General features: G+C 43.7%; 29 protein-coding genes, 2 long non-coding RNA genes, 1 other non-coding gene and 1 pseudogene across 53 annotated transcripts; 16 read left to right on the top strand and 17 right to left on the bottom strand.

Annotated features, from left to right (window-relative positions):
• Nucleotides 1-3,662: 3,662 nt before the first annotated feature.
• On the bottom strand, nt 3,663-9,333 carry LOC133905792 (transcription factor NAI1-like). Of its 4 annotated transcripts, none has more exons than XM_062347555.1 (4): nt 9,185-9,333; nt 8,076-8,725; nt 5,626-5,988; nt 3,663-4,181 (listed from the first exon to the last, which is right to left on the bottom strand). In XM_062347555.1, exons 2-4 carry the CDS (start codon nt 8,694-8,696, stop codon nt 4,080-4,082), a joined length of 1,086 nt encoding a protein of 361 aa, XP_062203539.1. In that variant the 5' UTR covers nt 8,697-8,725; nt 9,185-9,333; the 3' UTR covers nt 3,663-4,079. The 4 variants fall into 4 exon arrangements, with proteins under 4 accessions (XP_062203539.1, XP_062203540.1, XP_062203541.1 ...); XM_062347556.1 differs by having other exon boundaries at nt 8,076-8,722; XM_062347557.1 differs by having other exon boundaries at nt 8,076-8,718.
• An 18,851-nt stretch (nt 9,334-28,184) lies between these two features.
• LOC133906212 (ADP-ribosylation factor-like protein 2) lies at nt 28,185-30,711 on the top strand. The gene is made up of 5 exons (XM_062348034.1): nt 28,185-28,319; nt 28,558-28,668; nt 29,739-29,901; nt 30,154-30,234; nt 30,447-30,711. The coding sequence occupies exons 1-5, from the start codon at nt 28,255-28,257 to the stop codon at nt 30,582-30,584; spliced, it is 558 nt and encodes a 185-aa protein (XP_062204018.1). The 5' UTR covers nt 28,185-28,254; the 3' UTR covers nt 30,585-30,711.
• Nucleotides 30,712-30,955: 244 nt separating this feature from the next.
• LOC133906213 (glycine-rich RNA-binding, abscisic acid-inducible protein-like) lies at nt 30,956-32,024 on the bottom strand. 2 transcript variants are annotated; one of them, XM_062348036.1, is made up of 3 exons: nt 31,802-32,024; nt 31,431-31,599; nt 30,956-31,394 (listed from the first exon to the last, which is right to left on the bottom strand). In XM_062348036.1, the coding sequence occupies exons 1-3, from the start codon at nt 31,913-31,915 to the stop codon at nt 31,249-31,251; spliced, it is 429 nt and encodes a 142-aa protein (XP_062204020.1). In that variant the 5' UTR covers nt 31,916-32,024; the 3' UTR covers nt 30,956-31,248. The 2 variants fall into 2 exon arrangements, with proteins under 2 accessions (XP_062204020.1, XP_062204019.1); XM_062348035.1 differs by having other exon boundaries at nt 30,956-31,599.
• A 2,227-nt stretch (nt 32,025-34,251) lies between these two features.
• On the bottom strand, nt 34,252-34,323 carry TRNAQ-CUG (transfer RNA glutamine (anticodon CUG)). The gene has a single exon. It is a non-coding gene; the product is annotated as a tRNA-Gln (tRNA).
• Nucleotides 34,324-42,011: 7,688 nt separating this feature from the next.
• Nucleotides 42,012-45,522, bottom strand: LOC133906171 (uncharacterized). Of its 3 annotated transcripts, XR_009907741.1 has the most exons (4): nt 44,320-45,522; nt 42,651-42,718; nt 42,232-42,521; nt 42,012-42,136 (listed from the first exon to the last, which is right to left on the bottom strand). XR_009907741.1 is itself a non-coding variant. In XM_062347978.1 (3 exons), exons 1-2 carry the CDS (start codon nt 45,438-45,440, stop codon nt 42,667-42,669), a joined length of 1,173 nt encoding a protein of 390 aa, XP_062203962.1. In that variant the 5' UTR covers nt 45,441-45,522; the 3' UTR covers nt 42,012-42,533; nt 42,651-42,666. The 3 variants fall into 3 exon arrangements, 2 of the variants coding, with proteins under 2 accessions (XP_062203962.1, XP_062203961.1); XM_062347978.1 differs by having other exon boundaries at nt 42,012-42,533; XM_062347977.1 differs by having other exon boundaries at nt 42,012-42,521.
• A 6,398-nt stretch (nt 45,523-51,920) lies between these two features.
• On the top strand, nt 51,921-56,809 carry LOC133906256 (E3 ubiquitin-protein ligase RSL1-like). 2 transcript variants are annotated; one of them, XM_062348109.1, is made up of 4 exons: nt 51,921-52,154; nt 52,625-53,521; nt 54,854-55,602; nt 56,056-56,809. In XM_062348109.1, exons 2-4 carry the CDS (start codon nt 53,120-53,122, stop codon nt 56,441-56,443), a joined length of 1,539 nt encoding a protein of 512 aa, XP_062204093.1. In that variant the 5' UTR covers nt 51,921-52,154; nt 52,625-53,119; the 3' UTR covers nt 56,444-56,809. The 2 variants fall into 2 exon arrangements, with proteins under 2 accessions (XP_062204093.1, XP_062204091.1); XM_062348107.1 differs by having other exon boundaries at nt 51,922-52,149.
• A 556-nt stretch (nt 56,810-57,365) lies between these two features.
• Nucleotides 57,366-60,673, bottom strand: LOC133906257 (ras-related protein Rab5A). Its single transcript, XM_062348110.1, has 7 exons — nt 60,396-60,673; nt 60,011-60,088; nt 59,748-59,915; nt 58,800-58,848; nt 58,497-58,570; nt 57,929-58,022; nt 57,366-57,753 (listed from the first exon to the last, which is right to left on the bottom strand). Exons 1-7 carry the CDS (start codon nt 60,435-60,437, stop codon nt 57,647-57,649), a joined length of 612 nt encoding a protein of 203 aa, XP_062204094.1. The 5' UTR covers nt 60,438-60,673; the 3' UTR covers nt 57,366-57,646.
• A 6,097-nt stretch (nt 60,674-66,770) lies between these two features.
• Nucleotides 66,771-85,351, bottom strand: LOC133906509 (CBBY-like protein). 2 transcript variants are annotated; one of them, XM_062348431.1, is made up of 11 exons: nt 84,732-85,351; nt 84,151-84,200; nt 83,858-83,921; nt 83,567-83,615; nt 69,155-69,223; nt 68,526-68,587; nt 67,981-68,061; nt 67,639-67,793; nt 67,463-67,541; nt 67,233-67,376; nt 66,771-67,145 (listed from the first exon to the last, which is right to left on the bottom strand). In XM_062348431.1, the coding sequence occupies exons 1-11, from the start codon at nt 84,971-84,973 to the stop codon at nt 67,043-67,045; spliced, it is 1,098 nt and encodes a 365-aa protein (XP_062204415.1). In that variant the 5' UTR covers nt 84,974-85,351; the 3' UTR covers nt 66,771-67,042. The 2 variants fall into 2 exon arrangements, with proteins under 2 accessions (XP_062204415.1, XP_062204416.1); XM_062348432.1 differs by having other exon boundaries at nt 84,155-84,200; nt 84,732-84,812.
• Nucleotides 85,352-85,735: 384 nt separating this feature from the next.
• LOC133906794 (transcription factor JUNGBRUNNEN 1-like) lies at nt 85,736-87,415 on the bottom strand. The gene is made up of 3 exons (XM_062348808.1): nt 87,056-87,415; nt 86,507-86,799; nt 85,736-86,402 (listed from the first exon to the last, which is right to left on the bottom strand). Exons 1-3 carry the CDS (start codon nt 87,273-87,275, stop codon nt 85,992-85,994), a joined length of 924 nt encoding a protein of 307 aa, XP_062204792.1. The 5' UTR covers nt 87,276-87,415; the 3' UTR covers nt 85,736-85,991.
• Nucleotides 87,416-97,290: 9,875 nt separating this feature from the next.
• Nucleotides 97,291-100,673, bottom strand: LOC133906499 (non-specific lipid transfer protein GPI-anchored 25-like). The gene is made up of 3 exons (XM_062348422.1): nt 100,164-100,673; nt 99,312-99,377; nt 97,291-97,723 (listed from the first exon to the last, which is right to left on the bottom strand). The coding sequence occupies exons 1-3, from the start codon at nt 100,579-100,581 to the stop codon at nt 97,578-97,580; spliced, it is 630 nt and encodes a 209-aa protein (XP_062204406.1). The 5' UTR covers nt 100,582-100,673; the 3' UTR covers nt 97,291-97,577.
• On the top strand, nt 100,580-102,340 carry LOC133906080 (pathogenesis-related thaumatin-like protein 3.3). The gene is made up of 2 exons (XM_062347860.1): nt 100,580-100,676; nt 101,982-102,340. The coding sequence occupies exons 1-2, from the start codon at nt 100,580-100,582 to the stop codon at nt 102,338-102,340; spliced, it is 456 nt and encodes a 151-aa protein (XP_062203844.1).
• A 2,701-nt stretch (nt 102,341-105,041) lies between these two features.
• Nucleotides 105,042-105,881, top strand: LOC133905687 (thaumatin-like pathogenesis-related protein 4). Its single transcript, XM_062347450.1, has one exon. It carries the CDS (start codon nt 105,095-105,097, stop codon nt 105,611-105,613), a length of 519 nt encoding a protein of 172 aa, XP_062203434.1. The 5' UTR covers nt 105,042-105,094; the 3' UTR covers nt 105,614-105,881.
• Nucleotides 105,882-111,966: 6,085 nt separating this feature from the next.
• Nucleotides 111,967-117,435, top strand: LOC133906203 (peter Pan-like protein). Its single transcript, XM_062348022.1, has 6 exons — nt 111,967-112,315; nt 112,391-112,621; nt 112,731-112,823; nt 112,901-113,088; nt 116,584-116,777; nt 116,870-117,435. The coding sequence occupies exons 1-6, from the start codon at nt 112,088-112,090 to the stop codon at nt 117,013-117,015; spliced, it is 1,080 nt and encodes a 359-aa protein (XP_062204006.1). The 5' UTR covers nt 111,967-112,087; the 3' UTR covers nt 117,016-117,435.
• A 619-nt stretch (nt 117,436-118,054) lies between these two features.
• On the bottom strand, nt 118,055-121,927 carry LOC133906204 (dihydroceramide fatty acyl 2-hydroxylase FAH1-like). 3 transcript variants are annotated; one of them, XM_062348025.1, is made up of 8 exons: nt 121,647-121,927; nt 120,266-120,306; nt 119,367-119,459; nt 119,091-119,287; nt 118,905-119,010; nt 118,649-118,795; nt 118,406-118,565; nt 118,055-118,309 (listed from the first exon to the last, which is right to left on the bottom strand). In XM_062348025.1, the coding sequence occupies exons 2-7, from the start codon at nt 120,296-120,298 to the stop codon at nt 118,446-118,448; spliced, it is 696 nt and encodes a 231-aa protein (XP_062204009.1). In that variant the 5' UTR covers nt 120,299-120,306; nt 121,647-121,927; the 3' UTR covers nt 118,055-118,309; nt 118,406-118,445. The 3 variants fall into 3 exon arrangements, with proteins under 3 accessions (XP_062204009.1, XP_062204008.1, XP_062204007.1); XM_062348024.1 differs by having other exon boundaries at nt 120,266-120,335; nt 121,647-121,926; XM_062348023.1 differs by lacking the exon at nt 121,647-121,927 and adding an exon at nt 121,307-121,376 and having other exon boundaries at nt 120,266-120,335.
• A 3,480-nt stretch (nt 121,928-125,407) lies between these two features.
• On the bottom strand, nt 125,408-126,678 carry LOC133905730 (uncharacterized). Its single transcript, XM_062347492.1, has one exon. It carries the CDS (start codon nt 126,538-126,540, stop codon nt 125,545-125,547), a length of 996 nt encoding a protein of 331 aa, XP_062203476.1. The 5' UTR covers nt 126,541-126,678; the 3' UTR covers nt 125,408-125,544.
• A 4,381-nt stretch (nt 126,679-131,059) lies between these two features.
• LOC133905712 (uncharacterized) lies at nt 131,060-134,224 on the top strand. Of its 4 annotated transcripts, XR_009907679.1 has the most exons (9): nt 131,060-131,351; nt 131,419-131,742; nt 131,868-131,962; nt 132,049-132,097; nt 132,216-132,307; nt 132,436-132,613; nt 132,898-132,987; nt 133,678-133,750; nt 133,837-134,224. It is a non-coding gene; the product is annotated as an uncharacterized LOC133905712 (long non-coding RNA). The 4 variants fall into 4 exon arrangements; XR_009907680.1 differs by having other exon boundaries at nt 131,060-131,742; nt 132,822-132,987; XR_009907678.1 differs by having other exon boundaries at nt 131,062-131,742; nt 132,049-132,111.
• Nucleotides 134,225-141,806: 7,582 nt separating this feature from the next.
• On the top strand, nt 141,807-145,749 carry LOC133906487 (uncharacterized). The gene is made up of 2 exons (XR_009907778.1): nt 141,807-142,120; nt 145,432-145,749. It is a non-coding gene; the product is annotated as an uncharacterized LOC133906487 (long non-coding RNA).
• On the top strand, nt 143,538-144,859 carry LOC133906365 (auxin-responsive protein SAUR71-like). The gene has a single exon (XM_062348244.1). The coding sequence runs from the start codon at nt 144,179-144,181 to the stop codon at nt 144,656-144,658; it is 480 nt and encodes a 159-aa protein (XP_062204228.1). The 5' UTR covers nt 143,538-144,178; the 3' UTR covers nt 144,659-144,859.
• Nucleotides 145,750-152,414: 6,665 nt separating the features above from the next.
• LOC133906496 (phytoene synthase 2, chloroplastic-like) lies at nt 152,415-155,169 on the bottom strand. Its single transcript, XM_062348418.1, has 6 exons — nt 154,771-155,169; nt 153,964-154,014; nt 153,667-153,839; nt 153,305-153,540; nt 152,864-153,056; nt 152,415-152,746 (listed from the first exon to the last, which is right to left on the bottom strand). The coding sequence occupies exons 1-6, from the start codon at nt 155,120-155,122 to the stop codon at nt 152,600-152,602; spliced, it is 1,152 nt and encodes a 383-aa protein (XP_062204402.1). The 5' UTR covers nt 155,123-155,169; the 3' UTR covers nt 152,415-152,599.
• Nucleotides 155,170-166,932: 11,763 nt separating this feature from the next.
• Nucleotides 166,933-172,215, top strand: LOC133905876 (cysteine synthase). The gene is made up of 11 exons (XM_062347661.1): nt 166,933-167,042; nt 167,141-167,194; nt 167,284-167,393; nt 167,680-167,737; nt 169,874-170,137; nt 170,225-170,362; nt 170,482-170,533; nt 170,945-171,024; nt 171,231-171,290; nt 171,433-171,513; nt 171,896-172,215. Exons 2-11 carry the CDS (start codon nt 167,153-167,155, stop codon nt 171,986-171,988), a joined length of 978 nt encoding a protein of 325 aa, XP_062203645.1. The 5' UTR covers nt 166,933-167,042; nt 167,141-167,152; the 3' UTR covers nt 171,989-172,215.
• Nucleotides 172,216-173,332: 1,117 nt separating this feature from the next.
• On the bottom strand, nt 173,333-176,178 carry LOC133905877 (GATA transcription factor 7-like). The gene is made up of 2 exons (XM_062347662.1): nt 175,910-176,178; nt 173,333-174,436 (listed from the first exon to the last, which is right to left on the bottom strand). Exons 1-2 carry the CDS (start codon nt 175,976-175,978, stop codon nt 173,570-173,572), a joined length of 936 nt encoding a protein of 311 aa, XP_062203646.1. The 5' UTR covers nt 175,979-176,178; the 3' UTR covers nt 173,333-173,569.
• Nucleotides 176,179-178,446: 2,268 nt separating this feature from the next.
• Nucleotides 178,447-180,720, top strand: LOC133905812 (protein SINE1-like; annotated as a pseudogene).
• A 1,666-nt stretch (nt 180,721-182,386) lies between these two features.
• Nucleotides 182,387-184,461, bottom strand: LOC133905752 (cation/calcium exchanger 1-like). The gene has a single exon (XM_062347515.1). The coding sequence runs from the start codon at nt 184,235-184,237 to the stop codon at nt 182,525-182,527; it is 1,713 nt and encodes a 570-aa protein (XP_062203499.1). The 5' UTR covers nt 184,238-184,461; the 3' UTR covers nt 182,387-182,524.
• A 10,897-nt stretch (nt 184,462-195,358) lies between these two features.
• LOC133906079 (extensin-like) lies at nt 195,359-196,817 on the top strand. The gene has a single exon (XM_062347859.1). The coding sequence runs from the start codon at nt 195,393-195,395 to the stop codon at nt 196,650-196,652; it is 1,260 nt and encodes a 419-aa protein (XP_062203843.1). The 5' UTR covers nt 195,359-195,392; the 3' UTR covers nt 196,653-196,817.
• A 3,882-nt stretch (nt 196,818-200,699) lies between these two features.
• Nucleotides 200,700-206,260, bottom strand: LOC133906712 (5-methyltetrahydropteroyltriglutamate--homocysteine methyltransferase 1). Its single transcript, XM_062348687.1, has 14 exons — nt 206,096-206,260; nt 204,458-204,811; nt 204,282-204,369; nt 203,675-203,802; nt 203,407-203,598; nt 203,104-203,303; nt 202,844-203,007; nt 202,653-202,733; nt 202,411-202,577; nt 202,228-202,333; nt 201,820-202,070; nt 201,653-201,725; nt 201,422-201,550; nt 200,700-201,329 (listed from the first exon to the last, which is right to left on the bottom strand). The coding sequence occupies exons 2-14, from the start codon at nt 204,805-204,807 to the stop codon at nt 200,961-200,963; spliced, it is 2,298 nt and encodes a 765-aa protein (XP_062204671.1). The 5' UTR covers nt 204,808-204,811; nt 206,096-206,260; the 3' UTR covers nt 200,700-200,960.
• Nucleotides 206,261-212,192: 5,932 nt separating this feature from the next.
• Nucleotides 212,193-214,614, top strand: LOC133906359 (uncharacterized). 4 transcript variants are annotated; one of them, XR_009907761.1, is made up of 5 exons: nt 212,193-212,803; nt 212,917-213,014; nt 213,310-213,488; nt 214,267-214,470; nt 214,560-214,614. XR_009907761.1 is itself a non-coding variant. In XM_062348234.1 (4 exons), the coding sequence occupies exons 1-3, from the start codon at nt 212,489-212,491 to the stop codon at nt 213,443-213,445; spliced, it is 549 nt and encodes a 182-aa protein (XP_062204218.1). In that variant the 5' UTR covers nt 212,193-212,488; the 3' UTR covers nt 213,446-213,483; nt 214,267-214,604. The 4 variants fall into 4 exon arrangements, 2 of the variants coding, with proteins under 2 accessions (XP_062204218.1, XP_062204216.1); XR_009907762.1 differs by having other exon boundaries at nt 212,193-212,816; nt 214,267-214,604; XM_062348234.1 differs by having other exon boundaries at nt 213,310-213,483; nt 214,267-214,604.
• A 2,763-nt stretch (nt 214,615-217,377) lies between these two features.
• Nucleotides 217,378-220,416, top strand: LOC133906676 (plant cysteine oxidase 2-like). Its single transcript, XM_062348645.1, has 5 exons — nt 217,378-217,820; nt 218,210-218,331; nt 218,458-218,629; nt 218,762-218,965; nt 219,989-220,416. Exons 1-5 carry the CDS (start codon nt 217,562-217,564, stop codon nt 220,123-220,125), a joined length of 894 nt encoding a protein of 297 aa, XP_062204629.1. The 5' UTR covers nt 217,378-217,561; the 3' UTR covers nt 220,126-220,416.
• Nucleotides 220,417-235,038: 14,622 nt separating this feature from the next.
• Nucleotides 235,039-239,947, top strand: LOC133905892 (cationic amino acid transporter 3, mitochondrial-like). The gene is made up of 14 exons (XM_062347683.1): nt 235,039-235,381; nt 236,153-236,354; nt 236,452-236,536; nt 236,645-236,785; nt 236,887-237,005; nt 237,099-237,195; nt 237,293-237,465; nt 237,553-237,619; nt 238,034-238,192; nt 238,351-238,603; nt 238,703-238,811; nt 238,939-239,051; nt 239,146-239,221; nt 239,335-239,947. The coding sequence occupies exons 1-14, from the start codon at nt 235,237-235,239 to the stop codon at nt 239,495-239,497; spliced, it is 1,902 nt and encodes a 633-aa protein (XP_062203667.1). The 5' UTR covers nt 235,039-235,236; the 3' UTR covers nt 239,498-239,947.
• A 68-nt stretch (nt 239,948-240,015) lies between these two features.
• LOC133906078 (uncharacterized) lies at nt 240,016-242,311 on the bottom strand (the record flags this gene model as incomplete). The annotated part of the gene is made up of 8 exons (XM_062347857.1): nt 240,016-240,399; nt 240,572-240,674; nt 240,988-241,070; nt 241,160-241,230; nt 241,383-241,431; nt 241,554-241,590; nt 241,877-241,992; nt 242,083-242,311. Coding segments are annotated over 8 exons (795 nt in total), but the record flags the coding sequence as incomplete, so codon positions are not given.
• Nucleotides 242,312-248,758: 6,447 nt separating this feature from the next.
• LOC133906360 (uncharacterized) lies at nt 248,759-254,310 on the bottom strand. 6 transcript variants are annotated; one of them, XM_062348237.1, is made up of 15 exons: nt 253,743-254,310; nt 253,419-253,603; nt 252,610-252,683; nt 252,356-252,473; nt 252,165-252,247; nt 251,918-252,083; nt 251,645-251,844; nt 251,241-251,452; nt 251,065-251,160; nt 250,567-250,685; nt 250,287-250,388; nt 250,090-250,199; nt 249,918-250,005; nt 249,381-249,577; nt 248,759-249,280 (listed from the first exon to the last, which is right to left on the bottom strand). In XM_062348237.1, the coding sequence occupies exons 2-15, from the start codon at nt 253,518-253,520 to the stop codon at nt 249,079-249,081; spliced, it is 1,869 nt and encodes a 622-aa protein (XP_062204221.1). In that variant the 5' UTR covers nt 253,521-253,603; nt 253,743-254,310; the 3' UTR covers nt 248,759-249,078. The 6 variants fall into 6 exon arrangements, with proteins under 6 accessions (XP_062204221.1, XP_062204220.1, XP_062204219.1 ...); XM_062348236.1 differs by having other exon boundaries at nt 253,836-254,310; XM_062348235.1 differs by having other exon boundaries at nt 254,144-254,310.
• A 4,170-nt stretch (nt 254,311-258,480) lies between these two features.
• LOC133906744 (uncharacterized) lies at nt 258,481-259,086 on the top strand. Its single transcript, XM_062348729.1, has one exon. It carries the CDS (start codon nt 258,573-258,575, stop codon nt 258,966-258,968), a length of 396 nt encoding a protein of 131 aa, XP_062204713.1. The 5' UTR covers nt 258,481-258,572; the 3' UTR covers nt 258,969-259,086.
• Nucleotides 259,087-260,289: 1,203 nt separating this feature from the next.
• Nucleotides 260,290-264,587, bottom strand: LOC133906077 (probable serine/threonine protein kinase IRE; the record flags this gene model as incomplete). The annotated part of the gene is given in 10 exon segments (XM_062347856.1): nt 260,290-260,568; nt 260,817-260,888; nt 260,973-261,140; nt 261,256-261,312; nt 261,405-261,456; nt 261,559-261,647; nt 262,118-262,203; nt 263,498-263,795; nt 263,921-264,092; nt 264,181-264,587. Coding segments are annotated over 10 exon segments (1,482 nt in total), but the record flags the coding sequence as incomplete, so codon positions are not given.
• Nucleotides 264,588-265,838: 1,251 nt separating this feature from the next.
• On the top strand, nt 265,839-266,821 carry LOC133906809 (uncharacterized). The gene has a single exon (XM_062348825.1). The coding sequence runs from the start codon at nt 265,928-265,930 to the stop codon at nt 266,462-266,464; it is 537 nt and encodes a 178-aa protein (XP_062204809.1). The 5' UTR covers nt 265,839-265,927; the 3' UTR covers nt 266,465-266,821.
• Nucleotides 266,822-281,115: the final 14,294 nt, after the last annotated feature.

Below are 281,115 nucleotides of genomic sequence, written 5' to 3'. Positions count from 1 at the left end.
ATGATTTATTTTTCATGGCACATGATAAATTCATACCAATATTTATTTTGCAACATTTAATTATTTCACTTTTGGTCCTTGTTTAACTTTAAGAATATCTTTATTTATCATTTGAATTAATTCGACACCACATTTTGGGTTCACTTCAAAATCCGTGTCAACAGTCTCCTCATTTACTCTTCCCGTGGTCTCCTCATCTCCTCTCACTGTCTCCACCGAGCTGTAGCCACCTTGCGTTGCCGAGCTGGCGGTCTCCCGAGCCGACGTGCGGCCACGCACCTTCCTCGTCTCCACTACGCGCACGAATGTTGTGTGGAGATGACAATGACAATAGGTAGATCTAAAGAAATGAAAAAAACACATTCACTTCAAGCTAAGTTTGAGCGCTAAAGATTGTGCTTTTGTCATTCGTTTAGACTTACTATTGTCGCTCGGATAGTATTATCACTCGGCTAGCGCAAGATGTATAATGGATGACGCATGGCTATCTTATTTTTAGATTTATGTATAAAATACTCTATCAGAACATTTCAGCATGGTATTTCTATCTTAGGTTTGAGATCAAACTTAAGATAGATCCTCATACTGAAGAGTTCGTGGTTGTATATTTTTGCACATCTGAAAGGATTATCAGTGCTAATTCAAAGCATGAACCGATAATAATAGTTGGGTTATCGCTGTCAGTTCAAGGTTTGAACCACAATGATACTTACTATCATTGTAGGTTACTGAACCGGTAATGATGACCTTTTCTATAGCAGTGTAAGACCATCAACTTGTAATTGAGACATAGCTTCAACGGCAACCAAGGGGTTGAGACAAGGGTGGCAACATGGAATAACGCTTGCTCCCTGGGCGTCTCCTGGTGTTTCTATGCAACAGAGGTCCTCATGGGCACAACATCCATCTTATGGATGGTGGGAATTCCCTGGTAGTCCAATTCAGCGGCCACAGTCATGGCCTCGCTCGCCATAGTGCCCCCCGGGAGGCGTGTAGCCAGCTACGAGTGAAGCAGCGATTGTTGGGATCAGAGAGCGTCAGATTTGAGAGCAGGGGCCAAAGAGTCTGACCATGTCGGTAGTGGAGGGCCCCTCCCTAGTCACCTTTGCGGGGTCCAGGTGGTTGGCCACACACGCCAGCCACAACTTAATGGTAGAAGCATCTTCTCTAAGGGGATGCACCATCTCATTAAAGCGCGTCGTGATTAGTTGTTGAGGTTTGAGCACACTTTGAGCATAGCAACTCCATTAGAGTCGCAAGCATAGATTGAAGGTCCAAGGCAGTCAAATCACGAGAGGCATGACAATAGTAGCCGCACACGGCACTCCCTTTGTCGTGGCAGATAGGGTTAGCAAATAGCCAAAGTCGACTGCGGCTTGTCAACAGATCTCAAATCAGATTTTTCTTTTTTAGTTCCTGGCCTTCTAGTTGATCAGTATTGTACCCTTATGACATTATAATACTCGTCTGGTAATGGCCAGACGTCCGGGCGGTCCGGCTTTGTCTGTATCACCAGAAGATAGTGTTCATCACCACGATGCTTCCCCGCTGAAAAACCAATCCAACATAATTGCAACAAACACTCAGCGAAAATCCTGCGAAATCATCGTTAGCTTTGTTAAACATCATCATGATTTATTCGTTGATGGGGAATGAGGACTACCAGATCGCTTATATTGATCAATGCACGTATGATATGTTCATGTATACACACATGATGGTATTGGTAGAATATAATACAGTGGTAGAACCTGATAATGTGATCGATCGTATCTTCGATCTTGGCTTGCCATACACCAACCAAAGATTTGCCGCATTTTATGCAAACAACACTGTGCCAACTTTGCACTGCATATCTCAACAGCTTTCTCTGTATCCATTAAACAACAACTCGAGATCTGTGGAGTATTTTTCTGACAGGAGCTTCGGTATGATCTTTAGTGCTGTACAAATCACGCGATATCTCTTAGACAAAGCGGACCAGGATAAGATGCATACATAAAGTCTAACAAATTATTAAAACCGCACTAAACCATGCACAGACCTTTATACAATGAAATACATTTTTATAATCCCCTAAACAAAGAGTATATTTTATATCGGCCCACAAAAAAAATATATTATAGCAATATGGCTCATACATGAGTTAGAGAAGATATACATACTGGGATGTGATGTAGTTGTCACTACTACAAAAAAAGGTCATCACTGTCAGTTTAAAATTAATATTATTACTGGTTTTTGAACCGGCAATGAATAAAAAGCAGTGGTAATCTAGGATTGTCACTGCTAGTTCCAAAACTGGTTGTGATTATACATATCATTGTCGGTTCGTGTTACGAATATCACTGCCGGTTCTTGATCTTATTCTGCTCAAATTGTATACTTATCACTGCCAGTTCTATATACAAAACGGCAGTGATAATCAATTAGGACAAGAAAATAAAAAATTGAACATTCATGCATTAATTTAAAAGAGATTAGCATACTAATGATTATATTAATATAGTTTATACTAATTATAGCAAAAGAGGTCATTATGCAGACAACGCGTAAAAACCTTAACACGCGCGTAGATCAACTAACCTAGGTAACTAGCTAGTTGTGCTCAAGTTGAAACTCGACTAACGAATGGAAGTCCACAACCTCATTGTTGTCATCGTCGTCATCCTCATCATGGTCGTCGTCATGGTCGTCATTGTCGTCACCGCTGTCGCCGACAGCGGCATCAACGTCTACATTGTCGTCGTCTTCCTCCTCGTCCTCCTCCGACAACAAGCTCGTCTGGTCCTTCATAGCCCTCACCCGCTCGTCGATGAACGCATCCCACACCTCATCATCAGACGAGAGGGATCCCGGTGAAATACCGGAATCGGAGATGGGGGGCACCTCGTCCGGCATGGCCTCCTCCTCCCCAGACGAGGACGTGGATGCGGGAGGTGTCCTCAAAAAAGGCGGTGGAGGCGGCAGCAGGTTCATGTGGATCGTGCGCGGGAGGTGGAGAGGTGGTCGACGACGGGCAAGAGGGAGAACGAGAGCACACGCGAGAGAGCGAGCGAGCAGGGTGATAGAGTGAGCGAGAGGATCGCTCACATTTAAAGTCACGCACGTGAAGTTTGGCAGTCGTGCGCGTGAAGACGTGCAAATTTTGAGTATCACCGCTGGTTCCTCAACCGACAGTGATATCCATTATCATTGATGTATGTTTGCACGTATTTTGATGAGCTAATATCACTGCTGGTTCTTATATACAACCAATAATGATAATTTGAATATCACTGCTAGTTAGTAGCAAGAATTTGTAGTGATACATCACTATCGGTTCGTATTACTAACCAGCAGAGTTAATCATTATCATTGTCGGTTCTTGCTGGCTCCACTTTTTATGTGCAGCTGAAGTTTACGAACCGGCAGTGATATGTTATTACTGCTGGTTATTTTTAAACTGGCAGTGAAGAGAGGCGCCGATGATCTTTTCTATTGTAGTGTGTATACTTTTTTAAAACAAGATCGATGGATTTCTTCCAGAATGACCTAATTATTTGATGGGAGGTTGAGAACTGAGATCATATATATCACCTAATGATTAATCGATTTGATATAAACATATATAGAACTTGGTTAGAATATTTCTGGATATCACCAAGTGTGTGCGCGACATATATATATGTGAAATGTTTTATTCCTACATAAAAGTTTGATGCAAACATTGCAACTTGCAAAAGCAATAATTAACAACAGATTTCATTTTTTAGAAAAAAAAATCCTGACATGAAGAAAAAGGTAGTCATTTGGGTTCCCTCATCAATGATTTTGATTGAGAAACAAAACGCTAACCAAAACTTGCAACTTGTGGTTGAGAAATCTCGTAACTAACTTGCTCATGAGTCATGCCATCATTTCATCATCATTCATCACCTGATCACAGTGCGTGGATGGACACACGAGAAATTCCTCGCCATCCTTAAGTTTCTCTTGGATCTCATCATCAGCCTTTTCAAATCATTAAATGAAGAGGTTTGCATGCTCAGATGCCCTTTACTTGGATGTAGATATGCATGCATGAGCAAGATATTTTCTTATCTTCTCGTTTCTTCACTATTACTGCTATAATGTTGGTGCAGCACGGAGTTAATCCTCCTTATTATGTCGTCTACCGTGGCGTTGAACCCCTCCTCCACCTGAAAAATTGCACAACAAATCGATCAAAACAATGGGCTTATTAGTTAAGTTAATTCTTCATACTATTAGTATCTCAAAAACAAGAATGTACTGTTACTGTATAAATGTGCCTTGCTCTGATTAAGTGTATTTCCAAAATAATGTATAGCCATTTTTAGGTTCTTCAATTTCTGAGAGATGTATACGTGAGTTATAATATGCATTTTCCCCGAGAACTACTATATAGGAAGGCATGTTTAAAATTTTATAAGTCAATGAATCACTCTCGGGAGAATGTTATATTATTCCTGGTTGAAGTCTCATCATATTCCCCACTTAAATTGACATTTTATAGAAAAGGAATGTGAAAGGTTTTTATATAATACTCCGAATGCAAATGCAGGTCGTTTTAGACTTATGCACAAGGATTAAGAAAGTAGATCAAATGACCTTGTTACCTCTTATTTATTTTGTATTGAAAAGATAACTTATTCATTTGTAAGAGTGATAGCATTTATTAAACAAAGGCAAGAAGGTAACAAAAGAGAAAAAATGTATAGAAGTTTTGAGAATGATTTATATTTAGAGAATAGTTGAGGAGGCTAAAACGACCTACCATTGCAATCAGAGGGAGTATATATCTTTGCAAACAGCGAATGCATTGATTTCCAGCAAAGAAATTTAGGGACTGCAGAAATGATAATCAATGAGATAGTCATTCTGAAATTGTTATGTTGCACCCCCACCCTTTTGACAGTTTCTACATACCAGTTATTTCTCCATTGCATTTTGATTGATTTGCTTGTCCAACGACTCAAGCACATAATGCATGCAGAGTCAAAATGTCACCCATTTTTATATAGACAAAAATCTTATCCGCCAGCTGATCTAATCCGAACAACTTTCGATGAGTCTAACATTTGAACTAACAACCTCACTACTAGACATGCTACCCTCAGTTAGTTCTGGTGCAATTATCTCTTTAACAAATCTACAGATTTATTTATTTTTATCTTAAATCATAAAACATGAAACCCACAAATCTCACTCAATATGTATCCAACCCTAATTCCTTTTTATACATGTCTGATCTGGTGTTTTATTCATGTACATTTATCCATCGTTCCCTTAAAGATTTATATATGAAATTCCCATGCGTGGAGTACCCTGAGACAAAACCTGCCCATACAAACATATATATAATTAAATAGAGAAATCTCCATAAATTAATGTCGAAATAGTCTACACAACTTAATTGATACATATTTTTGAAGAAAATAATTTATACATACTAACATTTACTAGCTCTAGGCGCAGTACATGCTAGCTCTAGGGATTGCTCTTATAAGGAACCAGGATCAATATTTTGTCGGTTTGGTATAGAGAAATTATTCATGCATGGGTGCAATTTTTGTACCAATGGAGATCATGCATGCATGGATGCATATGGATGAGTGTACTCGCCTTTGCCGTGATGGTGATGATGACGGTGGAGGCGGGAAAGGGTATGACGTTGGTGTGGGTGATGGAGAGGTGCATCTGCTCCACCTCCGACAGCACCGTCACCAGCAGCCCCCTCGCGCTGTCGCAGTGGATCCGCAGCAGCACGCTCTTCTCCGAGAGCCGCGCCACGATCTCCGGCAGGCCGCCGTTGCTGCCGCTTGCCGCCCCCTCGTCGTCGGGCACGCGGCACGGCTTCTTGACGAGCACCGCGGACTGGATGCCGTTGCCGGCGTTGCGGGCGCCTTCCTCCTCGAGGGACTTGACCTTCTCCTGCAGCTCCCTCACGTACTTCACCGCGTCCCCGAGAATAGTGGCCTTGTCCATCTGCAAGCAAGTTCATAATGTAGTTATTGAAGTGCCTATGTTGCACATATGTCCCCGTCAGCTTAAGTAAACTTTAGATGAACAAGTTGGGGGCATGCAACTCAATACTAGAACTTTCGGTACCCTCCAAGGATTGTAAAAAATCTTTTAATTATATTAACTAGTGGAGCGGCTACTATTAAGAATCCAATTGTACATCATTCTGGCTTGATCACCAATTTGTGCTTTAATTTAATATTGTTGTTCTTTTTATCACTACTAGGACGGCTCATTGATAGGTACAATTTAAACCCGGGCCTACTATGACAACATTTTTATCTGTTCAGACACTATATCATCATATATTTGTTCTATTTCATACAGATTATACTCCGTAGGTATTTATTCTTGTTTTTGTTTGTTGTTCCAATCGGATAACTTTTTTGGGGTTGGGAGGTCAAGCTCTATCATCTGTAAGGTCTGCTGGCTACGTCTTTCCTTGTCGCCTTCCTAATGCTACGGTATTGAGCTATACAGTTCAAGCCTAGTGTACCAGAGCTCTATCCTCATGAACCGATTCACTCCTATGTCATGCTCTGCAGATCAATGGCTTCATTGATGTTACTTGTTCCTGATAGAGGTTGTGGTTCCACCATCATCGATTTGTGAGCTACGGGGTCCATGCTCAATGCAGCAGTGCTAGTATCCTCCTGTATCAATCCTTGCCTCTGTCGATATCGATGGCTATACAAGTCATCGGGCTTCTCTTTCTCATTGCATCCGCATTGGCCATTTGGTGTTGGATATGCGGTATGAGCTCATTTTCCACTTCAACACCACTATGCTTTGTGACATCCTTAACTTCAGTATCTTCTCACTCGACACTGCATCCATCCCCTTTCCCTACTACAAAGAGGGCAACAACATTACTAGTCAAATTGCCAGCCCATCTACGTCGTCTGGGAGGGACAGAGAATATATGTTACATTGTTCTTTTTTCTTTAAGCGGGCACTTGTTTTTTCCCATAATTTGAATGGATGGGTTATCCTCTTGTATCAGGTCTTATCTTCTTTTTATTTATTTTTACACCTCTCGTAAGGAGCTATATTTATATTTTTTTCTTCTTTTTTCTATTATACTTTACATCAAAAGATCATTTGAATTGCAACTTAAAACTTTTAAGTGCATACAGGTGCAACAAACTTATGCATTAATTAAATTGTGTTGTCTTTTTTTTCAGCATTTGTCTTAACTTCTTAATAATAGTAGAGGTGGGTAATATAGAAGCATATATTGAGTATTTTGTGTTTATTTTTTCGTAATGTCAACGGTGGGTAATTTCTGAACATATTTAAGGACACTTTGTTTTTTTATTTTCTGATTAACTGGTAATTTTTAGATTTTGAGGGAGAAGGAGGAGACTTCTTTTATTGGCTAATTACTAATTTAATAGATAGATAGATGTGCATACATATTTGGTGCTAATTGAGGTGCGATCGATTTGAATTACATTTTGGTACACGCTACTTATAATCAGAACTCGAGTTTGAGGCTTTGAGTTTCTACCTAGAAATCCTCACCCAAACACATGAGTAACTGTAAATACGGTTTGTCGTTTTAGATGTCCAAGTCTCATGAGTCCGTAGTCCATACTGCGGCTAGCAAGCGCTTGCCTATCCCTGAAATTTTGCAAGGTTAATTGCACCTTTTGAGCACTGCATATTGATCCTCTGTAGCTCGATTTTCCCTGAGGCAGTTTAACTTTCTTATTTAGTCTAAAAAATAATACCTCTAATTAAGATGTTACAAGAATACATATATTGCATGCTTGCACTTTCGGAGCTAAGAACCTAATTTGCTAGCTAGCTGCTTGCTTATTAAATGATTGCTCAACAGTGATCACTATAGTGTTGAGATGATATGCATGCAATCTTGGTAAATATTGCCTAACAAAATTAATAGCTCCTTGATGAGAAGGTTAAAACAAACATGAAATTAAAGGAAAGTAAGGAGGAGGAGGAGAAGAAGATAGCTATCTCATGGTAGATAACTCTACTCAGTCAGTCATCAGAAGAAAGAAATGGTACTGAAATAACTGAATACTAACCTTCTTGAGCCCGGGGATGACGGTGGAGAGCTCGATGACCCTCTGGTTGATCTTCTCCCTCCGCCGCCGCTCCGCGATGATGTGGTCCTGCACCGGCACCGGCGACGATGACGCCGCCACCGCCGCAGGTCCCGCGCTGCCAACTCTCCTCGCCGGCGCTTGCGCCCGCGCAGACGCCGCGGCTTCCGGAACCGCAACGCCGCCGCCGGTCTCATCGGTTGTCTGCGCCATCGACAAGGCGGCGGCGCTGAAGTTCCAGCTCATCGGCCTGCTGTTGCTGCTGCCGCCAAGGCCGGTGGTCCTGGCGCGGGCTGTGTGGGGGGACCACCCGGCGGCCGCGTCATGGTCCATGACGGCGCCGGGGCTATCGCTGGAGCTCCAGCTGTTGGCCAGGTGGTCCACCTGCACCGTCAGGTCTCGGACTCCGGCGGTCGCGTTCTGGGACTGGGACTGGGAGGCGTTGGGGAGCGCTTGGAGCGACGGGAAGGCAGCTTCCTCATCTCTGCCGCCGCCCATGCGGCTGCTACCGCCACCATCCTGGTATCCACAAGCAGCGGCTGCAGGGGGGTGCTCGTGCAGCTGGTTCATTGCCCACTGGAGAAACATGCTCGAGTCGTCCATGTCGATCGATTAATCCTTCCTGCTACCTGCTGCGTTGGAGAAACAAGTGAACAGGTCATGAAGGTGCTAAAAAGATTAGCATACGCAATTAACCTTGCAATCAAGAATATATGTGTTCTAAGATTTGATTCTCTCTCTCTTCTCTCTCTCTCTCTCTCTCTTTGTTTCTTAGTTTCTCTTCCTTCTTTCTTTGCACTGTAGTTATGATGAACTGATGGTTGAGACTTGAGAGAAGAATCAAGGCGATGTTAAGAGGACAAGTGAAGCTGAAGTTGCAACTGCAGCTCTGCAAGTGGGTGACTCCAATCCAAGGTAGCCAGGTAAGCTGAGTTCAAGCTGAACACAGGCTCATAAATCATTCAATCAAATGTCAGGTTGTCTGCACTTGAGGGGATTTGATTTGAGGCAGCACAGATCGATTTGCACTTTCAACTATACTTGTAATGAACTCCAACCAACAAATTAAAGCCAATAAAATCAAGAAATACCTGCAGATCAGTTGCTGATTGGGAGACCTTCCTCAAATCTGATGCCAGCTCTCTGGAGCTTGGAGCATCCAGAGAAAACAGATAGCTAGTGTGCTAGCTAGCTCTTGGAATGACGTTCTTCTGTTGTTTGGTTATTGGTAGATGGATCCCTGGCATTATTGGTGTGTATACATATATATCCCCTCTTGTCTGTGCCAATGTCTTTATCTCATCACATCATTCTGCCCCTTAATAAAATATTAGTTAATTTCCTCGCTGCTGTTGTAGTGTGGCCTAGCCCTCCCAAAATTATACTACTACTATATACTAGTAACTGTTGGAGTATAAGGTTTCTCCTCCTGTTTTACACAACATACTGTCACAGAAAAGTAATGCATGCGTGAGGTTGAGAGTAGCGATGTCAATAGTGACTCGATACTTAGATTCCTCGTGGGGAATTTACTTATTAGGAGAGAGGGTGAGAAGATTTTGTTTCTTGTGGAGATATAAATGGTAAAAATCATATCCTGACGAGAATAGGTATGGAGAAGCATTCTATGTTCTTGTTTTCCGTGAGGACCTGTTTCGATCCAGCGGTGGTGGCCCAGATGTGTGTGGTCGGCTCAGGTGGGAGCTAGGTGTACGGCCCAGCCCAGGTGGGCATACGCGAGGGAGCCCGGAGGGGTGGCCCAACGGTTAGGTGGATTGACGGACGCAGGAGAGATCCAGATAGACAGCTTACTGTTAAATTATTAATGGAAATAGGTTTCTCGTCGGGTCCCAATTCCCCATATGAGGATGGGAATACAGAGAAACTATGACCTATGAACATGAGCGGATACAAAGGGATAAGGAATTTTTCCTTTTATGACAGAGTAGGGAACTATTCTCCGAGAAGACCAAGTACCGAGAAGAGAGTGCTCGGGGCTACGAACAGTGGTCCCCGAGCACTCAAGTCTCCCGACGATAAGAAAAGCCAAGTACCGGGAAGAGGGTGCTCGGGGCTGCGAACTGTGGCCCCCCGAGCACCCGAGTTCCCCGAGGATCCAAGGGAAGTCAGTTCCGGAAGAGAGTGCTCGGGGCCGTGAACAGTGGCTCCCGAGCACTCGGTTCCCCGAGGACCCGAACAGTTAGTTCCGGGAGAGAGTGCTCGGGGCCGTGAACAGTGGCCCCCGAGCACTCGGTTCCCCAAGGACCCGAGCAGTTAGTTCCGGGAGAGAGTGCTCGGGGCCGTGAACAGTGGCCCCCGAGCACTCGGTTCCCCAAGGACCCGAGCAGTTAGTTCCGGGAGAGAGTGCTCGGGGCCGTGAACAGTGGCCCCCGAGCACTCGGTTCCCCGAGGACCCGAGCAGTTAGTTCCGGGAGAGAGTGCTCGGGGTCGTGAACAGTGGTCCTCGAGCACTCAGTTCCCCGAGGACCCGAACAGTCAGTTCCGGGAGAGAGTGCTCGGGGCCGTGAATAGTGGTCCTCGAGCACTCGGTTCCCTGAGGACCAAGAAATGGCAAATCCAGGAGAGAGTGCTCGGGGCGGTGAACAGTGGTCCTCGAGCACTCGGTTCCCCGAGGGCCTGAGAAGTCCTTCGTCGGTGGCCCCCACAAAGGTCCAGCGGTGAGGTGTCAGCTGGTGAGAGGCCTGATGCTACATTTAAGAGGGCGCGTGGCCTATCACTTCCAACTGCTCGCCCCACGCTTTCTGTCAGTCCCTGCCACAGCCTGACAGGGAGGCGTGGGGACGTTTAATGCACAGGTCCCGTCGCGCGACATCCGGCGCGCCTCGGGATAACATCGCGAAGCCCAAGGCGCCCCGCCTGCCGCCCTGCTGTGTCAGGCTTGCTCTGACTGGGCAGGCACGCCGGACTGCTTGGTGGCTGCCCGGTGGGTCCTCCCCGCGGCGCCCGTTGAAGAACGGCATGATAACGAATAAGACTGGACGGGGTGCGTTTTCAACCCTCCTCGTCACCTCGCGCAGCAGCCTATGATGGTTGCTTTCCATTTATAGCTCCTTGGAACTCGCGCGATCCTTTCTGGGCACGCTACCGCCCCGACGGGTATTTAAGCCGGGCGGACACCCCGGAGAAAAGGACCAGTTCAGACCAGCTCGAACTCTCGACAACCGACAACGAGCACCAAAGAACAAGGAGCACGAAGCTCTAGACTAGACAAATATTCTTGTAACCTAGCAGAACCTCAGAGAGACATTCTCAGAGCATTTATAGCGTACACACAGAAGTAGGGTGTTACGCTCAGTGCGGCTCGAACCTGTCTAAAAATCCCCTGAGCATTTACTACTTCCTGTATCCGATCATTTCATTCCACCTGCATCTCATTTACGCCCATTTATTTCACCCGCAAAACGAATTCAGAATCATCCTCCCGGTCGAATCTCAAAGGGGTCCCTCCGGATCCCCGCTTGAAGAGTTCACCCTCCGACAAATGATCTGACACGATACAATGGAACTTTTTTCAAAATAATATTATTTTATTAAAAATTATAAAAATAATATCTAAAATCTGATATTTTGTATATATAAGGACCTATCGGCACTCAGCGTACCGACATGCTACGTGGTCCTAGGACCTGTCAGAAACTGATAGGTCATGTGTCCATGTTTAAAGAAAAAATCATAATTTATATATATATATATATATATATATATATATATGATCTCGGATAGAGATGATTTTTATATTAAAATTGAATCTATCAACTATATCTACAACTTTGTAATTTAACACTGTTCTATTTAAATCCGTTTAGATATTCAAAAACTAGCTAGAAATTACAGATCTCGTTTTCAGATCTAAAATTTATAACCATTTTTTATATCTAACTACAAAATTGTATATATCATTGATAGGTATAATTTTCAAATAAAGATTATCTCTATATAAAATTATATGAAAAAAATATATATTTTTTAATAAATATCGTATGCGAGACAAGGGGCTAGTCGACACTTCACATGCCAACATATACCTATTTCTACAAATATCAGATTTTAGATATTATTTTTTCACTTTTTTAATAAAATAATATTATTTCAAATAAAATCCGACACCATGCATGATACCACGCATTGTGTACAAGGTCATGATCGAGCAGCATAATTTGCTATACGTGTACCGTTGCTGTATATATCGAGATCGATGCACAGCATAAATTAAAGCATATTTTACTACTATGTTACCATTATGTGTGTGCACGTGTATGCACGATCCAATCAGTCAACAGGACCGTGTTTAATTTTTTTTAATTAAGCTAGCGATTTGTACCTTGTACTTTGTTATTGGTGGAGGCTCTCAGTGACCGTTTTTATGGTTCATACTACTACCATACGTGTTTGATCGATGATGAACTAAGCATATGCATGGCATATTTTCCTTTTCCTATGTATGAACTGTTCAGTATTGGGCGGTTGTGTTCAACTCCCAGCTATAACTATATATTATACTGAAAACTGAAAGTGAGGACACATTTTCTAGCATTTCAGGTAACAATAATATGACCACGGCACAGCAAAATTAATATGGTGTTATTTATGCCGACCTTTCCCATCTATCCGGAACTGCTTAAAACTTCTGGCTATGTTAACAATATAATAAGTCTATACAAAATATATATATATATATATAATACATGCTTTCACTCATGGATACCTGATTGAATCACTATAGCACAATATTGTTGTTTTCTGACACGAGAGACAAGAAAACTGTTCTACTACCGGACAGCTAGCTAGCTCAACCAGTTTGCAGAGGCCAGCATGCAGCGCAGTGAAGAGTACAGCATTTGTTGCATATCCGTGCCTGTATCTGTATGCATTCATGCATAGATTCTGGTATCGGTTGTGGTCAGATAATACTGTCTTGGTTTAATCATTTTGATTAATTCTCAATAATTGAGCAAGTTGGGTTTGGTGAGTCCCACACTACTATAGTGCTATCATCTTCTCCGGCATTTTCTCTAAAAGCATATAGTCCTACCAACTTTCTGCCAGCACATTACTCCTACATTTTAGTTAGATGCATGTATCTAGCTAGAACCGTACATTTTCTGTTTCAATAACTTAACGAAACGGCCGGTGATGAATAACAAAATTCGCAAAAGCTCTATGTGGATCGGATCTCAGATTAATGGTCGATTTTCATTAAAAAAAAAATGAAGCAACTGTTCCAGTTCTTGCAAACTCGCTGTAAATTCATGCGTCTCAGCTCTCATCTAGATAGTGTTCATTTACATATTTAACTAGCACTATAAGTTAAGATGCCACAAATACCTAGATTGTGTGTAGCTTTCTGTATATATGATAATTTCTAAAGGAATCAATTTTCTCTTTTGCAAAGTTACACCAAACAGTAAGGGCCCCACCATGTTTGCGAGGTCGGAATCGTGTTACACACATGAGCATTGGGTTCTTCCCCATGAAGGAAAGTTAATTATTACTTAATTGCCGGGAAAGTGATCTGCTCTCTGATTGGCTAATTATTATATCTGATGCGCATTAGCCTCACTTAATTATTAGTGACCGTAAAAAGGGACGTGTGTTTTGTCTGAACTCTAAATAAACTATTATTTTTTATTCCAATCTTACGTGAAAACTTCCACATCTAATGGCATGCACGATATGATCGATCGTCTGCATGCAGAACAAGATTTTTTTTTCCTTTTGTAAACTTCATAGTCGATCCTGATTGCTGTGTGTTAATATTTAAATGCTTGCTGGTGAGATTAGGTCCTTTTGTGTTTTTCTCAGCTCACTACCTCGGAACGGATTATATTATTACATTTGGATTTTAAATTCTATTATAAATAGTTATAGTTTTCGTCTCTATAAAAGAGAGTGATTTTAATCTTGTTACATACGGTTTCAGCTCCGCTGTAATAGAGTTACACATAGATGAATTTTCTAGAAAACCGTATATGCATAGTAAGGATCACATACGATTTTTGTTAAAATCCGTCTGTGTTAATTATCACAGACAGAGTTTTTTTTAAAAAAAAAACCTTCTATGTGACTATTTCCCCCTATAAGCAAATTTGTTTCTTAGCTGCCCTTATGATATGACATACATACTCTTATGATTCACAAGTTAAACAACGCATTGACACATTGTTTAGAACATCGATCACACATTACACATAATATCCATCACACATTATTCAAAATATAAAACATAAGCATTTACATATCATAAGTATTAAGAACATCAAACAGATGCACATCACATATTATTTATAACACATAAACCTAGCTAGCTAAACACACTATCTAGCTATACATCATGATCGATGATGTCTTCCAAAAGGACGAGATGATAGACATCATGGCAACATTGCCTTTTAGAAGGATGAAAAATGATCGATAAATTTGGGTTGATCGACCCTGTCTGTCAAAAAGACGAGATGATAGACATCATCTGAACCTCCTGCGCTTCAGCATAACATCAACCCAAACGTCATCTTCAATGAGCAGCTCGCAGTCATCCGAATCAGACTCTATCTTAACTATCTGTCAGACCCATCCAAATTGCATTCGGCTTAATCGATAATGCTGGCTGTCTATAAATATATGAGCTAGCACATACACGCCATTCAACTTATAGTGTGCTAACCTACATCTAAAGACATCAATCGCAGCCACTATTCGATTAAAGTGAGAGCAATTACAAAAGTACCAATATATGCTCAATAAAACCTAATATCACAATATATATCGTTTACAACATAGTTTATCACAAGATATGAATAGAGCGCAAAGGTTTAACTTATATTACATACCTTGTTCACTATATCGGTTTCTACTTACTATTAGAGTTTTCATACGTAGCGAAAAGATATTAATAAAACAAGGCCATCGACGCCATTGCCTCTAAGGCACCACCGGGATTGGCTTAGACATTCATCCTCTACTCCTGCCCATCGCGGCATCGACAGGATCGAAAAATCCGTACACTAGTTCGTCGTTACCACAACAACTTAAGAGCAACACATTGAGTACAAAGATACACACAAGACTTACACAATATTGGTATATACTAGTCCTCACTCAAAGAATAATACATTTAGTTGAATAGCAATAAATAGCTGCAAAGTTAAGTTGATTCAATAAAAAGGCACATTAATCAACATAATGATCTGAACAACTAGCATTAATTGATAATAATCAAAACCTCCAAGAAAGTAAACTTACTCAACTTGAATAAGCATCAACAGATGCTTCTTGACAGCCCACATATATCCCATTCCACCAAATGGAACGAAATCTACAATGATGCCCAATGGACATTAAGCGTGCTTATGACCGGGAGCGCGACAATTTAAATTGATCTTACACCCTGCAAAGGAATACTTCTTTACCCACACGATACGAGACCATTCATCTTATACAACAAAACATATTACACAAGGGGTACCCGTGACAACCTTTCCCAAATAAGCTCCAACTGTTTCAGGTATGCGCCTATAGATGCGGAGGTCAGCTAGAACTACTCCCAAAGCAACCTAGAGAAAGAGCTCACCGAAGATGAGGAAGATGGCGGCGCGAGCGCACGTTGGCGCGCCGATGAGGTGCAGAAGGAGCTCACCGAAGATGAGGAATACGACGATGCGAGCTCCAATCCGATGGGGGGAAAGCACCAAATCGGTCGGTGAAGAACTTGACAACCCTCTCTCATGCTTTGTTTGGGTTAGCTGTGAGGGACTCAGCCTCGACGACATGAGATTTGGCTCGACGGCGCTCGTTCACTCTGCTGCTCTAGTGCTTGCGGGCGGCAGAGAGAAAGAAGTGTGTGTATGTGTGTGTGTGAGAGAGAGAGGTGACCGAGGGAGGAGGAGATAAGGTTGGTGGTCGACTTCTTTTGAAGGAGGCTCAGTGGCCGGCCTCGTTTGTCAACAACGACGATGGCCAACATAGAGACAGAGAGAGGAGGTAGGTGGAGAGGATGACCGGTGAGCCCGTGTGATACTATAGTTCGTACGCAATCCATTTCAATTGGTTTAGCCCAAAAATCTTGAGCCAATTTCAAATTAAAATTTCTCAAATTTGGAGCCTAAGTTTCTAAAAATTATTTCGGGCCCTAAGTTTCATAGAAATTTAGTGATTCCTTTAGAATGCCTCACTTCTCATTGAACTTAACAATTCTTGTTTAAATATAATTGCATTACTTACTTGCTCACAAATTCAATTATGATGCTAATGAATGCCCGGCCAAGCTGTACAAACTGCGGCTGTTAAAAAATGGTAAATATGTTACACACGTGCTGAAACGCTTTGGCACGTAGATCGAACAAGCTAGGCCATGGGGCTGAGCGCATATTGTCAGACAATGCTGCCCGTGCTAGCTATCTAGCGCGGAAACACATTGCACGCTTTGAGCTTTTGTGATTAATGCCTGCGGACTCGACGGTGTGGTCATTGGCCGATGGGTCCGGCCGGAGCAACACCGGCGGCGTGTGCAGGGAGGTGGAAGCGCACGGCGTGCGGGGACGATGGCGCCAGCTTCGTGTCGAGGGAAAAAAGATGCTCGTCAAAGGAACAGGACGACCCCGCGAAGCTCACCGTATGCTCGGTTGGGTGGAAAGGCTGTGTCACGGTAGCGCGCCGGTGAGGTGCGGAAGGAGCTCGCTGGAGTTGAGGAAGATAGCGGCGCGAGCTCCAATCCGATGAGGGAAAGCACTAAATCGATCAAGGAAGAACTTTACGATCCTCTTCCATCCTTTCTTTGGCTTGGCCGCGAGGGATTCAGCCACGACGATGTCTGTGCTGTGCTTTGCTGCTCTACTACTGCTTGTGGGCGGTAGAGAGAGATAAGTGACCAACGGTGGTGGCCAACATAGAGGCAGAGATTGGAGGTTGGTGGAGGGGATGACCGGTTGGCCTATAAACAGTAACCAACAGGAAATCCAAATCTTTTTTCCTCCTCTCTGATCTAAAAGGAAATCTTTTAAAGCTCCAAAAATTCTAGGATAAATTTTGTGTGATACTATAGTTCATATACAATCCATTTTAATTAGTTTAACTCAAAAAGCCTGAGCCAATTTTAAATTGAAATTCCTCAAATTTGTTAACTTTTATAAATTACATAGATTTTAAGACTTTAATTTAATTATTAAAAAATCTGAGAAAATTCATTAATATTCTTCACATAATATGGACTAATTTCTAAAATTATTGCGGGCCCTAAGTTTCATATAAATTTTGTGAGTTACTTCAAAATTCTTCACTTCACATTAAACTTAACAATTCTTGCTTAAATCTAATTGCATTAATTACTTGCTCAAAACTTCAATTATAATGCTAATGATGCTCATGAATACCTAATGACATGTTTAAAATTTTTGAAATGTTACACTATCTCACGCGTGAGACAGAACCAAACTGCATTGCTACCAAATCGCCAATCATGGTTCAAGAAGAAATGCATGTTCAAACCCGCCTTAGAGATAACGAAAATGTCTTCATTGTGAAGAACAACAATGAAGAAATTTTCATCTTGAAGAAAATAATGGAGAATACGATTCATAACATAAATAGGATCCACGGAGGAGGCCTTCGTATAAGCGAAGAAGACAAAGTCCACCCAAACGAAGTCAACGTCAAGCATCTGCGTTGTCGAAGCAGCCATAGGGACAACTACATCCTGCCACCGTCTAATCGCTGTGAAATGCGGCATTGCTGATCTATCACCGAAACAAAGCATTACTATCAATTTTACAGATCGAAGTAATTAAAACCTAACAAACCCTGACTAAACTGCGATGGGATACTCACCTCAGTGCAGTGAAGGTATCTTGCCCCAAGATCTCGCTTTTTCGACACTTCTCGGTGCAGTGAAGGGATGCCAAGTGAGGATGATTCTAAGTGCAATTAAGGGATGACAAGTGAGAAAGAAGAACACTCCTCATCGGTTTATGTTAAAGGGAGACAGGCGAGTTATATATGTGAAAAGCCAAAAGAGTATAGGAGATAAGCAAGTTGTGTGTGTTAGAAGCCAAAGGAGCATAGGGAGACAAATGGGGAGACGATGGGTCAAATTTGAACAAGATCGCGGGTCTTTAAATACAGACGAGTTTTTATAAAATTCATATGTGTCTATCGTCCAAACACAGATAAATATTATAAGAAATCATATGTGACAATATCACAGACAGTTTTTGTGTAACGTCGTCTGTGTCTATATCATAGTAACAGACGGATTGGAAAAAAACCATTTGTGAGTTTAGGTACATCCAAACGGCAGTCGTGTTACAGATACATCTATCTTAGCAATCATTTGAGTATATTTTATCAATGACGAACTCTAATAAATCGTCTGTGACACACTATCTATTTTTACTAGTTTTGTGATAATGGCATCTAGTACCTTTGTCCATAGAAAACACCAAAGATGGGCTAATCTACACAGGCATCACAATTATCAAACGTGCTCCACCAAATTCTCGTTAAATTATCGTTCATATTAATCTTATAATGACCCAATATATCATGATATTATTACGTTAAAAGCATAATTTAGGATTTGGATTGATTTGGATATCAAATGCTATTCAGCAATTGTTGAATCCTACTTAGCCAAAAAAGGGTGCGACTTGTAAGGAGTCTTGTTCATCGGGTGGAGGTTAAATCATGGTTCATATTGATCTTATAATGACCCAATATATCATGATATTCTTATGTTAAAAGCACAATTTAATTTACGGAGATAGTACGAATATTTGTAGACATAAACTTTTCATTGGCAACCATTGACATATAATTCAATTTATCAATGTCTATCTCACATTTCAGTTTAATCTTTTCGATCATCACATTTGGGTTATTATATTATATATCAAAATTGCTTCGATCCATTTCGTCGAGGCAAGTGGGGGCAAACTAATCGCTCACGTGCTGCAACACAATACTATTGGCATATGTAAACGTGCCCGGCCAAGCTGTACAAACTGCGGCTGTTAAAAAATGGTAAATATGTTACACACGTGCTGAAACGCTTTGGCACGTAGATCGAGCAAGCTAGGCCATGGGCCTGAGCACATATAGTCAAGCTAGGCCTAGGCCATGGGGCTGCCCGTGCTAGCCATCTAGCGCGGGAACACATTGCACGCTTTGAGCTTTTGTCGTTAATGCATGAATGCATACACACACGCAAGGAATGAACAATCAACGGCTCATATCAGAACATTGCATGCTTTGAGCTTTTGTGGTTAATGTGTGCGGACTCGACGGCGTGGTTATTGGTCGATGGGTCTGACCGAAGCACGGCCGGTGGCATGTGCAAGGAGGCGGCAGCGCACGGCGCACGGCCGGTGGAATAATGTTCTTTCCTCCTCTCTGATCCAAAAAGAGATATTTTCAAGATCCAAAAATTCTATGATAAATTTTGTGTGATACTATAATTCACATGCAACTTATTTTAATTGGTTTGACTCAAAAAGCCTATGCGATTTCAAATTAAAATTCCTCAAATTTATCAACTTTTATAAGTTGCACATATTTTTAAGGATTTAATTTTATTCCAAAAATCTGAAAAAAAAAATCATTAATATTCTTCATATAATATGGAATAATTTCTAAACTTATTTTGGGACCCAAGTTTCATAGAAATTTTGTGAGTTCCTTCAAAATAATGCCTCACTTCACATTAAACTCAAAAATTCTTGTTGAAATCTCATTGCTTCAATTACTTGCTCCAAACTTCAATTATGTTGCTAACGATGCTCATGAATGTCTAGTTTAAGAATTTTGGGATGTTACACTATCTCACCCATGAGATAGAACCAAACTGCATTGCTCTCAAACCGTCAACCATGGTTCAACAAGAAATGTGTTCAAACCCGCCTTGGAGTTAACAGAAACGTATCCATTATGATGAATAACAATGGAAAAATTTTCATCTTAAAAAAAAGAATACAAAACGTGATTCACAACATAAATAGGGTCCAGAGGGGGCCTCGTATCAGCGAAGAAGACAAAGTCCACCCTGGCGAAGTTGACGGCAAGTATCTACACGTCGAAGCAGCCATAGGGACAACTCCATCCTGCCAGCGCCTGATTGCCGTGAAATGCACCATTGATGACACTACGTGAAAAACAGATAAATGAGACACGAAATGAGTGACGGGTCATAACCATTGTTAATAAAATTGACGGGTCATAGTTGTGACCCATCACTTATGATTTATCATAAGTGATGGGTTATCTTATATCAGTCATAGGTGACGGGTCATAGTTGTGATCTATCACCTATTACGACTCATAAGTGGCAAATCATCCTAGTCAGTCATTGGTTACGAGGTCACAATCTAACCCATCACCAATAACTCATTCATCAGTGACGGGTCATCATAGCTAATCATTAGTGACGGGTCAAATTGTGACCAGTCACCAATGACTTGATCAATACATAGAGCTATCATTTCATGTATTGTGTGTATTTATATACCTCTAGGTATTCATGCATATACTTAGGTTTATGTAGATACATATACACAACATTTTTCTCTATGCAAAAGTGCATGTACATATACTCATATATATATATATATGTATGTATAGTAGGCCAAAAAAAATATTTTTCTCTTATTTTTTATCACCTCAGCAGCACTAGAATAGAAATTATTGTATAATTTTGCTCAAGTTTGACGTAAGGGGTGGCGGCTATGGACACAAACGCGTGTTCCGAAAATGGTGCAGAAACTTTCGCGTACGAGAACTCAATATTCCAAGTCATTTTTGGTCTCTAAAAATTCTCCAAATCTGACAAAGTCGGGGAGGAACAGATGTAACTTTTTCTGTAGATGTTCGTATAGTAAAAACATCAAAATCGGAGTCCATATACAAAAGTTATGCCATTTTTACTAAAAGCACTCCAGGTCACCTATTTTATTTTTCAAAAATAAAAATTAGTCATTGGTGACGGGTCACTGTTACGACCCATCACCAATAAAGTCACCAATGGCCTTCGGCAAAAAAGTTAAAAGGATGACATATCTGGCTTCCTTTAGAATGCACGCGAGAGTGAGGTGGTAAAGGCGCTACGCATGCGAGGCTAGGTCGCGGGTTCAATTTTGTTGGAACTTAAAGTATTAAAATAGTTTAAAAAATCGTCGTGGCGAGTGTTGATGACCCTGCGTTGGGATGGCTGGGTAAAAAAAATTTATTTTTTTATTTTTTAGTGTAAAAAAATGGGGAAAACGTTTGTCAGTCATAAGTGACGTCACTTATGAACTTAATAAATGATGGATCAAGTTTTGACCTATCACTAATGATCTTATTGGTGACAGATCTTTACCCGTTACTTATGATCAGTGATGCGTTTGGGGTGACGGGTGCGGTACCCGTCACCTATTACGATTATGACCTGTCACTTTTGAGTTTTTTTTTTCACTTAGTGTGATCTATCACGGAAACAAAGCATTGCTATTAGTTTCACAGATCAAAGAAATTAAAATCTAACAAACACTAACTAAACTGTGATGGGATACTCACCTCAGTGCAGTTAAGGTATGCGGCACCGCAAATCTCGCTTCTCCGGCACTTCTCAGTGTAGTAAAGGGATGCTGAGTGAGGATGATTCTAAGTGTAGTGAAGGGATGACGAGTGAGGAAGAAGAACACTAATTATTAGTTTATATTAAAGAGAGACAAGCGGGTTGTGTGTATGAGAAGTCAAAAAAGTCTGGGGAGATGATGGGTCAAATTTGAACAAGTTCACGGGTCTTTAAATACATATGAGTTTTCATAAAATCTGTGTGTGTCTATCGTCCAAACACAGATAAATATTACAAGAAATCATCTGTGATAATATCATAGACGGTTTTTGTGTAACGTCATCTGTGTATGTATGATAGTAACAGACTGATTCGAAAAAACCATCTGTGAGTTCAGGCACACCTAGACGGCGGTCCTGTTACAGAAATTTCTATCTTAGCAACTGTCTGACGATACTTTATCAGTGACGGATCCTAATAAACCGTCTGAGACATTGTCTGCTTTCACCAATTATGTAGTAGTGGCTTCTAGTACCTTTTCCCCCAGAAAACACCAAAGACAGCCTAATCTACATAGACATCACAATTCTCAAACGTGCTCCACCAAATTCTCGTTAAATCATGGTTCATATTGATCTTATAATGGCCCAATATATCATGATATTCTTATGTTAAAAGCATGGTTTAATTTACGAAGGTAGTATGAATACTTGTATACCAAATTAAGACGGACTAATCTACACAGGCATCACAATTCTTGAACCTGCTCCACCAAATTCTCGTTAAATCATCGTTCATGTTGATCTTATAATGACCCAATATATCATGACATTCTTATGTTAAATGCACAACTTAATTTACGGAGGTAGTACGAATACTTGTAGACTTACCATTGGTAACCATTGACATATAATTCAATTTGCCAATGGTTGTGTCACATCTCAGTTTAGTCTCTTCGATCGGTACATTTGGGCTACTATATATTATATATCAAATTGCTTCGATCCATTTCGTCGAGGCAAGTGGGGGCAAACTAATCGATCACGTGCTGCAACACAATGCTATTGGCATATGTAAACGTGCCCGGCCAAGCTGTACAAACTGCGGCTGTTAAAAAATGGTAAATATGTTACACACGTGCTGAAACTCTTTGGCACGTAGATCAAGCAAGCTAGGCCATGGGTCTGAGCACATACTCAGACAATGCTGCCCGTGCTAGCTATCTAGCGCGGGAACACATTGCACGCTTTGAGCTTTTGTCGTGAATGCATGAATGCATGCATGCTTTGTGTATACACACACGCAAGGAATAAACAATCAACGGCTCAAATCAGAACATATATATGAAACTTCAATCAGCTCCACTGACCACCGGCCGATGGAGGAAATTAAAGGCAAATGACTATTTGACCACGGGGAGTGTGAAGCCGATTTAGCTTTTTTCCTTCCTTTTAAATGACACAGACAGATGTCCTTGGCCATCCAAATTAGTGGCCTTAGCCTGCTTGCATATGCATATAGATCCATGCATTGACTCTACATTGCATGATGACAAAACAACGATCCACGCGGGGGTGGGCTTGGGGCATTGGAAGTCTCCTAAGTCTCTCCTTCAATTTTTGGGATGAAAAAAAAAGAGAAGGAAAAAAAAGGAAGAAGAAGAGGAGGGAGAGTCCATCTTAGCTAGTTTTTAGCTCCGTATCTACCACTGACGACACTGCAGCTAGTAACACAACTTTAACCGGTTGTATCTTAAGCTGTGCTACTATATATCTAAGAGCAGAAAGAGCGTTATATTCCAGTTCACCTTCAGATACAACCGGCACCATGCTGATTTAAGCTAGCTGTATATATCTTGAAAAAAATAAAGGGGCATATATATAGTTATACACGGCAGTCAGGCTGCATTTGGAATGCGGGATTTCCACGGAATTTCTGCAGGAATTATATATGTTGTTTCCTTTGAAATTCATGTGTCCCGAACGGAGCCTCAGATCAGACGATGTGGCGAGTACTATTATATTGGGTAATCAATTATGTGTTCAACTGCCATTTCTTTCTTTTTTTCACAGATGTTCAGCTGGCAATTCAATCAACTGTTTGCTTGTAGGAGATACTAGTAGCAGGCAAATTGAACAGTGAAATTAAACACCATCAATGATCAATAAGAGACCGCTGAGGTGTGCACATCAGTAAGAAACATGCCCACGTGGCACACCATCAAAACCGGGCGGGCCCAAGGAAAGCAGCTGCAGCCACTATGTATCTCCACCAGCTTTTTTTTTTTTTTTTTTTTTGCGAAGTCTATGTATCTCCAGCTGATAGTCCCTTAAGCACCTCTGATGAGCAATTTGTACGAATTGTAACTTGTGAAAGTCAATTTCACCTCAGTTAGAGGGATTTCGACAGCACGATCGATATTATTGCATGTAAAAAATGGGCATTACAAAATGTTTAAACAGGTAATTTATCCATTTCACAGCAGAAACTAATTAATTCAGAAAATTGACAAGATGTCAAGATTACATTGATTAAGTCCTGTCGAATAATAGTCCCATCGATGCGCAGATCCTCCGGTCATGATCGATCGTCGATCGGACAGCATGAAACTGAAACCTGATCAGAAAGTGCCTATCGATGAAGAAGACATGTATGATACATTATATAACAATCGTCAGCGTATCATGTCAGAATCCCTTAAAGTAGAGACGAAGCTACTCTCATCATGCAAGCTTAATATCTATTATCTTAATATTTGAGGAAAAAATGAGCTGCCATGTTCATTTTCAAGGCTTTTCAAGGCTATAAAATTATCACATTAATTGGAAAGAAAAATGATCTAGATCACTTATTATTATGAACATCTAACCGTCAAGATTAAATCAAAGAGTTCATATTAAATATGATTAACAAATAGCTTAATTCGAAATTAAAATTTATGGAAACTTAGCAGTTTCTATACGGTTTGGGAAGCAAAATATCTAAATAAAGAGTCCAAATAAAATAAAATAAAATAAACAATAATTAGAATTAGAGTTAAAATAGAAAAAAGAATGATACATATCAAATATATAGTCTTTAAAAAAATTAAATTATTATAAAATCAAATATCTAAATAAACAGTCTATGTAAAATACAATTAATCAAATATTATCGTAATAAAATATTACAGTAAAACTAACCACGCTATTAACTGGGCCACTTGCTTGCTACTGGTTGTTATTATATAATCCTAACTAGCTGTTCCAATCGGCAGCAGGATCTTACAGAGATGGTGGTGGACCTCGAGCCAATAATCTTCGGACAAAGCTGCAATTAAAAATATTATTTGGAGTTGATTATTCATCGGTGGATAGTAGTTGTAAGAGTAAAGCAGAAGATGTCGCCTTATGCATTGGAACTACTGATCCCTAGTTTCCATCACGTGCCTTAATTTGCTATTAGTGATCTCGCACATGTTGGAGTTGCATTATTGTTTCCAGTCTTAACGCAACGACGTGCAAAGGTTTTGTGTGTCCAGAAAAGAAAAAAATTGCAAAATGATTTCCTATCCTCCAAAAGGGTACAATACCAAACCAATTTTAGAATTCCTATACCAGTACTACGACTAGCTTTACGTACGCAAAATCGCAGAGAGACACGGTGAGTGGGACTTAAATTTATAGAGGTTTGATATCTCGAGAGCATAACACAATCTTCTAAAAACCATATATAACACGATATGTAATACACTATTACCACTATATTAATTAGTCTTATGAAATCTTTAGATAATGATATTAAATCACACTAGAGTATTTTTTGTTAAAATATATTAATAAAACATAGAAAAAGTATATTATTATGAAAATATTTTTCGAGACAAATCTAATTGTATTGTTTTTAAATATCTAAATTCAATACGTAAAAAGTAATTTAGCTAAAGTTTGAAACGGTTGATTGCAAGCAACTCAAAAAGACACATATTTGTGACTAGATGGTAAATCCTACCGTGTTGATATATTAATAATTTTCATGATCCTAAAGTTGCTGGTAACACATGCAGATTTTGGAGGCATTTATAAAGACATGATAGATTTACCTGCTGTGGTACTGATCTAACCACCGGAGGAAATCCTAATGATCTGCTGCGCTCACACGGTATTTGGAAATCGAAGAGAAATAAAAAAGCCTGGCAAAATAATTGTAGCTAGCTGTCTAGTGTTGTTTATTTGCGGATTTGGAGTCGCTGAGTGATTGATTCCTGCGATTTGCGTCGTGATTTAATTTGTTCCCCGTATTTTAGAGGGATCATTCGTCAATAGGGATCACACTGGCACTAATCGATTTTCTTGTTGGAGTCATGCATGATCAGGTCGGATTTTCTTGTCACGAGCTTTTTTTTAAAAAAAAAAGGACTACAACGTAGCTACGCGCACAAACAAGTAGGTAGGCAGTCAGATCAACAAGATCGTATATGTCGCGTTCAGACAAAATTAGTATCAATAACATTTGATTAATATAATTGTGAGGGGATGGGTAGCTTAATCCACCCTGTATCCTGTAATGTTGACTGTTGTATGTGCAGTTCGTCTGCATGCAGAGAGATAAGGTAGTATTTTTTTTAGTATCCTAATCACTCCGTACAGCTTGTTGTAATTTTCTTGGCTGGCTACTATATGTAATGTAACTACTTTACATAGCCCCATACCAAACCATACGACCTTGTTCACTGTATGGAGCCATCGATCGAATCACGGAGTGTGTATCGATGCCTGCCTGATCCTGAAACGTTTTCCTCGGTGCCATAAGCTGCCCATGCATCGTTGCTCAATGCTCATACAATTACAGTAGTAATCGATCACACATGGGCCGGGTATGAATGAATGAAGAGGCTCATAGTTAAGATGACCACTCACAGTCACAGGCAGGATAGATCAGGTTGCTAATAAAAAAAAAAGGATAGATCAGGTTGAGGTGCTGCTGCTGTTCGTCATGATCGAACTCGTCGGTGCTACCTTGTACAGGTGGATTGACTTGGCTTGGAGTCTTCGCATTCTTTTTTTCATGGCTCGATCGGTGAGAACAATCTTGCTAAATTCGCATGACAGTCAATCTTTCTTTCTTTCTTTCTTTCTTTTTTGAGAGAGAAGACAGTCAAGCTTTCTTTCTAGTGTCCATGTTCAAGAATCCAAATTCAAACTGTGCCTTTTTACAGGAGAAAAATGATCAGATGCAGAGCATTCGGCCCACCAACAGTTTCAGACCATAATCATGTACGGCCCACTACACCAGCCCACATGAATTTTTTATTTTTTATTTTTCAATATTTAAAAAATAAATACCTATTTCAAATATTATATATTTATCATTGTCCGTTAAAAAGGCAACACTTAAAAAAAATAAAGATGCCACTCTTCTAACATGCAACAGCTCAAAAATAAAAAATATTATGTTTCACTGCTCTTAAAATTCAAAAGACCACCAAAATAGTCATAATTTTTTTTAAAAAACATATATTGTAAAAGATACTATAATCTATCCCTCCAAAAATTTACAACTCAAATTAATACTTATACAATAAAAAATAAAAAGATAAATTTTATTGTATGCAGTCTGACAGATAGTATACAATGATATATTTTTTTCTCACTGTACAAATGATATTTTTGTTTGAATTTTTTTAGAGTTAGATTATTATATCAAAATATGTTTATAGAATTTTTTATAGCTTTTTTGACAGGGTTTTGAATTTTGAGAGTAATAGAATGTAATGTTTTTAATTACCTCGTTGTTCCTAGGTAACAGCTAATGGTAGCAAAGACGTGCAATATTTAAAAAAAACATATATTTTTATAAATATTGAAAAATAAATAATAAAAAGGATTCCAGCCCGATCTGGCAGACGGCCGCGCGGCTCCCTGCACTCCGCGCCGAGCTCAAGGCTGCTCCCGGACCGCAGCCACGAGCAGGACGGTCTCCTCCTCCTCGGCTCGATGGCTCCTCCTCTTTGCGTCTCGGCAGGTGGGCAAAAAAGATTTGTTTTAGTAATTGCTCTGCATCGACTCAACTTCTTGCGCCAATTTAAATAATCTTTCGCTCAGCGTCGCGCACTCCAGTGGGATGATTATTCGAATCAAACTAGTGCCGGGTAGGACTTAAGTTGGGTCGATTGCAGTTGCAACACTCTGATTAATGCTCCTACAGTTCCTGTAGTTAGAGACTGAAGCTACCCTTTTTGAGTTTACAAGAGTGGAGATTTTGCGACAGAGAAAAATGGATACCGTGTCCAGTGTTATCACCAATATGAAAGATTCCCCCACTATGTTACGCGTCTGGTAACACTGGTTCACTAGTTGAAATCTTCTAGCAGCAGAAAAGTACAGCCCCTTCGTTAAATCTGTTATTGGAAACTGACAGTTATAGGGTAAATGCTGTTACTCTCACTGTTTAATTCATGTTTCACTGCGTGATCATGTGCAGCTGTGCTCAACCTTGGAGACTGGTATTTGACCTGAGCGAGATCACAGAGGGTACTGAATTGAAGATTTAAGTATTCATTGGTCCTGTGGTCCTGTTCATCATCCTGGTCTCTAGATTCATTTCTTGAGCCATCCCTTCCCAATGGGTCTCCTCAGCGTCATCAGAAAGATCAAGCGCAAGGAGAAGGAGATGCGGATTCTCATGGTGTAAGCATCATGCTTTACCCTTTTATTTCTCCCATGGTTCAAGTCCAATTATGTATCTGTTATTGATTCTTGGATTGACATTCAGTCTTGTTTTCCCTTCATTCTTCTTGGATTGCCATTCAGTCTTTTTCTTTTCTTGTTTCCTTCATTCAAGGGTTTGTATTATCCAGTTGTTGGTTCGTGTTTATCTTGATTTTATTTTCCGTTTTTGAGGATTAAGTGGTGTGATAATTTCCAGGGGCCTGGACAACTCAGGTAAGACAACAATTGTGCTGAAGATCAATGGGGAGGACACCAGTGTCATCAGCCCCACCCTTGGCTTCAACATCAAGACCATCAAGTATCAAAAGTATGCATTTCTTTTTCTGTTTAATTAGCAGGCAAAGTGTGAGCACAAAAAATATTTCTTGGTTAGATCATTTAATGCTATGGTAGACAAGAAAATTGACACTGTATTTACCACAAGTGTTCTGAAGGATTTCATAACATAAGAATCCCTGCAAATGCAATGTTAGACTAACCATAGTAGATTGAATTTTGAATTTGTGTAATATAATTGGTAAACCATTCTTAAGGATGACCTAAATTGGATCATTTCCTGAACTCTCCTAGGTTTTGCTTTTTAAAAATCTCCAGGGCACACTAGTCTAATTTTTCATGACATTTTTGTTATGTAACCTTCTGATTTGTTAATTTAGTGATGCGGCAGTCTAATTTCAACAGATGCACGAGAAAAACATACACTCCTGCGGCCAGCCAAACAGAAAGTGTTAGAGTCGCAGGCTTGCAGCTGAGAGTTTCGAAGCCTTACCCTTTTTGCTGATTGAGTAGCACTGGCTCATTGTGGTTTATAGAAACGAAATGAAGGTTGTCCAGCGGAGGCATAGATATTTGTTTAACGGTTCTAACCTAAAACCACATTTACCAAGAGATGAAATGATCGGTGAACATTTTGATAGTTTGGTCTTGAAGCATCAAAATTGTATTTTTGACATTAATGTCAACATAAAGTACAATGTGCCAAGTGTGCATGGAAGCAGTGCAGTCCCAGGTTCTGGTCTTCTAGGAGTCAAGTGCACAATTCTTAGATACACTATAGTGCAATATTTACCCTTGAAATGGTAGGCATGTCCTGATAGTCATCAATTGGGAAGTTCTTTCCACACCCTGTGTAGATCAGTCAGCATGACCTCATGAGCAAAGTATACTTTTTTTTTGAAAGGTGAGCAAAGTATGCTTAGTTGGTGCTTTCCTCTAAAAACAGCTCAGTCGTGGTTCATACTCGTGTTCAGCTTACTGCACCTAGTTTCGCCAAAATTTCAACTACTGCTTGAAATTCACGGTGACAAAATAATGCCTTTAGCACAGTAATGACGAGGTAACAAATTCTTGGGATTGATGATATGATGATTGTGTCAGGTACTCGTTGAACATATGGGACATCGGTGGGCAGAAGACGATCCGCTCATATTGGAGGAACTACTTTGAGCAGACTGATGGACTAGTTTGGGTAGTTGATAGCTCTGATGTGCGAAGGCTTGATGACTGCCGTGCAGAACTCCACAATCTCTTGAAAGAAGAGGTAAATAATACTGGCAATTAGCTTCAAAACATGTTGTTCAGTACATGTGAAGTTACCTGAAAACCTAGCACAGATGATGTTTATCTTGGTTATCGTTCACCATCACCCAGGATTGTTGCACACCCTTGAGAGCTGAAATATTTGAGACTGCCATGCAGATTATATAGCAATTAGCATGCCTGTACTTAGCCTATATGTTATATCGCTCGATTACTGTTATACGAGTCTTATGAAGTGCAATCTTGATTGCAGAGACTAGCTGGAGCGTCATTGTTGGTCTTTGCAAATAAGCAAGACATTCAGGGCGCTCTGAAACCTGCAGAAATCGCCAAGGTACTCGTTCTTCTGGTGGCGTTTATAAAGTTCGTATTTTATATGTACTTGTATGCATTTAGAATCAAATAACGGCTCACTTCAGCTGTGCTCGCTAAGATTCTCAAATCTAACAAAAGTTAGTTGAGCCACCAGAGTTGAACCTTGAGATGCGACAAGCAGCACGTGCGATACTGAATGCTTGTTCTGATTTGGTTGTTGTGGTCTTTCAGGTTCTGGATCTGGAAGCCATGGAGAAAAGCCGGCACTGGCAAATCATTGGCTGCAGCGCCTACACCGGCGAAGGGCTGCTTCAGGGTTTCGATTGGCTCGTTCAAGACGTCGCCTCTCGCATCTACGTCCTCGACTGAACCTTGCCAGATTCAGTCTTTCTGGTGGCATCTGTGCGATATCTCGAGTTCAGTGTTGCTGGGACTTGAGATTGAAATGCATAGTGACAGAACAACCCAAGTTTTCACCACATACATACGACTGTAATCAGAGACCGGCAGCACTTTTTCCCTGGATTTGCGATGATTAGCGGCAACTTTTTCCTGGCACAGCACTTCAACTTTACGTGTCCTTTAGCAACCAGAAGAACATCATTGACAAACCAAAATAAACTCGGTGTTCTTTAGCAATCAGAATATCACTCACAATCAAAAGGAATTCTAAGTGTTCTTTTTAGCACTCAGAAGATGATTCACAATCAAAGGATACTGAACAGCTGACAGGACAATCATTTGCAGCACCAAGTAGCACTTTTTTCTGTCTGATTAACTGAAAAAGGTAACAGGTTTCACGACGATAACATCCCTACCCAGTTCATGGGATCAGGATGAGGATAGCATCAAGACCAACACTCGCGAGACTTGTTCATCGGAACACAACAACTAATCAAAGGAGCGAACTTGCGATCAAAAACACAGATGGCAACCACACGAAACAAACAACATAGGACACTGGACGACACGACAAGATAGCTCGGATAGCAGTAGCGATAACAAGATAACTTGGCCGCGAGGGCCCCACCGCTCAGCTCCTCCAGTTCCCGTCGGAGTTGCCGTACCCGCCGCGACTGCCGCCGTACCCGCCGCCGCCGCCGTACCCGCCCTCGCGGCGCCCGCCGTAGCCTCCACCACCGCCGTAGCCACCGCCGTAGCCTCCACCACCGCCGTAGCCTCCACCGCCCTCGCGGCTCCCGCCGTAGCCGCCGCCGCCGCCGCCGGAGCGGCCGCCACGTGACTGGGCTTCGTTGACGGTGATACTGCGGCCGTCCAGCTCCTTGCCGTTCATCCCCTCGATGGCATCGCGCATCGCCTGCTCGTTCGAGAAGGTGACGAAGCCGAACCCGCGCGACCTCCCAGTCTCACGATCTTGGATGATCTGCAACGCACAAGCCATAACCATGTCAGAAACCTCCAGATGTACCTCACAGAACCACCTACCAAACCGAATCCACCACAGATCTGGAAACTTCCTTGGATCTTTCTTTCAAAATTTTCATTTTTTTTCCCACCAAATGGATCAGGAAAATCAACAAACAGAAACCAAGAGCAAGTAACACAGGTAACAAGGATCTATGGACCTTGGACTCCAGGACCTCGCCGAAGGGGCTGAAGGCGGCATGGAGGGAGTCGTCGTTGGTGGCCCAGGCAAGGCCGCCCACGAAGCAGCGGTACTCAACATCCGACCCCGCCATCCCTTCCTCTCTCCCACGAACCGAACCGAACCGGACCAGAAGAACCGAACCGAACCGGAGGGGGAGGAGAAGCCAACCCACCTCTGCGAAAGCACGAAGAAGACGAGGCCTCCCCGGGCATCACTTTATAGCGGAGACGGAGGCGCCGAGGCCGTCGGGATTGGATCGGACGGTGGGAAATTGGGGCGCAGGATAAGGGCCGCTGGGCCCGCGAGTCAGCGGGATGGGTTTGATGCCATTGGTATATACGGACCAAGTGGGAGATAGTTTTTGCCGCCACTACGCTCACACCGGGCGTGCACACACAAAGGCTTCGCATTGTTGGGGATACAGGGTATGTACTATGTTTGATGTAGTTCCAGTTTAAAATTTTATATGAAATTTAAAATTTAACAGATAAAATAGAGTAATTTAAGTATTTATGTTTAATTTAAAATAAAAATAAGATATATCAATCAAAGACCACTAAATTGTTTACAAACTTACTCTAAAAAATTCTAAAGCTATAAATGATCAACTTTTAAAAAAATAAGTTTAAATCTTCCAATTAGGGATGACAACTGGGTGTAGCGGATACAGGTAGTGCTTATCCATATTCGTACCCACCAGTTTTTGCATCGTCTATGGGTATACCCGCGAACGCACGTGGATAAATAACGGGGATCAAATCTATCATCCGCGAGTACCCATTACCCGCAGGTATACCCAAGGGTGGCAGGGAGGGCGGTGGTGCAGGGCGGGGCGAGAAGGTGCTCGGCGCCAATAAGGATTGGGGTTGGACAGCGGCATGTGTGCGACTCAGGGCAGAGAGGGGTTAGGTGACGGTGGCGATGCAAGGCAGGCTCGGGGTGGAGTGGGACTAAGCGGGGTCGACGTGGCACTAGGCAGGGAGGGCTGGGTAGCGACGGCGACGCAGGGCAAGCTGGTGGTGTGGGGTTGGCAATGATGATACAACATGAGGCGAGGAGGGCTAGGCGGTGATGATGCGGCTCGAGGCGAGGATGAGAAACGCTCGGACAACGTGGTGGTGTCCAACGATGGTTGGACGGTGTGGTAGCGCACGACGGTGACGGGCAGTAGGGAGCCAGTCAAGGAGGCGGGCTAAGTGGCGAGGAGGGGTTGGGGGTGGTTAGGGTTGGAGTTGGATTATGGTTAAAAAAAAAAGTAAGACCCATATATCATATATATTGATGTACTCATATCTGTACTCGTATACTCGTCGAGTAGTGATTTGTGCCTATAAATATACCCACGAGTAACAAATAAGGAACAAGTCCAATCTTATTAGAATATTTACCCACAGATAAACAGATAAAACTGGGATAAAATCCAAAATTAAACAACATATGCGACCGTATTTACCAAAATAGACAGCATATCGTCGTATTTATAATTTTTATATCCGTATTCGACAACTTATTTAAAAAAAACTGACTTTCGATACACCATGCGTCGAAAAAACATTGGCCCGGCTATATAAGTTACACGAGGTACCGAATATGACACGATAGAAAAAAAAAATAGGTCTATTCGGCATACGAGGTGTCGAATATATCATTGTAACCCATATTCAGCGTCTGCTAAAAATTATGTGTTTTTGGCACACGAGATGCCGAATACAGTACTGTAGCTCATAATCGGTCAATCATGTACCGAATACACCTGATTTTCAGTATATGAAGTGCTGAATATGCCATATTCAATATATTGTGTGCCGAATATGGTTAGATCTGCATTTTTTCGATGTATGATATATCGAAAATCAGTTTTTATAAATATATGTCAAATATATATATTAAAATTATAAATACGATAAGATATTATCTATTTTAATAAAAATGATCTCGAATGCTATCTAATTTTGGATTTTGGCGATAAAACTGTCGTCCTACCGTCAATTGAGCGTTACACGTGGAAAGCTCTCTTGGGTAGCAACGTTGGGCCCCGGGAGCAGAATGCATTGGTCCCACGCGAAGTGGTAGGGAAATATCTTGCGAGAGAAATGACAGTCGTGCCCCTCCTCTGTTCGTTGTTGCCCGACCCCGACGGCAACGCAAAGGACATGACATGACATGGCATGGACCCACCGCACAGTCAGCTGCTGAGTTCGGACAAAGTGCCATGTCCGTGCTGATGCTGGCATGCTTGATCATTAAGGTGTCCTTCATCCCAAATAAAGAAAACATTATCCGTTGACTTATTAGCTTCATAGATAAGACCGTACATGCAACTGTTAAGCTGCAACGTTATCCTCTTTTGTTTTTTAAAAGCAAAGGAAAATATGCCATGACACGCTGATGAATGAAAAAAGAAGTTCAGAAAAAGGAACAAAAATTAGGTCCCACCGAGACTTGAACTCGGGTTACTGGATTCAGAGTCCAATGTCCTAACCACTAGACCATGGGACCGCTTGTTGCTCAACGTAACAAATAATATTATTTATTACTAACCCATCTACCTCAGGGCAAATAATGCTGCGCGACCATTCGTGGTGTCGTTCATTAGTCCATTCCTAACGTTGAATTCATGCGTCTTTCGCATATATTTCACATTTTGATTCGGCATTTTTCTTTCGAATTCTCATGCATTCTTCGTTAACTACCTTCTCGTCATAGCTACTGTGATATCACGAGCATTTGTATTGGAGTTGAATTGTGACTGTCTGCCAAACAACAATCACATCATCGATCTAATAACCCAAAGTGCATAGATTTTCCTGTCTCCTCCCAAGCCGCTTCTACTGTTGTTCTCCTCATTGGATCGCACCGTCCCCTAAAGTTTGGGAGACTGACCCTTCCTTCTGGTTCCTGGCCACCCCTTGGCCATTGTCACGCCAGAGCATCGATCATCATCGATCTCGGCCTCAGGTTAAGAGAATAGAGGGAGAGAAAGTCTAGTGACACGGCAGTTCACCAGCTACATCCTGACAAGAGCCTAGTGAACTGCACATGCCTCTAGGCTCCTATCTACGACCTCTACACTCGACGTTATCCCACATGCAACAAGTAAAAGGCCACAAAGGCGAAAAGCCACAAAGACATAAGCCACATAGGCAAAAAGGAAATGTAACAATAGTGGTCAACTGACACTAACAAAGATAGGACCAAATTGGTAGCATGGGCGAGATCAAGCCACTGTCAGCATCACCAAAATAAGCTAAGTAAATGAGCCTCAACTCAACGGCCTTAGCATACATCACAGGAGAGGATAAGCCAAGGACACCCGCTCTCCTCGCTCCTTTTTGTCCTGGCCATTGACTCGCTAAAACGACTACTAGACCAAGCTACCGATGATGGGATCCTAACGAAGTTGAAGGGCAACCATTCCAGACTGCACCTATCACTCTATGCTGATGATGCTTGTCGGAGGGTTAACTTTTGTCGCAGGGATCCCTCAGGATCCCTTTTTAGAGATTCGGCCTGGGGGATGATCCTGAATATGTTCGCCGGAGAAATAAATGGGTATAAATGCGATGGCCGGCGGGGTGGAATGATCTAGTGCGGAAAGAAGTAAATACACTGGCGTTTAGACAGGTTCGGGCCGCACAGAGGCGCAACACCCTACTCCTATATGGATACTATAAATGCCCTGAGAATGTCCCTCAAGGATGTTGCTGGTTACAAGAATATTTGTTTATCCTAGAGCCTAGGGCTCCTTGTTCTTCGGTCTGCATGTGTTTGTTGGCTTTGAGGGCTCTTGGGCTTCTCTTCCCTTCTCTTCTCTACTTACTTCCGAGAGATTGTTCTGCGTTTGAGAGCTTGTCTACTTGTGAGCCATTGATTTTGTCCGTGCTGCCGGCTGCTTTAAATACCCGTCGGCAGTAGCGTGCCCCGAATGGGAGGGCACGAGTTCCAATGCACCATAAATGGAAAGGGCGTCATCATAGCCTCTAGGCGAAGTGACCGGGGGTGAAAAATGCGCCCCGCGCCCGGTCATCCGTCACCATAAATGCACCGGTAACGGGCGCCGTGGAGAGGACTCATCGGGTAGCCGTAGAGCGGCCCAGCGTGCTCGCCCTGTCTTGTTCTCCTACCACAGCAGCGCGGCAGACGGAACGCCTCAGCCCTCACGATATTATCCCGAGACGGGCCGGATGGCACGGGATAGGGCCCGTGCATTTAATGACCCCACGCACTTCTGCTAGAATGTGGCAGAAACTGACATCGAGCGTGGCGGGAGCAGTTGGAGGTGACAGGCCACGTGCACTCTTTAAATACGGCCTCGGACCTTTGACTGGCTGACACCTCATCAGTGGGCCCCTGCGGGGGCCACTGTCAGGGGGCTTCTTGGGTCGTCAGGGAACCGAGTGCTCGGGGGTCACTGTTCACCTCCCCGAGTACTCTCTCCCGAGAATGCCCTTTCTTGGTCCCTGGGGAACCAAGTGCTCGGGGGTTATTATTCACCTCCCCGAGCACTCTCTCCCGGGCACACTTGTACGGATCCTCGGGGGAACTCTCTCCCGAGAATGCCCTTTCTTGGTCCTCGGGGAACCGAGTGCTCGGGGGTTACTGTTTATCTCCCCGAGTACTCTCTCCCGGGCACACTTGTACGGATCCTCGGGGGACCAAGTGCTCGGGGGCCGCTGCATACAGCCCCGAGCACTCTCTCCCGGAACTTCCTTCAGTGGGTCCTCGGGATACTTAGGTGCCCAGGGGGCCACCACTGGCGGCCCCGGGCACACTTCTCCCGGTACTTAGCTTTCCTGGTCGTCGGGGGACTCGGGTGCTCGGGGGTCACCGCATACCTTCCCGAGCACTTTCTTCCCGGCGCTTAGACTTCGCAGATCATCAAGGAACTTGGGTATTCGGGGACCACTGATCGTGGCCCCGAGCGCTCTCTTCCGGGACTTAATCTTTTTTACCTTGCGGAGGAGACCCCGCGGAATGGCGCCACATGACGGATTGCTGGCCTGGCCTCGGGATTCGGGGACCCCCGGTTCCTGATTCATCGACAATATTGTAATCTTCCTAGCACCCACAACATGGGACATCAATGCAACCACGGAGCTCCTAAGCCACTTCAGCAGAGTAACGGGCTTAAATACCAATCTACAGAAGAGCTTGGTGGCCCCCATCAGATACCGAGAAATTGATCTCGACTCCATCCTAGCGAACATCGTGACAGTTCGAACGTCTTTCCCGATTAAGTACCTAGGTTTGCCAATCAGCTTAACGCGGATTAGAAAAGCAGACTTCCAACCAATGTTCGGCCGTGTGTGCACAAGATAGTGCAGACCACCTACAATGCTTCGGTAGTGCGTCACATCAACTGGTGGTATTGTGCTTGCCTTGAAGAGTTTCAACCGCTCCTCCATCAACTCATGACATGGGTTGCACCCCTCCATGCCGCTCCTCTCTAGGAGCTTGCTAGCATAAGCGTTTTGCCAGAGCGCGATGCCGCCTTCACCCTGACTCACCTTAATACTGAGGTAGTAGGTGAGCAGACCAAGGTCACTCATGTAGAATATTGACATCATCTCTTGCTTGAACTTGTCAAAATCGACATGGCTTGGCCCGATGATGATTAAATCATCAACATACACGCCCACGACCAGTAGACCAGGTCCAGCGTGGTGTGTGTACAGAGCATGCTCCTTGGCACACTTGATGAAGCCCAGCGAGACGAGGATCGCGTCCAGCTTGGTGTTCCAGGCATGGGGTGCTTGGCACAGACCATACATAGCCTTTTGCGTAACCTCAGCACCTTGTGCTCTTGATGCTCGATGACAAACTCCGGTGGCTACTGCACGTAGACCTCCTCGACGAGCTCCCCGTTCAGGAATGTTGACTTCATGTCCATGTGGTGGACAGACCAATACTTGTGCGCCATGCCAACACTGCGCGCACCGATTCCATCTGCATGACGTGTGCAAAGACTTCCTCTAAGTCGATGCCCTCACGCTGAATGTAGCCTTTTGCCATAAGTCGCACCTTATGCTTCACCACCTCACCCTTCTCATCCCGCTTAACCTCGAACACCCATTTCAACCCGATCGGACATCGACGGATCGATGAGCTCCCACGTCTCATTGTCTTCGATCAACCGCATCTCCTCCAGCATCGTGCGACACCAGCACGGCTCATGCTCTGCCTTAGGGAAGGTGGTCGGCTCCTCTACAGTCACCAAGTGCAGCTCGTGCTTGCCGAGTTCTTGGGCCGCCTGCCCATATGACGTTGCGTCGTCCAGGATGTCCTCGATGGTGCGGAACTGGAGCAGTCCATCATCATGCTCGATGTCAAGGTACTGCTCGCCATCGGTCGGTGGCGTGACAAAGCAAGTCGATGCTGGTCGCTTCGGTGTCACAGCAAGCAGACTGGTTGTCGCTGATGGTCACCTCAGTGTCACAACAGGTGGACTGGTCGCTGCTGTTGGTCACCCTGGTGTCGCAGCAAGTCGACTCGTGGTCACCGCGTGAGCTGGAGTCTCCTTCACCACCTCCGACCTCTGGCACTCTTCGTACTTGACAGTGAAGTAGCTGTCGAGGCATGTGGTCGCTGACTCGTCTATTGTCACCCAGTTCCAACACCTCTTCTCGTCGAAGACCACGTCACAGGAGACATGAACACGGCGTGTTCGTGGGTCGAACAGCCTATATGCCTTGGTCCCCGGCTCGTACCCGAGCAACACCATTGGAACATTGCAGTCATCCAGTTTCCGCAGGTTTGACTTGGTTACTTTGACATGTGGCATGCAACCAAACGTGCGCAGGAATGAGACATCGGGCTTTCGCCCATGCCAAGCCTCGAACAGGGTCATGTCGTTTAGACTCTTGGTTGGTGACCGGTTGAGGAGGAAGACCGTTGTGGTCACTGCCTATCCCCAAAATGTCACAGGCATCTGCTTCGCCTTGAGCAAACATCATGCCATCCCGGCGATGCTCTGGTTGCGTCGTTCCACAACACCATTTTTGTTATGGGGAGTAGGGCGTTGTGAGGTGGTGCTCGACTCCCTGCTCGACGCAGTACAACCCGAAGTCAACCGAGGTGAATTCATCACCTCGATCAGTCTGCAGTGCATGTAGTCGCCGCCCGGTTTTTGTCTTGACGCGCGATTGGAACTCCTTGATCGTCATGGCCGCCTCATCCTTGCTGGTCAGCAGACATAGCCACATGTAGCGGCTATGGTCGTCCATCAGCAACAGGAATTAGCATCGCCCGCTATTCATCGGTGGAGTGATGGGCCCACATAGATCACCGTGCACGAGGTCTAGAAGACCCTCAGTGTGGTAGTTGGCTTTCTGTGAGAACACATCATGTCGTTGCTTGCCAGCAAGATAGTTGTCGCAGACTTCTCTAATGTGGTCGATCGCTGGCAAACCGCGTACCATCCAATGGCATGCCAGCTTCTTCAGCGCATCGAAGTGCAGATGACCAAAGCGAGCATGCTAGAGCCACTCCTCGTCATCGTGTTGTACGACGAGGCACACCGGCTACATGATGTTTAGCTTCATCGTGTACAGCTGGTTCTTGAAGCACGTTACCTTGGCAAGAAGATTGCGCTCCCTATCACGGATTTGCAACACTCCCCCGTTAATTAGCACTTGGCAGCCTCGCCCATTGAGCTGATCAATGCTGATGATATTGCTCTTCAGCTGGGGGATGAAGTAGACGTTCATGACTGTGCGGTGCTCGTCATTCTTGCACTTGAACAACATCGTGCCATGGCTTCGGATGTCGACAATGGAGCCATCTTCGAACTTGACCGAACCGATGATGCCGGTGTTAAGCTTCGCGAATACGTTGCCGTCGCCGGTTATGTGGTTCTGGCTCCAGTGTCCAGGTACTATACGTCGCTCTGGCTCTTGCCTTTGCAACCAAGGTTCAGCTGCGCGTATGTCTCATCGAGCTCAACACATCCGGGGTGCGTCAACACCGTCGAGTCGGTGAGGGCGCATGCCTGCGCCATCAGCAAGATCGACTCATTGTTGTCACCCTGCTCGAGGTGTGCTTGCTTGTTGCGCTTCGGTTGTCAGAAAACCTTGGCCTAATGGCCGAGTTTGCCATAGTTTTGGCACTTGTCATTTCTGACATCATGCACAGACTCTTGCTTGCCGTCGTGGCCGTTGGAGTCGCCCTTCTTCCGGCTCGACTTGCTACCACGGCGTCTGTGACCACCACCTTTGTCAGAGTAGGTGGAGCCCTCTCCAGGTTGCCGATCCTTTTGTCATGCCATCCACTTCGCCTCGGTGAACAGGAGTTGCCCTCTCGCATTTGTCATGCAGCGGTCCTCGACTGCCTTCAACCGACCGGTCACATCTTCAATGGATAGGGTGGATAGGTCAAGCAAAGTTTCAATGGATAGGGCGATCTGCGTAAACCTGGGAGGCACCACACGTAGTTACTTCTCTACAACAGCCGTGTTGTTGATGACCTCGTTGACGGTCACCTTCTGGTTCACCAGTCTGCTCAGGCATAGCTCGAAATCCTCCACCGCTTCACTGTTGTGGAACTGGATCGCCTCATGCTCCTTACATAGCTGCTGTGCTTTCACTTTCCACACACGATCGGTGCTGATGTGCATGTCCTTGAGGCTGTCCCAAGCCTCCTTGGCGTTAGGCATGGTTGCCAGCGCAGAAATCATATCCGGTGGAACAGCCGGGAGAATGACCTATAACGCCATTTGGTCTTCTTGTTCCTCGGCGTCGCCGATGTCGATGACCTCTCAGAGCCCGTGAGCTTGGAACATCACCTTCAACATCAGCGACCAATCGCCATAGTTCGTCCGAGTGAGAGTTGGATACGCTGTCTAGCCTCCAACTTCTTGTATCGTCTGTTGCACCACGAGCGTACGACCACCGTCATCACGGTTCCGTCCTTGGTGCGGAGCAAGAGAGGGAGACCCGCGACATCCCCGTCGCGACGAAGTCCAAAAAAACCCCGAGCCTTCCGGAACCTGTGATTCCGACATGTCGCAGGAGCAAAGAGACCAGGAACCTAGGCTCTGATGCCAATTGTTAGCCCTCAATCTTTATCGAGCGCACGCAAGCACTGCTCGCCGCACTCTCTAACTACTCCCACGACCACTCGTAACTACTCCGACCACTCAACTAGTGCTAGCGACCACACATAGCCACGCTCAAGCACTGCTCGTAGGAACACCGAAACACTTGGATGAGAGAGAGAGATTTTTGTACCTCTCAACCATCATGGCTTTTCGGTTATCTTACTCTCTTATTTATATACTCTTACAGATCTACCCTTACTTACAATCTATACTCCGCAACTTACGCTACATCGCACGTCACAACTAATGTGGGGTAAGAACATCGCAATGTCGTGACGTATGTCATATCCCACGTCTCAATCCTATACCTACTCGCATGTCTCTAACGCAAGCAAGACAACATATATTTGTAAAAAAAGACAAGACAATAACACCAATAAATTATTATATTCTAACACCATACAAATTACAAACCACCCCGACAACCAACAACTCACGAACCAACAAGGAAAACTGACGTGCACGGTCGGGCCAGGGCTCGTGGATTGATGGTGCCTCCGGGGCTCGACGACGACGACGAGCGCGTCGTGGGCTCAAGTAACTGGCCCAGGCAGCGCTACGACTTCACTTCTCCAGATCAAATCCTAGCCGCAGTCTTCGGATCCAACGGTTGCGCAGGACCCAGTCCTGGTCGTTAAATGAAATATCGAGTCCACCCCGATCCCCTTGCCAGCGCGCTCTCCTACCTTCGCCACCACCCACGCCATATAGCATTCCCACACCGAGCTCTTCTCCTCCGCCTCCGCCCTTTCCCGCGCGTCTCTCCTCCCAGCATTGCGCTCCGCAGCACCGCCGTCGTCATCCCTCGCGGCCACTTCTTGGCTGGAAGCACCACCGCGGCGTCTCCGGCTTTATATTCGTGTCCGCTAGGCCTTGGAGTTGGAGGGTCTCACCGATGCTGATCACCGCGTTCGTGACCTGCTGCAGTGACACTTGCAGGCTGACTGACACCCTTGAGGTGACGTACGCTCCAACGTTCAAACGGAAAATTAAAGATCTCTCTTTGCAATTGCAGGTTCTCGATCCATGCTCACATCAACATGAGCAGCAAGGCAGTAACAATTTACTGCTGTCAAACATCCAATCAGAAATGGAGGGGAAAGAGCGAGAGCGCATCTAAATGTTCAGGATTCAGAAATGTTCAGATGAATCCAGGCACGTTCAATGCTTCAGTGCTTAGGATTCAGAAATATGGAATTGAAAGGGTACACCATCCTCCTACAAACAACAGGAAGCGTCAAAAACTCAGGCAACCAACTAATGTAGATGGAAAAAGCAGACGTTTCAGGAACAGCCATTTCAAAAGCACCAACCAGATCATAGTTCTCATGCACAAAACAAGAGATCGCCGCACACAGGAGGGCATACAAGTTCCCCTGTGTTAAGCTACTCGCTAACCAGTTTGGACGGAGTGTTGGACGTCTGCCTCTACCTTTGTACAGGGCAGCCATGAGACCTAGGAATAATACGTAGTTTGTATGACAACTAGAGACTGCAAAAATGCGGTTGAAAGAATGCTGCTTCTTGCTTTCCATTATGCTGCACACGTCTGAAAGCTTCATTATTTCTTCTTGGCATCAACAAATCACCCCAATTTTAGCACCTGCCATCGTTACTACAGTAGCATGATAAACTCAGGTGGAATGGCATGTCATTGTACTAATAACAAATATTAAAGATGGCATAGAGTCGTCATGTTGTGCTTTCGGAGAGCACAGCGATATATACTTACAGATTTAGTTGGGACCTTAATATGCCTCAGCATCAGCAGCAATAGTACACTCAGCATCCGCTTCATCGCTGGAAGAAAAAAAAAACATAAACAATGCGTGCTCTTGTTAGTGCATCGACTGATCAAGACAGACGATAATTTGCTAGGGCTGCAGTTCTGGACAGAATTTAATTGTACTCAGAACAAACTTAGCCCAACACAAATTAAAATCATATTTGAATCCATGGTGCAAAGTCACAATTTGTCACTGTACGGCTTTTCCACGAACTCTGAGACCTGGTAGTTACATCACCTAAATGCAGAGCCGCTCTGCACCAACCCGTACAGCCTAAGATCTGAACTCTGATAGCTCAAAACTCATTAACATTCAGCAAAAGCGGCTATTGCAATTCATGGATGAACCGGTTTCATGAAAAGCACAACTACAAGTGAAGCTTGACTGGTCCACTACAGACACAGGTTTATTGCAAGAAATCTGAATAGGTTAGCTAATAAAAAATTAAATTCCAATGCTCTGTTCCTTTTAGCATAGCATGAAACAGGTCTAACAGCCTTCTAAAAGGACCAGTACTGAACATGTAAAAGGGAACTATTCATGGTTCTCACACTCTAAATCTTATCAGTTGATCATTACTTGCGAATTGAAAATGAAGACAAATTTCGGATAAGCATATGAAAATCAACAGCACTAGACTACATCAGATGGACAAAACCAAACTAGCAGAATACAGGAGGTCAAATAGAGACCAAATCATTCGATTTTGCTCAACAGCAATATCCACATCAACATTACCTAACTAACATTAAAAGATGAACAATGACACCAGCAGAAACATGATTCAGTTAACGACAAGTCACAAGTAGTCAGGTGCGCGACAATACACCACATTATTAACAAGCAGAATGCAATCAAATTTTACATATAACGCATTAAGTAGTTAGTCATGAGACGCAGCTATCATGAGAAAAAGTATGCATGTTTCATACTTCCATTTGCATTGACCGGAATTTTCTATCTAACAGACATATTATGCCCAGAACAGCACAAACCAATAATATTCAGATGTGCGACCATATCAAACCAACTAACCCAACTAACAATATTCAGATAACGCCATTCATCAAACAATACTGGAAACGCCGAACTACGGAACTAGTCTGTAGTTCTGCACAAATATATCACGCAAGGAAGAGCACAAACCAGTGTTACCTGGATGCGAAAATGGGTGTTAGAATCCGATTTGAATTTAGATGTCTGATTCGGCAAAGAAAATTTGGGCACGCGAAATCAACTCAAAATCTGACATGAATATCTGAATCCGACTTGAATTCGGGGTTTTCAATTCAGCCAAAAAAAAAAAAATGGACATGATGTCTAGGTAACACTGGCACAAAGCAGTTATACTCAGAAGCGCGGCCATATCAAACCAGCCGGCAAAACTAACATATTCAGACAAGGCCATTCACCAAACAATACATCTGAAAATGCCATACTATTTTCAAAACTAGTCTGCAGTTGTGCACGCATCTAGATCTTCTATATATCAACTGATCAAGCATATTGTAGACGCCATTTAACGCATATAACACAACAGATGTATTAATTAGGAATACAACTCAAGCAGTATGATCGAACATAAGAGAAGAAAGCAGGAAGCCATAATGTTACCCGAAGATCCCAGTGGATGAGCTCACGTAAGGGATGAAATCCGCATAGTACTGAAGGCCGGAGAGGGGCCCGATGGTGCGAGTGGTGCGTCCTTCGAGGTCCATGGCGACGACGAGCTCGGCCGTAGGGTCCCACATCAGCACCTCAGCGGGGCCCTGCGAGCGTAGCAGCATCACCCCGTCGCGGTTCCTTAGACAGCCGCCTTCAAAATGGCCTGTCAAAGTAGTCCACGAGATCTCGCCGGCGCGGTGCTCCAAGTGAAGGCGGATCACCACCACCTGGTTGACGAGCTCGTCCATGAACGTGACGCAGAGGAACCCCTCCATCTCGCCGAGCTCCCAGCACGGCCACTGCATCACCTCCTGGGGCGCGGGGACCAAATCCGCGGTGGCCGCCAGCGGATCGTAGCAGACGAAGTAGCCAAGGGTGGTGCGCCAGAAGGCGCGGCCGAGTGCGCCCACCCCGGAGGAGGACACCACCTGCTCGACGGCGCTGATCCCGCCGGCGACGCGCCACTGCCAGGTCCTGGAGGAGAAGGACTCGTAGGCGTAGGTGCCTTCGCCGAGGGGGAAGGCGACGACGACGTGGTAGTGGCCGCAGTGGTCGGCGCAGCTGTTGTAGGGGTCGTCGAATGTGATGACGACTGCCGGGTCCCCGTGTGCGACGTGGTCGCAGTGGTGGCGCGGGAGGCGGGTCCGCTTCAAGGTGGTGGGGTTGGCGATGAAGTAGGCGCCGGTGGTGGTCCCGCGGAGGCAGACGAGACCACGGGTGGAGGCGAGGACTGTGACCCCCTCGGAGCAGGTGGAGAAGGCCGGGTCCGGGATGAGCTGCTTGGGAGGCCAGCAGCAGATGGTGTCGAAGGCAGCGTAGGACACGGCGCCGGTGAGGGTGTGGTAGAAGATGCCGGAGATGGCCTTGGGCGGCGGCGGTGGCGTTTGGGGGACCTCCTCGACGTCCTCGAGTTCGAAGAGTCCCTCGGGGCCGTCGGCGACTACCTCCTCGTCGTCGTCGGAGCGGCAGTCGGGGGAGGTGCAGCCGGAGGAGAGGGCGAGGACGCGGTCGTCGTCAGAGGACGAGTCCAGGAGGACCCAGTCGTCGTCGGAGTCCTGATCGGAATCCATGGTGATGGATCGCGCGCGGGAGGGGAATGGTTGGTTTGCTAGGGTTAGGGTTCTGGAGGGGAGGATAATGCGGCGGAAGGCGGCGATGGAGGGTTTAAATAGCAGGGGAGGCCGACGCGGCGTGGCTAGTTGCCGCGGGAGTGGAGGCCCACATGGCAGTGAGGGTGGGCGCGACGGAAGCAGCTTCGTTGGATGCTTCCACACGATCAGACGACGCGTGAAGTGATACGGATGAGCACTACTTTCTGTTCCTTTTCCGTCGTCGGGAATCTATCACTGGGTACGTGTGTGTCAACATCACACATCCAGAATAAATTCCTAAATATTAGCTGTTTAGATATAAAAATAAATAATAAGATATTAAATATATTTTTAAAATATATAAAAGATAAATATTAGACGTGTAGATGTAGAAGACAATTAATATAAGATTATTAAATGTATTTTTATAAAGATGAATTGGAAGAATTTTTGTACGGTGATCATTTGATAAATTCAAATGGACGGTAGAGATCGTTCGATTCTGCTATAACTTGTATATTTTTTAATAATAATATATATATATATATGATGTAGTCATACTATAGATCGAACTGGGAGTAGTTATCTATACTTTGGAAGTACATACTTCCTGTTCAATTCATAGTTGATTCTGTTATAACTAAATTATATACTACTTTCTGTATGTGTATACTATTTTTTATACTTATATAATTTTTTATAAGTAAAAAAAATCTAAGATATATATATTATTTTTTAGATGTATATATTTTTAAAAATAGTATATACGTCTGAGAGTATAGAAAATGCTTCGTACACAGAGAGAGAGTGCACCCACGCGTGCTATGCGTGTCGTTCCTGGACGCGTCGTTCACACATTTTGTCCCCTCCGGCCCTCCCAACCAACTCTCAATGGAGCTTATGACCCGTCGTCGACTTGTGATACCAGTAGCATAAATAACCTCTGGCACTAAAACGATTAGATTAGAGAGGGAAAATGAAGTATCATTTCACTACGTGGCTAGGAACCATTAAAGAGCACTACTGAAAAAGGTGCATATAAAAAATCAAACCAATAAAACTCAGCACTAATAGTGATTAACATTATCGGTTGAGTTATACGAAACCAGCAGTAATACATCAATACCGATTCTAGCTATTAGCTCGTTAAAAGATATATCTTTAAAAGCTGATAGTCAGTGGTAATAGATATTACTAGCCGTTGTACTTAGAACCGACAATGGTATACAAAATATATATATGTCTTCACTCGCGCGCATGCTTGGCTTCTCAAGCACCTTTAAATGGTTTCTTCTCTCACACTTGATCAACTCGCTCTCTTGCTAGCACTTTGGCCGCTTCCATCGCGCTCTCACACCTTCCATCGTCACACCGCATGATGGATCCGTCGCCGCCGACTCCACCCTTGCCTCCACCACAGCCTTCTCCGGCCACACGTCCCACATCGGTGCCATCTTCCAGGGAAGAGGACGATGCCCTGCCAGTGCGATGACTCGCCAGGGTCCCCCTCCAAGGACGACGAGGTGTGGGATTTCTTAATCGATGAGCTGAGGGTGAAGAAGCTCCGGTTGAGCTCATCGGAGGAGGAGGAGGAGGAGGCCAGTGGGGATGACTTTAGGGTTGGTGACGGTGACACCGCCAACGACGATGACTTCTTCTCCTGGATCGAGTATCATTAGGGCCACATGTAGGTTAGTTGCGTGCATTTAGGGTTTTTACGCATGGGGGTTTAGGGTTTTGCGTGTGGCTGTGCATGATGTAGTAGCTTTTACTGTACAATAGGATTAGTGTGATATAAACTCAAATATTATGATTATTAGTAATAAATCTCGATTAAATTAATGCATGAATGCTCAAATTTTTATTATTATTTTTTATCTTGGATTGAGTATCATTGTCGGTTCGTAACAAGAACCGATAGTGATAAGTATAAAAATCGTTAAAATAAACTCAATAACCGGTAGTGATAGCTTGTATCACTACCAGTTTGTTATATTAATCGGCAATAATATGTATAATCACTGTCACTTATTTACCGCCGGTAAAAAAATCAGTAATAATGTAGTTTTTTAACTGACAGTGATAACGTTTTTTTACTAGTAAAAATATGATTGGACCGATTTCCAAATGACATGTCATCATCAACCAAGCAGCTCCCGCGACTTGGTGAGTATAAGTGTCATGAACCATGACCAAGTAAGCAAGAGGAGATCACAAAATCCTCTCTATGGTGAGTATTGAGAGAAGGCGAGTAATCAGAAGAATAGCCAAAAAATTCAGACGGCGAGAGAGATTGAGAGAGGTTCAGGTAGAGAGGAGAACAGAGGTAAGGGACTTTGGTTAGGATGAGGTATTTCTAAAAGTTGTGGTTAAGAAGTTACTTTTGAATTGGCTTTTAATGCTGATAAAATATATAATACATGTAATATCTTTATAGCATTATCCTTAAAAAACTACAAAAGCTCGTCCAAATCAGCTTCTAGATTATTATAATAAAAATATTTTTTACCAGTTTTTATCTCTCAAAAACTTTTTAGAAACAGATTATTTGGTTCAATTTCCTGCTTCGAAGTAATAAAAGCCCGCCGAGCTAAACCTTGGCCTACTACTGCTCCGCCATGAAAAAAATCCATCATCAGGTGCTTTAATTTATTTTGCCGGGATCACTGTCATCTGCATATATAGTTAAGCAAGAAGCGGCTTGGAATAAGTCTTACATACTAGAATTTGGATCTGCGTAAACATCTAGGACCATTTTATGTAGTGTACATTTTTTTTTTTGCGAATTTTATGTAGTGTACATAAACACTCTTACTAATCAATGGTGTAAATAGTGTACACGAACAACTCAAGCACGTTTTACATTTCTTTTTCTTTAGGTCTAGTTCATTTACATGATCACAACAAATCTTTTCCGGTTTATGCACGTGACTGACATCCATCCATGTCCCGTCCAAATCTTAATCCTTGTAGCAATGTACACGTAGCTATGACAGACAGGTTGCTTGATATTATATACTCGCCGACACCTTGGCCTGATACTCCTACTTGATCATCCCTAAAGAATGTTTAGTTTGTACAACGTCGTACACTAGCTTAATGTTGGCACAACACTGCTTTGGTAGGCGTTGGTAGAATATATATGCAGCAAAATGACAACGTAGTTTCTGACCATAAGTAAGCTTTAATCAGACAACGTAGTTTCCTTCTTTTTTTTGAGCTGCTGCATGTGCTTTCTAGACTGAGTGAGTCAGTACCCTAACCTACAAACACATGGCCTGCCATGGTCAGAGTAATTAGCAAAGCAGCAGTACTAGGTGTTAACAGATGTGACAGTGTTTAATGATTTAATAGTATTTGATAATTGACTATGGACCGTCCGTACCTGAGTAGTGCCGGTCCAACCAGAGACACACCTAAAAGTTACCCAACCCACGTCACAAAACGCCAATGCTCACTCAATCACTGTTAACTCTGTTCAAATTAAAAAGGACAAAAGAAACAAGCTAGGCAGTGAGGCAGTCAAGCTACTACATATTTGTTGTGAACATGCTATGGGAGCAAGAGAATTTTATCATCCGCCATGGTACGCACACCCCTTAATTACCATGGATTAGAAGATGCTAGGGTTAATTTTTTGTTAGTCTAGTTGCCGAGGTGTCCAAGTTTTGACCCCTCGCTTGTCTCCTTCTGCTGCTTCCACTGTTTCCTCTCTCTCTCTTCTCCCAATACAATCTGCAGGAGAATCTCAGCAACTTTCTATTCTGCGACGGTATCCTCTGTTAACTTATTTATCTTTGGCTTTAAAAGTAGAACTATTTGCAGCAGATTTATGTATTTATATTCTGTAAGTACGCACAATGTATCTACAAAATGCGCATTAGTCTAGCACGCGTTTGATGAGCAGCTAACCCGTGAGGCCGTGACTGACTATATGTGTGGCACCCGTGACTGAGCAGGCTCACACCCATTGACCGCGATCCTACTTAGAGAACTAAAAGTGCATCTAGTCTAAATGAGTTTTAGTGACAATAATAAAAAAATTAAAGAACTAATAAATTTTATGGAGTATGAACATGTGTAATTCAATCAGGTGAGATTTTAACGTATGATGATCCAAAAGAGGAAAAGTAAAACGGTACATGAATCTTATAGTTTTAAATTTATTTATATTTTAAAATTGAGTTTACGATACCATACTATTATCGAGTTATGAAATTTATTTGTTTACGTAAAAACAATGCTTAAAAGATCTAACAAATCTATAAGAGACATATCAAACACAACACTTGCACCTAGTTTAACTTTAACTTTATAAAAATGTGTAAATATGGAGTGTTCATATTTTTACAGATAATCCGTACTTTAGCGGAGTTTAGGTTAACTAAGGGTGTGCGGAAGGTCTGTACTTTTGCGGAATGTTCGTCTTTTTACAGAGAGTTCGTATTTTCATAGGTGTAACGACTAATTTTTGAGTGTGAAGTATTTATACCCAGATTCTCTCTCTAACAGTACCCAGCTTATTCATTTCGATCTAACTTAAGAAAAGCAATTCAAGAGTATTCAAAGCTCCCATTTTCACTTTTCTTTGTGATTCTAGGTGAGATCTGATGTAAGATTATGAGAGCAATGAGTAGTACTAGTAAGATGTAAATCTATTATTTGAGAACTCGTTTTTTTCGTTAAGCCAGTGATTTTGCGTTTATTACTTTTTGTGGTTTGTTCACCTAAACAGCTAGGCGTCATCCGTTGAGCTCCCAGTCTTGTGGTTGCATAGGCATCAATTTGAGTTCTCCTATAAATATCCGGAGTATCTGTAGATTTTTACGGAACCTCCGTATATTTGCGAAGGTTCCGAAAAACATCTGTGGAGAGTCCGTATTTTGCTGATCCATGCGTTTAATTGTAAAATTTTTAGGTTTCACCTATTCATCCCCTCTGGTGACATCAGATCTTTTTCAAGAATAAGTAGCGATTTGTAACCAATCGTAATTTCTTACATAGATTAGTTACAAGTATGAGCATATATTGATTGCAACTACAGGTATAAAGTATGTCTCCAATTTTAAGTAAAGATTGTAATTAGTTGCAACTATATGCATATATGAGTTACAATATTTAGTATAGAGTGATTGTAACTTTTAGTTGCAACTACAGATATAATAGTTACAATTATATATAACGATTTATAAATAATTGTAATATTTAGTATAGAGTGATAGTATCTTTCAGTGATGTGCGGAACCGATTCAAGTAGACTCGGTTGAAGCGGTCCAGAGGTGCGGGACGACGGCCGGCTCGATCGGTGATGCGTGGGAGGGAGGTAGCCCCTCGGTCGGAGAGGGAGGCTGGCTCGGCAGGGTGCTGATGGATGAGATAGACAACGAGAGAGGTGGTTGGCGTGTCACTGCCACAACTGAAATGGGCGGTGCACCGCAGCTGCAGCTGCAACGCGTTTGGCTTCCCGTTCCGTTCCGTTCCAGGAGGAATCTCAGCCCGGCACCGATGGTGGACCCCACGCGCCATTAAACTGCACTGCCTCGCTTTCACTCCACTGACCCCAATCAATCAATCAATCAACCGCCCAGCTGAGCTGAGCTGCTCTGCTAAATCGAGTCGAGAGCCCCTTTTGCGATTCGCCCCTCGCCTTAACCTGTAACATCTCAGCTGTTTTTTCTTTCTCATTACAACTCGTACACGCCCCCATAGATTTACATCATTATATATATATTTACGCAACGTTTATTAAAAAGATTAGTGACTAATAATTAATACAATCACCTTCATTAACCATCTAATAAAAAACCGTATAGACTGTCTCTGCCTATCACATGTGATAACTTGTCCGCGTAAACATAGCAACGTTTTCGCGCTCGCCTTTTCGGATGTGACACTAATGGTCTGTAGAATTAAAATTCTATGTTGTTCGTCGTCTACAGACCACAACATGTTGATATGGACATTCACTGAGCGCTGCGCACGTAAGGAAAAAGGTTGCACGATAGGAGTAGAAATGACAGTTTACGAGAGGGTGTTAAGTTGCATTGTTGTAATAGCTTAAAAATCTATCTTTTATAATATTATTATAATATTCTCTATTATTATTATAGTATTCTTTATTTTTTTATCTCCAATAAATATCATATTTCCTATCTTTTATTACTCTTCTTCTTCCCTAGATCCACACAAACAGTATTATGGGAGCCATTTTCTAGCTGCAAATTTACCGTATCCCTCATCCATCCCATTTTACTGTAATAAAGAAAAAAATATGATTTGCAGTCTCTATTAGAGATAATTTGTTAACTGAGATCGACCCTATTTTACTGTACCATTTGAAAAAGGCAAAAATACGTCACCGTTAGAAATGGCCGTCCAAGGACCAAGCTGTAAATCTCCCTGAAATCAAAGGGAAAAGAAATGCAATTATTTCCACGCCTGCAACTGCGAGGAAATAATTAGGAGGGCTCTTGCTTTAACGCCACTCCTCTCTCCCTTTCTCTCTCTTCTTCACTCTTCCCGAATGGAATAAGTTCTTCCTCCACTGCCGCAAGAAAGGCACCTCCTCTCACCGCCGTCGGAAAAGCTTCCATCTTTGTCTCCATTTGCCCGGAATTCCTCCTCTGCGCTCAGAGTCTTGTCCCCGAGGCGGCGAGGCCCTCCCTCCCTCGATGTGACTCACTCCCAGGTGAGGTCTCTCCCTCCCCTGTTTTGCTTGCGAGGTACTAGTAAATCCGGGTTTACTCGTTCTTGGGGCACCGATTGCTGCGTTGGGGAAGCCTCGGGGCGCGCTTTTGATCCAGCTTGTTCGTAAAAAAAATGCACCTTTTTTTTTAAAAAGTTTGGAGTGATGGCAAAGGGTGCGAGGACGTTTCTCGTTGCTTGCGATTTTTCTTGTCTAAATTTTGTGTTTTTTGGGCAAGCGCTCGGGTTTCATAGATCTGTTTGGGGGGAGTTTTGGCAAAATTGGCGGCAGATGCGCCCGCGCGTAATGTCCTCTTGTATCCCCCCTTTTCTTCGAGACTTATAATTTTTTTAGCTAAAATCTTTGTTGATTTTAGGAGTTTAATCCATTCACCTGCTGCAATTTTTTGTCGTGGGGAAGGAACGCGTGGCTCACCTCCTTCTAATTAATTCGTGCTAATTTTTCTCTTGAACAATAGGGGATTGGAGCTCGTGGAGGTAAAACTGGCGCTATTTGGGGGGACCGAACTATCGAGCCGTCACATATGAGGAACTGGAGGATCGGAGAAAGCTCCAGCTTTTGGGTGAATTTGGTCGCGGTCCCGACCAATTTCGCCATCGCAGCTCTAGAATTCGCGGTGTGGGGCTCCGTCTGGTTCTTCCTGGCCATTTCCTCCATCAATTTCTGAGCCAAACCTTGTGCTATTCCGAGCACCCAATCTGTGGGGTCGTCAGAGCAGTAGGCCACTGGTGCCGGAGTAGTTGTGGCAAAAGGATCAAGGCCACCTTCTCTGAGTTGGGATTAGGTGCAATTCTGAGCTCAAAAGGGCTTGTTTGGTGGGAACTTTTGGTTGCTTGCTGTGTGCTTGGGTTCTTGGTGAGCCAGCCTGATGGGGATTGCTAGAATTGGGAATGGAAGGAGGACATTCTGATTGAATTGAGGGAGGGGATTTTTTTTACTTCATTGGTTGAGGATGGAGGAGAGGTTATCATCCGAGGCGGGAGGTGGGTTCGCCGGCAACTCCAAAGGTGAGGATGACTTCAGGAGCTGCTGTGGAGATGAGGAAGAGTGGGAGGATACTGAGGAATCCTTCACTGCCGGTGTCACAAAGGGGGAGCTTGATGAGACCTCAGTGCGGCTGTTCTTCAAGGGTGTGTCGAGCTTGGAGCCTGAGGGGAAGAAATTGTCTGGGATTGGGGTGGTAATGGAAAGGTTACCCGGAGTGCCTGTTCTTAGGGTGCAGAAGAAGCTGGATTTTTATGTGGAGGAGCTGGTCGCTGAGCACTTGGCGCTTATGGATGGGCTGTTGGTGGCGCTGGAGAATGGGATACGGAAGATCTTCGCCTTCACCAATTCCGAGAAGCTGTACTTTCAGGTAGGAGTCCTTTCGCATTTTCATAATGGACGGAATTGGTGAGTTAATGCTTTGGTTTCAGTCATAACACTGAACTCTTGTTTTTCGTTGCTAGTTATACTAACACGAGTTTTAATTCAGTTGGTATATTTGTAACAATTGGACTTTGCATAGTGGCTTCTTTCAATATCATCAAACTGAATAGAACATTTTTTCTCTCTTAAAATATATCAACAAAATCATGCACTTCAAATGACTGTAAATATGCTCTTTTAAAACCTGAATGATTCATTCTAAATCTATTTTGTTAGTAGTTGAGCGGTGGGTGGTTGCGAATGAAGCCCTCATCCAGGTTTGAAGTTCATGTTTTAGAAGCACTGCTCATAAATGAATGAATTATGCCTGTACTACTGTATTTGGCTTCTTGCTATCTTGGCTGACTCCAAAATCTAAATTAGTCAATTTAACCTATTCAGTCAGTCATAGCAGATAATTTCTTTCCTGTTGGCAAGTTCAACAGCTATGTATACACATATTATTGGTCAATATTGTTTATACCGATCTTTACACTGGAAAAAAATGACAGTAAATTGTAGTGAGACGGGCAAACACACAAGAGACCAATATGTGGTTGGGCGCAGGCAGTGACACCCCTTCCTCGCGATTCTACATTCGCTGATTGGTGGTTGGGCGCGTCCAGTTTGGTCGGCAAGCCTTGGAGAAAAGGTTTCAACTCCCTTGTCATTCTGGTGGCTTGGGAGCTTTGGAAGCATCGCAATGACTGTGTTTTTAATAATGCTTCTCCGAATGTCAATTCAGTGGTGTCAGCGGTTGCAGTTGTGGGTGCGGATTGGCGTGCTGCCAGAGCTTTGGGTTTCCGGAGCTTATTAGATAGCTAGAGTGTTGTTTTGGTTCCTTGGTCGTTCCTTCTTGTTCTGTGGCGTGTTGTTAGTTTGTTGTTTGTTTGTTCGGTGTGTACTGTTTCTTCTTTCCAATTAATGAAATGACCCGCAGCTCTCCCGCGTGCTCGAGAAAAAAAAATTGTAGTGAGACGAACAAAAATGCTTGGATGGCAGTAAATATGCAAAAACTTGCAGCTGCATGCTCCACTTTGCTGCTAATGCAGCAGCTGCATGGGCTTTTGTTTATTTATCTGTGGATCATTGGATTTGTCCTTTGCCGTTTTTATGCACTGTGTATTCAATGTATTTTGGTCCCAAAGCAAAAGAGTATTCAGTTCAGCTACCTCATTTTATTCCTGTAAGATTTTGATTTAATATTGCTTCCTAGCTTTGAACTCTGTGCATCATTTGATAACTCTACATGTCTTTTTCTTGTTTTTTGTACTGACAGATAGCAGAAGCTGAAATTCTTGAAGACCAGCTTTTGGTGGCTTTAGGACACAGGATTCTTGAACTGGTTGATAAGTTGGAAGATTTTGATTTAATATTGCTTCCTAGCTTTGAACTTGAGAGGCCCTTGCAGCTGGCTAAAGAAGCGATAGGCATCAGGTATCTATCTCCCTATGAGGTTGGCACCTGCCCGATTTGCTGCGAGGAAAAACTAGGTTCTCAGATGATCAAGGGTGGCTGTTCACACACATTTTGCTATAACTGTCTGACTGCATATGCTGAAGAAAAGCTGCAAACCTCAAAGCTGCCACTAAGGTGCCCACATTTGAGGTGTAAATATATTATTTCAGCTAGTGAGTGTAAGTCATTCCTTCCAGTTAGCAGTTACCAGTCCCTGGAGAGAGCATTTGCAGAAGCTGGCACCTCAGTCATGGAAAGATTTTATTGTCCCTTTCCAAATTGTTCAGTATTGTTAGATCTTAGTCAGCACTTCTCGAGGGCAAGTTCATCAAGTCAGTCAGATCTGAATTGTGTCGAGTGCCCAGAATGCCATAGAGATATCTGTATCAATTGTGGAGTGCCATGGCACGTCATGATGGGCTGTGGTGAGTACCAGAGCTTGCCTGTTGAGGAAAGAGATGCTGGAGACCTATCTTTGCATCGGCTTGCACAAAACAATAGGTGGAGGCGCTGTCAGAGATGTCGACGAATGATTGAACTCACACAAGGCTGCTTCCATATGACCTGCTGGTATGCTCTGAATGTTTCTTTTCCATATTTACTAGATATTTTGAAGTTGTTAATTTTCAAACATTCTCTGATGCACGGAATTTCCAAATAAATTAGACAATATATACATAGAACTGAGCTGTACCGCAGCCTAAATCAATGAGCAGTACTTATTTCCCTGGTTTCCTTGGTTTTGTCAAAAGTATCCAATACCTGAACCGAGGCCATCCAAATGCTAGTGATCAATAGCTCATGAAGAAATGACGGTAATCTTTTAATGAACGGTAAACATTCCTAGTTTGCTTTGACTAAGAATCCAATTTTGAAAGATGCCCAAAATCAATGTATACCTAGTTGCTTTAAAGTAGTGAAGTATGCTTTGTGTTGCCATCACAGAGATGGCCATTGCCCTGAAATGCATGTCCTATTTTTATCATCACTGTGCTAAAGTCACTTTGTCACTTCTGCTTGCAGGTGTGGACATGAGTTCTGCTACTCCTGTGGTGCTGACTATGCTAACGGCGTACAGACATGCCAATGCGTGTTCTGGGATGAAGACATCATGGAACCCTCCTCTGTGGCACAATCCAGCCAAGCAGCATCTGAGATATGGGCGTGGGACACATTTGACTGCATGCCAACCGCAGTTGAGGGCTACTCGGAGCAGGAGAGAGCGCAACTGGCACTCATCCAGAGGTTCCTCGCCGGGGGTTTTAGCCTGGGAGACAACCCCTGTCAATCACCACCCCGCTGTGCCGACTCCTATATAGTTGACACCATGAAGGACCTCCACCAGCTGCCGTGGCTCGAGCGATTTGTCTCGGTGATCAGTGATAGCTACAACGATGACTACATCCAGTGAAAAAACAGTTATAGATAGCAGTAAAGAAATGGCACATACTGAGTTTCATTCGGAATAATGTTTCCATGCCCCTGTTGATAATTTACAGGGAAAGTGATATGCTTCCATACACTGGTTGGGCCTTTCCCTTGTATTACTCACTTTGGTTCTGGTGCATCAGCAAAATAGGTTTTCTCCACTCACTAGTCTCCACTTTTAGATTCTGTTTTTTTTTTTTTTTTGAATGTGAGCCACATGTATTTGGGAGGTTTCTGAAATTACCTGTGTTGGGTTGAATCAGGTACATTAGCAAATGCGTAGCTGATGCCTGTGGTACTTCTCCAGAAATCGAATTGTTTACCTTCTGTTGATGGAAGGTTTTGTGTTGGTGACGCTCTTAACTCAAAAGGGAAAACAAAAACCACTCTACAATATTTTGGTGCTGGTTATTTTTCAGCATATAGCTCCAAGTGACAGGTCTATTCGTAAAGATGCGTACAATCTTCAGAAAAAAGAAGACCAATGATATGGTTCTTATGCTCCCTGTAAGCATACGTGCAAGTAACGTCCCTCTGTCAGTACAAGATTTTGTTTGAAAACGACAACTAAGTATGCTTAGACAACTATGATATGGTTCTTATGCTCCCTGTAAGCATACGTGCAAGTCACGTCCCTCTGTCAGTACAAGATTTTGTTTGAAAACGACAACTAAGTATGCATCCAAGTTCTGTTCGTCATTTGACACGACATTTGGATGAAAAGGAAACAGTAGAAGCATTTACAAAAGGCGGCAAAACACAGGAAGGTGAATTTACGCAACATTAAGCTTGCAGGGCGTTTATCAACAGCGCTGGTTCCGCTGCAAGAGTTGCAGTATTTGAACATTTTAGTTAATGGTACAGGCTGAATAAAAGAAAACTTGACGTTGCACGACCAGAATAAGTAAATCAAACGAACCTGTATAGACTTTGATTTACTCTATTTCATTCACTACTTTCAGAAACACTTAAGCACGAGCACAAACACTGTAGCAGCACCTGTGAATATCTGCAGTAACACTCTAGTATTCACATTTACAGATGGAAGATGGCAATAAACAAGTAGTGAAAGGCACAGCAGCTGGGATGGCAGCTACTCTACAGGCTTCAACAAATTTTCCGTTGCATACATAATCCTCTAGGATTTCAGGCCATGGCACATGTAGTCCACACTCCACACAGCGTTTTAGGAGCAGCAGGAAGAAGCGCTCACCGTCCTCTCTGGTGGTCTCTGGTTGAGAACCATTCCGCCCTGTGGGTTCTGAGCCTGCTGTCCTTGAAGCAATTTCTTTGCTGAAACAAGGAGAATGGACACAACAATGCTCAGATATTAGCAGCGGCGGATGCCCGATGATGTAGTTGTACAGTAGCTAGAAAATTCGACAGATGTACAGAAATCCATCCACAAAAGCATGTCTAGTCTATGGCCTAGCACCCAGCCTATATTTGCGTTTGAAATGTTACTTACCAATCTCGTAAAATACATCATTCACATTGATCGCCGTTTTAGCAGATGTTTCCATGAAGAAGAGGCCGTTCTCTTGAGCATAAGTCTTTGCTTCCTGCAGCATAGGAGTAGCATCATGTTACTGACTGAAAATATTGTATTTGATAAAAAAGAATGCCATAGCAAGCAAACAAGATTCTACAAGCAGGGAAAAAGAAAACAATGCCGCCTCCATGCCCAACACTTCCATACTCCCAGGTCCCAGCTTAAAATGGCACATCAAACTGGGAGCAGGCAATCAAAACTATCATTACTGTTTACAAGACAAGGAAAAAAAAAATCTATCTGAACAAGGCTGTAACAGAAGATCAGCAGCCGAACTTGTTCTATTCCCTAACAATCTGGACCGTATTTTCAACTTTAAAAAATGCAGCAATTAAATGCAAGAGCCTCAACGAGAAGAAATATATGCATCATTTACAGGATAATGATGACAAATCCCAGTCTGTGACAGTTGCTACTGAAAGAAAATGCAGTGATACATGAAAATAACTGCCAACAGTGGGATTTAAGAAGCACAATTACATACATCTGCTGGCACCTGCCTCGCCTCTAACAAATCAGCCTTGTTACCAGCAAGAGCCATTATTGTGTTTGGGTTTCCTGCATAAGAAAAAAGAGAGAATGAATAAGTAACTTCGCATCAGCCCACTTGTTCATGTAACACGTCCACAGATACCCTGTCCATGCCATCATAGTCGGTGGATCAATTTCTTATACAACTGTACAACAGTACAAGATTTCTTTTGAAGCAACCTTACACCATATAAGTGCATATTTTCTCAACGTCAAACACAGGAAAAGTATTGCAAATAGAGGAGTACCGGATTACCTTGTGCTTGAAGTTCTTGAACCCATTTCTTTGCTTTTGTAAAAGAGGCCTATAAGGTAAAAAGTAATAACGAGCATTGCTAGTCATGACTCCCGTACCACCAAAATTTACACAATATCTATTCAGAATTAAGGTCGCACATAAAATGCAGGGAAAGAAAATGCAAACAGCCAGTTGCTCTAACTTTGGTACATTATATTGGTTCATTTCTGATGGTTCATTCAGGAAAACGAACATAAATGCAGCATAAAGAAGATGAATTGCACACAGTTGGACTAGCACACCCTTCCAAAGCTCAGAACTGAATTGCCTTAAGACTTAAGAATTCAATGACTATGCCTCATATAGGTAAAAAAAATTGATACACGTCGCTACAAAAACAGGGTAAGATGCAAAGCTCAGCAGTCATGGCACATGCAGAAGGATGAAACATTCTTCCAGAACACTTGTATTTGGTTGGTATTTCAGTAGTACCGAAACATTTAAGTTACAAACTCATCATTCATACAGAGAAACCAAAAAGGTCGTTAGGTAAGGAATAGTCCCATCAATGAGGAGAAATAGCAATAGAGAATCAATCAGTTGATAGATTGAGCTCTTAATGCTATTTTTGGAACTGAAGATTGCTACAAGCCGAGTGCACCATAAGTTCTCAGGGACACAATGACAATATGGTTGCTAATCAAAGACCATGGAAATCTAGTTAGCTCATTTGATCATAGAAGCAAGGTAATTCTCATTAAGACCAACTAATCTTTGTTCTAAAGCTGTCGTCCATCATTATGTCATTAATTCTAGAGTCGTGTTTGCAAGTGGCATACGACTCCTACTTATCAGTCTTTGCAATAGCTAGGCATGTGGCAGTAATTCATAAACTCGAGAAATTACCATCACGATCCACTATATTATTTATATTAGTCTAAGTAAGCACGTTTGTGTTGTACTAACCGCATTTGTGATGTCGTAGACAACTATCGCAGCGGCAGCACCCCGATAATACATGGGAGCCAAGCTGTGATACCTTTCCTGCCCTGCTGTATCCCATATCTCAAACTTCACCGTCTCGTCGTTCACTGCCAAGGTCTGTGAGAAGAATGCCGCGCCGATGGTGGACTCCTGCAGACGAATGAACCAATAAATTTAGGCATCTCAACATGCAAACCGGCTCAATTGAGATCACAAGTCACATGTAAAGAAATCTGAAGTCTCACCTGGAATTCAACGAACTGGCCTTTGACAAACCGGAGAACCAGACTGGACTTGCCCGTGCCCACATCCCCGAGAAGAACCTGGCGATCCAATCGAAGCAAGCACGTATCAGCACCGCAGAGCTCAAAATCGCCGTACCAAACAACAAACCCTAACGATACCACAAAAAGACGTGATTTTTAAACGATCGCGGCTAAGTTCATCTACCCTATCTCACGATGCACGCAACAATCCTAATGAAACGAACACACACGAATCAGTTCACCCCATCGGGGCCAACTAGGAGCGATTCTCGACAAGATCAGTTGACCAAAATCCAGACTTGACGCGCCACCTGCGGCTGGGTCAAGAGACGGAATTCGAGGGGCTGGGATGTTGATTCCTCACCAGCTTGGCGTTGCGGATCTTGCTGCCGGCGTTGGCCGCCATCGAGTGAATCAACGATTTGGGATCGGAGGAACCGCCGGAGAGAGAGAGATAGAGAGAGAGAGAGAGACTTGGGCGGGATCAAATCGCGCGCACGCAAGGAATCGAGCGAGAGAAGAGGGGATTCGGGAGCTCCTCTTCGTCGTCTTCCTCTTGCAGGAAAAAAAAGGGAAATCTCCTGACGTGGTGCGTGGCGTCTTCGCTCCTCTCCTCTGGTTGTGTTGGTGTTTCTTTGGGATTAAGGCTTACACATAAGCAGAGAGCCTTTTCCTAATTCGGTACCTACACTGTTGCGTAATTACATACGGATTCTTTGACCAGGGCATCGCGCAACGAACACGAATGAATTCTTCCTCCCACTTTTGACAGCTTCGCATGGCTTCTTCGTAAGCTGGAATCGATGTCAATTATACGATTTACTATCAGCTATAAACTTATTATTTACAGCTTCTCCAAATTTTCACTGCAAAAAGAGTAATATTTTAAAATATACCACTGACAGTGATATCGGTCCTAGCCTCACACGTTAGTTAGGTACCTAACCGCATGATTCAAAACCGCATACTCTTCTAATATTATGAAATTTCAATGGTCACACTGGTCACCAAGATCAAGGAGGAGGCAAGATCTTCGTAAACTGGAATTGATGTCAATTATACGATTTACTATTAGCTATAAATAAACTTATTATTTGGAAGTTTTTCAAGATTTCACCACAAAAGACCATTATTTCAAAATATGCCATTGACTGTGACATCAAGACATCGGTTCTAGCCCCACACATTAGTGAGGCACCTAGTGACATTATTCAAAACCACATACTCTTAATCCTTACTTCATAAAGCAATGGTGGACAATGGTTGGCCATATGGCAGGAGTACCGAGGAAAGCTCTTGGATCCCTCGTAATTGTAACTTGTTGGGGAATTTGGAAGGAACGAAATGCGAGAATCTTCCAACATCATGAAATTCTAATATCCACCCTCCTTGCCAAGACAAGGAGGCAAGAATGTGGTGCATTACACGAGAGAAGAGTTTGTCTTACTTCCTACCTAGTTTATAGCTCTTTCGCTTCTATTTTGTCTTTGTTTCTTTGGTTTAGACCTTTGACCCTGTATTCATTTTTTTCCTTCTCTATCAATGTAAGATGGGCAGATCTCCTGCAAGTCACTTCTTTCAAAACTCTCTCGAGATTACTAGCATTGTTCCGTTGTCCTAGGTTCATGTGCCCTACAAAACTCATAGGGAGTCAATGGTCAAAATTCAACACTGTGTCGGCTTGTGAACACACATTCATTCAAAGGCAGATGTTCTTCAGAATGTAACATTTACCAATTAGGAGTACAAAGCGAGAACAATAAGGCGGTGGATTTACCAACTAGGATGTTGCTGTTGAATGCTACTCCCTCGGATTCCAAATATAAGACTATTTAGATTTGTGCTAAGTCAAATATTTTTAGCTTTGACCATCGATAAAAAAATTATATAGATTGTCAATCTAAGGTTATGTCATTATATTCCTCATAAAAAATATCATCCTAATATGTAACTCTTATTATTTAAAATAATTTATTTTATAGTATTATTAGTTAAAGTGTTACATTTAAAGCCGTATTAATATCCTAATTAACTTATATTTAAGATCAGAGAAAGTACTACCACAAAAGAAGAAATGTTCAACTTTTGCACACCGGCCCTGCAATGTGTGCTTTCAGAGTTGAGATTGAGAAGGTGGTGGTAGGTCAATTTTAGCGTCTGCAACCAGCTACCAGTTAGCTCTTTCTAGAATGCCCTCTCTGCCTCTCAAACTTTGTTTTGTCATGCTCCGACAATCTTGCCCTGCTGGCTTAAACTAATTAGTTTGTCGTATCAGCAAAGTACAGGTATTTTATTTGAAGATTACTTAAGGACTAAATTTTCATTATCCAGCATCTTATCTCTACACTTTATTCTTCTAGATAATCATCTTTATTCTCGACATTAGCAACTGAAAGAAAGGGGAAAAACTTGTGTGGATGAAAGTAGTCTCAAACTAGTAGTATTTCTATTCCTTTTTTATTGTTTGCTTGCTCCGAAGTTCACTGTCATGACTCTGACATCCCAGCTCAATAGCTTCCTATACATATTGCGAGCCTCTAAACCTGTTGCTTAGCTCTCTTATTATGACAGAGACAGAGCAATATTTTGTTTCTTCTCAGGACTCGCAGAGCACTTGTTCAATCGAAAAGAAGAGCTGCCAGTGGGAGCATGAGTATCCAGATAAAAAATAGTACAAGTAAATATAGGGTATGATTTACAGTAATAATATAGTAAAATGGATTCATGAAGACCGAGCCTAATTATGCTGGCAGTTGACTTGGATGTGTGGTTCTCAAACATTTCATCCCTGATGCATGCGTGCTACGAACAAGGTTTATTTTGACGACGAGAAGCATATAACGAAGCATTCGACGCAAAGAACAGTTACAGTAAGATATTTATTTGGCCGGCCAGTCACTCAGTCAGAGGCTGGCTGCGTCCAAATTAAATGACAGGTCAAAACATGCAGCAAATATGGCGTAAATTGCACTGGTAGACTAGATCATGACCTAACCAAATAGCAATCAAATATGCTCCACCTCTTGGATTGGGCCGCATCAACGATCACACAGCCAAAAAAAGGGGAAGAAGAAAAAAAAGAGATTATTCATGTTTACATCTCTCCAACTGAAGCAAGCTGAAACTGGAAGTTCGTTCAAATTTTGGTGGGAAAAAAAAAATCATAGGTAGTTGGATTTAGGGTGCAATTTTGAGTAAAGAACCCATACGTTTAGCATCCATTATTACTGCAACAAAATGATCCGACAAGGCAACAAGCTGGTACTAACTCAACAAACCCACAGGTGATGCTGCTGATTCAGAACAGCTTCTACAAAGTCTCAAACCAAAGATCGAGTCGATGCAGCTTGGTGGCAGATGAAGGGGTATGGAAGCACAACATCCCGCAACGACGTCGATCCATGTGCTTTGCGTTGATACATGTAAATAGAGCTCGCCATCAGCATTTCTTGCTTTGGTTTCGAAAGAAATATAGAGTTCACCATCGGCTACAACAAGCAAGTGCTGGCATGGCTGCCTCTTGACGCAGAGATCCTGTCGACAACAGTCCAAACAACGCCCATTAGTTTTAGTAAAAACGTAGTGCTACGCAATACTCCGCATATGTAATGCAGCTGGGAATGTCCTTTGATGGCACGAGGAAATCAACGAGAGAGAACTGAAACTAAGAGTTAGTAGTAGTCTTTTTTCTTTTCTTTTCTTTTGCCTCATGGGCTCGGGGCTGGGAGGAAAAGGTTCCTACGTCATACATGAACACAAACGGAGTAGATACATACTGCAGCTCACATCCCTCCTCCTATCCATGGCGTCACGAAATACGTGAAACCCTGCATTGACACTACCAATATCGATGTTGGCTGTTGGACGAGCTGGGTGCATGTCAGTGGCGTTCCTCAACGCGGACAGTCCAGCTCTTGGGCTGGAATGTTTGCATAGATTTCCTTGAGGCCTAATAGGATATGTGCTCGATGCCAGCAGGCGCAGCAGCGCCGTGCTTGTCCCATCCCTGCGCATTGAGAAGTAGCTCCGGCCTTTGAAGCTTGGCCATTGCCCCTGCCTCAAAGGCCAGGTACGATTTTCTGTCAGAGGCAACTCTAAAATCCTTCAGAACCAGGAATCGTACGCACGGAATCTCTGGAGATGGCAGAAAGAAGCAGGTACTGAACTCGATACATCCAAGCAGCCTCTGATGGGATGGGACAGCCAATCATATCTAGATATTTGAGGTTGCAAAGCTTTTCAAGACAAGCGCTACCAAATCACGAGATATAGGGTCGTCATCCTACCATCCAAATGCAAGATCTGTCAAATTGGTCAATTCTCCGAGACCCTTTATATTGTCGGGTGAGATGCATGCATGGTGTCCAACTCAATGCTGCGTAGGGTGCACAAGGATTTCAAGTTCCCAATACCATGAGGCAATTTTCTCCAAGCTGGAACAACCAGATGCAATAACCAGCTCATATGAATAATATCCAATGGAAGTTCCACAACTGATATTCCTTTTATACGGTGTTATGTCAGTTTCTATATGAAACGTTTCGGATTTCAGCAGACCAACAAGTACATGTGGAGTTCAGGAGCTGAACGTGCACACTCAGTCGATCTTCAAGCCATGGGGATTCAACCTGCCAACCTTGAACAGCTAGACCAGCCTTTTACGGAGGCGGTGTGGCAGACAATCAAATCGCTGGCTAGTGCCTGAACTGGACCACATGGTTGAGTCAACCAGAGTGCGTTCATAAACTGTTGAAGCGCTCCAAGGAACCCTCGTTGCTTCTGAAATTGGATATTGCCAAGGTCATTTCTGCTTCGCATCCTACAGGATGAAAGAAGGAAGAAAGAGAAAGGATAAGAAGAAGAAAGGAGAAGAGGAGAAAAGAAGAGAAGAAGAAGGAAGGAGGAGGAGCTTTCGAGGAAAATCGCCAAATCTGTCGTCGATTCAAGTTCCTTGTCAAGTGACTTCTAAATAGTCCTTAGATGCTTCTAGATAGTTGGGATTGGACGTTTTCAAGTCGGATTAGTGTTCGATGATCCGCCTAACGTGCAACATTTTAATTATGAAGATTAAGGTTTAATCGGTGTCGAATACAACCATAAGCTTGAAATGAAGGTTGCAGGTCTAGTTATTATGTTTCCGATTGCGTTAGTCTGGTTCGTTTTGGATGAGTGGTTTAGGAGTAATTGATAAAACAATGATGGCGTTCGTCAGAAGTTAGTTCGCATGGTATTTTGTTTTTCGGTTCTTCGGACCTCGACCTAACTAGAGGAGAATTACGCCCATCGTTGTTCTAGTCAAGCGGTAGATGTTGTTCCGTCGTTTTCAATATCGTCTTATATGTGGGGTTTTCAGGTATAGGAGTGTGTCTCTTTTTTCTTTTTTTGTTGAGGTGTTTTGGTACTAATGTATGCATTTGTCTAGGTGTTGCCATTTCAAGACGAATCTAGTTCCCGTTTTCGTCATTGGTAAAAGAAAGTGAATGTAGCAGATGTCTATGCTTTAACCTGTCATTTGATTACCTTCATCTTTTAATTACTGAACTTACTAATAATTTATTAAATTAAATGTGAGCACCTAACTTACTTTCTGCCTTCTGAAGAAGTGATGTTTTTCCTAGATTATGAGGTAAAGGAAGTGAGATATGTCTTCTCCTTGCATTTGTTTATATTCCTCGAATGCGAAGTATGATGTATATACCTATGTTAAAATTATGTTGTTCGATTATGCGTGATATCTTAATATTTACTTTCTGAAGCTTACTCGAATTCTTGAACTAAAAAGTGAAGTAAGCGAGATTTGTCGTTTTGAAGTTGTTTATTTATTATAGTATTCAATGCTGGAAGTATTATGCATATCTGCGAAGTTATATTGTTGGCCATGAAGCATATCATGAGCATAGCATCTTGCATTGGAAGTTTTATCGCCGTCTTATAGCTGTGATTGTACCGATACAACGCCGTACGTTGCTTGTGGAGGGGTAAGTGTGAGGAAGAGCATGATATGTGCATGCATATGCATTCATATGGATGTTTTTACTTTGATTACTTCGATGTTGTTCTTATATTGCAAAGAAGTTTTTTTTATCGTTTTGGTTAATACTGATATGGTGAATCATAGCTAGCATATGGTAGTATGCTATTGTTGATGTTTTATCAGGTTTAATCATGTTTCTAAATGTTGATAAACTGTTCAGTTTCTAATTTTCTATTAAAGATGTTCACTTAATCAATTATAGCTAAATAGCTTGTTAAAACAATTCACTTGTTGAGAGGTAGCAGCATTGCTATCTGTCCAGGTGCGCTTGAGGTGACGTCGAGCATTTGGGAGGGGTAGTAGCACGACTTATGCATCATCACCTTCACCTTTTTGTCTTTTTATTTGTAATGCTAGTTCGGTGTCTCTTTGTCGTTCTGATGTCTGTTTGCCTCGTTGTTGCATTATATGTTTGAGGTATGTTTCTTTTGCTAGGATGCTTACTACTGTTAGTGTGATGATATATTTAACTCTTGTTATGTAATGTTTGATCAGTTATACCTCTAGTTTTAGAGAAGGTGCTGTCAATATTTTTATGTTCGGTGGGTCTGTGGATAGATTAGTAGCGCTCTAAGCTTGTAAAGGTACCAGGGTGTTACATTTATTGAACATCGGAATTGCTCGTTCAAATTATAGCTCAATTGTAACAAAAGCAGCTGTTTGTGCTTCTCATGGCTTTCTTTCAGGAACATGCTCTAGTTTTTATTAAGCCTCACATTGGTCAGCACTAGATCATTACAAATTCACAACACTCTCCAATCCAATCCTTAGTTTTTATAGTTGATTCATTATTATGAAGAAAAAAAAACTCGAGCTAGTGAAGAAGATGCCCCTAGCATTGTCTTAAGAGAGAGTAGTATCAAATCTTTTAGAAAAGTACTCACACCATCCACGAGCATCCGGATTCGAACCTGGGTAGATAACCTCTCAATGGCTGTACCAACCAAGCTATTGCTAGGTTCACTAATAATACGTTATTAAGACCACTTCTTGTTCAGTAGTTTTGATATGGTGAGGTCTGTGCCGCCAAATCCATCCATGACGGCCTTCGCAGAGTGAAATTCCGCTCTGGCTGTAAAGCTGACAGTCACAAATTTTATAAAGACAACAAGCACTGGAGTCATGGTCGAAATCAGCAAGGTACATGGCAGGGGAAGGCGGTTTTACCTGCTACGAACAACTACGCATGGCATGCCAATGCGTTCGGCTGCAAGGACGCCAGATTGGCTACCAGCAACAAGAACGCAGTTTTGCACGTCGCAACCAACATATTCAGACCCGGCACGCAGAGTTGCTATTATCTTCTCTGAGCTGAGAATGGTGATTGGGCAATGAGATTCAGATAAAATTCTCCCATGGAAGTGCAAAAGTTATGCCCAATCAGAGTTTGCAATAACCTTTCGGACGCTGTGATGTCAACGGTAAGTTTTAGGATGGATGCAACCTCTTCTGCTATCCTCTGCTTCTCTGCAGAAGCTGTCGCAACAGAGTATTTAGAATTAACTCCAAATGATCCTGGAACTAAAACAAAAACATGAATGAGGCTGCAATTGTTCCAAGTAGTAATACTCACCAGCCTTTTGGGCTTCCCTGACAAGTTGCTCATCCAAACTAGATGCAACACCTTTACCAAGTACAAGCTGCCCAAATAAGCTTCCTTCAACCTCTTCTTTTCCAACAATCTTTGTTTTTGATGTTCTCTCAGGGCCTAACTTTTCAATTATAGACCTGCAGTCGAAGGGAAAAGAAAAGAGTACACGAAGTAGGTTGATACCATGAATCGTTCAGTAGCATGTTATCTTGAGTCTTGACAGAACAACATTGTCATGCATCATATCCCAAAGTGAGAAAGTTTAGTTTCAGACAAACTACAAGAGTTGACATGACAAAAAAATTAACAGAATATAAACCGCACCTTGACATCTTTTCTCCATTTCTCCCATATGTTGCTAATATGGCCACAGGGACACCCTCACTAAGTGCATCATCAATGAACCTTTGAATGATTTCATATGCAACATCAGACATAAGGCAGCTTAAAGTCCAAGATAGAGTCATTCATATTGCAAGCGAAGAATAAATAATATCAAAATAAGGACAAAGACAATCTACTTATAAATGCTCATGTACTGATGAAATTAAAACAAGCTGCATGGGTATCACAACATGCAGAAACTTTTAGTTTAAGATGCTGCGACTTCGGTCCTTTTTTACGATGACAGCAAAGTCCTCATATATGATCCATTAGGATTTTGTACAATGGTCCCAAAATTCTTGCAAATTCCTTAAGTAGGGGAACAAAGAACAACCTCGCATACTATAGGCTATGGAGATTGCATCTTACAAGTAATTTCTAGTGATCCTGAAGCACTCTATCAACAATAGCTCAAACTCTCCTAGAGCACTCTATCTAGAGAGATTTTGTAACAATTTCAAGAAAACAGGAAATTGTAGGCTTACTTTTCGACTCCAGGCCGCAGCGATAAGCTGTCAGAAGTTGAGAACTCTTCCAAAGCTTTCAACTAGGAGAAGAATAATGCACAACGAAATCACTAGAAAGGTATTTATACTGAAAACAGGTGAAAGAGAAGAAACCCCTGGTCCATTTTGATCTCGGTTGTAAAATCAGGCTCTTGATTAGTTAAGTTGATTGAAATCAGATGTCAATTAGTAATGAATACTAGGTACTAATGGACAAAAGCAACCATAAAAACTAGTGCATCGAACAGGAAATAAGAAAAGTAACCCTGCTTTCAGGTTATATTCAAACGTTCCAAACATTTTCCTAACTGCTAAACCGCCTTCCAGTTTGCACTGGATAAAATCAGTTTGGTGTCCCGCTTCCTTAGCAGAACCATTAATGAATCATGTGCACCCACGAGAATGAGAACCCTGATTGATTTAAAATAAACATGACACAAAGTGAACTACATTTGGAAAATTCAGGTGGAATCAAGAGAGTCTGGCTATGATGAAAATGATGAAAAATCAGTTCCAGACTACTAGCCAGAGGACAGCTCAAGCGAACTTGTTAAGCGCCTGATGTCATAGAGAGTAGTAAAGTAATGCTTGATGAAGTGTATCCTTACCTTTTCACGGAGAGCACTTTTTATAAATGATCCTTTCTCGCTAGTTGGCAAAGACGTAGGCCAGCCAATCTGTGTGAAGTCAGGAGAAAGGAGTCAAATTCCACAAATTCAATGTATCCGTAAATGCAATTAGTCAGCTCCACAAAGCTATGTTACGGAGTATATGACAAACAGTTTGTTGCATGGGAGAAACAAATAATTTTTTAAGGAAAATATGACTACAGACGCAATTTACTGGCATTCACTAGATGTCCTGTTTTTCCAATGTTTTCGAGCAAATGCTGCGGAAATGTCATGTAGCCAAATTTGCTAATATTTATGTAGGAACGAGATTGACGATAAGAGGAAGGGGAATAGACGTCTCAATAATTCTTGTAAAATTGATAGTCTCTTCCTATTTAGATCACCCAACGCAACTTAAACTCAAGCGGAAGTAAAAATAGAGAGAAGTTTTAACATGAGAAAATCGAGGCAACACGAGTCCAGAGATGGTATATGAATCATATGTTTCATTTAAGATCAATCTATTTGTCTTAACACTCGAAATATCATAACTTGCAAAAAATAAGAAAAGATGAGCACCGAGCAACGAAACTCTCTAAGTTGATTGTTTAAAGGCAAGAGAATTCAAGACCCCATCACATAAGCGTGTGTATACGAATTTTATGTCTCTAGCAACAAGAAGAATGACTTCATAATGTGCTAAAATTTCAACCTAAAAACCAAAACGAAAATAAAAACCGAAAACCGAAAAACTTGCAAGAGAACCAATAGAGACAAACTAGAAGGAGGGGAATTCAAGCATATGCTAAAATATAAACTTCATTACACAAAGAGATCAGTCCTATTTTAGACGAATTATAAAGATTTATCTCTCAAAACTCTCACCTATTATATAAGCTAAGCACTCATCTTTCCATTATCTAAAACCCTAACACAAGGCTTTCATGTAGATGGCTCAAAGGACACCTCCCTAACCAGCCATACCCCTCAATTTATAGCTTAGGAAACTTGACCCCTAAGTTTCCTTCACTGTTCCCAAAATACCCCTATCTTGTAATACATTCCTACCACCGAGGGTATTTTGGTCCATTTTCTCCTCCATCCATTGGACGACCGTGGCACCTTCACAACTTAGTTTCGCCTCAACGCAAGCTTCGCGATGATGCCACATGCACTCCATCCGCCTGTGGTTTCATGGCCAAACCGAAAAACCGACTCGCATGCTTCTCAAGGCGTGACTCATAGTTGCTTGCTTTGACCTCAATCAAGTCTTCCGATATTGACGCGTATCCTTCGCCTTGCGATCTGGACCGTCGGCAAGTCTCTCCTGCTCCCGATCCCTTGGACCGCCTTGTCACTTGCACCGGCATCCCCTTCGCTTGACTTTGTCAACACGACGTCTTCATCCTTCACCTCATGTTTTGCTTGACCTTTATGTGTACAGTTAGAATCACATTGACTCCGCTCGGCCTCCTTAATCGTCTGGCACCAAGCATCCGCTTGGTCCCGATCACCCACCATCCACCGCTAAGTTGCATCCAACACCTGCACATCATTAAACAAGCAAACGTGCATCTACATAACCATATAACATCATCACATGTTAGTTCAAATCAAAATTAAGTTGAAAAAGATCAAACATAACAAAAATATGAACACTAGATGGTCCAGCGTTCACACCAGTGCAACTCCGGACCATCCAGTGAGTACAATTCTACTGAAGCCCGATTTGCATTCCTCTCTATAAAAATTAGTCCGGTGACCACTTTTGGTGCTCACACTGCCAACACCGGACTATCCGGTGCATTCAACTTGCCCTCTGAGCTGAAAAATTTTCGGTGTTCAACATTGCACAACCGGACCATCTGGTGAGCACAACTGTTCCTGGTACACACATTTCAGCCCTTCTAGAAACATTAGTCCGATGTGCACCCATTGCCAACACCGGACCATCCGGGACTCTTTCCAAATTTAGCGTAAAAAATCCTTCTCTGCAAGAATTAGTTCGGTGCCCACTCTTACCCACATCGGACCTTCCGGTGAATGAAATTTTCTCTGCCTCGGCGCTGAAAAAACTCTGGTGCTCACAACTGTCACACACCAGACTATCCGGTGAGGTCAAACACCCTCACACTAGACTTTCCGGTGAGTGTAAACTTTCTGCACCGAGACAATGATATAATCTCTAATTCTTTGCTACTTTGGTTGGTCAAGATCAATCATTGCATACATAACTATGGACACTCAACCAAAGCCACATATTGTCAATCACTCATCACAAATGATAAAACAAGGCACATCTCAACTTGATTTCTCAATCTCCACCTTGATGAGTGTATTGACAATATCACAAAGAACAAAGGAAGATTTGAAGATCGCACAAGAAGCTCATCAAAATGACCAAAAACTCGAGAAAAAGTAAGAACATATCTCGGCATAAGAAGGATTGCAAATGCCTAAGAACAGAAGAAAGGCAAGCTAAAAACCTCAAAAACTCAAATGCAAATACTCATGCTCCCCCTTGAAGAATGCACATTTTTCATTATAGATTTCCTCCACCTTTCATCATGCAAGATTTGCTTTTGTGGATTAATGCATATTTTCTCCTCCTTTGGCAATACAAACATCAAGAACCAAACATTATGAAAAGCATAAAGATGCAAATGAAATGTAAACCTATAAAGCTTCACATATAGATTACAAAACACTTGCAAGTACTAGAGATGTCAAATGACTATGAAGAGTGAACAATATAACTCAAAGGCGCACAAAATCTCAAAATGATTCTATGTCACAAACACCGAGAGTATAGCAAGTTTTGATCATGTTGTTCAATTATTCAAAAGATGTCACCACAAAGGCATCCGTAGTTTAATGATCAATGCAAAGATTAGAGACTCTAGTGTTATGTCAAGTTTAAACTAGACAACCAAGTTCATCTCGACGAGCTATGCAAACACCCACATATCAATCCAAGCTTTAGTTTGATAAAATAAAATAAAAGCATTCTTAGCATAATAAAAAGCACAATTTTAGCTTTAGCATTTTGATCATTTTACTATCCTCATGTGAACTTAAGAAATCACGGGTTTACTTTTTTGGCAAACCACACGAGCATTAAGCCACGATATTGGATTCAAATTTAGCTCATAACATGATCATTCATTTTATTTGCTCAACATAGGATTCAAGATATGAAATTTTTTATAAAGCCAAAACAAATTGTGACTTTACGACACAAAAGAGCACATGTTCTCCCAAGAGTTAATTATGGGCTAAACATTTACATAGGCAAAGGTCAAAGATCCTTAATCCCCTGAACTGAATAAAATGGCCTAGCACAAGCTTTTACAGAACAAGCCCTAATTTAAGCACTTATCAAGTTAAAGCAAATACTCAAATGTGATAAGAGATTATGTTCATATTTCAAGTTCATTATTCGAAAAGACAAGCTTGCTCAACAGATTTTATATCATGTTTCAATAAGAGCCTAAACTTGTATAAATTGTTATATATCCAATACACTTAGCACAAATTCACAACTAGTAAAAAAGTACAATAGACATATAAGTGAAGCTCAACTACCATGAGTATCTTACATGATACTATGCGATACAAATGCAACAAAAGTAAGATAGAGTATTTACAAGAGCACCTCCCTCACACAATGCTATAGGGATGTCACACTTCAAGCTCTCCTCTCAAATAGGCAAATCTGGTGGTATCAGGAGGCTTGGTAAAAATGTCGACTAGCTGGTGTTGGATATCAATGTATGTCAAGTTTATGTCTCCCTTCTTATTGTGATCTCTTAGAAAGTGAAATCTCACATCTATGAGTTTGGTTATGGAGTATTGAATTGGGTTGTTGGTTAAGCTGATAGTACTGTTGTTATTACACAAAAAAGGCACACTCCTGAAATCCAACCCAAAATCCCTCAAGGTAGCAACCATCCATAAAATATGTGAGCAACAGCTACATATTCAGCTTCAGCAGTAGACTACGCAATACTAGACTGCTTACGAGAAGAGAAACACACAAGAGAAGTACCCAAGAAATGACAGGTACCAGATGTACTCTTCCTGTCAATTCAACAACCAGTAAAATTCGCTTCAGAAAAGCCTCAAAGAGAAAACAAAGAGTAAGCAGAAAACCAAAGTTCATACTCGAGAGTGTGCTTGAGATACCTTAGAATGCTTTTCACCACTTGGCGGTGAGACGTCCTCGGCGAAGCCTAGAAGCGAGCACACAAGCAGACGACGAAGTGGATATCGGGTCTTGTCGATGTCAAGTACAGAAGGAAGTCGATCATGCTCCTGTACTCCCGCTGGTCCACCTCTTCACCATCTTCATCCGGATCAAGCACGATCGAGGTAGCCATCGGTATCACTAATAGCTTTGCATCGCTTATGTCGAACTTCTTCAGCAAATTCTTGGTGTACTTCGTTTGGTAAACGAATGTACCTTACTTACATTGCTTGATTTGCAGTCTAAAGATAAATTGAGCTCGCCCATCATCGATATCTCAAATTTTCTGCTCATAGTTTCTGTACACTTAGCCACAAGTGCATGAAAAGAACCACAAAAAATGATATCATCCACGTAAATCTAAACAAGTAAGAAATTATTATCATGCCTGAGAGTAAATAAAGTTTTATTGGCTGACCCCATCACATACCCATGTTCTATCAACAAAATACCTAAGCCTATCATACCAAGCTCTATGTGCCTGCTTAAGCCTATATAGAGCCTTTCTAAGCTTGTAAACTCTATGTGGGTATTTGGGGTGCTCAAAGCCTAAGGGTTGCTTGACATACACCTTTTTCTGAATGAAACCATTTAGGAAAGCACTCTTGACATCCATTTGATACAACTTGAAATCCTTGGATGCCGCGAATGCAAGAAAGATCCTAATAGCTTCTAGCCTAGCTATGAGTGCAAAGGTCTCTCCAAAGTCTATCCCCTCAACCTGAGTGAAATCTTGAGCTACTAGTTTATCCTTATTTCTCACTATAGACCCATCCTTGCCCTATTTGTTTCTGAAAACCTATTTTGTGCTTATGGTGTGAACATTGAGAGGTGGATCTACAAGAACCCAAACTTGGTTTCTCTCAAAATTTTCTAACTCTTCATGCATGGTATTGACCCAACTCGAATCAGAAATAGCATGTCCAACATCACGGGGCTCAAAAGAAGCAACGAATGCAGAATCAGTAAAATGAGCATGAAAAGTGATCTTGGACCTTGTTACCCTCTCATCAAGATCTCCGATCATTATGTGTGAAGGGTATCGCCGCTGAATGTGTTGATGAACCTCACGCCTAGAGGTGAACTCCCCCTCAACCTATGCTGGTGTAGGCTCAAGAGCAGCTGAAGTGGAAGTAGACGCTGCAGGACCCTCTGCTGGAGTAGAAGAAGCAGGTGCCAGCTCTGAAGCAAGTGTGGTCAAGGGGAGTAGTGGATCATCCTCGTCCTCACTGAGAGCTGGAAGGTCACCATCTACAAAGATGCTCTCACTTATCTCTTGATCACCTACACACTCAAAGACAGAACTCGCACAGGGAGTTGTTGCATCAAAGGTCACATCACATGACTCTATGATGGTGTTAGTGCTAAGATTAAAGACCCTGTAAGAATGATCATGAGGAGAATATCATAAGAAAATGCCATCATAAGAATGTGACTCGAACTTATCAAGATTGCCACGCTTTAGGATGAAGCACTTGCAACCGAAGACTCTCAAATGCGAAATCTTCGGCTTCCTTCCAAAGCGCAACTCATAAGAAGCCAAATTCAATATCGAGCACAAGAAAATCCGATTAAAGATGTAACATATTGTGCTTATGGTCTCAGCCCAAAACATTATATGAGTCCTATGCTCATCGAGTATTGTCCTAGCCATCTCTACTAAAGTTATGTTCTTCCTTTCAATCACGTCATTTTGTTGATGAACGCGTGGTGCAGAAAACTAATGCTCAATGCCATGCTCAAGACAGAAAGCATCAAAAAGTTAGTTCTTGAACTCGGTGTCAATATCATTGTGATTTGCTTTCAATGCACCGGGAGTTCCTTGAACAATCTTTAAGCTAAGCTCCGAAAGTGTGAGAACACTTCATCCTTGCTCACAAGAAAGAAGATCCAAGAGTAGCGAGAGAAATCATCAACAATGACAAGAACATACCACTTCCTACCTGCCGAATGAACTCGAGAATGACGAATAATGTCCATATGGTGAAGTTATCCTGGTCGTTCAGTCATCACTAGATTAACTGGTGGGTAGGAGGCAGCAACCATTTTGCCATATCGACAAGAAACACAAATAAGATTCTTCTCAAACTTGAGCTTGGACAATCATCAGATCAAGCCTAGGGCACTCAAACGAGTAAGTAAAATAAAACTCATGTGCCCTAGTCTCCTATGCCATACCCAAAGCTCAGAAGAAGGTTGAGCAATCAAGCAACGAGAAGAACCAAGAGACTCAGAAAAATCAGCTCCAAAAACTCTCCCAACTCAAGAAATAGTGCAAATCGAAGTGCCAGAAGAATCGAGAACTCGATAAGTATCACTTTTGGAATGCACTTCCAAGTCCTCATCTAACAACTGAGATATAGAGAGAAGGTTGTATCCCAGATGCTCCACCAAAGTTACATCCTTAAGAGTGAAACTCTCATTCACCCTTACCATATATTTGGCTTTTACCCTTCCTTTCCGATCATCCCCGAATGTGATGTAGTTTTGTCGCTTCGCAAGAGTGAGGCTAGAGAAACATGATGAATCTTCGTTCATGTGGCGCGAACAACTGGAGTCAATGAGCCACTTGTTCTCCAAGTCTCCGCCTGCCACCTACATATGAGAAGAATAATAGGTGAATGACTCAGTACTAGGGTTAGTCAAAAACATCTTGGAAATCTAGTACTGGGTCATCCAGCCTGAAGTGATAAAAGCAAGTGCAGGTAAAACAGGTCTAGTACACTGAGGCCAAGTACCACGATGAGTAAAACGTGGTCTGCCAAAACGCTGAGACTCAAAACCTCTTATACGTGGAACAAAACCACATGAGTCATGACAAAATCCACGCCGGACAACATCTCTAGGAAGAGACTGAAAAGCGCTAGGGACTCGTGAGTGGAACCGATGAAAAGGCTCTTGTATACCAACAGAGGGGCAGTACATGTACCGGGTGCTCTACTCCCACTCACGTCGCTCATCTTTCCTATGGCGGAAGCAAAATCCAACCAAGTGACACTCTCTCTGGCAGTAGATGTAATGGTAACGTCTCTAGGGAACTCGACTATCAATCACTCGGGGCTCTCTTACAGGCTCTCTCATCTTAGGCTGTGGAACTCTCTTGGGTTGTGGTGCGGGTTTTTCTTTGTAGGTTGAGGAATGTGTTTCTTGATGGATTGTGGTGTGACATTGATTTTGAACTTCTCAGCTTCTAAGATAATAGGTGTGATGAATATAGTCTTACTGTCCTCACTGTAAGCCACCCAGCTTCTAGGATAGTAGATGTGATGAATACAGTCTTACTCTCCTCACTGTAAGTCACTCTCTCAAAATCCAACCTAAGAGCCAAACCCGCCTTATCAACACACATAGCCAAGATTAAATTCATTTTTCCTTTGCCCTCTGAGCAGTTCTCCACCAGAGAAAGGAGGTACTCATTCTCAGTCAAAAGCTTTTGAACTTGCCATTTAACCCAGCTGAGTTTGTCCTGAAAGATGGTGCAGGTGGAACAATTTGGCTGCACATCCTTAGAACTCCCAGCACTCTCCATTCTAGACTTTAGCTTCTTCATACGCTTGTCTTTAGGTTCAAGATCTTTCGCAAGCAAATGACAATTCTTACCAACACATCAGAGAGTAGACCTAGACTCCTCCTCAAGGAGCTTCTTGTCGGTACTCTCAAGCCGACTGACGACTTGAGCATGCACATTACAAAGCTCGGCAAGTTTATCCATGACAATCAGGAAACTCTCACACTCCTAAACATCGGACCTAGACCTAAGTAATGCAAGTTCAGTAGAGACAGACTCATACTTAGGCCTGAAATCTTTCAACTCACGCATAGCTTTCTTAAATAACCTATCTTGGCTAACAAGAGCACCATTCAAGGTATCAACTTGGATGGAAAGCTGGTCATAGAAAGGTAATACCTCGGAAGGATCCAGCTCAGGGTCGCTGTCATCGTTGTTGTCGTTCGCCATGAAGCAAAGGCCAGTGAAGTCATTGGCCTTCTTGTTCTTTGCTTGCGGTTCATCCTCCTCCGAGCTCTCCTCATCGCTAGAAGAAGTGTCGATGTCGCTAAGAGTCACCACGAATGCCCTAGAAGCCGTTTTGGCCGTCTTCTTGGCCATCTTGTTATGGTCCTTCTTGAAGAAGGGCTTCTTATTCTTCTTCTTATGCTTGTTGTAGTCGTGATCGCTGTCCTCCCTCTTCTTGAGCTTGGCGCAGTCTGCCTTGAAGTGGATAGTGTCACCACACTCAAAGCAGGCACGAGAACCACCCCTCCTCCGGTCTCAGCGATTGTTGTAGAAGAGGGTGAACTTCTACACAATCAGCGCAAGGTCTTCATCGTCCAGCGCGTTCACCTGCTCCCCTATGACAGAAACCAAGGAAGACAAAGCAAATCTACTCGATTAAGTATTAGCACAAGAAAAGCCAGCTGCGGACTGAATGCCACCACCAGGTCCGGAAATCAACGCTATGTTCTGAGACAGGGGATTTCTGAGACCGATCCGAGCCACCTTAGCTATCTCGGTGGATTTGAGCTTGCTGAAGAGCTCATCACAAGTCAACGTGTCATAACTTGAAGACTCTTTAATACTCGAGATCTTTACTTCCCATATGATACGGTCAAGAGCATAGAGAAGCTTGATCACCCTCTCGTAGTCAGAATAGGGCAAAACACCAGTTGATCGAAGATTGCTAGCAATCCCATCAAAGCGAGCAAATATCGCATCCCAAGACTCTCCATGGCCTTGCACAAACATTTGGTATTCTTTGTTGTATGTTCTTTGGCGTCTGACCTTAATCTGATTAGTGCCTTCATGAAAGATACTCAGAGTATTTTAGATCTCTCGGGCAGTACAGAGGTGCTAGACCTTGTTAAACTCATTCCGACTCATGCTAGTGAGCAAAATATTTCTAGCCTTATTGTTGGCCTCATACTGTTCGATTTGAACTTAACTCGTGCGAGCAGTAGGGATCTCGTAGTTGGAATCAACTCTTCCCATATTGCACTTCCTTGGTTTAAAAGATAAGCCTCCATGCGCACCTTCCAGTACGAAAAATCATGGCCATCAAACAGCGGAATCTTCTCACTTCTCTCTATGTCGCCTACAGATTACAAAGCCGGTTAAGATCAACAAATCCATACCGACTCTGATACCAATTGTAGGAACAAGATTGGCAAGTACTCCCTCTGATTGCAAATGTAGATCGTTTTAGCCTCATCAATTATTCTCTAAATATAAGTCATTCTCAAACTTCTATGCATTTTTTTCTCTTTTGTTCCCTTCTTGCCCTTGTTTAATAAATACTATCACTCTCACAAATAAATGAGTTATCTTTTCCAATGCGGAATAAATAAGAGGCAACAAGGTCATTCGATCTACTTTCTTAATCCTTGTGCATAAGTCTAAAACGACCTACATTTACAATCGGAGGAAGTAGATGGGAAGGTGAATAGACGCCTTAACAAATTTCTTACGAAATCGATGACCTTCTCCTATTTGGATCACACAATGCATCTAAAACTCAAGTGGAAGCAAAAATAGAGAGAAGTTTTAACAGGAGAAAATCAAGACAATATAACTCAATGGATGGGATATGAATCATAGGTTCTACTCCCTCCGTCCCAGTTTAGAGGGCGCATAACTTTTCACATGTTGTCCCAGAGTATAAGGCGCCTCACCGCATGCAGAGCCTTTTTTCCGATCCTGCCCCTGTGAATGCTTTGTTATGCATGCTGCATAACTGCACCATAAACGCACGCTGCATGGCGCCATGTAGCAGCAAGTCGAAGCCACAAGCCATGCAAGATTCCGTGCATAAATAGATGAGACGGGTCCTGCAGACGGAGCTCGACGAAGGCGACGCAAAGCACAAGCGGGTGCTCGCCGATCTCATCGACAGCGAGGACAGCAAGCACAAGCGTCATGGATGTTGCCAAGAACAACGATAAATCTAGCTATGGGAAGACAAACAGTACAAGTGCAGTTAGAAATTCAGAGCTCCATGCATGTTTTAATTACATTTGCAAGAATGTAATCTAATTGATGTACTCAATTGCTTCGTTTACAATTTCTGGGTCACATTGCAACCCAACAGGAAGAACACCATTCCTCTCAAGTGATTGCTTCTTCAAATGTGGGATTGCATAGTGTTGCCCTCCTTTTTGACGCAAAATCTCTCTCATGCATGATTGGTGAGTGAGAAAAATACGATTACTCCTATCAATTGGATACTCGTCAAAAGCTTGGATTACCTTGGCGACAATGTCTTCAACACTACTTGGAGATAACTTTTGAAACATGGATTGAATGGCCGCAAAAAAACCAAGATCTAGGACATTGAGATCGGGAGAGTTGGGTGGTTGGCACATCAACCTTATGTCAAAACCATCTTCCATTGCCACATGAGAAAACTCCAAATCATCGATTGCAATGTGCGTCTTAGCATTGTCCTGCTGGATGAATATAGGTGTACCAATTTCCTCCGCTGGCCATTTCTGCTTGATTGCGGGCAATACCTTGTTCACAAGGTACTCACGGCTTGTTTCCCTAGTTACCGATGTCATTGCCTTGGTCACCATTGTACCGGCAGGCCTATTCACACTTCTTCTCTTCGCCGGCTCTACAAAAGTGAAAGGAAAAATTCCTATCTTTCCAGAAAAAGTAGCATTCCCATCCCCATCATATCTAGGTCTTGCAATTGCAGCGAGGAACATCACCTTATCTATGAAATTCTTACTCTTTGTGGTTCTTTCCGGCTTGTCCTCATCTAGCGCCAAGTAGAACTTCTGACATTTCCTCGTCCGATAGAACCACTTCTCATCTATGTACACGATGTTGTACATACCCTGAAAAGTTGGTTCTTGCGGCATGCTTAAGTTATCTAGCATTGACAGGCAAAATCGAACCTGTGCTATCTTGTTTTCTTCGGTTAAGGTAAATTTAATGTCATTCGTGTGCCGCCTAAACTTCCCTTCTTTCAACCGCCTAAATAACGTGCTCTTTGAAATGTTTAGAGCCCCGGCTAGATCCCGGATTGTCGTTCGCCCACTCAAAGGCACATCTTTTATCACTTCGGAATCGAAGGCTACTCGTTTGAAGCCACAATTCTTTGCCTTCTTGCTAAAGACAGCGTGTACCCCACCACCCCGCTGTCCGTTTAGCCATATCCGTTGCACAACTCTCAAAGGCACACCCGTTTCAATAGAAACGGCCTTCGTCACTCCATTTTTCAATGTGCCTAAAGAAGTCCTTTCTAGAAGCATGCTATAAATGGACCGGCGTTGATCATCAGTATACTGATTCCTCCTTGGGACATTGGCAACTTGATCTACAAATGTGTCAAAAACGAAAATAATCAAAGACAATCCTGGACGTCATCCTTTTCTGATGCAAAATGAGTAGGACATGGCTTACCTTGTGCAGCGGCATGGACGCCATCCTCTTCACCTTGTGCACCACCATGGGCAGCGACGGAACCTTGTGCAGGGACTGCATCTTCTTCGTCATGGGCAGGGGCACCATCATCTTCAAGCAAGACAGCAAGGCACACCCATTCAATACATGATCTATCTAGGGTAAGCATGATTGGGCAACACAACAACACAACAAATGATCCGAGTACCTTCATCGCTATCATCCCACTCAAGATCAAAAGTGAGGTCAGTGATAGTGCCATTGTAGTCGTCAATATCTTCCCAATGGATCGGATGATAGAAATTCGCCATTGTTGTTGAGCATGCTAACGGATGAGAGAAGAGTAGGAGAGAGTGGTGGATGGCTTGCTGTGTTCATGGCCTGGTGGAGAAGAGGAGAGAGGATTTATAGGATGAAAACATGATTGAATTTAAAATTATGGGCGGCTCTGAATTCTGCCGCGCACTAACTGCCACGGGCTAAATACTGGCGCTAACCTGCAAAATTCCGCAAAACTTCCAGGCGCTAACCTTCCAGGCGCTAACCTGCAAAAACATCTGCGTGCTTGGCGCTAACCTTCCAGGGGCGCGCGAGAAGGATCGGAGCTTGGCGCGAGGGAAGGGAAAAGAATCTACAGCGCGCGAGGGAAAAATTGCAGCGCGCGGCAACGGCTGCATGCGCGCGAGGGAAAAAGAGTGCCGCGCTGCTGCATGGCTGCACGAAGCGAACGCTGCATGGCGAGCGTTGCCTGGGTTCTGCGGCCGGATTAATTCTGCATGCGCTTAATTAAGGGCAGATAAGGAATTGGAGGAAGAAGGCTCACCGATCTTGGTATTGCAGAAAATTTTTATACGCCCTCTAAACTGGGACGGAGGGAGTATTTAAGATCAATCCATGTGTTTTAACACTCGAAAGATCACAACTTGCAAAGAAATAAGAAAAGATGAGCACCAAGCAACGAAACTCTCTAAGTTGATTGTCTAGAGGAAAGGGAATTCAATACCTCATCACATAAACGTGTGTATGTGAATTTTATACCTCTAGCAACAAGAAGAACGACCTCACAAGGTGCTGAAATTTCAGCTCAAAAACCAAAAAGAAAATCAAAACTAGAAACCAAAAAACTTGCAAACTTGCAAGGGAACCAATAGACAAAAACTAGAAAGAGGGGAATTCAAGCATATGCTAAAATATAAACTTTATTACTCAAAGATGTTAGCCCTATTTTAAGCAGATTACAAAGGTTTATCTCTCAAAACTCTTATCTATTATATAGGCTAAGCACTTCTCATCCTCTCCTATAAAATCCTAGCACAAGGCTCTCATATAGATGGCTCAAGAGACACCTCCCCAACCAGCTATAGCCCTCTATTTATAGCCTAGGAAACTTGACGTATAAGTTTCCTTAACTGCTCCTAAAATACATATCTCTTGTAGTACATTCCTACCTACCATCGGATATATTTTGGTCTATTTTCTCCTCCATTTATCGAACGACCGTGGCGCCTTTACGACTTATCTTCGTCTCGACGCAAGCTTCGCGATAATACCATGTGCACTCCATTCGCTCGTGGTTTTGTGGCCAAACCGGAAAACCGACTCACATGCTTCTCAAGGCGTGCCTCACAACTGCTTGCTTTCACCTCAAGCAAGTCTGTCGATATTAACACGTGTCCTCCATCTTGAGATCTTGATCATCGCAAGTCTCTCCCGCTCTCGATCCCTTGGACCGACTTGTCACTTGCACCGACATTCTCTTCGTTTTATTTTGTCAACACGTCGTCTTCATCCTTCACCTCATGCTTTGCTTGACCTTCATGTGTACAGTTGGGATCACCCTTGACTCCGCCCAGTCTCCTTAACCGTTCGGCACCAAACACCCCGCTTGGCCCCGATCACTCGCCATCGACCGCCAAGTTACATCCAACCTACACATCATTAGACAAGCAAACATGCATCTCCAAAACCATATAACATCATCACATGTTAGTCCAAATCAAAATCAAGTTGAAAAATATCAGACGTAACAAAAATGTGAACACTGGATGGTCCGACGTTCACACCAGTGCAACACCGGACCATCCGATGAGTACAATTCTACTGGAGCCCAGTTTGCATTCCTCTCTAGAAAAATTAGTCCGATGACCACTTCTGATGCTCACACTGGCAACACCAGACCATCCGGTGCCTTCAACTTGCCCTCTGCGCTGAAAAATTTCTGGTGTTCAACATTGCATACCTCGGACCATCTGGTGAGCAGAACTGCTCCTGGTACACACATTTCAACCCTTCTAGAAATATTAGTCTGGTGTGCACCCATTGCCAACACCGGACCATTCGGCACTCTCTCCAAATTTAGCGTCAAAAATATTTCTCTACAAGAATTAGTCCCGTGCTCACTCTCACCCACACCGGATCTTCCGGTGAATAAATTTTTCTCTGCCTTTATGCTGAAAAAACTCCAATGCTCACAACTGCCACACACTAGACTATCCGGTGATGTCAAACACCCTCACACCGGACTATTCGGTGAGTGTAAACTTTCTGCACCAAGACAACAACATAATTTCTAATTCTTTGCTACTTTGGTTAGTTAAGATCAATCATTGTATATATAACTATATATTTATAATTAAATAGGCACTCAACCAAAACCACATATTATCAATCACTTATCACAAAATAATAAATCAATACACATCTCAATTTAGTTTCTCAAGTTACTTAACAAAGAGGGAACTGGGGTAGAAACGGAACATACCCTGTCAAAGAATAATACCAGCATCATTTCCTCATCACCTCGAGATTTCCTAGAAAACAATGAAGCTTTAGGAAAATAATCAACATAAAGAGAAAAGGAAACACCCCATTCAGTCCAGTCCAAATTGTATTCTTCGTGCAGAAGTAAAAGGAACTATTAGAGGCCGAACAGAAGGGAACAAAGTAGCAAGGGAAAACGTTCCAATCGGCGATGTCAACACTTAAATCAATGCAGTTAAAGACAGGACGTGTGATGCTCAAGTTTGACGAGGCTAAAAAATTCAATACGCACCTCACTAAATCAGCATATATTGGCTCCGTCCAATTTGCACAATCTAGCCCAAGACTTTGAAATGCTGACGAAAAAACAAGTTAGGCTGTATTAAATCAAGACAGGTAAAAACTATGCAAACATGTGCAGCCAGACTTCTATTCTATTATAGTCCTCCATGGTTTATCTAATGAATTAGCTCCTTTCCATTTCAACCTCGGCACAGCATATATTAGAGAAAATAAAGTGGTACGGAACTGTAATAGAACTTGGTAAGGACGTTAAGCATAGAAGTATATTTATATGTTCCGTACCTACATTGAAAGCTTGGCGATTGCCGAAGCGGTAGACATCTGCAAGAACTCTGGAGGAAGAGGTAAAGAGGGAATACTCAATTAGAAACAGTACCATCCGAAAATAAACAATGCAGAAAAAAAGGAAAAAGAAAAAGCCTACCACATTTCCACTGTTTTTTTTTTTTTTTGAAAGATCACCACATTTCCACAGTAGCCTCAATAAAAATTAGTGTTTGTTCAAGAACGAATCATGATACACTTAAGATCGATAAACATGCCACGGAACTCGGAAGAATCCATAACAAACAACCAGACACTACATCGGTTATTACCATCACTTGTCTCCAGTCGACGAATCATCTTGTTAGACAGAGGGCACGTTATGTCTGTCCACGGTTTCCAGACGTTTTCTACATTTGCAGAGCTGTTCTAAGTTCTAATCCATCATTTCTAATTCCGGTGGACAGATGAGTAACATAAACCGCTCTAGCTTCAGCAACTGCTATGTTCTAGAAGCAGAAAAGACGTTCCTTTTGGGATAAGAACTAGATGAATCCACGAACCGAGCACAAAAAAGACGGGGGTTTTGAGGCTCTCACCCTTCCACCTCCAGAAGCACGCCGAGCTCCGGCGCGGCGGGGATCGCCGCCGCCGACGAAGAGCACCGGAGCGGCGACGCTGGGATCCGGCGGCCGGAACTCGGACCGACGGCAGCGCGGACAGGAACAGAGGCATCGGGGCAGGAGGTGGGGATGGAGGCGGGGGCCTTGACGGTCTCCGGCGATCCCGTCGCCGGCGGCGATGCTGGGACAAGGAGGCAGCGAGCGGCGGCGGCGGACATGACGGCCGCGGTGCAGGTGCACGGTGGACGTGTGGACCGGCGGCGGCGAGCTATCCGGCGTGTGGACCCAGAGAGGATGATAGCTCAGCGGCTAATCTAATCCAATCGTGCTCCACTTTGATAACGTAACGTCACGAATCACCGTTGATGTGATGGGTTATCATTTTCGGGAAGATCTTATTTTACGGGCGCCTGTTTCTAGCCCATTTCTTTCGTCCCATACATCCCCTCTTTTTGTTTTTCTTTCTTTTTTCTCGTTTTGAGGATCTTTCGATTGGCCAAATTTGAGCAAACCATCGGGCTTGAAGGAATGAGAGAACTTGAGGTCACTCTCCAAATATAAATCTACAATTTTTATAACTTTTCTGTGTCTTGGGTATACTTCTATAAGTTTTCTCCTAGACGTGGCAGAAAAAAATATAATGGTAAAACCATCAGAGTTGCTTCTAATGGTTAGATGCTCCTATTGACTCTGAAAATCAGAATCCTAATTTTGTCGATACAGAGAGTACTAAATTTACATCATGTCTAAAAACAATTGGACTTGCAAACTATGTGTGCATGTTTTGTAAATAATAGTAGTATCTATTAGTAATATAATTACACCGGTGAACCCCAAAGAATGCATGTTCATAGATAATGCACAAAACTAAGATATCACTACACCAAGTAATAGTTAATGCAAAAATATGGAACTCACTAAACATTCTAAACTTATTTTCCATTCCATTCCAATTGATACATCTCAGTCATTTTAGTGTCCCAGAGAGAACTGCACACATCTTTTATAAAAACAAGGAGCTCATGGGAGCTTCTCCGCAGCAAACTACGATACATATCACATTCAGTGAGTACTGCAAGTAAGATGCACGCAAGCATGCATATGCAGCTATAGCTACCTAGCTGCTCCACACTCATGTACATGCGAGCGATGTAAATTCACTTGACCGTCGGTAGTGTATTTATCCACAAGTAAAGTCAGGTATACTGTCACAACCATGAAGGCTACGATCGGTATTTACACGTAGGTAGCATCTGTTGCGATCTCCACGATCCTCCCGAGCTCGTCCCAGCTGCTGCCGCCATCCCGGAACCTCGTCAGCTCGCTCCAGCCCGACGCCGCCGGTGGCGGCGGAGCTCCCATCATTCTAGACGTCATCGTCGTCACGGCGGCCGACGACGCGCCATGGAAACCGTGCAGCAAGAACGGCTGGCGGTGTTGTTCAGTGGCTTGAGCTTCTCTCGCCTCAGACGACTCGAAGCTGCTCTCCATGGAAGCGCCGCTTGTGTAGTGGTGCTGGTGATGGCGGTATGCGTAGTAATCCAACTGCTGCTGCTGATGGTTCTGTTTGTTGCCGTGTTCTTGCTGCTGGCACCTCCGGTTGTAGGACATGTTCCTCTTGAAGATCCGGCAGATCGTCCATATTTCCTGTGATAATTCATCAATCGTAAAATGGACACAAAAATTAACTTAGTTTTGTTCTAATTTACCAGCATGCAGTTAATTAAGTATCGATCTGAATTGGCATTTACTGCATCTTGGAGGTCGGCCGACGACGACGTCGAGGGGAGACGGAACTCGTGCATCATCCAATCAGTCTTGGTGCCCCTGCCGGCGCTGCCGCGGTAGTAGACGAGGGACTTCTTGAGCCCGATGCACTCACCGCCGGCGCCATCGTGTATGTGCTTGTCGATGCCGGTGGCCTTCCAGAAGCCGGAACCGGTGACGCGGTTGGGCCGGATGCTGTTCCTGTACTTGCGACCACGCAGGCAGAAGAAGTACCAGTCTTTCTCTGCTGCTCCCTGCAGCACATGCCAAGCTTCATCTGCATGCATGCATCCACACAGTTAATTTCATTACACATGCATGTCCATGCATGCATGCAAGTCATGTTCATGCGTAATAGTCATGTGTAATTTTGAGTCTCTATCTTGCTCATCTGAATCCTTGTTGAGAATATCAATCTCCTGTGACTTCTGTAATTGGTCTTGGTTTAAAGAAATAATTGGTTTCTGACGGCAGTTCCATGCGATCAAAAAATAATTGGTTTTGGATAGCAGTTCTATGAGATTAAAACTTACTTGGAAGATCCCAGGGGTCATGCTTGTAGATATCGATCTCCTTGATGATCTCAATACTGAAACCCTTTTTCTCCACCTTCCTCTTCAGATAGAATCCCAAGAGCTCCTGGTCCGTCGGATGGAACCGGAACCCCGGGAACACCAAATCATCCTCTTCGGTTCCATCTTCTGCTACGCCGCCGCTCTCCTTGGTCCTTTCCGACAGTTTCTTCTCCTCCATGGCTGTAGGATAGTCTTGTTTCTTGATAGCTAAGTGTGTGAGAGGTTTCTAGGGCTAGATAGCTTTCTTACATGGTGATGGATTCTGGCTGTGGTTGCTGTATTGGTAAGTTTGGATGGCCTCTGCTTAATTGGCCCTTTTACTGTCATGGACACACATGTTGAATTATATGTTGGAAATTTTGGCCCAAGTCAAGTCAATGAAAATTTTCTTTTCTTTCTTTTTTTTTTGGCGCGAGTTGGAGAAATTAGAAAATTATTTAATTAACCTGCACAAACTTTTAAGAACTCAATACTTGACTTAGAATGCATCTTAATTGATGCTCTTTTTTAATGGTTGAGGACTCTTTCTGATCTTATTGCAGATGATGGTCACAGCTGCTTTCATGGACCATGGCTGCACATATATATCAACACCAAAGTCAAGGCAGCGGTCATGTTCTTTGACTTGGTTGCAGTTTGATTGATTTGTTTGAGTCGGTTTCCGGTGGTGAATTATCTCCTCTTTTTCCCCCTAAAGTTGTGCTAAATCTTATAATTACTAGATGATATTTTAGTTGCAGGTCCCAACAAGAAAAATTATTCTGAAAAAAAGTGACAAAATGCTAATATGCCGACGATTGTTGAACCGCCGAACTTACGAACTTGTAGAAATAGTAGGAGATGTCTCAAATAGACGAATCACATAGTGTACACAGATCTCTCTTAAAATAACAACCATAAGTCCTGTTGGTTTCACATTAATCTCTGAAACTGAGTATAAGGATGTGTTTGGCTAGCCTAAATAGACCTAAACGTAATCGGAGAGCTCCGTTGTATGTAGGTAGTCGGGGAGAGAAGCTAACATTGTAATACTTAAAAATACGAAATTCTTTTGTTGACCATAGGACCTGCGAGGAGTACAAAATTTGACATTTTGAACCGATGCTCGGATGGACGATCGGAGACCTCGGATGCGTAGATCTCGTCGAGACAAATCCAATTTGCTATCAAATATCTTGTTTGGGCACTTAGTGAATCTGCATTAAGCCCAGTAAATTTAGAACTTTGGATAAAGAAGAAGAAAAGAATAAGGCCGGGGATCTATCCTCATTCGATCCCACCCATTCGACAGAGTCGCCGACTGCTCCATGCCAAACTGCAAGCCTGCCGCCCACCCCAGTCGTCGCTGTTGCTGGGCCCCTACTCGTCCCGGCTACCACCGCTACCGCGCCAAGTTGTGTTGCACCAGGTTGCCATTGCGCTCCCCGGGCCAGCCGACCGCTGTGCACTGCCAGCCAGTGAAGGTTGAAGCTGGGTGGGCTAGTGGGAGCAGATGGGCAGGGAGGAGAAGGGGACGACCGGCTAGGAAAGAAAAGAAGAAGGAAAAGAAGAAGGAAGAGGAAGAAGAAGAAGAAAGGATAAGAGAAAAAAAGAAGGAAGAGGAAGAGGAGGAAGACCAAGAAGAAAGCAAAAGAGAAAAGAAGAAAAAAGAAAGAAGAAGAAGAAAGGGAGCAAAGAGGAAGAAGAAGGTCTTCCGTGAGTTCATCGAATTTCATCGTTGATTTGCGATTCTGCTCCAAAGGTGACCTCTTCGTAGTCCTTAGATGCTTATAGATAGTTAAGATCGGTCGCTTTCATCGTCGGACTAGTGTTTAGGTCGATCTGTTGCGAGCAGAGACCTAAATTGAAATTGGGGGTTTAACCGATGTCAGATTCAATCGTATGGTTATAATGAAGGTCGTAGGTCTTGTTGATATTTTTTTTCCGATGGCATTGGTCTTGTTCTTGTTGGCTAAGTGGATTAAGAGTTTTTGGTATATAGCGATATTGTTTGATGTGCTTCAGCTCATGCTTTTATTTCGGTTCTTCGGACCTCGACCTATGTAGAGGAGGATCTCGCTCTTTTGTCGCGCTAGTCGGGTGGTAGACGTTTCTCTGTTGTTTGTGTTGTCGCCTTTGTATGAGGGTTTTTTGGGCTCATGAGCATGTTTCCTTTTGTTTTTGTTGTTGTGACATTTTGGTGCTAATTTATGCGCTTGCTCAGGTGATGCTGCTTCGAGACATCGCTAGTTTGTACCTTTGTCATCAGTACAGGCAAGTGAATGTAGAAGATGACTATGATTTAACCTGTTATTTGATTACCGCCATCTTTTAATTGATGTACTTACTAATAATTTATTAAATTAAATGTGAGCATGTGACTTACTTTTTGCCTTTTGAAAAATTGATGTTTTCCTTGGATTATGAGGTAAAGGAAGTGAGATATGTCTAAACAAAGGAGGGCGGAGGAAGATGAGGGGCTCACTGGGACGACATGGTGACACAGAAGGATGTGCGGGCGCGGCACAGGAGGAGGCCACGGTGCAGAGGCCGCACGGGCGTGGTTTTCGAGTGGCGGCATGGGCGGAATGGCGTGTCGGTGACAGCGTGACATAGTTGGCGATGCGGTGGAGATCAGCAATAGCGCATTGGCGACTGCAGCAGCGCACACAGAGGCGGCTGCACGCAGGAACGGTGTGCGTACGCTGACAGCATGACATGAGCAGAGGGCGGCACCGGCGCTGCTGCTTGTGCATGTGTGCATTCGGGGTTGTGTGCTTGTGTGTTTTATGCATGTATGGATGAAGAGAGGAGCAGAGAAAAAATGCCTATGCTCAATTTTATTGCAACGATTAATTTAAAAATTAATTTAGTGCCTTTTGGAGTACTTAGCCAAAATAATATATTTAAATACACACATACAAGTATATATATATATATATATTCAAATATATATTTTCTAAATTTTATATAGGTTTAATAATTAGAAAAAAAATTAAACATGAGTGAATTTGGACTATTTTCTTAAATGCTAAAACTCAGGATGTTACACGTCTGCTATGAAACTGGCACTGAAAAATCTTTTTACAATCCCTCTTGCATCATGGAGAACCATAGGCCAGTAAAAACCTTATTTGAAAGCCTTTCTGACCAGGATTCAGAATGAAGCGCAAGTTTCGCACACCCCTTCATGGATTTCTTTGAGTAGTTTGCTACTCTGCTTCCGAGAGATGCATGTCATAAGTACTCCGTGAGCACCTCTTTGATAGAGGGTATCTTTGATCAAGGTATACGTCCCGAACCAAGGGAAACCTGTTCAGATAGTGCCTCCTACTCGGGTACACCTCAACCTTAAAGAAACTTGTGGATTGGATCTATCCATGTATCCTCGTACTCGAGCGAAGTTACGAGTTTCCCCATGACTCCTTGTGGAGCGTCAATTCTAGGTGTCCAGAGTTGGTTATAGGTCATGTAGACCACCACTCTTTCGTTCGTGTCATCTTACGATGTCATGGGCGACTTCGAGAGTCTTTCTTAAAAGATCTTAGGATGTCCTGGAGATCATGAGGTGGCTAGTCAGACAAGACTATTGGCGAAGCAGTTGTCTTTCTTGAGTCCAATGAATTTCTTTTCTAGCTTTCTCACCTCTGCAAGGTAAGTTGTCATGGTCTTATATGAGGTTTAATACTCCTTGCCAACTCACTTCACCACCAGCTATAAATCTCAATTCATGCATAGGCGGCGGATGTCGAGTGCAGGAGATACTTGAAGACCGGCGAGCAAGCCTTTATACTCGGCTGTGTTTTTTTGTAACCGGGAAGTCAATCTGCAAAACATATAGCAGACATTCTTCACTCGGGGAGAGGAGAGTTACCATAGCCCCTGAGCTTTTGAGCATTAACAGTACATCAAAGTACAATTCCATACCTCGGGTGCGTGGCAAAGACTCGACATCGTTGGTCATGTTCCCCACAGATGACGCAAGCTATCGACGATTGGTGAACCACTGAACTTACGAATTTGTACAAATAGTAGGGGATGTCTCGAGTGGACGAATCAAACAGTGCACACACAATCTTATACATATTCAGATCTCCCTTAGGATAATAGCCCTATGTCCTATTAGTCTTATATTAATCTATAGGACTGAGTATAAGGGAGTGTTTGACTAGCCTAAATAGATCTAAATCTAGTTGGAGGGCTCCCTTGTATATAGTCGGAGAGAGAAGCTAATACAAATCTAACTTGTGTGTGGGGGGGGGGGGGTGCGCTCAAAGGTGTAGAGCTTCTGCATGTTTGAATGACGTCAATGATGATGTGTTGGCTTCTAATGGCTTATATCGACTTGTCCTCCGCAGAGTCCTCTGCTTCGTATATATAGAGGGGGTCATCGTACGACTCATAAAGTCTTTTCTCATCATTCTTAGACATAAACTTCTCTGTTTACAAGATATCCTAGCATATACAGTCAGTTTTTATACATCTAAGGATTCCCTTTCCAAGCATAGAGATATGCCCTAAGAATTGGAAACCGTAGGGAAACCTGATTAAGTAGTTTTATACTACCCGTCGTCATAATCCATCCATGAATAATCCTTCGTAACGAGCAAAAGTTTTCAAAAAGATTGTCCATTTAAAAGATCCCAAATTAACCTAGTGCTCCTGATTGCTATGTTCTCATCGAGACGTATAAATTATAATTCAGCTTTCCCCTTAATTTGTAGAGTCAATTAAAAAAGTTATGCAAGGATTTGTCTAAAAAAAGAGTGGAAGAGACACTTAGAACGACAAAACCTGGAGAAGCTTCAGAATAGGTTAGAGAATGAGTCCTCGTTTACTAGTTGTACAGTTAGAGGCTTAGAGCTGAAGCATCTCATACCATTCATACATATGTAAACTGTAGCCGCAAGAATTTGTCACTGTAAAGAAAGTGATACCTACACATATCAGTTCCAAATAACTAGACATCCGAGGGAATAGATGCATGGGACCATAACATGCATGCAAAAGAAAAGAGATCGTCGGACATTTCCTACTTTGGAAAAGTGTGACAGTGGAGTCCATAATTTTCAGCCTGAACATAGGTAAGGTTAACTCCCTGGTTGAAAATTCAGTCAACAGATGTAGATTTGTAAGAGGAGAAACAATTTTTAAAGCTGCCACTTAGCACACGAAGTTCCTCTAGGAAAATTTTGGCATGCATGCAGAAGAATCTAATGCTCTCTTTTGTTTGTGTCTTGGTCCTGGTTTGCACTTATTTTCGTCCTCCTTGCTGCAAACTTTTGAGTACTCCAGTATATTCTGCTGTCATGGATGATCTGTACTACCAGGTAATCAGCCCTATCACATTCAGAAACGACTATTATGTTATTTTTAGTTGATCTAAGCTAGCTATCGTGACCATTTCTGCCACCTGGTATGTTCCATTTACCTGTTTTTCTTTGACTTCCTTTGAGTTGTTCTTTTCCTGTAAATTCTAGTATCTAAATTTTACCACACGTTGCAAGCACATATCTTGTAGCTGAATTGTCATGTGATGGTAAATTGGTAACTAATAGAGAATCTAAGTCATTTTTTTTATTGTCACCATCAGCATTGTAGTCCATTTTGTAGCGAAGTGAGATGAGTTCACAAGTTCAGTACATTGGCTGAACATAGGAGTACGAATTCTTCTGCTTGTTGTTCTTCATTTTTTATTAAATAGTAAAGATTCTTCTACCTCTCTCTTTCTTTAGGCAGACAAAGTGCTCAACCACCAAAATGCGTTCAAACCTTGACAAACCATTCAAATCGCGCAATATGTACTACTAATCTAACAGGAGATCAAGAAATTTCTGTGGCACGTGCATTCCATCTCTGCATCGTTTAGTGATAACTCCTACCTTTCTGAAGTTCTGATGACTGATGCACTGAATGAATGCACTGAATGAAGCTGCCGACAGCGACTAAAAGCAAGATAATCTGGGCAAATATAACCACGTTTTCGCCCTGTCAAAAGCGTTGATGTCACCGCATATGTGCGTAGATTTGGTTCGATAATTTACTATTTACCTGCAAGAAAAAAATGTTTAACTTGGCCCCATCCCCGTGCTAAAACCTGATCACTCATGCTGACCAATGTGGTTTTGCCTCGTCTCCTTCCTTCGCTCCAAGTCAGCAAATTCTGCTGCTCAAACGGAACGGATTCAGAGAAGAGCAGTCCAAGTTCCATGTCCCAACCTTCTATAATTTATCGAGCATCAGGCACAAGCAGCAGATCGGTTTTCAGAATCCTACCTGATGCCATGTTGAGTGTGTAGAGACCAGTAAAATGCGAGGACATCAGAGATTCAGAGATAAGGTTGCAGATCAGTTCAGAAAGAGCAAGGGAGATCGTCATTTGCCGGTGACACAGTTGCGCAGAAATTCCTCAAAAACTTCATGAATATGGTCAATAGAGTAAAGAAGCATGTACAAAATTTCAGGCTCTACTATGATCTGTGGTGAGAGAAATCAAAAAGAGAAGTTGATGCCAGGGGTGGTCGGTATTTCAGATACCGACCAGGTCACATCCCCAATCCCCCGTTTACCGGTGATACAAGCGTTTATAAATTACAGAAAAAAAATCTGGAATATGGGATATACATTACCGAATGACTATACAAAGTTATAAATTTTAAAATGATCTTTGAAGTGAGAAATCAAAAAGAGAAATTTTCGCCTGGGTTGATCGATATTTCAAATAACGACCGGAGGTCCCCGATTTGCGGGTGATCCAGACGCAATAAAATCCCAGAAAAATTCGTGCAGATGTATATTAGTGCAAAGAATCATCAGAAAAAACTATGGACTCTAATAAGATTCGTAGAGGCAAAAAATTAAAAAAGTGAAATTTCAAGAGTTGTGGTCAAGTCCTGGGAGGGACGTTGTCTTGCTGCTATGTCTGATCAGTTTTCAGAAGCCTATCTGAATATCTGAAGGTGACGATGGTGGCATTCAGGCTGTGTATAGAGTGAGAAATGCCAGCACAAGAGACTCCAATTATCAGGAAGCTGGTCTGGATGCAATAAAGTTCTTGCAAAGTTCAGAAAAACCAAGTATAACATGACACTTTGTCTGAGACATCGGCGTCAATGGGAGCTTGAAGAGTGCGGACCAGTGAGCTACTCGGTGTAAAAGTATCTGATGCTTCAATAACACAATCTTTGCTTGTTGCAGCTGCGTGTCCCTTTGTCTCATAGGTTAGATTAAGTTCCTGTCTTAGAACATTAGAAGTCTAAGGGCAGACGAGTCTTTTGTCTAATGGCCTCATATCAACCGTCATGGACTAGGTTGGCCTGTTTCTTTCTCTGGATCTCTCTGAATCAGACAGACAGTTGTTGATCACTTCAGAAAGTGCAAGGGAGATCGTCATTTTTTGTGCCCAGGGATTCCTAAATAATTCATGGGTATTATTAATAGAGTGCAGAAGCATCGTACAAAATTTCAGGCTCTGCTATGATCTGTAGGTAGAGAATGCAAAAGGAGAAGTTGATGCCAGGGGTGGTCGGTATTTCAAATACCGACCAGGGCAGATCCTTAATGCCCCATTTGCCGGTGATGAAAGCCTTTAGAAATTGAAGGAAAATCATGTGAAGGAGATCGAAAAATCTGTTTGGAGCGGCGCGCTAGGATAACTACTCACTACGACGTGGACGGCCCAAGTCGAGCGTGATGGCCCGAGCAACGTGGACGGCCCATGACAGCCGAAGCTCACATGTGTGTGCGCTCACGATCAGACAGCCCGTGACGGTCGGTCCGCGCGCGTGAGCTCCGAGCGAACGACGGTTGCATGGGGTCCACATTTTTTTTTTCTAAAAAATTGTTCTCAAAACTTTTAAGCAAAACTTTTCTCGTTAATTTTTTTTCAAAACTTTTGACCAAAACTTTTCTATGTATATAAGGTCAAGATGTTGTTAGTTGGAGATCACAACAATGGATATCTTCGCAAAGTTCGGATGTAAGTTTAGCAATAGATTAAGTGTTTAAAATTAAACATGTCTTTATTGTTAAAATATTTTTCCCCAGGGCTTTTGTTGCCTTTGTGACAGACGAAATCCGCCGTTTTGATTTATTTTTTTAATAACGATCGGCTAAATTCATGTTATCATAAAGATATCATGATATTTTTATTAGTTTAATGAAATAAAAATCTCTTTATCTAAAAAATAATCCAACCACAAGGAGGGTTTGTAGTACTACAACTAGCTAGTACTACCTGAATGTAACCAACATGTACAAGGAAGCCACTTACCGTACGACACTAGTGCTTTAGCTATTCGAACACGCGGCAGCCGTGTCGAGGTCGCCGGCACCGTCGCGGACACGACGACGATGGCCGTGATGACGAGATTGTCGGGTGATGGCTGGACGGCACCATCGCTGGGACGCCGATGGCCATGGCGATGTGGATCAACGAGCACCGTCACGACGACACTGCCGGCCGGACGCACTGCATGCGCCACCGAACAGAGTGACTTGCACAACTAGCAGCACCGTGTGACGGCGGCCATGGTGGACGTATGAAGGCGGCGATGATCTGAGCTGCTGATCGCTTGGATCTTGTTCCTGCCGCGCGTTCGGTGACTCTGCGATGGTGCCATATATTGATACTCGATAAAACTCTGAAATGCCGTAAGTGCAACTTGTCTAAAGTTGAAATTTGTCGAAAATTCCATCGATTGCTCTATGAATACATACTATAGCAACACTGATGTGCTGAAATTCATCCCCTAAGTTCCAAAATGCTAGTTGAGTTATATTTAGACAATAGGAAGTTCCTGGATTCTATTGAAAGCTCAAGATGACAGGCTAGAGCTGGGAGCCGTGCCAGGCTCTATCGTGTCTCCTGTCACATCGTTTCATGCTCACTAGGCACGATCGATTTATCATGTCGTATCGTGCCAATACAAGTCAACTTCAGAAAGATCCAAGCACGATCCTCGACACACTGTGTTATCGTCGTGTCATGCCGACTTAGGTATGATCCTACTTCATATCGTCTAAAAATACTTACATATTTATCTTTTACTATCTTATATTTTTGTCTCTCACGCTCACATATCTCTCTCATGCTCCATATCATCTGATAATACTTACGTATTTATCTCTTTATCATATCACACTTGTATCTCTCATATTTATATATTTATTTCTTATCATCTCTCACCAAGCAAATAGAATCTTAGTGTCTCATATTTTGTATCAGAGAGATTAATAGATAAATATGAAAAAATAATCATGCAAATTATATCGTATCTTTTTTTACTGTGCCAGTATACCCATTGTGCCAAGATTCTAGACACTGGCATGGCCCTCATGCTCGTGCCGTGCCGGTCTAGCCTAAAATATTTTATTCCATGCCATGTTTTGAACCATACCAAAACGTAGGTGCGGGAATGACACGAACCAAATCCGAGCTCTAGTTTGAACTCGTGGAGCTTGTGTACTGTAATCTGAAACGTGTGGTGAAACATCTAAATTCCGAGGTGATGTGCAACTCTTATCGATGAATCTGGATCATCTCGATCCCACCCACCATCTTCAGTTAACTCCACTGCCCTTTAATCTATTACAGTACAAGCTTTGGACGGCTTTTTATTTCCTCGATCGTGTCCCGGCCACTGCCCTTTGGCGTTGACTCGCATGCATCGCCAAGTACACGTCTACCTCCACCACATCCCCACCTCGACCCCTACAGCTCAATTACACTTGTAACTCGGAATGAGAGGTATGAGGAAGCTTCTAACTAGCCCATATGTTGTGACCGATCTGACAATTCAGCACATACCCACCTCGGACTTCGTCTTCACCTCCACCATGAACTCATCCCCAAGTTAAGCATTACGTTCCCCACGTTAAAGTATTCTCTGCCGTGTCAGTCTGCCTGCAGTGCTCCTCGTCTCCTCGCTGACAGCGTTCTGGCGTCGCCACGGTCAGTAGTGCTCTACTCCCGGTCCCAGCCTCGTCGCGGCAGCCGTTGGAGGCTGCGCCGGCCGGTGATGGAGCTCAATCAAGGACATGTGCCGCCGGCCACGGCGGAATTATGCTGTAGCTCGGGGGAAGGCGACAGCGAGCTGAGCTACTGCTCTCCCGGGGACCGGGGCTGAGTCTCGCCTACGGAGGCCGACCTGACTCCTGAGTCACCTGTGCTGCACAAGCACCTGAGTGTACGATGGAACTACAAACGCACACGCTGCAGAAATAAGACTGATTCAGTTTGGAGGGACCAGCACAGCAGAAACCGCATTATATTCGTACCATTCTCTCAGTGGTGCATGCCAGGGAAGAAAGGATCAGCACCGGTAAACCTGGGACACAAAACATGCACCAGCCACTGCAGTCAGGAAGGGTGTTTCAGAGACATGGTGCTCTGTGTGCAACACAATGTAATCTGAATCGAAGAAACAAACGCACGGCAAAACGGAGTTCAAGATCAAGGTCGACAAGCGTATCATCGAAGGCCGTGCATACATCACAGGTACTACGTGATCACAGCTCCTGCTGCTGCGAGGATCAATGCAGCAAGGGGAATCCCGCAGGAACCAGAGGCCTCTGCAACCGACCGAACCAACGGCGTGGCTGAAGGATCCTTCTCCATCGGCGTGGACACTGACTCAGGGACAGCAGCTGCAACGGACATATGGATCGCAAGATTAGTTCAGCAAAACTTCTAAGGAAGACCAGCATGCCACAGAGTAATTCAAGTGTTCATTACCACCGAGTATATAATGGTGCATACACAAAAACATGAATGGAGGTTTTAGCACTAAGCATTACTAACGATGAAAAGGGCATCACATGCTTTCAAGTGATTATGTTTTGGTATCACTTCTGCAGTCTCACATAACGCAAACTGTCATAGCACAAGTAAATTTATATATATCTTATACAAGTGCAACCCACTAACATAATTTATTGCTATAAAGTTGCTCTCAGATTAAGCCACCTCATCGACGAATCTCAGGCCATCCAATACTTCCAGCGTACAGTAGATGTTGTAAACAGCTGCTATGTTTTCCCCCTTTTAGGCCATCCAGTTCACCCCACTAATGACCGGGTCCATTTTTGTAACTAATCTGTCTACCAGACAAGTAGAGTCGAAGGATTTTCCTCCCTTTCCCTCTTCTTCCTCTTGAGCATCCCTGCACCTTTAGTTGTCTCCAATTTCTTTCTAATTGCAACAACCATTACATGAGTATTTTTGGTCTGTCTGTCCCCAAGCAACCTCTAGCTGCTGTTTGATGGTGATATGTTTGATGAAATGCTTATGATGCCTTTATTTTGAGGAGTCCTAAAATGCAATCATTCTTACAAATTGATCTTTCTACAGGTGGATTTACCGTCTGTGCAATCATCAAACAACTGATTCTATACCTGTTTGCTGGGACAGCCTAATGATCTTACCTGCAATGTTGACTGGTGTGTTTTCGGAAGAAAAGCAATGTTAACTGGATTCAGCAAACTGATTTTGCATTTTCCTATCCATTCCTTTGTTATCCTGCCAAGGTATAACCAACCCATTTCTTCAAGAAAGGTACATGTTTATGCTACTGCAATACAAGTCTCGAGCTGATTACAGATTCTTTAACCAAGACACAGTAGCTGAGAAAAGTTTTCTTCAGAGCAGGCTAACCTTCAGGAATGAACTACTGTCAAATGTTCCTAGTTACGATGAAAAAAGTGTTACCTGCAGACTGTAAGTTTATCCCAGTCTATTAGCTTGGGTAACTTTTTAGTCATTTTTAAATGGTATCCTCTCCTAAAGATGAAGATATATTTATAAATCTTGCACATATTCTATCAATGAATACAAGATCTATTGACCTTCTTTACAGACTTCAATTCGTTCTGGCATACAGTGGTGAACTGGTGATCTCCTCACCGCGTATTAGTGCATATAATTTTTTGAGGTACTCTATATAATTTAAATATGTGTCTCAGGTATTTCTTTTAGGTCTTCTTTTTTTTCCTGCAGCAACAGGTCCGCATCGGTCCTAACAATAGAGTATCCTGCCGCTCGCTTTTTCAAGCTTGCAAAATCATAAAATTCTAACAGATGCAATGACATTATCATCTAAACATATTTCCGTCAAAGGACTATCCAGAATTCCTGCTGCAATGTGCAGGGTATGCCACTAGCAAGTTCAGACATACAAAATGGCAAAGAATTAATGCAGGTTCACATAATCACCAGGAGCAAGCAAATAGTGTTCACCTGGGGAAATTTCTGGCCTAGTTGTTGACTGGGGCGTGAAATGCAATTCCGGCAGCACCTTGAGCTCTGTGTTCAGGAGGTGAAACGATAAAATGATCATTGACAAATCCAAGCTAGGAATTGTGCAATATTGTACCCTTATCTCGATTTATCAGATTGTTAGGAGAAACAGCACAGCAAGGAATAACTACACGAACTGCAAGTGAAGAAGAAAGATCACAAAGCTTGCAACTAACGAAAAATTGTGAAATTAGAGCCTAGTGGTAGTTTACCGATTTACCATGCAGCAGTTAGGAATCCCCAGATTTCATCACTTTTACTCAACAAAATTACACTGAGTTCAAGGTTCCAAAGAAACTAACATGAAACACGAACCTCTGTGACACACACCTGATGCAAGCACCCTGGCAAACCATCAGGGTACGACATGAGACCAAAACAAAACATGCTAAGTACCACTGTACCAGTACGAAAAAGAACAGAATGCTCACTGTTACAGCAGTTCATTCTGAGGACAAAACAGGCTCTCTTAAATGAAAACATGAACAACTGGTTCAGGTGACTCATCCTGACAGAAATGCACGGCAATAGCATCTAAGACGCACTCAGACGGACCATTGCTGTTCTTTACCCACTTGTACCTCTGGCACATGGGGTTACTGCAGAAGCACACGCAAGAACGCAACAAGACGAGAGCATCAACAAATTAACCCTGCTCTGCGACCAAGAACGCAACAACATATACATACATTGCGCCAAGAACATCACTCGGGGCACGAAGGCAGAGGGTTTCTCATCAATCATGGCGCGAGAGGAGACGAGAGGAGGGCACGTGGGGTGCGACTGGATCACCTCGGCATGCGTCGGCGAAGAGGGTGGAGACCTCGACGGTGGCTGCGGCGAAGGCGTTACCGGCGGCGCAGGCAGGGAGGAGCGCGCCGAGGCGAGCGGCGTCGACTGGGAAGCCGAGGAGGAACGGTTCGCGGAGCAGGTGGCAGAGGCAGCCCTCCCCGCCCCCGCCTCCCGTGGGGGAGACGGCGCGGAGGAAAGCGACGCAGCAGGCGTCGGTGGGCGCGGGCACGGGCCGCGCCTCCACGGCCGCCACGTGCGGCAGGCACGGCGAGAGGGACACGATCGCCGCCACGCACCGCACGGCCGCGTCCTGCGAGGAGGCGGCCTCGGCGGAGGCGGGAGCGGGTTGGAGGAGGAGCAGGGCCGCCGCGGCAGCGGCGACGGCGACGAGGAGGAGGCGGCGAGCGGTGGGGCCCATGGCGCCGGTGCCGTGCGTAGCTCTCTCTGAAAAGTTGGTGGTGGCGGCCCCGGCCTGGGGGTTTTGGGGAGGCGACGTGGAGAGCGCTCCCGTCCGTCCGTCCGTTCGGAAGGCGGGCTCATCGCACGGCTCGTATTGGTTGTGATGGTTGAACTAAAGTGAATGGATCATTTTTCTCTATCAATTTAATTTTTTTATATAAACTACTTCATGAATATAGTTTAATATAATACCATGATTAGAGGTCTTAAATTTGAGTGCTGACTCTTATTTCTACATCTAAGATGAGGATAATCTCTACGTGATCCCAACCAATACAGCTCAATAGTGATCACAAGGCATGGCATGGCTAAGAGGTCGATCACACTGTTTTTTTTGCACATTTTTAGTCCAAGTTTGAGCGCATATAATTATAATCTGACGGACTTTGACGTATATTCAACCACATTTTATGTAATTTTAGTCAAATGACACTGTTACGAAAAGGCATTGTGGATCGACGTAGAAGAAAGATGGATGATCAATCAATGCTGGCATTGTGGTCAGAACAAATACTAGTACTAATCTAAATTTTTGTTCTCTTTTCGTCATGTTGTTCTTTTTTATCGTGAGATACATACAACCAACACATAATTAATTATTATAATATTTCAACATATATAGCTAGTATCACACAGAAAAAAAAAACATGATAAGAAGATATAACTTGTCAGGTAGCTTGTAATCTATAGCTACATGGTCACTAGTGGTTGATAAAAAGCTTCATTACTATCACCTCTAAAATATAGCAGGACCTTTAAAAATTCTTGTCGTTGATGCTCACTGTGTAGCAGTTTTCAAAATCTTAGCCAGTAAATACTCTGAAATTGTCTGCATGAACGACATATTTGGTTTTTTATGAAATACTATATCATTATGATAAAACTAGATAGATCAAAATATTGTCGCTATCCCAACTAAGATTCTTCTCTTTTTGTTAACTCGTATTTTCCGTAACCAAATACACATTATATGTGAAATGTTTCTTGTTTTCTTAATACCTAAAGCAATTCTTATTATATACCAGATTAACTTAGCCAAGGAACATTTAAAGAAAATATGTTGGATATTTTTATTATGATTGCAAAAAGACTTGGGACTACCCTTCCAATTTCTTTTGGCTAGATTATTTTTGGTTAAAATCACCTCACGTCCTACAAACCCTAAGAAGATTTTTATTTTTAACGGGAGCTTGAGTTGTCACAGCCACTTGTTTAGGATGCTATGAGATGATTTAATATTTGTTTGTACATAGACTAAACAGTAAATTTCCTTTTTCATACGGATCTCATTTAAAAATATCTCTATCATTTGAAAATATCGTCATGTTGTTCTAGTTGCAATAATTACTCATGTAACAGCCATATTGGTAGAGTCTGCTTTGTGGTTGTGGACGGGGTGCACCTTCGACGGCAGCAGGCGCGGGACGTGCGACTGCGGCGGTGGCGGCTGGCCGAGTACACGCTCGGGAGCTCGGACTACATATATCCACATCTCCCTCGTCGACGGCTTCTTCCAGTGCAGCGGCAAAGGGCCCCACCTGCGCGGGGCGGCCGACGTCAACGCGCAGTGCCCCGCCGAGCTCAAGGTGCCCGGCAGCTGCGACAGCGCGTGCCAGAAGCTCAGCGGCGACACCTACTGCCGACGAACTACTCCAAGTTCTTCAAGGGGCTGTGCCCAGACGCCTACAGCTAATGTTTCTCGAGATAAAGAGGAGTAATTAGCCTATATATTAGTTGAGAGCTGTGTGAGAAAAAATCTTTATAATCGTTAAAAATAGGGTTAATTTTTACTACAATAAAATTTATTTTTCCTCATGTTATTGTGCCCATCTCTTTCTAATTTTTCTCTATTGATTCCCTCGCAATTGGTTCCCTCGCAAGTTTACAAGTTTTTCGGTTTCCGGATTTAATTTTTGTTTCGATTTTTGGACTAAAATATTAGCATCTTGTGAGATCATTCTTCTCGTTGTTAGAGACATAAAATTTATATACATATGCTTATATGATGGGGTCTTAAATTCCCTTGTATCTAGATAATCAACTTTGAGAGTTTCGTTATTCGGTGTTTATCTTTTCTTGTTTCTTTGCAAGTTATGATCTTTTGAGTGCTAAGATACATGTATTGATCTTAAATAGAAATTATGGTTCATATATCATCCGTGGAGTCATGGAGCTTCGATTTTCTCTGGTTAAAACTTATCTATATTTTACTTTTGTTTGAGTTTTGAAGTGCGCTAGATGATCTAGATAGGAGAAGGTAATTGATTTCACAAGAAATTTATTGAAACGCCTATTCAACCCTCTCTAGTCTTCAATCTCATTACTACAGGATGCTTCACCAAAGCATTTTACAAAAGATTTACTTCGGCTCAATGGAAAGAGGAATTCTATGGAATCTAGGGTTCAAATCTATTTATTGGAGCTATGTTCTTTATGGAGATTTTTAGTATGATTTATTCTTGTTTCTCTCAGTTTTTAACTTTCGCGTTTTGATTTGAGACGCATTAGGTGAAAAATTAAAATATACTATCTAAGAATTTGATGAATCTACTATTCACCGCACTTAGTCACCTTCCTCGCTCCTACCACATGCTCTTGGCCCGCAGAAATTTAAATCATGGCGCGCGTTAGCACGGGCTGTTGGGGGTTATGGTATGTTTTGGGCCAGATTCACACATCCTCACTGAACTGTCTCTCTCGTTAGTCATTCCAGCTCCACACAAGACAGATTTGTGAGAAAACTGCCAATTCCTGGAGAGGAGAAAAAAAAGGCTACAAGACAGAGAAAAGTAGCCAGGTCGCCCAGTAGTAGAAACTGACCTTTTAGACCCAGGCTGAATCTTCTCGAGGCCCCTCGTTTTCCGCGTTTTGTTTTCGCTAAGTTTTTCAATCTTTCATGCTCTTCTGGGCCTGGTTTGCTGAACACTTGTTTTGTACTTTCTCTTGCTCCTGCTCTATTAATGAATGAGGCAACGCTCATTGCCTCCTTTAAAAAAAAAGTAGTAGAAACTGATTGATCGATAAATGGCCACTTAATCCGGTAAAGCACATTCTAGCTAGATCCTTTCGACGAAAATATTCGAGCTGGATTGACTATATATACTCGTACGTGGAGTATATACCAATGTTGGAAAATGTTTGGGATATGTACGTGGAAAAAGAGAGGAAACCAATACCGATGCATGCATGTGCGCTGACCAGCTGATAATTAGGTCTCCAAAGGGTAGACTGCTGACTTACATATGGATCTGGTCAGTCCCATTCAATCGATCTCTTGCCAGTTAGGTCCATCCGTCCATGTCCATCAGCCACATACTTTCCACAGATTTTTTTTCTGCAAGATTCTCCACAGATTATTTTTTCTGCAAGATTTTCCACAGATTTTGGCACGCCGCAGGACGATGCACAAGACTACAAGCCGGCTGAGCGAAAATTGAAGGCTATTTTGTCAAAGTATATACTACGTACGTAGCACAATATAAAACCAGCTGTACGTACGCGATAACCCTTTGAAATGTCTCCGGGATATCTTCATCGTATCTATTTGATCGTATGTACAGTAATGGCATATACTCCCTTTATTCAAAAATAGTTGGCGTATTTCTTTTTAGAAAAATTAAACTTTACGTACTTTGACTAACATTTAATCAAATTATAAAAATATGTAGTGTATAAAATTATATAACCAGGTTCACAATTTAAAATGATTTCATACTATATAGGTTTTATAGCTATAAATGATATATTTTTTTTAAAAAACTTAGTTAAAATCTAAATTCGAAGACCGAACTCAAAAGAAATATACATATTATTTTTGAATGGAGGGAGTATAAGTTCCTAGTACTATGTATTGAAGCAAGGCCAGCAGGCTCTTATCATTAGAATTTGAACAAGCAACAAAAGTATGATGTTGTCCTTGTCAAATAGGATTAAATTTCCATCTCATCTAGATGAACCATATGACAAATTCTAACCAATGTAACACGGCAATGCAAGAAAAATCTAACTACTAATACTGTTGAGTATTATGTTGTAGAACTTTCTCTAACAACTCAATAAGGCTTCGAGCGAGCAGGGTGTCAGAGACAAAAGTCCAAAGTTTGATAACTGCTGTAGTTTAAATAAATTACAACTCTCTTCCTATGAACCAATTAATACGTGAGTAGTAGTAGTGTTGAAATGGCGCGAGCTAAACTCCGATCGAGTTGTGTCACCAATGAATCAATACATGGCCAAGTTGGCGCCACGCCTCAATCTCATCTATTCGCGACAAAAGAAAGAAAGAAAGAAAGAAAGAAACATCTCTCAATCTCATTGTCAGCTAATATTGCCAACTCAAGGGTATTTTTCTCATTTGGCTAGCCTGGACTTTTGTAACCCCTCGTTCTCCATGGCCATCTATAAATGCGCATGCTCCCTCCCTAACTCCTCCCACGCTACAAATCTCTAGCTCAGTACGTAGGTACAAATCAATGGCGTCCCCGGCTGCCTCCTCGGTCCTCTTCCTCGTCCTTGCCGCCTTTGCGGCCGGCGCCAGCGCGGCCACCTTCACCGTCACCAACAACTGTGGCTTCACTGTGTGGCCGGCGGCCACCCCTGTCGGCGGGGGCCGGCAGCTCGACCCGCACCAGACGTGGACCTTCGACGTGCCCGCCGGCACCAGCTCCGGCAGGGTCTGGGGCCGCACGGGGTGCTCCTTCAACGGCGGCAGAGGGAGCTGCCAGACCGGCGACTGCGGGGGCGCGCTCTCCTGCACCCTCTCCGGGCAGCCCCCCCTGACGCTGGCCGAGTTCACCATCGGCGGCGCCCAGGACTTCTACGACATCTCGGTGATCGACCGCTTCAACATCGGCATGGCCTTCTCCTGCAGCACCGGCGTCGGCCTGGTGTGCAGGGACTCCAGCTGCCCCGACGCGTACCACCAGCCCAACGAAATGAAGACCCATGCGTGCAACGGCAACAGCAACTACCAGGTGACCTTCTGCCCATGAGGCGGTGGTCCAACGTACGATGCGCGCATGCATTGGCATGAGGCGGTGGTCGAACGATGCATATATATGTAGCGCCTAAAATACGTAGTGTTGCGTCGTATTATCACGTACGTATTGTAGCTAGCCGCTGTACGTATACGTATACGTACGAGCGGAGAATAAAGTTGATGAATAAGACGATGCATGTCGTGAAAAGTCGTCCATGCGTGCATACATGTGTACCTTTGATTTATGTACCCTTCAAGATATGGATGATGTCTTTCTCAAATGCACAATATATATATATATATATATATATATATATATATATAGAGAGAGAGAGAGAGAGAGAGAGAGAGAGAGAGAGAGAGAGAGAGAGAGAGAGAGAGAGGTGATTTTCATTGATCAAGAGTAGCACAAACATATTACATACAGGTACCTAGGACAAAGAAAAGTACAGAGAAACAACACAAGTCCTGTCACTCTCACCCTAGCTTTATCTTGGAAGTTGGATCCATCATTGCTGAAACTGGTCGAACAGAGGAAGGCCATAATAGGCCAATAAGTTTTTTTACAGCACCTTCAATAACATTCTGCAATCGTGGTACATAAAGACCGATGAACGCGTCGAACAATCTCGCCGGCCAGAAATATTTTTAGGCATACACGAAATATTTTTAGGCCGTTTGATCTTGTCCGCGTTCTTGTGGCACATGTAAGCCCACATTGTGTACATGGATGGGCTTTCAATTTTTTGGGTCAGATGCGCCTACACCTGAGCCCACTCTGCCTAGTCAGAGGTAATCCTAGGGCCCACTCGCCTAGGATTGCATCGACCGGACCGAGTCGTCTCGGATATGACTATCATGTGGCAAAATCTACACTTGGATGTGCTTAAATTGATTAGGTCTCCAAAGTGTGGCTTAATCGCTGGCTTGTGGATGTAGCCATTTTCATGCCACATTGTGTATACACACACACAATGTGCAACCAGCCGTACATATAAGATAGCTCTTAGAAATTTCAGCAAAGAAAATCTTCATCTTATATACGTACAGTGATTGTACGTGATGTGGTATAGAGGCTTGTCTTATTGTATTTAGAGGTATCATAAAGATATCGGTAAGCTGATGTTGGGTATCTATGTATCTCAAGTTAATATATTCCTTCTAATTATGGTATCGCAAGAAGTGAAATCTCATATCTATATGTTTGGTTCTAAAGTGTTGGACTGGATTATTAGCTAAGCTGATGGCACTAGTGTCACACAAAGTGACATACTCTTAAATTCTAACCCAAAATCCCTTAAAGTAGTAATCATCCATAAAATTTAAGCACAATAGTTAGTAGCAGCAACATATTCGGCTCCAGCAATTGACTACGCAACACTAGACTGTTTGCGAGAAGACTAACACACAAGAGAAGTACCTAAGAAATAACAGGTATCGGATATACTCTTCCTGTCAATTCTACAACCAGTAAAATCTGCACCCGAAAAATCGAAGAGAGAGAAGAAGATACAGAAAATCAAATACCATACTCAATGGTGTGTTTAAGATACCTTAATATGCACTTCATCGCTTGGCGATGAGATATCTTTGGTGACATTTGAAAGTGGGCACACAAGCAGACGACGAAGGGGATGTTGGGTCTTGTCACTGTCATGTACAGGAGGGAGCTGATCATGCTCCTGCACTCGCGCTGGTCTACCTCCTCTCCATTTTCATTTGAATCAAATATGGTCAAGGTAGCTATCGGTGTCGTTAGGGGCTTTGCATCGCTCATGTCGAACTTCTTCACCAAATTCTTTGTGTACTTCGTCTAATGGACGAATGTACCTTCCTTGCATTGCTTGATTTGCAGTTTAAGTAAGAAGTTGAGCTCGTCCATTATTGACATATCAAATTCTCTGTTCATAGTTTTTGCAAACATAGCCATAAGAGCATGAGAAGAGCAAAAAAAATATGATATTATCCATGTATATCTGAACAAGTAGAAAATCATTTCTATGCCTAAAAATGAATAGTATTTTATCGACCGACCCCGTAACATACCCATGCTCTAACAAGAAAGACTTAAGTCTATCATACTAAGCTCTAGATGTCCGTTTAAGCCCATACACAAAGCTTTTTAAAGCTTATATAATCTATATGGGTATTTGGGTACTCAAAACATGAGTTACTTGACATAGACCTCTTCCTTTATGAACTCATTTAGGAATGCACTTTTGACATCAATTTGGTACAGTTTGAAACCTTGGGATGCCGAAAATGCAAGAATGATTCAAATGGCTTTAGTCTAGCTACCCGTGCAAATATCTCTCCAAAGTTTATCCCTAGTTTATTTTTTAAAACACATTTGGTGTCTATGGTGTGAACATTTGCGGTGCCTCTACAAGGACTCAAACTTGATTTCTCTCAAAGTTTTCTAGTTCTTTATGCATGTTATTGACTCAATTTGAATCAGAAAGAGCGTGTCCAACATTATAAGACTTAAAAGAAGCAACGAATGCATAATCAGTAAAATAAGCATGATGAGTATATTTGGATCTTATTACCCTCCCATCGAGGTCGTTGATTATCTGTTGAGGATGATGTATCCGCTAAATGTGTTGAGGAGGCTCGCGATGTGAGACCACCTCCCCTTCAAATGTAGTTGGTGCTGGCTCAAAAGCAGTTGAAGTGGAAGTAGAGTCTGCAGGACATTCTGTCAGTGTAGAAGAAGTAGGAGCCAACTTGGGAGTAGGTGTGATGAAAGTAACTAGTGGATCATCCTCATCATCACTGAGAGCTGAAAAGGTCGTCATCTACAAAGATGCTTTCGCCAATCTTTGTCACCTGCACACTCGAAAGCATAACTAGCACACGGGGTTGATTCATCAAAAGTCACAACACAAGATTCCATGATGGTGTTAGTGTCAAGATTATAAACCCTGTAAGAATGAACATGAAGAGAATACCCTAAGAAAATCCCATCGAAAGAGTGCAACTCAAACTTGTCAAGATTGCCACGCTTTAGGATTAAGCACCGACAACCAAAACATCTCAAGTGATAAACATTCATTTTCCTCTCAAAGTGCAACCCATAAGAAGTCAAATTCAAGATCGGGTGTAAAAAAATCTGATTGAAGATATAGCAAGCGGTGCTAACAGTCTCAACCCAAAATATTCTAGGAGTCTTATGCTCATCGAGCATCGCTCTAGCCATCTCGACCAAAGTGTGATTCTTTATCTCAACCATGTTATTCTTCTGAGAAACGCGTTGGGTAGAAAATTGATGCTTAATGTCATGTTCAAGACAGAAAGTATCAAAGAGATAGTTCTTAAACTTGGTGATATTATCACTGTGAATGGCTTTCAATGCATCAGAGAGTTAATTAAACAATCTCAAAGCTAAGCTCTGAAAGTGTGAGGATAATTTATCCTTGATCACAAGAAAGACCCAAGAGTAGCGACAAAAGTCATCAACAATGATAAGTACATACCACTTTCTACCCGTCGAACGAACCCGAGAAGGACCAACAGTGTTTATATGGAGAAGTTCGGTCATCACCAAATTAACTAGTGGGTGAGATGCGACAACCAACTTACCATACCGACAAAGAATATAAATAAGATTCTTCTCAAACTTGAGCTTAGGCAATCATCGTATCAAGTCTAGGGCACTCAAACGAGTAAGCAAATCAAAACTTATATGCCCTAGTCTTATATGCCACATACAAAGCTCAGAAGAAGGTTGAGCAATCAAATAACAAAAAAAATCAAGAGACTCAGATAAATCAGCTCTAAAGACCCTCCCAACTCTGAAAATCTGACAAATCAAAGCTCCAGAAGAATTAAAAACTCAAGAAGTATCATGTTTGAAACAAACGTCCAAGTTATCATCCAACAACTAAGATACAGGAAGTAAATTGTATCCCAAATACTCCATCAAAGGTACTTCTTTAAGAGTAAAACTCTCATTCACATTTACCATACTTTTGGCTTTCATTATTCCTTTTTGATCATCCCTGAAAGTGATATACTCATATCGTTTCGTCGGGGTGAGGTAGAGAACCATGATGCATATTCGGTCATATGACGTGAACAACCGAAGTTGATGAACCACTTGTTCTTCAGACCTCTATCTATTACCTACATATGAGAAAAATAATAAATGAATAACTCAATACTAGAGTTAGACAAAACCTCTTATGAATCTAGTTCTGTGTCATCCATACTGAAACAATAGAAACATATGTATGCAAATCAATACAAGTGTGCTAAAGATGAGTGTCACATAGACCTTCATACAGCAAAGTGGTGCCCTAGCTGCAACGGTGGCGAAGATGACCTCCATGACGATGTCGATCCATATAACAAACATGAATTAACTTATCCATAAATATGCTCCTGCCATGTCCCGACGCTCCTGTTTATCCATAGATGCACTTCGGCCATGGCGATGCAGTTCGGTGGTGGGTCCACGCATTTAACGGCAAGTTTTGGCGCAACTGAGAGACGAGCTGGCCCTTGGCTCTAATGCGAGAGAGGTAGGAGGAGCTGACAAGTGAGCCCAAGGGCAAAACATACAATTCACAGCAACTCTTTCCTATTCAGCTCGGAATGTTTTTTTTAATGGGCACAGTGTCTTCAGGCACCTAACCAGTTTTCGAGTGTGTCTAGGTGTCTTATGGCATATAACCAGTTTTCGAGAGTGTGTAGGTGTCTCATGGTACATAACCAGTTTCCGAGAGTATCTAGCAGCAAACGTTAAGAAAAAATAGTGTCATGTGGCAAAATCCATACTTATTGCATGTAAAGCCTAGTAGTATGTGTACACGTTTGTTTCACTACAACATCTCCATGATTTCACTAGTGTCTTTTCACGAATGGCTGACAGTTATTATCTTTTTTAGAAATTTCCTCAAATGATAGAAGGTTTTCTAGTTTATTTGGACAATTGCCGAGTATTATTTAGTAAATAGCCGATGGTATATTTTATTAGAAATTATTGGTCGGTGATTTTTTTTTTTGCTAATTCGTTTTCATCCTTAGAAATTATTAAAGAAAAATTTCTTTACAAGGACAATAACCGTCGGCCATTAAAAAAAACACTCAGAAAATTTTAAAGTTCTTGTAGTGTTTGTAGAAGCAAGCTGGGGAAGATCAACTGGCCTATAGGCAGAAAGTCGTGCACCTACGACGACAATCCTCACTAGTCCACGAATAACGAATTCCAGTTGTACGTACACACCTTCTTGTACTTTTAGTCGTATTCATGCATACAAATATACAATTGGCCTTCACGAGCTGGTCAAACTCGGCTCGATCCCCGTTACAGAAATAATTTATAAGGGTTCAAAAATTCTATATATAACACTTTTTTAATTACTTGTACTAAAGAGTTTGTACAAATATCAGATTTATACGTATAAATTTTAAACTGCCTATATAAATAATTAGTACAAACGGTTTTAAATTAGAATCGTATATATTAATTTTTTTAAGCTAAAAAAATCAAAAAAATAATTTTTCTATCCACATTAGCCCCCTAATAGTATTATGTATGCGTGATAGCAAGTCACGTTATTTTCACACGAAATAACATATGGGCGTTTTCCGAGAGTTAAACCCATAACCTCTATCTAACCTCGTAAGAAGTTTCTTACCATCTCATCTATCATTAAATATTAAACATTACATAAACATAATCTATATAATACGTAACAGATGTGGCCAAATGGACGGTCCGATCCGGTACGACACAGGCTCCTTGAGGCACGACCCATTTAGACCTGTTAGCTAAACGGACCGTGTTGTACCGACCCACGTGCCACGACTCTAGCCCAGGCACTACCCATTTAGGACCGGGTCGTGCCGTGCCGACCCGCGGCACGGTAGGCCCGATAACTTTTTTTTGACCAATCAACATGTGGAAAATTAGAAAAAATCACAAATATTTGCTTTCACTCGAAATCGAACATCCGATCTTTTACTTGGAAGTAGAACACACTACCATTACATCACATATCTTATATGGTATTAGATATAAACAAATTATATAAAATACTAAAAAATATGAACAGTTAAACAGGTCATGCTGTGCGGCCCGTTGTGCCGCGGCTCCAACCTAGTTACGATCCAAATCATCGTGCTATGCCGACCCAACCCGTTAGCTATCATACTGTACCATATCTAGATCAGATCAAAATAATCATACCTCGTGCTGACCTACTTGATTCGGTCCACTTGACCATCTTTAATAGGTAACCTCCAAACTAGTGGGACTGGAATAGGTCGGTTGGGCTCGGGTCTCTTCTCCTCGGCCCAATTCATAATTTGGCCCAACCCATCAAATCGCAGGCTCAAAATTCTCTCGCGAAGCCCATATCCCCAACCCCTTCAACTCTGTAGTCCCGGCCGACCCTAGCACCGGCCGCCGCCGCCTCCGCTCCAGACGCCCTGCCGTGCCGCCTCCTCTCCACCTTGTACTACCTACCTCTTTCGAGTCCCAATGCGGCACCCAAGGTCCGGCCCGGGGCAGAGGCGGGGCCGCGGGCCACGCCTCCCCGCGGCGACGCTCCGGAAGCAGCAGGCGGCGACGGCGAACGTGGACCAGGTCACCGGCGCCAGGATCCCCAAGAGCTTCGTATTCTCCCGCGGCAAGCTCCCCCCCACGCTCCGCCACCTCCAGCAGGACCTCCGCAAGCTCATGCTCCCCTACACCGCCCTCAATCTCAAGGTATCTCCGATTAATGAGTGATTGCGCGTCTTTGCATGCTCACAAGCCGCAATTTTTTTTGGGAAAAATCAACAGGAGAAGAAGCGGAATAGCCTCAAGGACTTCGTCAACGTGGCCGGCCCGTTGGGTGTGACACATTTCTTGATCCTCTCCAACCCCAAGAGCCTGCCGCACTTGCGCTTCGCTAAGTTTCCCAAGGGCCCGACCTACACGTTTCAGATAGAGGAGTACGCTCTCGCGGCCGATATCGCAAACTCCCAGAAGCGGCCGAGGTGCCCCCCAGGGATATTCAAGAACTCACCACTGGTATATTATATGCCGTGGCTTGGCTTTCAAGAGTTTATGATTAGGACTGTTTTAATGAGGTTATTGCTTGCTGATATCTTGCTTTTGCGTTGAATCATGGGTTCGGTAGGTCGTACTCAGCGGCTTTACAGGTCTTGGCGAGCCTTTCAAGAGTTTGGTTACCTACTTTCAGCATATGGTCCCTGTCATTGATCCAAATACTGTAAGTATCAGGCTGTAACACTTCTTGGTGAAATTGAGTGTCGTCTTTCTGGCATAATACTGTGTTTTGCATGTCAGGTTAAGCTGGCAACCTGTCAAAGGATTCTGTTGTTAAAATATGACAAAGAGAAGGAGGTTATCGATTTCCGGCATTACTCCATCAAGCTCCAACCTGTTGGGGTCAGTCGCAGGATTACAAAGCTCATGCAGAACAATCAAGTGCCTGATCTGAGGGACCTTAAAGATGTTAGTGATTATGTGACAAAGTAAGTGCTGTTTTGTTATTTCGAAATTATATTGCGATGAGATATTTCCATGAACGGTGATTTGCATAGAAAACCAGGAAAGCTAATAACGCAAAATAAACCTGCATATGGGATGCAAATTACTGTTGTGTACATTGAATCTCCTTATTGCAGAAACCATAGAAAGTGAAAATAGCAGCAGCCATATTTGCAAATGGGGTTGTGGAATCACCTGCAATACACCATTTGATATCAATTTAATATTTTGAACAATCCTTTGTAGTGCAACCAAATATTTGGGAGACATGCTGTTGTATGTCTCTATCAAAGTGCAACCAAATATTACGACGGCCGTTCTAGTCCTCTTCTTTTTACCTTGGGTTCCACCGCCTCCTCTCAACTGAATAGCTAATCCTCACCCTCAGATCTCATTTGGGCTGATATTAGCAATGATATTTTCACATAATCCATTCATTACTAGTATTATTCTAGTTCAATGAAGTGGAATCAGTTCCATCCAAAATAATTTACTGAAAGGAAGTGTTTGTGCAGCATAAAATGGGGGGGGGGGGGGGGTCGCAAGTTTGCAACCAGCAAATACTGCTACAGATATGTTGGCATTTCTGAGTTACAAGTTGTTTGACATTGCTCAAATAAGGAGGTTCCTCATTAACAACCTGAAGTCTCAAAGGACCAATCAATTGTGCAGGTCATCAATCCATTATCTATAGTTGTGACCATAGTTGTCATGGTGTTGCCTTTTCGTCGCCATATTGGCGTGGCGGAAATCTGGGTCTCGTCACGCTGACGCCATGGCATGAGTGCGTGTGGCGTCTATCATCTAGGCGTAGCATCCCCGTGGTGGCGAGAAGGCGTCTTGTGGCTACGAATTTGTGTGGCTGGCGCCATACCTGTTCGGACGTGCACCGCTGAGATCCCTGTGCTCCTGCCTGAGATCGATCCGTACGCTCCCACTATCCGCCATTGAGATCAGGCCATGAGGCCATCCGCCGTCGCCCAGTGCCCTGGCCCCCTGTCGCGCGGAGGGGATGAAGGCGAGAGTGGCGGAGTGGAGGGACGCTAGTGGGAGCGGCACCGCTGCTGGCCTGGGCGCCGCTAATCAATAGAGCTAATCAATCTGAATCATGCTGCTGCAGTAGAACTAGAGTCTAGAAGACACATAGCTAAACAACTATTCTGCTCAATTGCTCAATTGCAAAACAGGGATGCTGCCAGAAGCAATCCACTAAGTGCTCAATTGCAAAACAGAGATGCTGGTATGCTGCTATAAGCATATTTACAATTACAAGAACCAATCTACTTACTACTCAGTGCTCAATTGCAAAACATAGAATGACAGAATTCAAGAGTCCCAAGACAGAATAATCACAGAATGACAGAACTACATAGTTCAGGACATCAACTCATCAAGTTGCTGCATATAAAATTGTTACCTTCCTGATTCTGACATTACATTGTGACATCGTATCATGTCCCCACTTTGTTCCCTCTTATCACAAACAGAATCAGAAAGACAAGTTCTGTGCCACTTGAAAATCATATATTCATATGGCTTGTTAAGTTTGGAAGAAAATGCTTGCAACTGGGCTAAACATAGAGCTAGAAGACCTAAACAGAGCTCAGTTGCAAATCAGGCTAAACATATATTGCATCAAACAAAAAAACTAACAAAGCAGCAATGCCATACATTGCAGCAAACAAAAACAGAGCTAACAGTGTAACACATTGCAGCAAACAAGAAAACTAACAAGGCAGCAATGCAATACATTGCAGCAATACATATACAGTGCAACAAAAACAGAGCTACAGACATGCTGTTGTATGTCTCTATCAAAGTGCAACCAAATATTGCGACGTCTGTTCTAGTCCTCTTCTTTTTACCTTAGGTACCACCGCCTCATCTCAACTGAATAGCTAATCCTCGCCCTCAGATCTCATTTGGGCTGATATTAGCAATAATATTTTCACATAATCCATTAGTTACTAGTATTAATCTAGTTCAATGAAGTGGACTCAGTTCCATCCAAAATAATTTACTGAAAGGAAGTGTTTGTGCAGCATAAAATTGGGGTGGGGGGTGGGGGTCGCAAGTTTGCAACCAGCAAATACTGCTACAGATATGTTGGCATTTCTGAGTTACAAGTTGTTTGACATTGCTCAAATAAGGAGGTTCCTCATTAATAACCTGAAGTCTCAAAGGACCGAGCAATTGTGCACGTCATCAATCCATTATCTATAGTGGTGACCATAGTTGTCATGGTGTCGCCTTTTCGTCGTCATATTGGCATGGCGGAAATCTGGGTCTCGTCACGCTGACGCCATGGCATGAGTGCATGTGGCGTCTGTCATATAGGTGTAGCGTCTCCCGGTGGCGAGAAGGCGTCTTGTGGCGATGAATTCGTGTGGCTGGCGCCATACCTGCTCGGACATGCACCGCTGAGATCCTTGTGCTCCCGCCTGAGATCCATCCCGACACTCCCACCATCCGCCATTGAGATCAGGCCATGCGGCCATCCGCCGTCGCTCGGTGCCTTGGCCCCCGGTCGTGCGGAGGGGATGAAGGCGAGAGTGGCGGAGCGGAGGGATGCTAGTGGGAGCAGCACCGCTGCCGGCCTGGGCGCCACTAGCTTGGAGATCATGTCGGTCATACCTGTTCGGACGTGTGCCATCGCCGCCGAGATCCCTATGCTCCCGCCTGAGATCCGTCCCTACGCTCCGTTCAGTGGAGACAAATTAGCAACTATTGTCTAGTTTCAATAGTTGACGGGTGTACGATGTCCAGTATTGGAGTTGGGGGTTGAAAATTGGACTTTGGCCTAAAGTAAAACAGGAAAAAGGAACAAAACATATCACCAATAAGATGCGAGGTAGTTAAGTTGAAGTAACCACTCCATTCAGTGGAGACAAATTAGCAGCTACACTTAATATTTAGATTTAAATATGCTACAATATTGAGAGCAGGACCCCATCAGTGTATCCGATGGACTATGAAGCAATCACAAAGTTAGCCAAACTTTGTACAATGTTTAAGCGTATCAATGGCCAAGGAACCAGAAAACAAAGACAAAACAGTACAGGCATTGAACTCATATAATGGATTTAGTGTGGCTGAGAAATGGGTAATAAGAAAAAGCACCTTCATTTGCCTCCATGAAGGTTTTGGTCCATGCAAAAAAAAGGCCCTACGATATAATGCCTACTCAGATGCATCAAAAGCTGAGAAAACACTACCAGCTTGTGTCTCGTATTTAACTTGTAATGCCCCTGCTTGTGAGGGCCCTATAAAGCCATCATCTTGTCCCTCTCAAGTTTTCATTTGATAGTTAAGTTTGTTGATTATTTCACTCAGTAGTTTGCTACTCTAAGATTATTAACTGTGACGATTCAAATATTATTGCTTGATATCGTTTTTTTATAAGCAGTACACCAATATCTATTGCTGCTTGGATTTAATTCTGTGTAATATGCCCATTTATTTATCTTCACACTTGCCAGAGCTGGATATGGATCAGAAAGTGAAGTAGATGATGAAGCAGCAACTGTAAGCCTAGCGACTGATATTGACAAATTAAATCAGGCATCAAGAAAAAGTGCTGTCAGACTCCAGGAGATCGGACCAAGGATGACTATGCGCTTAGTTAAAGTTGAATCTGGGCTATGTTCTGGAGATGTCTTGTACCCTCAACCTGGTGCGTTCCGTTTGATGCTGTGATATTCCCTTAAATTCATCACAAATGTCCATTGTGTATTTTTGGCTGATTTTTTACTATTCATAATACAGTGGTAAAGGAAAACATTGGGACAAAGGAGAAAGGAATTCACGAAGAGATGGAAGGAGGACAAGAAGCGGGCGATGTTGTTGAGTCTGCTGATGGTTCTGAGGACGAACCAGAGGATGAGTCCGAGGACGAGATGGAAGAGGAATAGATAAGCTCATCGTATCGAAGCACTGACCACCTGGCACCTGCCGATAAGGATAGCCAGCAATGTGAATTCACTGCTGTCTTGCAACAAGATACATCGGAGCTTGGTTTCATCTCCAGAAAAAAATAGTGGTGAAGCACATGCAAAGACAATTCTGGACGTTTGATGCTAAATCAACGGGCTTTAATTTGAGTGCAGCTTAAAGTTGAATATTGTTTTGTGAATGCTAACGTACAATCCTGAACGTTAAAATAGTGATGAAGCACATGCAAGGACAGTTCTGGACGTTTGATGCTAAATCAACCGGCTTTAATTTGAGTGCAGCTTAAAGTTGAATATTGTTTTGCGAATGCTAAATCAAGGACAATCCTGGATGTTTGATGCTAAACAATTATATCTTAATGTTGAAGCTATAGTTTGCTGCGCGCGGGTCAACTGATGAAGGCATCATGCATGGATGCAGCCACGTACGCACATGTGTTTGGACAATCATATATATTCCGACAATCTATTTTGTCCAGATAAACCCTAATTCAACCGGCTAGCTGCACATACGCTAGCTCTTAGAAATATATGCTGCACACTACGTGCTAGCCAGCGAGATACGTGATCTCTGTATACACTAGTGCAGCTTATTATTTTACAGACCAACTTCAACTTGCACACTGACAAGCGATGAGGTACAGCTAACTAAAATTGTACAGGTCTATATGCTACAACTTCAAACTGAGAACATGACAAGCATCATCTCCATTGTGGCAAAACAACAGCCCTCACGTCGTCAGTTACATGTGAAGACAAAATAGATGGGAGAAAACAGCAATAGACATCACAATACACAACAATTCTGGCTAAATTTTCAGTTCTGGAAGACACCATGTTTTGTTTAGTCCAGTATTCCAGTTGCGCAACTTGTAGTCATCCCCCCGGCACATCAAAAGCAAGAACAGCAGATAATAGTAGTATTGCACATTCACACAACAAAACTCGAGTTCATTGAATGAGAAATGCTCAACATGACAAGGAATTCAGTGTCCCAGCAGTCAAATGCAAAGGCTATACTAGAAAACTCTGTACACATAGTAATCTAACAAGAGACTCGAGACGATCTGAATGATCACTGATGGATGGACTGGACTTAAACCACATTGTTCTCAGAGAGAGCAAGCACCGGTGACAAACTTTGGTGGCATCTGCACGTCCGCAGCTAGTGATTAGATCTGCAGTTGGTCTGCAGATAAGAACTGGAAATCGAATAACAGTTCGTCCAGCAACTCTGCCGTCAATCGTGAAGAATCTGCAAGTGATGAGTAATTAGTCCTCGTCCAGAACACCACCTTCCCAAAGGAGAAACTTTGGCTTGAGGAAATGGAGGCAGGGCAGCAAGCCTGACCTTGATATTAGGCTTTGCAAGGCAGATGATGCGGTAGAAGTCAAGTGCTCTTGTCAACCGCTTTCGTTGAAGGCAATGTACCGAACACATGATCCCACAGCGTCGAAGTTATTCCAAAGCCCTTGTTTTGAATTCTGAAGTGATGGTTCAGATGGTATTTCTGAGGTAAAGTAGAAAGTTGTGTAAGTGCACCATGAGACGGAATGGTTCGATAAGCTTCAGAATTCAGAATGAAATAAGAACCTTGAGATGTTTTGCAGGATCTGATGATGGCAGGCCATGATGCAAGTAGTAGTGTGTGCAATCATAGATCACATAACCCAACAGGCCACCTCCAAACAAGCCAGGAGTGGTAGACGGAGTCGAAAAGAGCTTGATTAGGTTCCAAAACTAGACAAACAGTTCAAAAAACAACAATAAAGAATCATCAATGTCCAAATGAAAGTTAACAAAGTAAAAGGGCCTGATATGTATGTAACACATGAGGAAGCTTATTTACCGGAAAGCACAAAATAGCTGCAGCAGCTGGTGGAAAGACAAGTCGAAGTCCATCCATGGGATGCTTGTGATGACATCCATGAAGAAGATAATGTGCTGTGTTTGCCCTGCCACACATCAAACGGCAGTGATAAGAAAGATGCTCAACTCATCTAATTTGACTTCAATCATCGGCAGAATAACTTACCAATAACTTTCAGTTTTTATATGGAACAGGAATCGGTGCAACAAATATTCGATCAGTGTCCAGAGACATATTCCAAACACGACCATCATAGCTACTTCTGTAATTGTATGGCCCATCTGGATAGAAGTGTTCAAGCACCAACAGACAACAGGCAACCAAATAAGAGGAACTGCCCACCATTTTGTGCGTGTTAAGAACTGAACAATGAACTATTCATCAGAACACAGTGATCAAAATTCCAAATGCTATAGAGTGCAATAAATGGAATATATTCACCTCCAATACATCATTTTCGAAAAATCTTGGCCCTTCCTTGCTAACAATCGGCTGGTGAACCCAGTCCTGATACTGCTCCTCTAGATGGCCAACCTAGAAAATTTAAGCAAAGTAATTGAAAACAATCATCAAAGAGCTGGCCTGAATTTTTATATGCTTCCAGACATCAAATCATCAATATAAAATATTGGGCATGACTGCATGAACAAGATTTTGACAACTGAAAGGTGTTCATAGTAGTGAAATTGTGGACATTAATTACATCCATTTTTTGTCCATTGTAAACAGTGGCAAAATTCTAGTATGTACTTTATACATCTTAGTGAGAAGCATGTAACAGATATAAGAAGTTAAGAACCACTAACTGTTGTAACTACTGAACTCTTGGTCATCTGTACTCTAGGGAGCAGCTGAAAACAATTTAACCATTGCTCATTGGCCAACCTAGAAAATATAACCGAAATAATCGAAAACAATCATCGAAAAGCCTGCCTAGAAATTTTAACCAAAATAATTTAAAACAATAGTCAAAGAGCCTGCCTGTATTTTCAAATGCTTCCAGGCATCAACTCATCAGTATAAAACAAGTGGGCATCAACTATTAATAAGGTCTGCGAGGAAATTAACTACATCAACATTTTAGACCCCCTGTAAATAATGGAAATTTTTTACTCTGTACTTTATACATCTTACGGACAGGCACATAATAGATAGACATAAGAAGCTAAGAACCAATAAAACTTTTAGCTACCGGACTCACTCTTGGTCATTCATATGTACACTAGGCAGCTGATTAGAGATTATCTATTTCATAAAACTTGTAAGTTATAACTACCGAATTCTTGAACATATGTACTCCAGGCAGCTGACTAGAGATTTCAAAGAAGAAGTCATCTTACCTGAAATACAAGAGGCTTATCCAAATCCACCATAAAGGCCCCTGCAACCATTTTCGTTGAACAATGATTACTGCAGTAACAAAATAAAAAGTCAGGAATATTGGAACAAATAAATAACAGGAAATACATTTAAGGCCACGATCGTGATAAATCAAACTATGTTTGAATCTATTGCCTGCTATGATTACAGTTGTTACTTTGTCCAAGTTTGGTAATTTAATTGACCCTCAACCTCAAGTGAAACCACATCACCATGGTTCCACATATATCATATATGCCATGATTTGGACCCAGAAAGCTCATAGTGTGCTCAGTCTTCAACAACTTCAGTACGATTCTTGGCCCACTACTACTTAAACAAACAGCAAGTTGTCATCACGCCTGGCATTACTATTATATCAGGATCTGGGGGCCCAAAACCATGTTCTGCGGTGCTGTTTTAGGTTTTAATCTCAAGGTGTACCAGAGCACCACAAATATTTTCATGATTCAAACAATCAACTTCACAGACAAGAGCACATGGCATGAGCTTTGGTACATTAAATATTTCCATGCAATTTGACTCTGTATTCTGATCAAGTTGAGCAAGAATCCAAAAGAATCACAGCTAAGAACCACCTATAGGGCATCCCACTGGAATCAAAGAAAAAGTTGTTTGCAAGCTGGCACTTAAGAAACCTTTGATCGGTAGACTAAAAATGGAACATAAGTGATCCCCTATCAATTGTTCAAACAAGTAGAGAGCCACCCAAAAAGAGAAAGAGGTGATCAAGCATCTCAAGATATGGCAGATATTATCGCCGCACAAATGCCTTGAACAAAAGTGGCTCATGTTGATATTCTAAAACATTTTAGCAAAGAAGCAGGTAAATTCAAATTACTCAAGCATCTAAATGGAGTGGTAAGCTAAGAACTAAAGTAAAGAATCCAATGTGAGGCCATTCTGCATCGAACATGATGTACAATTCTGAATTATCTATGCTAAAAACTGAAGGTATGCAATTTCGAGCTACTGTACCCAGTAAAAAAATCACACGTTACTGCACACCCCGGATTCTCTCTTGAAGCATTCTCAGCAAAAATTGATGATGCCTCAGCGCCAAAGGTGCGTCGTTCGCGATTCTACAAACACAACATCGCAATGCCGCTACCATTAATCTCCCCGCCAGAAAATCGCACTAGATTTACCCAGCGAGGAGCGAATCAGCTCAAATCTTCGACCAAGCCGCCGCCTTTTGGATCTAAGCTCAATGCGGCGTCGAGGGCGGATCTAAGCTCCAACTTCGCACGGATCTAAGACTACCGCAGCCTAAATGAGCTTCAGCTCAAGGAATTGGAGTTGGAACGTGAGCAAGAAGAGAACGCCAGAATGCCAACTCACCTGCACAATGCAATGCCGGTGCCGGCGCCGTCCGGAGGTGGGCGGAGGAACTGCTGACGCGTGCAGTGGTGACGGCGGGCGCCAGAGAGAGAAAGAGAGAGTCAGAGAGAGGCCTCCTCCCTCTCGCCTTCCGCTTGCTGCCGCCGCCGCCGCTGCTTCGCCTCAGGTGGTCGGAGATGGGGAAGGCCTCTTCTGAGTTGTAGTGTTATTGCCCAGTTTCCTTCCTGCGACTTTCTTGATTCTTTTCTTTTTCTCGAGGATACAGCTCACAACTACTCACGCCGAACGCACCTATTTATATCACACTCACGTCCGACATACATGCTCGCGACTTTTGTTACTGTTCAGTCCAAGTTCAGCCAGAATAAACTTCGTTGAACAATATGAAACTTCAGTTGTTGTGGGTTCAGATGCTGGAGCTGAGCCGTAACAGTCTCAGATCTGTCTAAGGTTTGGTCTTTCTGATCTCCTATTCATAAACATTTCAAAGGTAAGCTTCTCAGATGTGAATGTGATCGCCAAATTGACCGTTGTACTGAAATAACTGCAAGCATTTTGATGCTTTTCAGAGAAACCGACACCTACGTTAAACTAGTTGCAATGTTTGAAGATAAATTGCACAAGTCATAGGCTAATGATACCTGATCAATAAGTTTTTGATGTACTAACAGCGACAGGAAACTAATTCTTGGCCTTTCCAAGTTTGAAGGCCTTTTCAGCAGGTTGTATGTGCATGCTTGAACATCATCAAAAGCCACATCAGTCTAGATGGTTTTCTCATCCTCTCAAAAAAAAAAAAATCTAGATGGACTTGTGAACCTTGTGATTGAACTGCTGAAGTCTGAAGCGTTGCAGCATTAGCCTGGCTGTAATAGCTGAACCAGGTCATAAAAGTAGATGTCCCCCGATTCAGATTCTTCATGCAGTTATGTATACAACTGCAGATGCAGATACATGAGGATTCCAATGGCTGAGTGCAATTTCCCGGAACAAGAAAGCTGCTTCAGATCAGAATCTTGCGAGGGGAGGACTGAAACCCAACCACTGACAGGCATAATCACCAACCTGACAGACATACAGCTTGTTTTTTTTTTTTTTACAAAAAGCAGAAGAGCTTCTTTTCATTCATTAGTAGGAAAAAAAGACCAGTAACAAAAACCAAAACAAAGAAAAAGAAAAACTATCTAAGCGTATATGTACAAGCTATACAAAGCGCGGACTCAGCCGCTAAGACAACTTGGTGCCAAGACCATCCAAAGATTAAACTCCTCCTTAATAAGAGTGCTTAAGGCGTTGATAGTGTAAGTATTCTCGAAAACACGTTGGTTCTGTTCTTTCCATAGATGCCAAAAGGTAAGGAGTAAACATTCAGCTTGTTGATTGGTTGATTATTCTCAATGCAAGATCACAATCTCCTCATAAACAAACCAAATTCTTTGGCCATCTCCATATCTCTGAAGAGCGAAGACCTGAAGTTGTTACAGATCTCTTATCATTTTCTCAGTTTTATTATGTGATTGGTGTGACCGCAGATGCATATACGCACATGGAAAACACCCATTGTTCGTTCCATGTGCATGATTGAGCAGAAACAAGGGATCGAAAAAATCTCAATAATTGCAATCAGTGTGATAACAAGTAGGCTCGAAGCGTATAGGACGGAAATGCATGTACCCTGAGATGCCAGGTATGGAAACGGGAGGATTTCACGAACCGGGCAAGGCAGATCGAGGCGTCGTACCTTCGCGGATGCAACGAGATGCCCAAACAGGCAAGGAAAGGCAGGTCACTATGTCAGGACCAATGCACAAGGTCCTCGTGATAAGTTGGTGTTATATTATGCAAGTTCATCTCCTCCGAGATCACAGATCAGCACATGAGTTCATCACTTCATCTTGGCTTCTGATTTTTCTGAATTGTGATCGCAGAGAAACAAGCATCGACATCGTAGTAGCGTCTCAACCTGCATGACCACAAGTTTGTTTTAGCCTTCGATCCCTATCACTATCATGGACCTGTTCTTGTTGGGTGGGAAGGGAAATTTCCACGAGGGAGGACGTAATGCTTATAAGACTGTTTATTTAGGTTGAGATTTGTGTTTCAAGAGCAAGTAAAAAAAAATCATAAGATATATAAAAAAATTAACAGATATATGAGTATCAGATAAAAGGGATGGACGACCAAGATAGATCGTACGTTTATTGCATTGAAAGATCAAGTGAAAAAAAATCATAAGATATATAAAAGAATTAACGGATATATGAGTATTAGGTAGAAAGGATAGACAATCGAGATCGATCATGCATATTAAGTTGCATTTCCCATATTGGGTGCATCAGCTTCTCTGCAATAATTAGTCAGACTCTCTCTCTCTCTAGTCATGAAAGCATGCCCTGACCAAGGAGATCTTGAGGTTGTTAATACAAAAAATTTCAATGATTGTTTGATCACCAAATGGATCTAGAAACTGTATAATAGTTGGAATGAGAATTGGTGCTAGTTGTTAAGAGCTAAATATATGCCTGATGATGATTTTTACAATTCTTCTGCTGTAAGGGGTTTCCAATTTTAACAAGGGCTACATAAAGTAAAGTATATTTTCGAATGGGGTGATATTCATCATGTTTGCAATGGGAAATCGACATAGTTCTGAAATGATGTTTGGTTGGGACAGACACCGTTGAGCATTCAATTTCCTAGGATTTTCGTTGTATGTTGGAATCCTACTACTAAGATGGCAAACCGTGCTGAGGAAGGTTGGAGTATGGATTTTCGAAGAATTTTTGGGGAGTTGGAAATTTCAGAATGAGGATCCTTGCAAATTCTACTGAATGATGTGCGTCTCACAGGTGAGACGGACAATATTGAGTGGGCCCTTTCTCCCTCCAAGAAGTTTACTACTAGATCCTTGTATAATTTTCTTTCCTATGGTGGTATGCATCAAAGATTGTTTCAAAAACTCTGAAAATGCAAATTACCTTTGGAAATCAAAATCTTCCTTTAGCAGTTGTTTTAGAAGAAAGTTCAGTCTGGCCATTAATTGAAAAAGAGGCAGTGACGAGGCAGGGATTGTTGTGTTTACAATTGATCATATCTTTTTTTTTAATTGTATGCTTGCCCGTTTCTTATGGAGAAACTTATTGGAAGTTTTTGGCTGGAAGAGCTAGCCAACATCTGTTGATAATCTGTTACAGGAATGGATTATTAATAACTTTGGTGTTCATTACAAATTAGGTTTTTTTTTTTCTGTTTGCATGTTTAGCTTGGGTTCTCTGGAGCACGAGGAACAGGATGGTAATCCAAAAAGTTTTTCCTATCAGCCTATTGATATCGCTTATGTTGGAATTTCTTATTTGCAAAGGTGAAAGCTACTTCTAAAGGTGAATGATAAAGAGAAGGTGGACCAAATCTTAGCAAGGGTGCTGCTCTGGATGAAGAACTTCCATGCATCTCCGTTACATATCTCGGATGTTATGGTTCTGTAATAGGTTAGTTGGAGGGTCTCCAGTCTAGTCGTTGTGAGAGGTTATCTTTGTTAAACTTTGGTTTAAAATGGTGTTTCCAGTGATGTAAGACTTGGTTTCATGAAAACCGGGTAAATCCCTTTGTCTAAAAAAGCATGCCCCGACCAATCGAAGGAAGGAGCTCGACAATGCGACACATAAAGACCAAAATGGCTGATGAGAGCAATAGTTTTTATCATTTCACTTCTTATTTGGATTCAAGAAGGAATGCAATTGCAAAGTTGAGACAAACCCCCAAAAAGAAACCAAGAACATGTATACACTTCTGTCTCTTGTACCTAATTTACAACAAACAAACTGGAAAATTCTGCAAACTCCCCCGGTTTCGGGGGATTCTGGGCTCTGAACCGAACGCTGCTACCTCAGATCACTAGCTAGCTGGGTACTCTCTCGACTGAGCTGAAGAACACGGCGCAGAGCACGGCGAGCGCCACCGCCGGGAGCTTCCCGGCGATGAGGCCGACGAGGATGATCGGTATGAACGCAGACAAAGGCAATGCGCCCCATCGTCGACACTTCTCATCGGTGATCGCTTCTGGTGGCGACGTCTGCTCGGCAGGAGTAGCTAAAGTCTCGGTTTTTACTGGTCCGGCGTTGACGCCCACCTCGCCGGCGTCCGGGTGCTTCCTCTCGCCGCCGTGGCGAGAGGCCGGGGAGTCCTTGTCCTTGGACCTCTTGCCGTTGTGCAGCTTCTTAGCGATTAGTTTCCTCAGCGATCTCCTCTTCTCCTTCCTCTTCGAACTGATCGAATCGTCGCCGCCGGCGAGGTCGATCGTGTCGGCGCCCCCCAGGGAGGAGACCTCGCTTCCCTGGTCGGAGTCGGCGCAGCTCAGCCTGGGCGTATCGGCGGCCGAATCCTCCTCCCGAATCGGCGAGCCGCGGCCGCGGCCGCCCAAATCGAGCTCCTCCTTCGTCTCCGGCCCCTGGCGGGAGGCGGACGACCTGACAGACTCGATCCAGAACAGCGCCACCGACGCGAGCGTGGCCGCCGCAACCAGCATCTTGCTCCAGATCAGCAGCAGCGCGAGCGCCACGGTGCCACCGACCGCGAGGAGCTCCGGCCGGATGCTAAAGGCCGCGACTTTAGGCCGTATCGCCGCGTCCTGAACCACCGAAAGCTCGCGCCTTTGCTGGGGCACCAGCTCCGCGGCGGTGACAGGGGGCGCAGGGGACGACGGGACGGCGCTCGGACGGTGGCGCCTCCTGGGGTTCTTGAGGCGGACATGGTTCTTGACAACGAGGTCGGCGAGGGAGGTCGGGAAGCCGGTCTGGACGGGGAGCGGCCCTGCGCGCGCCGGCTGGCGGAGGGAGTCGAGGAGGCGGCCGAGTCGGCCGCCGGGGGAAGGGAGCTTCAGCGGGCTGGTTGGCATCGCCGGCGGCGGCCGACGCCGGCGAGCATAGGAGGTGAGGCTTTGGGCGTGTCTGGTGAGTGCAACAGAGAAGAAGCGGTGAGGTAGGAAACGAGGTTTGTTTAGGGTGTTTTAAGGTGGCCATTTCTTTGTCGATTCCGTTTGGAGTTTGCGCGAGCCGGGTGAAGAAATCTAAGGCGACTGCTGCTACATTTTATTTTACTAATTTGCAATGAAAATTTAAATATTAGATGTAATAATATTAATTATAAATTCAAGGTACGGAAATATAGATATGTTATGAAAACACTGCCGAACGAATAAGTCTGAAGTGATGTCATAATTTGATTTTAAATTGAATAAAAAAAGTTGAAGATTATTTACTAATTTCTCTCCTGATTTCTTTATTTAAGTTTATTAGTAAAATGATCTTATACTTCTAGCCAGTAATAAGACAGGGAGGATGGAGGACGAGAGTAAATTATAAAAATAAATAAATTATTTAAATTTTAAGAGCTTTATTAAATGAGAGGATAATAGAGGAGAAAGTGATGAGAAGTCAACTTATATTTTATATAGTAGAGATTTATTTTGGTAACAAATAAAGGTGATCAGATGTTCTTTTTTTCCCTTCTTTTTGAAACGAAGTGATCGGATGATCATGTGGAGAAGATAAAGGAAGTAGTTTGTGAGGTGAGATTGGAATTAGGAATTTTAGAGGAGTTAACAGTTTCCTTTGGATTTTTCAGATGAAAATAAATGTCTTTCCAAAGAATAGTAATGAGATATCATGACAGTCATCTGCTTTGCTTAGCATGTATGTGGCAATGCTATGATATGGTTGGGCAGTTTGGTTAATCGCATTCGCCCAATAAATAGGCGCAAATGGATTAAAGATTAGATATGCAGCGTGAAAGGTATTTTTCCAATGGAAATGTTACTTTCAACATTAAGAAGAGAAACAATGCCCTGCAATTGATCATAATTGCCGAAAAGGATACATATCGCTCCTACTTATACTACTACGTATTAAAAAAATGCTACTAGTAATGTGTGACCCAGATTTCACTGCAAAAGGCACACAGAGCCATTAATTTCCTACTCTAAACAATTCGCAAAAAACTGTAGAGAAATTATTAAGAAAATGTTGTGATTAGTAGCAAGTTCTTATTTGTTTTTAGTTTTTTTTTTCAACGTAGCGCAGAAGTTACAACCGAAAATAGGTTTTACTTTGGCTTTCTTGTATCTTGGTCCATTTATTTTGAATGAAAAGTGTATATATATATATATATATATAAACTAGTCTATACTCCCAGAGTACGTACTTCCTACTATAATATACCATATAAATAAATTAAATATACTCATGTATCACTATAAGTATATTTATATATTTATTTTAAGATGCTTCAGTGTGAACTACATGAAAAATTAAAAAAAGTTCATCATTTTTAATAGATTTTTATAATACATTTATATTTGTATAAAACGATGTAATATACTTTAAAAAAAGTGCAAATCACCTAAAAATATATACATATTATTTGAATAATCTTATATACTCACATAAAATATGCTTCCTATATATATAACATTTATCACATAAAATATTCTATATTCTATGCGATATGTATGTGAAAGTACATACTTCGATAGTACAAATATGCTTCCTATATATAATCCTATTGCACTATAATACAAAAATCAAGTGCCACTATATGGCAGTATCTGAAGAAGATGAACGCGGCTGAGAGAGAATCGTGTCAATATGACATGCACGCTGGTACTTCGTGGTCTATGTTGCTTGTCACGTTGACCAAGACGTGACAAGGACCGGCAAAGCATGCATGCGAACAAGTCAAAAGCATTCCGCGTGTTAGGTCCACTATAGTATTATGATTGCACAAAAAGAAAAAGGGGACAAGCACTCTCCACAGTAATATATTTCCTAGCTTTTGAATTTTTATGATGCTAGTAGAGCATACCAAGAATTTTTTTTGAACGGCCTCCCTTTGCACCTACTGGAAAATAATCTATTATTTTTTAGAGATTGAAACACAGATGCAATATTCAGGAGATTGTACAGAGTGAGTATGAGTGTACTGTGCGTTCATAGCGGTGTTTGAGTATGTAGAGGCTAAGATAATATTTATTTCATTATTAAAAAAAGAAAGTAGTGATGTTTATGTGTGCGTCATCTTGTAATGAAAAAAAGCTTATGCCTTTACCCTTTCAGAACAAGCTATTTAGGACCCAACGATTCCTTGATTGGTTGGGTATGTAGCCAAAGCACACTGCGCGCAAATTGGAACCAGGTCACCCACCTCTTATTAAGTGCAACTAATAGCTTTTAAACATTTTTGGAAGAAGAAGAAGAAGAAGAAAAAGAAATCAATCAAAACTTGTTTGTAACTCGAGAGTTTCACCGGATTCTTACAGAAACCCTGTAAAATTTCTCTGAAGTTGCGTTACTGTTTTCCATCTTGCCGTGCAACCTCAAAACAAAATGTTGGAGAGCGAAACAACACTAGATTGCGGACTTTTTCATAAGAGAAAATTCGGAGGCAATTTTCCAACGGTGCAACAGGAGTAAAGCAATGACACCATGGCGTCCAATGGCCACCTTCTGCCATCTGCCGACCCAATTGGCAAGTGCAGCTGCAGAGCAGAGACTCCTGACCGGCCGCGGCCTGCACATTGGACAGACTGATCTTATTACCCCAGCTGCATCAGTTGCATCTCTGTTATTCTTTCAGCATCAGCAGTGATTGGTTGTTCACCTGTTCTACCAAACATGTCACACTCTTCTTCGTCCTGCACCGAAGCATTTGTCGTCGTCGAATGTAGATCAGGCCGGCAGAAAACAGAGCCATGCATATACTTGTATTCTGTTTGTCCCATGTTCACCATCTCCACCTTATCTCAGGACACGTGAAATGGACTCAAATTTCAGCAACTTTTAGCCCTTTTTAACGTACCCTGCACCATCTTTAAATCCAGCCCGGAATATACTCTATCCGGCAGGCACCATCTCTTTTTTCATCATGCATGTCGTTTTCTTCTTCTTCTTCTTGCTTGTCTTCTGTTACTTTTTTTTCTTCGTTCTCTTTTTGCGTCCTTTCAGGGATAAAGGTTATCGTCTTTCAAAAAAAGACTTTTTATGTGCATATTCCCTTGGCTTTACTGCTGTCTCCTCACACTCTCTCTACCTTTCCAGTTAGTATATTTATGCGTATTCGTACTTATCTTTTTTTCTTCTGAAAGCAAGTAGTATATTTGTACTTATCGGTTCTTAAATTATTTATCTGCAATATTGGAAAAAGAAAGGGAATTACCTTTGCTAATTTTAGGAAATATGAGGAGCAGGACCATGGCTCATAAACACTGCGTGAACTTGCCACCGGATTAGAGAATTCTATTCTAGCACAGTCACGATCGATCCGTGCATTGTATACGCATATGGTTATCGACAGCTAGCGATCGTTCTTTGTGCCCACATGTCATCTTCTCATATAAATTTTGGAGGCTTATATATATATATATATATATATATATATAAACACTTGTATATACTCCCTCCGATTTTAAATATTTAACACTTTAACTAAGATCTGATGATACATTTTGTTTGAGCGCAAATAACTTATAAAATATTTAATTTGAAAAAAATCGTATGTGTAGATTTATTTTTAAACATATTTTGTAATATTACATTTTTATATTTCTAAACTAAATATTTTCAAAGTTATTGATAGTCAAAATTTTAAAAATTTGATCGAATCCTAATCAAAACGTAAATATTCAAAACCGGAGGATATATCTTAGTCATCATCACCTTTACAGCCTTGGAGTTGGAGATCCGATCCTGACCTTGTGAGCTTCTGTCAGCAAGCTCCATACGACCGCCACAAACAACACAAGTGGCTGATCGGGGGGTGGATCCATATCCCGTGCTTAGGGGTTTTAGCACGGGTTTAACCTAAGTCACCGAAGGATAGCACCCTCTTAGACCCATGTAGCACTTCTCCCTTCAAAAGTAGCAAATAAAGCTATCTAAATAGATCATATCTATTGGGTTGCTCCGTGTCATGACACTACACGTATAACCTAGGTATGACATAGCTCGGTTGAGTTGGGTCGGTATGGGCACGGCGCAGCTTAGACCGATATGGGCACATCACGGACGCGCATGACTCGGGCCGGCACATTTAGGTTCAGCTATTTTCTATTTTTTATATATTTTTAATTTTGTAGCTATTTTTTTTTATCTATTTTCTATCTATTTTGTATATTATTTTGTATATATTTTTTAAATTTTATAGCTATTTTTTATTTTTCTGGACCGTCGTGCGTCGCCATTCTGCCTGACGCCATCCCACTGGGCCGACCTTGCCACAATCATGATCGGACTGATCTGATATGGCATGGTGCATGACGGGTCATAGCCGGACCCGTACGGGATCAGCCCGACAGATCCATTTGGACACCTACGGTAGCAAAGCCCAGTCCAGCTTCCTGCTCCGTGCGACCAGCGACCGTGCCCGTGCAAGCCTGCCGCCGCCCGCCTACGTCCCTGTCGCCCCCCGCTGCCCGTCTGCGTGGCTGCGTCCCTGCCGTCCGCTGTCGGCCCGTCGCCATGAGCGGCTGAGCCCCTGATTCGTCCCTCCCTCGGTAGCTAGGTCGACGAGCCTGCAGCTTGCGTCACCGGCAGCCGCGCCAGTGTGCCCCGACTCCTCGAGCGCCGAGGCTTCGGCGGTCGACAACGGTGCTGCCAGCCCTCCCCTGCAGGCTCCTCCGCAAGCTCCGCTCCCGAGATGAAATTTCTGCTTTGGGTGCTCGTCTCTGAACTCGGTACCTTCGAAGTTTACAGTGTTACTAAATTTCAACACTTGTTCTCAGGAGGGGTCGTGGTGGAACAAACAGAGAGGCAAGAACCCAACCATGCCAGTTGATTAGATTAGTTTTCTATCACCTCCTTTTGTTTGAATGCTTGCGGTTTGCCGGGTTATGCATGTTTATTTTTTTTACACTACAATTTGGTACCAAATTCACCAAGCTATTGATTCGCAGTATCCTAAATGCTGATGCTTGTTGTTGGAGTCCAGGAGTGAGGCGGGTTCTGCGGCGGCGTAGAGGAGCGCGGTGTACGCGCTGATGCTGCCGTTTGACGGCAGCTTCCGGGCCAGAGCCTCGAGAACGAGCTCCAGTTCCGCTTCAAGAACGGTAGATTTTGTTCTGTCTGTCACCTACTGGATTTTAATTTTGAAGTACTCGATCACATCAAAATCTGCAAAGCATGGAATGGGAATTTCTAAGAGAGGAAATGGTGTACTGGTGCCTCTTTATAGGTGATCCTGAGGTGCAGAGGATGAAACGAAGCAGTTGATGCAATATTCATCAACTCAGAGGATAACGCTTTCAAGCTTCTGAAGAAATCCATCAAGTAATGCCATAGTCTTAAGTCTTAATTTAACCACAAGGACATGGTTGTTTTTGTTCTATAAGTGGCTCACTTGCATTTTCATTCAGGATGCTGTCCAAGATCAAAGGAACTTTCAGTCATATAGAGGACAAGGAGGTAAAGCTATGCAGGTTCTTATCCTTATGTCACCTGAGTTGCTAGTGTTGTTAGTCTAGGTCAGCTCCTGTTTATTTTGTGTTTTGTCAAGTATGTTTAAATTCAACACAAATATCAGATCCCTGCAAGCTTGGACTGGTTTGGGTGGTGCACCTGGGATGCATTTTACAAAGTTGTTAACCCAATAGGTATTAAGGAAGGGTTTCAAAGGTATACAAGGACTGGTTTTGTCCACTTCCTTTTTTCATGTTATTTGTCTATTTTCATATCTTCATGTGTGATGAAGTTTGTTTATCCTGAGAATGGTTTGGAGTAACTACTGTTTTCTTTGCTATTAGGTGCCAAAGAGCTTGCTGAAATCAAGGGATTTCCAAGAGCAGTGCATCCTCCCTTTAATAGAACTATCATGTTTCTTTTCCAGAAGTGTCCATCATTCCCCTTATCCTCTTGAAAAGACTACATGAGCAGACAACACTCGAATCGCTTCACCGTCCTATTAAAGGAATGATAGACCAGGTGAGTAAATTTTCTGGACCTGTCAGCATCCTTGTAAGATCTGTACAGCCTCAGTTTGTTACTTTGCAATGACCTCTACACATTGCATGGGACCCTTAAATTTTCATCGAGGCTGTTGAATGTGAATATAATCCATATAAGCTTGCTGTCTTGCTACTTGCATCTGACTTGATGGATGAACTGTAATCCTATCCTTTTTCTATTTTAGTGAAGTGCACAGGATCCTTTTGCTTCTGTTTCATCTGGTGGGAATATGACGGCTACTAAAAACGCTGAAATTGCAGGTAAATGAGAACGAGGATTTTATACGAAGGAAAAGGGAGGAGGTCTCCTTTTCACCAAATGACAAGGCATCAGTTGAGAGCTTCCTTCAGGTAGGATTTCCCCAGTTAGCGCAACGTTCCTCCTTTGTAGGCGCTTTGACTGTAGGGCTAGCAACGGGTCAGGGTGGGTTGGGCCCCTGTGGGTTTTAGACCTGGCAGGGGCGGGTTCAAAATTAGCCCCATGGGGGTTGTGGGTCGGGGACTTGATTACTGTTTGGGTCAGGTGCGGGGTAGCTTTTTGCTTGCAGGTGTAGACGGGCACCCAATAGTGGCGGCCCAACCGCCCAGGCCGGCCCAGCTACCCCTACCTAACCCTAGCCCCGATGGCTGATGCCTGTAGTGTGTGCCACCGATCCCGCCCGGAGTTCGCGTCATCGCTCCCGCAGCGCCATCGTGTCACTACCCGCCCGCCGCCACCCTTCGCTCCACTCGCAATGCAGCCGCCCGAGACCGCTCGTAGTGCTGCCGAGCTGCCTCCCGCGCCTGCCATGGCTTCGGCGCGCCACGCCACCGCCCACCCCTGATCGCTGCGGCATTGGCACTCAAATCCCACCGCAGGTCCCCGCCGAGTTTGGGGCCGGGGGTGATTTTTCACCTGTTAAAAGTTTTGGGGGTGGGTCGGATTTTCCCGATTCGGGTTTCAGGTTGGGTGTGTTTTTGTTGCACCTGACCCTGACCCGCCGCGAGGTCTACTCGACTGTTCTTTCTGAGTTTGCTGAAAAGCTTTTTCCTTGAATGCAGGATGAGAAGAGCAGCATAAATGCTTCATTCACACGATTTTATGCATCCATATCAGAATACCGTCAGCCAAGAGGTAAGATTATAAGAACAATGTCTAGTAAATAACATTCCTGGTGGCTCGTATCCTTTCAAACCATTGACACCGGTGCATTGTTGCAGGGAGAAAAACGTTATAAAATGCCAATGGAATTACAGGGATCCATCTGGAACTGGTTAGCTGCCAAATGAGGGCTGAGGATACGCATTTGTATGCCGATTAGGTGCTAAAGTCGCCAGTGCATAACCTGGACCGATGCAGCTAGAGTTATTCAGACCGGGCATTGTGCGCTCATCAATTTTGATGTTCAATGTAGCTTCCCCTTTGTTATAGTACATTAGACACTGGAATTGATGTGAACAGTTAAAAGGGATGAATGCAAACACTCCCTTGTGCTCGTCAATTAGGCGGCTTCACTTCGTTATAGTACATTATACCGAATCTTGTGATGATCTTCGACAGTCAATACAGCGTTATATGCAGGAGCCAGAGCTAACGAATTCATGCGAACATCACTGTTCTTGCATTCATCGTCACAGATTATATGGTCTTGATGGAAAGAAATGCAGTATACATGTCAAACCAACAAACGAAATTGAATTGACCTATCTACCTAGGACGATATACATCTGCATCAAAATGAAAAAAAAAAATATAAATAAAAAAGCTCAAGAAGAAATTAACAACGAGCCAACGAAAAACCATGAAACTACTACCTTTACCTGTAGATACATGCCAGTCACCCATATCTATCTATCTACCTATCTAACAGGTTTCAACATCGATCCGTTGATCATCTGCTCGAAATGAATCACACCGCAGGGGATCCTCAGCACGCCGCGCTGGCCGTGCCCAAACTGCTGCGCGGCCATCTCCAGTAGCGCCGCCATGCACGGCTCCCTCAACATCTGGACCTGCACCAAGATCCTCTGGCCCTGTTCATCGTCTTCCCCGTCGACGAGCACCATCGGAACGTACCCTTTCGGGACCTTCCCGGTGGCGCTGCAGACGTACCACGCCGGGACGGCGGCCTTGGTGCCCTGCTTCCTTGATCCCCACACGGCCATCTACGATACGATGCCGTTGACGACCAAGAGGATATTGCGATATTACAGTGGTATTGATACGTGCGAGATGTACAAGCTCTGTATATGTAGAATCCACAGAAATGGTATAGCCAGATGGTTAGATATTGCGCAATGCAGTGGAACTTATATAGCCATGCAATCAGGGGAGATCGATGCTTGTGAAGCTAGGACTCATGCCTGAACAAGAACAAGTACAGTCCGGATCTAAGACGGTACGTGCATCGAGTGAGAAGTTATAATTATATAATTAGCAAAGATAGATTTGAGGGTGTGGTGATGTTGACATGCAGTACAACGATGGCCAGAAAGGGTACAAGACCACGTATTCCAACTAGTCTGGTCTTACTGTGTTTGCTGGTCAAGCGGCGTAAATAAAATTTTTAATTGGTAGAAACATATTTTAACAAGCCGTTTCTATCAAGAACAATAAAGACGTACTCAAAGTCTGGTCTTACTGTGTTTGCTGGTCAAGCGGCGTAAATAAACATATTTTAACAAACCGTTTCTATCAAGAACGATAAAGATGTACTCATCAAAGTCTTTGTAATCGCACGCAGGGCGCGCGTGTGAAATGAACTGGCAGCTCAAGCAAGCAGCATCCCTTCACTGACTGTCGGTCAGTAGCAAGCTACTAGCTACAGGATGTGTGGTCTCTCTTTCGATCTAGAAAATATTTAGGCCAGACTAAGTAAGATTAAGCAGACCATATGCATTGACGGTCAACATGTAAATCGCCACTACTTGACGCACATCCTAAGTAACACCAACTGAGATTATTGATTGATCGTTCTCACACATATATGACATATCCCATCTGCATTACTGCTGTGTTGACAAGAGGCAATATGATTAAAAGAAAATGGCAGAGTGATCCCACATGCTATTTTTGTGATCAAGCTGAAACAGCTCCACATTTGTTTTCTGATTGTCATGTTAGCAGAGTTGTGTGGGGGTGTTGTTGGGCAATGCTTTGGTGCTAATAGACCCATACATCTGGAGCAATATTGCACCATCAACTGAAGAAGATTGCGAGAGACAAGATGGAGAGAACAAAAAAGACAAGGAAAAAGAATGACATGATGCTGGTGTCGAAAACCGTCAGAAGCTGGGCCCTTTTGTGTAGCTATAAACCTGAACTTTATTTTTCTCGTTCTGTAGTATCAATCAATCCATGGTCTGCTCTCCTAGGTGTAGTTACCTAACGCAGGTTAATTGGAATTAGGAAGTAGACGCCTTCCCCAAAACTATTTCTCTTTCATGTTGCTCGTTCTGTAAGGCAAACTATGGTTATTTCTGAAATGGAAATGGGGTAAGGCCCGATTCGGAAAAAAAAAAAATCCCGTCTGCATTTGCCTCTCACTGTATGTATGTAGTCCATCTGTTCTCCTCCTCATACCTTGTGCCTCACCAGCCATCACAAAAGCAATCATCAAGCTTGACAAATGTGCATGCACGTTGTGTCTCATGCGTTGTATACATATTGTTTTGTTTTCAATTTTATTGATCGATATCTTTCGTTAATGATGATACGTAAATTGCAAGGAACACAATTCTTCAGCACCTCTTAGAACCTAACATCCTCCGTATGGTTTTGAGAAACCAAGTTGAAATGTTATTTGATTTATTTGTGATGAGTGATTGATAATGTTGTTATTTTAGTTTGTTGATTTATAGATTGCACGGGCATATATATATATATATATATATATATATATATATATATATATATATATATATATATATATATATATATATATTGCAATTATAATCATGACTAACTAAAGTTATAGAGAGAAATAGAGTTAGGTGTTTGTCTTTGAGTTTAGAAAAATTATACACGCTGAATGATCTGGTGCTGGGGATTTTGTACACGCTAGAAGGTCCGACGTTTAGATGAGATTCACGCCAGAGCTTTTCAACTCAGAAACAAATATTGAGGTACACGCCAAATGGTCCGACGATGGGCAACAATACACACCAAGGCATTTCTTTCAGAGAAGTTGCAAATCGACTCTGGTGAACTTTAAAAGGTCGAGATGTCACCTAGAGAGGGGGGGGGGGGGTTGAATAAGTGTTCCTACAAAATAAAACTTCGCAGCGGATTAACAGAATCCGAAACTTACGGGTTCAATCCGGAACTTTCAAGTTCCAGAAGTTCCGAACTCAACCCGGAGTATCTGGGTACACAACATGAATTCAAAATTAAAGTACTCCTAAGCAAGTCTAATCGAATCTAATGGTTACTACATGTTCCAAATGATGTCTAAAGACTTTTCCATGATTCTCCTGTAGTCACAAGCTCACAATCAAGTAGATCGAAAAAATCGCCTAAAAGTCAACTAGAATAAATATGAACTCAAGTAAGTAAGGAGATAAAGATTTATTTTCTTGAAGTTCGGACACCTCCACTTGAGGTTCCTCTCCGTTGAGGAGCTCCAGAGAGTCGGGTCTCTTTCAACCCTAATCCTTACCAAGCGACAACCTAGATCGAGCTTGGACTTACTCAAATGTCCTCTTTCCTTATAGAGGTGAGGATGAACCATCACAAACGTCCCGAGGCACACCTCAAGTTTGGGTGCTCGTGGTCCCGAGCCAAACTCAATAAGGGAAGAGGACATTCATAAATTCAAATAAGGTTATTTGAATTATAAGTTGGATTCAAAGCTCTGACTTTGGGAGAGGATTTGGATTCAAAGGTTTGAATTCAATTTGAATTTGAGCTGAAAAGAATCTAAGAATAGATTTGAATTTGAGAGACATTCAAATTCAAAACTCCACTCAAAGAACTATAGAAACAAAATAAACCAAAATGCATATGATTCAATTTTCTGCAGGGATTAAATTTGAAATTAATTTGGTGCTCTCTAGCATACTTAGCCAAAATAATATAAATCCATATATATATTTTCTTGATTTTATATTGGTTTAATAAATTGAATTTTTTTAAACAAGAGTGAATTTAGCTATTTTCTAAATGCTAAAACTTGAGATGTTACACTAACGAGAACCTTTGCAAGGCTATGCGGAGGTGGAACACCTCCCCACGCACTAGCACAACACTTTCGTTACACGACTTCCGCGTTATAACCCACTTATTGCTCCTGCTGTTAGGCCCATGTCAGGCCATAAGGCCGACCAAGCCTCGCCCGACCGTGCGGAGGTGGACACCTCCCTATGCACCGGGCATGGCGTTTTCGCTGAGGGGCACCAACATCCCAGATCTGAGCTACACCCCAGATCATAGTGATCCTTTAGTTTAACCTAGCAGTGTGTTCAACACTAACCTCCTTACAATACGTGACTCAATCATACTCAACATTCGGTAGCAGTGTGTCATTTAGTTTAACCTAGCGTAGGCAATGAAGGAGTCAGCGATTATCGCATTGATCCGTTTTATTTGGACTAAGTTGGGCTATGCAATCTGATAAAAATTGGTCGCACTACTCAACCAAATATGTAGTACATCGTCGCTCATAACCAATTAAAATGAGTTCGATGATGTGCTTTTTGTGTGTGTGTGTGTGTGTGTGTGTGTGTGTGTGTGTGTGTGTGTGTGTGTGTGCGCGCGCGCGCGACTGCTCTAGGTACCATAGGAGATATGAGAAAGTCATCTTGCCTATATATGCAGCAACAAGACATCTCAGCATGCATGGACAAAACCCAGTCACTAACACATCTTACCAAGATCCTAGAGTACCAGAACAGAAGAAAAAAATGTTTTCGTTACAGAATCTAGTGAAGTAGCTAGCTAATTCATGATTTTGTTTTAGAACTAGAGGAGATCTTGCCATTGACATTAGTGGATTGCCTTTGTCTCTGTCGCTGTTTGCATGCTTCAATTTGTACGGATCCCGTCGGTTCACCTGCTAGAGTGGAATAGAACTGCTTTGAAGCAAAAGCACTAGGATCCACCCATGGAGTGAACTGTCATCCTCTTGGACACTATTGCGGAGGGCATTACCTAATCGACTGCTAAAGAACTTAACGGTCGGGGCCCATGACCTACCCTAGGTTGCAACCTCAAGATCTTATCGCCAAGGCAGAAGTTCCTCGAGATCTTACCGCCAAGGCGAAAGTTGGCTCTTTAACAGCACCTGTGGCCATGACCCATTGTGGCAACACACTTAGGCTTCGTTCCTCCCTGCACTTGAGCAAGAGTCCTTAGAGTACTCTTGTGACTACTAGGGGATTGACTTCCAGCAGTTGGAGGCGACACCCTCTTTTATGAGCAACTGTCTGAAACTTAAGTCCTCTCGTTGGCAACTGCCCCCACCGTGTTCGGGCCAGAGACCCTATAATACATTTTGGGCTCTCTTGTTGACCTTTTTCAGTCTCCTCTGATGTCCCTGAACATTCCCCTCTTGTGAGGGTCAAGGATCCCCTTGTGCTCCTCCCCGACCTTCACCTCCTAAGGTGACTTTGGCAAGACGTAGGAGGATGCCCTATGATATGACGATGGTCCATCAAAGTCTTCACCTTATCTTGAAGCACCTGATCGTTTTCGATGCATCTCCTCCCTCACTATCGATTATGTTCTCTCAAATCATTTTGGTTGCCAACCTTCAAGCTTACATGTAGTCGCTTTGTGTCGCTAGATCTTGCGCTGCTCCAGAGCGGTGTTGTTGCGGTTTTCCCCTCCTTGTTGGCTCTTGTAGTTTTTTTTATGTTGTTTTGTTGTTGCGGTGCTCTAGGCCCAACTCTTTAGCTTGGTTCTTAGGCCTCTTTGTTGTATGATTTTTGCTCAGTTTTCTTTTAATTAACTGAGCTTTTCAACCTATCGAGTTTTCTTCTTACTAATATAACAGACAAATCTCCTGCCAATTCAGTTTTAAAAAAGAATTGCTTTGAAATGGGATGATGATTTTATTTCAGAACTAGAGTTGAATGAAGTTTTTTCAACTCTACCTATGAACGGTTTGAACTCCATTACTCTCTGTAGATGACGACTCAAGTACTATTTTTCAACTAATTATTTTTTTGCATCCATGGTAGAGTTGAAAGAAGTTTTTTCAACTCTACGTAGCATGAACGGTTTGAACTCTATTATTATCTGTAGATGACGACTCAAGTACTATTTTTCAACTAATTATTTTGTTGCATCCATGGTATGTTGTACATACGTACGTTCTCCAAGCCTAATCGGTCCGGTCGAGCTGCTTGTACGTGCATCGAAGAGATGTCTGACCAAGCTTGGCAAGTAAGTTCTATATCTCTCTACTATTTAAAAAATACATATTAGTTTTTACACCCTCCTATATCTTACCCTCCTCACTTCTATATCTTGGCAAGTGCATGGTTTGGTATGTTGGGTTGTGGTTGAGATGGTTTTGTTTTCATATATATGTTTATTATGTTTTCAGTTACATTTATGCTTCAGTTGGTGTTTACCATAAAAGAAAATGGCTGTTTGGTTAAGTATAGGTGCTCACACATAGGTCTTAAGGTTACTACTGCATATAAAATTACTTAACCTTATGGCCTATTTTTGGTAAATACACAAATGCATAATCCTTATAGTCGGGTTATTATATGTACCCTATATGGATTAAGTCTTGCGAATAACTTCGTACTCCTACTGCTCTTTCAGGTTACAGGCGATAAAAGGTCAGCTTTTGGCTACTTCATGTCCGCCGATGCCGGTGGCGGGAAAGAGTGGTGCCATCTACTCGTGTGGCGACGTTTTGGGTGAAGCCTAAGGGCATATGGCTCCACTGGTCTTTTTATTGTTGTTAGGTTTTAATTCTTCCGCTGTGTAGTTTACCTCTTTTGATGTAAATTATTCTAAACTGTTGAATGTTTAAGAATTTATAATATAATATTAATTACTCGTTCTTTCTTAAGTTTTGTTGTGATGTTATATGTTAGAAAGATATGTGTTCTGATCTTGGGTGCAAGGCATGTGTTTGAGTTATAGGGACGGTATTTTGATTAATCATTATAGTCATGATTATATAATTGATCGATTTAATGATTAATTAGAATATTATTTGGACGGTTTCTCACAGACCATGAGAGATGGGAGAAAGGTGCTGCTACTTTTGGTCAGGTGCTTTGGGAGAGAGAAGATACTCGCAGCTGCCCTTGTTTTGGGGAGAGAAAAAGGAAAGAAGAAAGGGCAAGTGGCGTTGATTTTTTGCTAGCATGACATGAGCTGAACGGTGTAAAGGGTGCTTTGCAATAAGTGGGTGTTGCAATGGAAAAGAAAAGGGATAACAACATGTGGCCTGTATGTCTGGGAGAGAGAAGAAAAGTGCATGTGGGCTGCCGACCAACCGAATTGATGGTTGTTTGCGCAGGCTCCCGTTGCAAGCTCCCAATTGATGATGATGGCTGGTACCCATGAATTGGGATGGTTATTTATGCAGGCTCCTAATTGATGATGATAATTGATTTTATAGGAGTTAACAATGTTATTATATGTAAATTTTTAGCTCTCGTTGCAATGCACGGGCATTCAACTTATTATATATAATGAGTGTAATCTTAGAAGTAATCAACGTGACATGAATAACGTAGATCATGCATGCTGCATTTTGGATTAAAGGAGGACTCAGATATAGATGCATATCGACGTGCTTAGTGAACGTACGGTTTTGGTGGAGGTTCCCTTTCCTTGCATAAAGCGTCTCAACAAGGTAGGTTAGTGCTGCCCTAAAGAATCAGACAAAATTTCGTAGATGACACACACACACACGTGATAATACGCACGATTACGGGTGTGTACTGTGAGTGTGCGTGTGTAGCAATGTTTGCGCATCATCCTATCTTCTAATGGCAAAAAAAAGAAGACATAATGCCTGGTGATATATGTGTGGAGGAGTTCCCTTTTTCATTGCATAAAGAGTGTCAACAAGGTTGGTGCTTCCCTAAAGCTCGAGGCAAATAACCATACATGTTGCCACACGCACCCGCACACGCACACGATTGTCCAATGATCGATCTAGTCATCTTCCACAGCTACATATGCTGAGCAAAGTGCCGTACACAGCGCATACCACCACGAGAAGAAGATATCCTAAAGCATAGGCAAGTGCAACTGTATGTGTACCGTAAGGTACAACTAGCTGATCATATCCACCAACCAAGTGACAGCGCTATCTATATAGTGAGACGTAACAATAAGATATCCTCCACGAAAGCAGCCACTGTGATGCCAATCAAATTGTTTTCTACATACGAGAGAGAGAGGCGGAGGGAGATTTGAAATGAGTATATATAGATGGAGCAAGGCGCTGATACATTTAGACACAAGTAAGATATTGTTGCACATGCATGCATGATCAAAGTGGAGCTTGCATCAGCGTGCACGGAAGCTAAGGTTAGTTCGTTGCCTTCTCTCTCTTTTGTGGGTGCGTGCGTGTGTATATAAACACCTTATCCTTCACCTTTAGTTTCCAACTATGCATATGCTTGCTACCTCCACTCACATCCATTCTAGGCTTTGACTTCCTGGAGTAATAATTAGTAGAAAAATATTAGCGGAGTGGTCTACAGCGAATTCACCAAGACTAATATATCCATGGTCATCCACGACCGCATTTTTTGTGGTCATTAAGAATTAACTTTTAATGACCACATCTAGACTATTAATTAACGAGCACATATGCCGTCATTAATATTGAATTTCCTAGTATTCGAATAAGTTCAAGATAGAGTTCAATTAAAGTAGTTGGAGGCCGGTGTCATGCGTCGTTTCAAGGTGGAATTCTACTCCAGCTTATTTCTGAATCAACATGCATGATTTCATTATTTACAGTGCCATATGCACAGCGCGAAGTAGAAATTGTAGCGTGCAGACAGCAACAGAGTCAAACGCAATCCATGGTAGTCAATGTCAAGATCTCTCTAGTCTTTATTTGGGGGTAAAAGATCATTTAGCTACATATTAGCTACTAGATTCTACCAAAAGTTTTTTCTTTGATGTAAATGCATGTTGTTGATTGAATTTTGTCCATGCATACATATGTCGTCGTCGTTGTTTGTTGCCTAGTCAGGAAAATGTTTTCATGTCTCCTGTGGTACCTAGTGCAGTCGCATCGTTTGATAGAGACAACTCATCAACTGATGCGTGTACAATCAAGCATGTGTGATTAACTAAGATAACCATGCCCTTTAATTCAGCTTTATAGATATGCTCATATACACAAGGAAGAGCGTTATCAGATATATATACATTGGCCCGTGTCACTTTCAGTTAAAAGTTAATTAGCATCATCAAGTAGGTTGTCACATGCATACTTTTGACCCAAGCATCAAACTTGTGTAAAATTATCATAAGCAATTACTACGTGAAAAATAAATAAAGGAGATATAAAATTAGTAACGGATCGTAACATAACCCATCATTGATGATAATAGTGATAGGTCATAGTTGTAACCCGTCAGTGACCAAGTCATCAGTGACATATCACCATAGAACAATTATTAGTGATGAGTCAAGTTGTGACACATCACTAATGACGGCATTCACAAATGATTGACTCAGTTTCGGTTACATGATGATATTATTGTTTATGGGTTCTGTTTTTGATTTTACATGTTGTTTAATTTAAGTTAGAGAAAAATATTTACTGCTTCCTATAATGCAAAGTGCATACAAGTAGCAATTGTGTGTAGAATATCTATATAGTAAATATATGCATAGCATGATGCTATATTTTTTATTTTTCTTTTATTTTTCTCTTTTTTTTGGGACCCGTCACTAATAACAGTTATCATTTGTCAATTCACTGAAGATCTTTTTTCACGTAGTGAATGATTACTACAATTTTTTTTTATGATCCCATTTTTTATTGGATTGCATAGTACAACTTATTTTAGAATAAGATGATGTAATAAATCCATGTTTTGCCGACCCTTGCCTACACTAAGAGTCTATGCAACTCAATATAGTAACAAATTCAAAACCCAGAGGTTGGGACCTACCTAACATGGTTTTCAACGCGCATTTGAGCTCACGGTGCTAGTTGGCTAGGTAAAGCAAGCCTAGAAATAAGAGGAAACAGTGAAGTATGTCGTCAACTTTGCTTAGTGGTTGGTGCATCCAACTCGTCTTCTATACCGAATCGAATGGATGCTTGCGAAATGGAATGGTGTATGAGTCATGCACACATAGTTCTCTCCTTTTGGCCAAACAATTCCGCTACAGCACGAAAAGCAAAGCGAGCCTGTACATCACTGCACACCGAAAGGCCAAAAAGATTTGCAAATATTCTCTCCTGCACACACAAAAATGTAAAAAGAAAAAGAAAACGAAAACCGAAAAGGTGTCGTACCAGACGCCGTACGGCCACTTGTACCCTCCCTTCTCCCCACCTACTCCACCGGGCCCCGACAACCACACTGAGCCACGGGCCCCACAGCCGCATGGCTCCACATGGCAGTGGCTCGGAAGCCACGCGCTCCTGCGGCTATAAATGCCACCCCGCACGCTACCACCTGGCGGGAACGACTCTGGCTCACCAAGCTCAGTAGCCGAGACAGATCTGGGCCGTCCGCTCCGATGAGGCAGATGATCAGGCGGCTCTCCCGCGTCGGCGACTGCTCGTCGAGCTCCTCCTCTTCGTCGCCGGCGAGGCGGCGCGGAGGCGGCGGCGGGGGGAAGAAGGCGCACGCGGGGGTTCCGGAGGGGCACGTGCCGGTGTACGTGGGCGGAGGGGGCGAGGGCGCGGAGGAGCGGTTCGTGGTGCGCACGGAGCTGCTGGGCGCGCCGGCGCTGGCGGAGCTTCTTGGCCGTGCGGCGCAGGAGTACGGGTACGACCACCAGGGCCCGCTCCGCATCCCCTGCCCCGTCGCCGTCTTCCGCCGCGCGCTCGCCTCCGTGGCCGCCGACGAGGAGGAAGAGGACGGCGAGTAGCCTGTTCTTGGCCCGGCGGCCTGTGAAGTTGGGCGTCTGTTGTGTGTAAAATAGCCCGGAGAATTTGTGGGCTAGCTTGGATGTTGTTTTCCTTTGAGTTGGTTGAGCAGAGGGATATACTCATATACAGAGGTGAGGGATGTAGCTACTATGATATTGATGCCGTCCTCATGTACACAGCTGCTTGTTTCAACTTAAACATCTTTTTTGGCGGAGCTTCCAGATCTATATAAAATTTAAAGTTTACATGATAAAATAAGGTGATTTAAATATCTATTTTCTGTTCAAAATAAGAATAAGATATCTCTAAAAAAAACTCTCAATTTGTTCACATATTCGGCTCCAAGATTTTTAGAGAAAGGAATTACCACCTCCAAAAAATCTTCTAGCTGTAGCTCTACGAAACAAACCTCAACATACATGAAGACTTTTCTATACTACTAGTATACATACTCTCCCCAATAGGTGTTTAGAAAGTAGTATACACTTTACTTATAAAGTAATTGTCAGAGTATTAAGTAAGTGACGTCCTTGATAACGGGCTCCATGAGGGTATAACGATCGGCGGGAGACATTTCCCAAACTCTGGCTCGTCGCGTGACCATGTCAAAGCTCGCTCGACCAGCGCGAGGCTTGCATGAACAGTCTCCTTGCAATATATTGTGATCCCGTGACTAGTTCTTGCTGGTCGCAGGATGTCCATACATAACCTGTCTAATCCTATTTATTGATTTTCACTCAAGTATTTTCCTTCCCGAGGTACATTCCTTCAGCGAACAAAGTTGTGGCAAGCGCAGATGAGCAGTGCCCCGTCCCACAGTATTAAATGCTACGGATTGAGATTTTGCGGACCAACTTAGCGCCGTGCAACAGATGAGACAAGTTTGGCAGGGTCAACAGGGCAATAGGGGTACCTGCACCATTCGTTGTAATAGCCTGTGGATGGAAGGTTTAACTAGGTATGAGGTTACTGCTTTTGGGCTCATTTGTAAGTTCTTCTTCTATCTAGTCTAGTATATAACGTGAGAGGATCTCATCTGTAACCGGTTGACAAACACTCATAATAAAATACACAAGGCGTATAGTTATTATCCTTTGAGAGGTCTTAACCTGGATAACCTCTATTGTTCTTGAGTTCTAACAGATACACACCCATTCAAGATGTTGATCACGCGCCTGTCGTCTGGTACACTTGAAATCATTGTCTCAAATTAACCCTCGATAGTAATATATACATATAAAAAATAATATATATTCAAGTTATAAAGGGATCAACTATGATCAAACTAGGAATATGTACTTCTGGAGTGCATGCATATATATGACCATCTTAGTAAAATAGCTATATACGTTACTATAGAATCTATTTAGTAGGACCTCTCTATATAGACGGATCTATGGAACCACCTGTATAAAGGGTACCACAGATGGCTCTAAACTAGAACTGTCTGAGAAAATGGCAACGAGCAGTTGTAACAACTCGGGACACTACAATATAGATGATTCTAAACTGAAATCGTCTATACTATTAGTACAGAGGGCTGTAGTTTGTAACAATCTGTATTGTTCCTTTTTGTCCATACAATTCCAAATTAGAAATATCTATAGAAAAAAGAACATTACACAGTTCTAAACTAGAACCGTCTGTACTATTGGTATTAATAGTACAAATGGTTTCAAATTAGAATTGTTTGTACAAATTAGTACAGACGATTCTAAGTTTAGAGCTGTCTATACTAATAGTGTCCCACTCATTTTGAGCATATATCATATATAGATTATTTTTATACAATAGTCAGGAATGAACGACAAGTGAGACGGTAAGAAATATTAGCGCGAGGTTAGAGGTTGGGAGTTCGACTCATAGAAAATGCACTCGTGGTATTTTACGTGAAAAATCGTGTGACTAGCGACCACGCCTACATAATAATAATAATAATAATAATAGGGGGCTGATATGGGTAGGAAAAATATATTTGTAGATTTTTAGCTCAGAAAACTTAGTACAGACGGTTCTAATAATAATCGGTATGTACAAATAATTTATACAGATGGTTTAAAAATTGCATGTATAAATTTATACAGACTCTTTCCTTAGACAGTTAAAAAAATGTTCCGCACAGAATTTTTGAATCGTCAATACAAATCATTTTTCATATATATATATCCAGGTAAGGTCTAGCAAGGAAGGAGAAAGCGTGCAAGATTATGTGACCTTGGCTTAATCGCCGTCAGGATGATCATTTGGTTGCTTTGTGAGTTTCAGTAATTGGTATCACGTCAACATTATATATAATACTATTTGTGCCTCAGAAAGTGTTGGTGGTTCCCTCCGTGTACCGTTACACGTACGCGCCTGTACTTGCCGTACTGCACGCCTAGCGTCTCACAACCCAAGTAGCGTAATTTGTGTTGTTGAGATGGATGCTGCAGGTCGGTCTTGCATGGTGACACGGCCTGGCTCCATCACCATCGATCTCACTGTGGCCCGGGCACACACCCTACCCTCCCGTACCACAATCATTGGCGGCCGTACGTGCTCGTGACAGCAACGTAGTAGTAGTAGGACGCACATACCTACAGTGAAATAAAGTCTTCATCAAGCTGGGTACCTACTTTGGTGATAAGTACTATCGCTTTGATCAAGTTACCTATCAAATATCTAAAGAATTAAAAGGACAAATATTTATGGGCAGAGTGAGTATTAGTACTCGCTCTGAGCTTGCTTGCCGGTGACACGTCACGCCTCACCTGACTCCCCGGTGTGAACAGTTTTGAAACTTTTTTGCCCATAACTCCTGCAGTACTGTGTGAGGCACAAGGTCTCGATCGAATCCCAGGTAAATCTATTGTTATCGGCTGATATTGATCATTATTACATGTTATATATATATACTTGGATGGGAGAACTCGAGTTATTTGAAGCTGAGTCAACATATATAAAGGCCCCGTCTACATGTTTTCCGTGCATTTTGTTTTGCCCCCAACACTCAATTTTCTTGTCCTTCGTATCGGGATCCGACGGCCCCTCCTTTCTTATTTCTCCTGCTACAGCTTCTTTCACCCCGATCCTTCCTTGCCCCACCACTGCCCAGTGCTCTGATAAGACTCTATATCGTGTTATGGTAGCCTCCTAGTTGCCGTCATAGTCATCGTTATCCCACCTCGATCATGTCCACCGACTGTCCTACGCCATCTAGATTGGCAGTGTCCAGTCGTACAACCCACCAACAACCATATCGGCATACCGCTATGGGCTTCCCTCTAAGCCCACCGAACTTTGGTGAGTCCCTAAGCCTAATCCGTAACCTACTCAAAGACCTCGCCGGAGTTAGAGAAAGATTGAAACTCCTGTGAGCGAATCATGATGCACAACCTTCGGCCAAAAATCAGGTGTGGAGAGCCGTAAAAATCTTTTTTCTTCTTTCTAAGAAAGTTGGAAGGGGACGTCTCTACCTAAATTTTCATTACCCAGAAAATCAAGTCTGGAGAGGCGTCAAAATGCTCGGGAAAATTATAGCAAAGCCGTATATTAAACATGCATTGAAAAAATGAAATTAAAACAAAACAGAAAAAAAAAAAGAGATCAGCTCTCTTACCGGCATTACATGGAGGCCTACCAGCCGCCTAGTTAATTACTACCAGCAGCCACCCACGCTTCAAGTCTCAGCACATATAAAACGCGCAAAATTCATTAGAAGATGGAAATATTGATGATTTTTTATCGAAAACTTGAGCCACTTTAATTACAATGTTATCAGAACCAATGACAAATGAATTCTTCTAAGGGCTTGCTTATTTAGCCTTCTGCTTCTGGCTTATCTGAAAAGTTGTGTTTTTAGCTTTTCTGAAAAGCTGTTTTTCGATTTTAGCTGTTGGATTTTACAATAATTTTTTGTTTCTCAGCACACTACTTCTAAAAAAGCTACTCTCAGCTAGTTTCTTAGCTTCTAGTTTATTTCCTCATAAACAGTCTTCTGGCTTCTCCAGAAACCACTTTTCAGCAAACCCGTTTGTTTAGATTTTTAGCTTCTAACAGAAGCAGAAAACAGAAACAGCTTGAAACAAACAAGCCTTAAGTCTATAACCTTGCAGTCAGTGAAAAATAAGTAAAATCTATTTTTAATGGTGACAAATCGTAAATTGGCATAGTATAAAGGCTAGCTCTAATTTATCAGGAATCGAAAATCGATAATCCACCCATGCATGCATGCATGGCCGCGACCGTCCAAACTGCCATCCTTGTTGGGCAGTGTAGCTTTTGACGGGTGGGCCCGCGCGAGGCCGTTTGATCGTTTTCCGTTAAAATCGTTGGGCCTAACGACCCAACCTAACGTGCACCAAGGGGACCTCGGGACAGGCAGATATCGCCATAGCTGCGATTGTATGTCGCCTCTCGCCTGCTCGGTGTCGCTTGTCCTCCGTGCATGCATGTTACTAGTACACCAGCTTCACAAATCCATGCCAACCCCATTGGATTCCATGATTACACATGCTCTGACTCTTAGCGCTTCCTACTACACTCATAAGGATCGTGGAAGCCTGCATAAATAAGGTGAGAACACAAGGTGAGAAGTGTCATTATGTTAATAATGATAAGTGATTGATGATAATGTTGATTTAGAGCTTTTGGGCTAAATAGCATGTTTCAATTTTGTTTGATTATGTTTTTGGCTAATCAGAGGTGGTGATGAAGAAGGAATTGAAGATGCCGGAGAAACATGTTTCTTGGCTCATGATGTGTAGGTGTATGCAGTGGCGGATCCAGCCAGGCAAAGCAGGTAGATGAACTTTAAGACGAGATTAAAGAAAAATACCTTAATTAAGACTATAATTAAGCGAAGCGAACAAGTCCCCAACATAAGTCGATAAAACCATATAAACCAGCAAATTGGAAAATAACCGAAGGTAAACATATATGTAAATATGCAATTAAGCAAAGTAACCAAATGTAACCAAAGACAATAGAAAAAATTAAGTAAAGAAACTTACGAAACTACAACCACTAGTTATGTCTAGAACTAGAAGGCTTAGGCAAATTCATCTTCCGTTTTTTCATGCCTTAAAACCGGTTCTTAATAGCATTAGAATCAAGTCCTCTGAATAAATCCCGCTCAATATAACACAACATCAAGTCATTAAGCCAATCATCGCATATTCTATTGCGCAAATCAGTCTTGATGATGTTCATGGCCGAGAAGACTCTTTCAACAGATATTGTTGCAAACTGATAGTACCAATGCTAACTCAATAAAATAGTACACCAATAGAAACACAATATATTTTTGGATTTCTACCATCTTCATTGCTAGACTTGCAAGATCATGACAACCAATAAAATCTTCAACTCTTCAAACATGAAGAATGAATGTTTCAAGTTGATCTTTTATAATGGCACGATCGCTGATAGAGAAATAAATGTCATATATCTCCGTAAGTCTAGCAATCTTGTGCATATCAAACTTAGAGAATATGTCTCTTAGATCAAGACAAGAAAAACATATAAACAACTCTGAAGATAGCTCACTAAAACGATGAGTCATCTCTGTGTTAATAGCATCAAGAGCTACATAAAAGATGTCAACACGATAATGATGGTCTTGAGTGACGGTGATCTTACTTCTTCTTGATTGGCCCCATCTTGGTACTGCTTCATCCATATTTGGAATTGGTGTTTTATTTCATTCACAAAATATTTTGACTTCCGCAAATAATGGCTCCCAACCATGATTCCTCAAGTTAAGCAAACGTGCTTTCACATCAATCAACAATGACATGGCCTCAACAATATTTTGGTCCTCTCTTTGCAAGAGTAGAGATAACTCACTTATAATATAAAAAAATTTCAACATCATCTTCATAATAAACACAAAGTTGAAGCTCTCCATTATTCTCATCAAATCACCCGCTGATGTTGGATTTTGGGCATCTTCCTACACAAGCCCTAGCACCTCTATCACTGCAACCCACATGGATTCAATACGGATTAAAGTTTTGTAATGAGAACCCCATCTAGTATCTTCAGGTCTTGCCAAGTTAGTTTCTTGATTTACCTCTTTCAGAAAAATATCACCGCTATCTAACTTGGTCAATAAGTTCTCATGGTGTTTGCTAGACAATAAATCATTCCTCTTGCAAGATGCACTAGTGGTGGTCACAATCATATTCACATATTCAAAGAACTCATGAATAGATATGCAACTATCTACAACACATACGATTACCAATTGCAATTGATGTGCAAAACAATGGACATAGAAAGCATATGGATTCTCATCTCTAATGAGTTTCTGAAGACCATTGAATTCACCTCTCATATTCGAAGCTCCATCATACCCCTACCCTCGAACTCTAGCAATGTCCAAACCGTGTGTAGAAAGCAACTCAAACAAAATTCCGGCCCGCCCCGCCAGCGCCGGCGGCGCGAAGACCTGCACGAGATGGCACGCTGCGATCTTTTGTGGCGTAAGCTCCAGCAGAGCCCTTCCTCCGCCCGCGGGAGCCACGTCCCTCGCCGCCACCAACCCCCCGAACACGTTCATGGCGCCGCGGGAGACGAGAGTTTGAAAATAATTTTCCGGCTGGGAATGAAGCGGAGTGGGTTTTGGGCTTCAAGCTTCTTGGGCCACATGCTTCTTGGTACAGGAATTGGAGCCCATCAAACTGGGCCCTTCAGCTCATCGAGTAAATTTCACAGAAATACAACTATTTGGATATAATACTTATAGAACTACAACTATTGTGACATGTATCACACGACTACAATTATTTTGACACTAGTTACCGTATAACTACAACTTTCCCATAGCTACCCAGTGCCAAAACGGTATAGTTATGTGATAAAGTTGTGGTGTGGTAACCAGTGTCAACATAGTTGTAGCTCTACTGTACATGTTAAAATAACTCTAATTTTGTGGGTATTAGGTCAAAATAGATGCAATTCTGTGAAATCTACTCTTTCTTTTCCTTTTCGCTCCTTGTTTGGTCCTATTTTTATTACTCACGGTTTCTTTACCTGTTTGATTCTTTACTACAAGACGAAATTTACCGCTTGATATTCTCAGATCAAAAATTGAATCCGAAGACGATAACCGGCCAAAAACTACAAACATAACGGTAATCAGCCGATATTTTGGCTAAATATGTTGAAATCAAAATCCGTATGAATTTCTTCCGGGTACGTTTTCTACACATAAACCCGGTTACGGGCCAAAATTTGGAATCCTACTATTCCATTCATGTACCTGCCAACATCTCTTGTTCAGTAAACTGCAAAAAGAACAAGAAAATGTTCATCATACTTCATCATGCAAAGATGTGGCTCACGAAGAGGCGGCGTCCCGGCCACAGAAGACTGCTGCAAGTGCCATATTAAACACTGCAGCAGAGTAAGACCAGCAGAAGCAGGGCTTGCCACTCAAAATGCTGCTGCAGCCTGTGGCTAGGTTATGGCTACCGCAGCCAAATGTGGCTCTCGTTCGTCCAGTTCAGAGGATGCCAGCGGCAGCCTCACCAAGAACACGGCCGGACTTGATCAGATCATGTTAACATCATGTCAGTTCAGGAATGCAAGATTAAACCCTGTTTAACTGATCCGGTAACAGCATCTGTTAGGAGAGTTCACTTCTGATTATTATTTCCTTGGCCATTCAGTGTTCAGGTCAGTACGCCTGAAATTCTGAATCTATGATATCCGTAAGATGAGGGATTGCAATGTGCAAAGCAGGCAAATCCCATTCCTGATAAGAGATGTTACTTGAGCTGTAACTTCCCCTTCTGTATTCTAACATGAGCCGAGTATTGTGGGACCTGAAATTAGTCCCTTGAACTGAAAACTGTGACAGGCTGCTGATTATATACAACATCCAAGAAATCTTGCAAAAATGAACGGAAAAAAAGTGAAGGCAAGGGGGGAGGGGAGTCTATTCTAGGGAAAGTTCATCATGCAACAGCTGCTCTTGCATATGCAACCGGTAACGACAGCAACTTCTTCGCCTTGCCTACGTACGCTCGCTTGGTGAAATTGTTGTAGTCGTTCGCTTCGATGGCATCCAGGATCTGCCTGTACAGCCACAGAGATGCAAGAACCTGCAGGCGGCGAATTGTCCAAAAGGTAAGGGAATCAAAGCCCACAAAAAAAAAAACGCTGCTTTCCTGACCATTTCAATTTTAGGCATAAATGCTGAATTTTCTAGTCTCACATACCGGCCATCTGCTCGCAGAGTCTAGATGGGCAACGCCCTTCTCAGCCTCGTCAAAGAATAACCTAGCACGCTGGATCTGGCCCTTCATGAACCTCCTCCATTTATCGGTCACTTTCCCTCTGAATATGTCCTCTTCTGTCAGACCTGCCTGCGCAAGTTCGTCCATTGGAAGGTATATTCTCCCCCTCCTCGCACTGAAATTCCATCCAAAACAACAAACACACTATATTACAATCGAGCAAAAAAGAAAAATATTGTTGGACAAATAGACAGTAAAATACAGTAAACCTAAATGCACTTGAATTTTTCATTCTGTACTAGATTATAACGCACAAGTGTTCGATATAAAATTTATTGGGTACCTATCTAACACGATGTAGGCCTGGTACAGATCCAAAAGTAAAGAATATGCTATTAAGTGCTAAATAAAGTTGGTACTTACTCTTCCCCTACATCTCTGAGTATATTTGTCAGCTGGTTGGCAATGCCGAGAGCTAGCGCAGCATTGTACACGCTGTCAGTTGAGGCCTTTGAGTCCGGGGCGATACCCATCACAGGTACTGTCATGAGGCCAACCGTGCCAGCAACGTAGTAGCAGTAGAGGTAGAGCTCATCAAATGTCATGTACCTCGATTTCCACAAGTCAAGCCTCATTCCTTCGATCATATCTTTGAATGGCTGTAGAGAAAAGAAATTGCGATGTTACAGAAACATCAGAAAATTGTAGTACAGTGCTAATTTTATTATTTAGTAATCTTGAACTGCTCTAGAGACATGCTGTGGAATTTTAGTTGGCTGTTTTACCTGGATATCTACCGGAAACTTCGACACTGTGTCTGAGAGGGCCACATCGTACATATCATACGGACGGCCTTCAAAGAGATCTTCTAATCTCTTCTCCCATCGATCAAGTGCAGTCGGCGTAATGTAAGATGCGTTAGGACCATCTACTAGTTCATCAGTTCTTCTGCACCACACTGCAAAAAGTAAAAAATAAAATTAGAAGGAAAAAATATTGCTTAAGAATCAACGACATGAACAAAAACTTTAAGCTAGTTTTCACAGTTGGAAGGAATAAGTAAATCTGCAACTTGTTCGTACCATAGATTGCCCAAACGGCTTTGCGCCTTTCAGGGGTCATAAGCTGTGTACCTGAAAGGTAAATCAAGCAAAGATAAACCGTGAGAAAGTACATAATACAGATGACAAAATTCCACTGTGTGCAACCAATCTCAGTATTAATCATCAAGCCACTGCTACTCATAGGCCCATACGCTCACGGCAATAGAAAACTCATTACTTGTAAGGTCAGAGATCCAAGTGGAAACAAAACAAAGCGGGAAACGATCATTTAAAAAACTAGAACACTATGATTAAATCAAGCCCATGCGTACCTAAAAATTGCCAACCAATCTAGCCCTGACCCTATTGAAGAAATGTTGCCAGTAGTTCACCACAATTCCATAACCAAAAAATAAAAGTGCACAACAGTTTTGATTATTCCCTTGAGATGGCCAAGATGAGAGATACCACCCACGTGCATTATCTTACCTACTGAAGTCGCCAATTTTTTTATACAGTATGTACATGTACAGTTGTTCAAACTTGAGAGAGCCTCATGAGAGTTGTAGAGCTGTGAACACTTTCTGAATTTTACAGCGAACTAGTAATTGCAGAGTTGTATTTTTTTCCAGAGATTTGACCCCCTGAAGACTCTTACAATCATTAGAAGGTGGCCATAAAAAAATTCAATCTTTCAATCTTACTATCCAGAACTGCATACGCTGGGTAGGAATTGGAATCTAATGGCACCACTTGGCTTTCATTTCGCCAGTTAAATAGGAGTAGCATGTAACCAACAGTTAATTACTGAGGAAGGAGAGCCCAGTGGGCGGGCGACTCACTGACCTAGGTAGAAGGTCTTGGCGTACTCGGAGCAGACCTCGCCGCAGCGGTCGTAGGCGTCCCCGAGGAGGCTCCACCCGAGCAGCCGCTCCTCTTCGTCCTCCGACCACCGCGGGCGCAGCCGCGGCGCCGTCCCCTTCTTCGCGGCCTGCCGCAGGACCACCTCGTAGACGGCCTCCTCCGACGCCGTCCTCACCGCCGGCGCCGCAGCCGCGCGCGGCCTCGTGAGGGAGGCGCCGGCCCTCGTGGGGGGAAGAAGGCGGGGGGCCCTCCCCCGCCTTTGCGGGCCCGGTAAGCCGTTGCGGAGCCTCCAGCCGCCGTGGTGCGCCGCCCAGACCGCGGACGACCCCGCCATCCGCCGCGGGAGATGGTGATGGGTTGGGGTGTGGGTGTGGATGTGGGTGTCAGAGGCCGTGGGGCTGGTATTTAAATGGGGTTGGGTAGCCGTTTGGAGCAGTGGCTGCCATTGAAAAAAAAAATCAGATAAAGATGTACATTATCAGTTATTTAGATCATCTGTATATTTTATGTATTAATTTAAAAGTCATTGTGGAGCTTTTAGCCACCGTGGACGACATCGCCATCCGCCGTGGGAGATGGTGATGGGGTGAGGTATGGGTGTGAAAGCGAGAGGTCATAGGACTAGCTTTTAAATAGGGTTGAATAGTTGTTTGGAGTAGTAGTTGTTATTGAAAGAAGTTTCTGGAAAAATATGTGTACTACTAGTTATTTGGATCGTCTATATATTTTATGTATTAATTTTAAAGTAAATTAAAGAAAATATTGAAGATTTATAAATATACATATCGATATAATTATATTATGATGGAATGTATTAGTTTTATAGTTTTATCAGTCATATTTTTCCATTTTTTGGTATGATGTATAAATATTCGGTTTTCTATATGTTTATTCTGGTCGTATGGCCACACTTTCTGGTTTTTTAATGTTTCGATTTTCTATGCTTTTACTCCAGTGGAACAGTCATACTTTTCGGTTATTTTATATGATGTGTATATGTTTTGGTTTTTTATGTGTTTGTTTAAGTGGGATGATATTTTTTACCGTTTCATTGTTGTGTGAATCTCAAAGCACATGAACAACATAGATAACTGGTGTGTATGCACTCTGGAGCGGAGTTGCATTTTTCGCTGCTATTGGTCGCACCAGTTCTTAACGCATGTATCTCCACATCTGTTTATAACGTGAAAATTTTATATGGCATGCTGTAGTTTTTACAGGAGTACTTTTCTTATTTAAAACGAACCAGTATAAGATCTATCTATTATATTAAAGAGGAGGAGTTAAGGCAGGATAATGTGGCTATATAAACATAGAGAGCCACGATATAGCGTGACACTTGATTGATTTCATTTTCATATTAATCCAAAAACATAGTACATACTAAGCTTGCGGCCTTGATCACTGCCTAGGCAGCGATAAGACAGGTAAGTGATAGCTAGGTTACGGATGTGACCGGACGACCGAGCAAATGCACTCATGCAAATGCTTCGCCGTCGTCGGTTAGTTCCTCATCGAAACGTACGCGTTGTTGGATTGGTCGCTAGCCATTTCGCGTGTCCTCTTCCGCCGATGGATCAACGAACGCCTCCTGCGTTGTTCGCCTGTCGTCCACAAGGAAGGCGATGGCCCACGGGTGCCGCCGTCGCCGCCGTGGCGAGGTTTCTCTTCGCCATCTCGATCGTTCCCGGCGCATGCAGGTTTCCAGATACGCTTCTCGTAGCCACCATCGATCCGTCTCTCCGGAGCAAAACGTCAATAACGCCTGCGTGGTTCGGGTTATTTTCTGTGCTCGATCGCTTTTCTCCCGAGAACCCGCCGGAGAGCTACGTACGCGTCGATGCTTTCATCGCTATGCTTTTGTTGACGGACACGGATTTATCCTCATTTCTCAACCCAGAAGTCGTCTCTCTCAAAAATTAAATGGCGTGCTCCACTAAATTCATTCACTGCCTGTCGTCTCTCCTCAAAAAATTCAGTGGCTTTTGTACCTTGCAGCCAGTTGTTATATATGCAAGGCATTATATGACTTTAGAGATCTATAGCTAGGCTGATCAGTAAATTATGTACCAATGGGCCTGCCAGATCTTCATTGGACATTTGGAGACTCTGTCTCTGTTAGTGGGAACGGACTATTCGAACATGCATATAAGACGCCATTGGCAAGATCGATCGGAGCTCGTAACTCTCGAGCATGGCGACGCAAGAGACAAATCTTAAAGAGATGGATCGAGACGTTTTGATACTCCTCAACCGGCCACCAGCTGGTGCACTTGTAAATTGCATAGTAGTACTCCCAACTAGTAGCTTGGCCACCAGCTAGTGCTGCCTTCTACAACACTTCAATTCCAGTCACTTATATAACACTAAAGATCATACCAGTCACTTATATAGTTCGTCACTTATCCATTCGTTGAGACAACAGGATCGATTGGACAGGGCTTTGCGAGCGTACGGACGGTGCTTTCGAGGATCCAGGTGCCGCCGGTCGCCAGAAAAGAACAAGCCAGGGCGGGGGAGCCCCAACCTCCAACGTCGTCAGTGATGGAGAAACCCATGATGATTAAGATGAACCCAATGATTTATTCCGTGTGATTATCACCATCACGCTCATCACTGGCAGCAGCCAAGCCCACGAGATGGCTCCAAGCGGTTTATTATACATGATCTCTCGTTGTCGTGAAAAGTGAGTGCCTGGTACTTTCAGACTTCTTTTTTTTCCCCTCCCTTTTGTTGTAGCTACCTGTTAAGGATGCGAGAGTGACATCGGGTTGTAGGCTTCTGGCACCATCGATCTCTCATTTTATTCTCTATTTTTTGTGTGTGGTTACGATGAATAAATGGCAATACTGGTATTGTTCAACGACAGTACTCCTGTGACTTGTATGGTGATAACATGGTGAGTGGTCGCAGTAAGTTTGTAGCACAAGCGCAGTTGTCCAGTCCATGTTTTATTCCATGTTTTTTCTTCTCCTTTTTTGTGTCTGGTGTGGTTGTACAGCACTCTTATTGTGTTTTGAGATCAAGCTATCAGCTTCCCGGCAGATGTGTGGACAGTGTGAAGATTCTACTCTACAATAGAAGAAGTATGAGTTCCCAACTTCGTCGGGGGTTATCAGGTTCAGGGTTCTTTAGCACAATCTTTAAAACTTACTCAAATTTCTGGACCAAAAAAATGGCGAATCGAATCGAATCGTTCTCTACGAATTTACCACGAATACAGATCAAATGGAATATCGAGCAGATGCTGCATGGAAACAGAAAGCGTATAGGGCAGGCACTTCGACGTAGGTACGAAATACATTTGCACAAATTGTAATAAGAAATATAACATGAGATGTTTGTACGGGTTTTCAGATTTTTAACGCGAAAGTGCGAAATATGGCCTAGTTTTGATCCACATTCTGCACTTGGATTGCGGAATCATGGGCCTCGAAGCCCACATTGGACATTCCAGCGAGAGCAAAATCATGATCTCTGCTAGGCATTGTATGTGTTAGTCCAGTTAACCCAGCTGGGTTATCAAACTATCGACGTTGCGAATTTGGACACCACTCTTTCGTGTGGACTGCTTATGTTGATAGCCGTACATCTTGCGTCGTTCCCGTTTGGACCCATCTTCTTGAGGATGCTATAGAGCTTTAATTTTATTCCCAAAATCCCAGTTAGTAGAGTGTTTATCTGCCATCGTGATCTAATGCTTACTTTTCATGTTTGTTGTTGTTGGATATAGAATATGTAGATGACAATACCCTGATACTTCAGGATTCTACAGTGCTGGTCCATCGGGTTGCTGGACATCCGACAGACGCAATCACTGCATCGTATTGTCCCCACTTCCTGATTCCATCTATCAAAATCTCTATTTTTTTTTTGTTTCTACTCTGTTTACATGGAGAGATTTCAGGGAGAGAGAAAAATGAGCTAAATCCCTCGAAGGATCTGGCAAGACCCTTCTGACTGATATTTTATCAAGACTTGATGGCTTGCCTTCCGGGTTTCGAGGAGACAGCCATATCCCTCGAAAGATAGGGGTTCTGGAGAGCCTGTCCAGGCTTCGTAGGACAGTTTTGAAGCGCTCCGGAGTCTGAACACTTGAAGGACCTTCGGAGATCCGTGATCCGAAAGTCGTAGGCTAGCATGCCAGTGATATCGAGAGTCCTTAATGAAGACCCCCACAACTTCTATGTTGACATTGCCTCACAATTTACTCAACAAATGTTTTGATTAATCACTTGCATACCAACTACACTAGCCAGATTCAAGCGCGATACTCTTCTCCTGTACTCTTTAATGTTGGTAGGATGGTATAGTATAGTTAGATAATACTCATGGCAATTGATGATGATTTGACTGAGAGGATTGTAACTATAAATACCTTAAGATTTTTTTTCACATTTAGCAAACTATTTTCATTTTGCATTGTATTTAAGAAACTTGCGCACCTTCTCTGACTTCGAATATTTATTTGAAGGTATTCGTCCATCGAAAGGGGAGGCACCCCCACCTGGCTACGTATGCCGCATTTGTCATATTCCTGGGCATTTCATTCAGCATTGCCCATCAGAGAGCAAGCCACCTCCACCTCCACCTGGCTATGTCTGGCACAAATGTGGAGTCCCAGGGCACCTTATTCATTGTTGCCCAAATTATGGTGACAGAAAATATGACTCTAGAAGAACCTGCTCACTGATCCCCATAGTATCTAGCTTTGGTGATGTCATCCCAAGAGAACTTGTCCAGGCCATGTCTTTGGTGATAGCCTGCCAGGAGAACTCCACTGCTCACTCTGTAAGAAGGCTAGGGCACGGTAAAACCGCAGTCATCCTTTTGCCGATATCGCCCGTATCGTCTCCAACGGAATCGGTTTCGTCGCTTTTTTCAGTGCTACAGGGAAGCAAGCGGCAGCAGCAATCGGTAAATTTGCATATGGAAAGAGTAGCTTGTATCACTATTCACAGAGTATGTATGTGGATATGAGAGGGAGACGGAGAGTAAAAGGTAGCAAATAGGGTAACTGCTGAAGATGAAAAAAATAAAGGATATTGTAATAGTGTTAGGTGATGCTATAATAGTATTATAGTAGATAAATTTTTAAAGTATCTACTGGAAATGGCCTTATGACAAACGTAATGTTGACAAGAAAATGCTGCTATGATAGTTTCTGTGATAAATGTAAGTGGTGAATTTTTTTTTTCAGCGGATTACATATGTATCCTTCAAATCTTTATTGATGGTGGCTGCAATATATTTGTGTTCTGAATTTAGTGGTGTTAGTAGGTCAAAGTTGATTATATCAAAGACACTTTAGTTTCGTACTGTATGGAAAATAATCCCAACGCATTTGTTTATTTCTGTCCTCAGGCATTCGGGACTACATCATTGTCCAATCCAAGTACGTTTGTGGTGTCGAAATACTTGCTTTTTTAAAAAAAAATTAAAGGAGTTTTATTAACTCTCATCGTTACATTAAGATAATACAACCGTATAAGAGTTTATATCCTATTTCTGCATTACTGAGATGCACATAACCATGTCGATGACCTTATTCCCAATCAAAACCTTAGAAGTACAATCACGAGCATGTTGTCGTTAAGGGGTGTTGGCTTCTCAAGTGGTACAGACAAGCTTACAAGCTCCACTACTAGCAATTTGGATGCCAATTCTCGCAGCTTTTTTTTTTAAAAAACTGCTCCGTTACCAGAGCCTTCATTGGAGACTTTAATCGGAGAGGTACGACACCGGGATTCGAACCCCGGTGGACTAGTTGCACCCTTGCTGCCTTACCGCTGTGCTCCATGCACGCTCCAATTCTCACAGCTTCACTGCGTTGAAAGGGGACATGAAGCAACATATGGATAATGTGCATCGGTTACTACTGAAGGTAGTCACTTGATAAATGTATGTAGAAATTCAGCAGAGCTTCATGAGAAATTTACACATTCTGATCTCCAGAGTAAAACCAAAGAATCTACAAAAACATTGGTGAAGAAGACAATAGCCACTGCTGATGCCATGGAAACTGTTACAGAACCAAGATATCAGAACCAGTCACCACCTGATGGAATAACAGTAGTTTCAAGGGTGCTTCAGCGAAAAGCGATTAGGACTAAGTCAAAAAAGAAGCAAAAGATGACTGGCACAACTGGAAATAGCAACACAAACAGTGCTAAACATGATTGCCACATTACATTTGAACCATCATGCTATAACTCTTCGTTTGAACGTGGAGGATTGCCTTGGGGCGCTGATCCTTACATCATGTACTTTATGTCTAATATGCCTTCCTACGGCTACCTATGGGCCTGTATAATGTCAATGGCATCGATAACTTGCCACTTCACGCTCCTGGAATGCAAGGCTATCCAGTAACCCATTACAGGTATGCAGAGTTGCAGGTTAGTTTAGTTAAAATGATAGATAGATTCGTACCAAATGGGCAGTCACAAGAGTACCAAACGGACAGATTACGATTATGCAACAGAATTTTTTGTCCCGGAAAATATATTTACTAGATTCTCACCCTTCAATCCATCGACTATATCTTGTCTCAACTGCATCACTGACCATTTTTACATTTGATTTCTGTAGCAAGGAATTCTAGCACAAAGTTCACCAAGATCATGAAGCTTCTGCACACGCAAGGCAGTCCGAGAGCGGCAGACGGACAGGTATGCAATCTCATAAATCAAAGCATTATCATTCCAGCACCTCAACTCACAAAGGAGGATCCAGGAGCGGAAGCAGATCGAGTCCAGAGAGGGAGGACAGTAGCTTTGAGTCCCGTGAATATGATGAGGGGTTTCGTAGTAGGAAGAAGGTGCGAGCGCAACCTGCAAGTAGTCCTAGGAATGACAATCAGCGCAACCTGCAACTTTGCTATTTTGCTGTGATATGTATGGGCAGGATAAGCGGAGGTGGATGTCATGAGTTTGGAGGAAATTGTGTGCAATGGTGTGGTCGAATTCACGAAATTGTGGAAATTGTCACACTGAAGTTTTGGATTGTGGTGTGAAATTGAGTGGAGACAAGGCAAAGAATTTTTTGAGGGTGGGGAAAGTGTCGTACTTGTAGCGAGGGGGGAATGTCCACACATAAAGAGTAAAATCATCTAAAACGACTAAGTAATATTTGTAGCCTGATACACTTGGAATAGGAGATGTGCAAAGATCACATGAATAATCTCAAAAGGTTTATTCATTTGAGAAATAGAGGTAGCAAAAGGGAGCCGCACGTGGTGACCCAACTGACAGGCATGGCATAAAGACGAGTCATGGTGCTTATTGCATGGTATGCTAGAAGATGAAATTAAATGGGACATTCCATGGTGGCCAAGATGTCCAAGTCGGCGGTGCTAAAGATCCTCCGTTGTGATGTTGGCGATGAGGGCATACGGAGGAGATGGCAATCAGATGAAGTAGAAGGGACCCAAACTATTGCACTTGATGATCTCGGTCCACGTGTGAAGATCCTTTATAGAAAGATCAAAATGATCAAATTCTATGGAACAAAGATTGTCAGTGGTGAACTAATGCACGGATATGAGATTTTAAATTATGCGAGGAGAAATGAGAACATTTTTGAGATGGAGATGACTGGAGTGGGTGGAAAGAGAGAGATGGCCGATGCCAGTGATGGGAATATGAGAGCCATCACTGACAATTACATGTTGAGAGTGAGAGGGAGGTTGGGAGGAAAGAAGGTTACCAGCGTCGGATGTGAGATGGTTGGAATCGTCAGGCTGTTGCAGGGTCATTTTGTTGAGCGCATTAACCAAGGATTATTGATACCACGTTGGTGGAGACAGCGCAGAGACGAGATGCGGTTGCGGGGGCGCATGGGCGAGGATGCCAGGTGCATTCTGTCGGAGTGTTGGGTTGGATAGGGCGTCACCGGATGGAGCGGAGACGAGGCCCATCCATAGCTAGAATGTGCCAGTCCACGGGTTCAACACCATGGGTGGCATGACGGAGGGCGCATCGAAGCCCTGTTCATCGGAGCCACCTCCTTTGCTTCCCTTCCCACCGGACTTGTTGCGGTCCTTGCCATAGCCGTAGGAGTGGTTGGAACGCGTGGAGGAGGAGTTGGAGGAGTCGGAGGAGCTAGGCGTCACCGAGTAGAAAACAGACGGCGGAGTGGACTTGGGATGGCTTGCTTCGTCGAGGACGAGCTTGGATCGGGTTTGCAAGAACGAGGGGAGCACATCCGTGGAGGTTATAATCTTGCGAATCATGGCGGAGTTCTCGTTCAAACCCTGCAAGATGGTGAGCACAAGGGTGGCATCGGATATGGTGTGGTCGAGGTCGCCGAGGGAATAAGTAGTGTTCTTCATCCACTAGCAGTAAGCCAAGATGGGTTGATTGCCCTACATGGTGTTGCGGAACTCGGCCTTCATGGTGATGATCCGGGCCTGCTTGTTGTCATGGAACAAGCCCTCAGTGTTGGTCCACAGCGTGCGTGTCGAGGCACCTGGGGTGAGGATGTAGACGAGCACCTCGTCAAAGATGCTATCGTAAATCCACGATATGACCATGGAGTCATTTTGCGCCCAGTTTTGGTCGCCAGCAGAGGAGCCAGTGTTGTCGATATGCTTTGTCAGGTTGAAGTGGCGGAGGAGAACAGAGAGGAGCTCACGCCATTTGATATAGTTGGGCAGGGAGAACGGTATCAGGGACTTGATATTGACGGAGGTGAGTTGAGCATAAGACTGAGGCTGGGGATTGCCCATGGTGACGTGCGGGGAAGGAGAGACGACGCGGGACTAAACCTAGGCAAGTGATACCATGAAATCATGAACACAAATTGCAAAACACACGATGAACTTGTGTTCATTCAGCGGTGTGATTTTATACACGAGGAACAGCGAGATTACACGAGAGACACAAGGAAAATAAAGATGTAATCTACAGCTGTACATTGCCTAATAAAACGCCATGTTGATTAGGCAATTGGTGGCGTAAAAAAGGCAAGCAAGCGTCAGGCGAGATTGCCGGATGTCGCCTGACGCGCTATTGCAGGAAGACGTGCTCCAACAGAGCGCTTGCACCGTGGTAAGCACAGTATCTCCGCTCAAGTCTAAAATCGCCGTCGCCGACAACGTGCGAGGCGCGCCGCACGAGAGACGAGATCGCCGGCCAACGCACAACCGACGCATCTGGCCTCTGGGGTCACTGAGGCTGGCGCCACCACCTCGGCCTTCAGACGCGTCGTCACCGTGCATGCGTGACACCATCTGACAACGCAGCGGCACAAGGAGACCTCCTCGACGGACACTTTGAAACGAACATTTGAGCGCCGGAGATGCTGGGCGCGGCGGCTGTGGCAAACAGGGAGGCCGCAGGGTGGACGGTATTCGAGTTATCGTCCAGGGTCGAGGCCGACATGGCCGTTGGATAGAAATCGTGCGGCCAGGATTCGATTCAAGGACGTCAAGTAGGAGACGCTTTGCTTGGGCCCGTCTCTAGAACCCAACACCGTACGTAAGTGTGACGAGGACTGGGCTGGAGCTATGCAAGCAGGTAGGCCTGATGACTCGGTCCGCCGGTGACATGGCCAGCCAGCACCAGCAACGAAAGCAACTATATATGCACTATGCTTGGTTGAAGGCCTCACACGCTCGTGCAAAGCTCGTTGAATCCACGAAAGCAGAAGAAGGCCATTAATTCATCTAGACATCAGGTATCTCGTCGTCTATCTCGCGATACGTTTATATATGGCTGACAACACAAGCTAGCTAGCTTGACATGTCGACGAAGCAAACAAGAGAGACAAATTAACGCGGCGCCGTCTCTGGCCTTTTGTGCAAAGGGATTGGGTCTCGTTCCCATTCTTTTGGTGGATTGTAGCTCCAGACCACATGTCTCTTTATAGGTGGTTACGGAGTATCAGGTCTTTTATATTTGAGTCGATGATGCAACGGTTGATTTGTTTTCAGCGGCTTAAATATGCTTCGACAATGGTTCTAGAGTGTTGGATGTTATGACGTTTTCAATGTTTAGAGTTAGTCAACGGTCTTAGTGAGAGAGGCACATTTCATAATCTCGATTTGTGCAAAGCGACGGAGATCGGCGGAGCTGAAGAAGATGCAAGAAGGTTCTAGACGTGCTTTACTTGTTTTTTCCTTGTTTTTCAGGTTTTTTTTCCTTGTAATTCTAGGTTTTGGATGTACTGTTTCTCCAAATTAATATAAGCCATTTCCCTTGAAAAAAAACAATGATCCGAGTCGAGCTACGAACCAAACGCTATGGTCGTCGCTCTCTCTAATATATACAGTAATATACTTTTATTCTATGTCACTGCACCGAAGTAATATATATCGTGTGATATATATAATATTGTGTTTTTAGGTCCATTTGTTGAGCACGAACACGAGAAGAGAAAAGATCTTCCATGTCTTGGAAAACGACTGATTTATCGTTTGTATATGTATTGGCAATACAGTGTTCACAACTAAAAGCTTGACATAACTCGAAACATTAACTCAGACTTTGAGCTCAAATAACAACTACACTATTATAGGAAAAATGATATAAATTATCGATGCCGGTTATTGAGCCCAACCTGCTGACTAATATACTTATCATTGCCGATTCTAACTATGAATCGATAGTAATATTAAATTCTAGGGAATTTTTTTTAAATTTAAATAGGCAACAATAATTTATCAGAACTTTATATTACTAATCTCTATAATTACCAGTTTAGTTCATTCTAATAATTAATTAAGTCATTAATATTTATTAATCACAATAATTGTTAGGTAGCCACTATGCACCAAAATTAAAAGACACAGCCACGTGCAAAAAAAAACCCACAAAACCGCCGCGTGCGTCTACCACGGCCGTTTCGAGTCGGCCACAAAGACGAAGTAGTCGTGGTTGCCATCGTCGTCATTTTCACCATCATCCTCACCCTCATCATCCTCTTCCTCTTTCTCTTCCTCTTTCTCCTTATCCTTATCCGAGTTGCTCCGAATTCTTTTCACCTTCGGCTCGTCATTGAAGTAATCTAAAATGTCGTCCTCGGATAGGGACCCTATCTATCTGAATAGCTCGGACTACGTATTGTATGAGCTCTCTGGCGACGCTGGAGCCTTGTCGTTGGATGGAGGCATGGGGGTGGATGGTGTGGCCAGAGTTGGTGGTGGCGGAGGGAGTGGTGGAGTTGCTGGAGCGAGAGAGGGTGGTGGAGTGTCCATCGTGGGAGAGGAGGCAGCGGAGGAGAGAGGGTGGAAGAGAGCAGGGTGCGCGTGTGAGAGCAAGAGTGAGCGATCAGCGTCGGGTTAAATTTAAAGGTGTTCAGGAGAAGCTCAACAAACATAGTATGGAAGCTGTATGATTTTTATGCTATCACTATCGGTTCGTAATTACAACCGACAATGATAGTTATTATTAAAGATAAGTCTTTTTATAAGTTGATATCACTGCTAGTTAGTTTCATCTAAAAACCGACATTGATAATTGTTCGCTCAGTTTTTTATGTATCTATAAGCCTATGAACTGGCAATGATAAATTAACATTGTCGGTTATAATAGTATCGACAGTGATAATAAAACACGGATGACCCTTTCTATAATAATGCTATTAACTCAAATCAAAGCACTTTATTTTTCATAAGAAATATTCAAGAATTCTCATGTCCAAAATAGGAAGTATGAAATAGAAATCGCTACTTATAACTACAGAGAAAATGCATTTTAAGGCTGCCGGCAGGAAGAGGAACTAGTACACTCGAAAGCAGCAAAAGTGGCATCTAGGGTTTCGACGAGTTCACACGGGCTTGAAGCAAAGGTACGATCAGTCCGTAGCAAAAATGGCATCAAAGTTCTCTTCTAAACACATTTTTAATTGTAGAATCCAATGATCACTAGCAATTTTTTATGCCCCATCCAGAAACGATAATTTTCAAAGCTCCACTTGTAAGTAAGTAGTATTTTTTTATATATATCTGGAACATTGTGCTACTCACTCCATCTCCATCTCCATCTCCCGTCCAGATGCAACAACGCTGTTCGCCTCCTCTCCAAGACCACGTGCACCAGCCATCGAGGATATCTCCAGCTGGTCCCACCTACAGTGACATGGTTCACGGTGGACCGGGCTTTCCTTCCCGCCTGAGCACCTCCACCAGCCTCCAGTCTCATCTGCATAAAGCCGAAGCAAAGTCAGAGGATGCGAATCCCCTCCCCATCGGCTTCCAAGTTCCAACTCCTAGAGCCGCCAGTTCGCGAAACCCCGCAGCAAGGATCGAATCGGTAGGTTTCCTCTTGCCATTCTCGCCAATCGGTTGGAGAAATCAGCTGGTGTTTTCTAGTCGGGGTAAATTTGTATCTTTTTTTCTTGGATTTCCCAGCTGCTTGACCCAATGGCAGAGGCCTCGCCGGCAATCGCCAACGATGTCACCGAGGTGAGCACCCATTTCCTCCAGATGTTTGCCACTTCTTTTGGGAGATGTTTGCATCTGGCCGATAAAAATGAAATTTTTGTGATGCGCAGTTGATCGGGAACACGCCGCTGGTGTACCTCAACAAGGTGACCGATGGGTGCGTCGCGCGCGTCGCCGCCAAGCTCGAGTCCATGGAGCCCTGCTCCAGCGTCAAGGATAGGTGGGCTCTGCGAAGAAGCTTCTCTCTGTTCTCATCTTTTTTACTGTAACTCGAGGGTGGATTATGTGCGAAAGATTGCTTCTTTCTGCTTGCTCTGGACTGAAGATTCTTGGTTGTTAGTTTGAACCGATGGTTTATTTGGGTAAAATATTAATTTTCCCTTCCTATTTAAGTATATTTTGGTCAAATTAGGTGCCTCTTCTGGTATTTCTAAGGCTTTGTTCTTCCTTCACTTAACTTTGGGATCTTGAGCTGAAATCTTGTGCTGTATGTTGTATTTGTGCAGGATTGGCTACAGCATGATCATTGACGCAGAGGAGAAGGGACTGATCACGCCAGGCAAGGTTGGGTGACTGAACCATATTGAGCATTTCATTTACTCGTCCAGTGAAAATAACCGTTCCTTTTTCCTATACTGTAATTATAACTTGTGTTCTTGATCTGCCTTAGCGCTGACACGTATTCAATAGGAAATACTAATTCTAATATCATCGAATTCAGAAGCATGTGTTAGCTGCTTTTACTTTCTCCTGGATCCAGTTTGGTGAAGAAAGTCATCTATCGTGTAGATCTGCATGATCCATATCTGGTGGCTGTTATTTTTGTGAAGTTGACTATGGGATTAACATATTTTGCATTGGTGTGTATTGGAGCAGACGCGTAAGTTTAGGTGTTTTCTCCTATCTGTGCATGTGGTGAAAGCTCAATAAATAAATGGAAGTGTCCAGTCTTCAACCACTATATGGATTAGTGCTTACATCATTAACATGGTGCTTTGGTCGAGATATGTTTACACACAAGAAACAAACCGTACAGATTCTCTTAAGAGGAAGACAGAATTGTGACACTCTTCTGCATTCAACTTCATAACTATAGCTATTTGATAGTTCGTCTCCCATCCTACAATAGCATTTCTCTCTGCTAGTCCTAGATGAAGAATTACATAGGCATTTGTCGGAGGATGAACTCCACAAGCGGGGATCCGGAGGGATCCCTTTGAGATTCGGTCGGGGGATGGTTCTGAGTCTACCTCGTACGTTAAATAAATAGGAGTAAATGAGATGCAGGTGGAGTGGATGATCGGATGCAAGAGGAAATAAATGCTCAGGGGATTTTAGACAGGTTCGGGCCGTATGGAGCATAATACCCTACCCCTGTGTGTATTCTATAAATGCTCTGAGAAGGTCTCTCTGAGGATCTGTTGGGTTACAAGAATGTTTATCTAAATCTAGAGTTTCGTGAGCTTGTCTCGGCTTTGAAGACTTGATGTTTGCGCTTGTTCCGTCGTTGTTGTCTTCCAAATCCAGAGTCCTCCTTCTCCGGGGAGCCCGCCCCTCTGTTATATCCCGTCGGGGCGAGTAGCGTTCCCAGAAAGGATGATGCGAGTTTCAAGACGTCATAAATGGAAAGCAACCATCATGGACTGCAGCTTGATGTTACGGAGACGGTTGAAAACGCGCCCCCGTCCGATCTTGTCGTCATCATCCTACTTTTTGACGGATGCTGTGGGGAAGGCCCACCGGGCAGCCACCGAGCACCCCGCGTGCCCGCCCGGTCAGAGCGAGCCTGACACAGCAGAGCGGCAGACGATATGCCTCGAGCCCTACGACGTTATCCCGAGGCGCGCCGGATGACGCGCGATGGGACCCGCGCATTAAATGTCCCCACGCCTCCCTGCCAGGCAGTGGCAGGGACTGACGGCAGGCGTGGGGGGAGTGGTTGAAAGTGACAGGCTACGCATCCTCTTAAATGCAGCATCGGGCCTCTCACCAATTGACACCTCACCGTTGAGCCCCTGTGGGGTCCACCGGCAAGGGGCTTCTCAGGTCTTCGGGGAACTGTGAGTGCTCGGGGACTACAGTTCACAGCCCTGAGCACTCTCTTCCAAATATGCTCTTTCTTGGTCCTCGGGGAACTGCGAGTGCTCGGGGACTACTGTTCATAGTCCCAAGTATCCTCTCCCAGAACTGTGACTTCTCTTGTCATCAGGGAACTTGGGTGCTCGGGGACCATTGTTTATGGTCCCGAGCACCCTCTCCCGGAACTTGGTCTTCTCGGACCTCTGGGAGATAATCCCCGAGGGAGGGCGTCACGTGACACTCTGTTGTCCTGGCCTCGGGACTCGGGGACCCCTGGTTCCCATGTCACCGACAGCATTGTTTTGCGGTGGAAATGATCTAATAGTTGATGCTTGGGCTTAATCTGGTATTATTGAGTTCATCTGAGAAGACGCACTTTGAATTGAGGTGGCATTAAACCGAACCATTTGTTTGGCTTGATTAGTACTACTAGTATGACCTACAAAAATTTCTGGCTACTTTTCTTCTTTTAAAAGTGGTTTAACTGAGTCCCCATAATGGCAAGGGAATTCCATTATGGTGGTAATGCTTTCTTCAAACTGCTATGGAAGCTGGATTCATCATAAATTTCTGAATGTTAAGATTGAATTCTACTAATATTTTGCTTTCAACTGTTGGCAGAGTGTGCTGATTGAACCAACCAGTGGTAACACAGGCATTGGATTGGCCTTCATGACGGCTGCAAAGGGATACAAGCTTATTCTCACAATGCCAGCCTCCATGAGTATGGAGAGAAGAATCATATTGAAGGCTTTTGGTGCTGAACTAGTCCTTACTGACCCACTCTTGGGAATGAAAGGAGCTGTCTCCAAGGCGGAAGAGCTAGCAGCAAAGACACCCAACTCGTACATCCTTCAACAATTTGAAAATCCTGCTAACCCAAAGGTGTAGTACAACTTATATTTGGAGAACATGTTAATGCCCATGTTGATATTTGTTTTCTGAGTTCTCATACCAAAATATGTTATGCAGATTCATTATGAGACAACTGGGCCTGAAATCTGGAAAGCTACAGCAGGAAAAGTTGATGGCCTTGTGTCTGGTATTGGTACAGGAGGTACCATAACTGGAACTGGGCAATACCTTAAAGAGCAAAATCCCAATGTCAAGGTAAGCACTATAAAGTTCTGTTTGCACTGCAGTTTAAGCTGCCACTTTGATTATTAACCTTTAATCATTTTTCCTTTATGAAACGAAGTATCTGATTTTATTTGTTTATCTTATGTTAGCTCTATGGTGTGGAGCCAGTAGAGAGTGCTATTTTAAATGGTGGAAAGCCTGGTAAAGTTTGCATCTGGCATATATTCCTTTTGTTTTTAAGTACATAATTTTATGTTCATTTTGAGTGATTAGTGTACACTGTACAGCAATATAATTTTCTTACTGCACTTTGATGTTGCATCCAACATCTGGAAAAAAAAAGAGATTTACCCTTTTTTATTTGATCTCTTAGGACTTGTTCATGCAAAATATCTTGTCAATGGTTGAAATTTAACAGATGTTATCTGGACAGTTGTGTTTTGAAATAGGAATTGTTAGATGGTTAATAATTGTTGATGTGACCTCGTAAGGAGGGTTTTTTGTGGTCAACAATACCAAAAAAAAAAATATCTCTTAACCTTGTGAACATTTTGCACCAACAAATTCCTGATGCTTGTTTCCGACTCATGAGATTCAGTGCCCGTAATGCAGGGCCACACAAGATTCAAGGAATTGGAGCTGGTTTTATCCCTGGGGTCTTGAATGTTGACCTAATTGATGAGACTTTAGAGGTATATTTTCCTCCTGTATGAAGTGGCTGTAGAAAGGACATGTATAAACAAGTGCATTATTTTTGCTCACTTTGGTAACCATTTCACTTTTCCCTCGTTAACAGAAGTTTGTGGTTGATCCACATTTCTCATGTAATCATGCTTGTCTTTGCATTCATTTTCTTTTGCCCTGGTATAACCTTTTCGTGCATTCAATTGTTTCCCAGGTTTCAAGCGATGAAGCTATTGAGACTGCAAAGGCTCTTGCTTTGAAAGAAGGGTTGTTGGTAGGTCTTTTGTCTGACATTTACCTATAATTTTTCTATTATTAAGAACTAGTCATCTCATTGTTTTCGTGAACCTCTCCACGTATAGATAATTCAGATGGTGTCTACATACCTCGGCCGTTGATGATGTAAATTTTTGTAGGTTGGAATATCTTCTGGTGCAGCTGCGGCTGCAGCAGTTAGGCTTGCTCATAGGCCTGAAAATGCCGGAAAGCTATTTGTTGTAAGTGTTACTTTTCCTCCCCGTGAATTTCTAGCACTAATAGGTTTATAGCTCTTTCAGTTGCACGGGTTGTCTGTGGCAATTCATCTCATCTTTAATCAATCACAAATGAATAAATCTACTCTATATTTATACCTCAGTGACATATAGGGAGACCAAACTCACTGGTTTTGTCAATGCAAACATCTGTACTTTTCAGTTCTTGTATGGTGGAAAATGAAATGTGAAATTAACATACTCCAGGACGGCAGTAAGTGAATAGAGGATTTTATTGGCAGTGCTTTACACATTGTCTCATTGGTTAATGGTTCACTGTGTACATCCTATTATTGGCATCCTAGTCTTGAGAAGATAGAATCTTGACATCCATTCCTCGACGCAGGTCGTGTTCCCAAGCTTTGGTGAGCGCTACCTTTCGTCGGTGCTCTTCCAGTCCATCAAGAAAGAAGCTGAGAGCATGGTGGTCGAACCCTAGACCGCACAATTCCGGCAGTTGTTTTTTCGAAGACAACGTCCATTTCTGGGATTCCACAGAAATGAAGCTTCGGTGTTTCTGCTTCTGTTAATTTCAGCATACATCTGTCTGCTAATGTCGTCGTGTGCATTGGAGAATACTTTGTGCTGTTTACAGTTCGGCATTTTCTCAGTTCTGTATATCCCGTCAGCAGGTGTGAAATAAAGCATTACAGTGCATTTCATGTCTGGATCTTTGCTTCGACTTCTCCGTTTTCTATTGTGGAAATTGGACGTTCATCTTTTGAAAATCATGCAAAAAAAGTCACGTGTTCAACAGGCATGTCCAATTGTTTAACTAACTGCGTGGAAGAATGGCCTGTGACACACACATGCACACAGTACTGATGAACATTGATGTGCTAGCCCTTGCTGCTGCTGCTGGCCCTTGCTGCAGCAGCAGCAGCTAACTGGGTTTGGCAGGACAAGAGAGCCCAGCAGAGTCAAAAAGGTGTAATGCAGGCTTTGTTCATGTTCTAGTCACTACTGGCAGTACAGTAGGCAATGCCAGAACAGAGTGCATCATCAAACATGAGCACTGCAGGCACAGGTACTGCACTCGAGCCCAGTTTGTACAGCCCTTGTTCCTGTATCCACATAGATTTGACCAAAATTTGATGACACCATTACTGCCCTGTAGGACTAGCATGCATGTCCAGTGTCAACATGGCTATGCTTATGTTGGTAGTGCTGCTCTGCTGTCTGTCATTGAACATGTCACTCATGTATGGCAAAACAGTTTCAAAGGAGAAAAATAAGATTGTATATTGGACATTGTTGCCATTCACTGAAAAAGCAGAGGGAAAAAGATGGAACTTTTTATCATGATGAGAGAAGTGGAGAACATGATAAAGGTAGTCAAGGCCTTCCTTTCCACGAGTGAACAAGAGGACAGAACCTGCAAGGCTGCATCATGATCTATCATCACCAACGACACAAAGTCTCAAGTGGAAACCCCGAACTGCACTGCAGATATCTGTGTGTTCTGAACCTGAACCTTGCAGGGCATTGGTTCAAGCAAAGCACTGCATCTGATGGGCTATTGAGCCGGCAGTGCCAAGAATTGCTGTCAGAAATATCATTCACTCATTTGGAACAAGGTAACAACCAAAAATTGGCTAGGCAATACACATGCCCTGAGAAAAGGGAATGACAAATATTAGGATGAAACACTTTTGTCACTACCCCAACTGATCCAGTCTAGAGTTACTGCAAAGATCATGTATCTTGAATGAAAATCTGATGCGAGAGAGAGAGAGAGAGAGAGAGAGAGAGAGAGAGAGAGAGAGATTCAGGCCAAGAAACATAAAACAATTCAGGATAATATTGAAGCAACCACCAAATGGTATTCAATTTAACATCTCGAACACCTAGCAAATCGGTCTCTGAAGTAAAACACTGCTAGAACGAGTTCAACCAAGACCTATCCAGCTTCAGCTCTCATTTTCTCGGCATCGACTAGACTACAATCTAAGAGCCTCTACAATCTAAGAGCCTGTAAGCTCCAATGCGACAGGTTCTGGAGATGTTCTTGACCATCATCTCACCTCCCATTGTGTTCAACGGACTGCCTCAGCTGCAAGACCTTCTTGTGAGAATTAGAGTGCATGTCACTCACAAAAGTTGGACTGTTGGCCGGTCGATACTCCGGAAGCAGCCTGCCAGACTTGAACCTCACACCGCAGGCGTTGCATAGAGTCTTAGGCCCCAAAGGACCAGCCCTCCACTGTGGGGTCTTGAAAGACATGCAGTGGGTGCACCTCTTCACCGGCTGCTCTGGTGGCAACTCCTCGCTGGCATTTGCAGTCTTCTTGATCTTCTTCTTTCCTCGCCGCTTTCCTAGCTCTTGTTCTCTGTTGGTTCCTTGGTCACACTGCTTCGAAACGGTGGTGAACCTATTCTCTGGCTTAAGCCTCAGGCCACAAGCATTGCACAGCATCGTAAGCCCTGACGGACCATGCCTCCATCGCGGTGTTTGGTTTGACAAACAGTTGCTACAACGCTTCACCAGCCGCTCTTGCTGGAACTGCATTCCTGCATCCTTCTCGCACTTCTCTTCCTCCTGTTCTTTCTCTTGTTGTTGGCCAAGTTCTTGGTCTTTGTCTTTCCTTGGGAGGATCAGCTCACTCTCTGCCAGCCAATGTTGCTGATCGAGTAGGAGCAGCGGTGGCTCAACAAACAATGGGAAATATTCTTGACCATCATCTTCATCGCTCATAACAGAGGCTAGGCTCCTTCTCTTTTTTCTGCCGTTGGAAGATGAAGGTGGGAGTAATTTCGGTTTTCCAGCACTTTGATTTGCCATTGTAGATACTGGTTTTACGGAGATAGGGTTTGCGTAGGACACAGAGCTAGAAAAGCAGTCCTCTACATACACAGAGAGCCACTCAAGGCTGCTGTCGTCACCTTCCTGCAAAGTAAAGAGTAGCATGGCATAGAAACTGTTAGTAAGAATGCAACGGCCAAAATAATTATCTATGCATAATGGTCATTCCAGAAATCAAATAACAGTAAACTATATTCAGCTTTACAAACTTCCTGTTCCACATTATTGCAAACAAAAAAACCTGATAGAATCAATTAAAAAACGGGCAGCATTTCTAGGCCTTATAAACAAGTTCCACATTATTGCAAACAAAAAAACTGATAGAATCAATTAAAAAAATGGGCAGAATTTCTAGGCCTTATAAACAAGTGTAAATTACTCAAATAGGGCTTACTCCTATCATAAAGACTTCCAACACAGAAAAGCCGAAGCATGGGGTAATCAATTTCTCCAATAGATTTTCTGATGGAAAGGTGAACAAAAACGAAAATTCCTGTAGTTGATATCATGAATGAGGTTATTGACATGAAGAGTTTCTAGAGACTAATGTCAGAACAATTTGGTAGAACAAACAATTTGAACAGAAAAGTCCTGCATTTACAATCGCAGTTGTGCCAAGGAATAGAAACCACCGGGGCAGTTTCTCTCAGTTACAATCCAATTAAACACTACCGCTGGCACACAATAGGATGAACTGCAGTAAATGCTGGATACGCAATTAAACATAATGAAAATCTCAACCCATGTTTTCATTAAAAAAATCGATGCATTCCATATGTGGGTGCAGGAAAAAGGAACTTTTCTTGTATTCTACTAGTACTAGTAGAACCTCATAACTGAATAAGAAAGGGAGAAGACGAGTGCCTCTTGTCAATGTCTCTAGTGCTAAAGTTTACACTCGAATTGACACATAACCAAAATATCGCGGTCACAATCTTGCATACACATCATATCACAGTGACCAGAGGTACTAACATTTAACAATGGACGCACTTGCTTAATGACCATGACAGGAGGGGAGGAACATATGCACATCAATATTGAAGGCAACAAGAGCATACATTTCTTTCTTTCTTTTATTAGGTGACCTCACAACTTGGAAACGGCCAAAAGAAAAAAAATTCCATCTGTTAATTGCGAGAATACAGTGAACATTACACGAACCCTAGGGGAAAAGAACAAAGGCGTAATTTTAGGGGCCCTGAAAGGTGTTCAGGGAAGGACATTTGAATTGCTCAGTAGATTTGTTCTCTGTGAACCAAAGAAATTTCCCTCATAAGCAGAAGAATTAACAAAAGGGCAAGGGAAATTACTGCAAAATACAAGAGCAAAACAGCAAATGAACTTTAAGAACGAAGTTATCGTTTATTTCCCAAACATGCACGTCAAAATTCATCTCAGAGTGGGAACAAGAGCACAACTAAAAGAATCGAAACCTAGGGTTCCCAAGAAACTACAGAATACGCCACACAAACCCCATAATTCTTGGGCAGGTTGCGCCTAAACCCACGGTTCAAGAAGAGGGAAGGGAGGGGGAAGGAGAGGCAAGAAACTGACCAAGGCGGGCTCGTGAGGGAACAAATCTCCCAGCGAGTTGGCGGCCGCATTCGACGGGTGCACGTCCATGCCCGGGCGCCGGAAGAGAGGGAATGGCAAGCGCCGGCAGGGCGGCGCGGCGCTGCCTGAGGGAGGAGCAGTAGGTGAGGCGCTCCTTGTTTGGGAGCGGAGGTTTTTATGGGGAGGGCAAGAGGAGGATGAGGAAAGGAGAGGTTTTGCCTTTTGTTTTTGTAGGGCAACCACACCTGCCTAAAAAAGGAAAATACTTTCTTTTCTTTTTCCCTCTTTTCTTTTGCTTAATCCTTAGGCTTTAGCATTTTCAGCTTGCAATCTTTTCTTTCTTTCTTTTTTGGTCGGTTACACGGTTCACACAATCATGGAAAGTTAAATTTTGTTTTGGTTATTATTGTCAAGTTTATCAGTTTGTTGGATATCGTATTTATCCTTGTCCTTTCTTTAAACGATTTATTATAGGCTACAAAATATTTCCTTCCTGATGAAGTACCATACAATTCGAAATCTAAGATATTCGTTAGTATTGTTATCAATTACATACTAGATAGATACATGCAGATATCCATATATCAATTTCAGTTGATGGAAAAATTTCCCTCCAACTTCATTCCTGCGTTTCATTTATTTTTGTGCTGGCCGTACGGGATTTGAACCGAATACTGTGCGGGCTGCTTTCAGTTTTCGTACTGCTCTCCTTCCCTTTTCTGCATTTCATCTGTTCCAACGCTAACGCAAGCAAAGCACAAGGCCCCTCTCTCTCTCTCTCTCTCTCTCTCTCTCTCTCTCTTTACGTCTGTCCAAGAGTTCCTGACAACACAGCACAGCGTGTTGTAAACTGTAACTGCAGCCTTCCTCTTACTGGCTCCCCGTTGATTTCATACTGACAGCAAAATGTAGTGTAAATTACTAACAAACAAATGACTGATACTTTTTTTTAAAGATAATGGTAGCCTGATAAACTTCCAAACACATATGTTGGCTGTTGATAAATATTGATGGTAATGCAGAGAAGGAATGCATGAGGGAAAGAGAAGTCATGGCGTTCTCTTTTGTTTACTGGCTTTACCAATTGACTTGACGTCACATTGGTACTACTTCTACCAGGCTTTTCTACAAGAATGGTTTTTTCAAATTACTCTTTTTCAGTTGAAAAAAAAGTGCATGAAGACGGCATATTTATTGAGTAAAGAAAATGTTACGAGGTGACTGACGATCTGGGAGATCTTCAGGAGCAAAAGTATGTATATTACTGGCATTACTGTTTGAGAGCATCAATAGAAAATTGCTGCGTGAAAAAGGCATAACTTTCAGCCACTCCATGAACCAGGGCTGCACAGCCAGAGCACTGATAAAGGCCTATAATACTAATACAAGATTACAAGGGGAACGTTATGATTGTGAACGCAATAGTTCGTCCTGTCAGTTTTAGACGTTAATCATGTGCTAAGAATGTGTTTGGATGGACGTGGATTATTAGCTCACTCACGCCATGCTCGGCTAAATTTTTTAGCAAGCCAACAGTTTGGCGTGGGCACCATCCAATCGCGTCCGGAAGGACGATGCTAGAAGGTTCATTTCGGGAATTGCAATGGCTGCATCATTGGGCCTCAAGCCATCGTCTTCTTCCTCGCCCGCGCCGTCGCACACTCAAAGAAACCCCCCTCTCCTCCTCCCGCCCCCTCTGCCGGTTTCGGATTGGCGTGGAGTGGGGATCCGACCGGACCTGTGATCGATCCCTCTTGCTGGTAACGAACCCTAACTTGTTCGGATTGGTATTTCCCCCCTTTTTGCTAGGCGTGGGTTCTGTTCCGTGAGGTCTTTCAACTGCTATGATTTCTTTGAACTCAAATCCAAATCTTTCTCTTTCTCGCCATCGGCTAGTAGCGTGATTTCTTTGCTGCACGGTGGAGTAGGGGTACCAATCCATCTACCCGATCATGGTTCTTGTTCGGTTCGATTAGATTCTTCTTCTTCTTTCTTAGAAATAAACTTCTTGCTCTTCTTGCACTCAGCCCGCGCGCAAGATCGATTGATTGATCTCGGTTTGTTTCAGAGGAAAAGGGGAGGGGGTTCATCTGAGGGTTTAGGGTTTAGCCATGCCCTGCGCTAAGTTCGCCCGCTGAGGATTGGCAAGTAATAACATGACGATTTTGCCTCAATGTTGTGTAGTTTGATTCCCATAACATTTCTTTCAACCCTACACCGATAATTTTATTGCTCTGTCACCATGAACGTGTGGATGTCTGAAGTCAGTCTTTGTCTTTTGAATAGTGCTAGTTAGCTGTTCCTTTTCTTTTATGAGCATTGGCATTCTGTGCTCTATTTCTTGTTATATAAGTATGCTTTGGGTATAATATTACTGGCCGGCAAATCAACTGAAAAACTTTGAATAGATTATGCTGTCCTTTTGGTATGTTTTAACTGAAGAAACCATAATATGAGGATTTAATTGCTCCAGAAATGGATACCAAATTCATTTGCACTTACAGATCTTCTTTTGTTTCTTGAATATATCCAGCGTATGCAATGGCTACAAGTCTTAGAGTGGGAGAATGCACAGAGCTGGAAGATTTTGTGATGGATCCCTTTAACAACAAGGCTGCCTTCAGAGGTTTGAAACTGTACATGAAAGATCTTGAGTCTTGACTCAAACACACTTCCTCCGTTTCTTGCCCGTGTGTGTGCCCCCGACAAGCCAAGCTCGTATTCTGAGGAGGAGATCCTATGCATTTTTGAGACTGCCGCAGAAGTCCATGGCAGCAGCATTGTGCCGCATATTGAGCAGATCATTTCAACAGTCATTAGGATCATGGCATCAGATCCAAAGTCCTTGCATACTGCTGGCTGCTCCAAGGTGGTTTGCACGTTATCTCGCTATGTCATTGATCCTCTGTCTAGAGAAGAAGAGAAAGCTGGGACCAGTAGCTCTCTGTCGCCCCTTATCAGATTGCTTGATGAACACTGATGAGAGTATCTCTTCTGGTACTGCTATTTGTATCACTGCTCTTGTCCAGTCCAACAATTGGCAATTTGCATCTAATGAGTTGGTTGATGATGTTTGCTTGAAAGTATCGGGGGCTCTAGAGGAGGCTCACTGCCAGACTGCTGTGCACTTAAGCTTGGTGGTTGCTCTGTTAAAACATAATCCGTTGACACTTGAGCCTTATGGACGATCGTTGATAAGATCAGGATTACATATATTGGATGAGAGTACTAAAGCAAGCATGTCTCAGATGATCATGTCATCCATTCAAATGATGCATTCCATCATGAAAAGTTTGGATGTGAGGATTATATGTTCTGAGATCAGTAGCATTATCCATGCTTTGGAGCAATGCCAAGATGACTGTATTCCAGATATCTGCACTGCAGCTTTTCAGGCAGCTCAGACTGCTAAGCTACTTGGGAGGCAGAAAGAATGTGGAGACCACAAAAAATTTAGTCCGTTGGGAAACTGTAGTGAGAGGCATAGCTGGAAGGGATCGAATTCTCCAACTGATGACGTGGATATCAGAGACAGTGGTTCTAGTGGATCTCCTTGTGAGTTGCAGTCTGTTTGTTCGTTTCCTGGCTTTGATTCTCAGTTGTCAGTGGGACAAGGTGCGGGTATTCTTGGAAGTGCTCGTGCAAGGCGGCGACTTTGTAGTAATGGATCTCACTCTACACATGGAATGTCCACTGATGAATTATTTCACACTGCTGCACCCGATAGTCATGATGCCTTGGGTGTGAGAGGACAATCCAAATCTGCCGGTCTGGTTAAGTCAGGTAGGAGGTGCTCAGGTGTGTTGACAAGAATTGGTCACCCATGTCCTACGTGTTTAGCAACTCAAGCAACTAATCAGTACTATCAGGTATACGACAGATCATCATTTAAATCGAGCAATTTTAGTATCTGGCATACTGAGCACGTCAAGTTGTGGTCTATGAGTTACTACTTACTGTCCTTTGAAATATTATATTTATCTACGCTATTCCCTGAATGATACTGAAAACCAGAAGAAACTGATATTTTCCATCTTCTTTTTTATGAGAATTGATATTATGGTTACTGAATTTACAGTTCCTTTTATTTTTCTGTGAACTCCAGATATCTGGGCGACAATCTTTATCAGGTGATATTAGGATGGAGTCAACTCCAAGGAAGCAGCTCCACTCTTTCACCTACTACAGAGATTCAGAAAGAGATGGCCGCCAATTATCTGAAAGCCCAGCTTTTAGGCAGGCACAGTGTTGTTCAGGACACTGCACAGATCATCTTTTGTTTCAGAAGAACGGTGAATTTGGGGAAAGAAAAGACTACTGCAACTCAATTCAGCTGGGCAACCAATGGTATGTGCAAAACACCGACTTGTTGACTGAAGACTTGAAGTTCCCGACCAACAGTGGGCGTTCTGATAGTGCACAAACTCCATGTGAAGAACGTCAAGCGGAGCATGAGAAGATGACTGGAATGAAGAAAGGAAAAGCAAATTGTTCTAGCGGTCGATCATTTGCTTTTGTCTGCGTTGTGGCCATTGTTGCCTTCTTGTTAGCTTGGTGGAAGCAGGATCGCAGTGAGTTCTATATCGTACCTACATAGAATATGCCCGTAAGCAGGTCCTACATAGCGTTGTGGCCTTTGTAAGAAGTTTCTCTTTTTTTCCGTGCCCTTGTACTGTGCATCAAGCCATCGGCTTTCAGGAGTTGTATGATGTCAGACCCTCGATACAAATCTAGCGGTATACATGAGAACGGTGTAAATGAGTATATCCTTGGATAATAATGAAGCAAGTGTTGAAAAGCGGTGGTAATTAGTCAATGCTGTCAATATACTTATCTGTGTTTCTGAATGTGATTTCAAAATATATTATTGCTCCATCTTCAGTGTGAAAGCTCTAATCTTGCAAATATGGATGCTAAATCTTCAACTATGTTGGTTTGGCAGAAGAACACTATATTATACTTGCTGCATCTTTCTAAAGGGCATATAAATTAATTATTCGTTTACTATGAATATGCAAACTATTTTTCCCTGATCACTATATGTTTACATCCATGATAACATTTTAGACAATTGTCTTCTGGAATTAAATTCCTATGCACTAGTTAGGCAGTTATCAATCTGACACCGTGACACGGCCTCTAGTAATCTCTTTTCTTTTCTTTTTTTTCATTTTGTACTTTGAGGCCCTTGCTCTTCCTTCGATTCCCAACCTGGCAAGTAATCAGCATTTTCTTGGGGTTGCTGCTCGACATCTAACCTTGGTGATCCCAATCAAATAGATGCAGGACACACAGAGCTATGTGCATTGCTTAGGTCAACCAAATTCGGTATAAACAAAGCAGATACATATCCTGTCAGCTTCATGGATGATGGAACGATATTAGCTATGTTATGGTTTAAGCTCATTGATCTATTATGATTTGAGCTCATCTCTGAATTTATGCCAAAGAATCAAGAAAAAAGATATACATTCCTAATGCTTCTCTCTCTCTCTCTCCATTGGTTTCGGACAGGTGAGGAAATTGACAGCTGAAAACTCGGCGGGAATTCAAGTCGCATCGCTGTTGTTCATAAAACGGGAAAAAATTACGTTCAAAAATAAAATTAAAAAAAATCACTTGCAATCTGCACGATCTGGACGGCTCGAAGATCGGCTGATCACGGGGGCAATAATTGAGAGAATTATATAGGAGATCCATCAGATCGCCATCACGTGTGCCCACGGCAAATAGGATTATCATGTGCTCCCTGTTCGTGGCGATCCCAGCTGCTGCCGCTACTAGTGGTTGTCGATCGATTTAATCAACATGATTCTGTGTCGATCGTACGATGAAACGATATCTTTTTTTTCTTCTAGAATACGCAGAAGAGTTACGTATCTTTTCATTAAAAAGAAAATAGTTGGTCGCAGACCTTACAATTTGTTGATATGTCCCTTCAAGATCGACGGTTGATTGTTACAGCTAATCATGGTGACAAATGCAAGGTCTCTTGCTTGCTTTGCGTCATCACCAATTCATCACCACCTTGCTTGCTAGCTTCTGGCAGTCCAAACTGAATTGATTGATCATCAGTCCTTAGTATTGTGAGAAGAACCAACAATCGTGATTAGCACACGTGGTGCCTGGATTATAAAACTCTCTTTACTTTTTAATGAAACCTGGATTAGAAAACTAGCTAGTGTGTAGGCATCCATCTTTGCCAAATTGTCACAGATGCGTATACTGTGACCTCGTCAGAGATCCTTTGTGTATATTGCAATACACTATGTAGCTCTCATGAAACAGAACTTATGAAATTCTGATTGCACTGAAGGTAAGTGTCAAACTTTTCAGAGTACAGCAGATTGAGAATATTAGACAGTGCGACACCCTATTTTCTGATGAGTAATGGAGCAGAGTAGCTCGTAGTTGATAAGATGACAATCGGTGCATGTTGGAAAATACCTCTTCTAAACAAGGCAAAATTACACCAGCTGCCAACAATGGTAGTGTTTTTTTATTGGAATGTATATGTATATTTAATTTTGAAAGAGAGAGGAGTAAGAGAGGTTGGCAATGCCTGCATGTGTGTATGTAACAGTTAACAGTCACATCAGCCAATCCCAAAGAAGCCTAACAAGATGGTGAAGTGAGTGATCTGAGAGAGCCTAGCCTAACGCAGAGGAAGCAGAGGTAGACGACGAGCAGGCCCACCCCGAGCACCCTGTCCAGCTTCATCCCCCTCGCGGGCAGCACCACCAGAGCCCACACCAATCCCGCCGCAAGGAATCCCACCGCCTGGTACACGGACGCGTCCACCGGGATGGCGTACGGCTCGGGGTGGCGGGCCCCGGCCGCCAGCGTCAGCGACAGCCCGAGCCCCACCACCGTGTTGAACGCCGGGCCCGCGTAGCACCCGGACACCGCCGTCTGGGCCCCACCGTGCATGGCCATGGCCACGTCGGCCACCAGGTCCCCTAGCGAGTTGCCCCACGCGAGCACCGTCGCGCCAAGGACGCTCGCCTTCACGCCGGCCACGCTGCCGATGGAGACCAGGAGGGCCACCAGCTCGCGCGCCAGCATGTACGACCAGAGCATGGACATCAGGAACCCGCCGGCGAGCCACGGGAGGCGGGCGCAGCGGGTTTGGGGCGGGCCGGAGGCGGCTGTGGCGCCGGCCGCGCCGGCCGCGAGGAGCGCGCCTGCGAGGAAGCCCGAGAGTAGGACGGCGGGGCTGGAGGGAGAGGATGTGGCGGCGAGAAGGAGAGGGGCGAGGAGCGCGGAGGCCACGGCGTAGGGCTTGGACCAGCGGTGCGCGGCGATGTCCGGGATGGTGACGCGGCGAGGGAGGTACAGCGGCCACTGGAGCGCGTCCAGGACGCGGCGAGACAAGGTTCTTGGCGGTGGCGTTGCAGTGGGCTTGGAGGGGACAGGAAGGGAAGGAGGCACGTCGGTAACGTCGAGGAGTAGAGGGGCGGCGAGCTCGGACGGCGCGGGCTTGCTGTCCCGATCCAGCTTGTCGGCGGCGGTGGCGACGCAGCAGTGGGAGGTCCAGACGAGGAGGACGTAGGCGGCGTAGAGGGAGAGGAACGACGCGGCGGCCCAGACGGTGACGGTGCCGGTGAGCAGCACGGCGAGGAGGTAGCACAGCGCCACCAGGAGGAAGCACACGTCGCGCACGAACCCGCATCGCTCGATCACCGCAGCTCCTCGGCTCCCGGCGGCGATGGCGACCACGCCGGCGACGACCGTGGACACGAACAGCGCGCCGCCGAGCGCGCTGCTGAGCCCCACGTCCCCGGCGTCGCCGCCGCTGCCACCGGTGGCGGAGAAGGCCACGACGCTGGAGAGCACGTCCGGCGCGCCGTTGCCCAGGGAGAGGAGCGTGACGCCCGCGATGGCCGGCGGCAGCCGCAGCGCGGCGGAGAGCCCCTCGAGCGAGGCGCAGAAGTACTCGGACGCCGTGTCGCCGAGGAGGTACAAGAGCACGAGCAGCCACAGCGCGAGCGCGGCCCCGCCCAGCCACGGCGCCCGCCCGAAGCCGCAGTAGAAGAGCCGCAGGTAGTCGACGTAACCCCGCGGCGCGCACGGCGGGTGCGACGACAGGTACCGGCACCTCGCGCCGTTATCCGGCAGCGACTGCAGCTCCTGACAGCTCCCCTGCTCTTCTGGGCGCAGGAAGGACGCCGCGATTGTGGAAGCGCTAAAGATCCGCGCGTCGACGATCGAGTCGTGCCTCGTGGCAAGGAAGACGGAGAAGACGACGATGAGCAGCAAGAAGGAGGCGCCTGCCACGGCGGCGACGGCATTGCGCCTGCACATGTGGAGATTGTGCAAGAAAGCCATGGGGGCCCGAGAGTAAAGTCTCTGAATTATGATGGTGTGGAGCTATGCTAGGATGGCTTCGGTGCAACAGTTTGGGAAGAAAATGTCTGCAACACCTTTTCTCTGTTCCTCGTGCGTGTTCTTGGTTGGTTCAGAGAGAGAGAGTGGAGTTTTGCTGGAAATGCAACTCCTGCAATTATATACAGTCTTTTAATATAAATATTAAAGTAAATAATCGTTTTAGATAATGCCTCGTGGAAATTTCCACTCGAGTTTTGCTTAGAGCTCTAGAGAGTTTGTGTGGAATTTGGCAGGAAAATGTTGAGGAGATGAGGACAAGTGGCAGCTCATCATGAGGTCCCCTGGTCCGGTTGGTGGGAGCTGAGGTGCTGAATCGGTTTGAGTGTTTTTTTAATTCATATATATTAGCAAAACATTAAGAACAGAGTACAGAGTTCAAGAAAGGAAATCCCTGATTACATACATGGGTGCAGCAACCTTGCTACTGGAAATGAAGCTTGAACTACTCCTATGATCCTATCCTATCGACTCAAGCCAAAGAGCAGAACTAAACAAGATAATTTTGGGAAGAGTTTCCGACATGGTATCACTGGGGAGCAGGGATTCGAATTCCAGTGAAATTTCGAGAATTTCGGTTCTTTGCCAGTGAATGAAATTTGGCATGTCGTTCAAAAAAATCGGTGAAGTTTGAATTTCTTTTACATTTTATTGTGGTAATCTACACGAAAGCTACTTGGCCCCTGCCGGTAAACCACCTTTGCTATCCAAACCTTGGTCAGCCGACATGGTTGAAAATATACGACATGTTTAAAATATGTTTTATAAGAAATCCAGTGATATTTTCTGTTACTTAAATAAATATTTGGGAAAAAACTGAACAGTAAAAGTCAAAAGCGATAATTATTTGTTTCAACCTTGGTCTCGTTGATTCACTCTCCATCACATCACTTGACGAGATATGACTGTGCAGTGCAGCAGTAGGAGTGAGGACAAGACCAGGCACGCCCATCCATTGTGATATCTGCTTGTGACCAGAGTTTGGCTTTGTTGCCGGTTAAAAATATACGACATATCTGTAAGACCATCTCTAATCATTTATTATTATTATTTTTTATTTTTCTCTGTTTTTATTTATTTTATTTTCTCTCATTTCTAATAGTTTTTTTTAAGAGATTTGTAAAAAAAGAAGAGAAAAAATCTCATCGTGAAGATAATAAACTTAAAAATCCCTTCATGACAGAAACTGTAAAATAAAAAAAAACCGTTAAACGCTAAAGAGAACGAAAATCCCTTTATAAATTTTTTTTAATCCTAATAAGAATCCTTTGAAGATAACTCAAGGAGAGCTCGGCTTGTAGTTGTAGCCGGTGACTCATGGTGGCTTCACTTTTCTATGACCCCTCTCATGATACTTAGGCCTTATTTGTTTTTTCTTTTGAAACTAGTAGTTAAAAATAAATAGAGTTATAGAGAAATAGCTTTTAGAGAAAAATAAATTAAAATTAAGAAGCTCGTTAAGAGATTAAGGATATGTTTGTTTTGGCTTCTGTTTTTTAGTTTTTATAAGAAAATGTGTGCTTCTGTTTTTTAGTTTTTATAAGAAAATGTGTTTTTGTTTTTCTAAAAAACTGTTTTTGAAAGAGGTTGTTGGCTTTTTTTAATAATCTTTTGACTTTTAAGTATATAGTTTCTCATAAAAACATGTTTCAGTGAGTTTCTTAATTTTAATTTATTTTTCTTAGAAACATATTTCTAATTTCTCCGTAAACTACTTCTGTAGAACCCTATTTATTTTAAACAATATCTTCTAGCAATAGCAGAAATAAAATCAGAAACAAGAAACAAATGGAACCTTAAGTTCTTCTGAAAGACGATGATGCAATCTGCTCAGGAGGAAGAAGCTGTGGCACTTTGCTGCTTAGTTACTGAGCAAGAAAGAATCAACGGTCGGCAGCGCCTTTCAAGAGGGACTCATCAGTAGCAGTTGTGATCTGAATCTGATTGCTTGTCTTAATCACAGTTAAACCTGCAGGAGTACAGACTGCAGGCCATATACATGCAACTGCAAGTCTGTAATCATCCAGGAACGATTTCTCTGGGGGAGCTGCGTCAGTGAGTGTGAACTTACCAATGAGTTGTACTAGCACAACAATATTAAGGGTATTAATATAGTAGTAGCAGAATCTGCAAAAGCTGATTAGCCTGAGCTGCAAAGATTATTCACGCTTGCTCTTCAGCTCTTGCCTTCACCATTGTGACCTGCAAGCAGTTGACTCGAATGAGGCCACGAAAGTTGACGCAGACAACAGCCTCTTTGCTTCTGCACATCTGTTGCGCATTCTTGAACCACTTTGTCAAGCATTGGTGTCCAAACGGACGGCTTTCTGGTGCAGATTGCTTCGACTTTCTGTTTCAGGTTGCGTTGGAGGAGACATTAAGGAGCTTAACTGAAACAAGGGAGGGGGGGGGGGGGGAGGGGACAGAGATTGGCATTCTGCGACGATTTTTGGTAGCTCCATCTACAAATGTTCTTGCCTGGTTCAGGCAATAGTGGCGTGTTACTTTTTCAGAAGTTGGGTTGGTAATTGCCCTTGCAAGTTACTCAACTGATAGACTTTGTGTCCCTTCGGCTCTGATTTTCTCCAATACGCAGGAGAGTTACGTATCTTTATATTAAAAAAAAGAATAGAGACGAGTTTACATAACGCATATGGGGGCAAATAGCATATATAGATAGAAGAACCTGAGCTAAAAGATTACATGAGCAGTATCAGCAAGTACAACAATAGCAGCTGCAAACTAGATGATAGAGCCATATATCTGCAGCTGCCCCATGATGATGGATAGTTTTTTGGCTCCTGCCTCGCACCAGGTAGCGATGTCTTCGTCGATGAGGGCCATCAAGGAGTCTGAAGAGACATGATGGTTGTTGAAAATGATGTCATTACACAATAGCCAAATCCCCCAGCAGATTAAGAGGACTAGTGAATCCAGGCTCTTGAGAAGCTGCTCGACGGTGCGCCGTCGAAGGTCAAGCCACCAAGTGAGGAGCCCAGGCTCGGCTGCGGGAGTATGAGTCCCTAGAGACCGTCATCATCTCTCCCGTGCCAGGGTGTAGTGAAGTAACAAGTTGTTTGCAGTTTCTGGTAACTGAGAGCAGTGTGTGCAGGAGTCATCGGATTAGAGCCCGTGCTTGCTTCTCCACGTCACCATCTAGAGCCTGCCATGCAAACCCAACCAAGCAAAAAATTTGACCTTGGGTGGCGCTCAGGTTTTCCAAATCAAACCCACACCCTCGAATTGAATACTCCCACGAAACATGGCCCGATATGCCGATTTTGCCGAATATTGACCAGAAGTCATCCACTTCCAAATCACTCGGTCCTGCCATTGCTCAAGTTGACGGAAGCAAGGTAGCACCACAAATACAGGTATTATTCCAGAGCCGGCATGGTGAGGGGGCCGAATATGTCTCTGATACACCTGTGGTTGGACAAGGCAACCTTCACCGTCCTCTTCTTTGTGGTAGAGGGAGCAACATACTTCAACAATTCTGGAGCAATGGCTTTGATGGAACCACCATCGATCCACGAATCGTTCTAGAAGAGGGTGGATTCATCATTACCTACCTCAAACCTGATGATGAAAGTGCATCTAGCTCCTATGTGTGATTTTAGTAATTAATGATAATACATATAGACTAACAATGGTGTTGAGTTTGTTAGTAGGTTGTTTCATAGGTGATGCATGGATGAGAGATGTGCATGAGCTCTAGGTGAATGGGGAGATTGAAAATGCATCGAGATGAATGAGCTCTAGGTGATACTCGGGAAGTGATGATAATGCCTATGGACTAACAATCATATTGAGAATTGCTATTAGATTATTCCATAGGAGATACATAAATGATGAAGTATAGATTCTTTGAGAAATACCGTGAGTTCAAAGAATTGCATCAAAAGTCATTGATATTTTAGTAATGCTCATAAGAAGAAGAAGAAGCTAAATAAGATTAGTAATAAGCTTGAAGGCTAAGTTACTTATGGAGATCAAGTAACTAAAGGTATGACTTGTTAATAGAGTTTTATGGACTAACCCATGTGCTATGTTGAGTGGGGTTAGGTTCTATATGAAGATTGACAATATACATGAAGGCTAATAAGTTACTTGTGGAGATTAAGTAACTTAAGGTATAAAAGTTGTCATTTAGGTCTTATGGACTAATCCACGTGTTTTGTGTTTAAGAGTGAGTTGGGGTTAGGATCCATATGAAGGCATAAGTTGAATTGAAATCATATATGACAAGAGTGAAGAACAAGAGTGGACTCCATATTTGATAAAATGAATTCCTTGAAGATGTCGAATACAAAGTGGTTTTCTATGGCAAGACGGTGAAGGGCAAGCAAGACTCGGCTACGATAGACCATTCGTGGTGAAGGGCAAGCAAACGGCTTGGCGCTGAGGGACCAAGGTGATTGTCGGTGAATCAGGAACCGGGGGTCCCCGAATCCCGAGGCCAGGCCAGCAATCCGCCACGTGGCGCCATCCCGCGGGGTCGCCTCCGCAAAGTAAAAAAGACTAAGTCCCGAGAGAGGGTGCTCGGGGCCACGGTCAGTGGTCCCCGAGTACCTAGATTCCCCGACGATCTGCGAAATCTAAGTGCCGGGAAGAAAGTGCTCGGGGAGGTATACGGTGACCCCCGAGCACCCGAGTCCCCCGACGACCAGGGAAGCTAAGTACAGGGAGAAGTGTGCCCGGGGCCACAAGCGGTGGCCCCCTGGGCACCCAAGTATCCCGAGGACCCACTGAAGGAAGTTCCGGGAGAGAGTGCTCGGGGCTGCGTGCAGCAGCCCCCGAGCACTCGGTCCCCCGAGGATCCGTACAAGCGTGCCCGAGAGAGTGCTCGAGGAGGTGAACAGTAGCCCCCGAGCACGCGGTTCCCCGAGGACCAAGAAAGGGCATTCTCGGGAGAGAGTGCTCGAGGAGGTAAACAGTGACCCCCGAGCACTCGGTTCCCCGACGACCTAGGAAGCCCCTCCGTCAGTGGCCCCCACCGGGGCCCACTGATGAGGTGTCAGCCAGTCAAAGGCCCAAGGTCGCATTTAAGAGCGTGCGTGGCTTGTCATCTCCAACTGCTCCCGCCACGCTCGGTGTCAGTTCCTGCCACATTCTGGAAGAAGGGCGTGGGGACATTAAATGCACGGGTCCCATCCCGTGCCATCCGGCACGTCTCGGGATAACGTCGTGAGGCCCGAGGCGTTCCGTCTGTCGCGCTGTTGTGGCAGGAGAACAAGACAGGACGGGCACGCCGGGCCGCTCTGCGGCTGCCCGGTGGGCCCTCTCCACAGCGCCCGTTGCCAGTGCATTTATGGTAACGGATGACCAGGCACGGGGTACTTTTTCCACCCCCGGTCACTTCGCACAGAGGCTATGATGACGCCCTTTTCATTTATGGTGCCTTGGAACTCGTGCCCTCCCTTTCGGGGCACGCTACTACCAGCGGGTATTTAAAGCAGCCGGCAGCACTGACAAAGACAATCTCTGAACAAGCTCGACAAGTTAGACAATCTCTCGGAAGTGGAAAAATCCCAGAGGAAGTGAGTAGAGAAGAGAAGATCGAGAAGCCCAAGAGCACCCAAAGCCAATAGATACACACAGACCGAAGAACAAGGAGCCCCAGGCTCTAGGATAGACAAACATTCTTGTAACCAGCAACATCCTTGAGGGACATTCTCAGGGCATTTATAGTATCCATACAGGAGTAGGGTGTTACGCCTCCGTGCGGCCCGAACCTGTCTAAATCCCAGTGCATTTACTTTGTTCCGCACTAGATCATTCCACCCCACCAGCCATCGCATTTATACCTATTTATTTCTCCGGCAAACATATGCAGGATCATCCCCCGGCCGAATCTCTAAAAAGGGGTCCCTCAGGATCCCTGCGATAGGAGTTAACCCTCTGACAGTGGTGGTGAAGAGCGAGTGAAGGCTTTGCGCCGATGGATCGTGCGAGGCCATGGGAAGCAATGGATGATTCACATCAATCATATAAAGAATATATGGAAGTTGGCAACCCTCAAAGTTTGAAAGAAAGAAGCGGTACTTGAAAGTATTCAAATGCTCAAAGTGGTTCAAACGAGTTTTATCTTTGAATTCGAGTATAGGTATGCCGCACTATTAAGAGAGATGCAACGTGAGCTAATTGTCGTGTTTCAGCGCTCAAGAGTTTCTAACCAAACCCATAGTGAGAGTTCTTTTGAGAAATTCGGAGCGGAAAGTGTGGAAGTGTCCGAATTGGATTTCAGAGTGTTCCTAATTTGATCAAATGTGTTTTAAGTCATGAATTTAGTTGGGATGTGTAGTCCTCTAAATAATCGTCTGCTGATACAATATTGCCGTTTTTCAGACTCTAGGATCAAAAGTTATTGGCGTTTTTCAGAGGTCAGCTGTGCTAAACTCGGATACTCCGGGTTATCCGGAGTCTCCGGGTGAGGCTCCGCCAGAGAGTCTCAGGTTGGGCTGTTTCAATTGACTCGGAGACTCCGGGGTACCCCGGGTACTCCAGATGAACAGTATTTTCAACCTAACGGACCATGAAACCATCAAAAGGGACCAGGCCACAGACGAGTTTGGGCATGTCCTCGTGACAGACGACCTTCCCCTTCTGCTACACTGGCAGCCGAGCTGGGACATCACGGCAAGGCGGGATGAGAATCGCACACAGATGAAGAGGAAGCAAAAAGCAGAGTGTCATGGAGCCAACGTTGTTCCTTGGTTCTGCCCGAGCTCGAGGGCCAGAAGGGGTGATCAAGCGGGGACAGAGGAGGTCACCAGGCAGTACAAAGGCGGAGACGCATGCAATGAAGTGGTGCTGGACGTCAGACTCAGGGTGAGCTTCGGCGGTGGCAAGCGAGGATGCTCTCTCCATCCTTCTGAAATCGTCCAACTCTTGTGAATGAAACAATCTCATTGCCCGCATATCCCGGGGTACCATTATGGTCCGACTCTGATTTTCTAAAGTGTAAATCTGGATTATTTTTTTGCAAAATGTAAAAGAAAAGAATCAATGTATGAGAACATCTCAGGTGCTCTCAGGGCCTGAGGTGCTCCCGTCATATGCATTGCTAAGACAGGTATCTACCTCTCCATAAAATTTTCAAATCAAAACTCGACATACACAAAGAGTGACAAAAAAAAAAAGAGAAATTAGGCTGTAAATACCAAACAAGTACCATTTGACTCTCTTCAATCACAAATAAATGTGGTTTTGAATTATGTGCAGTCAATATTTTCAATCTTTGCCTATAAATTACTCTTTATATATTAAATTTGGATATTTAAAAATGATACAGATAGATTTATTTTAAAAAATAGTTTTATAATAGTACAACTTTACTATATTTATAAACATATTACACTAAAAAGTAGTAGTCAAATATATATATTAAGGATCGTAACGATGTCCAAAATAATCCTTATTTATGATTAGAGGGAGTAGATAATTAATCATCATGTACTAAGTTTACTTGGTTTAAAAAATAAAAAATAAAAAATATTACTATATATACTTATAAAATAAACGAGTTATGATAAATCTGAATAATCTTCGAAAACATTAAACTGTCCATCTTGCATCTTTTTGGGCCTGTTGATTCCCGATAAGCCTATTGAGGAGAAATGTATTGCGTCAATTTTCTTGGAAATTAACAAAACATATTGCACTGCATGCCCTGCCCTCTCAACAATTTACGTCACCCCAACATCAAACACAACTGCACAAGCAAAACTTGCACCGTCGCCGCCGTCGCTGTCTCCTCCCATGCTACCCTACTCAATCCAGTCCCCAATCGAGTAATGACCAACCGCTGCTGCCGCTCCACCTCACTGGCCACCCCACTAGAAGACCAACATCTCTTGGCCGAGATCCTCCTACGCATCCCACCATAGCCGTCCTCTCTTCCCCCACACCACCGATGTCTGCATGCATCGGCACAACCTCATCACCGACCCCCAGTTCACCTGCCGCTTCCGCGACCACCACCGGACACCTCCGCTCCTTGGTTTCTAGCTTCCTCCGAGACTAGAGCTTGCACTAATCGTGCTGGGCTACAACTTGGAAACAAGTAGCACTAGTACTAATCATGCTCACTGCTAGTTGGAAGGAAATTCTATGAGATCTGGTCTCACAGAAAGATCTTCCTCTTGTGTATACCACGTGTCCCTTTTCTTCCACTTAGTTGCACGTGCTAACCGTTAGATTAGAAAATGATAACATAGATCAAGATCTTGTAAAAATCTTTCAGTAAAAAATCTTATAAAATTTTCTTCTCTGCTAGGTGCCCTGCATCGCTAGTATTAATCGGTCAATACTAGTCATTGAGTTTGCAGTGTATTAACTAGTTGCATAAGAGGCATTTGCTCCACGTTTTTGCCTCAACGACAAACTCCACCCAAAACCCCGCAGCGACATCTATTATTGAGCAGAGGAAGTAGCAAGTAGCAAATCACTGCAGGCAAGAAAGGAACCATGTCCTTGCCCAAGCAAGGAGATGACCCAACACTCGAGTTTCACTCCATGTCAGCTGCTGTGATGTGCATCTCCATCAAGCAATCCTTCTCTGATCTCCCAACACTGTTCCTTGATTCTACCCGAGCTCGAGGACCAGAAGGGGCGATCAAGCGGGGAGAGAGTAGGTCACAATGCAGTAAAAAGGCGGAGACAAGGAGGCACGGGCAGTGAAGTGGTGCTGGACGCCGGGTTTGGGGTGAGCTTCGACGGTAGCGAGCGGGGATGCGCTCTCCATCCGTCTCAAATCATCCAACTCCTGTGAATGAAATAGACTCATTACCCGTATATCCTAGGGTACCATTATGATCTGACTCTGAATTTCTTAAACAGACTCATTGCTGGTATATCTCGGGGTACCATTACGGTTCGACTCTGATTTTCTGAAACAGACTCATTGCCCCGCATATCCTGGAGTACCATTATGGTCCGACTCTAATTTTCTGAAGTGCAAATCTGGATATTTTTTGCAAAATGTAAAAGAAAATAATCAATGTATGAGAACATCTCAGGTGCTCTCAGGGCCTGAGTTGCTCCCGTCATATACATTGCTAAGACAGGTATCTACCTCTCCATAAAATTTTTTAATCAAAACTCACATACACAAAGAGTAACAAATAAAAAGAGAAATTAGGTTGTAAATACCAGACAAGTACAGTTGGACTCTATTCGGTCACAAATAAGTGTGGTTTTGAATTATGTGCGATCAACATTTGAAATCTTTGGTTACAAATTACTCTTTATGTATTGAATTTAGATATTTAAAAATGATACATGTAGATTTTATTTTAAAAAAATAGTTTTATAATAATATAACTTTACTATATTTAATAAACATATTACGTCAAAATGTAGTAGTCAAAAATATGTATTAGGGATTATATCGATGTTCAAAATGATACTTATTTATGATTGGAGGGAGTAGATGATTAATCATCATGTACTAAGTTTACTTGGTTTATAAAAATAAAAAATATTAATATATATACTCTTATAAAATAGACAAATTAATTATGATAAATCCAAACAATCTCTGTATACATCAAACTGCCCATCCTGCATCTTTTTGCCCCGTTGATTCCCGATAAGCCCATTGACGAGAAATGCACTGCGTCAATTTTCTTCGAAATTAACGAAACATATTGCGCTGCACGCCCTGCCTCTCAACAATTTACGTCACCGCAGCATCAAACACAACTGCACAATCAAAACTTGCGTAGCCGGACAAACTTTGGAGCTGCCAAGGTCTTATCCAACAACAAAGAATACAAACATGTATAGTTTCGAGGAGGAAAAAAAAAACACAAAGAATACCAACTCGTTATAGTGCTGGACGTAGGCACGCTCGGTCCGCTATAAATCACATGCTTTGATCTTGCATTTTCGTTTTCTTTTCTTAATAACTTACTTATTTAATTTCAAGTTAGACAATAACATAGACCAGCCATACAAGTCACGTGCTTTGTTCTTGCATTCATTTTTTGATGGCTAGCTGGATATGCTTAGCTATTATTCCCTTCTGTCATATTTACATGACGTTTCTGATATTTTTTATTAGGTCCAAGATAACATCCTTCGACTCTTTTACCTCCCGTCTCACGGTCCTTATCGGTGTCTCACACACTCGTGTCTAACGTACCGCCATTGCCACTCCTATGGAAGGAAATTCTATGATACTTGGTCTCACAAAAAGAGTCTCTCTTATGTATACCACGTGCTATTTTACTTTCTTTCAGTTGCACGTATTAGCTATTGAATTAGAAAAAGACGGCATAGATCAGGGTCTCGTAGGCGTCTTTTGATGAAAGATCTGATAGAATTTCTTTCCCACCCCGTTTACCCACCACCATCGCCACCTCAGCCACCATGCAAGAACACCTCTCTCATACACCGCCTCCATTCAACCACCACCACGCGTCGCCGCTGCCGTTATCGTTGCCATGGTCTACGATCACTATTTATCGAATCCAGGCCGTGTATGCCTTCGGCACTCCTCAACAGCCACTTCTGCCGCTGTGCGAGTGCATCGTCGTCGTCCATGACTACGACAGTGATGCAGCTCGTGCTGAGGGGCATCGAGGAGAAAGGCCTTCTGAACTTCCTCCGATGAAGCCAGTGACGAAGGCTGGCTACTTATACTTGGAAGCCTACTCTCCTCCCCTGCTCAATCCGGTCCCCAATCGAGTAATGACCAACCGCCGCCGCCGCCGATCGACGCCTCCTCTCCTCCCCTCCTATCATATTTGTGTACTCCACCCAAAACCCCGCAGCGACATCTATTATTCACTGCAGGCAAGAAAGGAACCATGTCCTTGCCCAAGCAAGGAGATGACCCAACACTCGAGTTTCACTCCATGTCAGCTGCTGCGATGTGCATCTCCATCAAGCAATCCTTCTCTCATCTCCCAGCACAGGATGCATGCTTTCCATCCATGCGTCCAACTCCAACACCGCACGTAGCAATTGGATACATGGCACGCCATGCAATATTCCCTCTTTGAGAATATATATGTATAAACATACGATAGTTGCTATCTATCCATATAATACTCTCAAGCCAAAGTGAGCGAGCGCCGTACGTCCGGTGGCCATGGACCTGCGGCGGAGCGCGATGCGGTCCTTCGACGACTTCGACCCGCCAGTCGAGTGGAAGCTGGCCGGCGACGATCAGGACGTGGTGGAGATCTCCCTCCCGGGGTTCCGCAAGGACCAGGTCAGGGTGCAGGTGGACAATTACGGCGTGCTCCGCGCCACCGGCGAGAGGCCGGACTGGGGCGGCAGGTGGGCAAGGTTCACGAAGGACCTGTGCCTCCCGGAGTACTACGACGCCGACGCCGTCCGCGCCAGGTTCGAGGGCGAGAAGCTCATCATCACGCTCCCAATCGTCCCGGCTGCAGGCGAGGCCTCGCCAACGCCGTCGCCTGACCTCCAGAAGCCGCCGTCATCGTCCTCGCCGACTCCATCACCACCACCAACACCACCTCGACCTCCTTCATATTATGAGCCGGCGCCGCCGCCACGTCCATCACAACCACTGGTGCCACCTCTCCCTCCAACTTCTGAGCCGTCACCACCGCCTCGTCCTCCTACGTATTCTGAGCCGCAGCCGTATCGGCGTCCATCACCACCACCACCACCACCACCTCCTCCTCCTCCTCCTATCTATTATAAGCTGCCGACGAGTCAGCGTCCATCACCGCCACCTCGCCCTCCTACATATTCAGAGCCGCCGCCGCCGCCGCCGCCGCCGCCGCCACAGCCAAGTCCATATCCACCAGCGGAACCATCTCGTCCTCCTACTTATCCTGAGCCGCCGCCGCCGCCACAATCTGCACGACCACCTCCGACTATTGTTCCTGAGCCGACGAAGCCGTCGCCGCCTCGTAAGCCAACGAAGGCCGCCGAGCCGTCGCCGGCGCCACATGAGAGGTCGACCAGTGTTCCTGAGCCAAAGATACCTGCCTTGTTGGAGACGGAAATCTCTGTCTCACCTCCTTCTCCTGCGCCTCCTGTTGCTCACGCATACGAGGCGCCGAAGCAGCAACTGCAAGATACCAAGGCGCCAGAGGAAGACGGCAAGGTCAGCAAGCCATCACCGGAGAAGAAGAAGAAAAGGAGGGAGAGGGAGAAGATGGGCCGTGAAGCGAGAGGGAAGGTGGACGAATCCATGAGGGGTGGAACGCCGTTGGAGAAGGAGAAGCAAGCTGAGGAACTGCCGACTGCCGGTGAGGCTCCGACGACAACAATGGCACCACCAGAGCCGGCGAGGCAACTGCTGGTGAACGTTGCTGCGGCGGTGGCCGTGGTTGTGGGGATCATCGTGGCCGTGTGGCACACCCTGAGGAGCTAGCTACCTAGCGTGCTGCTGCTTAATTAGGTGGTGAATGTAATGAACTTGTCAAGTGTTGCTTGTAATTATGTGTTGCTGCGGACTTGCAATTGTATAGTTCCATGGCCAGATTAACCAAACAGAGCAAACAGACTCCAAGCATTTAAGCCTGTTGCTGCCAGTGGAGAATTGAAGATCAGAGAGTGTGTGTACGTAGTTACTGTAGTATGAATACAAGCAAAGGTATCAAAGAGGTGTCAAAGTTACAGGCTTTCAGCTTAAACCCTGTCAATAGGAAAATTGTAACGCACATTTCTTTTTCCCACCAGGCCGGCCCATCTCCCCGCACATATAGCCCAGCCCAGCCCGCTATGCCCTCCCTCTCTTCATCTCGCTGATAGCCAGGCCCAGAGATGGCCAAATAGGTGGCTCGGCCCAGTACGGCACGAGCCCATTGAGGCACAGCCCGTTTAGGCATAGCTCATTTAGGCCCATTAACTAAATGGGCCGTGCCGTGACTTCAGCCCAGACACGACTCATTTAAGATCGGATCGTGCCGTGGCGATCCATCTGAAATTAAATTTCATCAAGATAGCAGTTTTGGTATGCCGCACTATTAAAAGAGATACAATATAAAGCTATTTATCATGTCTCAATGCTCAAGAGTTTCTAATCAATCCAAAGTGAGAGTTCGATTTAGAAATCTGGTGCAGAAAGTGTGGAAGTGTTTAAATTGGATTTTGGAGTGTTTCCAGTTTGATCAAATATTTTTGGGATCATGAGTTCAGTTGGGATATATAGCCATCTGAATAAGCTTTTTGTAGAGTCTAAACTCGTCGAAATCAGACTTCGGTGTCAAAAGTTATCGCCGTTTTCAAATGGTCAGCTGTGCTTAACTCGAATGTTTCAGGCTATCCCAGATGCTGCAAGTTGGCTAGAGTCTTCGAATTTAGCTCCAAGCCGAGTGATCTGTTAGAGTCTAAGTTTTTTATCTAGATGTTCCGGGTTGACCTGAATACTTCAGGTTGTCAGAATCTCCGGACTTTGCTTCGAGCAGGAATGCTCAATTAAGGTCTAAATGTTTACCCGGAGATTCTAGGTTGAACCTGGAGTATTCAGGTTAGTCCAAAAAAGCATGCAATGACTAGTTTTTAGGGAAAGGTATAAATACCCCCTCACCTCCACCCCTGTTTGCTGATGATTGGGCACGAAAGAAAAATCTTCTAAAGCCAAAAAAATTTCCCCTCACTCTATTTTAGTGTGAGATTTGAGAAGTGAGTTGGGTAGATTGAAAAATTGAGTGTAAGTGAGCTAAACTCCCATCTTGAGTACTCGAGTTCATCCGCAAGAAGTTCGCAAAGCTTATGTTACTCTTGTGGATTCAATCCCCTATACGGCTAGATGTCACCGGTGATCATCTAAGGTTGTTGTGTGCTACGAGAAGTTTATGAAGGATTCGATTTCGCCTTCGAAAAGAGAAAAAAAATCAAGAGTGGAAACCCAAGCTCAAGTGTGACTGAGCTTGGAGAGAAAAAGAGTTGAGAAAGATCTGACTCAAGTGTGATCGAGCTGCTCAATGGAGACGTATGAACCTCTAGAGGAGGTGTCTAAACTTCGAGAAACAAATATTGTGTCTCCTTTCTTATATCCTTTTTCTTGAGTTCTTACTTAACATTTATGTATATTTCTCGATCTACTGACTCATGTAAAATTGATTATAGTTTCTTCGTGGATCTATTTGGAATCATCATTTAGAACATACGACTTCATTCGATCTGAGCTAAAACTTCTTAAACGCCCTTTAATTTTAGTTTCGAGTTCATTGTCTATTGAACCCGGAAGTTCCGGATTAAACCTGTAAGGTCCGGATTCTGTATAATCACATTTGAACCCAGTGGGTTTTGAACAGTGTTTTCAGGATTTTCAAATAGAGTTTTTTTTCTTATTTTTTGCTAGTTTTGAATAATCTTTGTCACTCTATGATTGTAACTTTTATATTTATTTAAAGTGATTGTGCACTAGTTGAGCCTAGTATTAGAATTTTTACTTATGAAAAATCTGTTAGTTTATTTTCTGTTGCAAGTTTAGACCAACGGTAAAAGGAGACCAATTTTTGTAAAATTGTAAAAACACATATTCATCTCCCTCTATGCGACATCATTGTTCTTTCAGGAACCCGATAAGTTGGTAGTCGGATATAAAATATCTGGTGAGTTTGATAGTTAGATAGAATCCGATGAGTTGTTCCTCTTAATATTTGTGTCATCACACAAAATAATTATGACTGTTATATCTTTTTTAGTCCTAGATTATGATGACATAGATACAGTAAACCTAAGTCAAGTCTTCCTTGTGTTAAGTCTTTATGTCATACTTTCCCACACCTATGGAGTACTCTATGTACTCACACTTACTTTTCTCCTAACCACTTATTGCTACTCAGAAGGTGAAGACTTTGAGGATCTCTCGGGCGATGGAGCTGAGTTCTAAGAGAATGAAGACATCAACCCGGAGATGATGTTCTAGGCTGGCGCTCTCCTGGACAATGTTTGTGGAGTGATAGAGGATCTGCTACCGATGGTTTATATTAGTGTTTTTCTTTAGACCTACGGGTCCTTTTTATATTAAGCCTTATCGTTATGTAATTGTATTATAATGACTTCACTTATAATATCACTATATATATGAAAACTTGATCTTTGCATATACGTGAAATATATCTGATTTTCTTTTGAAATCAGGTGTGATAAAGATCAATATGTTCCAACTTCCAGCAGCAAAGAAAGTGATTCCTTGCCATTTTAACTTGAAACTGAGTATGTGTGCAGAGGCAGCTGTCCTGACCTGGCTAGGGAATTATACATCACAATAGCCAATTGCTACTAGCTCTGCATACATTTTACAGTTTTACACACGGCAATGCAATGCATCATCATCTGAATTCTAAAAGCAACCAATACTGGCTTGGTTCGGACATAAGAAATCCACGGTGGCATGGTAGAAGGTTTGCAGACCAAATAGGTACGAAGGTTTGGGGTGGTCAATTTAAATCTACAAAACGAAGCGTTTCTTTTGAAACACCTCTGCAAATTCTACAATAAACTGGATTTTCCTTAGGTACAATTAATCTGGAACACCTATTACACTAACCGTTTAGTTCCTCATGTTGCCAATGACAAAGGCTCTCAAGTTTGTGGATCACTTTCGGTTTATGGGATGACTACCTGTTTAAAGACCAGTTGCCCAGACTATTTTCCTACGCCAAAAATGAAAATGTTTCAGTGGTTGTTTTTTTTTAGAGAAGACATGTTCATTCAAAAACATTTCTATATTCCTCTCTATGAGCAGGCTTTCTAAGAGCTTACAGTGCTACATACAAAGTTAAATTCCCTTCAAAATCGTTTAGATCAGCTGACGAATGGCATTGCATTTAGGGCACTGGTTCATATACAACCAAGAAGTTCTATAACTTTCCTTTCAGATTCAACCCCCTCCTCTGCGCTGGATCTGACATGACTGCTTCTAATGGACAGACTCAATACAAGAATATTCTAAAAAGGAAGAAGCTGAAGATACAAGAAAATTTTAAACTGTTGTTCATCTCTTTTTCACATGCCCGTTTGCCGTCAATCGCTGGTTCTTCATCCAAATATCTTGGAACCATAATCTTCAGTTCTTCATGACGATGCAGAAGGATGTAAAAGAATTTCAAAGGCCGTTTTTCAGACATCTTCATTATTATTACTTGAGTATCTGGAAGCATAGAAACAATCTTATGTTTAGAAACATCAGACCTACCTTCCATGGATGGAAACATTGTTTTATTTCTGAATCCCCCTTACAGTTGAATAGGATGGATGAGCCTTTGAGGTCTCTCATGTCCTCCTGCCTGGCTGGTATAATTCCTCTCTTAAGCCTAGTCTAGACCTCCCGTACATTCCCTGAGCTGTTTTTCTTTCGTCATATAATATATTTACCAGTGGAGACTTCCATACTGTTTTGCTTTCAAAAAACCAATACTGGCTTATTCAACGAGACCTGACAATTGTCTCACCAATACAGGATGTGTAACTTGAGCAGTAACACCTCAGAGATGCAGATGAAACACTGCAGATATCCACTCAGTTTTACAATACAAGTACACCGTAAAATTCCTCAAAACCACCAAATTCATGAAGAGTAACATAGATATGAGTGAGGGATCATCGCGCCAAGAGAAAACTAGCCTAACCACGGGCAGAGCGGATACACAAGACCAAGATTATTCAAAACAAATGGCTATGATGACACCCTCCTTGCAATTAAAGGAAAAGCCGCTGTGAAGACACTTCACTTGGCGCTGGCGAGCTGGGTGCGGATGAGCTTGGCAGCAGAAACCATGTTGGTTAGGGCGGGCTTGACCTCTGTGTACTTGCGGGTCTTGAGACCGCAGTCAGGGTTCACCCAAAGGATGTTGGTGTCAAGTACCGCAAGCATCTTGTTGATGCGGTCAGCAATCTCCTCTGTGGATGGGATCCTGGGAGAGTGGATGTCGTAGACACCGGGGCCAATGCCAGCGCCGTACTTCACACCCTCACGGAAGACAGAGAGAAGCTTCTCATCGGATCGCGAGTTCTCAATGGTGATCACATCAGCGTCCATGTTAATGATGGAGTGGATGATGTCGTTGAAGTTAGAATAGCACATGTGGGTGTGGATCTGTCATGAGAAGGTTGTCAGCTGGAATGTTAAAAGAAATGAAATGTAGATATGATACTACTTAGGGTCCAGAACACAGTTCAAAAGATTACCTGGGTGGTGTCCTGGACGCCGCAGTTTGTGATTCTGAAGGAGTGAACGGCCCAGTCCAAGTAGAAGGCATGCTCTGCCTTGCGGAGTGGCAGACCTTCTCTCAGCGCAGCCTCATCGATTTGGATGACCTGCAAAGATCAATAACGAAATAATATGAGCAATATGATCAACCATTTTTGCACATGAAACTCGTGTCTAAATGGAAAACCAATACAAGAAGAAGTGCCAACCTGAATACCACCAGCCTCAAGATCCTCAACCTCCTTCTTGATTGCAAGAGCAATCTGGTAGCACGTCTCAAACCTGGAAGATGAGTGCAGTATGTGAGCCTCTAAATGGAAGTGCAAAATGATGCTCTGAACACCATAAACTATATTCTTCTGAGTATGATACTAACCTTGGCTGGTCATTTCTGACAAAGGACCAGTTAAGGATTGTGACTGGACCAGTCAACATTCCCTTCATTGGGCGAGAGGTCATGCTCTGTGCCATCTTCGACCAGAAAACGGTCATGGGGTTGGGGCGGCTCACATCACCATAGATAATCGGTGGCTTGACACAACGTGATCCGTAAGATTGCACCCAACCATTGGCAGTGAATGCAAAACCAGAGAGCTGCTCACCGAAATACTCAACCATATCGTTTCTCTGTAAAAAAAAGTTATACCAATTAAATTATTAAATGCGAGCAAATATTCCTGTTGAATAAAAGAATCTAAAATCATATCAAACCATATTTTACTTTCTCAAATACACAAAAGCTAGTTGACATTAACACTAATACTGCAACTTCAAGGGTACTGACCTCAGGCTCGCCGTGTACAAGGACATCAATGTCAAGCTCTTCTTGGATCTTAACAACCTTGCTGATTTCCTCCTTGATGGCATTAACATACTCCTCCTCAGAGATCCTGCAATGTGAATTTTCAATAAGAAATACAGCCAAAATACAGACAAGTGAAGCATTAATTTAATAGATGTTACTCACTTCTTTGCCTTGTACTCACGGCGGACCCTCCTGAGCTCCACAGTCTGTGGGAATGAGCCAATTGTGGTGGTGGGAAGGACTGGAAGGTTAAGCTTCCTCTGCTGAGCATCCAATCTAGCACTAACATTGGTAGCACGGCGGTGGTCAGAGCCCTTCAGATCAGCTGCCTGCAAGGATAAACAGAGGGAGGTTGGTGCATGCCATCTTGAATTGGCAAGTGCGGCCTTTAAGCAGGTACTTACAGCCTTCTGGACTTCTTCATTTGTCACACGGGGAGACGATCTTCTTGAGGCCTGAGCAGCAGCATTTGCTGCAAAGTAAGCCTGTAGATGACATTATACATAAATGTACAGGTCAGCATAAGTTTGTATGAATGGAAAAAGAGACACCAAACTCTGGTTGAGGACTGAAAATAAGAGCAAAAGATCCATACCTCATCCTTTTGACCAGCCAATGTCGTGGCAAGAGCATTCACCTCAACCACCTTCTGGGCAGCAAAAGCAAGCCAAGACTTGATCTCGCTGTCAAGCTTAGTCTCGTTCACAAGATCCACAGCGGTGTGCATGAGTGAGCATGAAGTCGACACAACAAGCTTGTCTGAACAAATGGTAGATATTATCAGATATTGTCGCTTGCCAGTTGTGTAGCTACAAGCAATCATATATGGCATATAAATAGTGAAACCATGCTTACCCTTTCCAACAACAGCCTCAAGGGACTGGAGAGTGTTGAGTGATGCTGCAAGATCATCAGCCCAAATGTTGCGTCCATCCACAACACCAGCAAAGAGGTACTTTCCGGAGGGGAAACCGGCCTTGACAAGCTCAAGAGTCTGGGTTCCACGAACAAGGTCAAAACCATAAGCAGACACACTACTCAAGGATGTTAGGGTCCTGCAGTGGCAAAAGAACAATGAATATTCCACCCATACAAAAGGTAACTATGAAGGGAACAATGGATGTGAAAAGGGTACACTAGCTAAGTGAACATTTATACTTGTATGATTCCGCAGGAATGTCAGCAAAGTAAGTCTCGATAAGCACGTTCAATCCAGTGAGTGCAGCCTCAAGTTCTGTGTATGCTGCAGAGAACGCAGCCAACTGGTGAGAATCAAGGTCGAGGACAAGGGTGGGCTCATCAAACTGAATCCATGAAGCCCCGGCTGCCTTCAGCTCAGCAATGACCTCCCTACAATCACCATACGTCAAATTATCAACTGAAGATTTAGGGCCAACCATAGTTAATAACTGGCTTATAATCTTACTTGTAGACAGGGAGGATGCTGCTGAGAAGGGAAAGAAGAGGGAATCCCTTTTTCACACCCTTGGCAGGCTTCGAGAGCAACAAGTATGAGACTGGTCCAATAAGTACTGGCACAGTATCAACGCCAAGCTGCATGAGAAGCAACAGAAATTAAGCCATAGAAGCGAGCAGACATCATATTTGCATGAAAAGGCATACATTTTGTATTTCAGATCATCCATATTAACAAAAATCAGTATCATGTTAATATGCTTAAAAGCATCCTTAATTCGTAGTCTGAAATTAAATTTCATCAAGATAGCAGTTTTGGTGTTTTTTTTTTTTTTTTTTGCCAATGAGTATCAACACTCAACTTCAAGTATGAACTATGAAGCTCAAAGTTACTCAGTACATAGTTCGTTTGCGACCAATTTATTCTGACAGTAAAAATCTTCCAAAATATCATGCTAAACTAATTAATGACTCTATTGGCTAACTAAAATCTCATGTCAATAGGCATGCAATAGCAACTCTCATACAATCAATTATACAAGTAGGGAATTAATAGTAAAAGGAGAATAGGTTGACAAAAAAAGAAGACAACTAGAGTACAGATACTAGTATCGTACCGCCTTAGCCTCCTTGTATTCATTAACAGCCTTGTGAGAAGAGTAGGAGAACTTGGTGTTAGGACCCAGCTCAGGGACAATAAAGTGGCTGTAAAAATAGAACAAATTCGTAAGCAAAAGTATTGAATACAAAAGCTGAACTGGAAATTACCCTTAGTAGAAGCTCATGGACTTACTAGTTGGTGTCAAACCACTTGGTCATCTCCATAGCAGGGACAGTGGCATTGCCCCTGGCCATCGAGAAGTAGGTGCTGAACCCAATCTCTCCTCCAGTCCATGAGTAGCGTTCTGGGACAGCACCAAGCATGGCGGTCGTGTCAAGAACCTGATCGTAGTACGAGAATGTGTTGCTGGGGATGTACTTGATCCCAGCCTCAGCCATCTGCTTCCAGATGCTGGCCCTGAGGTCGGTAGCAACCTTCTCCAAATCCTCAGCGCTGCTCTTCCCATCCCAGAAAGACTCAAGGGCAAACTTGAGCTCCCTCTTGGGGCCCATGCGAGGGTATCCAACAATGTGGGACGCCATCTTTCTATACCATTAATAGAATTACAATCAGCTTGATGCACAGAAATTCCGCATGAACAGGAAAACAATGGCATTGCAACAGAGATCAGGAATCCATATCTTGATCATAAGACCAAGATCTCGTGATAACAAATATTAAATTGAGAATCAATCCATAATATTTTGCCAATCAAAATGCTAACTATTAACTGCATATTAGTTATGCTGATAATCCAACAAAAGATACAATGTATCCATTAGACCACTATGATGAATATTCTGTTCTTCTACAAAACTTCTGAGTCCTAAGCATGGGATTCCACCACCAGATCCACCTGTTTCAAAAGACAAACTAAACAAATACTTTTTAACTTTTAAGGAATAAAAATGTTTAACCTTGTAGGTAGGTGGGTGGGTAGGTTAGGTATACCAGCACCTTCCACTAACAAGTAGACCCCAGACTCAGGGCAGGGTGGGTACTGACCTGCTGGTACACATGACCTAACTAAAATTGGTGGGAGGGCACTGCCCTTCTCACAACACCACTAGTTGGATCTAGGTCAGCACATAACAGCCCATTCATCGACGCAGCAGCATATGGTATATTCCGAATTTCCAACCATAAAGATCCAAGTCTAACCATACGGAAGGGCAGTCAAATGACACTTGATGCACGAGCACTAGCACGAGCCGCATGCTATTTAATAATCAAACGCCTTAGATCTAGACAAAACGACATGGACATGGGACAAGTTGGAAAAAAAAAAGATCCGTATTTGTCACTGAAGTCAACATGGAGGAAAAACCCCAGAGCCAGATCCAAAACCCCAGGAGGCCAAACGAACCGCGCATACACCCGATTCAACTGGGTATAGATAAAAACCGAAACTTTGCTACCAAAAACACCAGATCTAATCCAAACTCACCGAAGCGAGACTATAAACTAAAAATCCAATCTTCCAAGCCATTCGATCGACAAGCGGTAAGATCTATGCACCCAACGCTCTCCTCAGAGCAAATCAATCGACCGACAAGCGGCCAGATCGATCCTCGGCGATCAGCCCACGATGCCACCCGACTAAACCACTCGAATCGAGGAGAAGGGGCGGATCCCAACACCCCCGAACCGATCAAGCGGGTAACTTGCACGCTTGGGCGCACAGAACCAGATTGAAACCGAGCAATGAGCACGGATCCCGCGACACCCACTGGGGCAGGCGATCCGGCACGAGTCTGCCCACGCGAGACGGCAAGATGCACGCGCAAAATTGCAAGCAGATACAGTGGGAGAGGTCTGAGCTTTGCTTACCTGGGTTAGACGGGAGCGGATCCGAGGAGGAGGAGGAGGAGGCGCGGCGAGAGATGAAGATGAGGAGCACGGGAAAGGGAAGGGGGTTTGGGAGGGCTTATTTATAAGGAAGGCGTCGCCCATTGCCCCATTTTCTTTCCCCTTCGTATGGTTGGTGAGATCTGAATCTGGTGGCCAGCGATTTTTTAGGGGTCCTCAGCTTTAATCTGATTTTCTTTCCTTGCCCTAGGATTGCCATTTTCTTTTCTATGCTTCCTAAATCTCAGGCATGATGACGGCCGATAAGATTTAGAGTTCTACGAGGAAGTTTTTCAGAGTCATTGATGTATTTTCCAGGTTTAGAAGGGTGTATGGGAAAATAGGTTGGTTTGGTGGAAGATGTGAGACAATGATGGTGTCGTTAACTGTCAGAAGTGGAGGACTATTGGTGGGTTAATATCGACAGTAGGGGAGGTAAGGACACTGGGTTAGCGTGACGATGTACAATACCAGCGGATCTGGAGACGGGAGCGCCGCCAGAGATCGGTGAAGGAGGGTGATAGGTGAGGATGTGCTATGGTGCCGAAGCTGTAACGTGAGTAAGGATGTGGATAATGGTTAAAGATGGTTGTGAGTAGTTGGAGACGGGAGCGCCGCCAGATTGGTGGAGGAGGTGATAAGCGAGGATGAGATATGGCGCCGTGTAGCACGAGCGAGGCTATAGACAGAGATTAAAGATGATTGTGAGCAATTAAATACCCATCCAACAGCGCACAGACATCGCTGAGTTTTTAAAAAAATATATATTCCTATTTTTTTAGTATTCGTCTTTTTTTTCTATCTTGTGTGGTTGCTTTGGGTTTATAAGAGTTTTGGTGGGTTGGCTAGTTGCTAAAATCATTATCGTTTCGGATTTGCTATTCTTGAATCATCTAAACACTGGGTGTCCTTTTAGCTGATTTTACTCGGGGGCTGGACCTCCCTGCGACTTGTGCTCTGATATAGTGGTGTTGTCTGTCTTGCCCATCGGCCTTCAAGAGCTAGGATCCAAGGTTCAATAGTGCCCACTGGACTAATCATGTGTTTGGTTACATGTACGATCGGTTCTTTATGCAAGGCTATATGCCTATTTGGATTGATGGATTGTATCGATCGATGCAGGATGAGGTTATTTAGATTTAAAGAATCTTTATTTAATATGTTGTATCGGATGGTTCGGCGAATTTGATTGAAGGAAGCCTTCCAGGTCCGACTCGTCCCGTGCTAACAGTAAAATCACCTGTAAACAGTAGCTGAAATTCCTAAAAATCAAAATAGTGGCCATATGTTACTTCAAAAATTCTAATTTTTTCCGTATTTTATAATCTATGTGCAATCTATTTTAATTAAATTCACTAAAAAGTATGTGTTGCATTGAAACTAAAATTCTTTAAAAAAGACTATTTTTATAACTTCTAATAATTATTAGAGACTCAAATAAATTCTTAAAAATATGAAGAAATAAATTACTAATATTCTTCTTATATGATAGACTAATTTCTAAAATTATTTTTAGCCCTAAGCTATATGATGAAAAATTGAGTTCTTTTGCGATGCTTTATTTAGCATTTTCATCATACATACAGCTCACCCAGCATCGATCTATTCAGTCAACCAAACAGAATCTTGTACTAAATCATTCTATCCCATACAAACAAACAAGCACATTCTTATATTATCTTATATATCCGACCAAACAACTTACTTATCCTATCTCATCTAGCAGCATTCCATCTAGAATCATCTCATCCCATTCAACTTCGTTTAACCAACTAAAAGATATCTAAGTGAATGCAGAGGTGGTGTGGTGATGGTGTTAAGCAAAGAATGAAGCTAGGAGGAGGCAAACAATATCCAAGTGAATGGGGGGGGGGGGTGATGACGTTAAGCAAGAATGGAGCTAGGAGGAGGCAAAAAGCATGTCGTGAGCACACACACTCGACATGATCTGCGCATGCAACACCAGGATGCTTAGGTGCAGTGATAGAGATTGAGATGAGGCGGTGTTGCGAATGTGAGGAGTCGGGCTTTGCCGGTGATGATGGAAGACAGTGGCGATGGTTGTGCTGAAGAAAGAGAGGGGGGGGGGGATTGTGATGGTGATTACTAAATGCACTGATCGGGTTAGTCAAGGTGGCAAGAGATGGCACATTGGAGAAGGGAGATAACCACGTCAAGCTCCTTGTTTTTTTTTTGTTGTTGTTGTTGTTTGGTTTTCGCTAGTTTTAGTGCGGGTAAGGGTAATTTGTCAATGTTAAGTGACAGCTCACCATAAATTAGGCATACTCCCACAATCACATCATCATGACCTACTTTAAACCACTCTGACAGTGTCCACCTTGGTGGTACATTAGCCTAGCAACTGTTCAATGCCTAAAGCAATTATTTAGCAACAGTACTAAAGTGGCTATAGATGTAGGTAGGAGTATGTATCTATGAGGTTTATGGAGAAAGCTTTGCTCTATTTGTTGTAAAAAAAAACTGATCCATATATTTGTCGAGTAACTTTTTGCTTAGATATCACAGGACCGCATAGGAGCATCTGGATAGTGCTGTATAAAATACCTGCAGGACAAATTGTCATCTTACTGTTACCTAAGATCTGCAAATCACACTCTTTCGCAAAAGGAGGGAAATTATTTGCAGGACATGATAATGCATCCAGGCCAAGCCAATTGTGTTTCAACACCGAACAAAGACGCTTTCAAGAAAAGCTCGTCTCTCTTTCGGTGGCTCGGCATGATTATGCATGCATGATGCAGCATGGTAATCAATAAAGTATTCCACTGCCATTACTTTGTATTTATACACAATACACAATGTTATAATATATGTGTTCTCCAATCTCCATGAACTTGTCGATCAAATTAAGGATTTAATTATGAGAGCTGCTAGCAGTTGATTTTAAAAAAAAATGTGATGACAGCCGGTACATAAGGGGAGTAGGTGACATGACAGCACAAAGAAATGGCGAGGCTGGGGGTTGGTAAGGGATCCAATTCCCCTAACTTCAACGTAAAGTCAGATACTAACAATATTCTGTAACATGTGCTACAGTTGGTGACTATCGATACTGTAGTGATGCAATGTTTTGTGAAATATTGTGCCGTATTGTGCACAGAATATTGTGACACTAGTTTCACTAAATCTTGTTTATCTACTTACATCCAATGAATATTGTGACGCTAGTGTCCTAAATCTTATCTATTTACATCCAACGGCTCACAAGAAATCATCGTGATTTCACTCCGTGTGAAGCCAGTGAATCCCCGTTTGTTGGGGAGATAGTAACAGCCTACTTGCACTATTCTTTACTGGTAATTTTTAGGGTCAGGTTGATAGAGCTATAGCTCTAAAAAAAAATTTAAAGATGATTATTTCTAGATTCAGAAATTTGTAGGACTGAAGTTATGGATACATTGAGGGTGTTTAGATAAACTATTTTATTTTTATTTTACTTTAAAAATATAGACTTAAACTACTTTATCTTGACCTATAAACTCAAGATCTGATATGAAATTAAAAGCTAGAAAACTGTCAAACCGAACCTTAGTTCGGTGCATACCCTCCTTTTGGAAAAAATACATAAATAACCTCCTAATTATTTGTCATCATTCTGTCAACTTGCGTGCGCTACTGGACTCTATTTTTTTTTAAAAAAACGAAGACTATATATACTTCTACTTAGGTACATCAATTATGTGAAACTTTAGTTTGAGGAGTAACATGGTCTCTTCTTTAGCAAAGATCCAAAGATAGATATTTATAGTTTTCTGGTGCATAGGTATACCGTATGTTATGCTGCCCTTGAGAACCATTATATTCAACAATGGTACTCATGCACCAATAGTGCTTAGAAATCAGGCAATCTCAGTGGTACAAAACACACAAGACGTTTGGATCGTAGGAGAAGTTGAATTGTTTTCTGCCAAACAGGCTATTTTTATGTATAATTCGATTCTGAAATTTGCCAAAAAAATTGATGAATCAATATCAAGCACAATCCATGCAGTAAAAGAGAAGATAAATTATGTAGGGTGGAAAGAGACAAGAGTCTGTGAGTGCTGACTGTGCAGGCACGTGTGATATGATTGCCGTCCATGCTGTCCTGCAACATCGAGGTGAGATAATGAGATATATTTATATATATTTAACAATTTCGAATATTGTGAATCTGAATATGTGATACTCAATGTACTTGAAGATCTTAAAGACACGTACTAGAAATATCTTGATAGGTTATCCGATTAAGTATAGTTAGTATTTAGGTTAGAATCATCTGATTTGTATTGGCTGACAAGACAAATGATTCCCTATCAACTACGTTCAGATCAGATATAGTACGTTGACCCCTATATAAGGTGGAGACTTAGACCCCAGGGAAAAGAAAAAAAAAGAGGACCACATAGCAACATCAAGACTCTAGCAACCGGAGATACTCAGCTATTTCAATCCTAGATTAGTCTAGATCCAATCCCTTCCATTATAATAGGTTCAAATCACTTGTTCTATTTTGAAAAATACATTCATATATGTTATCTAATTTTAGATTTTTGCCTTTTTAATGCTATATTACCTACTTCTAGTTATAGAGAAGCAAATAAGGAAATTGTTGGAGTTACTCTAAGTAGACATAAAATCATTTTTTAGTTTTTACAGCCACTCGTGTAAGAACAGACAGGTGAAGAGATTGGATTTGTAACCACTATACGTCTAGATTCAATGAACCTTCATCACCAAAAGGCAAAAAGTTCTCGGAAAGCAATCTTCTCGTACCAAAATCTCATGTACAGAACTACATATGTAAGTGGATATCCGATTGGTAATTTTAAATCAGTACTTAGTTTATTTCTTTCTTAATTTAATTGGAAGAGGATGAATCTTTATTTTTTTTAATTTTGGATCAATTCAATGACAAAAAAATACAAAACTTGCATGCCAGACACAACTATTCAGTCAACACAGGCCATCTGGAACATCGATCTCCAATTGGCGCTTGCGGCAGTAGGAGTAGTGGAAACTAAAAGGAAACTAAAAGCGTCTCCCCCACTGGAATCTTGATCAGATCCTGCCAATTAGGCCTTAACATACAATTATCGAAAAAAATGATTTAGATTGGCCATGTGAAAATAGCATCTCCGATTGGTGCTCCTCCTGCCTACACAAATCTGAATCTGACATCTCATCTGCTGCTTCCATCACACTCACCACCTGCACTTTGCATGCAATTTAGTGAGTTCTTGGATCATGGAGACCCCATCGATCAGGTCAGTGGATTAGTGGAGTCATTTGCTGTTCTTGGCAGAGGCAGTGAGTCAATTATGCAGCCCATTTGCTTGCCTTGTGTGCCCCATGACAGGAGAAAAGAGAGTGTTTGGTGCTCCTACCTACCTGCATACATGGGGTTGGTGGATGTCCAATGGAGTGCTGAATTTTCTTTTCTTCTCCTTTTCTTCTATCCTTTTGAGATGAAAGGTATGCTGGATTTTTGCAGGCCGTTCATTTTTTTTCAAGAGAATTAATTCAATTTATAAGAGAAATCGAATCTGAAAATCATACAGCTGCATGATTAATTTTAAAAAACTAGCAAAAAACCCTGAACAACATGAACCGGCAAAAACCCAGGCCGTTCATTTCATGGCTGCAATCAGGCTAGCCATTCCGTAATAACTCTTGAAACTAGGAAATTCCAGTCAAATAATTGAGACCCAAGGATATTAATTTTATGGCTCTGCAGGTTTACCAAGGCTGCCATGGAATGGAGTGGAACCAATCATTTTTTTTCGGGCAGGGACGAAAAAAAAGTTCTGGTCCACAATTTCTACTCGATCGGATAAATTTTTGCAACTGGGCATCTCTTTCGCCACGCGAACTTATTTGTCCAATCTCACAAGCTGCAAGAACATGTCATGATCTGAGAATCCTAGCTAATTACAAGAAAGAAACCGCCATTGAAAGGGATTGCACACAACATGCGCTTTGTGAGCGAAAATTTCAACCAATCCCTTCCCATGATGGAGAAGAGAAAATTTCTCTGAGAGCTGTTGTTGCTGAAGAAGCAGGAGTTCGGCTGAGTACTTATACCAACACCTCTGTGCTATAAAAGTTCCAGCAAAGGCCAGTGCAGTAACCAGACTGAAGAAGCTAATATGTCACGGAGAGAAACAAGATTCATGGCTGGCCATGCATGTCGCCGGCGAGTGGTGCCCATCGGCGGCGAGAACCGGAGGAGGCCGGCAGAGGCAGCCTCTCTGCAAGCATGGTTCCAGCCCAGGTCCTAACTTTGCTTCTGCATGGGCCGCATCGAAGAGTGGGTGAGCCGAATCGAATCGGCCGTAATGTTATGATCCAACGGCCCGGGCACACCCATCCCAGATGGAAAATGAAACACCGACCGGGCAGCCTGCCTGCGAGCTGCCGCCGCCGTCGGGGTTGGCGTCGCCGGACACAACACCGTCGTGTCGAAGTGTGACGTCTTCACCGGAGTTCGCCTTGCCAACGCCGTCCTTGCTTGGAGTTGCGGTCCGCAAGCCCGTCTCCACCCGAGGTAAGCGCCGCTGCGTGGAGTTGGAGGGCCTCGCCGATGGTGACCACGTCCGCGCGGCCTCCACCACTTCCCTGTCCGGCACCGCCACGGCGAAGTGCGGCATCATCAACTCAAAGTGTTGCTCGGACAAAACGTCACTCAAGGTTTATGATTTCGGTTAGTTACGCATCATGCATATGGACGATGGTTTCAGTTTTGTGTTGCTCGTATATAGCGCAACGAATGACAGGATGAAGCTGAATGATTGTGCTTGTAGGCTGTTCATATCGCTGGCACGAAGGGCAAAGGTTCGACTGCTGCATTCCAGTCCAATGTCATGAGGGAGCAAGGCTACAATGTGGGTTGCTATTCTAGGTATTCTTTAGCTCACTGGCATGCTCTGTCGATCATTTGTATCTATTCCATTGTGGTAGGGGATGGGGATGCACGAAGGAAGTTATGATTTTTTTGCTTCACCAAGTTGTTAACAAGTAGGATCTCGTTTTGTAGTGAACTAGTTACAGCCTATATGAGCAATATGTAAAATGTTTACTTTCTGCGTGAAGTCATGGAATTGAAATCATATGTTCTGAATAATTGTCGAGTTCTGTTGTGTCTGTTTGAGTCTCTTCTGGATGACAAGAACTCTGTGATTCTGTTTTCTGTGCAGCCCACATCTTCAAACAATTCGTGAGAGGATTTCTGTCGGAAATAATGTCATACAAAGTACTGAATTAGCAGCATCTGTCATAACAACGGTAGGAGGGAACATCTGGCTGCTTTGGGTGGCTCCCTGCAAAGCATAGCAGTAGCAAAGTCTGGAATCATCAAACAAGGACGTCCAGTTATGTAATTCTCTTATCTTTTTTCCATCTGCATATCTACCAGGATCTAGTTTGCTCCTGTTTGTACTTTGAGCTTATAGTTATAGCCAACTTGAATGATTCTAGCACTCATTTCCCCCTTGAATTAAATGGTTGATATGGCAAGCCCTGCTCCTCACTCCTGTTCCATTCCAGGAATCGTGTTCTTTAGTTGTTACCAAGCTTAGTTGATCAGATATCTTCTTCTTGACTTTGTTCAGTGACATGAGAAAGATGTTACCTTTTCCTTGAGTCTTTCTAAAAGATTTCTAACTGTCCAGTTGTGTAATATCATCCCTGCATAAGATCTTCTATGGTATATGAGAACATGACAAGTATGTCTAAACTTGCGGGTGCTTTCCTTATTCTTGTTTACCCCCCCCCCCCCCGGTATTGATTAATTCTCAGATTTGTTGCTCTTAGCAACATTGCAGTTATTTGGTTCATAACATTGAGTTGTGTGCTACGTGATGTCTATATCAGATGTTACGTTATAGCTTGGGTGCTGTAATATTGCACCGTATGCAAGGAGCAGTATGATGAACCTCCCTCTTCCAGTATCCCCTAATTCACCTTCCTCAATCCATACCAAGCATTAGAATTTGTTCTGAAAATTCGATCTTGTAACTTTCCTTTGCTCATATTTCAACCTCGTAACATAACATACATGGTCCAAATGAGGACATTACGCTTGAGTTTTCTACCTTATACCAGCTTGGTTTCTGACCTAGATAAGCTGTAACCTGGATATCAAACATTTTCAGGTTGTGATTGATGGTCCATTTTTGGAGGATATTGAGCAAATTATTCGCGATAGAGCCTTCTTGATGCAGTCTTCCGTCATATCTGCTAGTGATCCCGGCGTCGAGAGCATTACAAAATGCATAGATTGGGATAATGGAAAACCTTATCAAAGTTGTGACATCAGCACCAAGATTTCAAATGATATACCATTGGTGAATTACATTGTAAATCTCATCCGTTTCATCTGAAACCGATAGATTCTCTTTTGTTCTCCAAAATACTCTGAGTGATTAGTGCAAACTGTCCGTTTCAGATCATGGAATTGCATGACGTGAAACTCCGGCTGCTCGGAGATCATCAGCGTTGGCTACAGGAGCGGACCCACCATGATGCAAGGGTATTCAATTGAATACCCAACTTTTTTGAAAAAATAAGTACATAGCAGCTATACTAGGTATATATATTTCTAATTAGGTCAACTTGCTTGTTTGCTGCTTCAATCCATCAAACCATCCAGCAAAACATGAGTTTAAGCTACCATCCATCCTCCACTCGGCCTATTAACTAGAAAGAGCCCACCTTCTCATACCACAGCACTAAGCATCAAAATCTCATGATCTTCATATTGTGACTGCCCAGTTCGGCGGTCGGCATTTGAGCAAAAATTTTTTGTGCAAGTTAAGGATAGTAACATCATTAAACACTTCCAAGCCATGAAGAAACTAAAGTTAAATTGTAATTTTCTTTAAGTACTTTGTAATTTCTCTTAATTACTTGAAAGTTCTCTACTCTGAACAATTTATACTTTAAAATTTACGCTGCTATGGATTTCTCGTATTTTGAATTGAACAGCTTTTTTTTAATACTGAATACCTAATCGCCAAATCTTAGGTCATATAACGGTGCATAATTTGGAGTCAAAGCTGAAGTTCAGAACTGAAGAACACGACCTGTTTTCTTCCAAATTCCGTGCAGGTCAAAGGCCCGACGTCGTACTACTGACCGAGGCGAGCATTGCCGGATGAAACTCCCGTGCATTGCCGGCTTCCTCACTGAAAGAACTATGGATAGCTGCTGCACAGGACCAGAGCATCGATTACGTGGATATAGGCACGGCCAGCGGCTGGTTCATCATCGAGCTCCGGAAAACCCACGCTGATCGACGCGCCGTTTTCGTGTGATCTGACAAAGGTTGCCTCCCAGCTACTCGAGAGCAGAGCTGACGGTGAGGCTCCCGGCTTGATCTGTGTGACAGGATCCTTGCATATTGCTGCGTCTGTACTGCAACGACTCGCTCAGCATTAGCACATGCTGATTCTCAAGGATCCCTTTCCACACACACTCATGTTGCTTTTATTTAGAGAATCTTTACAGTACACCATGATACTAGATGGTGGAGAGTATTATTGTTGTGATCTAACCGTCTATTTTAGTAAGTATTATTGTAATTATCTTGATACCCTTATGGGTAATTACGTCATTGACTGACCGGACTTCGAACCTTCGCCACCCATCATCGACCGACCAACGGAGGGTAGAAACCCTAATAAATAAAATAAACAGAATAAGTGAAAGCTTATCCGAAGAATAAACTAAAATTTTGATCTTTCCTAATTAAACATATAATTTACAAATTTATCATCGTTTTTTATTTCCAATCCTACCCTTATGATACCCATGATACTCTTTAATGATACCCATGATATTGATGGGCGATAGAGTATCATTGGGTCAATCTAAACCACCGGATAAAGAAAATGGACGGCATACACTCATTTAGGTGTACTGTAAAAGTCCTTTTTATTTATATGGGAATTAAGTTTGTTTCAAGTTTCTCATGAAATCCATGTAAATTTTTTTGCCTTCCAAAGGCCAAACATCTCCGGACTGTCATGGAGCAGAACAGTAAAGCTGGGAACAGAGTGATGATGCATGTGTGCTGCTGCTCCTGATCGAGATGGATATCTGCACTTTGGGTGGTCAACTCTTGGAGCCCAAATTCGCATGTGATACCGTGCTTATACGCGTAGAAAGCCCCTGTGATCACGTTCCACGTTGTGTGGTTGCAACTCGCGGCACACTGTTTTGTGGTGGCGCCATTGGAATCTTGCTGGCTTTTCTGCCGGTATCTCATGCTTGATAGCTTTTTTTTCCCGTACTGATAGAGATGGAATGGATGGAACGTGGGGGATGATACCTTGGCTTAGACTGATTTAGCCTTGATTGTTATTTTTAAGCACCGTAAAAGCTCATAGCTCCGAATTTAGATGGATAGGATGCACTTTTGATTATTAACCATACCACTTTTACGCTACGTAATTAGATGTTTTTGCAAATTATTACTGGTCTTGACAATCAAAGTAAACGGTGTGAAGCAAGCGAAAGTGCAGGCAGTACTTTGTTTGAGAAAAGGACAGAGTACATTGTGAACTTGCGATACCCAATGTTTTGTGAATTTGCGATACCCTATCGGTTAACGCTCTCAACTTGCGATTGAAAATATATTCCTATGTGATCTCACATGGAATTTTAAATTATGTGGTCCTACAAATCTCCAATGACCTAGATTTTTACTGTACGGGAATATTAAGAGTGACCCAGATCCATATCATTGCAACACCTTAGAATAAAATTCTACCCAGTCATGTCTCCAAGCTATTTTAGGAAAATAATTGACGACAAGAGTTTGGGAAAATAATGTTATAATTTGTAACCGAAAGGAGTAATATTTCGCAGATATGGCTGTCTAGCTGAGCCGCAAGCCAAGAACGCCACACCGACACATTCTGAAAATTCCTAATAATGGAAAATAATACCTCACCATGTTCAAATCCAGCATGAATGCAATCATGTGAAGGAAGCAGTCAGAGATGGTGACAGATGGATGGACGAAACCGATGCAATGCTAGTCAAGTCAGCCATGGCATGCGGGCCCATCTGTCAGACACACCCGGCAGTAGCCGGTAAAAAAAAAACCGTGTACCGATGATCCGGCTGGATTGGTGCCACCCTCGGTTTTGCCTGGCTTTCCGCTTCCCCGAATTGGCGATGGCGACCGTGTCTCTCTCTCTCTCACTGTCGATGGATTTGCATCGGTCCAGACCCCTTACCATGGCACAGCCCACAGTTTTGCTCCTCGTCCGACTCGTAGTCCTCAGCTGCATATAGTCGCGTGCTGCTGCTTCTTCCGAACCCCAGCTGCTTGCTTCTCATCTCGTTCTTGCTTCTTCTTCTTCAGTTCTTGGCTGCCGCGGGGCTGTCTCGCGCCAAAAGATCGGGTCTTGCAAGGCTCCTGGCTTCGTCGGCGATCGATCGATGAAGGTGGAGAGGGGCGCGGGGGGAGTGGAGGTGGAGGTGGCGGTGGCGGCGGAGGCCGAGCGCACCGCGAAGAGGAGGCGGGTGGCGGGGGGCAGGAGGGGCGGAGGAGGTGGCGTGGGGCGGCGCGCGAGGAGGAGGCGCGTTCAGGCGGATGCGGCGGCGGTGCAGCGGCTCTTCCAGGCGTGCCGCGCCGTGTTCAGGGGGCCGGGCACCGTGCCCAAGCCCGCCGAGGTCCACCTGCTCCGCGCCATGCTCGGTGCGTCCCGTCTCTCGCCGTCTCTCTAGAGTCCATGATGCGATAATCCCTTCCTGAAAGTTTGTTATGCCAACTTGTATTATCGGACACACGAACCGGCATGCAGAATTGCTGCTGGATCGGCGAGACCTTGGATCCGAATCATTTCGTGTGTTCCGTTGCATTTTACTTCATAATGTACTAACTAATTATTGCTTTTCTGCTTAATGTGTTCAGTGTGAATTGTTTAGTGAAATGCAGTAAACTAGGAAATTTTTTATTCACCATCTTGTCCTACAAAACATACAGTCTATGCCTTGTAGAATATGCATCATGCAGAATGCGCAACATGCATCTGTTTCATGCATGGAGATTTACTGACTCGGAAGTGCCGGTGATAATGTTTGCAGACAGAATGAGACCGGGAGATGTCGGTCTAAGCCCAGATCTTAAATTCTTCAGGACTAGAGATGCTGCTGAAAGAACCCCGACAATTACACACACGACAATATACAAATGTCCAGATTTTTCGGTAAGCAGCAGTGTGGAAACTAAATGAACTCTGATCAATAACAAGTCCTTCGCATGCTGTCTAAGGCTCTAAGCTGAATTACGATATCAGAGAATGATTTTTTTACTGATGTCCTTTGCTTGGCAGATGGTTATCTTCTTTTTGCCGCCAAATGCGGTCATCCCTCTTCACAATCACCCTGGAATGACGGTGTTCAGCAAACTGCTCCTCGGATCAATGCATATAAAGTCATATGACTGGGTTGATCCTGATCCTGATCCTTCGGTGAGCAGTTGTTCGTCGTCATCCAACGATCAATGTAAGCTTTTTATCGATCTATATCATCATCAGTTTGTTTTCTTTACTTTCATGCATCCTCCATGCGCAAATCCATTATCTAAAAAAATCCTCCATGTGCAAATGTTCTAATGTTAAGATCTATTTTCTGCAGTGAGATTGGCAAAACTGGTGGCGGATGATGTTTTTACAGCGCCTTGTGATACCTCAGTCCTGTATCCAACGACAGGAGGGAACATGCACCGGTTTACTGCCATCGCACCTTGTGCAATTCTCGACATTCTTGGCCCCCCTTACTCCATAGAAGAAGACAGGGACTGCACATACTACACCGATATTCCATATACACACCATTCGAGTAAGTAGTCACGTTCTGACCTCAGAAATCCGAATACTTCCTGCATCTGTTACTAGCTCTTAATCTTGATAGTAGGTGTACCATGCATACTGCTGTTTGGCATTTGAAAGACACATTGTGGCTTTAACTAGATTCGAAAGGCCAAGTTGGTGGTTCAGGGGTTTATTTTTGATAACACGCATGATATTCTTTATATGTTTGTCACAAAACTATGGACGGTTTAGGCACGACCTGCATGTTGCAACATTCTGTTAATTGTTAGTCTCTCGAAACAGTTGTTTGTTGGCATAAGAGCAGCCCACGGGATAGCGAAAGGTTTCTGTTACTTAAATAACAAGTCTTGCAACCTGCACACGTGATTAGCGGTTTAAGCACACGGTTTCGGGATCATGTGCGAGTTGGAGACTTTGAAAGTCGAAACCGCTCCTGTATATAAAAACTAGCTAAGTGCTCGTGTGTTGCAACGAAAATATAAACATTAGACGAGACGTGGTAGCATCAATCAAAACTCAGATATGGAGATGTGGATGCGCTATGGGAGCATCGCTGAATGAATATGTCGAGAGTGATGCTATAATTTGATTTTAGATGAGATCTGAAAAAGCAGAAGGAGATCATCCGCTAATTTTTCTTCTAATTAATTTATTTTCACTAGTAAAACGGATCCTATATCCGTAGTCGGTAATAAGACGGGGAGACTGGAGTATGAGAGTGAATGTCAAAAGTGAGTAAATTATTCGAATTTTAGGGATTTTTATTCGATGAGATGCGAGTAGGAGAAGATGTGACGCGGGAACTAGCTCGTTGTTTATATAGTAGAGACTAATCTAGCTTCACCCCGAAGACATTAAGCTAATTGAGACCATCGATGATGATCACACTGGTTTATTAAACATGTTCACTTATGCTGCTCATGGGATGCCAGTTACTGTCATTGTTTTCGTTCAAGTACCAGCTGCATATGAATCTCAGCAAATAAGACTTGGTGGCTTACAGATGGTTGATTTGTCTTCCTGCTTGCAGCGGCAGACGAGGGTGGTGACCTCACCGGCGTCGAGCAAGAAGGATGCCGTCTGGCATGGCTGAAGGAGGTTGACATGCCGAGGGAGCTGAAGATGTGCAGCGTCCATTACGGCGGCCCTCCTATCTCGGACAAGTGACTGCCGCCGGCCGCCGGCCGTCGCCAGTTCCCTCCGGCCGTTCCTAACTGATGCTGGGCTGATGACAGAATCGTTTAACCTTGTGAATAGCAGCAAGCAGCCATAAGCCTCTTCAGTTTGTGCATGTTATCTGTGCAAGAATGCTTTCTTGCGTGTGCAGCTGTGCGGGCATCGTTGAGATGCTTGTTTGTCCTCCTTTTAGTCTTTTCGCCCTCTCCATGTTCTGAAACATACTCTTTTTTTGTCCTGGTTAATACGCATAGCATCCATATATTTCATTTCGTTTCGTCCTCTCTGCAGTGTCATGTGTCCATGTTTCTTTCCAGTAATTTCCATCGTTCGTGCATGCATGATCTGGGGGCAACGCAAGTCCGAAACAAAAACACGCCAAATCTTCTCACGTATATCATTTCGATTCAAAAGGTGTTCGTAAACTCAGATACCATGGCCCTTGATCGCAAAAAAAATAAACTAAATACGTTCACATAATCCATACAAATAATATTAGAAGAAAATAGAAAGATTCAATGGTTTTCAACCGACCTTGCGGTTCGTCATGGAAGCGCAGGTGCTGAGGAGGTTGGAACTGGGACAACAATAAACAATCTGCAGTGAATAAAATGTCTGAGCAACAATAAACAATTAACCAAATCCTGATAAGGGTCAAGGAGATTTGAGAGAGATGTGTGCTCATCGTTGAGGACCTTCGAGCGCTGCGAGATCGCCGGATAGGGATCTGGAGCTCGGTGGATCTAGGAGGAGGTCGCCGGTTGGGGAAGTCACCAGGGGAGCTAAGGAGGTCGCTGGGGAACCTACTAGCGCTGCTTGATTTGTTGGAGGCGCGTCGGGGGCTCGTGTGGGGAGAGAAGGGGGTCCTGAAGATGGGAAAAAACGAAGTGATTTTCATTTATATAGTGAATGGTATTTTTCTTGTAAATTTGATCAACTTTGAGGGCAATATGGGAACTAAGGTCCAACAAGCTGCGAGGGAGCTACGGGAAGCACCCTCCGGCTAGCTTTTTCTCGTTTGTTCAATTTTTCTTGTTTGGGATTAAGCTTCTACGTACCAGAAGCTGCGTAAGCAGCGGGTTGGAGCCCAAACAAACACTCTCATAGTAATGTGAATGTACCACTCCTCGCAAACGGCTTGTAACACCCTAGGGCCGCCAAAAAACCTAAGATGTCACTAAACTACGCAACCTACAATTTGCTATAATAATAATAAAAAATGACAGCACCTCCTTTATAAAAATAAGTATCACGAAAGCATTAACACAGATAAACAAGATATGCAGAATATCACAATAACGGATAAAAACATCCTAACATGAACCAAAAGGAAAATATTAAGTTTAACTTCACCACCACACTTTAAACTTCAAACGTACGACTCTAAAGACTAAACTTTATTTATTATTACAGCACAATGATAAAAAAAATATAGACATGAAGTGCAAAACGTGCTGCTACATTCCCATCCCTTCACGACATGTATCAAATACCTGGAAAGAGTAATGCAAGTGTGAGATATAAATCCCAGCAAGCAAATTTGTTTTGATAAGTTATTTAAACCACAAGTTGATTAAGCATTGATTTAATACAGTTTTCTCAAGATATAAGACATGTTAGGATAGTATTAACAACATTAAAGAATAATTTCAAATAAAGATCACAACCACATGTGTAACTTCATATTTACAATAACATATAAATGTTATTAATTTCCAAGAATGCATATGAATGCAATGATATGTCTTCTTTTACATCGCACCCTTCCTCGGGTAACGTACGATGCGTACTGGTACAGTCGTGATCTTTACGACATAACTTCCAATACATATGCAAATGTAAGTGCACATGGTAGAAATATGCTGCAATTGCATTAAAGTATACTACCAATAATATTTCAACTTCATCCTCAAGTCAAATAACAATATAGCTCACAAGAATTGTAGCAACGTAAGGATAGATATAAATCAATGATTAAACATGCTTAAACATAAAGCATAACATAAAGTTCAGATCACAGTTAAATTGTCATGGTTCAGAAATAAAGGTGTAGGTGATGAAAATAACAAGTCAAAACGGTAGCAATAATATAGCTACATTTACTTGCCTTCTACCGACGATAATGGCCAACTTCAAGTGTGAGACGAAGAACCACCACCTAAACATAATTATAACTCAGCACCAACACTCCTCATAACATGCAAATACATAAAGCAAAGCGCTCATACACCCGAAACCCTCAATCAAGACATATCGACCAAAAATAGCACACACACGCATTAGTTTGACAAGAGCAGCAATACTTATCTTTTTCGTATCTATTTTTCTACCACAGATATGATAGCAAATGAATACATTTTCAGAAACTAAAGAACAAGGGCTACAACTTTCGTTGTGACGACACAATTTTCTCATGCCTCTAAGGTCTCCTAAATGATATAGCAAAACAGCTCTAGAAACCTGTCATCAATTTCAGATAGTAGCCACCCAAACCTGTTTATCTTCAAAAATACGCAACGAAAAATTCTAAACTTTTGTGGACATGTAGATAATAACACAAGCTTCAACTTTTGTATCATTCAGATCTACATAAAATATCTCTAGCAAGGCCTAATCAAGTTCTGAATTTCGACAACGAAATCTGTCAACCATTAATTGCAGAAAAGTTTAGAACAGCGTAACTAGAGCTACAACCAATGAAAAATTGCATTGTTCACACTATTGGAGAGCTTAATGAATCCTCTACAACCTTCTAGTATTCTAAAAAATTGGCTCGACAACTAAGATACCCCAAAACAGAATAGATCCAACACTGACATAAATTCGATAGAGGTACAACAGTCAGATTCAGACAGCAATATATCCTAAACCACATGGCCAAAAAATCTGAAATTTCACTGATAGCTAGGTTTCGAAGTTAGCTACAACTTTCTAGTTGATTACTTCTACATAAAAAATCATCTAGGTCGCCGAAATATCAACAACACGCACACTGCTCAATCTGCCTGCATGCAGAACACTCGGTTCGACCCCAAACCACAACTTCCCCTAACCAAAACATCTCAAACCAAGATCTACCGGCCATAATCATCAAACAAAACATGAAAAGCAGCAGGAAAATTATTACCTTAGGGCACCACAGCAAGAAAACCCCAAAATTCCTAGCTCCAAACCCCCTCTTCTCCTCTTTTCCTTGCTTTCCTTGCTGCCTTTCCCTTCCCCTTCTTCTCCTCTTCTTAACCAAATCCCAGCAGCAGCAGCCACCTTCAGCAGGACGGAGCAGGGAGTAGGGGCGCCACCAAGGGGAGGGAGAGGGGCGGCACAAGGGAGAAGGCAAGCTAGGGCTGTCGGGTGGAGGCAAAAAAAAAAAAACAGATCGGGTGGAGGGTCTTTGGTTGGTTGGAGGAGGAAGAGAGAAGGAAAAGAAAAAAAAAGGGCGCATGGGCCTAGGGGAAGGGGTTGGGCTGACCGGCCCAAGCCCAGGTTGGCTCAGCCCACTTCTTGGTTAAAACTTCTCTATTTTAAAAGAAATACACTGCTGCAATTTGCTTCAATTTCTTCTCTTTTCTTTCCCAACGAGAGTGGTTCAATACCAAAAAAATCGGAAACGATGACTTCCAATTTCTTTCCAAAATTTTAGGGCATTACACGGCTCTAGCGGAATCGCTTTTCGGTGCTATAGGAATGCGGGATCGAATCGGCTGTGGTAGATGAGCAGCAAATTTGCGGACGGGATGGAGATCCTGCAACACTGTTCATAGAGGATAATTATGGGTGGAGAGAGATTAATAGAAAGTAGGAAATAGAGAAGCGGTTGGAGATGAAAAAAATAAAGGATATTGTAATAGTGCTATAAGATGCTGTAATAATATTATAGGAGATAAATTTTTAAAGTATGTTAGAAATGACCTTAGCAAGTTAGCATTTTGGGATCATTTATACTCCTCTATGTGACAACAATGAATAACTCAGGTTTTGAAGATCTGTTATTTACTAGTGCAATAAAAATATTCCCTCATCATGGATGCCAAGGTACATAATAATCTCCATGTATAGAAGGAGCAACGGCTTCTCCTTGAGATGAGGATGAGCAATAGACTCATGAACAGATCAATCTCCTGTCGATTCAGTTTCTGAGCAATTTTCATGGCCCACGAAAGTATAATTGAACATTGCTCGATAAGATATTTTATTTTCCCTTAGGATCCTCTGTTTTTTTTTTTTGTTATTTTGAACTCACTATTTCAGAGAACCCAACAAATAGATAAGCAGATAATGAAATATGAATCATATTACAGCCTCTACATCCATGCGAAGATGTACGCAGCCGAGGCTACATATTTAATTGTAAATAATAGTTTCATTTGTATCATATTTTTGTTTGAAAAAAAGTTGCATACATGCATATACATATACATTTATGGATACCAGCGGCTATTTTCTGATTCCATCCGATTTTTACAGAAAAAAGAAGAAGATAACAGCACATTTCACTCACTTCTTCTGGACCCGCCGAGACGCTATACGTCCACGTCTCACTTTTCATGTGTTTTTTTGGTTATATTTGATGTCTTTTCCTTACTTTTCACCTCGAGATGTCATTTTCGTATTTCCCTGGTTGGCTGCCTACACAGTGATGTAGATAGATATATATCATAATCAATTATTAATTCTTTGCATTGCTTGCATAACTGAATTTCCTTTTGCTTCCGGAATGAAACTGTCGGAAGACAATTTTATTTTGCCAAGTTCATTTGCCAAGCTACAAACATGTTGCTTCTTTGTACATGTAAGCTGCAAACTCTGTACCAGAAATAGTTTATGAGTGTTCGTCTAAAAAATATAGTTTATGAGTGTTTAGATTCTTAAAGGTAATGCCCAGAGAACCAATGCAGTTTTTCTTCAGAATGATACAACTGATGAATTTAGTATGGAGATTGAGCTGCATTTTTTTTCAGACCCAAGCTTTCTGCATGCCAAGAGATTCTTAGAGTAATCCGTATGGACATTTTGCTCGACAAAAGATATATAAATAATTAAACAGATGAACTTTCCGTGCCAGTTCTTGATCTGCTTGGTACGTGCCTTTTTTTAAGGCAATGGTTGGTACATGCCATGTGACAGAGCTGCACGCAATCAAGCTGCCAGATATCAGTAGTATAGAATAATTCAGGCACATGAATTTTGTAAGATATGATAAAGCTTGTACGGCTCTACCTCTACTTGCGTTCTTCGATCGTATTATGCGTTTTATTGTTTTGTAAATAGAAAAAACAATGTTAATTTGTGCATAAACTAGGGACATATTGATTTGGAACACGCGAGTTCCACAGAATTTTATGTAAATTATTTAGTTCGTACATGAATTAGACTAGATTCACGTTTCCCAAATACAGCTGTAGAGCATGATGAATCCTAATTTTCAAGCATGCTTATTGGATAAGAATGAATTGCGTTGGCCACGTTGAATTGGATGTTGATGGATCTCTCTCTCTCTCTTTCTCAAGCCTGTAATCATCAAATGGTAGAAAATAACTTGCTAGCTTTCTTGCAACTACTCACAATCTAGGAGGTTGCATTACACGTCACCCCAAGATGACAATTGTAAGATAATGACATCTTTAGGGTATCCTGTTTTCTACGCATTTTGTTGGCACTTTTCGTTGAGTCTCTTTCTAGGAGAAAGGAGCGGCACATTAGTGTAGTTCCCTTTTGGAATAGGGGATTTATTTCCTATGTAGATTGGATTGTTTCTTATGATCTTATTTTTCAATTTCAAACAGAGCAACCCGATATGTGTTGATTGTGCATAAGAGCGACATGTTTCTAAAAGATTAGAAAATATGTATAGTCGGAATAATCGCCGACAGGGGTACGTAGAACCAAGATTGGAAGATGAGAAGGGCCAAATAAGCTGCATCATATACTTTCATTCAAAGATTAAAAGACAGGGATCAAATAACAAAGTTCTCCATAATTTCAAGGATGTAAATCAAACTATTTATGTTCTGTGGTCATGAAAAAGAAACTGTCAGGATCGCAAGAATTCAGAAGAATTAAACAGAAACGTTGCATGGAGCAGCATGTTCTTACAGAAATCTGAAGAATGGTCATGTTCCGATGGTACCTGAGCTGCGAGGCCATCAGAAATTACTCGACGAAGCAAGAGAAACATCTGCACGTGCATGAGGATGTAAAAGGCAGGTGTGTACGTATATACCTCTGTACAGCGTACAAAAATACTGTACACATTTTTCTGTCTATCGATAATTTTGGTATGTGCCTGTAAATGTCCCTGTCGGCCTCTGTCACATGGGTTTTGGCACCATTGACTAGAAAATCTTGACGTCTCCAACCACTACACCGTTCTGAGCTCCCACGGCTCCAATAAAAAATATCTTTCTTGCCCGACTTGAGGACATGTAGATTGTGATTTTGGTTGAAGAAGATGCCAACACGGCATTGCTTATGAGCCTATGGGAGTAACCAGATTCTGACCAGGTCGACACCGCTATGGATTTTTTTCTAGGGTTAATTAGATGCGTGAAATTACAAATTTGTAAGAATTAAAAAATATCATTACAATTTGGGTATTTATAATCATATCATTACAAATTTCGATCTACCACATTAATTCCATTTGGTACACTGGGGACACCTTCCAACATCCACGTATTTTTGTATGGTCTAATATGCCCATATCCCCTCTCCTCTCAGCTGTAAATATGAGCTACGGCAGGTGGGTGTAGTAATAATAATAATAATAATAATAATAATAATAATAATAATAATAATAATAATAATAATGTGAATTTTTAAACCTTTGTTCGGTTCAACGATCGGAGACCGCAGATGCAGATCTTGTCGAGATGATTCCGTTTTGCTATCTAACGTCGCGTTTGGACATTCGATGAGTCCGTGGCAAGTTCAATAAATTTAGACTGTTGGTTAGAATTAAAAAAAATAAAAATAATAAGTCTCGGTGGGATCGGCTCCCAGCCGATCCCACCTCCTTTTGTCCCGACTCGCCTCACCTAGCAGTCCCTAACCCTAGTTGCCGGTGTTCCACCGCCGTCGTCGCCTCCGGACGCTACCCCCGCCTCCCGCCATCTTGGTTGTCGGTGTTGCTACCTCCCGTCGTCGCACGCTCGGTTGCCATCACCGGCCGGTGGTGCTGGGAGGGGAGTCGGGGGAGGGCATGGGGGAGGAGGGAGCAGGGGGCTAGTCGGTCGGCCAGAGCAGGAGAAAGGGAAAGAAAAGAAAGGAAGAAGAAAATGAAAGAAAAGAAAGGAAGAAGAAAAAAAAAGAAACGTAGAAGGGAGAAAGAAGAAAGAGGAAGAAAAAGGGAGTAGGAGGCCGTCTGTGAGTTCACCAGTTTTCTTCACTGATTCGCGTTTCCGCTCCAAAGGTGATTTCTTCGTAGTCCTTAGATGCTTGTAGGAGGTTGAGATCGGTCGCACATATCTTTGGATTGGTGCGTTGTTAGCCCGGTTACCGGGTAGCACATCAACTCAAGTTGAGGCCTAACTGGTGTTGGATGCGAGTGTATATCTATAATGTGGAAGTTGTAGTTTGTGTCGTAGGCTTCCCGATGGCATTGGTGTTGTTCTTTTTTGGGTAAGGGGTTTAGACGCTTTTGGCGAAGTGGTGTTGGTGTCCTGTGAGGATTAGCCCATACGTTGTGTCCGGTTCCTCGGTCCTCGACTGAGCTAGATGAGGTTCTTGTTCGGCGTCTAGCAAGCTAGTTGGTAGATGTCTTTCCGTAGCTTTTAGTTGTCGGGTTTGTGGGGGTTTGGGATGTAGAAGCGTGTACCATCTTTTGTTTGGTTATTGCGGTGTCTTGGTGCTAATTAGGTGTTTTTTAGGTGGTGCCACTCTAGGTCGTAGCTAGAGCCCGCCTTCATCGCCGGTGAAGGCAAGTGAATGTATCGGATGGCTACGCTCTACCTGTTAATTGGTTGCCTCCATTATTTTAATTGCAATATATGCATCTAACCTGATAAACTGATTATGAGTTTGTTACCCTGTTGTTTATCTTTTAGAAGTTTACTCGATTTTTGAAGTCTTATGCATACTCTGGAAGATATCTGTTTGGTTATGCATGAAGCATGTCATACATATGCATCTCATGCATTGGAAGTTATATCATTGTCTTCTGGCCGTGATCTACTGATATAACACTGTATGTTATCCGAAAGAGGTACGGTACAACACCGTATGTTACCTGAGGAGGGATACGGCGGACACCCTTACGTTACCCGAGAATGGGTAAGGGTGAAGACGAGCATGTCATATGCATATTTATGCATTCATATGAAGTTATTTAATTTGTTCGTATCCATATCTTGCTTCTTTAAGTTGGCTTATATATGATGCGGTTGTGAAGGATTATACTAAGAGGATGTTAAATGGTAGATGTTGCTGTTGGACTTGCTTAGCCATATTTTCTCTTGATGTTGATAGTCCATCCCGCTTCTAGTTTCTATTTATAGATGATTGCTTAATCAGCTGTGGCTAAATAGCTATTTAAAGTAAATTTTCTTGCTGAGATTTTTGAATCTCACACTTGCTTTCTTTCTAGGTATCTTTTGAGGTGATTGCGTGTATGTAGGATGGGTAGCTGCACGCCGCTTGTATATTCACCTTACTCTTTTGGTTAAGCATGTTATGATGTTAGATGGTGTTGCTTTGCCCTATAATATATATATTTTTTGGTATCGTGGTGGTTTGGATGTGATCGAGGCTTGTTTCTTCGTTGCTAGGACTTATATGTTGCTAGTGTGATAACCTTTAAACCGTTATCTCTCTGTATGTGATGTTGCCAGTTACCTCTAGTTTCAGGGGAAGTGTTGCCGAAATTTCCTTTGAGCTTTGGCACCCCTGTAGGTTGGTATGAGTAGCATTTCGGGCTTGTTGTGGTCCTTGAGGTGTTACAGTTGGTATCAGAGTCTAGGCTTTAGGTCCTAGATAATTAATTCTTAAACTGACACACTTGCACTTGTAGGATGTGTTTTGGTTGCATTTTCATCGCATGCGCCTGTTTTTATAAGTATGCATGCTTATTTGTTCCTTAAGTGTTGTTGTTGTATGCTGAGCTATTGGTTCTGGTTTGTAGATGTTGTCTAAAGTTCGCGGTCGTGGAGGGCGGGGATGATGTGGTCACACTACGGTGCCAGGGCGTGGTGACGCATAGTCGGTGGCCGAGTCGTCCATGCCAACGGGTGGAGGTCAGGTTGACCTGGTTGCTGCCATAAGAGAGATGCAAGAGTGGTGATGAGGACGCTGGGGCAGGGCCAGGGTCAGGCTGCGGGAGCTGGTCGCGCCGCTTTGGCGCCCAGGACTGCTGCCACTAGGCTTGGCAGTGGGATGATGCTACAAGGCTAGGTTGGGTTGAAGCTCGACAGCTTCGACGGGTCTGGCAGTCTGATCCAGGCAGTGGATTGGTTGGCCTATATGATGAAGCAATTTGAGGCTTTTGAGGTGGGGATACATGACTATGTGTGCTTTGTGACTCAGCTGCTGAAGGGAGAGGCTCAGATATGGTGGGATAGTGTGTTGGCCTCCAGGTCTGTGGTGTTGGGTAGTCCTTGGGAGGAGTTTGTTCTACCCCACCGCTTTCCTCGACAAGATGCATATCAAGCTGGAGCATTACACTCAAGACAGGAAGTCAGTGGCTGAGTACGAGGTTGGCTTCAATCAGATCGTACGGTTTGTGCATAAATTGCATAAGGTAAATTGCATAAAAGTAAATAGCTCAACAATAAAGTAAATAGCCCAAGATATGACACTCGAAGTTTATCCTGTGATATCGGTGATTTACCGATCACCCATAATCCACATTGAGGTGAGTTCAAACTTCTAACCGCTTCTCTATCAAGTATTCAATTCTCACACGAGAAAGGACTCACACCGAGCAACTTGATCTTAAACCGGAATAGAGCAATGAACTACTCAATACCTCGATTCCACTAAAGTAACACTTTGCCGCTCCGGTAAGACGTGCTTAAAGCCCCTCACAAACACCACCGTGAATCCTTCACAATCTTCTTCGAAGGGGCTCAACGGCGCAACCACCTCCAAACCGTCTAGGAGGTGGCAACCTCCAAGAGTACCAAGTCGATGACGCTTGCTTGAAGGCTCACTAATATCCCAATGTTCAAACTCTTCAAAGTTATGCACTAGATGCTCCCACTCTTTCAAATATGCAACTACTAAGCCAAGAGAGGGAGAGAAGGAGGGCAAGTGCTCAAGTGTATTGCAGTGAAGTGCTAGTGTAAGGAATCATTCAAACAATATTCTAATTAATCATTATATTGATCATTTACTTAATCACGACTTCAATGATTAATCAGAATACCGCTCCGGTAGTCCCATAACGTGTTTTGTGTCCAAAATCGGAACACATGCCTTTACAGCATATTACATCACAACAAAGCTTAACAAAGAGCGAGCAATTAAATTATATTACAAGTTTTTAAGTATCCACAATTTCTTACAATTTACAACAAAAGAGAGCTAGGAGGAGACTGAAACTAATCAACTCCTAGACAAAAGAAACTATGCAGCAAAAACTAAAATTATAAGCAACAAAAGGATGATGGAGCTATATTTCCTTAAGCTCCATCACAAAAGCACGACCTCGAAGTAGTTACCTACTCATGCCCGTCACCACTCTCGGTGGGCGTGAAGTAGTCAAAGATCAGCTCATCCTCGCCAGTAGCACCTGAAAGAGCAGCATGAGTACGAAGGTAATCGCAAGACTTAATCCATATTGGGTACTTGTAGATAACCCAACCCCAAGGATTTATAAATTGGGATGTTAGTAAGAATACAGTCATATGGTTAAGTAAATTTATATGCAAAAGTAAAATTTGATAAAAACATGTATGAGCATCTAGACTTAACTAACACAACTATCTAACCCAGAATCATCAATTGAACATATATGTAAAAGGAACCATAGTAATAATATATGTAAAGAACCATCTCAACCTAACAACCACCTCAAACCAAACTCATAACTCTACGACTGTTGCAAATAGACAAAATCATGCTCATGACCGAGAACGTGACATTTCAAAATATTTTTACACTCTGCAGGGGTACAACTTTACCCATAATACTCGATGACCATACGGCTTGAGTGAACACACAGGTCTACCCAAGAGGGTACTCGTGCCAACCTTTTATAATAAGCCCTAACCATTTGAATCAAGCATCGCTCGGTGCGGAGCCCACTTATATTAACTCCCGGAGCAACCTCAAGTGTCTATTAGAAGCCCGCCCGCTTACACAATTGTTGTGCAAGTTCAAATGATCACATCTATAGAGGTATTCGGATTATCTTACCATTAGATCGATATGTGATAAGTACAGTAAGTGCTAGAGCCAATTGCAACAATAATCGATGCTTAAGTGACGTAAGCGGTCTACGGTGTCCGGATTCCTCTCCTGACCTACCATGGGGAACTCCACATCAGGGCAGGAGAAACACCTCTAACACCGCCCAAATCTCATCTCATCCTCACTACTCATCCAATCCACACCATCAACATAACATGGTTATCAATACGACCGTAATTTAAGCCTATAGCTCGCAAACGGAGGTTGAACCACCGCTCGACTTCTACCGAATAATCTATGCATGACTAAGCATTTCGGTTAACTTCCAAATTAGACCATCATCAAGTTAAACCCGGGTTACAAGGAGATGGATCGCCAATAACTCAAAACGGGGTATAATGCATCAACATAGGTTCTACCCATATAAGACCTGACATCGACTCAACAACATGCATAATGTACATAAAGCATATTTTATCACATTAGACACATATGATCTAAATTAATGAGAGAAACATTGCTTGAATGTATGTTCTCCAGTGCTCATCACTTCATCACCGGACCATCTGGTGCGTTATTCTCAGCCAGCCGAGCCAATGCAACTCTCTCTGAAAAATATACTCCGATGTACACATCTTCAGAGCACCGGACCTTCTGGTGAGGTTACTGCATTCTCCTCTTTATTAACAATGCTCCGGTGCATTCCTCCGGTGTGTTCAAATCAATCACCGGACTATCCGGTGAGGTCTTCTACTTCTTTTTCATCTTTGCACTATTCATTATCCGGTGTTGTCTTGCTTCCACTGGACTATCCGGTGAGGCTTTCATGCATCTGTCCCTCTTTGACAGAGATGCTCCGGTGAGTGCAAATACCTGGAGCACCGGACCATCCGGTGTAGTCATTTCTCGTAGGACTTTTTTCAATTCAACCAAACTTTATCCCGGTTTCGGTGGCTTCTTCATGTATTTCATCCATGAGACCTACTAACATATATTCTTGAAAAACATGTTAGTCCCAATGACTATATTGTCATTAATCACTAAAATCACAATCATGACTTAATAGGGTCATTTTCGCTATACCGGGTCGCCCCTGTAGGTGTACGGTGTGGTGGGACCCACCGCCTTGATCTCCCGCCAATACTAGAGGAGCGACGACACACGCGGGCTGACCAGAGGGAGCTCAGGCGCGGCCACCGCCAACACGTCGGACGGTGCCAGGGACGGTGACGAGGCGTGTGGTGGAGGCAAGCGCAGAGAACTTAGCCTCCCTAGCGCGGTGTCGCTCGAGGATTTGGCGCCAGCGCCTAGGCTTAGGCTTGCTCGTGACCGAGGAGGAGGAGGGCTACGATGGAGGTGTGAGGATGTTGAAGAAGCCCCTGGTGGGGTTGGGCCTGAAGGAGTCCCTCAATGGGGCGGACTCATGGGGCATGACGGCCACCAAAAAGGCTATGATTGTGGTTGAGGAATTTTCGACCGTTGCCCGCCACAATTAATGGCCCCTGCTCGTCGTAGCTCAAATTTTTGGTCGAAAGGAGAGGGGATAGGGGCATATTGGAACATATGGAAATACGTAGGTGTTGGAAGGTGTCTCCAGCTTAAAAAAATGGTATTAGTATAGTAGAACCAAATTTGTAGTGATATGCTTACTAATACCTAATTTATAGTGATATTTTTTAATTCATACAAATTTATAATGGTACCCATCTAATTAACCTTTTTTCTAACTCAAGACCGAAACACTGTCATTTTATATAAGAATAATACCTAGTAGTCCAACAAGAACTTCAAATAAAATAGTTTATGTCAGTGTATCAGGAACCGGGGGTCCCTGAGTCCCGAGGCCCGGCCAGCCATCCGCCACATGGCGCCATTCCACGAGGTCCCTCCTGAGGGGTGAGAAAAGCTCAAGTCCCGAGAGAAGGTGCTCGGGGTCACAATCAGTGGTTCCCGAGCACCCCAGTTCCCCGATGATCCACGGAGTCTAAGTACCGGGAAGAAAGTGCTCGGGGAGGTGTCTGGTCACCCCAAGCACCCTAGTCCCCCGATGATCAGAAGGGTTGAGTTCCGGGAGAGAGTGTTCGGGGCTATGGGCGACGGCCCCCGGGCACTCGGTTCCCCGATGATCCATACAAAGAGTGCTTGGGAGAGAGTGCTCGGGGCTGTACGTGGCAGCCCCCGAGCATCCGGTTCCCCGAAGGTTCATGCAAGAGTGCTCGGGGAGGTGAACAGTACCCCCGAGCACCCGGCACCCCGAAGACAAAGCTAGACATTCTCGAGAGAGAGTGTCCGGGGACGTGAGCAGTACCCCCGAGCACTTAGTACCCCGACGACTCAGAGAGGCCCCCGAGGGGCCTGTCGATAAGGTGTCCACCTGTCAGAGGTCCGAGGCCGCATTTAATGAGCGTGCGTGGCCTGACACATCCAACTGCTCCCGCCGCAGCGTCAGTTCCTTCTATGTTTTGGCAGAGAGGCGTGTGGTCATTAATTGCACGGGTCCCGTCCCGTATCATCCGGCTTGTCTCGGGATAACATCGCGAGGATCAAGGTGTTCCGTCTGCCGCCCTGCTGTGGCAGAGGAACAAGACAGGGCGGGCACGCCGGGCTGCTCTGAGGCTGCCCGGTGAGCCCTCTCCACGGCGCCCGTTGCCAGGGCATTTATGGTGACAGGTGACCGGGCGTGCGGCGTTTTTTCCACCCCGATCACTTCATCCAGAAGAAATGATGACGTCTTTCCCAGTCATGGCGTCTTGGAACTTGTGCCCCCCTCCTTCCCGTTCGGGGCATGACTCGGCCGGCAGGTACTTAAAAGAGCCGGCGGCACAGAAGAGAAGGGACCAATCCAAGCAATCGAATAAGTAAACAAGAGATCGCAAGCACCCAAGAACCAAGAACCGACACAAGGCACAAGGCACAGTCCCTGTCGAAGAACAAGGAGCCTGAAGCTCTTAGTTAGGCCAGTGTTCTTGTAACCAGCAACATCCTTGAGGGACTTCCTCAGGACAGTTATTGCATCCATACAGGAGTAAGGTATTACGCCCCTATGCGGCCCGAACCTGTCTAAATTCCGGTGCATTTACTTCTTCTTGCACTAGGTCATCATTCCCCACCACCGGCCGTTGCATTTACATTCACTTCCATTTATTTCTCCGACGAATTTATTCAGGATCATCCCCCGGCCGAATCTCTAAAAAGGAGTCTCTCGGGATCCCTGCGACAGAAATTAATCCTCCAACAGTTTAGTTCTTTCATAAACAAGAGAAGTTTCTGCTTTTCAAATTAGATCTAAATCATGGCATGTGCGTTTTATATCTAATTTGAAATACAAATTAACAATGCGCGTGACTTTGGTCTCTAGTCTACCATTGTACATGTATTTTACTATGACTAATCAGAATTTGTGTTTACTAATACACCTCATTAGCATCCTAATTAGACACACAACCTACCATTTGCCGAGCTATCAAAGCCACAAAAATTAACAGTTCCGAGTTTTCTAATCCGACCTGATCCTCTGCGCCCATGTTAAGACAGCACCGGCACGCCATATAAGACTCCCCTCCAAGATTCCTCTGGCTCAAGCTCAACCAGCAAGGAAAGGAGGAGGAGGAGGCGGCGGCGGGAGGGAGCAGCAGCTGTCCAGCAGCTAGCTCTCGCTTAGCTCGATCCCCCCCCCCCCCCCCCCCCGCCAAAGCACCCCCTGCCTGTGCGAAAATCGCGCATTTTTGCTGGTGTTTCTGGGATCACGCGCGTGAATCGATGGGGTTGGAGGAGGCGGCCGCCGGGATGGGCGGCGGAGTCCGGGCGCTCATGCGGCGGAAGCAGGTGGACTCCGAACGGTTGCGCGCCGCCGGCGGGCACCAGCTTCGCAAGGAGCTCTCCATCACCCAGCTCGTCGCCATCGGTCCGGGAGTCTCTCTGAGCTCTTGGTCTTTTTTTCTGTTCTGAGCGTTGTTTGGTTGATTTGGTGGATTTCGGGGGGGATTATGTCGGAAAGGTGCGAGCTTTGCTGTGCTTTTTTGCTTGTATCCTGGTGTTCAAGGCTGAAGCTGCAGCCTCTGCGTTGGAATCTGTTGGTTCTTTGTGAATAAGTGAATTGGTGGTGAGCTAACTGCAATTACAGTTTCTATAGTTAAGTAAGTTTGTCTTATGCGCTGTGATTTGTATGTAAAGTTTCAGACTTGGATTTGCTAAATCCTGAAGCTGTTGATAGTTGATGAGCTAGAGAGGATGAGATTTCAATTAGAAAAGAAGGTTTTGGCTCATGTGCATGCCGTGATTCGCAACCTCAATTTGTAAACCTAGTATCGTTTGTTTCTTAATTTTCTATAAGGGTTGAGAGGTGTCTGAAGTGTGTACTGTGCTCTTGTCTAGTTCTTGCTGCGCTAATGTTTTGTTGTTGTTGGGTCTGTGGGTAAGGTGGGTGGGTGGCCCCTTAGTGTTCCAATTCCTAAACCTTGCTACCTCCATGATGTAAATGCACATTGTACATGCACGCCAGATGCTAAATTTGTAAATCATTTAGTTCATTAATTAAAAATATCACAGGCATGTCTTGGTGTAGCAATGTTTACAGGCTTCTCAAGTTCAGACAGTGTTTTCCACGTTTTGTAGAGCTTATACAGATGGCTTGTGAATTATTGCTCATGTAAAATACCTTTGTGTTATTTATCAGGTGTTGGCTCGACGATTGGAGCTGGGGTGTATGTTCTTGTGGGTACAGTTGCTCGGGAGCATTCTGGGCCAGCATTGACACTCTCATTTCTGATAGCTGGAGTAGCAGCTGCACTTTCAGCATTCTGTTATGCGGAGCTTGCCAGTCGTTGCCCTTCTGCAGGAAGTGCCTACCATTATTCATACATCTGCGTTGGCGAAGGGTAATTTACTGATATGATGGAGTGAACATTGTATATGTAGAGCATGTCTTGTGCTCTTGAGTTTCGTTCTCACGCTATTCAATGTTTCATGATCCAGAGTTGCATGGTTGATTGGTTGGGCTTTGATATTGGAATATACAATTGGTGGATCAGCTGTTGCCCGTGGCATATCTCCCAATCTTGTAAGTGGGATTTCCCCTGTTATCTTGGTTATTCATGCAGCATATTGATCATAGTTGAATTTCCGCATCTCTCCTTACAAACTCTAAAAGAACACTCTTTGTTTCCAGGCCTTATTTTTTGGAGGACCAGATAGTTTGCCATGGATTTTAGCACGCCATGAGATCCCATGGCTTGATGTTATTGTTGATCCTTGTGCTGCTTTCCTGGTTTTCGTTGTCACTGGTCTGCTGTGCGTTGGGATAAAAGAGGTTGCTGGCTTCTCCAATGCAGTAACATCTTCCTTGTTCCTTTCTCAAGTAGTATGGCATGTAGCCATGTAATCTTTTCTCTCTTTGATCTTTTTTCACAGAGCTCATTTGTACAAGGAGTCGTGACAGTCCTCAATTGCTTTGTGATGCTATTTGTTATTATAGCTGGTAGTTACATTGGCTTCCAAACAGGATGGGTTGGTTATAAGGTCGCTGGCGGGTAATGCAAAAGAGTCTGGTGCTTTTATTTTCTTTGTCAAGCACGCAAGCACTGCTCTGCACTTACTCTTTCTTTTCTTTTTCTCTTTTCCAGATTTTTCCCGTATGGGGTGAATGGAATGCTTGCTGGGTCAGCAACTGTTTTCTTTGCCTACATAGGTTTCGATTCAGTTGCTAGCACTGCTGAGGAGGTAAGGATAGGTCCTATTTTCCTAATTAACTTGGCCCCTCTTATCTGCTGGGTCATTGGCATTACTAAAAAACCTAATTCTTTCATGTTAACTTCAGGTGAAAAATCCACAGCGAGATCTGCCATTGGGAATAGGAACAGCGTTGTCAATTTGCTGTTCCTTGTACATGTTGGTTTCAGTTGTTATTGTTGGCCTGGTACCATATTTTGCTATGGACCCAGATACCCCTATTTCATCCGCCTTTGCAAAACATGGGATGCATTGGGCAATGTAAGGACTCCTCACATAGTCCCATTTCACCATAGCTGATCTAGTGTGCTTCCCACTGAGACTGTTCCTGTGCTTATCTTATTTTAGGTATCTTGTAACAACTGGTGCTGTTCTTGCTCTCTGCTCAACTTTGATGGGATCAATACTACCACAGGTATACAGTTATTTTATCAGTATATGACTAACTTCACTAATTCCTCTCTATGAAAACGAGCCAAGTGATTTAACATGTTTTACATGACTATGTAGACACATTGGCCTTATGAATCAGATGGAGCTTTAGTCAAATGGGCAGTTTAAGCTGAAACAATTTTCAACAACCGCAAAAACTTGATTGCTTTTTATGTTCCATGACTGTTAAAGCTGGATAAAATTGTCTACCTACCCTCTATTGTGTTACTTGTATTCTGCATTCTTTCTGAATAACATGTGAGGAAAACCAGACATCATCTAGATAGATATTCACAGTTCTGGTTTATCTGTTCTCTCAGCTGACATATGCATAATAGAACTTTAATCTTATGCTGTTGTAGATATGTAAAGTTCTCCTTTGATATTTTCCTCACAGCCAAGAATATTGATGGCCATGGCACGAGATGGCTTGTTACCATCCTTCTTCTGTGATGTCAACAAGAAGACACAAGTCCCTGTCAAAAGCACCATTGTCACCGGCATCGGTGCAGCTGCTCTGGCTTTCTTCATGGATGTCTCTCAACTGGCAGGAATGGTAAGGATTTAGGAGCCACTAGAAATGTGTTACTTTGTGATCTTTTTAAGGGCTTTGGCTCAAGATGAGATTTAATTAGTGAACCTTCGTAACTGTGTGCATGTGACCATTATTAAAGAATATAGCTTGGAGCTAAAAAGATTGTTTTTTGGTTGCAGGTCAGTGTAGGCACACTCCTCGCGTTCACTATAGTTGCTGTATCCATCTTGATTCTCAGGTACGTTCCTCCAGATGAGGTACCCTTGCCATCTTCCCTGCAAGCATCATTCCGTTTGAGCCAAGAAAATGATGAGGAAAAGGTGAGGGGTTCTCTTGGAGATGAGAATCACGAACAGGGGGCATCTGAAATAAGTGATGTGATTGTACTAGAATCAATTAAGGACCCCCTTATTGAGAAGCAGCTATATGCAAGTATGTCTGGGCCATTGTATGTCAACTTAATATCTTCTAAATTTCTAAATAGGTGCATTTCAGTTAAGGTAACAGTAAATTTATCTGATAATTATATAGGCAAGTTGAATGAGACAAAGCGGCGCAGGACTGCTGCTTGCAGCATTGCATCTATCTGCGTAGGGGTGCTGGTCCTCACATCCTCAGCTTCTGCGACATTCTTGCCCTTGTAAGTACAAAAGGCGTGTAATTTGGTATGCCAGAGCACACCGCACACGTCCCTCCCATGGTGAACTTTTGTGCATCTGCATAACACTCATCACGCTAACATATGTATCTCTCACATGCCATATCAGCTTGGTGCAATGCTTCATCTGCGTCTTTGGTGGCCTGCTCCTCCTGGTTGGTCTGGGGGTGCTCTGCTGGATTGATCAAGACGACGGAAGGCACTCATTTGGTCATTCTGGAGGTACTCGCGTCATGGCATGCTTCTGTGACTCTATACTAGATCCTATTGGTGAATTTACTTGGCATTACACATCTTGCTGTTGCTTCTGCTGCAGGATTCATCTGCCCATTCGTCCCATTGCTGCCGGTGATGTGTATCCTCATAAACACATACTTGTTGATAAATCTGGGGTGAGTGCCTGATCCACTGATCTGACGATTGATACACCTACTTTTCGACAGCATATTCAGAGCTGAAACTTGCACATGTCTGAACCATTTCGATTTTCAATTGTGTTCTTCAGTGGCGGGACATGGATGCGAGTTGGGGTGTGGCTGGTGATGGGGGTGTTCGTATACATTTTCTATGGTCGCTCCCATAGCTCATTGACGGACGTCGTGTACGTCCCAGTGGCACAGGCGAACGAGATTTACGGGTCTTCGTCATCTTCTGGGTTTGTGGCCTAAGGAGGCATGGAGTGAGACATTGTTGAAGACTAGCTTGAGCTATTATATGCTCCATGGTCCATTTCACAGAACCTTGAGGACCCTGACATGAGCGGATTCACGCCGCTGCATCAGTGCGTGGAAGGCACGGATTTAAAGAGTTAAATTCATGTATCATTTTTTAAAATGCATGTGTGTATTGAATTGCAAGGCTATTTGTGTGCCTCAGTCTGAGGAATGTAAATACTACATAGATTATAGATGGGACTATTACGAGGGTGTTTAGAGGAAGGAATTGCTGTAGGATTTTTTTTAGTATTTAGTGCAAAATTATACTAAGTTTAAGGATTTGTATCCTCATCCCTATCCAAGCAGGCATGAGTGTAAAGTTGTATAATGTGCTCAAAGCCTCAAACACGTTTTATACCAGAGTGGAAAGTACCAAGTGTGGTCTTGTTTGAGGAAACTCCACATCATAATCATTCTGTTTTTGTCATACAAGCAAGCATGTTGGGTCAACATGGCATGAGCACAAGATCTGCTTGAGAAATCACATCGCTTTTCCAACTCCTAGTTAGTATACATCAAACAAACAACAATTTTTTCACCAGACTAGCTACATCACAGCACACGAAAAAGAAAAACTTCATTACAGTACAGCAGAGTAGTATCAGGCTATATCAGCTATCCAGATTCGATGCACCCTGCTTGTACCGGTTTGCGGAAAACTTGTTTGGGAGTCTTCCACTTCTGTTTACTCCAGGTTCTCTGAAAAATTATCCCCTTCTGTTTCACCCAGGTTTTCTGAAAATTTACCTAGGAGTCAATCTTACGTAGGATGTAAAAGATAGATCCATCTACTGTTTCCATAGTTAATTGATTCAGCCGCAGCAGGATAAGCAGGCAGGATCTTCCTTTGCGACCTACAAGGAACAAAAGCAGAAGGAAACACCGCAAAATATTAGCTACATTCTGCAGCAGAAGTTCATCAAGAGCATGAGCAATGGAACAGTAATCCAACAAAAGATTTTGTTTGGCGTGATATAACATTTTGACATTTTCAAATTACAGCCTAAGAGCAGTAACTGCACATACCCAACCCAATTGCTCCGACATCATCTTGGTTCAATGCAGCGCTTCCCTGAGTTTTGTCAGCACCGAAGTATGAATTTAATTTGGAAACTGCCTCCTGCAATTCCTGATGCAAGGAAAAGGCACAAAAGTAAGCAATACAATAAATTGCTTTGATGTAACATGACTAAGACAACACAGCTAGCATCATGGCTCATGAACCATGACACCACAGGTCGACTGATGATCAAGAATGCAATTACAGAAACAAGCAACTACAGAAAAAGGAAACGAAGGGGTTGCAGATATTTTTCTTCGAGTGATTCTCTTCAAGGGTAAAGTAATCTACTACATTCAAGGACTACATGCTGTAGTTTGCGACTGCAAAAAAGTACTATGGGAAGAATTCCCAACTCCAAAGTAGTTAAGGAAATCCAGACCTCCCATGATGCTAGAGTCTTCATGTAAGGAGGAAGTTGCTCGTACTCCTTCGATGCCCTTATCATTCCTTGGAAAGCATTAACTTCATAGAGTCAACAGCCAAAAAAAAAAAAACCAGAATGAGCGATAATTAACCAATCTTTGAAACATCCAGACGTTCTTGCTGATCACCTTGACCATTTGTTTCTTTTCGGGGAGGTATGAATTCAGCATCCTTCACAATTTTTTGGCCCTCATCAGCACTGAACAGTATAGAGCATTGAACAAATAGGTCACTTTTAAGATAAGATTAAAATAAGTGTAGAAACACTATAAGTAAAAAAAGAAAAGTGGGGAAACCGATAAAGCGGATATCAATATATATATCAGATATGTATGTAATTCCTTCAGTTACCTTTCAGGTTTTTTGTAGAGCTTCTTCGGGCTTCCAGCAAAATCTGTGGCTGCAAAATCCCAACAAATTATCATTATTCAACACAAAAATGAGCAGCCAGCAAGAAATACTAATGCTAAATAAATAATGCGACTTAACGAGTTGAAGCAGCAAAAATAATGTGTTGCATACCTTCATAAGAAAGAGTAGCTAGACAAGCATCCGAAAACTTATTAGTAGTCAAGGAAGAACGCAATACACAAGTGATTAAGAGTAGCAGCTCGTGACTGACTTTTGACAAGACGAGAGAAAAGTTATCTCAGGTCTCAGCAATGATCCATACAGTTCCTACTTCCTAGTTGAAACAAAGAGCTTCCCAAACTTCTGAAGACACAAGCATCAGTGCATCATTACCTAATGTCTCCATTTGGAGCCAAAATGAAGCATCTACTACCTTAATCAGGTCAAATGTTCGATCATATGTGAAACAAAATCAAACCCATCGAGAAGGATACAGTGCGTCGTCGTCTTCGAGCCGCCCTCAGCACTGAACTCGACTCACCGAAGCAGCTATTCCCAGGCTCCCCCACGGCTCCGTCTTCCACCTCCGCATCAACATCAGGCTCGACCTCTGCGCGCACCAGCAGCGGTTCTCAACCGAACGAAACAAACGCCGCGGAGCTTGGAGGACGAAATGAAGTGACAGGATTCACGCTGTTACCAGGGGGCTCGTAGCCGAAGGAGGCGAGGCGGGCCTCGATGGCGCTGGCCTGGCGCACGTAGACGCTGAGCGCCTCGCCGAAGTGGCCGAGGAGCTCCTCCAAGGAGACGGCGCCGAACGCCATGGACTCGAGGCGCTGCAGGTCGGCGCCCGCCGCCTCCGCCAGCCGGTCCAGCTTCTGCAGGAACGCGCTCGTCGCCGACTCTGCGAGACCCGCGTGAGGAGAAGCGTGTTACGTCTTAATCTTTAATACAGACATCAAGATGATTAGCCCCAGGTAATTAAACAGCACTAAAACATTAGCGCAGAAGTGTTTGATCAAATCTGAGTTCGGAGATACTATTAAGTCTTGATGTTTGCTCGCAGCCGATCACCAACGTGATGTAATTCCTTCAGTGTGAGATTGGTCACCCTCAACGTAAAACCCTTCGTCCTGTTTTATAGTCGTCGTGTGGGATAGGACCGCAATCAGCTGAGATTGATCGTGCCCCAATCAAAGTGCATAAGTGTGACATGCTTCCTTTTATGACTCGGTCCCTGGTTGGCTCACGAGGAAGCTGAGATCAAAATACTAATATTCTCTCATTGATAGTAAGACTAATATCATGAGTCTATTCTTGATAAAACAACACATCAAATCAAAGCGTTACAACAATTAATGAAATACAACTGAAACCCAATAACCTATAGCATATTATCTCATCTTAAAATAGATATTCATTATATTTAATGAGAGTTGGTTTGTTTCATATTCATCTTATTCAGAATCACAGGTTTTCCAATAATCTCATGTCAGTAACATAATCATGAAAAATATGGGATGATAAGTCTTTAGTGAGCGAAATTGCAAGCATTAATTCAGTATTAATATGCTTGAGATTGTTGGTTCGATTTTAAATTCTATTTTCACAATATATTACTTAATGTCGATGTGTTTAGTAATACCACATGATTTAAAAAATTGCATAAGTGGTTTCATAATATTGTCTTACATTCTTGATTCTAGGATAATATAAATTCTTTAGCCATACAACCTGCTCGGTAGCCTCATAACATGCTACAAATTTAGCTTGCATCGTTGACAATACCGTAAGTGTCTGTTGGAGTTTGTCGATGTATCAGGAACCGGGGATCCCTGAGTCCCGAGGCCAGGCCAGCCGTCCGCCACGTGTCACCATCCTGCAAGGTCCTTCCTGCGGGATGAGGAAAATCTAAGTTCCGGGAGAAGGTGCTCGGGGCCACAGCCTCTGGTCCCCGAGCACCCCATTTTCCCCAATGACCCGTAGAGTCCGAGCACCTTAGTCCCCCGATGATCAGAAGAGCTAAGTGCTCGGGAGAGAGTGCCCGGGGTTGCACGTGGCGGCCCCCGAGCACTTGGTTCCCCGAAGGTGCTCGGGAGAGAGTGCTCGGAGAGGTGAACAGTACCCCCGAGCACTCGGTGCCCCGACGACCCAGAAGGGCCCCCGAGGGGCCCGCCGACGAGGTGTCAACCAGTCAGAGGTCCGAGGCCACATTTAATGGGCGTGCGCGGCCTGACATCCTGGTATCCCCAACTGCTCCCGCCGCAGTGTCAGTCCCTGCCATGCTTTGACAGAGAAGCGTGGGGCCATTAATTGCACAGGTCCCGTCCCGTATCATCCGGTGTATCTCGAGATAACGTTGCCAGGATCAAGGCGTTCCGCCTGCCACCCTGCCGTGGCAGAGGAACAAGACAGGGTGGGCGCACCGGGTGCCTCTGTGGCTGCTAGGTGGGCCCTCTCAACGGCGCCGGCGCCAGGGCGTCCACAGTGACGAGTGACCGGACGTGCGCCGCGTTTTTCCACCGCCCCTGTCACTTCGCTTAGAGGAAATGATGACGTCTTTCTCAGTCGTGGCGTCTTGGAACTTGTGCCCCTTCTTTCCCGTTCGGGGTATGTCGTGGCCAGCGAGTGCATAAAAGGAGGGGCATACAGAAAGAGGAGGACATCGAAGAATCAGACATCATCGGAAAAAGATCAACTCGAAGCATCGAAAGAGAGAACAAGCCCAAGCAATCGGCCGTGCCACACTTAGACGAAGAACACTGCAAGCAAGCCTGAGTAGAGCTAGAACAAGGAGCCTCAAGCTCTTAGTTAGACAATATACTCTTGTAACCAGACATATTCCTGGAGGGATCCCCCTCAGGGAAAGTCATTGCATCCATACATGAGTAGGGTATTACGCCCCTGTGCGGCCCGAACCTGTCTAAACTCTGGTGCATTTACTTCCCTTTGCACTAGGTCGATCCTCCCCCACCACCGGCCGTCGCATTTATTTCCGCTTCCATTTATTTCTCCGACGAACTTATTCAGGATCATCCCCCCGGCCGAATCTCTAAAAAGGGGTCTCTCGGGATCCCTGCGATAGGAGTTCACCCTCCGACAGAGTTTTTCTATGAGATAGCTCCTCTAGCGAGGGTGAGAATAAAACATATAATAGATTTCTTTAATATCCACACATCTTGCAAATAGATTTTTAAACATGAGTATGTAGTGCTTAGTGCTTTATGAATAGCGAAGGACTTTCTTAACGACTTTCTAGTAATTCAATTATAAATTTGACTGATATCTTCCAAGTATCCCAATTATGAAAACTAAAAACAGAACATGTTCATAATGCTTCTGATAGCTGAAGCATAAGGAACCGACTTCATCTGATCAGTTTTATAATAGTTCATCGGACATCGCATATCAAAAATTTTCAAACTTATTGCCCTTAACAGTAGGAGCAGGCAAGGTTGAACACTTATACATATTATATTTTTTTATCACTCTATCCATGTATGCCTTTGGACATATCTCAATGAACATTAATATAAAGAACGTAAAAGCTTCACTGAGATCCTTCTTAAGACTAGGATAATGAATTTTCTCATTTTAAATTTTACTTGAATGCAATTGTCAATATACTTATGATTTGAACCAAAACGAAAAGAATAATTAGTTGAGCTTTATTATTGTCAATCCCTTCTCTTTTAGCATTATTGTGAACCTTTCGATGTTTTCTCTTAGAGTTACGTTTTGTTTTGTAGACCCATTAACGACCTATTGTTCTGGCTCTGTCGAGAGTTTCTACTAAGTCTCATTCACTATTATCGCTCAGACTTTAATTCATCATTCATGGTATTAAGCCACTTATGCAAAAGTTCTTTATACGAGTTGGTATCTTCTGGAACTGCTGAGGCTCATCGTTAGGTGCTTCTTAGGAATTTCGTAAACCTCAATAGCTCCCCTTCAAACTATACAATGGTCAGAGTTAGAGAGGTCTAAAGGGTGGAGAATCACTACCTTAATGAGCCGTTTTATTCTCCCCCTCGAAACGTGGCAAAAAAAGAAAGATAATATCACGGTTTCGAATAAGTCTCATTACTGATATCACAAACATTCTGTGAGGAACTGTCCAAATAGTATTTCAACTAATCATCATGATGATCATTTGCTTAATCACGACTATGATGATTAACTAGAATGACATCTCGATAGTCTCGGCACAAGTTTTGTCCCCAAGATCGAAACACATACCTTTGCAACCTATAAAATCATAACAAAGCTTAAAAAAGAGCGAGTAATTAAAATTATATTACAAGCATTAGAGTAACATCATTTATAACAATTTACAACAAAAGGTTAGAGAAACTACGTAGCGGAAAGGTAACACCTATTAACACCAAAAGATATGTGAAGTCATATGCCCTTAGGCTCCACCCAAAAGCACGCTACTCATTCCCGCCACGTACATCGGTGGATGTCAAGTAGCCAAACACAAGCTCCTCCTCACCTGCGGAACTTGAAAGAGCAGCGTGAGTACGAAGGTATTGCAAGACTTAATCCATAATAGGCACATATAAACAACCCGACTATAAGGATTATGTATTTGAGTCATTAGCAAGGAGTAAGCCACAGGGTTAAGTAAATTCATATGCATAAGCAACCTAACATCTATGTGTGAGCATATATACTTAACTCAAGGCACATCTACCCGGCAACATCAACCTGCACATAAATGTAAAAAGAACCATCTCATGTACTCAATAATCCTCAATAACCAAACCCGACATACCATGACATATCCCTAAATTCGAAAACTCTACAACCGATGCAATTCGAATTGTTCTTACACCCTGCAGAAGGTACAACTTTACCCACACAATCCGGGTCTATCCTCTTAGCCCTCGAGACAACCTTTCTCATACCCGAAACTACCCACTTGCATATGCCTCTATGGCACCGGGGTTACTGCGAGCGTGTCCTGAACACCTCCGGCTCCCTACCACCTTACTTCTCCTTTATTTTTCTTACACGTCATAGGACTGCAAGGTAAGCGTCAATACGGTGTATTATACTCAGCTCATTTGTCCATTATCCGAATATATTGTTGTGCGAAAGATGCTAAAGCCAACAGTATTGATAGATGGTGCTTAAACAATGCAAGCGGTCTACGGCATCCGTTTAACTTTATAACCATGTCATCTCCATCCTTACTTTCATGCTTTGCTTGACCTCCATGTATACAGCTAGGATCACCCTTGACTCCGCTCGACCTCCTTATCATCCGGCACCAAACTCCCCGCTTGGCTCTGATCGTCCCGTCGTTAACCGTCAAGTTGTATACATCACCTGCACAACATTAGACAAGCAAACATGTTTCTCCAAATATATATAACTTCATCACAAGTTAGGCCAAATTAAATTCCTGTTAAAAAAGACGGTCCAAAGAAAAACACGAATATCGAATATTCCGGTGTGTACCACCTCTGACCACCGGACTATCCGATGGGTATAATGATTCCTTCTCTCAAAACCTCTTGGGAAACCCTTCGGTGAGTACAAAGTCCATCATCAAATCATCCAGTAAGTACAATTGCATCGGACCTCATTTCTCAACATCTTTGTTAAATAGTCTAGTGAAGCCTCCGGTGTTCACTCCAGCACTCGTCGGACCATCCAGTGAGGTTCTGTTTTTCCACCGAAAATCTCTTCTCTGCAGAAAATAGTTTGTAGGATCGAGAATGATGACTAGAGGGGGGTGAATAGGCGTCTCAACAAATTTCTTTCGAAATAGATGATCTTCTCCTATTTTGTCACTCAGCGCACCTCAAGAACAAAGCGCAACACAAAACATAAAAACACAGCGGAAACATAAAGCTCAACCAGAAAGATCCATCTAAAACAGAACAAGAACTCAAAGAATTCAAAAACCAAACTTGAAGATCCAATCAAATGTTGGTCTTATAGTTGGAATCGAATACTAAATTCCACAACAAACCAATCCATAACTCATCACCACACAAAGTTTAGAACTTGAGAAGAAAGATTCAAAAATCAAAGATAAGGACGGTCATGGCGCATTTATGACTTAGTTTTGCCTCGACGCAAGGTTCACGATGGTGCCACGTACTCCTCCAATCCTTCCACAGTTTTGATGCCAAACCGTAAAACCCTCTGCACACTTTTCAAAGAGTGACTCGTCACTTACTTACACCTTAAGCAAGGGTTCTGATATCGACACATGTACTTCGTCTTGTGATCCTAACCGTTGGCAAGTCTCTCTCGCTCTCGATCCCTCAGGCCACCTTGTCACTTACACTGATATCTTTTTCGCTTGACTTTGTCAACACGCCGTCTTCATCCTCTATTTCATGCTTTGCTTGACCTCCACGTGTATAGCTAGGATCACCTTGACTCCTTCTGGCCTCTTTGATCATCTGGTACCAAGCACCCGCTTAGCTCCGATCACCCACCGTCGACCATCAAGTTGTATCCTTTACCTGCACACCATGAGACAAGCAAACACATTTCATAATCAAAATGCTCAAATCAAGCTCAAGCAATCCAAAACTCTAAAAACCAAGTCGATAATTTTATCAATCACTCATCACATATAAACTAAGACACATTTTAACTTGATTTCTCATAGTCTAACGCTCGTAACATATCATCACCAGACCATCCGATGAAGACTTTCCTTTCTGATTCTACGTTGAAAAGCTCTGGTGCTCTTAACCCGTCAAACACTGGATCATCCGGTAAAATAATAATTAGATTATCGAACTATCTGGTGCTATCATTTCTCTTGAACACCGTCAAAATTATCAATTACAATTTTTCTCTCCAAACTTTGATTAGCAAGATCATCATTGCAATACAAAGGTAACTTATGCAAACTCACAAATTGAAACTAAAATAACAACCTTATCAATCACTTATTATATATAAATCAAATCATATTTCAACTTGATTTCTCGATCAGCACCCAACAACAGCCTGATCATGCTTTCATCTCCTGCAGAACATAGGATGATACCTGGACTGGACCGGTTGATCTCGTGTGCCAATGCATGCACATCGAGCAAGTAAAGTTTGCAACAGGCTGCACCTGGACCCAAACCAACCAAAAGAAACCAGTCCGCAGAACCCAAGCCGAAGTCCCTGCCTTGCCGTCAGTCCTGTCTCCTGTCTCCTGCGTCTCTCGTCGAAAAAGCAAGCCAATCGGACAGGAGACTTGCTTAGCCCTTTGACTGGTAGTGCCACCTTCCAATCCAGGCAAGTTCGAGCAACAAAGAAACAGTGCCATTGCACCTTCACTCTCATCAAATTTTAAGCCAGGAAAAACAAACCAAAAAAAATATAAACAGGATTAACCAGGTCCAAAGAATGGGTGCAAGTATTGTTCTTTTTGTTTCAGAACCAGAGCTCCATAAATTACCATCCAAACGTAACTTCGTCCTGTACGACGAGGCATACAGGCTCCACAATTACAAAATCCCTGTAGATGATACAGGGCCAGATTTGTAAAATGCAGCACTCAGCAACTGGGGTCTGAGTGTCTAAGGTACCAACAACCACAAGCTCCGGGTTCTGCGTGACGAGCCTTTCAGATAGCAAAAGCCTTTCTTCTCCCGCTGTTGCACCTGCGCAGAACCGGCCTCCCTTCCTGGCTTACTTCCCGCTGGACGGCAGTAGCCAGTAGAATTCGAGCTCACACGGTTGTGTACGCGGCGTACTCGCCGTCCGTGTAGCTGAGGCGCCGCAGCGAGGCGGAGTGCAAAGAGGGAACCAGGACAGCGTCAGGGATGCCAAACGATGCACAGCTGTCGGGGGGTGGCGCCTCAGGTTGCGTGCTTCTGCTCATGGAGTTGAGGGCGACGTTCAAGCCCATCGACGATGGCTCGGTAGCGATTCTGTGAGAAGCAGGGAGGGGACTTAGCTCATCTTTTTGATAGCTAGGAAACTTAGCTCATAACGAGAGGTGAACAAGCAACGACGGGAGATCTTGCATACGTTAAGTCGAAGCTCGCGTCTGAGCTCATTGCGGAGCAGATTCCAGAAACCACCCATGGTGGAAGAACCGCATCCTTTATTTCCATGCTGTAGCAGATGTTGCCTGTGGAAGAAGCAAAAGCTGATCCCAGTTCTGTGTCAAACCCACCAGAAGAGAGTAGCCCAATATCTGCTTTCCTCATCTCCCTGCATTTCACCTGCAGAATGCATGAGTTCAGATGGTCGGATTTTCAAATCAAACCTTACAATTATGCAATGCAGTTTTAACGCAAATAAACATAACAAAGTTGCCCACTTGACTCCGGAATCAAAACAGTAAAAGCATAATGTAGCAGCTTGAAATTCAAGTAGTTGCCAATTCGATAAGGGCTTATCCATGCACCAGTTTGCATCTATAATAGTGGACCAAATTAACAAGGTTCTTTTTATCATAAAACGCTTGATGACTTCTGGAATATGTAGACAGCCATTCTGAAACAAGATTACCACAAAAATAGCAGGGATAAAAGAAAAACTAGACTACAGAAATAAGATGACCTCTGGAATATGTAGACAGCCATTTTGAAATGGCTGCGGTGAATATAAGACTGGGACATCTGCAGCAGATAAAGAATTCAGAAAAGACCTGAAGAATCACAAGATCAGATTATACAAGAAAACTTTTGAGGGAAACAAGAATGAGATAAGTGAACATTGAGAAGCACCCTACTTGTAGTTCAACAAAACATCATATAAGCCATGAACACTCTGACAGCCAGTAAATGAAAGGAGCGACTGCGTGGTGTTGTCAACATCAGATAAAGCATCTAAATGGAGTGCCTGCAAGTTCAATGATTATCATTTACAACCAGTCGATAGCTGCAGACTCACTAAAACAAACCAGAGAAAATTGGAAGGAAACTAAACCTGGCCCAGATTGCGCCTTTGAATTTCTGAAAGTTCAATCAGGTCATCGTCAGTAGCCTGCTCCACTTCAGCATTGCAAAGAGGCATAGAAAAGCAAATACCCTACAACAATGCAAAGTCATATATGGTTACAATGATGAACCTAGCAGACAACATGATTTCAAAGTTTGTACGAAGCTCAGAAACAAGTTAGTTTAGCATGGATTGTCTCCACTACTTTGATGCAATTAATACTGTTGAAATGGTACTGAAAATAGAAAAAAAACAGAATGCAACTCACATGTTTCCGTAGTAATGAGCGTAGGCCACGTGTAGATTGTGATAAGTAGGCATTACAGGACTGCTTTTTCTCCAAACAGCTTCCACCGATGAACAGAGCAACAAATTGTGTCGTATAAACTAGGATAACAAAGTGATGCTCAGTGTGGTTGATGAGGTTGGTCATAGATTAATAGTCTGATAGAATAACAAAATTCAGAACTGCCAAGGCACACAAAATGGAACTGCAGACGAAGGTGGCCTTGAGCAATATGTATTAGTATGTGCTCTCATTCATATTATGAAGAAAGTGTAAGGCACACGAAGGTCAGAAATTCATATTGTTTACTGAATTACTGATGAAAATGCAACTTCCCCTCACGTAGAAAATAGAAATGCAGTTCACTGCTTACCCTAGATAAATGCTGGGTATTTGCATAACAAAAAGAACATTGCGCTATCTTTTTGTACATACGGGCATACATACATAGTGGAACATGAAATCTGAGTAAGAAGGTACCATAAAATATATTCAACATGTTCTTCCGGAGCATGTAGTAAAGATTCTGAAACGAATCTTCCCAATCCTGATGCCTTTTGAGAAGAAAGTCACTTTCTACATGGCAGAAGAATAAATCAGTTTTACAGAATAACATCCACAACAAGAAAAATAATTTATTCAGGTCTTGTGATTACCTCCTCGTGCAGTCGATGAGAGCATAGCAGATATGATGGAAGCAGGCAACAAAGATTGTGGATATACCCATGATTGCAGTGCCTTCAAGAACAAGAATTCCTTTTTTCTCTCAGGCCTTGGGCACTCTAAATTTTGACACCCACGCCGACAGCTCTGCACAATGGCTCCAGTGGTGCTGCTCCTGCCAGAACTTGTATTGAGCCTGTGACACCTGTTACAGCAATAGGAGTTATAGAAAGCCAGTACAGCATCTACCATTTGACAAATATAATTTTCAGAATGCCAATTGATCATATGTTATAGATTCAAGCAAAATAGACACATGACATTTCTTAGGAGTACAATTTCGAACTGGAAAAATCTGAAGACAAGATAAATGCAAAAGAAGCTAGTGCACACCCACCATTTCACAGACGATGATGAAACAAACTGCAAATTAGTCTTCAAGGTAAAATCTAAAGGAGCTCTTTTTCCTGGAATGGTGATCTTGGAAGGGCACATGTCTGAAGACTTCATCGCAGCATCACTAACTTGTCTGTTAGGGCCGTTGAGCCCAGAAGCCACAAAAGCATCATGAGCTCCAAACCCTTTCAGTACTTTTTCCTATCATAAGGCATTAGAAATATTAGCCGACATGATAATGTATACTAAATTGCAAAAGATGAATGATTATTACCATATCAAGTTTGTTAGAACCAGTCTGCTTCTCATCGCCAACGTGAAGGTCAGATACACTCCGCAAAGCATTTTCACTGCATTTCTCAACTTTCTTGAAACCTGGTTTTGCTGCCTCCGTCATTGATGGAACAGAAGACCCTAACTTAGCAGAGTCACCATAATCACTGAAATGATAAACAGTTCAGAAAAGAGCTTGAACATGGTAGAAAAAAAATGCACCTATAGTCCTAGAGTCAGGTCATTACCATGGAAGTGAAGATGATGCAAAATTTGAAGCTGTTAGAGCATCAACAGACTTAGGAACCTTCTCATTATTCTGCAAGGCATCCTGCCAAATATTAAATTTAGGACCAAACCAATTATCGAACATGATGTCTTAAAAGAGTTATTGAGCATCAATAAATACATCAAAATGAGTAACATCTCAAATTTTAACCTTTACATTTTCCTTTCCAATGTTTCTTTGTTTTTTCACAGGGAACACCTCCGTAACACGATTGTTGATGTATTTGGATATCTTTTGTTGCTCTGTATTCTGAAGTCCGTTGCTTGACCTACAACACAAGATAATTGTCAACTTTGTCCACCCCCCCTTCCCCCCCCCCCCCCCACCCACCCAGGGAAGGGGGATGGCCGATGGATATAAGACTCTAAGAGGAACATCACCAAGGTTAATTACAAGAAAGGTACCTATCAAATGCAGTAGAAGAGGGTAACTGATCATTCACTGGCTTTTCAGAGGTGCGCCGCTTCAGTTGCTCACCCTTCAAGAAATAATTATTGACATATTTTCAGTCTGTATCTGCACTCTGTACTATATTGCGCTTAAAATAAGATGTGAATATTTTTAGTGTTACTGTGCACCTATGTAGTATGTGATGGTTACAACAGGATGTGAACATTTTACATTGTTCATCTGCAACTCTGTAACATATGATGCTCACATAAGGACGTGTTCAAGTAGCAGTGTTTAGTCAGTTTTTTTCTACAGACTGTCATAAAAAATTCCTCGCCATCAAAAAATCAAATATGGCAACAAAAAAATGCATAATGTATTTACCCCTTATATCTTATATCTAACATAGTTCTCCAAAAATACATTCAAAGTGATAGTCCAGTAAGTTTTCATTGAATCAGCTATATAACCAAGAAAGATGAAGATAATTAGATGTTTACACATTATGTGCTTGTACATTGATGAAATATTTGAACAAGGCCAGTGCAAAATAACAAAGTTAATTAATTAACATCGGGGCAAAAACCTCAGAAGGCATTGCAACAAGGATATGGACTAAGGAAGTTCTGATTAAATAGTAAATTTTTATCACATTTAAGCTCACATAGACTATCGACAGATTCCGTTGTGGTATGGGCATCTCTTCTGGAAATCTCTAGATATGGCATTTACATTTCACAAAGCATTTCATCAAATTGCACGTTCCTAGTGACAATAAAATAAGCAGTGTTGAACCTAAAGATCAAGGGAAGCAAGGCCTTACTCTCAGTTCTGAGGGTGTCTTCCTCTTCATCCTTGGAACCACCGTCTGCCTCCCAATCAGCGAGTCACCATTCAGAGCAGATTCAACAGCAGCTTGCGCCATTATAGTATCCAGTCCTCTACCTCCGCATCTTTCCTTTTGCTCCCTCACCTGTCCCTACCACCTTCCACTCCCTCAACCTACATCTGAAGAATCGCATAACAAAAACATAAGCTTGGATGCCATTCCCTTGTCGTCATAACTTGTGTTGAAAGTGAGTTATACGCATCGTAAATCCAGTCCAAAGTTAGTTTTTTTAAAAACACGTTACAGACAAACCCGCACATCGGATCTGGCCCCTGGATCACAGAAATACCCTAAAACCAGATGACGTGTCCAATCGATTCGGAAGGGATGAAGGTGCATTGCAGCATTCACCAATAGACGTTATGGAGCACCGATGCCGCAGCGGTGCGGTGAGGCAGAGATCGCTCCGCCTCCACCGCGGCAGGACCGGCGGCGGCCAGCCGGAGCGGGGGAGGGGCGGCCTGCGACGGCAGCGAAGGGGAGGCTGCTACAGTGGAAGGAGGAAACGGGGGCCGCGGGCTGGGTATTGGCGGAGCAGGGGCGATGCGGGATTGTGCGGGCGGCGGGTCGGGGGCGCCGATAGCGATGAGGGTGGGAGCCGACGATGAGGAGGAGGTGATGGGCGTTTTCTGACGAGGGCTGGGACGGCGCTGACTGACCTGAAGCCGGGGCGGAGAGGCCCCGCGTGCGTCCTCCCTGCCGCCCGGGACCTCCCGGAAGCGGGGACGGAGATGGAGAGAGGGATTTGAAAAGGCGGAGGGAGAAGCGCTTGCTCGGGGTTGGGCGGCGCCGGCGCGGCGGGGAGGGTAAAGAAGAGGGGGGAAAGTTTATTTTTCATCTCTTAATTATGGCTGTGGCCTTTAATTTTAATATAAAAATCTTTAGTCCCTAAACTTTTAAAATCGTTTAGAATTCGTCTCTCAACCCACTTTTGAGTAGTTTTGCACAAATAGCATGTATAACTGGATCCCACATGACACGAACATATTGAGTCAGCCGCCCCTTTGTTATATCTCTCTCTAGCAATCCGTCATACCAGCATAGCACAACACAACCCGCTGAATGGATGGTCCTTGACGACTAGGGTACTAGCATAGCACAGCACAACCATTAGTGATGCGCCAAGAAGGGACGACTGGGGTCCCTAATCCCCAGCCAAGGCAGCAGCGCGACGGCTAATAGATTAGGGTGGCGCTATGACGATCGTGGTGGTGGCCAAAGCAGGGCAGAGGGTAACTGCTCGGGTGGGGCGAAGCTGAGGCAAATAGGCGCACACTCAAGCATACATCAAGGGCTACCTAAGTGGTTAGCGGTAGCGAGGAGCGGTGGTGCAAACCTAGCAGCGGTGAGCTCCCGGTGGCGAAGGGGCTCCACGCGGGCAACCCTCCTCAAAGTTCCTCTGACCAAGCGACCATCATGGTTGGTTTCAGGATGGCTTGGAGTCGGTTCAAACGTGAGCAATCGACTAGTCACGGCGAGGCAGCCGGGCAACGATGAGCCTAATTTGTCGAAATAGGGGAGGCTGTCGTGGGTAGCCTTCCACGACGAGTTGTGGCGGCAACTGGTGGTTCGGGCGGTTCGAGCAGCTTCCTAGGGGTCACGGTGATGGTGTCAGTATGGGATTTTGCCGATAATGGCTTGTAGTGACGACGCGACAACGAGTGGCGGCGATGGAAGCAAGAAAACTACGACGGCTCACCTCGGTGGCTCGCGATTGAAACTGGTGATTGGGGAAGCCACGGGGTCCTAAGGAAGGTGCATGCAAGGTGGATCGACCAAAGACGTCTCGGATCGATGGTCTATCGAAGAGGGGTGGCGACCGAAGTAAGGCATTGGTGTCAGGGACGACTGGCTGAGTCCAGCTAAAATTGGGCACAATAGATGGTGAGGGAGGGGGAGGTGGTGCTCACAGAGAAGAAAGAACGGGGATTGGCTCGCTGGGCTGCGAGAATCATCGCATGCGATGACGACAGTTTCTATTGAAGCGGAGGAAGAAGATGATGTGTGACTTCGACTAACTTGCACTCCATCACAGATGGCTAAAATAGATCCACAGAAAGGTGTGGAACATGTTCTCGTTGTCTTTATTGGCCTGCAATGGCTTATAGCGACGACGCAACAACGAGCGGCGAAGGTGGAACCAGGATAACAGCGACAACTCACCTCGGTGGCTCGCGACTGAAACTAGATGGCAGGTGGGTCCCAATGTGAGAGAGGCTAAGTCAGCATGGTCAGATCACACGGGATGCAAGTCAGCAATACTATATGTACAAAACCACTCTAAAATAGTTTGAGGGACGGGATCCGGATGGTTTTAAATATTTGGGGACGAAAGGTTTCTGGTATTGAAGTTGAAGAATGAAAATTAAATCGTAGCGATAGTTGAGAGACGAAAAATAGACTTTTTTCAAAGAAAAGAAAAGAAGAGCCGTGGGCGTGGGGTGGGAGAGACAAAAATTTCCCTCCGCCCGCGCACCCAGCCCTGGGCTAGGGCTACTATATCTATAACTCATCAGAAAAAGATATTTTATAATAAATAATCCATTTTATTTGAAATATCATATTTTCGTATAAATTGCTTGTTAAAGTGCTACCTTGTACACCAGGTCAACGACTTATATTTGGATGAGAGGGAGTAGTTTGGTTTTGTTGGGAATTGGTGTCCCCTAATATTAGGTAGTCAGCGCGCCAGTTTTCTACTGCAATGGTGGCTCGTGCTGCCTTTTTGGCTTGTGAGAAGCCCGTTCTAAAATTATGACGTTTGTTTAGCCCTGTTTATTTAGGTTTAGGTTGGCTTATATTTCTCATAAATAAGATGCTAAAATAAATAGTCTGATTTTGCTGATTTTTGACGGTTGTTTATGAGAAACAAAAGTAGTATTTACCACTATAGAAGTCTGAGAAGTTAGAAGTAAGTCTGAATTTGTCTATATTAAAAATATGTTTTTAGATAAGTCACAGCTTGCAAAAGTCTAAAGACCTTAAGGTTTGAGCTTATGACTTCTCAGAAGCAAGACAAAAATCCAAACAAATATGCCCCAACTGTGATATTATATGGATGACCCGGACCACTATTTCTTCATTTTTTTCTCTTGTTGACTGACCTTGTCTCTGAATTTGTTGCGGGGTATTGTGGCGTCACTTTGATTCATCAGTTTACCAAGAACTTGATCATGCGTGTCTCCGGCCGGAATGAGAATTTAATTGGCTTCACTTGCTTTCAAACTAGTATGAGAGCGGAAATATCCGGTCTTTGCTTTTAGTAACTGTCTTGATTACTCACAAGAACAGAAATTAATGTTCTGAATTCTCACTTGCTAACCAGTGTCGACTTTTAGCCACGTTTTGAAGTGTGTATCTTGAGTTTTGAGGAATAATCCCAACCTAACCTCATGTATCTTTGTACTATAAAGTATATGATCTTCTTCGTTGTTCAGTTGACGACATAAATTTGTCATTTCTTTTAGATATTATTTTTGGGCAGCAATGAACACCTATTATTAGTGCACAAATAATTGAACACGCTGTCCACAAGGCAAAAGAACCAGTATACACAATACACATATTTATACAGGCACAAACATATATAAATCACATGGTCAACTTCTTCCAGAGAAACACATGATCAACGCCATCCAAATTCTTCACATTTTCTCACACACCTTCCCAAAAACATACCAACACTATTGTTTCTGAAAACCTGCCTGGACTTGGTCTATGTGGACCACAACCGTATGGAATAGAAGTGTGCCACCTTCTCACTGCACAGTGTCATTCTTCTGTCTATGGTCAGTTTGAAAGTTCACAAAAATCATGTAGGATCTTCTTAAACCTAACCAATAAAAGAGGACTCACTGTATTTTTTTTTTCTATGGCTAGTTTGATAGTTTCATGGGAGATTGTCACCAAGATACAAGTAAGGCATAAGTCATCAAGCGAGTCGTCATAATCTGTCGTAACTACTTTGCACCCTATGTTGCATTTTCTTTTGAAGTCTTCACTAGGAGCACATTTATCCGACATTAGAATTATTGGGAATTATTGGGCATGCTAGATAATTTTTTTACCTGCTGTCTAAGAATTGATTATTGGTGAGCCATTCATACTTCAGTCCTCGATGATATCCATACTGCAACCGATCATATTGTTGGTCTAAAAGCATTGCTAGAAACCATGGAGAGAAATATCAATCCATCAAGAACTCCAAGGTATACATTTTAGATCTCAACCAGGAGTCCTACAAATACCCCACAAATCTACTTGATCAACCTTTTCATCACACCTTTTCTGGTAAATGGCGGCTGGTATGTTGGCATGCATGTTCCTCTGCATGTTGTCTACGTGAAAGATCGGCTAGAAACAAGTGATGCAGATAAGCTTCAAAGCCACCTAGTGAATCATCAACGGGTCATAACTTTGCAACACACAATTACCTTTTTAGATCTTAGCAAGGAATACGTGTTTGTCCTCTCAAAATAGCTTTTGATCAATCTTTTGTTAACTCTTATGATGTTGTCGGTAAATTGGGCCGTGCACACTTCAAAAACTCAACTACCTTTTCAGATCTCAACTACTCGCACATTTGTTCGGCATTGCTTCTCAAAGCTATATGATCGATACTCCCCCACATCCTTTCAAGCAGTAACCGATGGTTGGTAGGGTTGACGTGTACCTCGGCACACCATCTCGCACACACTAGCGCTTGCGGACATAGAACCAATCTCACTCTCCATCGATCCCCGTGTCCATATCGGCAAAACTTAGGTCGCAAACTAGGGTACCGCTAAGCGGCGCGGCAAAGAGGCACATGTATCAAAACCCTTTTATGGCCCCTTAGGCTCATGGACCAGGTGCAACGCAGGCTTTCCATGTGTCTTCTTCCTTCTAAAAACGGCTTTCCCTCCCTCCTCTGTTTTCTTCCTTTCCTCCCATGGCTACTGCCCCTTAAATACGCGAGCACGTCTCCTCGTCCTCGAGCCTCCCATGGTTGGAGCAGAGGTCGACAGGCGGGAGTAGCAGCTCTGAGATATATATTTATATATCTCGTTGAAGCGTTGGTGGAAGCGGGAGGGCGGCGGCTTGACTGCGATGGAGCGGAGCAGCGGCGGCGCGGGGAGCTGCCTGGGGCTGGTGGCCGTGGCCGTGGTGTCGACGAGCATCATCCTCATCTCGTACCAGCTCCACCGCCGGCTCGAGGCCGACCTCAGGGCCAAGATCGGCGAGGGGGCAGAGGCGCGGGGAGCGAGGAGGAGGAGGAGGAAGAAGAAGGTGCGGTTCGCCGACGACGTGGTTGAGCCGTCGTCCAACAACGAGGAGTACCGGCGGCGGGCGCGGTCCATCGGTACCGTGGCCCCGGCGCCGAGCGAGGCCGCCGACCCGCGACCGGCTCACCTTCCTTCGCCATGCGCCGACGATGGCCCGAGCACGACGCATGGAGCCAGCAGCATGCGTGAGCGCGCCGTCGGGTTGCCGGGCTTGTGGTAGTGGACGCCGGCTGCCGGCACAGAGCAAAGCGTCTCGACATGCCCGGCGTTCAGACATCATGGTAGCCTGCCTGCCTCCGGTGGGCTGTAATAAAATGATGGCCTAAGATCATACTGTGCCTGACAATGTGCTCGTGCTCCAGAATTTCTTTCGCTAACATACGAGACCCACAGAGCGGAGGGTAAAAAACGACCAAAATTTTAATAAAATTTCACGAATTTCAATCGTTTCGCCGATGAAAGAAAAAAATGTAAAATGAAATTGAAATACCAGATTCAGACCACCAATTTCTACCGCGACATTTGTGAAACGAGCAGCAATTTAGAGGCGAACCTGCTGGTTTCATTGTTAGCCAACGTGAAAAATGTTTAGCTAACTCTACACGTAGAAGTAAATTAGTCAACGGTTGTGTTCCCTCCGGTGTTGAGAGTTGAGACGCATGTTCGGATCGGTACGTACGTGTGGGAACTGCAACAGGGATAGAGACTGAGTTCATGTTCTAAAAGCAGGGGAGACTGGATTCTTGGGGACTCCGATCTTGTGATAGACTCTTGCGATGAAGGAGTGTTGTTTGCTACAATCTCCTAGGAACGGAAAATACAACTACGCAGTGTGTTACATATACACGGTCTATTTTGACCGTTTATCATTTTCACATGATATTTATTCATCTATTGATTCTTTTATGTACTTTATAATTATTTTTTTATTATTTTTTCAATACGAATCTTAACGTAAATGAACGGTTCTAATAAATCATTTATCCGCATGCCCTTATAAAAATTTCCCTTCCTCGTAGCACCCCTCGATTTTCCCTTGTCATTGTCGATCGTTCATATAGATTGACTTGCTTCTCGAGTCCGGTTTAGCAGCACGACAATATAAATTCTTCTAATTTAAGGAGGTGGAAAAACGCAGTGAGCCCCAAATAAACACAGCCCGGCTCTGCGCTATGACAGAATGTAATTATTTCATTTGCTTCTGTAAATGTAAGGACAACCCGGCCTGCCATGAAAATTTTAGGACCAGCTATGTGAAAAGGTAGAAGGGGCATGGGACTGCTGTTTCTGTTAATGCAAACACTGTGAAAAGCACCAATCAATTCAATTCAGCATCATTTACAGGTTTTAGAAGAAGAAGAAAAAGGATTTACAGTTCTGTCTATTGTGGAATCTCTCTACAGACTATATATATATATATCTACAGCCAGTTGCTGAGATTACAACAGTGGATACCACACCAATGCATCTTATGACAATGGTCTCTGTGCTACCTATCACTTATTTGCACTGTGCTTCCCTGTAACTCTTCTTCTCACCAGTAATTCTTTTCATACGGTACGCATTTGACCATAAACCCTGGCTCCTAAATCTGCTCATTGACTGGGCAACAAGTTCCAGATGAAATGTGCAGGTTCATTGCTACACAGCATCATCGGTCAGATCCTCACTGAGGATGTTGAGTTCCTGCCTAACAAAACTGAAGACAGCATAGTATTAGTTCTACTCAATGCAAGCTCTCAAGATTTCGAAGACTGTAGAGGATCCTCGTTGTGTTTTGTTATCAGATCGTAGTTCATCGACGCTAACTGAGAGATGTTCTGCAGGTCACAAAAAAGAGAGAAGGGAATTCAGTCACCAAGGCCAAGATTCCAATGTTGGTGGCAGTTTCAGATAAGAAATTCGTTACAACAAGAAAAATTTCAGATATTTTTTTGAACAAACCGGCAAGAGAGCTACCAATTATATTGATAAAGCAGGAGAAAAACAGAAAAAGAAAGATACAACCACCGCGCCTAGCTTGGAGTACTCCGCAACTACCCGAGAAAATTTTCAGATAATGGTTTACCTTGAATGAGAAGTTGCTGAAAGAATACCCTGACAATGTTTCGCACAGAAAATTAAATCAAACCCTCCCCTCCTTGAGGTGAGAAATGAGGGCCAAAAAAGGCCTAATATCTGAATACAAGAAAAGAGGGATCAGTTTATGATCCAGCATACATACATCTTCCTCGTAGTCACAGCTGCTGCCGCAGCTCATGCTGCTGCTCTCGCTCCTTTCGTCGTACTCATTGCAGGCGGCATTGACATGCTCATCGGCGCTTCCCCAGGCGTGGCGGCAAGCGAAGTAGCTTGTGTCGTATTCATCATCTGTAGAAGGGATGAATGCAGCCTACAAAGAAGAAGAACAACATAGTATTTGAGAGACTCTTTTGAAGGCAGTTTCTTGAGCTGCCTGAATATTGTACCACTATGCAGTAGTGGTAGTAGTAGTTTAGCATAATAACCTTTTGTCTGGCAAGCATGCCCCAATTGATGTCTTTGAAGAAAGGATGAGCCTTTACCTGCTCTAATAGCATATTTCTGTTAGTGTCGCGTGCATAAGAAGTTGTGATTTCGTGGAAAGGAAATAAGAAGAACAAGAACAAAAGAGTACCTCTCCAGCACCGGTCGCGCCTAATCTCTGCACCGGATTTTCGATAAGAAACCTAATATGGTGAGAAAATGAGTTGAAATAACATTTGCAGAATGTTATCCCTGTAAAATAATTACTGTACGGATAATCTCTGTGCCAGGGTTTTCTGACTTACTTGTGAATCAAGTCATATGCTTCAAAACCTAGTTCCTCCGGCACATGTGGCCAAGGTATTTCTCTATTCATTATATTGCCAAATATTATCTGCAACCAGCCAATAGCCCAATATCGTTAATTAATACAATTGCTGAAAAAACCATTCAGAAGAAGAATCAACATTGATAGTTCGTGTAATTCATGAAGGACTTGATGGTCTATGTTCATAAAAAACATAATCTCCCTGCTTTCAGTAAATTAATTAGTCCTCATTGTGCAGTTTCATGTTTCAGCGTCAAATTGATCATCTCCATGAACACATTTTTTTCGTTATTATTAAATCTACCATTTGTGGAGCCGATAGATAACCAATACCTAGGAGTATGCTCCACTAGGATAAATAAACTAGAGGGGGACATTTGGTGCAAATAAGTTTGTACAATAAAAATTCTGAAAAAAAACGTACAATTACTTCTGAAACTACGCCACTTGCATATATAATTCCAAGTTCAAGTCCATTCCACACTGAGCGTAACAAAAACAAGAAAGAAAATTCCGGCAGATGACGTGCAGGCTACCTGCGGATGCTCCGCGTTGAACGGAGGAATTCCCACAAGAAACTCAAAGAGAATGATGCCAACCGACCACCAATCTGCAGTTGGACCTTCACGAAAACAAAAAAGTAAAAGAATTAACAAGCAATAATAGTTCTACTAATCAAACAGCACTACCAATAAGGCGGCCTCGGCATTCAAGACTTCCTGATTGTTGGTCTCGCCCTCCGGCTAAGTTGGCTTTGGAGGCAGCGGTGTGAGCCTTCCAAACCGTGAGCTAACCTTCCTTTGCATCATGAGAAAGCGGTGGTCGCTCTATTCCAAGCGTCAACCATATAGGAGGTTGGTAATGGAAACTCCATTCTCTTTTGGTCGGACAGATGGATGAATGCTGGTTCAATCCAAGTTGCAGCGCCTGATCTTTTCCTCCGTGTTGCTCCTTCTATCTTGAAGAAAAGGACTGTGAGAGATGCCTTGCAGGATCGAAAATGGGTCAGAGACATTACGAGCCCTTTGTCTATCTCGGCGATCATACAATACCTACAAAAATTGAGTCATTTGGAATCCGTCACCTTGAGAAATGTTGAGGACTGGCAGTTGGAAATGGTCGAGCTCTGGACATTTCTCTACCAAATCGGCTTATCAGGTCATATTCATGGGTTCCATCGAATTCGATGGTGCTTTTGTGCTGTGGAAGGCATGAGCTCCTCCTAAGATTAAGTTCTTCGGTTGGTTAGGCCTTCACGGCCAACTTTGGACAACCGCTAGGCACCGACGGCATGGACTCCAAACTGACGATTCATGTGCGTTCTATTCACAATTTTCGAAAACTACTGATCATCTTTTACTTCACTGCATTTTGTCCAGGAGATATGGTGGCGAATCTTAGGGATCCATGCACCAGCTTTTGTGACCATGTTCTGTAGTTGGTGGCTTGATTTGCGAAGCCGCATTGATACCAAGCTTGAGAGAGGTTTGGACTCCATGATCCTACTCACTTGTTGGAGGATTTGGTTATCTAAAAATAATATCGTTTTCAACAAGCAACATATTTCATCGGACTCGTTGGTGGCCCTTATGAGGGATGACATCAACCAGTAGTGTGAGGCCTGGGCAACAAAGTTAGTGATAACAATGGAGAGGTTGCACCGCGTCGGCTCGATCATCTAATCCTGAGCATGCTTGAGTGTTTGTAGTCGTTTCTGAGCGTGTAATTTCCCTTTCTAGCATCATCGATCTCTGCTTTCATAACTGCTTAGGTCGTCATGTAATCTATATAACTCTATTTTCTACTTAATATAATGATACGTAGCTCTACTGCATATTCGAGAAAAACAAACAGCACTACCAAGCAACAAGATCAGGTTGAGGTAGCGAAAGCAGCAGCAGATCGAGCAGACGAACCATGGGTCATGCCCAGCAGTATCTCGGGGGCCAAGTAGTCAGGAGTGCCCACGGCTGTCTGCTTCTGCCTCTGCTCTCGCTTCAGCGCGCGCTGCTCTGCATCTTTGGGCTGATGGTCGCCGACGAGGACGCTGCTCACATCTGGGCCGGACAGATCGTCCGTGCTGTTGATGAGACCAACTTTTGATAGCCCAAAATCGGTCAACTTTATATGTCCATCACGAGAGATCAACAAGCTGTCCGGCTTCAGATCACGGTGGATCACATTCATGGAATGCAGGTACTCCAATGCAAGAACCTACATTCAGAAACGAAATGACCGCTGTTCAGAACTTCAGAAAGAAAGGCTACGGATAGATAGGATCATCGACCGATGTTTTTGCATGCGTGATGCTTGCAGGAAAAATGACATTGGCAACTCACAAGTTCAGCGATGTAGGTCCTTGCCATGTCCTCATCGAGGCAGCCCAGGTTCGTGAGCAGGGAGTAGAGGTCGCCCCCGTTGACGAGATAGAGGTTTTCCCTACACGTGAAGGAGTAGAAAAATCGGACCTGTCCATTACCAGATGCCGAGTTCAGCGAAAGCTGGTGGTTTCAGCAACGAAAGCGTGTGCTCAAGCGTTCGTTTTCCCCAGGTGCACACTCACCACGAACGGGTTGCGCATCGATCGAAAGATCCCGACTTTGGCAAGAAAATATCTTACTGTAGCAGTTTGGCGATCCTTGGTCCGAACGTCTCCACGACGAGGGCGTCGACCTTCCTCGTGTAGATGACGGCGTTGAGCTCCTCGAGATACATGCTCAGGTCCTCCAGCGAGTTGTACTCGGAGCTCTTGATGCTCTCGATGCCGCGAGCGATGGTCAGCAGGCTCTCGATCTGCTGGAAGTTCTCGAGCTCCGCGAACGCCTTGTGCTTCGTCAGCTGCGACTCCGCGTGGCTCGTCCTGGGAGTCAGCAACGGCGACTGCGGCAGTGCGGCAGGCTCCCCGACGCCCGCGTCAGCGCACCCCTCTGAGAAGAGCTCGGTCGAGGGGACGGTCAGCAGGTGGGACAAGCTGTCGTGGTCGGCGTTTGAATAAACAGAAAGATTTTACAAAAGAATAAGATACATAACGAGCTTATCGGAAATAATGGTTCTGCTAACAATTATAGTATATCACATGGAACTAGAATTGAAAATGCTCCCATCCAAACATGCCAATGATATTAGAGATAATTCCACGTGTGTAATATTAACGAAATTCAATATTTGCTATTAAAAAAAATCATGATTCTTTCCATATCATCACTTTTATTAGCCCTATCTACCTCTTGCCCGAGTGATTTTGATCCAAATCTCACCTAAATTTTGGACCATCTCATCCTCCTACTTTATCTCACCAGTCACTCGATCCCCCCTCCTTTTATTCTTCCTCCTTTGCTTTATCTCACCAGTCGCCAACTCCACTCAATCTCACGAACCGTCGACGAGCTTGCCCCGCCCCACCCTCTTACCGCATCTCCAACGGCTCCCCACTATCGAATCCACCTCCACCCCCGCTCCCTCGCTAACCTCTCTCGTTTTGACGCCCCCATCACTAACCCTCCCCACCGGAGGTCCTTCACCACCCTGGCGGTGACACCCTCACCATCTTGCCGCAAAACCGTCTCCTTCGCTGGGTCGGCCTCCCTCCCCACAACAACTCTTTGTAACCTCGGGGACCCCGAACCCCTAACCCCAGCCCTGAAACTCTGAAACCCTAACCACTTGGTCTCATTGGAGCTCGTCGGATGGAGAGTAGATCGAGGTGGATCTCGTCGGAGATAGAGAAGTCGGGTTCATTGGAGACAGAGAAGATGGAAGAGAGGGTGAAAAGGAGGAAGAGAAAAATTCAGATGAGCAGATGCTCCAAATTATCCAGATAAAATATAGCAATCTTATTTTTTTTTTACTTTCCTCTTGTGCCATCACTTAATAAATATAATTGGTTCATGGCCTACCTGATGAAGGATGAAGAAACCGATTCGACGTGTAGCAATGGTGATTGTTGGGAAGCTTTTCTTCGCGAATGATTTTTTTACTATTTCTTGAGAGTTTTTTTTTTTTGCTAATTTTAACGTCAAGCGCTAACAGTTGGTCGGAGCAGGAACTAAAAAGGGAGGGATAAAAGAATGGGTGGTCCCACATGTCAGTGCATCCACATTTGGGCCGTGGAGCGGCGTAACGGGTTCCTCGCGGAGGAAAACCCGCGTGGATGGGGGGGGGGGGGGCACCAACCGGACCCGAACCCGCTTTATATATACGACCCGCCCCGCGCATGCCGCAACCGCCTCTCTCTCTCTCTGCGCGTGTCCTCTCCCGGCCGTCCGTTTCCCTTCCTCCGCACGAATCCTGATGTGATGGCGCCGCGCCCCGCGCTCTGACGGCGACGACGAGCGCGATCGCCGCGGATGGCCGAGGCTAAGGTGCACTACCACGGCCACCGGCGCGCCGCGTCGGCGTCGGCGTCGCCTGCCGCGTCGGTGGAGGAGGATAGGCGGCTGCGGCGGTCCCCGCCCGTGGAGATGCGGCGGGAGCGCGAGCGGCGGCGCGAGCGGGAGCAGCCGCGGTGCGGGGAGGTGGCGGGAGGGACGGCGGCCGAGTGCGCGGCCGTGTGCTGCTGCTTCCCGTGCGCCGTCGTCGAGCTCGTCGTCCTCGCCGCGGTGCGCGTGCCCGCCGCGCTTTGCCGCCGCGCCGTCCGCGCGCGTCGCAGGCGCCGGCGAGCCGCGCGTGCCGCCGCAGCCAAGAAGAAGGAGATGGAGGAGCTCCTCGCCGCCTCCCCCCTGGCGCTGGCGCCGGCCAAGGCCGGCAAGAAGACCGACGCGACGGAGCACTGGCCGGTCACGCCCTCGCACGACGAGCTCGCCGAGGTGGAGAAGGAGGTCTGGGCCAGCTTCCAGGGCGCCGGCTTCTGGCGGAGCCCGTCGCAGCGCGAGGATAGGAGGTGATCGCCGCCGTCTTTTGCTGCTTCTTTGGTTTCTTGCACTCGATCGATCCATCACCAACCCAACCCCCATAGGGAAAAGATGAACTCTCTTGCGATTGATTGATCAATCGATTGCGAATTGCGACGACTACTGTTCCATTGCTCGTGTTATCTTTTTCCAATTTTTTGTTGGATGGGAGGAAGAAGGAAGGAAACCATGCATGATTAGGGAAGGGAAGGGAAGACCAAACTACTCTGCTGCTTGATCGCCTTACGCGCACTCTGTTCGTGTTCGTTTCTTTTTCCTGGTCTAATTCTACGGGAGAAAGATCAAATTTTTCCTGATGTGAAGTGTATATATACTTACACACGATCGATCAATGTTATCGAAAGGAAAACCTTAAACCAAAATAAAGTGCCAGAAAATAAGAGGAAAAAAGAGAGAGTTTTATGATGCTTCAATCAAGGTTGTGTTCATCGTGTTGTTACGGCAGTAGGGCATCAATCTGTTGTTGCATTCTCGATTGAAATTCGACCGGATAACATGCTGCAAAATTTAACTAACGCTTGTTTAAAATGAAATTCTATATATGTTTTCATCCATCAGTTATCCTAATGAACTCCACAAATTAAAATTAAATTAATTTCATGCATAGCATGCATTGACTGTGTCTGTTAGTAGTGTTATTTATTTGGGATTTTTGTCTCTAGCCACTGATAAAGCATGGTTTGGTCCACACTATATCGTACTTCTCGTTTTTGTCCCAGCCACAGTAAAGAATCGTGGCTTGGTCTCTAGGACACCACATCAAATAAAATAATCATATGGTGAGTGAAAATATCTTGTTGTCCTTCTCCTCATTATTTCATTACCAAGCGGGTCTCATTAGAAAACCACTGAGATCTGCTCCAGCCCTTCCTCCGAGCAAGCAACACCAGGTGAGATCGCCGTGCACAGCGGATTGATGGTAGCTCAGTGCCAGGTTGCCGGCCGTGGAGAAGAAGGCCTTGCACCGCCGAACCACAGCGAAATGACGTGAGAGATTGCTCAACTCTCGCCTCTGCTCTCCAATCCATCGCCAGCCACTCCTTCTCCTTCCTCCCGTTGCTTGGGCAGTGCTTTACCAGCATGTGATCGCCAGTGACTGAGGAGCCAAGCCACCGCCCAAGCCAACCAATGGCATTCATGCCCAAGCTCCCTTATCTCCTCACGCCGTTCTATCCCCTCACTCTTCTCTCCTGCCCCCTCACTCTTCTCTCACTAAGAGCACCATAGAGGGAGTGATCTCGCTGAGTTGCTCACGCGCCGCAGCTAAATCTAAAGCACTGCCCGATTCCACCGACAAATCTGCCCCACCCGAGCCCAGGAGAGCGAAGGGAGAGGTCATCCAGGTCATCTCCGACCGCCTTCCACTGGATACTATATAGAATCTCGTGCGCCACTGTCTTCTTCCCCAAGTTCGGTGACCATCTCTGTCTCTCACCGTTGCGCCGCCTCCCTGTAGCTCTAACCTCCAACTCAGAGTCCAGTGAGCTTTGCCCTATATTGTTCAATGTTTCGCGCGCGTCACTTCCGTCTTAGCCCACCGTCGGCGTGGTCCTCCACAAGCGCCGCTCGCCTCCGCTCCTTATGGCTCGTCGCTGGCTACTTTTTGGTTGGGCCCATCCACTGGGAACCCCTCCAACGCGCTCTACATCATGCACAGATGCTCACAGTGTCGACCCCACACCGTCTTGTCGCCAAAATTTGCCGCCCACCGTGAGCCTGCCCATCTCTCTCTCTTTCTCCTTCTTTCGTAAACCCAACTCATGGTGAGCCGTAGACTCATCCCTCTCCCTATATGACCGGCACAAGGGACCCACCTTTTAGCCACAATAAGAGAGGTGAGATGCTGACGAGAGAGATCAAGGGTATTTGTGTCATTTTCAAGCTATTTTTTCTCGTCATTAGCTAAAAATGATTATTTTATTTGACGCGGTGTCTTAGAGACCAAGCTACATTTTTGTGATGTGTCTGGGACAAAAGCGAGAAATATGGTGTGGTTTAGATCAAACTATGCTTTATCAGTGTCCCAAAAATAAAAATCCCTATTTATTTGGATGCATGCATGGGGCATGGCTGTGTGGACAAATTGATACTAGTATGATTTTTGATTGACAAGTAGACGCAAAAAATAATAAACTTCTCTATAATTCTTTAATTCTCGAGCTAAATTATTTGTGTTCAGATTATTCTATTTTTTCGAGAACGCAATTTTATGGTCAATTCAAAGCAGTGTTGGTTCGTCGCACAAACCTACTACTACCCGCAAAAATATATGCTAGTGAAATATTCTATCCGTTTAGAAATAGTATATATATATTTTTAAGGCTTAGTATTCGAAGTTAGGTTTTAACTACGCTTTTTTCACAAAATATATTATTTATAGCTACAAAATTTATAAATAGTAAAATCATTTTGATTTTTAAATCTAGCTGTATAATTTAATTAAATATTAATTAAAATATATAAAATTTATTTTTTTTTAAAAAATATATCTATTATTTCTGAATAGAGGAAGTATATCTCTATTCACCAAATTAATTCAACGCAAAATCAAATGCAAATGCATACGATGGTCCTTGCTCGACGACCAATCTTTGATTTTTTTTGTTCCTTGAGGACGTTAATCTGTCTGACTTTCTCACTACACGTACGGGCCCGTCACATCCGGCCATCATTTGTTTAGTGCAAGAGGAACTCACGTCGAATTATATTTTTAATTTTAAATATAATATTTGCGAGCGTACCGTATATAAAAGATATGAGAGTGTAATAATCGAAAACATGTAAATTTTATTTATTTATGTTGAATTTATAAACTATAATTTCTCTTATTATACATGTTATTTTACAACGCATACACTATCTGATTTATTTCTGACGATTACTTTGTCTTGGTTTCCGGGGCTTTGTAAAGCTTTTTGGTTAATTACATCCGCCTTCATGTTACCTCCGATTAAACTGTGCTGATGATCGTCATATCGAGGTTGTCTTCGAGTCTACAAGCCTGTAGTCACACGCAACAAAACAGAGAAAAAATGATAGCATTATAAATAAAAAATAGTAAAAAAAAAAGATAAGAGTCTATCATCAGCTTTTTAAATTGTTTATGCTTCCCGGATCATCATCGACCTTATATAGGCTTTAGAATAGTGTATGTAGTAAAGGTGTGGCAGGAATATGGCACGATACGTAGCTTCTATCCGAAGCAACGCCAAGGTCACGACCATGAGCCCTACGCCGTGCTTGACTCACTCTCTTTTTAGCCTCAGACTTGTCCTCCTCGGTCGTCTCTGAATGCAACATGCCACACAAGCGAATGCCACATAGTGAAAGAACAATGATGTCGTTTAGAGTGGGGTGGATATGCATTTTTATAAAAATTCATTCACTTTAACCGTTGGTCTAAACTTGCAGCAGAAAATAAACTAACGGATTTTTCACAAGTAAAAATCCTAAATATATTAGGCTCAGCTAGTGCACAATCACTCTAAATAAATGTAAAAATTACAATCCTAAGGTGATAAAAATTATTCAAAACTAACAAAAGATATACAAGAAAATTCTAGTTGAAAACCTTGAAAACACTGTTCACCGAAGGTTCCGGGTCCAATCCGGAGCCTCCAGGTTCAAATATGATTATACAGAATAAGAAGCTTTTGGATTGAATCCGGAGCTTCTGAGTTCATCAGAGAATAAACTCGAAATTGAAATCAAAGGACGCTTAAGAAGTTCTAGCTCAAACCGAATGAAGTCGTGCTTTTCAAATAATGGTTTCAAGTAGATCCACGGAGAATCTACAGTCAATTTCACACGAGCAAATAGTTTGAGCATATGCATAAATATTGAGCAAAAGCTTAAGAACAAGAAAACAAGTGAGAAGACATGTGATTTGTTTTCCGAAGTTCGAACACCTCTACTAGAGGTTCCTATATCTCCACTAAAGGGCTCGATCATACTTGAACCGGGTCTCTCTAAACTATTTTCCTCTCTAAGCTTAGTCATACTTGAGCTTGGATTTCTACTCTTGATTTCTTCCTTTTTGAGGCGAAATTGAAGCTTTCATAAACTTCCCATGGCACATCACAACCTTAGGTGCTCGTCGGCGACACCTAGCTGCCTAGCGGATTGAATCCCTAAGAGTAAGAAATGCTTCATGAACTTCTTACCGATGAACTCGAGTGCTCAAGATGGGATTTAGCTCACTTGCACTTAATCTTTTAATCTCTCAATTCAACTCACTTTTCTTCTCAAATCTCACACTAAAATAGAGTGGGGAGAAGTTCTTTTGGCTTTAGAATATTTTTCTTTCGTGCCCAAGTAGCAACAAAAAAAGATGGGGATGAGGGGATATTTATATCCTTCTCCTAAAAACTAGCTGTTACAGGCTTTTCTGGTCTAACCCGGATACTCTGGGTTCAACTCAGATACTCTAGGTAAAATATTTAGACCTTGACCAAGCATCCCTGCTCGGAGTAAAGTCAGGAGACTCCGACAACCCGAAGTATCTGGATCAACCAAGAATATTCGGATAGAACACTTAGGTCCTAACAGACCACCTGACTCGGAGTTAAACCTGGAGACTCCGGCCAACCCAAAGTATTCAGGTCAGTCCAGAACATCCGAGTTCAGCACAGCTAGCTCTCTGAAAACAGCGATAACTTTTGATCCTAAAGTCCAATTTCGACGAATTTGGACTCTACAGAAAGCTTATTCAGAGGGCTACACACCCCAACTGAATTCATAATTCCAAACATATTTGATCAAATTAGGAACACTCCGAAACCCAATTTGGAAACTTTCACACTTTTCGCACTTCCTAAAGCGAACTCTCACTTTGGGTTGATTAGAAATTCTTGAGTACTAAGATATGATAGTTAGCTCATGTTGTATCCCTCTTAATAGTATGGCATATCTATACTTAAATTCAAAATTAAAACTCGTTTGAACCAATTTGAGCCTTTAAATACCTTTAAGTACCACTTCTTTTCTTTAAACATTGAAGGTTGTAAACTTCTATACCGTATTTACTCCATCTTTTCTTGATTCTTCGTGTGATTGATGTGAATCACCCATAGCTTCCCATGACCTCGCATGATATTGGTGCAAACCCTTCACTCGCTCTTCAAAACCGCCTTGGTCCTTGGCACCAAACCATTTGCTTGCCCTGCACCACCGAATGGTCCATTGCAGCCGAGTCTTGCTTGCCTTTCACCGTTTTGCCATAGAAAATTATTTCGTATCCGATATCTTTAACAAATTCACTTTATCATATATGGATTCTAATCTTATTCTTCACTCTTGGCATATTGGATTTCAATTTAACTTATGACTTCTTATGTATTCTAACCCCAATTCTCTCTTAAGCACAAAGCACATGAGTTAGTCCATAAAACTCTATTGACAATGACATACCTTTAGTTACTTGATCTCCACTGGTAATTTAGCATTCACGCTTATTGCCAATCTTATATAAACTTTTCTTTCTTCTTATGAGTATCACTAAGAGCTTATTCATCTTGATGTATATGTCTCATCTGTGCATCACCTATAGAACAACTTACTAACAAACTCAACGACATTATTAGTCCATATGTATTGTTATTAATTACTAAAATCACACATAAGGGCTAGATACACTTTCAATCTCTCCCATTTTAGTAATTGATGACAATCTCACTAGATGGTTATATTTAAAAAATTTAAAATTCTAAGTATACATATAATCCAAAGATGAATGTATACAAAGAACAAGTTTTAGAAACAACAAACATCACAACGAGGGAATTAAACTAATTATCGAAATTAGTTACGAACAATCTTGTATTAAATTTACATCGGCGGATTTGATATTCTTTGCTCGGAGCGTGAGGAGCATGTTCCACGCAACATAGAATCTGCGGGTGTTGCCTGATGGTTGTTGGTGGCACTGCTAAAAAGAAATTTTACTGTTAGATGAAAAGGAAAAAAATAGCAACAGAGAATATTTGGTACTTTGTTTGGTAGCACTTACCGTGTACTCAGTCTTGTGTGTCAGCCTGTGGCCCGCTTTCGCATCGTAGTCAGGTTGAGCTCGAAGATACTTGTCAAAAGCCCTGTATAAATAGGGATTGATTATAGGACCTTTGAATGCTAGAAAAGTTTAATATGTGAACTAAAACTGGCAGAACTTATGTGTCGAGGAGTTGTTTTACAACGTTGTAATCACGTAGAACACCAAGTTCCACTCGAGGCAAATGTTAAGTAAGATCCAATGGCCACTGGTGTTGTAGGCGCCCTTCAGGTACTTCACTTTTGAGTATTGTTGCATTGCCCTGGCCACATGATTCACAGAGTAGTCGGGATGAAATTGGATGACCGATATTGTAATGGCCTTAGGGTCAAGCAATGCGACGGGATCCTTGTTCTTCATTGTTTCTTTCATCAAGTGTCCATAGATAAGAACACAGTTAGATTCAAGACTTAATGGTATTAATTAATAAATATCCAGTATTAAGGGACTTACAATGTGAAGACCCATAATAATGATACATCCCGGCCATCAAAGTTGAAGAGGTCGTATAAGTCATTGAAACCCACAATGAAGTAGCCATCTTGATCACTTAAGAAGTGTCGTTGTTTGTACTGTACGACTATGGATTGATCATTGCTATTTCTACAAGCCTGCACGTAGTAATTATGCAGGTCGATACATGCTTTTCCCACCCTTGCTAGCTCATCTACCGTCATCAAGGGCTTCCCATATTTGAATTTCGTGTTGGCCTAAGTCCACACTGGTGCAATGTCTGTGGACTTTTTCACCGGTACAATGGACTTCGACTTTGCTGGTACAATGTCCTTCAACATCTCCGGTAGGGGCTTCTTAGAGCCTCTCTTCTCGACCTCCTTTTCCTTCTTCTTTTTTGGGCTCTCTGGGGGAGACGGTATTGGGTCTAGAAGCGAGGCTGCTGGATGCAGAGGAGAATGCGGTGAAGCTAACTTCTCTGGAGGAGGCGAAGGCAGTGAAGCTGCCTTCTTAGGAAGTGAGCGGCGCGACAGTGGTGCACTTGGAGCTCGTCTAGACTGGGATGCACTGGAGACCACGATGTTGCCCCTCTTCCACTGGATCCTTTGATGAAGAGCTTCACCGAGAGTTATGACTTCCTCATTGGGGGGGGGGGGACCTCCAACACGTGATCGGTGGCATTTCTATATACCATATCCACCGTAACCACATCATAGCCTACACGTATCGGAACCGTATGTAAGATACGGACGCTTGGAAGCACCTGGCCCCTTGCAACCTCGATGTGATACCCGCCAGGCCTGATTACAAGGCTGCAGTGCGTGGGCCCTTCTAGCAGGTCAATTGTATTCGGCTCAGTCTCGGCGGGAGGCTACTCTTCCCTGCAGCTCCGGGGCTAAAATCCTGTGGCATGGAAATCTGTTTTCCCTTTGCTGCAAGCTGCCCCATGATGCTTGAGTAAACTTTCTGGGTGATGTCCCGTGTTAATGCATCCACATCTACTGCACCCTACCTCTTCATCTTCTTGTACATCCTGATGTCTTCAGAAAAGCCGTATTTCTAGCCCTGAAAACTTGATACACTCGCACTCGACCTAGGTGCTCTGGGTTTCCCAGCGCCGTTGTGAGAACATCACATTCCCTAACCCTGGTGAAAGAATCTTGGCTGGCTTCGGCTGCCTTTTCTTTGACTATTTCTGTGACTGTCTGGGTTTCGCTATTTCTGAATGTGATTTCCCTGCTATCGGACAACTCACCCCTTGCACGCAAATATGACCGCGATCGTCCTGGGAATTGATTCCAAGAATTCTCGCGGCCTTCTCTAGCTAATTTCTTGTTCTCTGCCTACCATTTCGATCTTTTCCCAGAGTACCCGACTGTGTCGGTGTCGGTGTATCAGGAACCGGGGGTCCCTGAGTCCCGAGGCCAGGCCAGCCGTCCGCCACGTGTCACCATCCCGCGAGATCCCTCCCGCAGGATGAGGAAAATCTAAGTTCCGGGAGAGGGTGCTCGGGGCCACAGCCTCTGGTCCCCGAGCACCCCAGTTCCCCGATGACCCGCCGAGTCCAAGTACCGGGAAGAAAGTGCTCGGGGAGGTGCCCGATCACCCCCGAGCACCCTAGTCCCCCGACGATCAGAAGAGATGAGTTCCGAGCAAGAGTGCTCGGGGGGCCGCGTGTGGCAGCACCCGAGCGCCCGGTTCCCCGAGGGTCAGTACAAAAGTGTTCGGGAGAGAGTGCTCGGGGTTGCACGTGGCAGCCCCCGAGCACTCGGTTCCCCGAAGGTTCGTGCGAGAGTGCTCGGGGAGGTAAACAGTACCCCCGAGCACTCGGTGCCCCGACGACACAGAGGGGCCCGCCGATGAGGTGTCAGCCCGTCAGAGGTCGGAGACCGCATTTAATGGGCGTGCGCGGCCTGACGTCCCCAACTGCTCCCGCCGCAGCGTCAGTCCCTGCCATGCTTTGGCAGAGAGGCGTGGGGCCATTAATTGCACGGGTCCCGTCCTGTATCATCCGGCATATCTCAGGATAACGTTGCCAGGACCAAGACGTTCCGCCTGTCGCCCTGTCGTTGCAGAGGAACAAGACAGGGTGGGCACGCCGGGTGCCTCTGTGGCTGCCTGGTGGGCCCTCTCAACGGCGCCCGTTGCCAGGGCGTCCACAGTGATGAGGAACCGGACGCGCGCCGCGTTTTTCCATCGCCCCTGCCACTTCGCCCAGAGAAAATGATGACGCCTTTCTCAGTCGCGGCGACTTGAAACTTGTGCCCCTTCCTTCCCGTTCGGGGTATGTCATGGCCGGCGAGTGCATAAAAGAGTCGGCACACCAGAGGGATAGAAAAGAAGAGAAAAAGAAGGAGAGAAAAAAGAGAAGAAGAGAGTCAACCGAGACACCCAGACGAAGAAGACGAACCATGCAACGAACCAAGCCAACAGGCGAAGTCATCACAAGCAATCCTGAGCAAAGCTCCGACCGAAGAACAAGGAGCCTCAAGCTCTTAGTTAGACACTATACTCTTGTAACCAGATACACCCTCAGGGGACCCCCCTCGGGACAGTTATTGCATCCATACAGGAGTAGGGTATTACGTCCCCGTGCGGCCCGAACCTGTCTAAACTCCGGTGCATTTACTTCCCTTTGCACTAGGTCGAACATCCCCGACCACCGGCCGTTGCATTTACTTCCACTTCCATTTATTTCTCCGACGAACTTATTCAGGATCATCCCCCCGGCCGAATCTCTAAAAAGGGGTCTCTCGGGATCCCTGCGACAAGAGTTAATCCTCCGACAGCTGGCGCGCCTGGTAGGGGGGAACATCCCTGAATCTGTTCGTTTGTTTTCTTTCACTGGAAAAAATGGCTGGTGGGCACCGTCTCCAGCGTTTCGGCTCCACTTCCAGTGAGGAAATGCTGCCCGACGTCCCAGAGGCCCCAGTCGCGGCTGCATCCCAGCAGCCGCTATCTCCACGCGCGTTTTTCCCCTCCCAAGGGGACCAGGGCGCTGGGCCCAGCAGGGCTGCCGCCGCCGCCGCCGGTGTACCGTCCGACCCCCTGCAGGTGGTCGAAGCTCCGGCCGCCAGGTCCGCCTCTGGACAGCGCCGGGCGCCTCTGCGGCGTAGGCTCGCCTTTAGCGAGGCAGGCCCGGGGAGCGCGCTCCTTGCGGCGCATGCTCTCCTCAGGCACCCGCCCGTCCAGGCAACGCCGAACACTTCGGAAGGCCGGTGGATCCAAGACGTCGTCGCCCTGGTCGGCACTGCTCGCCGCTAGGTGCTAGCCGGGAGTTCTCGCGCCACCACCCAGCGTGGCGCTACCAGAACCGGCTCATCAACGGGCAACGTTCGCACGGGCCGGGGGGCCTCCAGGTGGAGCGCCACCCCCCTGGCCGTGTCCGAAGCCCAAGACCTCCGCTTGCGTCTCAACGAGCGGAGGGGCCACGAGGATGCGCGCGTCACTCTCGAGCGCCAGCGAGAAACCCGGCAGGAGGCCGAGGCAGAGGATCAGGCTTCCTCTTTCCCGGCCCACAATCGCCAGGAATTCCCGGCTCGCTGGCATTCGCCACCAAGGACTACCGCCCGCGCCACTAGGTACGGCACCGGTTGCCGTGCCTTTACCACCGAGCTCCGTCGGGTCAAGTGGCCCTCCAAATTCCGCCCCGAGCTGCCGGAGAAGTACGACGGGTCCATCGACCCCGTCGAGTTCCTCTAGATCTACACTACGGCCGTCCAAGCGGCCGGAGGCAGTGAAAAGGTGATGGCAAATTATTTCCATGTGGCCTTGAGGGGCTCTGCCCGTTCTTGGCTCATGAACTTACCCCCAGGGTCTATTAGCTCCTGGGATGACCTTTGCCACCAGTTTGTGGCTAACTTTCAGGGCACGTTCACGCGCTCTGGCTTGGAGTGCGACCTCCACGCCGTCAAGCAATAGGAGCGGGAGACGCTACCGCGCTTTATTCAACACTTCAGCCAGGTCCGCAACACCATCCCGCGGGTAGCCCCCCACGCTGTCATCGTCGCCTTCCGGCAGGGCGTCCACGACGAGCGGATGCTCGAAAAGCTAGGTACGCACGAAATCGAAACCACTGCGGAGCTCTTCGCACTGGCCGATAAGTGCGCCAAGGCGGCGGAGGCCCGGGCGTGGCATGCTCCGCGCCCCACTGCCGACCAGCCAAGTTCTTCCCGTTCCGACAGGCGGGAAAAGAAGAAGAGAAGGAAGCGCGAGGCCGCTCCAGTCGAGCCGGCCTAGGGCCCCGCCCATAGGCCGGCCCAAGAGCCCGACCGCCGACAAGAACGCTGGGCGGTCGCCGACAGACGGCCCGCGCCCACAAGGACCCCTGCCAGGGCCCCTCCTCGGGCCCCGGCCCCCGCGAGGGCCCCGATACCAGCTAGGGCACTGGCTCGCGCAAGAGCCCCGGCACCCGGCCGGGCTCCTGCTCCAGCGAGGGTCCCCGCTCACGCGGGGCCCGAGCCAGGCAAATGGTGCCCCATACACCAGACCAGATGGCACGATCTCACGGAGTGTCGTACGGTCAAGGGTCTCGTCGAGCAGCGCCAGAGGGAGCGCGATGAGTCCCGCGGGGGAGGCGATGCTGAGGCCGAGCTCGGCTTCCAGGAGCCCGAGCATACCGTCGCTTTCATCGACGGAGGCGCCTACACGCCTTCCTCGCGCCTTGGCATCAAGGTCATGCGGCGCGAGGTGTGCTCGGCAACCCCGAGCGAGGAGGCCGCCAGGCCCCTGAGGTGGTCGGACGCCTCGATCACGTTCAGCATGGCCGATCACCCCGCGAGTACTGCAGCCGTGGGGCGACTACCCCTGGTGGTGTCCCCCACCGTCTGCAATGTCAAGGTCGGCAGAGTGCTGATCGATGGGGGTGCGGGTCTCAACCTCCTCTCCAAGGAGGCTTTTGAAAAGCTGCAGGTGTCCTCCAGGCGCCTAAGGTCGTCGCTCCCATTCTGCGGAGTGACACCCGGGCACTCCCTGCCCCTCGGGCAGGTCGAGCTACCCGTGACTTTTGGGAGTCGGGACAACTTCCGCACAGAGAACGTCCTCTTCGACGTCGCGGAGCTACCCCTCCCCTACAACGCCATCCTCGGGCGTCCGGTGCTCGCCAAGTTCATGATGGCCGCGCATTATGCGTATCTCATGATTAAGATGCCGGGCCCAGCAGGCCCCATCTCCGTGATTGCCGACTCCGGCGGCGCCGTCTCCTGCGCCGAGCAGTCCTACATGGCTCTGGTTTCAGCACGGGCCGAAGTCGAAGGCTGCGCAGGGGGCCGGGACCCTCTTCATCCAAACCCCGACTCGCCGCCGACGCCTCTGTTCCTACGAAGGAGGTCGTGGTAGGCGAAGGTGCTACCCAGGTCGTCCGGATCGGTGGTGATCTGGGCAGCAAATAGGAAAGTGCGCTCGTCACCGTTTTCCAGGCCAACGCAGACGTGTTTGCATGGCAACCGTCTGACATGCCCGGGATCCCTAGGGAGGTGATCGAGCATCACTTGGCAGTGCGCCCGGACGCCCGCCCGGTGAAGCAGAAGGTCCGGCGGCAGGCGCCTGAGTGCCAGGAGTTCATCCAGGAGCAGGTCAGCAAGCTCCTTGACACCGGATTTATCCGAGAGGTCCTCCACTCGGACTGGCTGGCAAATCTAGTCATCGTCCCGAAGGCCAACGGCAAGCTCCGCATGTGTGTGGACTACACCGACCTAAATAAGGCTTACCCTAAAGATCCTTTTTTCTTGCCCCGCATTGATCAAATTGTAGATGCAACCGCGGGATGCGATCTTTTATGTTTTTTAGATGCAAACTCTGGGTATCACCAGATCCGCATGGCCGTAGAGGACGAAGAAAAAACTGCTTTTACCACCCCGGTGGGGACTTACTGTTATGTTTCAATGCCTTTTGGTTTGCGCAATGCTGGGTCTTCTTTCCAGCGCGCCATTCGTATTACCCTTGACTCGCAGGTTGGCTGCAACGTCGAGGCCTACATCGACGATCTCGTGGTCAAGTCCCGAGACTGCACCACCCTGCTCGAAGACCTTGCCGAGACTTTCAACAGTCTCTGCGCCACCCGCCTCAAGCTCAACCCCGAGAAGTGTGTCTTCGGGGTGCCGGCGGGCAAGCTCCTCGGTTTCTTGGTTTCTGGTCGAGGGATCGAGGCCAACCCAGAGAAGATCCGGGCCATCGAGCAGATGCGACCCCTGGTTTGACTCAAAGAGGTCCAGCGTCTCGCCGGCTGCATGGCGGCCCTCGGGCGCTTCATCTCCAAGCTCGGGGAGCGCGGGCTCCCCCTCTTGAAGCTTCTGAAGAAGACTGGTCATTTCGATTGGACGCCGGAGGCCGAGCAGGCCTTCCGCGATCTGAAGAAGTACCTCACCTCACCACCCGTGCTGGTGGCTCCCTCCGAAGGCGAGCCCCTACTGCTCTATGTATCGGCCACTCCTCAGGTCGTAAGCATGGTGTTGGTGGTGGAACGCGACGAGTGCGCGGGGCCAGGTGCTGGGTCCCAGCTCCCGGCCGCCCCCGGGCACTCCCCAGCCCTCGCGGCTCCCCCCGGGCAGGGGTCGAGCCCGAGCACTCAGCTCCCCCCGGGCAGGGGGTCGATTCCGAGCACTCTGCTCCTCCTGACCAGGGAGTCGAGCCCGAGCACCCGGCCAACCCCGACCACGCCGCCGAGCCTGGGGGCTGCAACAGCCCCTCGGGTGAAGCCACCGTCCGGGCCCGCCGGGTACAGCGACCGGTGTACTTCGTCAGTGAAGTCCTCCGGGAGGCCAAAACAAGGTATCCCCAGGCTCAGAAGCTGCTCTACGCCGTGCTCATCGCTTCCCGGAAGCTGCGCCATTACTTTCAAGCGCACAAGGTCTCGGTGGTTACCACGTATCCGCTGGGACCCATCCTCCGGAACCGAGAAGGCACCGGGCGAGTTGTCAAGTGGGCGGTGGAGCTGGCGGAGTTCGACCTACACTTTGTCAGTCGTCAGGCGATCAAAAGCCAGGCGCTCTCCGACTTCGTGGCAGAGTGGACACCCGTCCCCGAGGTCGTCCCAGAGGAGACTTCTGCGTATCCCAGGCACGACGCGCCCGGATACTGGGTCATGCACTTCGACGGTTCCCTCACGCTGAAAGGCGCGGGGGCCGGAGTGGTTCTCACCTCCCCAACGGGTGAAAAACTCTGGTACTTTATACAGCTGCAGTTTCGCGCATCCAACAACATGGCGGAATATGAAGGTCTCATCGCCGGCCTCCGAGCTGCGGGGGGCTCGGGATTCGTCGCCTCCTGGTCAAGGGAGACTCCCAGCTGGTGATCAACCAGGTGTCCAAAGAGTACCAGTGCACGGATTCTCAAATGGCGGCGTACGTGGCAGCGGTCAGGAAGCTGGAGAGGCGTTTCGATGGCCTTGAGTTGCGGTACATCCCTCGCCGCGACAACGCTCTAGCCGACGAGCTCTCCCGCCTGGCCTCCTCCCGTGCGCGCGTCCATGCCGGAGTCTTTGAAGAAAGACTCACACAGCCTTCCGTCCTTCCTGCCGAACAGGACGAAGGGGAAACCTCGAACCCAATTCAGGGGACCCCGGCGGTGCCCTCAGTGGGAAGCCCCGTCAGGGTGCCGCCGTCCGGCGAGTGTGCTGCACTTGCTGAATGTTCTCAAGATGCCTCGTGGATGTCCGACATCCGAGGGTACTTGAAGGAAAAGTCCCTTCCCGGGGATGAGGCGTCTGCCGAAAGAGTTGCTCGGCAGTCCAGACGCTATGCCATAATAGATGGGGATCTCTACCGGTGTAGCGCATGAGGCATCCTCCTGAAATGCATCTCCCGGGCAGAAGGCGGCGAGCTCCTCGCTGAGATCCACGAGGGCGAGTGCGGTGGCCATTCATCGTTCCGCATGCTGGTCGGGAAGGCCTTCCGGCAAGGTTTCTACTGGCCTACAGCCCTCCAGGATGCTTCCGAGCTGGTTCGGCGCTGCAGAGCGTGCCAGTTCCACGCAAGGCAGATTCACCAGCCAGCTCAGGCTCTTCACACCATCCCCCTGTGATGGCCTTTCGCGGTCTGGGGGTTGGACATTCTGGGTCCATTCTCCCGAGCAATCGGGGGCTATGAGTACCTCTACGTCGGCATCGACAAGTTCACCAAGTGGCCGG

Source organism: Phragmites australis, chromosome 23, assembly GCF_958298935.1.
Source record: "Phragmites australis chromosome 23, lpPhrAust1.1, whole genome shotgun sequence".
In the NCBI taxonomy this organism is placed as follows: domain Eukaryota; kingdom Viridiplantae; phylum Streptophyta; class Magnoliopsida; order Poales; family Poaceae; genus Phragmites; species Phragmites australis.
The sequence above is the reverse complement of the archived record's forward strand: the minus strand, read 5'-3'. Positions and strand labels throughout refer to the sequence as shown.

Coding starts and splice junctions, on each gene's coding strand:
- LOC133905730 (XM_062347492.1), bottom strand. CDS start 126,540: ATGCCAACCAGCCCGCTGAAGCTCCCTTCCCCCGGCGGCCGACTCGGC.
- LOC133906360 (XM_062348237.1), bottom strand. CDS start 253,520: ATGGCGCAAGCTGCTGTTGAATCTGCTCTGAATGGTGACTCGCTGATT. Junction 250,200..250,286: donor AAAGGCGCAATCTGGGCCAG/GTTTAGTTTCCT, acceptor TTGAACTTGCAG/GCACTCCATTTAGATGCTTT. Junction 250,006..250,089: donor GATGTTTTGTTGAACTACAA/GTAGGGTGCTTC, acceptor GTGATTCTTCAG/GTCTTTTCTGAATTCTTTAT.
- LOC133905687 (XM_062347450.1), top strand. CDS start 105,095: ATGGCGTCCCCGGCTGCCTCCTCGGTCCTCTTCCTCGTCCTTGCCGCC.
- LOC133906079 (XM_062347859.1), top strand. CDS start 195,393: ATGGACCTGCGGCGGAGCGCGATGCGGTCCTTCGACGACTTCGACCCG.
- LOC133906365 (XM_062348244.1), top strand. CDS start 144,179: ATGGCAGTGGCTCGGAAGCCACGCGCTCCTGCGGCTATAAATGCCACC.
- LOC133905792 (XM_062347555.1), bottom strand. CDS start 8,696: ATGGACGACTCGAGCATGTTTCTCCAGTGGGCAATGAACCAGCTGCAC. Junction 5,989..8,075: donor TCATCCCCGGGCTCAAGAAG/GTTAGTATTCAG, acceptor ACTTGCTTGCAG/ATGGACAAGGCCACTATTCT. Junction 4,182..5,625: donor TCATCACCATCACGGCAAAG/GCGAGTACACTC, acceptor GCAATTTTTCAG/GTGGAGGAGGGGTTCAACGC.
- LOC133905876 (XM_062347661.1), top strand. CDS start 167,153: ATGGCAGAGGCCTCGCCGGCAATCGCCAACGATGTCACCGAG. Junction 167,195..167,283: donor TCGCCAACGATGTCACCGAG/GTGAGCACCCAT, acceptor TGTGATGCGCAG/TTGATCGGGAACACGCCGCT. Junction 167,394..167,679: donor TGCTCCAGCGTCAAGGATAG/GTGGGCTCTGCG, acceptor GTATTTGTGCAG/GATTGGCTACAGCATGATCA.
- LOC133906256 (XM_062348109.1), top strand. CDS start 53,120: ATGGAGGAGAGGTTATCATCCGAGGCGGGAGGTGGGTTCGCCGGCAAC. Junction 53,522..54,853: donor CCGAGAAGCTGTACTTTCAG/GTAGGAGTCCTT, acceptor TTGTACTGACAG/ATAGCAGAAGCTGAAATTCT. Junction 55,603..56,055: donor TGCTTCCATATGACCTGCTG/GTATGCTCTGAA, acceptor TTCTGCTTGCAG/GTGTGGACATGAGTTCTGCT.
- LOC133906809 (XM_062348825.1), top strand. CDS start 265,928: ATGGCCGAGGCTAAGGTGCACTACCACGGCCACCGGCGCGCCGCGTCG.
- LOC133906212 (XM_062348034.1), top strand. CDS start 28,255: ATGGGTCTCCTCAGCGTCATCAGAAAGATCAAGCGCAAGGAGAAGGAG. Junction 29,902..30,153: donor ACAATCTCTTGAAAGAAGAG/GTAAATAATACT, acceptor TCTTGATTGCAG/AGACTAGCTGGAGCGTCATT. Junction 30,235..30,446: donor AACCTGCAGAAATCGCCAAG/GTACTCGTTCTT, acceptor GTGGTCTTTCAG/GTTCTGGATCTGGAAGCCAT.
- LOC133906171 (XM_062347978.1), bottom strand. CDS start 45,440: ATGGATTCCGATCAGGACTCCGACGACGACTGGGTCCTCCTGGACTCG. Junction 42,719..44,319: donor TCATCCACTGGGATCTTCGG/GTAACATTATGG, acceptor TTTTTCTTCCAG/CGATGAAGCGGATGCTGAGT.
- LOC133906080 (XM_062347860.1), top strand. CDS start 100,580: ATGGCGCCGGTGCCGTGCGTAGCTCTCTCTGAAAAGTTGGTGGTGGCG. Junction 100,677..101,981: donor CGTGGAGAGCGCTCCCGTCC/GTCCGTCCGTTC, acceptor CTCATGTAACAG/CCATATTGGTAGAGTCTGCT.
- LOC133906359 (XM_062348234.1), top strand. CDS start 212,489: ATGGAAAATGAAACACCGACCGGGCAGCCTGCCTGCGAGCTGCCGCCG. Junction 212,804..212,916: donor CGGACAAAACGTCACTCAAG/GTTTATGATTTC, acceptor TTGTGCTTGTAG/GCTGTTCATATCGCTGGCAC. Junction 213,015..213,309: donor AATGTGGGTTGCTATTCTAG/GTATTCTTTAGC, acceptor TTTTCTGTGCAG/CCCACATCTTCAAACAATTC.
- LOC133906794 (XM_062348808.1), bottom strand. CDS start 87,275: ATGGAGGAGAAGAAACTGTCGGAAAGGACCAAGGAGAGCGGCGGCGTA. Junction 86,800..87,055: donor TGACCCCTGGGATCTTCCAA/GTAAGTTTTAAT, acceptor GCATGCATGCAG/ATGAAGCTTGGCATGTGCTG. Junction 86,403..86,506: donor CGGCCGACCTCCAAGATGCA/GTAAATGCCAAT, acceptor GAATTATCACAG/GAAATATGGACGATCTGCCG.
- LOC133906712 (XM_062348687.1), bottom strand. CDS start 204,807: ATGGCGTCCCACATTGTTGGATACCCTCGCATGGGCCCCAAGAGGGAG. Junction 203,008..203,103: donor TGAGGCTGTTGTTGGAAAGG/GTAAGCATGGTT, acceptor CCATTTGTTCAG/ACAAGCTTGTTGTGTCGACT. Junction 202,578..202,652: donor ATGAAGAAGTCCAGAAGGCT/GTAAGTACCTGC, acceptor TTATCCTTGCAG/GCAGCTGATCTGAAGGGCTC.
- LOC133905892 (XM_062347683.1), top strand. CDS start 235,237: ATGGGGTTGGAGGAGGCGGCCGCCGGGATGGGCGGCGGAGTCCGGGCG. Junction 236,355..236,451: donor TACATCTGCGTTGGCGAAGG/GTAATTTACTGA, acceptor TTCATGATCCAG/AGTTGCATGGTTGATTGGTT. Junction 239,222..239,334: donor TACTTGTTGATAAATCTGGG/GTGAGTGCCTGA, acceptor TGTGTTCTTCAG/TGGCGGGACATGGATGCGAG.
- LOC133906204 (XM_062348023.1), bottom strand. CDS start 121,335: ATGCTTCAAGAGAGAATCCGGGGTGTGCA. Junction 120,336..121,306: donor GAGAGAATCCGGGGTGTGCA/GTAACGTGTGAT, acceptor TTGTTACTGCAG/TAATCATTGTTCAACGAAAA. Junction 118,566..118,648: donor ATCCTGCAAAACATCTCAAG/GTTCTTATTTCA, acceptor ACTTTACCTCAG/AAATACCATCTGAACCATCA.
- LOC133906509 (XM_062348431.1), bottom strand. CDS start 84,973: ATGTCCGCCGCCGCCGCTCGCTGCCTCCTTGTCCCAGCATCGCCGCCG. Junction 83,922..84,150: donor TCGCCAAGCTTTCAATGTAG/GTACGGAACATA, acceptor TTTTTTCGTCAG/CATTTCAAAGTCTTGGGCTA. Junction 67,377..67,462: donor GACATCACAGCGTCCGAAAG/GTTATTGCAAAC, acceptor CACCATTCTCAG/CTCAGAGAAGATAATAGCAA.
- LOC133906257 (XM_062348110.1), bottom strand. CDS start 60,437: ATGGCGGCCAACGCCGGCAGCAAGATCCGCAACGCCAAGCTG. Junction 58,023..58,496: donor CGAGGCAGGTGCCAGCAGAT/GTATGTAATTGT, acceptor CCTATGCTGCAG/GAAGCAAAGACTTATGCTCA. Junction 57,754..57,928: donor TGATGTATTTTACGAGATTG/GTAAGTAACATT, acceptor TCCTTGTTTCAG/CAAAGAAATTGCTTCAAGGA.
- LOC133906744 (XM_062348729.1), top strand. CDS start 258,573: ATGGAGCGGAGCAGCGGCGGCGCGGGGAGCTGCCTGGGGCTGGTGGCC.
- LOC133906676 (XM_062348645.1), top strand. CDS start 217,562: ATGAAGGTGGAGAGGGGCGCGGGGGGAGTGGAGGTGGAGGTGGCGGTG. Junction 218,630..218,761: donor GTCGTCATCCAACGATCAAT/GTAAGCTTTTTA, acceptor TATTTTCTGCAG/TGAGATTGGCAAAACTGGTG. Junction 218,966..219,988: donor TCCATATACACACCATTCGA/GTAAGTAGTCAC, acceptor TCCTGCTTGCAG/CGGCAGACGAGGGTGGTGAC.
- LOC133905752 (XM_062347515.1), bottom strand. CDS start 184,237: ATGGCTTTCTTGCACAATCTCCACATGTGCAGGCGCAATGCCGTCGCC.
- LOC133906213 (XM_062348035.1), bottom strand. CDS start 31,915: ATGGCGGGGTCGGATGTTGAGTACCGCTGCTTCGTGGGCGGCCTTGCC. Junction 31,600..31,801: donor GCGAGGTCCTGGAGTCCAAG/GTCCATAGATCC, acceptor TGTGCGTTGCAG/ATCATCCAAGATCGTGAGAC.
- LOC133906499 (XM_062348422.1), bottom strand. CDS start 100,581: ATGGGCCCCACCGCTCGCCGCCTCCTCCTCGTCGCCGTCGCCGCTGCC. Junction 99,378..100,163: donor CTTCGCCGACGCATGCCGAG/GTGATCCAGTCG, acceptor TCCTGAACACAG/AGCTCAAGGTGCTGCCGGAA. Junction 97,724..99,311: donor TAGGCCAGAAATTTCCCCAG/GTGAACACTATT, acceptor TGTCCGTTGCAG/CTGCTGTCCCTGAGTCAGTG.
- LOC133905877 (XM_062347662.1), bottom strand. CDS start 175,978: ATGGACGTGCACCCGTCGAATGCGGCCGCCAACTCGCTGGGAGATTTG. Junction 174,437..175,909: donor TCCCTCACGAGCCCGCCTTG/GTCAGTTTCTTG, acceptor TTTACTTTGCAG/GAAGGTGACGACAGCAGCCT.
- LOC133906203 (XM_062348022.1), top strand. CDS start 112,088: ATGCGGCACCCAAGGTCCGGCCCGGGGCAGAGGCGGGGCCGCGGGCCA. Junction 112,316..112,390: donor ACACCGCCCTCAATCTCAAG/GTATCTCCGATT, acceptor AAAAATCAACAG/GAGAAGAAGCGGAATAGCCT. Junction 112,824..112,900: donor CTGTCATTGATCCAAATACT/GTAAGTATCAGG, acceptor TTTGCATGTCAG/GTTAAGCTGGCAACCTGTCA.
- LOC133906496 (XM_062348418.1), bottom strand. CDS start 155,122: ATGGCGGGGTCGTCCGCGGTCTGGGCGGCGCACCACGGCGGCTGGAGG. Junction 153,840..153,963: donor AGCCGTTTGGGCAATCTATG/GTACGAACAAGT, acceptor TACTTTTTGCAG/TGTGGTGCAGAAGAACTGAT. Junction 153,057..153,304: donor CTCAGAGATGTAGGGGAAGA/GTAAGTACCAAC, acceptor ATGGAATTTCAG/TGCGAGGAGGGGGAGAATAT.